The 270,842-nt window shown below is 41.5% G+C and overlaps 4 protein-coding genes, 1 long non-coding RNA gene, 1 other non-coding gene and 2 pseudogenes across 10 annotated transcripts; 5 read left to right on the top strand and 3 right to left on the bottom strand.

The window, feature by feature from the left end:
• LOC118662110 lies at positions 1-1,210 on the top strand. Its single transcript, XR_004969593.1, has 3 exons — positions 1-67; positions 394-487; positions 657-1,210. It is a non-coding gene; the product is annotated as an uncharacterized LOC118662110 (long non-coding RNA).
• Positions 1,211-4,535: 3,325 nt separating this feature from the next.
• LOC118661468 (T-cell surface glycoprotein CD1a-like) lies at positions 4,536-7,761 on the top strand. The gene is given in 5 exon segments (XM_036319569.1): positions 4,536-4,930; positions 5,240-5,500; positions 6,261-6,539; positions 7,058-7,336; positions 7,664-7,761. Coding segments are annotated over 5 exon segments (978 nt in total). The 5' UTR covers positions 4,536-4,869.
• Positions 7,762-9,942: 2,181 nt separating this feature from the next.
• FAM117B (family with sequence similarity 117 member B) lies at positions 9,943-92,646 on the bottom strand. 3 transcript variants are annotated; one of them, XM_036320691.1, is made up of 8 exons: positions 91,783-92,600; positions 65,612-65,763; positions 33,029-33,121; positions 32,012-32,125; positions 27,646-27,789; positions 25,442-25,667; positions 22,883-23,003; positions 9,943-12,542 (listed from the first exon to the last, which is right to left on the bottom strand). In XM_036320691.1, the coding sequence occupies exons 1-8, from the start codon at positions 92,561-92,563 to the stop codon at positions 12,230-12,232; spliced, it is 1,944 nt and encodes a 647-aa protein (XP_036176584.1). In that variant the 5' UTR covers positions 92,564-92,600; the 3' UTR covers positions 9,943-12,229. The 3 variants fall into 3 exon arrangements, with proteins under 3 accessions (XP_036176584.1, XP_036176585.1, XP_036176586.1); XM_036320692.1 differs by lacking the exon at positions 32,012-32,125 and having other exon boundaries at positions 91,783-92,639; XM_036320693.1 differs by lacking the exons at positions 32,012-32,125; positions 33,029-33,121 and having other exon boundaries at positions 91,783-92,646.
• LOC118662108 (T-cell surface glycoprotein CD1a-like) lies at positions 48,919-51,388 on the top strand. The gene is made up of 5 exons (XM_036320694.1): positions 48,919-48,979; positions 49,317-49,583; positions 50,173-50,451; positions 50,671-50,949; positions 51,267-51,388. The coding sequence occupies exons 1-5, from the start codon at positions 48,919-48,921 to the stop codon at positions 51,362-51,364; spliced, it is 984 nt and encodes a 327-aa protein (XP_036176587.1). The 3' UTR covers positions 51,365-51,388.
• Positions 92,647-139,363: 46,717 nt separating the features above from the next.
• LOC118662107 lies at positions 139,364-140,757 on the top strand (annotated as a pseudogene).
• A 5,279-nt stretch (positions 140,758-146,036) lies between these two features.
• BMPR2 (bone morphogenetic protein receptor type 2) lies at positions 146,037-270,639 on the bottom strand. 3 transcript variants are annotated; one of them, XM_036320688.1, is made up of 13 exons: positions 269,954-270,633; positions 203,027-203,197; positions 201,668-201,838; positions 186,469-186,579; positions 185,616-185,707; positions 182,934-183,164; positions 182,104-182,218; positions 180,506-180,666; positions 178,521-178,668; positions 171,073-171,209; positions 161,136-161,308; positions 154,715-155,994; positions 146,037-153,417 (listed from the first exon to the last, which is right to left on the bottom strand). In XM_036320688.1, the coding sequence occupies exons 1-13, from the start codon at positions 270,027-270,029 to the stop codon at positions 153,167-153,169; spliced, it is 3,117 nt and encodes a 1,038-aa protein (XP_036176581.1). In that variant the 5' UTR covers positions 270,030-270,633; the 3' UTR covers positions 146,037-153,166. The 3 variants fall into 3 exon arrangements, with proteins under 3 accessions (XP_036176581.1, XP_036176582.1, XP_036176583.1); XM_036320689.1 differs by lacking the exon at positions 269,954-270,633 and adding an exon at positions 212,280-212,316; XM_036320690.1 differs by lacking the exons at positions 161,136-161,308; positions 178,521-178,668 and having other exon boundaries at positions 269,954-270,639.
• LOC118662109 lies at positions 204,973-208,947 on the bottom strand (annotated as a pseudogene).
• LOC118662277 lies at positions 225,920-226,026 on the top strand. Its single transcript, XR_004969669.1, has one exon. It is a non-coding gene; the product is annotated as a U6 spliceosomal RNA (small nuclear RNA).
• Positions 270,640-270,842: the final 203 nt, after the last annotated feature.

The following is a 270,842-nucleotide window of genomic DNA, read 5'->3' as shown; positions in this document are numbered from 1 at the left end:
ACATCTGGCCTGTATTGCCGGGTGAGACATAGCAGCTTAGGAGGCCAGGACATCCTCCTCTACTTGGGTAAGAAAGCCTGGGGCCCACACTGGAATAGGAGTGGATAACGGTCTACGAGCAGAACAGTACAGCCCAGTAAAATTTGGGATTTATGGCGTCCAAACTCAAAAGAATGAAAATAGTTCAATATATAGCAGAATTGAAAATGAGAGACCTGCAGAAGTAGGAAGATGTTGAGGGTTAGATGAAAGATTCAACTCTAAAGAGGGAAGAGAGAGGAAACAAGAACAAAGACTGGTGAGGCAAACACTGTAATAAAAAAGACGGACCAGGGAAATGCAGTAAACAGAGGGTGGGTTTGAAGTGACACCTGTGTGCACCCAAACCCACAGATCATCATCAAGTCTCCGTGGGCTTGATCATCTTGGCAGTGATGGTGCCCCTGGTGCTTCTGACAGCTCTTGCATTTTGGCTTAGGAAGCGCTGGTGAGTTTTTTGTGCCCATGTTCTTTCCTGTTCTTTCATCCACTCCCTACTTGTCTTCCCACCTTTCTTCTCTCTCCTCTTAGTCCTTCTTTCCTCAGTCCCTTTCCTTCTACTCTTCAGTTCTCACCTCCACCTCATGCAGAATAACTTTCATCTCCGTTCTTATTAGGTCACACTGTGAGCCTCCTGCCATTCTTCTTCCTTTGGAATGAGATTACAGCAGCCCTGGGGTTCCAGACATATTTAAACGCAGCATGGCGATAATGTCCGCTCAGCTCTCCACGTACAACTTTGGTTGCTTACATGTTATTTGTGTGTTTAACAGTTAGTTATTAATATAAGCTAAAGGTAATTTTGCAGGACTTGCTTTCTGACCTGTTCAGAGATAAAAAGTCTAATTTTAATCTGGATAAAATGAGATCCTAGCAACCGCTACATATTGAAAAATTGATGAACCTCAGGCCCATTTCAGATGTCACCTCTTTCTGGGGGCCTTCCCTGATTCACAAGTGGAAGCAGCGTCTGAACTCCCACCACGCTTTTCAGTGGACTTTGCTGAATCTACTTCTCACTTTTTATCCGTTGTTGCAGTCATGTAGGCCCCTTTTCACCTTCTGATTCTTAAGCCTGAGAGCAAAGTCTATGTCTTTTTAAAATTCGTATCATTTACAAAGTGTATAACTGTATGTAATATGCTTTCAATAAAAGCCTGTGTTAAGTTTGCTTAGCATTTACCACTAAAATCAGGTACCTGAAGTTCTAGAGCAAGAAAGGAGAAAACAAGGAAGTAACAAGTGACAATCTAATCTAATAAAAGACAAACATGGTAATTAACCGTACCTCCGACATGCTTCCCATTGGCTAATCAGGGTGATATGCAAATTAACTGCCAACCAAGATGGCGGCTGCCAGCCAGGCAGCTGAAGCAAACAGGAGGCTTGCTTGCTCCAGTGATGGAGGAAGCCAAGGTTCCCCGCATGCCTTGCCGGACTCTGAGCTGCACTCTAAGAAACAATGTTGCAATTATAGAAGCTAAACAAACTCCAGATACCTGCTTTCAGCCATCAGAGCTAGAGCAAGCAGGACCGCAACAGTGTTGCAATTATACAAGCCAAACTAACTCAGATACCTGCTTTCAGCAGCCGAGGCCTCAAGCTGGAGCCGGCCTCAGAGCTAAAGCCGGCTCTCAGCTCCAGTGACAGACATAGAAGGTAAATAAATCCCAGAATAAAAAAAAAAAGAAAAAAAGGAGAGGTTGGGAACTTCAGTCACCCGCCAGCCTGAAAACGGCCCTCAGCCCCTCACCCAGACTGGCCAGACACCCCAGTGGGGACCCCCACCCTGAAGAGAGTGTGACCAGCTGCAAACAGCCATCAGCCCCCTCACCAAGGCTGGCCAGGCACTCAAGCGGGACCCCCCACCCTGATCCGGGACACCCTTCAGGGCAAACCAGCCAGACCACACCCGTGCACCAGGCCTCTATCCTATATAGTAAAAGGGTAATATGCAAACTGACCCTAACAGCAGAAAGACTGGGAATGACTGGTCACTATTACACACACTGACCACCAGGGGGCAGACACTCAATGCAGGAGCTGCCCTCTGGTGTTCAGGGAGCTCCCACATGGAGGAACTCTGCTCAGCCACAAGCCAGGCTGACAGCTGCCAGTACAGCGGTGGTAGTGGGAGCCTCTCCTGCCTCCTCAACAGCGCTAAGAATGTCCGACAGCAGTTTAGGCCTGCTCCCCGCTGGCAAGTGGACATCCCCTGAGGGCTGCTGGGCTGTCAGAGGGATGTCTGATTGCCATCTTAGGCCCAATCCCCTGGGGAGCAGGCCTAAGCCAGCAAGTGGTCATCCCCTGAGGAATCCCAGACTGCGAGAGGGCACTGGCCGGGCTGAGGAGGCCCCCGCCCCAAGTGCACAAATTTTTGTGCACCAGACCTCTAGTCTAATCTAATAAAAAACAAATAGGGTAATTAACCGTACCTCCAATATGCTTCCCATTGGCTAATCAGGGCGATATGCAAATTAACTGCCAACCAAGATGGCGGCCGGCAGCCAGGCAGCTGAAGCGAACATGAGGCTTGGTTGCCCTGGCGATGGAGGAAGCCAAGTTTCCCTGCCTGCTGCTGCTGGGCTTTGAGCTGCACTCTAAGCAACAATGTTGCAATTATAGAAGCTAAACAAACCCCAGATACCTGCTTTCAGCCAGCCGGGCCTCAGCGAGCAGGACCGCAACAGTGTTTCAATTATAGAAGTCAAACAAACCCAGATACCTGCATTCAGCAGCCGAGGCCTCAAGCTGGAGCCGGCCTCAGAGCTAAAGCCAGCTCTCAGCTCCAGTGACAGACATAGAAGGTAAGTAAATCCCAGAATAAAAATTTTAAAAAAATAAAAAAAGGAGAGGTTGGGAGCTTCAGTCACCCACCAGCCTGAAAACGGCCCTCAGCCCCTTACCCAGACTGGCCAGGAACCCCAGTGGGGACCCCCACCCTGAAGGGGGTGCAACCAGCTGCAAACAGCCATCAGCCCCTCATCCAGGCTGGCGAGGCACCCAAGCGGGACCCCCACCCTGATTTGGGACACCCTTCAGGACAAATCAGCCAGCCCCCCCACCCCCATGCACCAGGCCTCTATCCTATTTAGTAAAAGGGTAATATGCAAACTGACCCTAACAGCAGAAAGATTGGGAATGACTGGCCACTATCACACACACTGACCACCAGGGGGCAGACACTCAATGAAGGAGCTGCCCTCTGGTGGTCAGTGTGCTCTCACATGGAAGGAGCTCTGCTCAGCCACAAGCCAGGCTGATGGCTGCCAGTACAGCGGTGGTGGTGGGAGCCTCTCCTGCCTCCTCAACAGCGCTAAGAATGTCCGACTGCAGCTTAGGCCTGCTCCCCGCTGGCAAGTGGACATCCCCCAAGGGCTGCTGGGCTGTCAGAGGGATGTCTGATTGCCATCTTAGGCCCAATCCCCTGGGAAGCAGGCCTAAGCCAGCAAGTGGTCATCCCCTGAGGGGTCCCAGACTGCGAGAGGGCACAGGCCGCCCTGAGGGATTCCGCCCCCCCCCCCAAGTGCACAAATTTTTGTGCACCAGGCCTCTAGTATTATATATCCTGCTACTTAACACAAACGCATTTTTCTATCAATTTGTGAAAAAGAATATGCTATTTATAAGTAATTCAGGCTCGAGGTGTAAGAAAAGAAAATTTGAGGCAATATTCATAAAAGTACACAGGAAAATTCAGCACTTCCACTGACTGGTTCACTCCACTGGTCCAAGCATAAAGGAATGAATCTTAAGTTTAGAATAGTTCAGTAAATGCAGTAGTGGCGATTTTCCTGTTATTTCCTTTAAAAAAATAAAATCTTGACAACCCAGTCCAAATCTTGCACATACCCAAGGCTACAAATTCTGCCATTTTTTAATACCTCCTGTGGGTGTCGATGGCTCACCTCCCCCTCCCACATAAGCTGCATAGATCCCATGGAAGCAGCTGGGGGCCTACTGCTCACGATATCGTACGATGGGCTACTAGTATTATAATAAAACCCTGCACACCAAGGATTATAGTCTTTATTTTACATGTTTGCGTCTAAAGTAGAATAAAAGCTCCTTGCATTAAGTAATTGCCTGTAGACCACTAGATACTCACGAGTGTTACAAGGTGCTTGTATCCAGGCAGGTTCTGAGTGACTTTGGGGTAAGTATTCATTTGGGTATTTATCATTGAAAGTCAGAGGAGATTTTTCTTTATGTTTCCAGGTTCCTGTGGTCTCTGTGATTGCTACTGGTTCTTCCCTAAGGATAATGGAGTAGTAGTTTATACTGTTACACAGGCCAATAGGGAGATTCTGAAACTCAAAATGAAAAAAAACCAATGAGATGTCAGAGATATGAATGTGATGGGGCGATATGAATACACTCAGACAGAAGAGTGTATTTGAAGAAAATTTAAATTTGGCAAGAGGACAGAGTGACAGGGAAGAGCAGGGACAACAGAACATCAGGTGGGAATTGGAAAGCCTTTTGGTTTTATGCTTTCATTGTCTGAATGCGAAGAAAATGTCCCCAGAGGTAAACTTGACTTTTCAATGGCGCATAACACTTAGTCCAGAGAAGCTGAATTAGAGAAAGATGAACAGAATGAAGGCTGGTAGCAAGGGGAGAAGTTGAAAGTCAGAAGTGGAGGGGAAATGAGAGGCTGAATCAGTGCCTGGAGTTTAGGGAAGGAGCACTGTTTTTTTGTTTTTTTTCTTTTGGTGGTGGTTTGTTGGTAGAAGAAGGAAGTCAGAATTGATGTATTGTGGAGCAGTTCTATTTAAAACAGAAGATAAAGACAGACTTTCCTGAAAAGAAATAACATCAGTAAATGAAATGCTGTTTCTGCAAATTTCATTGCTAGCAGTTCTCCTCGCAGCTGGTGACAATGAAGATGGTAAGAACTCTGGCAACTGCCCTGTTGGGTGCAAAAGGGAGTGTGTGTGTTCCTGTGTGGTGTGGTGTCCCCAGAACATACCTGGAGAGGAGAATGTCAGCGTAGTTCTGAGTATCCCGTACTCTGGGACTGTGCCCTTCTGAAGGTTGTTTGTAAAGCCTGGGGCCCTGGGCAGCTGAATGTCTGCTGAGGTAGCCATGGCTTCCCTTATCTCCTGATTCTGAGTGTTTCCTTCCTGGCAAATTTCTTCATTCTCTCTCCTTCCCGATGCCTTTTCTTCTCCTCATTCTATCTGTTCTTTTGCCACAGCCTTCCAGGAGGAGATCTCCTTCAAAATGATCCACACCTCATCCTTCTACAACCATTCCTGGGTGAAAATTCAGAACTCTGCTTGGTTGGATGACTTGCAGACTCATGGCTGGGACACCAACTCTGGCAGAATTATTTTCCTGCGTCCTTGGTCCAAGGGCAACTTGAGCAAGGAAGAGATAAAAGAACTGGAAGAATTCTTCCATGGGTTACCCATGCCTCAAGAAATTCACAGACATGCCAGTCAATGGAAGTTTAAATGTAAGTTCAATTCCCAAAATGGGGAGGTGCAATGTGCTGCGTGAGGGGTGTGTGTGTCTCAATGAGTTCCTTATTCCAATTTTCCCGTACATTCAATCCCTTCAGCATTAAGTCTGTACATTTATTGTAACCTATTGCATTTCATTCACCCTATGTCAGTGGTTCTCAACCTTCTGGCCCTTTAAATACAGTTCATGTTGTGACCCAACCATAAAATTATTGTCGTTGCTACTTCATAACTGTAATGTTGCTACTGTTATGAATCGTAATGTAAATATCTGATATGCAGGATGGTCTTAGGTAACGCCTGTGAAAGGGTCGTTCGACCGTCAAAGGGGTCGTGACCCACAGGTTGAGAACCACGGCCCTAGGTTATTATAATCACAACTCTCACACTACGTGCTTCCTTATTCTTTTTTTTTTTTGAATTTTTTTTGTTTTTTTATTGCTTAAAGTATTACAAAGAGTATTACATATGTCTCCTTTCCCCCCCTTGACAATCCCCCAGCTTCCCCTACCCCCCAGTGTCTTATGCTCTCGCCATTTATGTCACCTTCTTTCAACAATTTGCTCACTTCAATTTCTAAAAAAAAGTCATTATTTCTTCCACTTTCAACTACCACCAATTACACTTTTTCTGAACTTTTGATCAAACCAGACTTTGTTCCATTATTTCAAAACCCCCAAACTACTTCTATTTCTTTTGCTTCCACTAATTTCATCTTTTTATTCCCTCTAATTTACAATCTCTCTTTCCTAGATCCCTTTGAGATTCAGATAACATTAGGATGTGAGCTGCACCCTGAGCGAGCCATAGTAGGCATCTATGGATTCGCTTATCAAGGATCAGATCTCCTGCAATTCCAGAACAATTCATGGCTGCCATCTCCAAAGGGTGGAACAAGAGCTCAGGATGTGAGCAGAGTATTCAATCAGTACCATGTCACCAAGAGAGAAGTATAGAGCATTCTAAGTGACACCTGCCCACGATTCCTCTTGAGTATTCTTGATGCAGGGAAGGCAGATCTCCAGAGACAAGGTTAGTCCCATATCCTTCCTCCAAGAATTTTCTAAAATTACACCTTCTCACCATCCCTTTAAATTGAGATAAGGAGTCAAAAGGGAGAAGGATAATGGGTGCATTCCCAGCATGTCATAGATGTGTCCGTCTAAACTGATGTGAAGATATGAACCTCCAAGTCTGTGTTAGAATCTTTATCTTAATACTAGAGGCCAGTGCACCAATTCGTGCACAGGTGAGGTCCTTTGGCCTGGCTGGCGATCGGGGTGATCAGGTGCGCCAGCCGGGAGGGACAGCGGGACATGGGCCGGCCAGGGAGGAACAGCAGGAGGGCTCCAGGTTGTGTCCAGCCCGTCTCACCCAGTCCTGATAGGCCGGACCCCAGCAGCAAGCTAACCTACCGGTTTAAGCATCTGCGCAGTGGTGGTCAGTGCACGTCATAGCGACTGGTGGAAGAATTGGACTGAAGGGTCTAATGAATGGTCGGACACCTAGATTACACTTTTATTATATAGGATCTTTCCTGTTCTCTGCAGTAAAACCAGAGGCCTGGCTGTCCACTGGCCCCAATCCTGGTCCTGACCATGAGATGCTGGTTTGTCATGCCTCTGGCTTCCACCCAAAGCCAATTTGGATAAAGTGGATACGAGATGAACAGGTATAACAGGGCACTCAACAAAGTGGTATCTTGCCCAATGCTGATGGGACATGGTACCTTCAGGTTTTCTTGGATGTGGAAGCCACTGAGACATCTGGCCTGTATTGCCGGGTGAAACATAGCAGCCTAGGAGGCCAGGACATCCTCCTCCACTTGGGTAAGAAAAACTGGGGTCATCACTGGGAAAGGGAATAGATGGTCCACAGCAGAGCAGGAGAGCCAAGTAAAAAAATTGGGATTTATGGACTCCAGACCCAAAAGAATGAAAATAATTAATTCAATAAAGAGAAGAATTGAAAATGAGAGACCTGCAGAAGTAGGAAGATGTTGAGGGTTAGATGAAAGATTCAACTCTGAAGAGGGAGGAGAGAGGAAACAAGAACAAAGATAGTGAGGCGAACACTGTAATAAAAAAGATAGACCAGGGATGCAGTAAACAGGGGGTGGATTTGAAATGACACCTTGTGTGCACCCAAACCCACAGAACATCATCATAACTCCGTGGGCTTGATCATCTTGGCAGTGATGGTGCCCCTGGTGCTTCTGACAGCTCTTGCATTTTGGCTTAGGAAGCGCTGGTGAGTTTTTTGTGCCCATGTTCTTTCCTGTTCTTTCATCCACTCCCTACTTGTCTTCCCACCTTTCTTCTCTCTCCTCTTAGTCCTTCTTTCCTCAGTCCCTTTCCTTCTACTCTTCAATTCTCAACTCCACCTCATGCAGAATAACTTTCATCTCTATTCTTATTAAGTCACACTGTAAGCCTCCTGCCAGTCTTCTTCCTTTGGAATGAGATCGAGCAGCCCTGGGATTTCAGACATATTTAAACGCAGCATGGCGATAATGTCCGCTCAGCTATCCATGTATCATCTTGGTTGTTTGTGTGTTGTTATTTGTGTGTTTAGTGATTAGTTTATTAATAATAAGATAAAGGTAATTTCGCAGAACTTGCTTTCTGACCTGGTTCAGAGATAAAAAGTCTTATTTTAACTCTGGATAAAATGAGATCCTAGCAACCGCTACATATTGAAAAACTGATGAATCTCAGGCCCATTCCAGATGTCACTTCTTTATGGAGCCCTTCCCTGATTCACAAGTGGAAGCAGCGTCTGAACTCCCACCACGCTTTTCAGTGGACTTTGCTGAATCTACTTCTCACTTTTTATCCGTTGTTGCAGTAATGTAGGCCTCTTTTCACCTTCTGATTTTTAAACTTGAGAGCAAAGTCTATGTCTTTTTAAAATTCGTATCATTTACAAAGTGTATAACTGTATGTAATATGCTTTCAATAAAAGCCTGTGTTAAGTTTGCTTAGCTTTTACCACTAAGATCAGGTACCTGAAGTTCTAGAGCAAGGAAGGAGAAAACAAGGAAGTAACAAGTGACCATATTATATATCCTGCTACTTAACACAAACACATTTTTCTCTCATTATGTGAAAAAGAATATACTATTTAAAGTTAATTCAGGCTCGAGGTGTATGAAAAGAAAATTTGAGGCAATATCCATAAAAGTACACAGGAAAAAACTCAATAAGGACAGACTTTATTTTAACATAAAAGTTCTATTTTCTTGTGAGGCAGCAATAAGTGTTCAGATACAGGGAATACATAAGTATATAGTAACTATTTATTACCATTGGAAATGCTGTTCTTTTAGGGAGAAATTTATTAGAAAAACAAAAATTTTAAAAATTGCATTTAAAAAAGATTTAAACAGCTTCAACAGAGATGAAAGATACAAACTTTAAAAAAACATAAATTATATTCCATAACAGGATTGCATATACAACATATATTGTTCAGGGCTGCTCTGCCTATCATGAATTTAAGGCAGAGTAAAACTTAAACCTTAAAGTGCGGAGTTAAGTTCTTAGTTTAATGCAAATTCAGCACTTCCACTGGTCCGGTTACCTCCACTGGTCAATGCATCAAGGAATGAATCTTAAGTTTAGAATAGTACAGCAAATTCAGTAGTGGCAATTTTCCTGTTATTTCCTTAACAAAAGAAAATCTTGAGAACTCAGTCCTAAACTTGGACATACCCCCAAGGCTACAAATTCTGACATTTTTTTAATACCTTCGAGTAAAAGCCAACCATTGAAAAGAAAAAGCCTGTTTTCTTGACACTTAATCACAGGTAGCAATAGCACCTTCTAAAAGGCGCATTTGGCTTGTCATAAGTGTAAGAAACATTTTAAACAACATGAAGAATCTAGAGCAAAAATAATTTTGGCATCCATGCTCACAATATTAACCAAAAAGGAAAAACAAATATTTTTTAAAACATAACTGCTCACACAAAAACACGACAAGCAACAGACTCAGTCATGATCAAAACCAGTAAATTTACATGTTTTTATCACAACAAATTCTTTAAGGGTAAAAAAAAATAACTTAAGACTGATAAAATAAATAACCACATAATAGCTCCTTTTGCCAAAATATACATGCCACCTATTTCTTTTACTACAATGGAAACACATTTATTTAAAATTATAAAAAAATTAAATTATATTCCCATTGAAGTTATTCTAATTTACTGACTTCCTGTACAGTTTTCTATAGAATAACAATTGTAGAATGTTATTTTAGAAAACAGTATTGAGACCCATTTAAAAAAAATCAACCCCTTGGAACTTAGGGTTAAATAAAGTGGAATGGACCTTAGTATTTTTTCAAGATTGCGATAAAACTCCTATGTATAAAATTAGCCCTTTGGCACTGGCAGTTAAAGTTGTTTGTACCTTGCACCTTTTTTTCTTCTTCTTCAAATCTCAGGCTCTATCTCTCCCAAATCCACGGGATATGCTTGGTTGCCATACAATTCATTTACCTACAAATTCACATTCTCCTTACAACCAGACATTACAAGTTCCATTTACAAGACTATGTAAATAATAAAGTTATCCCATTCCTATTTAAATTACTTTAGGTTAAGGATATATGAAACTCTACAGAAAAATGTGAATTAGACCAACATGCACAACAGAGTAAAAGGAAAAACTTTACAAAGTGGCATTCAAAATACCCTTGTAACTTGTAGGGACGGAGACACAAGAAAGTTAAGTGTGAGGCAAAGAAAAGAACACGGATTTAACAGAACTCAAGTCATCCAAAAATAGCTGTGTGCGTGATTTTTAACCTTGTCTTTAACTTCCTATTCCTGCCTTTTACACTAACTCACCTGACCTCAGTTTTACCTCTCCTGTACTGCTGACAGAGCAGTTCTCTGTGGGGAAATGGTCAAGTCAAAGGCAAAGAATCAAAGTTCTCATTAAACCAACCAGAACATTTAGATCCTATATAACTGACTTAGAAGCCACATGTACAAATTCCAAGTAAATTAATTTTGAACAAAAAAGGTACCAAAATTCATCAGTCTCACCAACTAACCTGACAGACTTATGTTTGAATTTATCTAACTTCCCTAAATACATCTCCATTTTAACTTTAACAGGGTATGCTTTTCATTACTTAGATATTTTAAAGTTGCATGAGTATAAGAAGTCCTTTCAGAAGATGTATTGCTACCACTAGGTTTTCCTTGATGGGATATGTCTGGATAAACTGACATAGCTAACCCTCTAAACTGTCTCCTTTTACAAGTATTTAAATTTTTCTCCCTTTAATATGTATAAGAACATTACATCATTGCATCATAAGGTAGTATATGAAGACCTCAGAAGGATGCTTGTTACCAACAGAGTTTGCTGGAACTCACTTTTTAAAAGAGCTGCTCCTTAATTTTACTACCACATTCCAGACATGGAATACTGCTGACACGTGACACTGGCAGTAACTGTACTAGGATGAGCCTAAATCCAAAAAGGATGGATTTTTCAAAGGTTCCTGTTGCTTATGCCCCAAAGCTCTCCTTTGCCTGTACTCCTCACTGTATGGAAGGTTGGACGGACAACTAGCAAAACCTGTAGGTACCATCTCAGTGCCAACTACATAAAGAAACTGTCAGTCGCAAGATTCTGTGACTACGGATTGCTATTCAATGGATTAGGCTCCTGGCAAACTACCAACCCGGACCAAGTCCACAAGACAACAACATCACAAAAGCAAAGAAGGAAATCCATGCACCATCATTTGGGGATCTCTGGGACTATGATACAGTGATGATGAAAGGTAGGATGATACCTGTGGTAAAAGGAGATCATGTGACAAATACTGTGCAGAAAACCAAAGGGGCTTATTACTCCTAGCTAGCAACCAACACTGGGCAGCTTCCTATTGGCTCACTGACTTTCAAACCAACTTCCAATGATGGGTGAGAACTTGTTAAGCACTCATCTCCAGACTACAATTTTTCTGAGCACATGGTGGAATGTACACAGGAGTAGTGAAGAGAACAGCAGTTTTACAAATATTTCACCCAAAGCACAAACTTCTGACATCAAAAAACATAAATCACATCATGTACTAATATTGCTTTTTATTTCTTTTTTTATATACTTGTTCAACGCATTTACTTATCAATTCTTGTTTGGGAGGAGAACACAGTCATGAGAATAAGATTGCTGGGAAAATGTCAACAATCCCTTTGGTCCCAAAGCTGAAAACAGCTGAGAAAAGCACACACTGAGAAAGGGAAACAAGAAACAGAGGCCACCAAAGACTCTTTTGAACATCCGTTTGCTATGTTTCAGAAAATGTCACATTGGTTTTATAAAATAGTCATTATCATATAAAAGATGGTTCTTGCAGCATCATTCACGTCTCCAGGAATCATTTGCAGGGGTCAGTGTTTTGTTGTGTTTGTGTTTCTAACGAAGTTTAATTTGAAAACAAAACAACAACAACAAAAAAGTGGTATCAGCCCACCAAAAGCAAAGAATGAGACCTTTCTGTTTCAACTGGCGCTTTAGGAGAAAGCAGGCTAAGCACTGAGGGCTGGCCTTCCAGCGAGCCGGCCACCAGAGGGTGTTCTTCCAGAAGCTGTGCTGGGAGTCACCCTGGAAGCCTGAGCACGGCACAGCCAACTGAGCGCAAGGTGCCATCACAGTCAGGAGATCTGAGGGAGCAGTGGCTACCAGCACTGGGACCTACCCTTCAGCCTCCTCAATCGGTTCGGGTGGTGTGAGTAGCGAGGCCGAGGGCAGGATTGTACTTGTTCCTCGGGAGACTCGGTCTTGCTCTGCAGACAGGGAGGCCATGGCGATGGGCTGCAGCAGAGTGGTCGTCATGCCAGTGGTGACTGTCAGGCTGTGGCCAGAGCCCTTGAGGGTCAGATCTGGCGTGGGAAGGAGTGGCTTGAGGATGCTGACGAGGCAGAAAGCAGAGCCGCTTTTAGGAATGAAATTCACCTTGTTTTTGTCAGGACAGTAAAAGGCTGGGATTTCATGAAGTTGTTTTGGCCTAGATATGGAACAGACAACCCAATGCATTTAAGTCACAGAACAGTGGAAATACATTCCTTTATTATTATTTTTTAAAAGCAGAGAACAGACTCATATAAGGAATACAAAATTCAAGCTACATCAAAAGCTTCAAATGCTATGGACCAAAGCGGGATTAGACACATGATTCAAAATCTGTATTTCAGAACGCCGGGAGGACACCATTCACCTTGCTGCTGTCAGTTCCCTGGCGAGCCCGTGCACCAGAAGCTTTCCCAGGCTGCCAAAAGGGTCCACAGCACAAAACAGGTAAAGAGCCCCCGCAAGAGAGTCTGAGAGATGTGATAAAACGGCTTGTAAAAGGCTTACAAGGCGCACAGGGAGTGACAACCAGTGCACAAAGGAGGAGGGAGAGTTTGGGGAGAAGCAGCCTTCCAAAGGAAGTCACACCTGAGCTGGGTGGTAAAGAATGAAGAAACAGGCCTTGGGAGTGGGTGCAAAAAGAAAGGAGTGTCAAGTGGACAATGCTTTGGGTGGCAGATTTTACCGATGAACAGTGAATACTACCCGTGAACAGCTCTGACAAATGTAATAATTTATGAATAAAGACATTACATGAGGGAGTGGGCTCATGAAGAGAGACCCTGCTCCAGCTGCCACCTCGCTGGTCCTCTCCTGGCCTAAGCCTCCCCCTGAGGGCTCTGGCAGCAGAGGCCTGGGGCAGCGGGCCTTGGTTCCAGCCACTGTGTGACTCACCCCTCTGAGCCTCAGTTGTCTCAGCTATGAGATGGGTTGAACACCCCCTACCTCCCAGCCTTGTCGTTGGGACTTAAGGAGATAAATCCCAGTGCCTGGCACACAGTAAGTGTTCAATAGATGGCAAGGCCCTCTCTCTGTGTGGGACCTATGGAGATACTAGCCCACGCCTCTCCTGGAAGGGTCTAGATCTGCACTGTCCACCAGAAAAGTCATGAACCCCATGTGGCTACTGAACACTGGAAATGTGGCCAGTCAGAATTGAGATGTGTCATCAGAGTGAAATATACAGCGGATTCTGGCAACCTGGTACCTAAAAGGAATGCAAAATATCTCATGATTAATGTTTTACATTGACTACATGTTGAAATGACATATGTCTGGTACATTGGGTTACATGAAACATATTATTAAATTTAAAAATTACATCATTTAAATTGTTTCTTGAATAAAATAGAAACTTAACTCATTGAGTACTTTTAGGCCCACAAATGTGTTTGGATATGCTGCTGTTAAGAGGACACACTCCTCTATTTTTACTATCTGAGAGTATGTTTCTCTTTTTTTTAATCCTCATTCGAGGATATTTTCCATTGATTTTTAGAGAGAGAGTGGAAGAGAGAGGGAAAGACAGGGAGGAATATCAACATGAGAGAAACACATCGACTGGCTGCCTCCTGCATGCATGAGCCCTGACCAGGGCCAGCGCAGGGGAGGAGCCTACAACCAAGGTATGTGCCCTTGACCGGAATCGAATCCAGGACCCTTCAGTCCACAGGCCAATGTTCTATCCACTGAACCAAACCGGAGAGGCTTAGTTTTCTTTATTAAATATATATTTTTTTACTTTAGAGAGGAAGGGAGAGGGAGAGACAGACAGAAACATCAATGATGAGAGAGAATCACTGATCAGCTGCCTCCTACATGCCCTCTACTGGGGATTGAGCCCGCAACCCAGGCATGTGCCCTGACAGGGATCATAGGTTGATGTTCAACCACTGAGCAACACCAGCTGGGCGAGTCCTAGGTTTTTAATTATTTAATTTGTTTGAAGCTATCTTCTTTTATTTTTTAAAATATATTTTACAGATTTTTTTACAGAGAGGAAAGGAGAGGTTTAGAGAATTAGAAACATCGATGAGAGAGAAACATCGATCAACTGCCTGCTGCACACCCCCTACTGGGGATGTGCCCGCAACCAAGGTACATGCCCTTGACTGGAATCGCACCTGGGACCTTTCAGTCCGCAGGCCGATGCTCTATCCACTTAGCCAAACCGGTTAAGGTAGAAGCTATCTTCTTTTAAAATTTAAATTTTATTCTTAAAAATTGCTTTTAGAGATGGGGTGGGTGAGAGAGAGAGAGAGAGAGGGAGAGAGGGAGAGAGAGGGGGAAGCAGTGAGGGAGGGAGAAGGAAGGAGAAAGAGAGAAAAAAACACAGATGTGAGAAAGAAACACTGATTAGTTGCCTTGCACCCTGATCAGGGACTGTACCTGCAACCTGTATGTGCCTTGACCAGAACTGAACCACCACGTTTTTGGTATATGGGACGATGCTCCAACCAACTGAGCCACACTGGCCAGGGCTGAGTTTATCCTCTTAAAAATGACCTAAGACAAGCACTGGCTGGTATGACTGAGTTGGCTGTAGTGTCATCCTGTGTACCAGAATGACACCGTTTCAATTACGGGACAGGGCACATACTGATTAAACCCCCAATCAGGAGTGTGTGAACTACCTGACTGATATATATATTTTTTTTTTTAAATATTTTTTATTGATTTCAGAGAAGAAGAGAGAGAAACATCAATGATGGGAGAGAACCATTGATAGGCTGCTTCCTGCACGCCTTACCCCACCCCACTCCCGGATCGAGCCCACAACCCAGGAATGTGCCCTTGACCAGAATCAAACCTGGAACCCTTCAGTCTGCAGGCTGATGCTCTATTAACTGAGCCAAATCTGCTAGGGCCTGACTGATATTTTTTAATGAGAGAATCTAAAAAGTTTAATTTCCTGTTGCTTTCATAAAAACACTTATGAAAATATTTACACAAAATAATATAAACAGTAACTTTGTCTAACTAGCACCCAGATCAAGAAAATAGGACATTAACAGTAAAAAGCACCAAAAAGCACCAACCCACCAAAAGGAATCATTCCTGACCTCTAACACTTAACTTCTAGAAGCATATTATCTAAGAATCACACTACCGACCCTTGGGAGTGTATGACTTATACTTTTGGTAATAGAAGGTGTAAGTATTCATATTTTACAAAACCTTTCTTCTCAACTCAAGAACCATAACTACCAAAAAAAAATCTCAGAAATAGTTTTAAAATTTTATTTTTCCTTAAAAAGTTATCATTTTTCCTTAAGAAGTTATCATTTTCAAAGATAGACCACATTTTAGGACACAGGCAAAGTCTCTTCAAATTCAAGAAGATAGAAATCATACCAAACATCTTATCAGATCACAATGGCATAAAATCAGAAATCAACTACAATAAAAACGATGAAAAATATAAAACACTTGCAGGCTAAATAGCATGCTATTAAACAAGGATTGGGTTACCAAAGAGATCAAAGAAGAAATAAAATGCATCCTGAAACAAATGACAATGAAAACATAACAATCCAAAATCTATGGGACACAGAGAAAGCAGTCCTGAGAGGGAAGTTTATAGCTCTACAGGCCTACCTCAAAAAAACAAGAAAAAATGGTAATAAATTACCTAACCTTGCAAGTTAAAGAGTTAGAAAGAGAGCAACAAGAAAACCCCAGAGGAACCAGAAGGAAGGAAATAATAAAGATCAGAGCAGAAATATATGACATAGAGACCAAAAATACAATACAAAAGATCAATGAAACCAAGAGCTGGTTCTTTGAAAGGATAAACAAGAATGATGAACGTCTAGCCAGGCTCACCAAGAAACAAAGAGAGAGGACCCAAATAAACAAAATCAGAAATGAGAGAGGTAAAGTAACAATCGATCCCAGAGACATACAAAGGATTGTAAAAAAATACTACAAACTACTCTTAGTCCAACAAACTGGACATCCTTGACGAAATGTACATATTCCTAGAAAAATACAACTTTCCAAAACTCAATCAGGAAGAATCAAAAAACCTGAATAGGCCGATAACTACTGATGAAATTGAAACAAAAATCAAAAAGCTTCCAGCAAACAAAAGCCCTGAACTGATGGCTTCACAGGGGCATTTTACCAAACATTCAAAGAAGAACTAAAAGCTATCCTCAAACTATTCCAAAAAACTCAAGAGGAAGGCACACTTCCAAGCTCTTTCTATGAAGCCAGCATTACCCTAATCCCAAAATCAGATGAAAACACTATAAAGAAAGAGAATTACAGGCCAATATTCCTGATGAACATACATGCTAAAATTAAAATCCTCAACAAAATTCTAGCAAACCGGATCCAGCATTACATCTGAAAGATCATACCATGACCAAGTGGGATTTATTCCAGAGATGCAAGACTGGTATAATATCTGCAAATCAATAAACATGAAACATAATATAAACAAATTGAGAGACAAAAATCACATCAATTGATGCAGAAAAGGCACCTGACCAAATCCAACACCCTTTTCTTTTTTTTTTTTCTTTTTTTTTTTTAATATATTTTATTGATTTTTTACAGAGAGGAAGGGAGAGAGATAGAGAGTTAGAAACATCGATGAGAAAGAAACATCGATCAGCCGCCTCCTGCACATCTCCTACTGGGGATGTGCCCGCAACCCAGATACATGCCCTTGACCGGAATCGAACCTGGGACCTTTCAGTCCGAAGGCCGACGCTCTATCCACTGAGCCAAACCGGCTTTGGCCCAACACCCTTTTCTGATAAAAACTCTCAGCCAAGTGGAAATAGAGAGATCATACCTCAACATAATAAAAGCCTTATATGACAAACCTACAGCCAACATCATACTCAATGGGCAAAAACTAAAACCATTTCCCCTAAGAACAGGAAAAAGACAGGGATGACCTCTTTCACCACTCCTGTTCGACACAGTACTGGAAGTGCTAGCCATAGTGATCAAACAAGAAAAAGAAATAAAAGGCATCCAAATTAGAAAAGAAGACATAAAACTGTAATTTGCAGATGGCATGATATTATACACTGAAAATCCTAAAGACTTCACCAAAAAGCTACTAGACTTAATAAATGAATTCGGCAATGTAGCAGGATACAAAATTAACACCCAAAAATCTATGGTTTTTTTTATACACCAACTAGAGGCCTGGTGCACAAAATTATGCACGGATGGGGTCCCTCAGCCCGGCCAGCGATTGGGGTTGATTGGGGCCATCTTGCCTAGTCCGGAGGGATGGACCGCGGGAGGTTGTCTGGCTGCAGGGAATTGGCTGTGCGAGCGTACTGACCACCCTGCCAGCCAGGGGAAGGGATCACGGGAGGTTGGCCGGCTGTGGGAGATTGGCTGTGGGAGTACACTGACCACCAGGGGCAGCTCCTGCAATGAGTGTCTGCCCCCTGGTGGTCAGTGTACATCATAGCTACTAGCCGGTCGATCGGTCACTTAGGCTTTTATATATATACTAGAGGCCTGGTGCACTCGGGGGGTTGGAAAGAAGAGGTTCCTCAACCCGGCCTGTGCCCTCTCACAGTCTGGGACCCCTCAGGGGATGACCACTTGCTAGCTTAGGCCTGCTCCCCAGGGGATTGGGCCTAAGATGGCAATCAGACATCCCTCTGGCAGCCCGGCAGCCCTCGGGGGATGTCCACTTGCCAGCAGGGAGCAGACCTAAGCTGCAGTCGGACATCCTTAGCGCTGTTGAGGAGGCAGGAGAGGCTCCCACCACCACCGCTGTACTGGCAGCTGTCAGCCTGGCTTGTGGCTGAGCAGAGCTCTCCCTGTGGGAGTGCACTGACCACCAGAGGGCAGCTCCTTCATTGAGCGTCTGCCCCCTGGTGGTCAGTGTGTGTCATAGTGGCCAGTCATTCCCAATCTTTCTGCTGTTAGGGTTAGTTTGCATATTACCCTTTTACTAAATAGGATAGAGGCCTGGTGCATGGGTGGGGGCCGGCTGGTTTGCCCTGAATGGTGTCCTGGATCAGGGTGGGGGTCCCGCTTGGGTGCCTGGCCAGGCTGGGTGAGGGGCTGATGGCTGTTTGCAGGCTGCCTGCACCCCCTTTAGGGCGGGTGTCCCCACTGGGGTGCTTGGCCAGCCTGGATGAGGGGCTGATGGCTGTTTTCAGGCTGCCCACACCCCCTTCAGGATGAGGGGTCCCCACTGGGGTGCCTGGCTAGCCTGGATGAGGGGCTGATGGCTGTTTTCAGGCTGCCCTCACCCCCTTCAGGGTGGGGGTCCCCACTGGGGTGCCTGGCCAGCCTGGTTGAGGGGCTGAGGGCTGTTTTCAGGCGGGCCAAGCCTGCAACTGAAGCTCCCAGTCTCTCCTTTTTTTCTTTTTTAATTCTGGGATTTATTTACCTTCTGTAATTGAAACTTTGTTGCAGCTCCAACAACTTTGTTGTTTTGAGGCCGGTTAGCTGAAAGCAGGTATCTGGGGTTTCTTTAGCTTCTAAAATTGCAACATTGTTGCTTAGACTGGAGCTCAGAGCCGGGCTGCGGCAGGCAGGGAACCTTGGCTTCCTCCATCACTGAAGCAAGCAAGCCTCCTGTTCACTTCAGCTGCCTGGCTGCCGACCGCCATCTTGGTTGGCAGTTAATTTGCATATCGCCCTGATTAGCCAATGGGAGGCGGTAGCGGAGGTATGGTTAATTACCATGTTTGTCTATTATTAGATAGAACTAGAGGCCTGGTGCACAGATTCGTGCACCGGTGGGGTCCCTCAGCCTGGCCTGTGGGGATCGGGCTAAACCTCTAAAATCCCCCAAGTAGTTCTGGATTGCCAGAGCGTGCAGGTCAGGCTGAGAGACCGCACGGGTGCACTATCAGGGCTGGGGAGGGACTGCAGGGAGGGCTCGAGGGTGTGTCTGGCCCATCTCGCCCAGTCCCGGTCAGCCAGACCCCTGCAGCAAGCCAACCTACTGGGTGGAGCGTCTGCCCCCTAGTGGTCAGTGCATGTCATAGCGACTGGTCGAACGAACGGTAGGACACTTAGCATATTAGGCTTTTATTATATAGGGTAGACTAGAGGCCCGGTGCATGAAATTCGTGCAAAGGGGTGGGTCCCCACAGCCCAGCCTGCACCCTCTACAATCCAGGACCCTTCGGGATTGGGCCTAAACCGGCAATCAGACATTCTTCTCACAACCGCTCACTTACCTGCCTGCCTGATTGCCCCTACTGCCCCCTCGCTGACCTGGTCGCCCCTAACTGCCTCTGCCTGCCGGTCTGATCACCTACAACTGCCCCCCACTCCCGGCTTAGTTGCTCTCACTGCCCCGCTGCTGGCATGATCGCCCCCAACTGTCCCCCCTTGCTGGCCTGGTCGCCCCCAACTGCCCCCCCCACCAACCTGGTTGCCCCATGCAGCCTGCTGTTCAGTCATTTGGTCGTCACTCACTGCACCCCTGCTGGCCTGGTCACCCCACGCAGCCTGCTGTACAGTCGTCCATCCGGTTGTTTCGGTCGTGACGGCCCCTGACTTTATATGTATGGATAAAGAACTCATAGGAAGAGAAACTAAAGAAACAATCCCATTTACCATTGCAACAAAAAATTAAGATACCTAGGAATAAATTTGACCAAGGAGGTAAAGGACCTGTAATCAGAAAATTACAGGATGCTGAAAAAAGAGATAGAGGAAGACATAAACAAATGGAAGAATATACCATGTTCATGGATTGGTAGAATCAACATCATTAAAATGTCCATACTACCCAAAGCAATCTACAGATTCAGTGCACTCCGCATTAAAATACCAACAGCATATTTCAAAGACCTAGAACAAACTCTCCAAAAATTCATTTAGAGTAAAAAAAGACCCCGAATAGCTGCAGCAACCCTGAGAAAGAAGAATAATGTTGGAGGGTTCACAATATCAGATATCAAGCTATATTACAAAGCCACTGTTCTCAAAACTGCCTGGTACTGGCACAAGAACAGACAAATAGACCAATGGAATAGAATAGAGAACCCAGAAATTGACCCAAAACATTATGCTCAATTAATATTTGACAAAGGAGGCAAGAGCATACAATGGAGTCAAGACAGTCTCTTCAATAAATGGTGTTGCAAAAATTGGATACATGCAAAAAAATGAAACTAGACCACCAACTTACACCATATATAAAAATAAACTCAAAATGGATAAACGACTTAAACGTAAGACAGGAAACCATAAGAAACTTAGAAGCCATAGGCAGCAAAATAGCAGGCATATGTCGTAAAAATATCTTTACTGATACAGCTCCTAAGGCAATGGAAACTAAAGAGAAAATAAACAAATGGGACTACTACATCAAAATAAAAAGCTTCTGCACAGCAAAAGAAACCATCAAGAAGCCCACTGCATGGGAGAACAGTATGGCGTTTCCTCAAAAAATTAAAAATGGAACATCCAGTTGACGCAGTAATCCCACTTCTAGGAATGTATCCCAAGAAAACAGAACACCAATCATTAAGGATATATGTACCCCTATGTTCATTTGGAAACAGCCTAAGTGCCCATAAGCAGATGAGTGGATTAAAAAACTGTGATACATCTACACAATGGAATACTACGCTACTGTAAAAAAGGAATTCTTACCATTTGCAACAGCATGGATGGAACTGGAGAGCATTATGCTAAGTGAAATAAGCCAGTCAGAGAAAGATAAATATCACATGATATCACTTATTTGTGGAATATAATGAACAACATAAACTGATGAACAAAAATAGATCCAGAGACAGAGAAGCATTGAATACAGTGTCCAACCTATGAGGGAAGGCGGGAGGTCCGTGTACGAGATCAACCAAAGGACTTGTATGCATGCATATCAGCATAACCAATGGACACAGAAGGGGAGGAGGTGTGGCCAGGGAGAGGTCAATGGGGGGGAAGGAGACTTATGCAATACTTTAAATACCCACTCTAACCTCTAGTTGAAGTCAGTTACTTCCCTTAAACTAAGAGTAAGACTTAGAAGAGTATTCTTTAAAGAATAATGAAATAAGCAAAACATTTTTAATTAGAGCCAATAATTGACCTTTGCTTTAATGCCAGTGAATCCAGTGCATTTGCTCTAATTTTGACATAGCTAGTGCAAAAAGAGACTAATTTTTAAACTCTGAGTTGTTTAATTTTATTTATTTTTTAAAGAAATATTTTTATTGATTTTTAGAGAGGGAGGGAGAGGGAGAGAAACTTCGATGTGAGAGTGTAACAACTGGCTGCCACCTGCAAACTTCCTACTGGAGAATGAGCCTACAAACCAGGCATGTGGCCTGACCAGTAAGCAATTTAATCTAATCAGCTGACCCAATCAACACAATCCAACTGGACTGAGTGAACAGCTTAATCCAATCAACTGGTCCAATCAACGTGTTCTGATCAATCCTCATTCTCTCAATTTTCTCAGACCTCTGGTTTCTCTCCTCATTCATTCAATTGTCTCCCATCTCTCATTTCTCTCCTCATTCTCTCATAAAGGAACAGAAGGATACCAGATTTCAAAATGATTCCAAGATGTTCATAATGGAGGAAAAAGATAAATTATGCGAATCGGACAAGGTTGGATATTATCCACATTGTATTTTAGGTTTCATAGTGAGAAAAAGCCAGAAAAGAGCCTCTTACACTAGCAACCATAGTGTGATTGGAAGGTAAATACTATCACCATATTCCCAAATAATGTTCATCATCTATTTGCTCATCGCATTTACACTTACAACCCTGCAGCCATCACTGATAAAGCAAAGAGCATTTCAGCTACTGAAAACCCAAGGCTGTAATACTTTCTGAGCAACTTTTGAGTCTAAAATTGGAATACTTGATGAGTACCAGTCAACAGAATAGGAGCATAGGTGATTACACACCAAAAGTACCAGACACTGTTGAAAATTTTACTTCTTACTATCTTCATCACAGTAACATGATTCGGCAAAGTAACAGAATCCTGTTTCCTATATTGGCAAACAAATATTTTTTAAAACTATTTAACAAAATGAAGAACAAGAGTAGATAAAAACCAAAGGGAATTCAATTCTTGAAAAAAGGAAACCACACTGGGTAAGATCTATGGTATATCTTGAATAAATATACTGCTAAATTCAAAGTGTGATGTTGACTGCATACAGGTTCAAAAATAACAGCCACAAATGATACAGTGGAAAGAAGTTAGAAAAGGTGAATAACAACTGGATATTAAACATTACTGTTAATTTTCTTTGATGTGATTAATGGTATTTTGGTTATGTAGGAGTAGTGTGGTTACTTTTAAGAAGCACATATTAAATTGTATTTAAGGTGTAAAGTAATGGTGCCTGCAAATTACTTTCAAGCAGTTCAGCAAAAACACTACCACAAACAAAGCAAATACAGCAACATTTTATTACAGAACATAGGGAGTGGTTATATGGGTGATCACTGTACTATTCTTCAATTTTCATAATAAAAATTCTCACAATAAAAGCTTGAATTTGGGGGGAGGAGTGTACTTACGAGCATTCCTCAAAGACTTTGACCCTTTCACAGCCCTCTGGAGGTTCCCTTTTGAACATATAACTGTTGTTGGGTTTTGGTGAAGTTGCATATTTGGGCAAAGGAGAGTTGTTCCCATTCTCTGCAATAAACAACATGCTGGATTACTAAGAAATGCTACTACATAAATGCTTAGTCATACTGTAATAAATTATTCTTGCCCCCCCCCCCCTTTCCCCACCATGAGCCACTTGAGGATAGAAACAGTGTTTTACTCATCAACACCAACCCAATATCTAATTCCTGGTAAAGAGAAGAGAATGTTCGTTAAATAAATGCATAAACAAATCAAAGATTTTTATGTCTTTTTCACTTATAATCACCACCTCCTAGGCCCGTCTCTGATTTATTTTTATTCCATACATAGCACACAGACTCCAATAGCACTACCATTCTTCCCAGTACAAGTAACTGTTTGCTTATCATGCTCTCCTACGCTACCCTTCAGAATTTCTCAGTTGATTTCTCGGCTCCTCCAGTTACCATCTCTGCCCCAGGAAGTCAGAGCCATCTGCACTGTACGCCAGACTTCCTTTTGCCTATGAACTTCTCCATGCATGTGTAAGAGATTTTCCTCTCTGCTTATTTCCCACAACTGCCTTCAAAGTCTGGCTCAAAGTTTTTAAAACCTTTTCAAATTAATTATATCAAAGGGAACACTTCTTACTTTGGTATTCCTGTTCAGTGCTGATGTCCTCGGTTTATATGTATTAACTTAAAATTTCTTGATACATTACGTAAGTGTTCTGAGTTTTCAGCTTGTGTTTGCTAAGCTACAAATTCCTTGCCAAGAGTAGCACAGTGGCTCTGTTTTCTTACAAAAGAAATTCAGAGCAGCTAGTCAGTCACTAATCTCCTAAAATCAAATGCAGCAGGACATAAAATTTATGACATGCTGTCAAAGGGCAGATTTTAATGGCCACGACTTTTTAAATGTTGGAGGGTACATTTGATTGAGCCTAAGTACCAAGAGTAAGCTAAATGGTTTGCATTCACTACCTCATTTAATCCTCACAATAAACATAAGAATTATTATGCAGATTCCTGACAAGAAACACATGGTCCAATCAAAGGGCGTAACTGAGTGGGTGTCAAGCTTGTGTGCACATTGGAATCACGGAGCATCTCCTAGTGCCTATTCCTACAACCCCCAGGGGCTGTGATTTAATTGGTCTGGGAGTTGGCCTGGAACAGTCGTACTTTATTTAACCTAGAAGCTGGCAGAAAAGGCTTCAAATAATAATATTTTACAATGGCCCATAGTTTGAAGTGACTTCTTCAGAAAACCTTAGGTTCTCTGCATGTCTCAATAACTTAAGTGTTTGGTAGTAACAGTCAGCTGTAACAATGAAACATTTTAGGATGTTCAACACACTGTATGAGGTCCTAAATAAATGACTACTGAACTGAGCTGTAGAATCCTATTAATAAAAGCTTAATATGCAAATTGTCCCCTCGGGCGATCGTTCAACCAGGAGACCGGGAGTTCGACTGCTCGCTATGACATGCACTGACCACCAGGGGGTGGCATGGAACATAGCGGGTGTCAGCGCTGCTGGCCCCAAAGGGCTCTGGCGAGAGTGGGACCATGGTGGGATGGTGGAGCAAGTGAGCGGGCAGGCGGCACCAGGCCAAGGCAGGTGCGAGTAGGGGTCCGATCACCCCACCCATCGCCCCACAGATGGCAACCAGCAGCAGCAGAGGGGGCCTGGCCCCAACCAATCACGCCGCAGATGGCAACTGGCAGCAGCACGGGGTGGTGGGGGAGGGGTATGGGGCTCCAGCACCAATTGATCACCCACAGGCGGGATGGTGGAGCAGATGAGGGGATGGTGTCAGGCCAAGGTGGATGCCAGGCGGCTGCGAGTTTGGGGGCGTGAGCTGGGGCCCTATCTCCGCAGGCCAAAATATTGCCCTGATACAGACTTATGAAAGGTCCTATTTGTTTTAAAAGGTAAGAATACTAGTAATTAATATTCAAATTGCTTAGGTCACCACGTTATTTTTCAAGTTGCATAAGTAGTTTAATACTGTAAGTAGCCCTCCAGGCTTCCCTTGAATAGTCATTTTGCATGATATTAATCAGCTCTATTCCTTCTAGAAATATCACAAGTATAGATCCTAAAAAACACTAACTTAAAGGTTTCACATTTAATTAAAAAGTAGAGGGTAGTAAAAACATTACTACTAAATGACAGAGAATAAAATGCTCTTCATGACCAATGTTCATCTCATTTATACCCAAAAGAATGTTTCTCACTAATAAGACACTTGTATTAATAAGCACAAAGAAGAAGAAAAAAGAATAAAAACCCATAAACTCACCCACCTTGACCATCACTGAACACACCACAATAAAACCTGTTTTGTACTCCAATTTTTTAAAATCTGTTTTGAAACACCTCAAACTAATTACCTTAGTGCAACTTTAAGTGTGTGCGTTCTGCTAGAAAATAGAATAAATGATAACACAGGTGGTATTCTCTTATCATCTGGTAACAAATTCCTCCTGTACTGTACCTTTATCTCTGGGATCAACGAGCAGGTCATCAGCTGAACAAGGGCTCTCTTCGCTGCCTTCATTGGAGATGGTGAGGAATGACGCGGGGGACACAGACTGGGAGCGGCTGCTGTTGTTGCTCCCCCTGTCTGCCCCACCAGGAGTCTGCGTGTCGATGCTGCGTGTGCTGCTACTTCTCTGTACAAGGGGAGGAGGTGCACGATGGCCATCTGGAATATCTTGTGGCTGTTATAAAAGTTTTAAAAATATGTGTATTTAATCACTGATTTTGAAACTCAGCCAGAAATGCGCCCAATATTGACCTTCCCCTGTGGTTCCAGAAGACTAAGTCAGAAATCCCCTACTTATGAGCCTAATGAGAAAGAAGCCTTTGTGTTGCTCCATTAGTGACATCCCTGCCTAATCTGACTCCCCGACTGGACACCGAGCAGCCTGGGCAGACTCTCTTTCCAGGAACTGGCACCTGACAGGTGGCCAATGCTTACTGAATGATAAATTAAAGTTACTTATCATGTGCTAAATAGTATTTAAAAATTTATGAAGAGGGGCCATGGTAAATGAGAATTCTATGTGTAACACTCAATTCCATTATTAGAAGAAAAGGTTATCCATTGTGGGAACTTCAGATACCTGATGTTAGGCCCTGTTACCTTCTCCCCCTGCCAACTCTCTGAGTTTTTTTCAAAGAAACTGCTACATGAGGAAAAAGTTCATCACAACAGTGCTAATTATAGAGGGGAATCAAGGGGAACAATTTAAAAAAGCTTGTGGGCTCACTTTTGAGGGAAACCAGGAACCTGTTTACCTGTGCCTCATTGACATTTATTACATGAGGGAAAGTTTCCCTATCATGCAGCATGGAGAAGAGGGTGTGAGGAGTTGTGTTTTCTCTAATCTAAATGAACCTTTAATCTTAAGCATCAATGAAATACTACTTAAAACTCTTCAATTCAGCCGAAACCGGTTTGGCTCAGTGGATAGAGCGTCGGCCTGCGGACTGAGAGGTCCCAGGTTCGATTCCGGTCAAGGGCATGTACCTGGGTTGCGGGCACATCCCCAGTAGGAGATGTGCAGGAGGCAGCTGATCGATGATTCTCTCTCATCGATGTTTCTAACTCTCTATCTCTCTCCCTTCCTCTCTGTAAAAAATCAATAAAATATATTTAAAAAAAAAAACAAAAAAAACTCTTCAATTCAATCACTGAAGAAAAAAGCTTAGTATACTCTGTGACATGGTTTTAAATACAAACAGGAAATTTTCTGTCTTACATATGAGTCATTCTTATGTGTATTAAAGTTAGTAGAAGAGTACACAGTCTTATGTGCATGATAGGTAAGAACTGCACTTCATGATGTTCTCATTAACCTTTGAAATAGTAAGTGACAAACAATAAACAGGTAGCCCTGGCCAGATGGCTTGGTTGGAGCATTGTAGTGCATCAAAAGTTTATGCATTGGATCGACTCCGGGTCAGGGCACGTACCTAGGTTGTGGGTTTGATCCCCAGTCCAAGTGCATATGGGAGGCAACTGATCAATATTTCTCTCTCTCTCAACCTTTCTCTCTCTCTCTCTCTCTCTCTCTCTCTCTCTCTCTCAACATACCCTAGAGTATTTAAAAAAAGAAGAAACAGCCGAAACCGGTTTGGCTCAGTGGATAGAGCATCGGCCTGCGGACTGAAAGGTCCCAGGTTCGATTCCGGTCAAGAGCGTGTACCTGGGTTGCGGGCACATCCCCAGTAGGGGATGTGCAGGAGGCAGCTGATCGAGGTTTCTCTCTCATCGATGTTTCTAACTCTCTATCTCTCTCCCTTCCTCTCTGTAAAAAAATCAATAAAATATATTTAAAAAATAAAAAAGAAACAGTTCACGCTTAGAATTTGATGTCATATCCCTCTCTCCCCAACAAATTAGTAGCCTAATCTTTTCTTAAATGGAGTTATAATAATTAGAATTATACCATCTGTCTGGTGCTTTTCAAATACAGATAAATAAAAAACAGCTTCTGTTCAAGGATCCAAATTTAAGTCATATCAGTTGCCTCTATGACATGCAAAGAAATGAAAACTTTCACTCACTTAGTTTTTCAAAAGATAAAAATTGTCATTTTCTCTCAATAAGAAGGAAGAAACCTAAGTAAATATGAAAAACAAAATCATAAATTTTTTAATAGGTAGAAGAGTTAATGAGTAAGGATTACTTACTATAAGTTGTTCTTCCTTTTCCCCTGTCTCTTTAATTATTATTTCAATCTCCTGATTCAATCCTTCCACACTGTTCCGGAACCGCGAGCCTGTTGATTTGGTGATGGGAACTGCTGGAATAAGAGTACTCTTTGGAACAGGAGCCTTGAGAAGAGGAAATAAAGCAGGGAGAAGAGAGATTTAACACTCATTTGAAACATACTTTTAGTTTACATGAGTAACTCTAAAATAAAATAAAAATATAGTCTATAGGCCTCGTAAAAAGTGTGAGTGACCAAATCTCCTTCTCAGTATACTGTACATTAACAATTTAAAGATAAAAACCCAGACAATCAAGATAGACTTTCAGAAGTATATGCACATCTATGAGGAACTATAAAGGGAAAACGGATAAAAGAATACTAAAAGAATTTCAATCTCAAATTATTGTATGATTGTAACAGAGTTCTAATTTCAGACATAACTTTAAAGTCCTCTAGTGACACAATTAACTGTATTTATAGCAAGACTGCGATGGGAATAAGGTCCCTGTAAAATTTACTTACTTATACTTCCATTGTAATGATTTTAATGTTTTTTTCAGGAATGAAAATGATATGATTTATTTTCTTTTTTTTTCCAAAGCCTATCTCTAACTTAAAAAAACATTTTTTTTCACTGACAGTTATTGCTTTTGAAAAGAAGTAACTGATAACATAATTATAGGATATTACTTGGTTTCTTTTTTTTTAAATATTTTATTGATTTTTTACAGAGAGGAAGGGAGAGGAATAGAGAGTTAGAAACATCGATAAGAGAGAATCACCAATCAGCTGCCTCCTGCACACTCCCCACTGGGGATGTACCCACAACCAAGGTACATGCCCTTGACCGGAATCGAACCTGGGACCCTTCAGTCCACAGGCTGACGCTCTATCCACTGAGCCAAAACGGTTAGGGCATTACTTGGTTTCTTGACAAAATACTCAAAATTAAATATGAGACAAGAATTGCAAAGGCCCTGACTGGATGGCTCAGCTGCTTGGAGCATTGTCCCATACACTGAAAAGGTTGTGGGTTCGATTCCCAGTCAGGGCACATATCTAGGTTGCGGGTTCAAAACCCAGTGGGGGAGAGTACAGGAGACAACCAATCAATGTTCCTCTCTCTCTAAAATCAATAAAAACATATCCTTGGGTGAGGATTAAAAAAAAAAAGAATTGCAAAAATATCCGCCAAAGTTCAATGCAACAGTGTGCCTGAGATCTCTTGTAAATTGTCCTGCTGCCTGGTAAAGAAATGTGATTAACCCACCATTCACTTGGAGGTTTCTTTGAAAAACTTGTCTTTCTGAGGAAGGTGGGTAAGCAAAAAGGTAACAGGGCCTTTGATCAATTATCACTAGTTTCATTCAATGGACAACCCTGTCCTCTGACAGAGAACTTAGTGTTAAACCTGTATTCCTCGTCTTTTATTCCTGCTCACCATTATAATTGATATTTTTAAAAATTAAGCATAACACATTAACAATCCTCGGAACAGGCAAGGAACTGGTGAGAAAGATCTAAGGGGCAGCTTCAATCTGGAGTGCCGAGGCAGCGCTTCTTCACTGCTCACTGCTGGGCCCCTCCGCCCCACTTTCCTCACATAATAGGGGAACTCAACCACCTCAGATTGTAACGTGTTATTTTTTTTTCATTTCCTCTATCTCTAACATCTTTCTATGCTTTTATGCTTTAAAATTATTATTTACCAAGTAACATTCATAGCTGAACGGTATTTTGTTGTATAAATAAATATATTAAGAATAAATGCTTTGCTATTGGACAAATAGTTTCCAATTTTTCGCTACTCAAAAAAAAAATGCCACTATGAACATCCTCTTAAATAAATATTGCATACAAATATAAATATTTCCTTAGGATAAATTCTTGGGCCGGAGGGACTACTGACTCAATGTACAGGAAAGATTTTCAGGACTTTGATTCATACTGCTAAATTAATCGGCAAAAACATTTTTAACTCCTCACAGTATCTGCACTTCGTGTTCACTGCAGCAATATTTCTGAGAGCCAAGATATGTTAACAACCTAAGTGTCCGCTAACAAATAAATGGATAAAAAACAGGGTTATACACACAAACAATGAAATATTATTCACCCATGAAAGAGGAAATCCTGCCAATTGCAACAACATGGATGAACCTAGAGGACATTAGGCTAAGTGAAATAAGTCGGAGAAAGACAAATACTGTGTGATGTTACTTATATGTGGAACCTTAAAACAAAACAAAACAAAAAAAACCACCTCATAGAAACAGGAGTAGATGGATGGTTGCCAGGAACAGATAGGTAGGAGAAATGGGTGAACATGGTCAAAGAATACAAACTTCTAGTTATAAGATGAATATGCTTTGGGGAACTAATGTATAGCATGGTGATGACAGTTAATAATGTATTGTATACTTGGAACTTGCTGAGACAGATCTTAAAAGTTCTCACCAGAAAAGAAATAAAAAGGTAACTATGTGAAATGATGGATGTCTTAACTAACCTTATTGTGGTAATATTTTTACAATATTATACATATATCAAGTCATCAAAATGAATAGCTTAAATGCACAATGTTAAATATCAATTATATCACTATAAAGCTGAGATGAGGGGAATGATACACTGAACTTCTTCAAAATTATTTGAAAATAATTTTTTCTCTGTGAAAGACCCTGTTAAGAGAATGAAAAACTAATTCAGACTGAGAGAAAATATTAATATTTGGAATTCACAAAGCCAACAAAGAGCTTGTATCCAAAATATATAACGATCTCTCAAATATATAATAAAACAAACAGCCCAATTTAAATATGGGCAAAAAACTTGAACATACATTCATTAAAGAGGATTTACATATAGCAAATAATCTTAGAAAAATGTGACAGTGCAAATTTATATCAAGTACAATACCACTACACATCTATTTGAATGGCTAAAATAAAAAATACAAGAGGCAGAGTAGGTGGAAGTTACACTCACCCTCCTCCCAGGTCCAAATTGGAATTACAACTAAATTACAAAACACTCCACCTGAATAGCCAACTGAAGACTAGCTGAATAGAAGTCTTATAACCAAGGATTTATAGAAGAAGCCACTTTGAGACTGGCAGGAAGGGCAGAGACATGAAAAGGGCTGGCCCCACATCCATGTACAGCAGGTGGGAATCTGCAGGGACATCTCAGCTGCAAAAGTTACCCCCTGAGGAGCAAGGGGTCTCAAGCAAACGCATGTGCATGCGGGTAGATGAGCCCATATAACATCTGGCTGTGAAAATTAATGGGGATTCTGTCTGCCAGGGAGAGACAGTACTCTGCTCAAAACCCAGGTGCCCTCTTAAAGGAACAGCACACAAAATCTCATTCGTGGCCACTTAGTCTGGGCTCCAGCAGAGAGAGGGAAGATCAGAGCAAACTGGAGATGTGGGAGGACAAACAGGGAGTGAGGCTCCAGGGAAAGAGCTGAAGGGACCGCTGCCAGGGCCTCTATGCCAAGTTCCTCTCAGACAACACTCACAGAAGACATCTTCCTGGGTCAAGCACTCCCCTCCATACTGCATCAGCCTGGATAAATGCACTAGCCCCACCCTCATGACTCCATCACCCTGCCCTGCCGAGCTGTTGGAAATTACAACCAAACTTTAAATTTATGAAATCAAATTTGACCCATGTACCAATATTTTAGGACAAAATTAGTTTGAAAAAATATATACCTCTACCTATACTTTCTCTTGAAAACAATCCGAATATACTTAACAATCATCAGAAGGTATCAACCTAGAAAAGGTGTTGACAAACTTTCTCTTGTTTCTCCTTGCCTAGGGACCCCATCCAATTTCAATTCAGTTAAAGAGAAATGTTCCCGGTGCGAGCCATCAAGAGTAGTTTATAGGATTCTATTAAGGAATCAGGGCAGCTAAACGTTTCCCCTGTAAATGACTTTATGAGACAGGTATCATTATCCTCAATCCTCAGATGAGGAAACCGAGACTTAGAGCAGGTTACCCGTCCAAGGTCTGATTCCACAGCCAGTGCGTATCTCTATTATTCTGCCTCCAACATACTAAATTGATAGATACAAAGTATGTTAAGTCAAAATATGAAAAATTAGCTATGTCTCTTAGAAGTCTTATCACAGATCACCAAAGGAAAATATCATTTTGTCAATTTAATATTCTGGTTTCTTTTTTTCAGTTTATTTTTATGAAGGTTATGATTCAGTATTAATCAGTTTCAAATGTGCTTTGGCTATTTTTTTCCCACAGTCACCTATAAAATAACAAATCACCTGCAAAATAAAAAATCTCGTCTGCATTTTGTGTTATCTGTGCTCCTACCTGACACTGGTTAATGGCTGAATGGTTGCCATGGAATGGTGATTGCCTTTCTTTATCTCGATGATGTCGACTGCTATGCTTACTTCTCTGCAATTGCTGGCGTAATTTTGCAATCTGCAAAGGGGAAAATACATGCATCAGAGTGTTTCCCATACTATATAAAACATCCTTGCTTAATAAGAACCAGAAAAATTCAGTCTTAATAAAAGTTTTGAATTTTTAAACTGTATCACAAAATCTTATTGTATCTACACATGCATATATAAAGAGATATTCCAAGTACTAAACAAGTGAAGTTTTCAGCATTTAGAATAAATTATATTACAACTTTCACAAAGAATTAAAAATTCATACTTATTCTCTCATTGCCCTCATAAGTCACATTTTATTTAGATTTCTTTATCAAACTTGTGACCTTCAACAGCTCCAAAAATTAAACTATTTGAACATCAATTCAAGCCACAAAATGCACTCACAGATATAATCTTTAAAAATACCAAATAAAATTTTAATCAATATCCCATGTTATTTCTGGGCTGAATTTTCCTGGTCTTTTTTTCTACATTATATGAAAAAAGAAAATGTTATAATTGTAGACAGAAAGTGGTAATCAGGTAATCATAGCACAGGGGCAAAATCAACTTAGTTATACTGGGTTACTAAATAGTAGAATCACTACCATAATATACAGAAATAATACATGTGAATTTGTTATGTCACTAAAATTTATACATCTGATATTTATATTATATTAACAGGTACAGACGCTCTTTTTTTAAAAAGGAAAAACACTATCAGATAAGTAATGTGTACATTTCTCCATTCAAATCTTTATTCAATTAACATAACTGTTTTTCTGTTGTTAATTCTCAAGTAAACAGAACTAAGATAAAAAACAAACACACAAACCCCACACACAATGGAAACTGACAAATCTCTGCTGCCCACAATTTCAAGGAACTAGCCCACGAAGGAATCAAGTTTCCACACCCACTTTCTTGGAATCATTTTCCTGACCTCCTTAAGTTGATCTGTACTGCCCCAGGATGCTGAACGCTTGTGAGACCCTTTCTTCTTTTCAAAATATTCTTCGGCCCATGCACTCTCTGTCTATAAAGAGAAAAAGGGGGAAGGAAAATTTTAATAAAGAATCATTTAACAATAATGTATACCACATTTGCCACAACATGGATGGACCTTCAGGGCATTATGCTAAATGAAAAAAGTGAGAGAGAGAAAGACAAATACTGTATGTGGATTCTAAAAAACAACATACAAAAGAGATCAGATTCGTAGTTATCAGAGCCAGGGAATAGGTTGGTAGGGGACTTGGATGAAGGTGCACAAAAGGTACAAACATACATTTATAAGAGAAATAAATACTAGAGATGTAATGTACAACATAAAGGTTATAATTCCCACAGCTGTATAGTATATTTGAAAGTTGATGTTTCTTTCTCTCCCTCTCCCTTCCTCTTGAATGTCAGAAAAAAAAATATTTAAAAAAAATCAATGAGGCCGAAACCGGTTTGGCTCAGTGGATAGAGCGTCGGCCTGCGGACTGAAGGGTCCCAGGTTCGATTCCGGTCGAGGGCATGTACCTGGGTTGCGGGCATATCCCCAGTGGGAGATGTGCAGGAGGCAGCTGATCGATGTTTCTCTCTCATCGATGTTTCTGACTCTCTATCTCTCTCCCTTCCTCTCTGTAAAAAATCAATAAAATATATTTAAAAAAAAAAAGGAAAAAAAAAATCAATGAGATAGAAGTTTTGAATACTATAACCAATATGACCCAATATATACTCATTGAACATTACACCTTACAAATTCTGAACATATGGTTTCTTTATCCCAGCATGCATGAAACATTTATCATCATAGACCATATGCTAGACCAGTGGCCGGCAAACTGTGGCTCAGCAAACCATGGCTCGCGAGCCACATGTGGCTCTTTGGCCCCTTGAGTGTAGCTCTTCCACAAAATACCGACTTCTGCACATGGGCCACGAAGTTTCATTCGCACTGTACGTGTGTGCCCGCACATGGTATTTTGTGGAAAAGCCACACTCAAGGGGTCAAAGAGCCGCATGTGGCTCGCGAGCTGTGGTTTGCCAACCACGGTGCTAGACCATAGAGATGTCTCAGTAAATAATCAGAGGATTCAAATCACTGAGTATATTCTCTGATCACAATGGAATTGAATTTGAACTCAGTAATAAGACATCAAGAAAATATCTGAAAAATAACACAATTCCAAAGAAAACGACTCATCAGTCAGATTCAAAAGAGATTAGAAAATATTTTGAACCTAATGATAATGAAAACGTAACATATTAAACTATGTGAGATACTTCAAAATGTACAAGAGAAACCTCAAAGTTCAAATGTTTACATCAAATAACAACAAGGAATGTTTAAAATCAGTAGTAATCTAAGCTTCCACCTTAAAAGGTAAGAACAAAGAGAGTGTATAAAAAAGTTACTATATGGTGACTATGTGGGTTTATCCCAGATAAGAAATATTTATTTTAAATTTAAAAATCTAGCATTATAATTCACCATGGTAACAGAATATAAGAGAATAACCATATTTATCTCTATAGGTAGAAATAAAACATTTGAAACATTCAGCACCTTTTTAAGGCAAAAAACTTCCAACAGACTAGGAATGAAAGGGCACCTTCTTAATTTCATAAAGAGAATTTAAAAACAACAGCTAACATCCTACTAAATGGTGACTGTTTTTGCGTTTCTTCTAAGGCTGGGAAGAAGGCAAGGATGTCTGTCTGTGCTCACCATTTGTATTAATCATTGTAGTGAATGTTCCAATCTTATTAAGAATTAATATGACAAAGTAAGAAATTAAAGTTATAAAGATTATAAAACAAGAAGATTGAAACAACAAAACAAACAAATAACAAGAAGCTTAACTCTCTTTATTTGTAGGGGACATGATAGTCTATATAACAGAGAAAATTTCTATATGCTCTTTTATCAGTTCAGAGCCTGCATAGTTAATTTGCAAAGTTTGCTGGAAAACCAAATCCTATCTAATAATAGACAAACATAGTAATTAACCGTAACTTCGCTACCCTTCCCATTGGCTAATCAGGGTGATATGCAAATTAACTGCCAACCAAGATGGCGGCCGGCAGCCAGGCAACTGAAGCGAACAGAAGGCTTGCTTGCTCCAGTGAAGGAGGAAGCCAAGGTTCCCCGCCTGCCGCTGCCGGCCTCTGAGCTGCAGTCTAAGAAACATTGTTGCAATTATAGAAGCTAAACAATCCCCAGAAACCTGCTTTCAGCCAGCTTCAGCCTCAGAGCTTAGAGCGGCAGTGATGGCAACAGTGTTTCAATTATAGAAGCCAAACAGACCCAGAACCTGCTTTCAGCAGCCAAGGTCTCAGAGCTAGAGCTGAGCCTCAGAGCTAAAGCCGGCTCTCAGTTCCAGTGACAGCCATAGAAGGTAAATAAATCCCAGAATAAAATAAAAAAAATGAAAACAGGAAAAAAAACAAACAGAAAAAAAGGAGAGGTTGGGAGCTTCAGTCACCCGCCAGCCTGAAAACGGCCCTCAGCCCCTCACCCAGACTGGCCAGGCACCCCAGTGGAGACCCCCACCCTGAAGGCGATGTGACCAGCTGCAAACAGCCATCATCCCCTCATCCAAGCTGGCCAGGCACCCCAGTGGGGACCACCACCCTGATCCGGGACACCCTTCACGGCAAACCAGCCGGCCCCCACCCGTGCACCAGGCCTCTATCCTATACAGTAAAAGGGTAATATGCCTCCCAGCACCGGTATCAGCGGAGCCACAAGGCCTCCCGAACCCGGGATTAGCGGAGCCGCAAGGACTCCTGGCACCGGGATCAGCGGAGCAGCGAGGCCTCCTGGTCCCTGGAGCAGCGTGACAGGGGGCAGCACCCAAACCCCCTGATCACCCTGAGGCTCTGTGTGTGACAGGGGGCGGGGCCACAACCTCACTATCCGCCCTGCTCTGTTCCTGACAGGGGAAGGCGCCCCAACCCCCTGATCGGCCCTGCTCTGTGCCTGATAGGGGGGAGCTCCCCAGCCCCCTGATAGGGCCTGCTCTATGTGCGACAGGGTGCAGCGCCCTAACCCCCCATGGGCCCTGCCCTGAGTGTGACGGGGGGAGTGCCCCAACCCCCTGATCGGCCCTGCTCTGTGGGTGACAGGGGGCGGCGCCCCAACTCCCCTATCGGCCCTACTCTGTGCGTGAGAGGGGGGAGCTCCTCAACCCCCTGATTGGCCCTGATCTGTGTGTGACAGGGTACGGAGCCCCAACCCCGATTGGCCCTGCTGTGTGTGTGACAGGGGGTGGTGCCGCAACCTCCCCATCGACCCTGCCTTGATTGTGACAGGGGGCGGTGCCCCAACCCCCCAATCGGCCCTACCCTGAGCGTGACTGGGGGTGGCATCACAACCTCCCAATCTCCCTGCTCTGTGCATGACAGGGGGCGGCGCCACAACTCCCCAATCGGCCCTGCTCTGATCCTGACCAGGGGCTGCACCTAGGGATTGGGCCTGCCCTCTGCCACCCGGGAGCAGGCCTAAGCCAGCAGGTCGTTATCTCCCGAGGAGTCCCAGACTGCGAGAGGGCACAGGCCAGGCTGAGGGACAGCTCCCCCAGCCAGTGCACAAATTTTTGTGCACCGGGCCTCTATTTAGCAATATAATAAACTAATCTAAGACAATGGACAATGAGCTAAACTATTTTTGCTTTATATAAACTTTAAACTAAATATGAATAGCAGCAAAACCAAAACAAAATAAAATACTTAATGGATACAATTGCATACAGTAATATTTTGATCTATACAAGTCAATCAGGGAAAATTGCATTTTTGTAGAAATAATGGCTACAAACGATAACTTTCAAAAGCAAACCCTTTACAGGTAAAATTCAACATTTGATTTCCAATTAGTTTTTACCATGTATAATTTTTTATGTGAAAAAGGATCTGAATATACTTTTAATAAAATAAGCAGAAAGTATGTAACTGTGGTTTTAGAATAATGAAATTAACTTGGTTACAGGAATTTACTTGGTGTAATCTCTTATACATACTTTAATTTGGAGATTAAAGGAGAGTAACTAACAAAAACTGGAGAAATTAAGACTTTCAGATTACAATGCAATAGAGAGATTTCATGTGAGGCTGACTTTAAGTATGGGGAAAGTGCCTGGGGTAAGTACACCAGGGTCAAGCTGCCCACATCAATATAGTTTACTTGCAAGGTACCATACTGAGTTTGCCTTATCTTCTCAGAGTGGTGGGTTAGGGTAACGGTCCCAACAGATGAACAGCTGTTACTGCAGGTGAACAGTGGCACATCAGACACTGGGTTTTTAATTCAGAATAGAGTGAAGGTGAGCAACATAGAATTTCACAGGAACTTCTTTTTAGACAGCATTAAATAGCTGAAACTTGATGCTTGTGAATGTCTGTATTTAAATAGTTTTCTGTATTTGAATAGGTGTCACTGTGTGTTAAACAGTTACTGAACACACTGGCAAATTGAAGATTTTCTATGAAAAAAAAAATAATTGATTTTGTGTACATATATTTTATGTGTTTACTCAGAAGATAAATTTAAAAAACCTGCTTGTGTCACCTCCTCTGTCCTGTCTCACATTTTCTCAGTCCACCACCCGCCCCCCTTAGTAATTACAAGGCAACGGAACTGAACTTAAGCTGCACTGCATGTGTTTCTCGTTGTTTTACTAAGGCTTTTACATGACGTGGTTGGGACACCTGTGAGAAGCTGATGATCATTTGTGGGTGCTCAAAACTGCAAATGTGGGAGAATTAACACCCCATGACACAATCCTTGACTTTGAGGGATATTATGCTCAGTGAAATTAGCCAGTCAGAGAAAGATAAATACCATATGATTTCACTTTTATATGGAATCTAAAAAAACAAAACAAACAAACAAAATTGAAACAACTGGTAGAGAACAGACTAATGGTTGCCTGAAGGGAGGGGATTGGAGGAGTGGGTGAGAAAAGTGAAGCGATTAAGAATTACAAATCAAATGAACTCTCCAAAAATTTATCTGGAATAAAAAAAGACCCCAATAGCTGCAGCAACCCTGAGAAAGAAGAACAAAGTAGAAGGGATCTCAATACCAGATATCAAGCTCTATTACAAAGCCACTGTTCTCAAAACTGCCTGGTACTGGCACAAGAACAGACAAATAGACCAATGCAATAGGATAGAGAACCCAGAAATCGACCCAAACCATTATGCTCAATTAATATTTGACAAAGGAGGCAAGTGCATACAATGGAGTCAAGACAGTCTCTTCAATAAATGGTGTTGGGAAAATTGCACAGATGCTTGCAAAAAAATGAAACTAGACCACCAACATACACCATACACAAAAATAAACTCAAAAAATGTATAAAGGACTTAAATGTAAGACAGAAAACCATAAAAATCTAGGAATCCACAGGCAGCAAAATCTCAGACATATGCCAAAGCAGTATCTTCACCAATAGAGCTCCTAGGACAGTGGTTCTCAAACTTCCTAATGCCAAGACCCTTTAATACAGTTCCTCATGTTGTGGTGACCCCTAATTTCATTGTTACAAATTGAACATAATTAAAGCATAGTGATTAATCACAAAAACAATATGTAATTACATATGTGTTTTCCAATGGTATTAGGCGACCCCTGTGAAAGGGCCGTTCAAGCCCCGAAGGGGTCATGACCCACAGGTTGAGAACCGCTGTCCTAGGGCAATGGAAACTAAAGAGAAAAAAAACAAATGGGATTACATCAAAATAAAAAGCTTCTGCACAGCAAAAGAAACCATCAAGAAGCCCACTACATGGGAGGACATATTTGCCAATGTTATCTCCGATAAGGGTTTAATCTCCAACATTTACAGGGAACTCATACAACTTAACAAAAGGAAGATAAACAATCCAATCAAAAAATGGGCAAAGGACCTAAATAGATACTTTTCGAAAGTGGACATACAGAAGGCCTAGAGACATATGAAAACATGCTCAAAGTCACTAATCATCTGAGAGATGCAAATCAAAACGACAATGAGGTACCATCTCACACCTGTCAGAATGGCTATCATCAACAAATCAACAAATGACAAGTGCTGGCGAGGATGCAGAGAAAAAGGAACCCTCATGCACTGCTGGTGGGAATGCAGATAGGTGCAGTCAATGTGGAGAACAGTATGGAGTTTCCTCATAAAACTAAAAATGGAACTCCCATTTAAGTGAAATATGTCAGAGAAACATAAATATCACATGATCTCACTTATTTGTGGAATATAATGAACAACATAAACTGATGAACAAAAACAGATCCAGAGACAGAGAAGCATCCAGCGGTTCTCAACCTGTGGGCTGTAAACAATGAAAATACATCCTGCATATCAGATATTTACATTACAATTCCTAACAGTAGCAAAATTAGTTATGAAGTAGGAACGAAAATAATTTTATGGTTGGGGGTCACCACAACATGAGGAACTGTATTAAAGGGTCACAGCATTAGGAAGGTTTAGAACCACTGGATTAGACCATCAAACCTCAGAGGGAAGGCAGGGGAGGGTCGGGGGAAGGGAGAGATCAACCAAAGGGCCTGTATGCATGCATATAAGCATAACCAATGGACACAGACACTAAGGGGGTGGGGACATGAGCAGTGAGGTGGGGGGGTGGACAATGGGGGGATAAGGACACATATGTAATACCTTAATCAATAAAGAAAAAATAAGTATTTTTTAAAAGGAACAATTAAAAAGAAAAAAGAATTACAAATCAGTCCTGGCCAGTTTGGCTCAGTGGAAAGAACGTCAGCCTGAGGACTGAGCAGTCCCTGGTTCGATTCCTGGTCAAGGGCACATGCCCAGGTTGTGGCCTAGATCCCCAGTAGGGGGCGTGCAGAAGGTACCCGATTCATGATTCTCTCTCATTATGGATGTTGCTATCTCTCTCTCCCTCTCCAAAATCAATAAATCTGTATTTTTTAAAAAAAAGAATTACAAATCAATAGTTACAAAATAATCACAAGGATGTAAAGTACAGTGTAGGGAATATAGCCAACAATATTGTAGTAACTATGTATGGTGCCAGGTGGGTACTGAAAATATTGGAGGGAACACTTTGTAAGGACATAATTGTCTCATCACTATGCTGTACACCTGAAACTAATACTAAATAATACTGAATGTAAGCTGTAATTGAAACGTAAAGTTAAAAAAAAGGAGGGAAAAGTAGAGTGGGAGAAAGAACGCATGGATGGGGAGAAAAGGCAGCCCAGTGAGACACACAGAATGCTAGAAGGAAAGGCGACAAGATTAGAAAACATTTACTTCTTTCAACCCAGTTATTTTACAGATAAGAAAACTGAGGCCAGAATGCTGATGTGTTTTTTCCAATTCACTGCATCCAGCAGGTGTCTCATCCAGGAATGTATCTTGGCTCTGAAGGGCAAGAAGCACTCACATCAGATACATAGAGATACTAGAGGCCAGAAAGAGGATAGAGAAGCTTGAAGCCAAGTGGGAGGGAAAAGAAGAAGGTCAGTAAAAGGCACATGACTGTAAGAGGCAGTGGATTTCTCTAGCAGGGAAGTTGAGGTCACTGCTGCTGGGGAGTGGGGGTTCAGATGAATGTGAGACTGTGTGAGAGTGGAGCTCCGGTCTGGGTTCTGAGGAGAGCTTTAGAGGACAGAGAAATCCCAGAGCTCTGATGGTGTTTGAGGAGCACCACGTAACAGCTGTTAGAAAGAGCATAAGCATGCCTGTAGTCTAAGCACCAGTGCAGTGGATCAAAAGGAGGGATCCCCAGGAAGCTCTGAAGACACAGGGGAAAATGATGGACTTCCCTAGGGTAGCTGGGTACCCTGCCTTGTTAAATTCTAATCAGGATATATCCCATTTATCTCAGTTCTCTCCTCTGGGGCTTTCTGTGTCCAGGGAGCACACAATTAATAGTGACCTGAATAGACAACTCCTTCTCTACCAATTCTTTTTTTCTTTTTCTTCTACTGGTTCTGGTTGCCTTTCTTCACCCCTGTTTTTATCTCTTAATTTGGCCTCTTTTAGTACTGATTGCACTTAATCTTTTCTCTTTTTCTAATATATTGTCATGGCTCTTATTATCAGACTAGAGGCCGGGTGCATGAATTTGTGCGGGGGGGTGGGGGGGGTCGTGGGAGGTTGGCCGGTGGCACCAAGGAGGGAGCCGGCCATTGGACCCCTGGGGAAGGGGGTGCATCGGCCACCACCCACCCCCAGTTCGCCATCTCAGCCTGGGGCCTGAAGGCCCCAGCACACTTGGGAGAAGAGGCGACAGTCGCTGGGTCAGGCACAGAAGGAACAGACACAGGATACCAACGCCGCCTCGCCACCGCACAGTTACCCGCCTCCCCCACTTCTCCTTCCCTCACTGCTGAGGCCCCCCAGGGAAGGGAGAGGATGGGAGTGAGACAAACCCTTGTGTTGAGGGCTGACTTTCAATAGATCACAGCGAGGGAGCTGCTCTGCTATGTACAAAACCCAAACCCAGAAGCAAGTCGTCTATGAATGGTTTAGCACCAGGGGCCAATGGGAGCTGGCCAGCCAGGGGGAGGGATCGCAAGCAGTTGGCCAGCTGAAGAAGGTTGGCTGTGGGAGCACACTGACCACCAGGGGGCAGCTTCTGTGTTGAGCGTCTGCCCCGGTGGTCAGTGTGTACCATAGCAACTGGTTGACTGGTCATTCTGGTCGTTTGGTCCTAACAGGCACTTAGGCTTTTATATATACTAGAGGCCCAGTGCACAAAATTCATTCACAGGTAGGCTTTCTAGGCCGGGCTGGTGATCAGGGCCTAGATTTTATAACTCTTGTGAAAAAGTTCTCTCTTGGTGTTTCAGGAATGGGGAAGGCACCTATCATGGAAATTTTCTTCCTTCTGTTAAGTGGATAGAGAAGGGTCACAGAGCTCTTCCTGCTCTTTTTGCTACTCAGGTGATTTTTAGTTCAAAATAATATGTCTCTGTGGAAGATCTTGGGGCAGCCAACTCTAAGCCGCAGTATTAATTTTAGCTGAGTTATTCTTACTAGCTTATATAGCATCTGGCATCTGGCATAAGTAAGCAAGCATCTGCATCCCTATTTCCTTGAAGATGCCTATTTGTCCCTATATTTTTATTTGATTGCCTTGACATTTTAGTTCTCCAATCGTTCAAGAAAATTTGTAATTTTGATTAACCAGCTTATTTTATAATTGTAAGTAAAGAATGAGTCTCTTTCCAGCTTTCTATGTTGTAATTATGAAAAGTTGTCTAAATGAAGCTATCCTATATAATAAAGAGCTAATATGCAAATGGTCATCATGCCCTTATGCCATAATGGCTCAGACACTCAACACTGGGGAGAGAGGAATGGGGACCAGCCAGGCACAAATGAGCTCGCAAGAGAGGAATGAGGACCAGCCAGGCTGCGACCAAGCAGAGGGACAAGCTGCCCACCCTGCAGTCCCAGGCGCCAGTGGCTGCGCCTGCGGCTTGGGAGAGGGACAAACCGCACGCCCCACAGTCCCGGGCATCAGCGGCTGGGGCTGCATCTGCGGCCTGGGAGAGGGATAAGCCACCCGCCCCACGGTCCCAGGCGCCAGCAGCTGCGTCTGCAGCCTCGGAGAGGGATAATTTGCATGCCCCATGGTCCCCGCGGTCCCAGGCGCCAGCAGCTGTGCCTGCGGCCCAGGAGAGGGACAAGCCACCCACCCCATGGTCCCAGGTGCTAGCGGCTGCGTCTGCATCTGCAGCCCAGGAGAGGGACAACCCGCCCACCCTGCAGTCCCAGGTGCCTGCAGCTGCGGTCCAGGTGAAGCTGCCTGCCCACAGTCCCCTGCGGCTGCAGCCAGCCTGGGCGAAGCCAGCTCAGATCCTAAGTGCCTGTGGCCGATTAGAGGGAGGGAAGTCCAGATCCCGGGTGCCTGCGACTGGCCGGAGGAGGGAATCCTGGGTCCCAGGTGCAGGGTGAGACAGAGGCAGTTAGGGGTGATCAGGCCAGTAGGGGAGCAGTTAGGGGTGATCAGGCAGACAGGCAGAGGTGGTTACGGGTGATCAGGCAAGCAGGCAGGCGAGCGGTTAGGAGCCAGCAGTCCCGGATTGCAAGAGGCAGTCGGACATCCCCCGAGGGGTCCCGGATTGGACAGGGTGCAGGCTGGGCTGAGGGACCCCCAACCCCCATACACGAATTTTGTGCACCAGGCCTCTAGTTTTAAAATGAAACCAGAGCAGCCATTCCAAAGGAACTACAATTCACATTTTACTCCTTAAAACTTTAGAATGCTTGAACTAGGCCAGATCTTTGGACTGGCCAAACCAGTATTGTCTTTCAAACAACTGTTTGCAAAGCTAACAAGAAAGCAGACATTTTGACCACAGGGACTAATTATTATAGACTCTGTCAATGTAAGAATGTCCAAACCTGTAGGGAATTTTTATAAAAGTATGAGTGAAACTGATGACATATATTAGGGAGCAAGATCTCAAATACTTCAAAGAATAACAGTTTTGCACCTTCTTTTAAGCATAAAAATTAAGAAGGAAACATAAGGAAGATTACATGGAGGTGGGAGGACTGGAATACAGGATAATTAACATGATCATATATGCTCTCTTGAGGCTAGTTACAGCTTATTTCGAAGGTGTATTAACCTAGATGTACAGAAACAATAGACAGGGCTTACTTAGGCAAAGATACACTTTTCACTAAAGAGATTATATGCCTGGAAAATGACTACCAACCAGGACTTGCTCAACTAAGAACTTATGATCAGATCAGCCTTTGAGGTTACTTTGCATAGAAGACCTTTTTTGTTGTCCAAAACTTTCTTTCTGAAGACAGAATTAGTAACCATCTATGTGTAGTGTAGGGGAAGAAGAAACTTTCCACTACCCTCCTAGGTTCTTTCCATGGGTCTAATAATTAAATTAACATGAGTCAGATTAACAAGAGAAAAATCATCAAATTTAGTAAACATGTACACATGGGTACCACACATACATGAAAGAGTCAGAGAACCCACATACATGAGAGACTCAAGGAAAGTTATGTCGATGTAAGAACATTCAAACCTGTAGAGAATTTTTATGAGTTTATTTAAGTCAAACTGATGACATTCTGGGAAGCAAACTCTCAAATGCTCCAGAGAATGACAGTTTTGGAGTTCTTTTTATCAATTTCAAATCAAGGAGGAAACTTACGGAAGATTACATGAAAGTGGGACAGGATATTAACAAAATTATGTGCTCTCTTGATGGTGGTTACCCCTTAGAGAGGGGTCTGGGAAAAATTACTTTTAACATTTCAATGATGCACATTGTTCTAGAATAGATGCACAAGAACAATGGACAGAGCTTGCTTAAAGTAAAGATAAACCTTTTATATAGACTAGGACAGTGGTCGGCAAACCGCGGCTCGTGAGCCACATGCGGCTCTTTGGCTCCTTGAGTGTGGCTCTTCCACAAAATACCACGTGTGGGGCGCACGTACAATGCAATTGAAACTTCGTGGCCCATGCGCAGAAGTTGGTTTTCGGCCTGGGAGAGTCTATTTTGAAGAAGTGGCGTTAGAAGAAGTGGGGGGTGGACATATAGAGAGGATGAACAAAAGGAGATAGACGAAACAAGTATACAAGACGAGTGTGGATGAGACAGTTGGAAGGGGTTGACCTCAGTGAACGTACTCAATCAGATTGAGGACTTTTTTTTGTTTTGTTTGTTTGTTTGTTTTTTTAATTGCTTAAAGTATTACAAAGAATATTACATATGTCTCCTTTTTTTCCCCCGCCCTTGACAATCCCCTGGCCTCCCCTACCCCCCAGTGTCTTATGTCCATTGGTTATGCTTATATGCATGCATACAAGTCCTTTGGTTGATCTCTTACCCACCCCCCTCCTGCCCTCCCACCCTCCCCGGCCTTCCTGCTGTAGTTTGACAGTCTGTTCGAGGCAGCTCTGCCTCTGTATCTATTTTTGTTCATAGGTTTATAATGGTCTTTATTATCCACTAATGAGTGAGATCATGTGGTATTTTTCCTTCATTGACTGGCTTATTTCACTTAGCATAATGCTCTCCAGTTCCATCCATGCTGTTGCAAATGGTAAGAGTTCCTTCTTTTTTACAGCAGCATAGTATTCCATCGTGTAGATGTACCACAGTTTTCTAATCCATTCAAGATTGAGGACGTTTTTAGCAAAGGCCAGTTTAGGACTACCCTAATTAAGTTAATAACAATGTACCTACCTATATAGTTTAAGTTTAAAAAATTTGGCTCTCAAAAGAATTTTCAATTGTTGTACTGTTGATATTTGGCTCTGTTGACTAATGAGTTTGCCGACCACTGGACTAGGAGCATGACTACCCACTATGGCCTGCCTAGTTAAAAATTTATGACCAGGTCACCCTGTGAGCTTACTATCTGTCACTGAACTTGTCAGATTCATTACACAGCCCTTTTGTTGTTCACAGTTAAAGTGAGGTATATAAGGCAATTCTGAGGTAAAGATAAGGTAAGGTAGCTTGGGGCTTCAAAAGGTCATCCTATATAATAAAAGTGTAGTATGCAAATTGTCGCCCCGACCAGGAGTTCAACCAGGGGGCAGGGCCAGCCAGGGGAAAGGAGGGAGTACCTGGCCAGCAGCCAGCAGCCGCTAGGGACCCTACCAGTGCACAAATTTCATGCACTGGGCCTCTAGTTGCAGGCTAATAAGAGATTTTCAGTAATTAATAGTTTGTCCTGCCATGTATACTGGTTTTTAAAAAAAAAGTTATTTCTGGTGATAGTTTATTATGGGTAAGACCTCTAATTTAAATTTTTAAAGAGAGAGAAGTTTCTTATAAGCCTGCAGGATCTTAATTGCCTTCAGCTCAAAATAATTTAAATGCTAAAGTGGTACATTTTGGGGAGATGTGTTCTGAACCCCTAAAATAGCTAAAGAGTAATTTAGCTAATCAGCCTGTTAGCACCAATAGAAACACCTTTTTTGTATTCATGAAATTATCCCATTCTTTTCTCATAAAATTCCCTTGCTCTCACCCTATAATCAGGACATTATGTTGGTTTCTGCTTGAAGCTGTGCTTCCCCCAATTGTAATTCTTTGATCCCAAATAAACCCTTATTGCCTCTCATTTTGTTTTTTAAGTTGTAGATTAAGATAATCTTAAGTTTTTCCAAAATATTTTGTTTCTTAAATTAGCCTCAGATAATTTGTTTATTTGTACAAAAATAAATACTATCTAATAAAGAGGGAATATGCTAATGGACCCTCATGCCGTCACAAAGACGGCAGTGCCCACAGCCAATAAGGGAATATGCTATTTGACTGCCTCGCCCTCAAAGATGGTGGTGCCCACAGCCAATAAGGAGGGAATATACTAATTGGCTGCCCCGCCCTCAAAGATGGCAGCACCCTCAGCCACAAGATGGCGGTGCCCAGTCCCCTCAGCCCCACTGGGGTGGCAGGTGCGCAGCAAGGCCAGACCTACCTAGGGCCAGGCCCACTCCGCGCACCTGCCTCCAGAGTCCCCCAGTCCCCTCAGCCCCCCAGCCACCCAGGGCCGGCCCGAGGAGCAGGCAATCCAGCTGCCCACGGCTACCCGAGGCTCAGGTAACCAGGGCAGGCCGAGGCTTGTCCTGCCGGCAGTGGCAGCAGCAGAGGTGTAATGGGGCATCGCCTTCTCCTGATTGCTGGGTAACCTCCCACCCCTGAGGGCTCCCAGACTGTGAGAGGGGGCAGGTTGGGCTGAGGGACCAACCCCTCCAGTGCATGAATTTTCATGCACCAGGCCTCTAGTCTATAATAAAAGTGTAATACACTAATCAGACCAGACAGCTGAACAACCTTCCAGATGTCATTCGGGAAGTCCTTCCAAACTAAGCCATGGGGGCAGAGGTGGTTAGGGGCAATCAGGCAGGCAGGCAGAAGGGTTAGGGGCGATCAGGCAGGCAGGCAGGTGAGCAGTTAGGAGCCAACGGCTCCAGATTACGAGAGGAATGTCCTACTGCCAATGGGATCAGGCCTAAACCGGCAACCAGACATCCCCCAAGGGGTCTCAGGTTGCGAGAGAGTGCAGGCTGGGCTGAGGGACCCTACCTCCCTGCCCCTGTGCATGAATTTTGTGCACCAGGCCTCTAGTAACAAAATAATAGCCAAAACACATTTATCTAGAAGTTACAAAGAAAAACAAAATTTTAGAGCCTTTTAACCATTATAAACAGCATCAGAGAGGAGGGTCAGCATGCCCAACAATGAATAGTTTATGTATGATAAGACAATCATGGAATATCCAAGTATGGCCAATAAGAATGATATCTTGGACAAATAACTCCAGACTATTCTATTAATTTCATTTCCCATAAATTATCACTGTTTGTTTTTTGTAAAATATGCTTTTATTGATTTCAGAGAGGAAGGGAGGGGGAGAGGGGGATAGTAACATCAATGATGAGAATCATCGACCAGCTGCCTCCTGCACGCCCACCACTGGGGATTAAGCTTGCAACCGGGCATGTGCCCCTGACCAGAATCACAACCTTGACCCTTCAATTCGCAGGCCAACTCTATCCGCTGAGCCAAACCAGCTAGGGCTTATTACTGGTTTTTAAAGGTGTTACTAATAGGGGAGATTTACAGCATAACCCTCTGTGTAAACATAATGCTTATTAGCATATATTTTAATTCAAAATAAAACTTTATAAAATTCTCACTTCATCAAGTAGAAATACAAGTAATGATTTCTGATGTCTTAAAAAATTATTAAAAATCTGCATAATTAAAAAAAATTGGATGCCTGAACCAAATTATTTAATCATCCAAAATTATTCATTGAGCACCTTGCCAGGAGGACTTCTGTTAGCGTTGGGGATCCTGTACAGCAGAGGTAGATAGATCTAACACCCTGAGCAAACCACTGAAGTCAAGATTCTAAGTGAGCAACATCAGTTAAGGATTGCCACTTTACAAAATATTGTTTTGAGAAGGCTTGTTTTTGTCTAGAGTCTCTAGACTCTCTACATTACAATAAAATCCAGCACGCCAAGATTTATAATTCTTGGTTCATGTGCTTTCTTCTTAAGTAGAATAAAAGCTCCTTGAATAAAGTGATTGCCTTGTAGACCACTATATACTCATGAGTGTTGCAAGGTGCTTGTATCCAGGCAGGTGCTAAGTGACTTTTGGGTAAACATTCATTTGGGTATATATCAATGCAAGTCAGAGGAGATGTTTCTTTATGTTTCCAGGTTCCTGTGGTCTCTGTGATGGCTACTGGTTCTTCCCTAAGGATAATGGAGTAGTAGTTTATACTGTTATACAGGGCAATCAGGAGATTCTGAAAATCAAATAAAGCCACCAATGAGATGTCAGATATGAATGAGGTGGGGTGTGGCTTAGATAGAAGAAGAGATTATTCAGGGAATATTTAAATTTGGCAAGAAAAGGACAGAGTGACAGAAAAGAGCAGGGACATAAGAACATCAGGTAGGGATAGGAAAGCCAATTAGTTTCATCCTTTTATTGTATGGATGAAAATAAAATGTCCCCAGAGGTAAATTGACTTTCCAATGACACATAAGACTTATTTATTCTACAGAGGCTGAATTAGAGAAAGAGGAAAAGAATAAATGATGATAATGAGGGGAGGTGCTGAAAGCCAAAGAAGAGAGTCAGAACTGAAGGGGAAATGAGAAGCTGAATTGGTGTCTGGGGTTTAGGGAAGAAGCACTGTATTTTTGTGTATGTGGGGTTTTTTTTGTTGTTTTTTGGTGGTATATTGGTAGATGAAGGAAGTCAGAATAGAGGTACTGTGGGGTAGGTTTATTTAAAACACAAATTGAAGACAAACATCTGTAACTGAAATGCTGTTTCTGCAGATTACATTGCTAGCAGTTCTCCTCGCAGCTGGTGACAATGAAGATGGTAAGAATTCTAGCAACTGCCCAGTTCAAGGTTGGAGGGGAGGGGAACGTGGTGTGTGTGTGTGTGTGTGTGTGTGTGTGTGTGTGTGTGTGTGTTTATGCGCGTGCACTGTCCTCACGGCATACCTGGAGAGTGAGAATGTCAGCACAGTTCCATTCTAAATATACCATACTCTAGGACCCTGTGCTCTTCTGAAGGTTGTATGTAAAGCATGGGGCCTTGGGCAGGTGAATGTTTGCTGAGGTAACAATGGCTTCCCTTATCCAGATTCTGAGTTTTCCCTTTCTGACACCTTTCTTCATTTTTTCTCCACATTCTGTCTGTTCTTTTGACACAGCCTTCCAGGAGCGGATCTCCCTCCACATGATCCATATCTCATCCTTCTACAATCATTCCTGGACACAAAATTGGGGCTCTGGTTGGTTGGGTGAGTTGCAGATTCTTGGCTGGAACAGTTACTCTGGCAGTTTTATTTTCCTGCGGCCTTGGTCCAAGGGTAACTTAAGCAACAAGGAAATAAGAGAAATGGAAAAGTTCTTCCGAAGGTTACACATTGAATTGCCGCGTTTAATTCGCAAACATGCCAGTGAATGGAAGTTTGAGTGTAAGTTCAATTCCCAAAATGGGGAGGTGCAATGTGGGTGGGATGTGCGTGTCTCAGTGAGTTTCCTATTCCGATTTTTTCCTGCATTCAATTACTTCAGCAGTCTCTGTCTGTACATTCATCGTAACCTACGGTATTACATTCACCCTACATCAGCGGTCACCAACCTTTCGGACCTCACAGACCACCAGTGGTCCATGGACCATCAGTTGGCGACCGATGCTCCAAAAGTTTCCCTAAACCAGCGGTTGCCAACCTTTTGGACCTCACGGACCACCAGTGGTCCACAGACCACTGCCCTAGATATAATCATAACTCTCTCACACCAAAGCCTTCTTTATTCTCTTACTCTCATCATTTATGTCACCTTTTTTCAATTTGCTCCCTGCCATTTCCAAAAAATATGTCGTTCTTTCTTTTTCCCACCTTCAACTACAACCAATTATGCTTTTTCTGAACTTATGATCAAACTAAACTTTGTTCCATTACCTCTAATACCCCAAAATTCTCTCTTCTACTTCCTTTTTTCGATTCCACTAATTTCATCTTTACTCCCTCTTTCCTCTAATTTACAACCCTTCTTTCCTAGATCCCTTTGAGGTACAGATAACAGGAGGCTGTGAGCTGCACCCTGGGGAAGGCAAGGTAGTCTTCCTGCAATTTGCATTTCAAGGATCAGAGCTCCTGAACTTCCAGAACAATGCATGGCTGCCATCTTCAAAGGGTGACAATATATCTCAGGAGGTGTGCAGACTATTCAATCAGCGCCATGTCGCCAACATAATAACACAGAGGCTGCTCTGGGACACCTGCCCACGTTTCCTTTTGGGCCTCTTTGATGCAGGGAAGGCAGATCTCCAGAGAAAAGGTCCGTCTCACATCCTTCCTCCAAGCATTTTCTATTCTAAAATTTACCTTCCTACCTCCCCTTTACAGTGAGGAGGTTCATATCTTCACATAAGTTTACACAGACACATCTATCAATTCCCAGCATGTGACAGATGTGTCCGTCTAAATTGATGTGAAGATATGAACCTCCAAGTCTGTGTTAGTGTCCTTATCTGAGTATCTCTCCTGTTCTCTGCAGTAAAACCTGAGGCCTGGCTGTCCACTGGCCCCAATCCTGGCCCTGGCCGTCAGATGCTGGTTTGCCATGTCTCTGGCTTCCATCCAAAGCCAATTTGGGTAAAGTGGATGCGAGGTGAACAAGTACAACAGGGCACTCAACAAAGTGATATCTTGCCCAATGCTGATGGGACATGGTACCTTCAGGTTTTCTTGGAGGTGGAAGCCACTGAGACATCTGGCCTGTATTGCCGGGTGCGACATAGCAGCCTAGGAGGCCAGGACATCCTCCTCTACTTGGGTAAGAAAGACTGGGGCCCACACTGGAATAGGAGTGGATAACGTTCTACAAGCAGAGAAGTAGAGCCAAATAAAATTTGGGATTTATGGCCTCCAAACCCAAAAGAATAAAAATAATAAATAGAAGAGTTAAAAATGAGAGACCTGCAGATATAGGAACATGTTGATGTGAAAGATTCATTTCTGAAGAGGGATGAGAGAAGAAAGAGGAAAAAAGGAGATTAATGAGAACATTCCAAAGAAAAAAGGCAGACCAGGGAAATGCAGTAAATAGGGGGTGGGTTTGAAATGACACCTTGTGTGCACCCAAACCCACAGATCATCATCATAACTCCATGGGCTTGATCATCTTGGCAGTGATGGTGCCCCTGGTGCTTCTGACAGCTCTTGCATTTTGGCTTAGGAAGCGCTGGTGAGTTTTTTGTGCCCATCTTTCCTGTTCTTTCATCCTCTCCCTACTTGTCTTCCTCCCTCTTTGCCTCCCTCTCCTCACCACTTGTCTCTTCTTAGCTCTTCTTTCCCCGGTCCCCTTCCTTTTACTCTTCAATTCTCACCTCCACCTCATGCAGAGTAACTTTCATCTCTGTTCTTATTAGGTCACACTGTGAACTTCCTCCCACTCTTCTTCCTTTGGAATGAGATTCCAGCAGCCCAAGGACTCAGGACATATTTGAATGCACATGGTGATAATATGCTTTCAACTCTCCTGGTACAGCTGTTATTGTTTATTTATGTTTGTTTAATGACCTATTATTAATATAAGCTAAAGGTAATTTTGCAGGACTTGCTTTCTGACCTGGTTCAGAGATAAAAAGTCTTATTTTAACTCTGGATAAAATGAGATCCTAGCAACCGCTACATATTGAAAAATTAATGAATCTCAGGCCCATTTCAGATGTCACTTCTTTATGGGGGCCTTCCCTGATTCACAAGTGGAAGCAGTGTCTGAACTCCCACCACGCTTTTCAGTGTACTTTGTTGAATCTACTTCTCACTTTTTATCCTTTGTTGCAGTTTATGTAGGCCCCCTTTCCCCTTCAGATTTTTAAGCTTCTTAAGAACAAAGTCTATGTCTTTTTTAAAGTCTGTATCATTTACAAGGTGTATTAACTAAATGTGGTATGTTCTCAATAAAAGTCTGTGTTAAATTTACGCCAAATATATAGTCTTTTCTTATTCTTTATCTTCCTGACATGTTTGTTATAATTGAGACATTTTATGCTCTTTTTGTTTAGTCTTCACCCATTACTAATTCCTTAGTAACTTACTTCTCTGAGTTCTGAGGAGAAACACAATTTTGCCTCTGACCATTCTTTTTTTATTTTTTTGTTAATCCCCACGGGAGGATATTTTTTCCATTGATTTTTAGAGAGAAAGGAGGGTAGAGACAGAGAGAGAAACATTGATGTGAGAGGCACATCGATTGGTTATCTACTGCATGCGCCCCAACCTGGGCTGGGGTTTGAGCCTGCAACTGAGGTGCATGCCCTTGACCAAAATCAAACCTGAAACCCTTCAGTTCACGGGCTGATACTCCAGCCACTAAGCTAAACGGGCTAGGGCACCTCTGACCATTCTTAAAATGTAACTGTAGAGAGCTACTGGTGTGAAAATTTTGCTCCAAGTATTTTAAATAAAAAGAGGAAGGAAGGATATAGTCCTTGCTATTTAGTGTGGTTCAGGGACAAACAGCAGAGTTATCACCTTGGAATTTGTTAGAAACCTATATTCTTGGACCTCACACCTCAGACTTACTGAATCATAACTGCATTTTAGCAAAATCAAAAGGGATTCATAGGTACATTAAAATTTGAAAAGCACTGATATTGGTGTAGTCTGAGAGGTAGCAGTATAAGTGTGTCACAGAAGCAAAAAGAAAATGGTCAAGAAAAGAAAACAGTGTGTTGACAGGACTGAAGTAAGACCAAAGCAAGGAGAGTACATACAGTACATTCTTGCTATTTATGGTGGTTGTGTTAAGGACACTGAGATCACAGAGTTAATGAATGCTGAGCCACTGCTCCTAGGGAAATACCCGAGGAACAATGATGTGAGGGTAACATTTGTTATAGGGTTATACTCCTGTAAATTTCTGGTTAAAACATTTTGATCAACTAAATATACACACAGCTCTGTTTTATATGTGTTTCTGTTTAAAGACACCTTTTTTACTATAGATATGATTTCAAATAATTTATTTATTGCATGTAGTATTTTTTAATGTTTTTATTGATTTGAGAGAGAGGAAGGGAGAGGAAGAGAGAGGAAGAGAGAGAAAGAAACATCAATGTGAGAGAGAAACAGCAATCTGCCACCTCCTGCAAACACCCCAACTGGGGATCGAGCCCACAAGGAATAGAACTGTGACCTTCTGGTGCCTGGCATGGCGCTCAATCCACTGAACCACAGTGTGAGGGTTGCATTTTTTAAATAATAGAATACCAGCCAAGTGTGTTTCACCTTTTCCTAACCCTGGGCAACGTAATTGTAAGTGTTTTTTACTTTTAGTCATACAGCTGGGCTATTATATTTTAAAAAAACAAAAAGTCATTTTACTATGAATTCACAAATCCAGTTCCTTCTGCATCTATTCCATAGCTTAATCATAGCATTATAAATGTTACTTCAGCACGTTGTGAGCAGCTCCACATACAGATCAGCAAGTTCCTTAGCTTTTTTCCAGGCCTACTGACTGTACTGTAGATTTATTAACACTGATCTCATGGCCCACAACACTGTAACTCATGCTGGAACAAAGCATATCTACCTATACATTTCCTCTGTAAGACATATTACAGTCTATTTGTGCTTAGGAATACTAGAAAGCTCATCTGCACTGTTTCAGGGATATTTTAAACATCTAAATTACCAACACAAAGGGAAAAAAATGTGGAAAATGTGGCACGAAATAGACCATGAAAGGGACACCTGTTTATAGTGTGAGAACTAAAATAAGAAGGCAGAGTGTCACTTTGTTCAACTTCAGCACAAATTGCAGTTTAAGTTGATATATCCATGACTAGACTTCAATTACTTCATTACTTAATTCCAAAAATAATTCTTAAGCACTTTCTATGCAGCAGGGACATATTGAGTATAAAGTAGTGGGGGAGAGTAAGATCATCACTGCCTTCTGAGCTTGAAAATTTTGTCTTCCCAATTTGATTCCACAAGTTTACCCTTTTCATTGTTAGATTTTAGTTTCTTAGTACAGCAACTTATTGGATTAAACTAGGGAAAAGGGACTGAGTTCTAGTTTGTTTAGAGAGCTGAGATAGGGGGGACTGGCAAAGAGAACATCCTTATGAACCTAGTGCACCTGCACATGTCAAAATTTTTGCAAAATAAAGTTGAGATGGGAGAGTTGAGAGGAAAAGGTCAAAATAATGGGACAAGGGATAGTAAACAGTGGAACCGTTGCACTCCTCCTAACTGAATTAGGCTGGTTGGTTGCTTCTCTTGGTGCCAATCTACCTTGTCACCATGCAGAGCAGCCATGTGGTTTTTGGTTGGTTGATTCCACTCTCATCTGTACTTTGAACCTGATCAGCCTAAGGCAAATATGAGAAAGCATCCCTGACAATGTAATAGGCTAACGGATGGACTGGTAACCTATAATTTAAGCCAAATCATCATATAGACCTCACTTATCCTAGAGCTCAGAGTGATGGTTCAGGGCAAGGTATCTGCTCTAAGGTGATACAGTTCATATGAAGTCTGATTCTTAAGTTTGATGGTAAGGAAAAGAGATGCCCTTTCTTGTCCTGGATGTTATGGTGTGAGGTATAAAGCTTGAAACAATTGAAGCTAGCCCAGCCTGTGTGGCTCTGTGGTTGAGCATCGACCTAGGAACCAGGAGGTCAAGGTTTGATTCCCAGTCAGGACACATGCCTGGGTTATGGGCTCAATCCCCAGTAGGGGGCATGCAGGAGGCAGCTGATCAGTGATGCTCTCTTATCATTAATGTTTGATTAATGCTCTCTCCCTTCCTCTCTGAAATCAATAAAAATATACTTTAAAAAAAGAAACAATTAAAGCTATTTTTTCAATACCAGAGAAGCAAGCTGTGGATAAAATTATATATGCAAGAAGGCAGAGAAATTTGAAATTTATTAAGAGGGTAGATCTTAAGTATTCTCCACACTAAAAAAGAATAAAGCAGTAACTATGTGAGTTAATGGACATGTTAACTTGTCATGATCATTTCACAACATACACATAAACATAACTCAAAACACTGAGTTGTAGACTTGAAATATATAAAACTGTTATTTGTTACCCTGGCTGGTTGTCAGTGGTTAGAGCATTGGCCAGCAGACCAAAGGATTGATGGTTCAATTCCCAGTCAAGGGCATGTACCTCGGTTGCAAGCTCGACCTCTGGTTTGGTCAGGGCCCGTGCAGGAGGCAACCAATAGAAGTCAGTCTCTCACATTGATGTTTCTCTCTCTCTCCTCCCCACTCTCTCCCTTCCACAAATGGCTGCATCATAACATTTATAAATATTTATGTTTTTGCCTTATAATTATTTAATTGAATTCTTTATTATTTTGATTGTTTCTGATGATATTTTTAACAATCCTTTTCTTATTCACTCATGAAAGGAAGTTTAACAGATCAAGACCACAGTAAACTGCAAGTTTAGGAAATTTCTCATTTCTAGAAAAGAAGATTAAAAGAAAACTTGTGACATTTTTTAGTATGCACAATTTCAATAAAGAACAATGGGAGGGAAATTCCTTCTTATAACAGACCTGGCCACACCTACACACAAACTATGTTTCATCACAGGCAGGAGTAAGGGATTCAGAGAAATTTTAGCAAGATTAAAGGAAAAATTAATCCATATCATGTGTCATAAAAATTAGTATTAGTCACTCTCACTATTGAAGTTCATTTTCTGTGTAACTTTAATTTGGGGTTAGAAACATTTATTGGTGAAGGTAAAAATCGGTGTGGTCTATAAATTTCCGAAATGATTTATTTATGCTTAAATTCAATTTTTTGTGGTGATCTGTACATTCAGTACCTCAATATCTAAAGGGGGATGCAGAACCGGAACCAAGATGGCGGCATAGGTTAACGCCGGAGATCGCTGCCTCAAACAACCACTTCAGAGATATAACTAAAGGACAGAACGGACATCACCCAGAACCACGGGAAGGCTGGCTGAGTGGAAATTCTACAACTAGGAGGAAAGAGAATATCATACCCAGACTCAGAGGAGGCGCAGTGCTGAAGTGAAATACTCAGGTGCGGAGTGCGCGCGGAGCGGGCTGGCGGCGGAGGGCTCGGTTGTTGTTTTCAATCGGGAGGGAGTTTCAGACTCTGAGCTCCAGATCCGGGCGAGTCTCTGGGGACCGAGACTCAAACGGGAGAAACGGGACTGTCTGGCTTCGGTCGGAACTCGAAGGCAGCTTTCTCTCCGAGGTTTGCAGCCATTGCTGGGGCTCTGAGAGGCAGAGCCCCTGGGGAAGGAACTGAGAGTCGCCATAACTGCTTGTTCCGCCTGCCCTGTAGATCCCCGGGGACCCGCCCCGCCCAAGCCCTGCACAGAACCATTTGCCGGATAGCCTCAGGCAAACGCTAGATTAGCACCGCCCTAGAGATCCAGCACAGAAGCCCTCCCACTACAGACACAGCCGACTCTCATAGCCAGTTAGCCTGGAGGTCAAATCACCCCGGTATTGCCGACATCAATCAAGGCTTAAAGGCAACAAGACTGCGGACAAAGACCACTAGGGGGTGCACCAAGAAAGCATAAAAAATGCGGAGACAAAGAAACAGGACAAAACTGTCAATGGAGGATATTGAGTTCAGAACCACACTTTTAAGGTCTCTTAAGAACTGTCTAGAAGCTGCCGATAAACTTAGTAAGGCCCTCGAAAAGACTGGTGAGACCGCCGATAAATGTAGTGAGATCCTCAAGAAATCTAATGAGACCCTCGATGTTGTGATAAAGAACCAACTAGAAATTAAGCATACACTGACTGAAATAAAGAATATTATACAGACACCCAACAGCAGACTAGAGGAGCGCAAGAATCAAGTCAAAGATTCAAAATGCGAAGAAGCAAAAAACACCCAACTGGAAAAGCAAAATGAAAAAAGAATCCGAAAATATGAAGATAGTGTAAGGAGCCTCTGGGACAGCTTCAAGCGCACCAACATCAGAATTATAGGGGTGCCAGAGGATGAGAGAGAGCAAGATATTGAAAACCTATTTAAAGAAATAATGGCAGAAAACTTCCCCCACCTGGTGAAAGAAATAGACCTACAGGTCCAGGAAGCGCAGAGAACCCCAAACAAAAGGAATCCAAAGAGGACCACACCAAGACACATCATAATTAAAATGCCAAGAGCAAAAGACAAAGAGAGAATCTTAAAAGCAGCAAAAGAAAGAAACCCAGTTACCTACAAGGGAATACCCATACGACTGTCAGCTGATTTCTCAACAGAAACTTTGCAGGCCAGAAGGGAATGGCAAGAAATATTCAAAGTGATGAATACCAAGAACCTACAACCAAGATTACTTTATCCAGCAAAGCTATCATTCAGAACGGAAGGTCAGATAAAGAGCTTCACAGATAAGGAAAAGCTAAAGGAGTTCATCACCACCAAACCAGTATTATATGAAATGCTGAAAGGTATACTTTAAGAAGAGGAAGAAGAAAAAAAAAAGGTAAAGATACAAATTATGAACAACAAATATGCATCTATCAACAAGTGAATCTAAGAATCAAGTGAATAAATAATCTGGTGATCATAATAGAATCAGGGACATAGAAAGGGAATGGACTGACTATTCTTGGGGGGGAAAGGGGTGTGGGAGATGCGGGAAGAGACTGGACAAAAATCGTGCACCTATGGAAGAGGATAGTGGGTGGGGAGTGAGGGCGGAGGGTGGGGCGGGAGCTGGGAGGAGGGGAGTTATGGGGGGAAAAAAAAGAGGAACAAATGTAATAATCTGAACAATAAAGATTTAATTAAAAAAAAAAAATAAAGGGGGATGCAGACATGGACTATGACCAAAGTACACATCTGCATTCAGACATTACTGCTTTTTGCTTTTGTTATATTTTAAATAAACTGAGATTTTAAAACAATGGTCACTAAAGATTAATTTTTGCAATCTTACTTCCATGCATTTTTTTACATAGGTGAACACAAATTCCTTTTTTCTGGTTCAAAAGGAATTCTAAAAGTGACACATATAGGGAGGAGATTTTATAGCTTTAAAAGCATTTATTTGTAAATAAGACAGACTAAAAACATATGAACTAAGACTTTAATTGAGGAAGCTAAAAAAATAAAATATTAAAAAAATGAGAAGATAGAAAATTAATTTTAAAGCACTAAAAGTTAAAATAAAAAGCAAAACAAAAAGTTGATAAAGGTGGGTCAAGATAGTGAAGTAGCTGTACTCACCTCCTCCCATAACCACTCAAAGTTACAACTACATTTATAGAACCATCATTGAGTACTGCCTGAAGTTTAGTTGAACAGAAGTCCTATAACTAAAAATATACAGAAGAAACCAAGTCAAGACTAGTAAGAGAGGTAAAGACAAAGAATGGGCTGGTCTCACCTACATGAAGCAGTTAAAAATCAGGATAGCCCTAGCTGGTTTGGCTCAGTGGATAAAGCGTCGGCCTGCAGACTGAAGGGTCTTGGGTTCGACTCCGGTCAAGGGCACATATGCTGGGGTTGCGGGCTCGATCCCTAGTGTGGGGCATGCAGGAGGCAGCCAATCAATGATTCTCTCTAATCATTGATGTTTTTCTCTTTCTCCCTCTCCATTCCTCTCTGAAATCAATAAAAATTAAAAAATCAGACAGGTTATCCTGGGGGCAGAGGTTCCCCCTTAAGGAGTGAGGGCTCCCAACCCCCCATCAGTCCTCCAGCCCATGGGTTTTAGTGCCAGGAAGAGAAGTTCCCATAAGTTCTGGCTGTGAAAATCAGCAGAGATTGTGGCTACGATGGAGGGCTTCTGGAGTCCCAGGCATTCCTCTTAAAGGGCCTGCACAAACTTATTTGCTGACAGGCTCACTCATTTTGAGCTCCAGTGCTAAGTTGGCAGCTCAAAAGGCACCAGGGATACACAAGAAGGTACTAAATTGTCTGTCTTTACATCAAGGGCTAGAGGTGCAGCTTTCTCTTAGAAGTGCTACAGAGGCCATTATTCCTTTGCTAAGTTCTCCCCCTACAGGTGCAGGCAGGCACTACAGCTGAGTATTCATCACCCTGGCTAACACCATCGACCCTGACCTGGTGATTCCATGAAACCCTGACCCACCCAACTTGCGGGTCCAAGCAAGCCTCTTCCAGTGGTTTTCCATACAAATAGCCTGTCTTGGCTCATACAGCAGACTTTCCTAAAATCACTTAAAGGCTCACAAACCCTAAACATATGGAATTTGGCCTCAATGTGCCCTGTATCGTTTGATAAGTGGCCTCAGGCTAGACACTTGTGGCAGCCAGACTTGGTTCAAAACTTGGCCTCTCTCAGGCACCACCAAATCCAGCACAAGGGGCAACCATCGGCAGGTCACTTTATAGCTCAGAGCAGGAGCCCCCAAGCAGGGCACAGGCAGTGGCTGACCTTGGCCTGCACCTTCCAAGAGGCCTGAGAACCAACATACCCAGTGCCCAACTTCAGACTCCACCAGAGCACCACTTCCACAAACAGCACACTCAAAAGGCAGACTGGGCAGGCACCAGAACCCCACTAAAGCGAATCCTGCTCCATAGGATTAGCCTCTGCACAGTATCTCCTCCACAATAGTCACAACCAGTCCTCAAACCAATCAGTCTGAGGGTCAATTCCCTCCCATTGACATGCCAACAGCAATCAAGGCTCAACTACACTGGAGGGCACATAGGACCCACATGAGGAACACACCTTGAGTGCCTGACTCAGGTAAACAGAAAGCATGTGCCAGCCACTGAGCCACACAGGACACTTGCTACATAAAAACACTCTTACCAAAACAGAGAGGCAGCCAAAATGCGGAGACAAAAAACCATGTCCCAAATGAAAGAACAGAACTCCAAAAAAAAGAATTAAACAAATTAGAGACAAGCAATGTATCTGATGCGGAGGTCAAAACTCTGGTAATAAGAATGCTCAGCCCTAGCCGTTTTGGCTCAGTGGATAAAGCGTTGGCCTGTGGATTGAAGGGTCCTGGGTTCGATTCCGGTCAAGGGCATGTACCTGGGTTGCAGGCACATCCCCAGTAGGTGTGCAGGAGGCAGCTGATCGATGTTTCTAACTCTCTATTCCTCTCTGTAAAAAATCAATAAAATATATTTTTTTAAGAAAAGAATGCTCAATGATCTCAGTGAGAACTTCAACAAAAAGATAGGAAACAGAAACTCCTTTCCCCCAGGAGCATGGGGTCTTAACCCACAGAAGGATCCCCAACACAAAGCAACAGTGATGGAAAGAGGAACCTGCATACATGAGCATCTGCTGGTGAAAACCAGTGGGGGTTCAGTCTGCCTGGGAGATAAGTGAGTCTGCTAAAGACATAGACATCTCCCCAGGTAAGAGCACTCCTGTTGTTATAGCACCAGCCTGGGAATACACTGCCTGGTCCCCAGCTGCTGACGAGACCACTCTGCTGTGCTGGGCCCCCTTTTTCTGAGGAGGCTCTTGACGGAGACTTAGACAGTGACTAGACTGTGTGCCTTTGGAAAGGGGGCCAATCTCCCCCACCTTGAGCACAGCCTGTGCCTCCCAACCCCACCTGTTGAATTACTTGGCCGGCCTTGTCCTGCTGAGTTCAGCTGTGCAGGGGGGATCAGAGTGTTGTGCAGAGCTGGCACTTTCATAGCGTGCCTCCTGGAGAAGCTTTTTAAAAATTACTTATTTATTTTTTTACGTAATCCCCACTCCAGGATATGCTTACTGATTTTAGAGGGAGATCAGGGGAGAAAGAAAAAAAGAGAGACATCAACTGATTGTCTCCTATCGCACCATGACCAAGGATTGAACCCACAACCTTCCAGTATACAAGACAACGCTCCAACAAACTAAGCCACTAGGCCAGGGCTCCCAGGGAAGCTTTTGTTTAAGAATTAGAAGGTTGGGTGCTGGTCTGTGTAGCTATATCAACAGGAAGCCCCACTTATCTTCTCTGCAAACTCACCACACCCTCCCCAGGAAGGGGAAGAAGTGCCTGCCCCCCTACTACAGGCTTGCAGGCACCACCCCCCAATGGGAGTCTGTTTGGATCTGCCCTTCCAAGTCCCAGACACCCAACCTAGCTGAGCTCAGTTCTGCAAGGGGAAGGGAGAGCTGCTCAGAGCTGGGATATTAGAGTGTGAGTCCCTCAGAGGCTACTGTCTGCGACCAGGAAAAAGTGCTTAGCCCACTCCTGCGAGCTGGGCCAGCATCAATCCCAACAGGAGACTCTTGATCTGTCCTCCTGAGTCCACTGGCTCTGCCCAGGAGAGCTGACTCATGCAGAGAGGATGGCTGGCTGCACCCAACTTAAACCTGCGGCATGCCCCTTCTGGGTGAACCAGAGTTGGAGACTCTGGCAGAGACTGAGTGTTTTGGCTCTGGAGTAGGGACCACTTTTCCTCTCATTGAGTGCCTGACCACATGACCTCTAAGAGGGGACTCACTAGCTCCATCCTCCCAACCCTGGTTACCCACCCCTACCAAGCTTGCAACTTGTGGAAGGGGCTGTGGGTTGCAGCCAGCCTGGGCACACTCTCCAATCATTCTTCAGAAGACTCTGGAGGAAGATTAAGCAACCCCAGGGAGAGGTGGAGTAGCTGACAAGGAGAGGTGGACCTCAGAGAACCTGTCCTCTTACATGCCCCCAGCTCGAAGTTGAAGGAAACTGACCCTTATACACAGACTAGAGGCCCAGTGCATGAAATTTGTGCACGGGTAGAGTCCCTAAGCCTGGCCAGCAATCAGGGCTGATTGGGGCCTTCCGGCTGCTGGCCAGGGCCTCCTTTTCCCAGCTGCTGGCCAGGGCCTTCCTTTATTCTGTGCCACGCCTAGTAGTCAGCACATGTCATAGCAAGCGACTGGTCTCCCGGTTGAACTCCTGTGGGGACAATTTGCATATTAGGCTTTTATATATATACTAGAGGCCCAGTGCACAAAAATTTGTGCACCCGGGGGAGGGGGCGTCCCTCAGCCGGCCTGTGCCCTCTCACAGTCTGGGACCCTTCGGGAGATAACAACCTGCAGGCTTAGGCCTGCTCCCGGGTGGCAGAGGGCAGGCCCAATCCCTAGGTGCAGCCCCTGGTCAGGATCAGAGCAGGGCCGATTGGGGAGTTGGGGCGCCGCCCCCTGTCATGCACAGAGAAGGGCGGATCAGGAGGTTGCGATGCCACCCTCAGTCACGCTCAGGGTAGGGCTGATTGGGGGGTTGGGGCACCGCCCCCTGTCACACTCAAGGCAGGGTCGATGGGAGGTTGCGGTGCCACCCCGTCACGCACAGAGCAGGGCCAATCAGGGGGTTGGGGAGCTCCCCACTGTCACGCACAGAGCAGGGCCCATCAGGGGGTTGGGGAGCTCCCCCTGTCACACACAGAGCAGGGCTGATCAGAGGGTTGAGGAGCTCCCCCCTGTCACTCACAGAGTAGGGCCAATAGGGGAGTTGGGGGCACCGCCCCCTGTCACACACAGAGCAGGGCGGATCAGGGGGTTGGGGCGCCACCCTCTTTCACCCACAGACCAGGGCCAATCAGGGCTTTGGGGCGCCGCCACTGTCACACTCAGAGCAGGGCGGATGGGGAGGTTATGGCTCTACCCCATCACACACAGAGCAGGGCCCGTGGGGGGGTCTACCCCATCACACACAGAGCAGGGCCCGTGGGGGGGGGGGTGTTGGGGCGCCGCACCCTGTCACACACAGAGCCGCAGGGCGATCAGGGGGTTGGGGAGCTCCCCCCTATCAGGCACAGAGCAGGGCTGATCAGGAGGTTGGGGCGCCTTCCCCCGTCACGAACAGAGCAGGGCGGATAGGGAGGTTGTGGCCCCGCCCCCTGTCACACACAGAGCCGCAGGGCGATCAGGGGGTTTGGGCGCTGCCCCGTCACGCTGATCCCGGTGCCGGGAGGCCTCGCGGCTCCGCTGATCCCAGGGCTGGGAGGCATATTACCCTTTTACTATATAGGATAGAGGCCTGGTGCATGGGTGGGGGCCAGCTGGTTTGCCCTGAAGGGTGTCCTGGATCAGGGTGGGGGTCCCCACTGGGGTGCCTGGCCAGCCTGGATGAGGGGATGATGGCTGTTTGCAGCTGGTCACATCCCCTTCAGGGTGGGGGTCCCCACTGGGGTGCCTGGCCAATCTGGGTGAGGGGCTGAGGGCTGTTTTCAGGCTGTCAGGTGACTGAAGCTCCCAACTGCTTTTTTTCTTTTTTTTTATTCTGGGCCAGCTTTAGCTCTGGCTCCAGCTCTGAGGCCTCTGCTGCTGAAAGCAGGTATCTGGTTTGTTTGGGTTCTATAATCAAAACACTGTATCAACTCCAGCTCTGAGATCCCGGCTGGCTGAAAGCAGGTTTCTGGGGTTTTGTTTAGCTCCTATATTTGTAACAATGTTTCAAACTGCAAGCTCAGAGGCCAGCAAGGCAGGCGGGGAACATTGGAGTCCTCTGTCACTGAAGCAAGCAAGCCTCATGTTAGCTTCAAGCTGCCTGGCTGCCGGCAGCCATCTTGGCTGGCAGTTAATTTGCATATCGCCCTGATTAGCCAATGGGAAGGGTAGCAGACGTACGGCTAATTACCATGTTTCTCTTTTATTAGATAGGATATAAATTGGCTTCTCCCACACACACTCAGGCCAAGGAGATGCAGCCACAAAGGTGTAAAACATAGTAGCTCCAGACAGGTAGCCCAACGTTGGTTAAGCATAACATCTGACATGAACCCCACCCAAGTGGGCTCAGAACCAACACAACCAGTGATGGACTTCAGACCATACCAGAGCTCAACCCAATTAGCCAAACAATTGGCACACCCAAAAGGGAATTCTGGTAGGCACTAGGCCCTGCTGGAAACAACTTCACCTTAGGGGACAGCCCCTGCACAGCACCTCACACAGTGATTGAGGTTTATCCTTATGGTCAGCCAGCCTGAAGGGTTAAGTCCACCCACAAAAGGCTAAACAGCATTGAAAACTAAACTACAACAGAAGGGTGCACATAACACACAAGAAATATCCCTGGAGCACGGAGCTCAGTGCTCTGGAAGGTTTTGCCACTGAGCCCAACACCTTCATCATAAAGCCACCATAACAAGTTTGGGAATTGTACCAGATCTACCTAATACACAGAGACAAAATGGGGAAATAAATAAATATGCCCCAAGTTAAAGAGTAAGAAAAATACCCAAGAATTAAATTAAATGAAGCAATCAAAATACCAGAAGCAGAATTTAAGACAATGGTTTTAAAGATGCTCTCTAGACCTTAGGGGAAGAATGGATATCTCAGTGAGACCTTAAACAAAGAGATATAAACATCAAAAAAGGACATAAAAAACCACATAAAAGAACAACTCAGAAATGAAGAATAAGTAATACAATTCAGTCAAACCTCAGTTCTCAAACATCTCCCATGTAGAACAATTCCATTCTCGACCAAGTTGTTCACGGCAAAAACATCTTGATTGTGAAACAAAACTTCAGTTTTCAACCTGACAGCCCATGCATGCATGACAAAAGGTTTCTCTCAGGCAACAAAGGAGAGGTTGAGACGGCCCCGTGAGGTCAAGACGCCCCGGTGAGGCTGAGATGACCCCGGTGACGTTGAAACAGCCCTGGTGAGGCCGAAACAGCCCCGGTGAGGTTGAAACGGCCCCGGTGAGGTAGGGATAGCCCCGGTGAGGTAGGGATGGCCCCAGTGAGGTCGGGACGGCCCCGGTGAGGTCAAGACGGCCTGGTGAGGACGAAACGGCCCCGGTGAGGTTGGGACAGCTCCAGTGAGGTTGGGACAGATAATGGGGACCAGTATAGACTGGTGAACAGGGGGAGATGCAGAGACAGAGCAGCATTGAACAGACTGTCAAACTACAGTAGGAAGCCTGGGGAGGGTTTGGGAGGGGTGGTTAAGAGATCAACCGAAGGACTTACATGCATGCATATAAGAATAACCAATGGACACAAGACACTAGGGGGTAGGGGCCGGGGGAATGTCAAGGGGGGGAAAAAAGGAGACATATGTAATACTCTTTGTAATACTTCAAGAAATTTAAAAAAAAAAAAAAAAAAGGAGAGAATGCTTTTAAAACATAAAAAAGCCATCGAGAGTGCTAATGTTACAAAGGGTGTGAAAGTGCTCACAAAACAACCACCATAGGCAATTGAAAAGGTAGAAAAACTTTTGTTAATAAACAAAAAGCAGTTAGCCAGTGATAATATTTCAGAGGTAGTAATATATGAAAAATTCCGTTTAAGACCAGTAGGGGGAAATCTTTAAAATGTACATTCTCAAGCCTCAATCAAAATCTGCTACAGAATATCTGGAGATCAGGCCTGGGAATCTGCTCTTTTGATAAGCTTCAGATTATTCTAAGATACACGGATGTTTTAAGAACTTGATCACAGACCAGAACAAATAATTATGAGAAACAAAAATAAAAATTATGAGAAACAGTCTCAGAATAAAACACTTCAGGATAAGACCTGTAATACACCTACCTGTGTAGCTTTGTCCTTCATGCAAGGAGCAGTTTGACCATGATTATCACGAGGCCAGTGCCCTGCAAGGTATGGAGCAGCAAGTGTATCCAGAGAGGAAGTGCGGCGAATAATAGTAGAGGGGCTTGAGGAAGGAGGTCGTGTTTTGTCACCTAAATTTAAGGCAAATATATTTATTTTAAAAATAGATGAAAGAAGAAAAAAAGTAGAACCCAAGTTTTAAAACAGGAGTTTTCCAACTAAAAATAAAATATACATGACAATAAGAAATTATAAACTACTAGAGGCCTGGTGCATGAAATTCGTGCACAGGTAGTGTCACCAGGCCTGGCCAGAGATCAGGGCCGGCCGGGGCCTCCCTTCCCCAGCTGCTGACTGGGGCCTTCCTTCGCTCCACGCCACCTCCTGGAGGTCAGCACACGTCATAGCAAGCCATCAGTCTCCCATCAAACTCCCATGGGGACAATTTACATATTAGCTTTTTATATATAGATTTACTCACACAACATTGGATGAATATCCAGGGAATTATACTAAGTGAAAACAGTCAATCTCAAATACATGATTTCATTTATTTAACATTTTTGAAATGACAACATTTTAGAAATGATGAAAGATTAATGGTTGCCAGGGGTTAGAGATAAGGGAGGAAAAATAAAAGTACTGGGAGAGAAGCAGGGACCCTTGTGATAAGGAAGTATTCAATATCTTAACTGAAGTGGCAAATATAGAAACGTACAAACAAGAGTAAAAGTATAGAATTACACACACACACACACACACACACACACACACAAGAATAAAAGTAAAATTGAATACATCTGAATAAACCAGTGAATTGCACAATGTCAATATTCTGGATATAAAGTTGTAGAGTAATAGTTCTATAAAATGTCATTGGGGGAACCCAGGCAAAGTGTACAAAAGATCTCTTTGTTTTATTTCTTACAACTGCAATTATCCCTACAAACACACACACACACACAGAAAAGACAAATGTATGTCTATCAATTTTAAAAGTGTTCATCTAGGTTTTAAAATTAAATTGGTATGATATGTAAAATACTCATTCATCATTATACCATATATACTCAAAAGGATATAAGACAGTTAAGATAAAGTTAAAATTACATTTTAACCTACTTCTACAAAAACCATTATCTTAGTGAGATTTTGTTACAATAAGTACACTGCAAGAAATCATATTAACCAGGCTACAGGAGTTCTAATTAAAGCCACATATGCAAAAATTTTTGCATTTCAAGATACAGATAGCTATATACTTAGATGTAAATCAAAAGTAAAATCCTAGAGGTAACAGGAAGTTAGAGGTGATGCAGAAGAAACACCCTCATATCTCCTTTTTTTTCTGATGTGGGTTAGGAGTAGGCTTAGCTAATTTATGCTGTAAATTAAAGAAAATTAAGAAGCTTAAATATATTAAACATAAATATATGCATTCATAAAATTATACTACTACTAGTGGCCCAGTGCACGGATTTGTGCACACTGAAAGAAAATTAATTAGAAGAAATTTTTTAATATCACTGTTCACCTTTTCTCTATAATAGAAGTGTCAACCAAATGCATGACTGACAATGACAGATCGAAACACACCCATGCAACTGGCACCAGCAAAAGCTTTATATGTATCGTGCATGTGCAAGTCAACTCAGCCTTTTATCTATGTACTAGGGGCCCAGTGCACGAATTCATGCACCATGCAAGGAACTGTGGGCCGCGAAGCTGTGGTGGGCACAGGGGTGGGTCTCGGCCCATCCTCCATGCCCCTGCCTGGCCCCTCCTGCCATGGCCCCCAGTCCGCTGTCTGACCGCAGCCCTGCTCCCGTTGCCACCTCTAGCCCTGCTTTCACCCACTGACAGCATGCAGCAATTGGCGCTGACGCCAGCAGCGGGTGCAAAAGGGGCCGGTGCTGTCAGCGGGTATGAGTGGCAGCTGCTGCCCTGATCGCCACTCAGGAGCAGGGGAAGGTGGAAAAGCCCCCAGGGGCGATCGGGGCTGCCAGCTGCTGCTCACACCAAAGGAGCAAAGAATTTTCAGGAACCACCAGAGGCTCACCCTGATGACAGCAACCGGCGCCCTGCCGTGGTCTAGCACCCCTGCTCACCTGCTCCACCATCCTGCTGCAGCCGATGCCCGCCATGTTCCATGCTCTGCCGCCTGCTGCTGACGCCCACCACGTTCCACGCACGCCCCTGGTGGTCAGCGCACGTCACAGCGACTGGTTGTTCAGTTGTTCCGCCATTCGGTCTATTTGCATATTAGGGATTTATATATCTACTAGAGGCCCAGTGCACAAAAATTTGTGCACTTGGGGGGTCCCTCAGCCCAGCCTGCCCCCATTTTCAGTCCAGGACCCCTTGGGGGATGTCCACCTGTGGATCAGGCCTAAGCTTGCAGTCAGACATCCTTCTGGCAGCCAGGGAGCCCTCGGTGGATGTCCGACTAAAGACTTAGGCCCCCAAGGGATCGGGCCTAAACTGTTAGTTGGACATTCTTAGTGCTGCCACAGAGTTGGGAGAGGCTCCTTCCACCACCTCTACACTGGCCAGCCATGAGCCAGCTTCTGGCTGAGTGGTACTCCCCATATGGAAGTGCACTGACCAGCAGGGGTCAGCTCCTGCATTGAGTGTCTGCCCCCTGGTGGCCAGTGTGCATCATAGCAACCAGCCATGTTGCCATTCAGTCAATTTGCATATTAGCCTTTTATTATTATTATTATATAGGATGTCCCTATATCCCCTCTTTTGCCCCCTCTACCCAGCTCTTGCCCCCCACTTATTTCTGGCCATCACCATACCGTTGTCTGTGTCCATGGGTTGTGCATATATTTTCTTTGGCTAATCCCTTCTTTATTTTCAGATAAGTGCTTATAACTGCACTATTATATATTTTCTATTATATCATTTAGAATTAAGATATCTTTTAATTGAAGCCTTGTAAATTTTAGCACAATAAATTACGCTAGGAGCAATTAGGCGATTTTTCATGTAATGCAGATACATTTCAATTAATATTTTATTAATTTTTAATTTTTTAATATTTTAATTTGAAATAATCTCATACATGTAAAAAGACCTATAAAATACTACAGCATATTATATGTACCCTTCACCCAATTTCTTAGCTGTTAATAATTTAAACATAACCATTATACAACTAACAAAATTTAGAATATATTTTTCTTATAATTTCTTTAATGTTACTTAGTCCATTTACTTTGTTTTTGTTAATCTTCACCCAAGGATATTTTTCCATTGAATTTTAGAGAGAGTGAAGGGAAAGGGAGAGACACATTGATTGGTTGCCTCCTGCACATGCTTTGATAGGGACTGGGGATCAAGCCAGCAACAGGGGTACATGCCCTTGACTGGAATCGAACCTGGGACGATTCAGCCCTTCAGTCCATGGGCTAATGCTCTATCCACTGAGCAAAACAGGCTGCAGCTTAATTCATTTACTTTTAATCTATATGTGTCTTTATATTTAAAGTGGGTTTTGTTTTTGATTCACCCACATAATCTGTCTTTTAACTGGTGCATTTATGCCACTGACTTTCAGAGTGCTTACTGATAGATTACTGCCATATCTCTTCTGGGGCATCTGGGGCCAGCCAGCGGCTAGGGATTGGATCAGTCACGGGGGCAGAGAGGCGGCTTCTGGGGCTTCCAGGGCCGGCCAGTGTCCCAAGACCGGATCCAGTCACGGGCAGCAGGCAGGCGGCTTCTGAGGCTGCACACGAGGGCTGGCCTGCAGCCCGGGACCAGATCCGGTCACGGGTGGCAGGCAGGTGGCTTCTGGGGGTGCAGACGGGGCTGGCCTGTGGCCCGGGACCGGATCTGGTCACAGACGGCAGGCAGGCGGCTTCTGGGGTCGCACACAGGGGCCTGGATGGCAGCTCGCGCTGGCAGCTCATGCTGTCCCGCCCTGCCTGCAGTATGCAAATTGGCCGCCATCTTTGTTGGCAGTTAATTTGCATATCGTGCTGATTAGCCAATGGGAGGCATACCAAAGGTAGTCAATTACCATGTTTGTCTGTTATTAGATAGGACTAGAGACCCAGTGCACAAAAATCTGTGCATTCAGGGGGATCCCTCAGCCCAGCCTGTGCCCTCTTGCAATCTAGGAACCTTCAGGGGATGACCACTTGCTAGCTTAGGCCCACTCCCTGGGGGACTGGCCTAAGCAGGCAGTCAGACATCCCTCTGACAGCCCGGGAGCCCTCTGGGGATGTCCACTTGCCAGTGGGGAGCAGGTCTAAGCTGCAGTCGGACATCCTTAGCACTGCTGAGGAGGCGGGAGAGGCTCCCACCACCACCGCTGTACTGGCAGCCATGAGCCTGGCTTATGGCTGAGCAGAGCTCCCTCTGTGGGAGCGCACTGACCACCAGGGGGAAGCTCCTGCATTGAGCGTCTTCCCCACTGGTGGTCAGTGTGTGTCATAGTGGCCAGTCATTCCCAGTCGTTCTGCTGTTAGGGTCAATTTGCATATTACCCTTTTATTATATAGGAGTGCCTGGCCAGCCTGGGTGAGAGGCTGAAGGCTGTTTGGAGGCTGGCCACAGCACCTTCAGGGTAAAGGTTCCCTCAGGAGTGCCTGGCCAGCCTGGGTGAGGGGCTGATGGCTGTTTGCAGGCTAGCCACAGCCCCTTCAGTGTGGGGGTCCCCACTGGGGTACCTGGCCAGCCTGGATGAGTGGCTGATTGCCGGGAGCCGGTCCGTCCTTGCTGTTTCAAGGGACCTGGCATATATGGCATACTGTTCTTAATATGTTTGCTCACCTTCTTGGCACTATGTGTTTTAACCAAGGTCTCCTCTCTGAGAAAGGTTATTTCCCCAGGTAGGGATTTTCCCCTGAAGTTAGGGAGGGAATAAAACCCCTCAACTAAGTGCCAGGCGGGTAATTAATCACTTTAACTATGAACAATCATGCTTAAGCTACATAATCTTTACTCCCTGGAATGGAGATAAGAAACGCCCTAACCATTGTAATAGAGATTGATAGGATTGAATCAACTGGTATAAATACAGATGTAACAAGACAGCAAGACACAGAACTTACACAGAATTTAGAAGACAGAACCTACAGACAGAAGAACTTCGCTGGAGAGAACATGGCAAAAGATCCTGGACTGAACCTGACTACAGAAATTGGCAAGAGAACCTGACTAGAACCTGGTGACTGAACCTGGCTGGATAACCTGGACAGAACCTAGCTGGAGAACCTAGCGAGGGAACATGGCTACAGAACCTGGCTGGAGAACCTGGAGAACCTAGCAAGAGAATATGGATACAGAACCTGGCTGGAGATCCAAACCAGAACTTCGCTGGAGATCCAGACCAGAACTTGGCTGGAGATCCTGGCTAGAGATCCTGGATAGGCTGCTGATCAACTGAACACTGTCTCCGTGTCCTTCCTTCTTCGCCGACTCGGACTACGCCTTTGGGAACCCCGGACCTGCTGGGGCTGGACCCCGGCAGCTGATGGCTGTTTGCAGGCTGGCCACAGCCCCTTCAGGATGGGGGGGTCCTGCTGGGGTGCCTGGCCAGTCTGGGTGAAGGGCTGAGGGCCGTTTGCAGGCTGGCTAAGCCCCCCAGCAGGGACCCTCACCCCATGAGGGTGTGGCCAGCCTGAGTGAGGGGCTGATGGCTGTTTGCAGGCTGGCCACAACCCCCAGCCACCCAAGCTCCCAGTGGAGGCTGGCTGGAAGCAGGTATCTGGAATTTGTCTTCTATAATTGAAACTTTGTTGCCATGAGCAGAGGCCACAGCCGGCTCAGGGCAGGCGGGAAGCTTGGCTTCCTCCATCGCCCGGGCAACCAAGCCTCCTACTTGCTCCAGCTCCCTGGCTGCGGGGCGCCATCTTGGTTGGGTTAATTTGCATATAGTCGCCCTGACTGGCTGGTGGGCATGGCTTGGTGCATAGCGGAGGTACAGTCAATTAGCATCTTTGTCTTTTATTAGTGTAGATACTAATAAAAGGGTAATATGCAAATTGGTCAGGACACCCTCACAGTAACAACCGAACAACAGGCTGCATGGGGTGACCAGGCTGGGAGGGGGATTAGTGAGGGATGACCAAACAACTGATCAGCAGGTTGCATGGGGCGACCAGGCCAGTGGGGGGGACATGAGGGGTGACTAGGCCAGCAGGGGGGCCATTGGGGTGACCAGGTCAGCAGGGGGGGCAGTTGGGGGCAACCAGACTGGCAGGAGGGGGGCAGTGAGGGGCAACTAGGCCAGCAGGGGGGCAGTTGGGGGCAATTAAGCTGGCCAGGGGGGCAGTGAGTTGTGACTAGGCCAGTGGGGAAGGCAGTTGGGGGTGCTACGCCACCGGGGTGCAGTTAGGGGTGACCTGTGGCAGAAAGGGGGAGTTGGGAGCCACCAGGCTGGGAGGGGGGCAGTAAGGAGTGACTAGGCCGGCGGGGGGGCGAAGTTAGGAGTGACCAGGCCTGCACGCAGAGACAGTGAGGGGTGACCAGGCCAGCAGGGAGTTAGTGAGGGACGACCAAACAACTGAACAGCAGGCTGCATGGGGCAACCAGGCCGGCGGGGGAGCCATGAGTGGTGACCAGGCCAGCAGGGGGGGCAGTTGGGGGCAACCAGGCCAGCAGAGGGGAGCAGTTGGGGGTAACCAGGCCAGCAGGGAAGCCAGTAAGAGGTGACCAGGCCATCAGGAGGAGCAGTTAGGGGTGACCAGGCCGGCAGGGGGTGCAGTTGGGGGCAATTAGGCTGGCAAGGGGGGCAGTGAGGGGCAACTAGGCCGGCAAGGGGGGGCGCAGTTGGGGATGACCAGGCCAGCAGCAGACGTCAGTAGGGGGCAACCAGGTCAGCAAGAGGGGCAGTTAAGGGCGATCAGGCCAGCACACAGAGGCAATGAGGGGTGATCAGGCCGGCAGGGGGGGCAGTTAGAGGTGACCAGTCCAGCAGGCAGGTTAGTGATTAGGAGCCAGTGGTCCAGGATTGTGAGAGGGATGTCCGACTGCCGGTTTAGGACCAATCCCCAGGATCGTGGCTAAACCATCAGTCGGACATCCCCAAAGGGGTCCTGGATTGGAGAGAGTGCAGGCTGGGCTGAGGGGACCCCTCACCCCAGTGCACAAATTTCACACACCGGGCCTCTAGTCCTATATAATAAAAGAGAAACATGTAAATTGACTGTCCCTCTGCTACACTCACCAGCCAATCAGGAGTGAGTATGCAAATTAACCTGGAAAAGATGGCGGGGTTTTTGCATACACAGGTGTCAAGTGCACTGGAAGGCAACGGCAGCCGTGGGCTCCCGGGACCTTTGCTGGCCGCTGCAAGTGAGGCTGGCCGCGCCAAGCCATGCCCGCGGGTTCCCGGGACCTTCGCCGGCCCCGGGAGGCGAGGCCAGCCGCACCCGCAGGCTCCCGAGACCTTTGGCGGTGGAGAGCAGCAGGTTTGGAGGACTTGGCAGAGCAGGAGGCCGCTGGACATAGAGCAGAGCGAGAGGGCGGCTTGGAGGGCATGGCTCCCTCTGTCACCCCAGCTTCCTCATCACAGCTGTGGAAACCTGACTGCAGGGAGGAGGAAGTCCCACCCCCACAGAATCAGCCAGAATCAGCTGTTGGTCAGACAGCTCTCAGTGCCCTGACAGCCAGGACTCTCATTCACCTGGATCTCAGACTGTGACAGTAGAGAGGTGGGACTATGTCTAAAGAACTGTTGATACAACATAGCTCTGCAGGTGAAAGATGCTGGCGTTATCGACAGAAAATATCTGAAGAGCAACGTGCGTCTGATCTTGAAAGAAGGCGGCGCCTGCAACAGAATGCAGCACCTTCTCAGCAAAAATGTAGTACATGAGGATGCAATTCTCGAACATAGTTGTGGTGGAATGACTGTTTGATGTGAATTTTGCCTATCACTAAATTTCTCTGATGAAAGACCATCCGATGGGAAATTTACTAGATGTTGTAGCAAAGGGAAAGTCTGTCCAAATGATATACATATTCCAGATTACCTGACATATTTAAAAAGATTAATGACAAAGATTCTGACAGTAAAAATTTCATGGAAAATATTTGTTCCATAAATAGTTCTTTTGTTTTGCTTCCATGGGTGCAAATATTAAATCGCCATCAGGATATGGGCCATACTGTTTTAGAATACATGGACAAGTTTATCACTGTACTGGAAACATATCCTTTGGATGGTGTTTCTCGGAAGTTTGCTCAACTCTGTATTTTGGACACAGTCAAAACTACAAGTAAAAGATTAGCAATGCCAAAAAGCCAGGGCTGCTCAGAAAGACTCATGATCAACATCAACAACCTGATGCATGAAATAAATGAATTAACAAAATCGTACAAGATGCTACATGAGGTAGAAAAGGAAGCCCAATCTGAAGGAGCAGCAAAAGGTACTGCTCCCACAGAAGTAACAACGGCAATTAAATACAATCGTAACAGTGACCCAGGTAGATATAATTCTCCCTGTGTAACCAAGGTTGCTGTCATATTCAGAAACGAAGATGGAGAACCTCCTTTTGAAAGGGACTTGCTCATTCATTGTAAACCAGATCCCAATAATCCAAATGCCACTAAAATGAAACAAATCAATATCCTATTTCCTACATTAGATGCAATGACATATTCTATTCTTTTTCCACATGGTGAAAAAGGCTGGGGAACAGATATTGCATTAAGACTCAGAGACAACAGTGTAATCGACAATAATACTAGACAAAATGTAAGGACACGAGTCACACAAATGCAGTATTATAGATTTCATCTCTCTGTGCGGGACACGTTCAATCCTATTTTAAATGCAGGAAAATTAACTCAACAGTTTATCATGGATTCGTATTCAAAAATGGAGGCCAATCGGATAAATGTCATCAAAGCTAACCAATCTATGTTGAGAGTTGAAAAATATAGTTGTTCGATGGATTATCTCAAATCTAGATGTGAAAATGACTATGTGCCGATTGGTAAAATAATAATACTTCCATCATCTTCTGAGGGTAGTCCCAGAAATATGCAGCAGTGATATCAGGATGCTATGGCAATTGTAACAAGGTATGGCAAGCCCGATTTATTCATAACCGTGACGTGCAACCCCAAATGGGCAGATATTGCAAACAATCTGCAACGCTGGCAAAAAGTTGAAAACAGACCTGATTTGGTAGCCAGAGTTTTTAATATTATGCTGAATGCTCTTTTAAATGATATCTGTAAATTCCATTTATTTGGCAAAGTAATAGCTAAAATTCATGACATTGAATTTCAGAAACACAGACTACTTTACGCTCACATATTATTGATATTAGGTAGTAAGTCCAAATTACGTTCCTCTAATTAATTCCCTTTCAATGTGCATGAATTTCATGCACTGGGCCACAAGTATATATAAAAAAGGCTAATATGCTAAGTGTCCCACTGTCCGACCAGTCGCTATGACACGCACTGACCACCAGGGGGCAGATGCTCAATGCAGAAGCTGCCATGATGTTCACTTGCCATTTACAAATGGTAACGCAGACTTGGCACTGGCAAAGCAACACTCAGCTTCCCCCAAGTGGGACACAGGCCCCACCACTACCCCAGAGCAACAGCCCACCAAATCACAGCCAACGCTGCCAAAACCCCATGGCGCAAAATGTGGCCCACAGCCCAGCTCAGCCCATCCTGGGTGCCAGGTAATGAAGTCATGTGGCCTGGCTTCCTCTCCCTAGCAACAGGCCATCTAGAATAAAAGGGTAATATGCTAATTAGGCCAGACGTCCTTCTGAATGTCATTCCGGATGTCCTTCATGATGAAGCAGGAGCTGGAGGGAAGCCAGCCCGGGGCCTGGGTGCCAGAGGGAAGCTGGTGCCAGCAGCCAGGGGAAGGAAGGCCTACTCTTACCCAAATTTTCATGCATCGGGCCTCTAGTCTATATATATAAAAGGCTAGTATGCTAAGTGTCCGTCCAGGTAGTTGTCAGCAACACAGCAGTAAATATCAACTCGAAGCAGATTATTATTGTAGATCACACAGGGAGAACAAAGGGTAAAATATTTAACTGCAGCAGTATTTGACTATATTCTGCACAGTGAGAAAACCCAAAATCATTTTTGAGGTCCACCATTTCTTCTTTTCAGTTGGGTCAAGTTTCTAAACTTTCTAAATCTCCGTTTTCCGGCTAATGAAAAGAAAACAGGATCCCACCAAGTCTCCTATCTACCTACTCCAGGACTTCTGTGAGGACCAAATGAGATGAGGCACGGGAAAATGCTTCACAGACATTTGGTTAAACTGTGAAATGTTGCACCTGGCTATAAAGCAAGTGTTGTTCCTGGGCTGAAGAAACTGCAAGGAGGCTAGCTGTCACTAGAGAGAGGAAGCCAAGAGTTGCTTTGTGACATCATTACCCATCGCCCACTGCAACCGTTTCCAGGCTGGGCTGGGCTGTGGGCGGCATTTTGCACCATGGGTGTCTCGGCAGCATTGGATGCAATTTGGTGGGCTATCGCTCCAGGGTGGTGGCGGGTTCTGTAACCCACTTGGGAGAAGCCAAGTGTTGTTTTGTTGGCACCACGTCCGTGCTGCTGTTTCTTTGTAAATGGCCAGTGTGCATCATAACAGCTCCTGTGTTGAGCGTCTGCCCCCTGGTGGTCAGTTCACATCATAGCAACCAGTTGAACAGTTGGAGGGACACTTAGCATATTAGCCATACACACACACACACATACACACACATACACACACACACACACATATACATCATTCTAGTTCTATATAATACCTAGTACTTCTCAAAGCCATTTATGGAAACACCTTAACACACCTCTTTTTTTTTTTTTAATATATTTTATTGATTTTTTTACAGAGAGGGAGAGGGATAGAGAGTTAGAAACATCGATGGGAGAGAAACATCGATCAGCTGCCTCCCGCACACCCCCCACTGGGGATGTGCCCGCAACCAAGGTGCATGCCCTTGACCGGAATCGAACCTTAGACCCCCTCAGTCCGCAGGCCGACACTCTATCCACAGAGCCAAACCAGTCAGGGCAACACACCTCTCTTTTACCTGTATTACATTATGTCTTAATAAGGGTCTTGCACGGTTACAAGTATAAAAGTTCTGTTGCTGGTTATGTGATCCAAATAACAAAATATTAAATTCCACTAACATAATAGTTACAGCAGCTGTGTTGTTGATAATCATTAAGGCTGCTTTACAGATACGCCTTAGTCACTTAATTAGCTTTCAAAATGGCACAATTCTTTCACTAAAACAATTGTTGCAAACGCTAACCATCTCTGATACAGTCTTCCCTTTTATAGTAAACAGAAAAGAAATGCAGTACATATCTGTAAGTTCAAGAAAACATATGTGCCCATATTATTAACTGTGACAAGTGAAAAGCAATAAATACACACACATTCACCATTTTTCCTCTAAAATAAATCTCTATTGAGACAGTCACAACAAGATTGTTCTTAGCTAGGGATAAAAAAGGCACACTCTTGTAAACTGGTAAATATTCATTAAAATAAAATTGCTAAAAGGTTGTTTGGCACTTTTCTTCCCTAACTATGATCTTGTCAGTCACCCACCAGTACAACTAATCAAACAGACCTTACTAAAGGTTCTGATTCAATTTTTAAGATTTTTAATGATCTAAGGCAGCAATTTTCAACTTTTTTCATCTCATGGCACACATAAACTAATTACTAAAATTCTGCAGCACACCAAAGAATATTTTTTTTGCTGACCTGACAAAAGCAAAATTATATAGGTAATTACATACTATAAATAATAACAGTAATTACCTTTTTCACTCCACAGTGATTTTTCAAAAAAATCAAGTCCCTTTCTTGTATATAAGGATTTCAGGTACCACCCATTAAACAATCAGATGCAACCTTATTTTGTGAGACTAGTGGCCTGGTGCATGAAATTCGTGCATCGGTGGGGCCCCCTCAGCCCGGCCTGCACCCTCTCCAATCTGGGATCCCTCAGGGGATGTCCAACTGCCCCCACAGGGATCGAGCCTAAACTGGCAATCAGACATCTTTCTCACAATCGGGGACTGCTGGCTCCTAACTGCTCACCTGCCTGCCTGCCTGATTGCCCCTAACCATTCTGCCTGCAGGCCTGATAGCCCCGAACTGCCCCCCCCTTCCGGCCTGATCACCCCCAACCGCTCCCCCACCATCCTGCTACCCAATTGTCCCCCCCTGCTGGCCTGTTGGCCCCCAACTGGAACCCCCTGCCAGTTTTTTCAGCCCCAACTGGCCCCCCATGCCAGCCTGATCACCCCCAACTTCCACCCTGTTTCGGCCTGCTCGCCCCCAACTGCCCGCCCCCGCGGGTCTGATCGCCCCAACTGGCCCTGCCTGCCAGCCTGCTTGCCCCCAAATGCTCACTCTGCCAGCCTGCTCGCCCCCAACTGCACCCCCACCAGCCTGATCACTCCCAGATGCCTCCCCCAGCGGGCCTGATTGCCCCCAACTGTCCCCCCTTGCCGGCCTGCTCACTGCCCCCCCTGCCGTCCTGCTCATCTCCAACTGCCCCCCCTGCTAGCCTGATCAGCCCCAACTGCCCTCCCCTCCTGGCTTGATCGCCCCTAACCACCTCTGCCTCAGCCCTGCCACCATGACTTTGTCCGGAAGGTCTCTGGTCTAATTAGCATATTACCCTTTTATTAGTATAGATGTGACCAATAAAATGCAACTCTATTATATGACCTATATATTAATGGTTTAAGACAGGGCATTCATATATGACAGCCACTGTTGTGTTGGCTGTTTTAATTTTTTAATTTGACAATCTAAGGGAAAAGAGATCAGTGTGCCTGATTAAATAGTCAGGTACTGCATGTCTTAAAATTCAACATGGTGCTGACCAACATGGCACAGCAGATGAGCATCGATCTATGAACCAGGAAGTCAAAGTTTGATCAGGCACATGCATGGGGTACGGACTCAACCACCAGTGGAGGGCTTGCAGGAGGCAGCCAATCAATGATTCTCTCTCATCACTGATTCTCTCTCCCTCTCCCTTCCTCTCTGAAATCAATTTTAAAATATATTAAAAATATATAAAATTTTTTAAAAAATAAAAATTCAGCACGGCACACCACTTAAAAATTACCTTTCAACTAGGCCTCCTACGACTATTAGATTTTCTATAATGAAATGGAGATTTACAAAAGGTATACATGGTCACACGTAATCCCGTCCTATAAACCCATTCATTTAAACATTTACTAAGGGTCTAACATTTTACTGGGCCCTAAAAATAAAAAAGTAAAAAACCTAAGTTTAAGTCTGCTCTAAAGAGCACAGTCTACAACTAGCTTGTCATTATTCCATTTCAATTCAGGTTCCCAAAATTGATAGGATTTGGTGCCTAATTATGAGGGAGTTAAAAGGGGGAAATGGAACTTCAAGAATTAAAGATAACTCAAAGATTCCCAGACTACATGAACGGAAGTTGTATTTATAAGGAAGCCCAGAGGAAGAGACTCTCTGACAGCTGACAAGACCCTTTATCATCTGGCCTCTCCAGCCTCCACTTTCTTGGCTGTACTACCTCAATCCCTACCATGCTGATCAACTTTCAGTTCCCAACATGTGCCATGCTCTTGCATGCCTCCAGGCCTCCAGGCCTTTGTCTCTATTAGATTACCTTCACATCCCTTCCTTGGTTTGGCTAATGCCTGTTTAGGAAACACATCAACTTCTAGGTCAAAAGCCCTCTTATTTGCTGCCATCACTGAAATGGTCTCTTGACAGTTCTAGTGCTCCACGAGATAGTGAGATAGATATTGAGAGCAGATGTTTTACTTTTCCTCAATCCAACAACTAAGACAGCATTTAACAGAGACAGAGAAGAAAATGACTTCTACTGTTACTATATATACCTCTCAAACAAGGGCAGGTGCATGCATTAAATTCAGATACTATTCTGTTATTCCAAAGTAAATCAACAAATATTGCATGGTATCACTTATACATGGAATAAGAAGGAAAAAAAAGTCAAACTCATAGTAACATAGAGAAGAAAAAGAGGTTGCCAGAAGGGTGTGAAAGGGGGTGAGGTGATAGGGAGAGGTTGATGAAAGAGTACAAACTTTCAGCTATAAGTACGTAAGGTCTGAGATCTTATGTATAATACTAGTGGCCCAGTGCATGAAATTCATGCACAGGGAGGGGGGGGGATGCTCCCTCAGCCCAGCCTGTACCCTCTCCAATCAGGGACCCCTTGGGGGATGTCCAACTGCCGGTTTAGGCCTGATCCCTAAATTGGCAGTCAAACATCCCTTTCTTAATCTGGGACCACCGGCTCCTAATCGCTCACCTCCCTGCCTGTCTGATCGCCTCTAACTGCCTCTGCCTGCCTGCCTTGATTGCCCCTAACCCCTATACCTACCTGCCTGATCACCCCTAACCTCTATGCCTGCCTGCCTGATCACCCCTAACTGCCTCTGCCTGCCTGCCTGATCACCCCTAACTTCTCTCCCCTGCTGGCCTGATCGCCCCTAAATGCCTCTGCCTGCCTGATCACCCCTAACTGCCTCTGCCTGCCTGATTGCCCCTAACTGCACTCCCCTGCCAGCCTGATCTCGCCCCCAAGTGCTCTCCCCTGCAGGCCTTATCACCTTAACTGCTTCTGCTCAGCCCCCACCACCATGGCTTTGTCCGGAAGGAAGTCGGACATCCGGAAATGGCCGGTCGACTGGTCTAATTAGTATATTACCCTTTTATTAGTATAGATAGATTATATAGGATAGGATTGCTTAAATGGGGGGGGGGGGGACTTTTCAGCAAGAGGAGATGCTCTTGGCAGACAAAAACACATAATCCCTATATCTGGACTGATAGACAGCCATATGCACTGTACTGCCAAACTGGTCATTAAAAAATTGAACTGCTTTCTTACACCTTACACCAAACAGCTGTTGCCCTTAAAACCTCTCCTCAGCCCCAACATTAGGTTCTGCCTTTGCAGTTCACCCAGATTATGTTCTGACTGGTCAGTTTCTATGCCAGTCAGCGCCAAAAGCTCCGCCTCCTAGGCAGCCATTGGCTCCTCGCAGTTCTCCCAGATTTGGTTCTGACTGGTCGGTTTCTATGCCAGTCAGCGTCTCTGGGCTTATCTCTGGACCTGATCAGAGAGGCGGGGCTGATCAGCAGCCGCTCCAAGCTGCTTGGCTGCAGGCTGCTGGCAAGAGGGCTGAACTGCTGACCTCTCAGAGAGAGAGATGCTCGGCTGCTGGCGAAGCCTGGGGTGGCTGCTGCCTGGGGCCTCTCTCTGTCTCCAAGAGGTGAGCAGTTCAGCCTGCTCGCCAGTCCCCGCCCACCTGAGCCTGCTGTGTATGCAGCCTTGCATTCAGTCATCCCTTTGGTCGTTTTGGATGTTATGGAGCCTCATTCTTTATATATATAGATGGTGACTATAGTTGACAACACTGTTGTATAATTGAAATGTGCTAAGAGAACTTAAATGTTCTCACAAAAGAAGAAGGAAGATGCATAGCAAAAGGAGGAGGAGGAGGAGAAAAATATGTGAGGTGACGAATAAACTAGATGGGAGGAATCCTTTTACAATGGATATCAAATCACAATGTACACTTTAAATGTCTGGCAACTTTATTTGTTAATTATACCTCAATAAAAAAAAAAAAGAAAATCAAATCTTTACAGAAGTTAACTACAATAGGGTGTGGCAATAAAAGTTTCAGTCATAGGAATTTGGAACTCCCAAACCACCTGTACTAGTTCAACTGGTTCCTGTGTTGCTTCAATGACAGTAGAGCATCCCAAACCATGGCCCTAGGTATTACATTATAAAGGTTCTAAAACCTGATCAGCTACTGACTTAAAGGCTGTGGTTCCTGTTATCCACAAAATCATTTAACAAGAAGAAGGGATATACTAGACATAATTATTTGTTCAAAAAGGGGGGAAACCCTAGCAAGTGTGGCTCAGTGGTTGAACCATGAACCAGGAGATCATGGTTTGATTCCTAGTCAGGACACATGCCCAGGTTGTGGGCTCAATCCCATGTGGGGCATGCTGGAGGCAGCCGATCAAAGATTCTCTCTCATCATTGATATTTCTTCTCTCTCTCTCCCTCTCTCTTCCTCTCTTTATAAAGAGAAAAAAATCAGTAAAAACATATTTTTTAAAAATAGAAAAAATATCCACAGGTGAGGATTAACAACAACAAAAATACAGTACAAGTCTAAGATGCTGCAAATATTAAGTTCTGATACCCTACTTTCTCCTGATTATTAGTCTAGAGACCTCCATCTCTTGTTGCTCTTGCTGCTTCCTCCACCCCAACAACCAACCAAATTCATATACAACATAATGCATCCAAAGTAAGGGAGAAATTAGCAAAAACACAACTTACGTATCAGCCACACTACAAAAATAACTTTTACACATACTGTACTAAAGCCATTTTTTCTAATGATGAGTTTTCAGATTTTCTTTTGGTGCTTCTAGTCACTTTTTTTGTTTTAGAGTACAGCAAAATCACAGTGGGTAGAGATGAGGCTTTTAAGGTCTGTACTAGAGTCTGGTAACCTGCATTTTTACCAAGGACCCTAAGTAATTCTGATAAAGATGAACTAGACCACACTCTGAGAAACAGTTCTGGATGTTCACAGGCAATATTCTCTCCAACATGAAATTTCATACAACCATGAAAACTAAGCCTACATTGGCAATTTATGTTATATCCACTAAAACTAGAAGCAAACTAACATGATACACAATAGCCAACTTTTATGATGAGGTACAGTACTATTTTAAATTTTTCTCTCATGTAATCCTTACCACCAGGTGGAAATGATATCCATCATTACCTTTTTCATACAGATGAGAAAGATAAGGGTCAGAAAGTTATTCACTTTCCAATATCACATGGTTTCTAGGTGGCAAAACACAGGTATTAAACCCAGACTGTCTACCAAAAGCCTATGCTCCCAACCTCCATGTTATGCTACCTCTCCATTTATAATATATATTAGAGGCCCAGTGCACGAAATTCGTGCACAAGGGGGGGGGGGGGTGTCCCTCAGCCCAGCCTGCACCCTATCCAATCTAGGACCCCTCGAGGGATGTCCGACTGCCCGGTGGGATCGGGCCTAAACAGGCAGTCAGACATCTCTTTCACAATCCAGGACTGCTGGCTCCCAACCACTCACCTGCCTCCTTGCCTGCTTACCCCTAACTGCTTCTGCCTGACAGTCTAATCACCCCCTAACCACTTCCCTGCCAGCCTGATCGACGCCTAACTGCTCCCCTGCCAGCCCGATTGCCCCTATCTGCCCTCCCCTCCCGGCCTGGTCACCTCTAACTGCCCTCCCCTGCCGGCCTGGTCGCCCCAACTGCCCTGCCTTGCCAATCTGGTTGCCCCCAACTGCCCTCCCATGCAGGCCTGGTTGCCCCCAACTGCCCTCCCCTGCAGGCCTGGTCACCCCAACTCTCCTCCCCTGCCAGCCATCTTGTGTCCACGTGGGGACAGCCATCTTTGACCACATGGGGTGGCCATCTTGTGTGGAGTGATGGTCAATTTGCATATTACTATTTTATTAGATAGGACTAGGGACCCGGTGCACAAAAATTTGTGCACTCGGGGGGAAAGAGGGGTCCCTCAGCCGGCCTGTGCCCTCTCGCAGTCTGGGACCCCTCGGGAAATAACGCCCTGCTGGCTTAGGCCTGCTCCCGGGTGGCAGAGGACAGGCCCAATCCCTAGGTGCAGCCCCTGGTCGGGCTCAGAGCAGGGCCGATTGGGGAGTTGGGGCGCCGCCCCCTGTCATGCACAGAGCAGGGTGGATTGGGAGGTTGTGATGCCATCCTCAGTCACGCTCAGGGTAGGGCCGATTGGGGGGTTGGGGCACCGCCCCCTGTCACACTCAAGGCAGGGTCAATGGGGAGGTTGCGGCGCCACCCCGTCACACACAGAGCAGGGCCAATCCAGGGGTTGAGGCGCTGCCCTCTGTCATGCACAGAGCAGGGCCCATCAGGAGGGTTGGGGCTCTGTACCCTGTCACGCACAGAGCAGGGCCAATCAGGGGGTTGGGGCGCTGCCCCCTGTCACGCACAGAACAGGGCCCATCAGGGGAGTTGGGGCTCCATACCCTGTCACGCACAGAGCAGGGCCCATCAGGGGGTTGGGGAGCTCCCCCCTGTCACGTACAGAGCAGGGCCAATCAGAGGGTTGAGGAGCTCCCCCGTCACTCACAGAGTAGGGCCGATAGGGGAGTTGGCGCACTGCCCCCTGTCACACTCAGGGCAGGGCAGATCAGGGGGTTGGGGCACCACCCTCTATCACCCACAGAGCAGGGCCGATCAGGGGGTTGGGGCGCCGCCACTGTCACACTCAGGGCAGGGCCAATGGGGAGGTTATGGCTCTACCCTGTCACACACAGAGCAGGGTCCGTGGGGGGGGGGGGGGGGGGGTTGGGGCACCGCCCAATATCACCCACAGAGCAGGGCCGATCAGGGGGTTGGGGGCCACCACTCTCACACTCAGGGCAGGGCCGATGGGGAGATTATGGCTCTACCCTGTCACACACAGAGCAGGGCCCGTGGGGGGGGTGGGGGGGTTGGGGTGCCGCACCCTGTCACACACAGAGCCGCAGGGCAATCAGGGGGTTGGGGAGCTCCCCCTGTATCAGGCACAGAGCAGGGCTGATCAGGAGGCTGGGGTGCCTTCCCCTGTCACGAACAGAGCAGGGCGGATAGGGAGGTTGTGACCCCGCCCCCTATTACACACAGAGCCGCAGGGCAATCAGGGGGTTTGGGCGCTGCCCCCGTCACACTGATCCTGGTGCTGGGAGGCCTCTTGGCTCCGCTGATCCCGGGGCTGGGAGGCATATTACCCTTTTACTATATAGGATAGAGGCCTGCCTGGTGCACGGGTGTGTGCTGGCTGGTTTGCCCTGAAGGGTGTCCTGGATCAGGGTGGGGGTCCCCACTAGGGTGCCTGGCCAATCTGGGTGAGGGGCTGAGGGCTGAAGCTCCCAACTGCTCCTTTTTTTCTTTTTTTTTTATTCTGGGCCAGCTTTAGCTCTGGCTCCAGCTCTGAGGCCTCTGCTGCTGAAAGCAGGTATCTGGTTTGTTTGGGTTCTATAATCGAAACAATGTATAACTCCAGCTCTGAGATCCCGGTTCACTGAAAGCAGGTTTCTGGGGTTTTGTTTAGCTTCTATATTTGTTACAATGTTTCAAACTGCAGGCTCAGAGGTCGGCAAGGCAGGCGGGGAACGTTGGTTTCCTGGGTCACTGAAGCAAGCAAGCCTCATGTTAGTTTCAAGCTGCCTTGCTGCCGGCCGCCATCTTGGCTGGCAGTTAATTTGCATATCACCCTGATTAGCCAATGGGAAGGGTAGCGGTCATACGCTAATTACCATGTTTCTCTTTTATTAGATAGGATATTTGACATTTTATTAAGACAAAATGAGGTAAAAAGAGGGAAGGCACAAAAACAAACCTCACCTTCTTCATTATTTTATCTACAGTTAACACTGTTGCCAACTCACCTTTCTCTAAGCCTTTCTCAGTTCCTAATGACAAACCACATTGCCATAGACACAGCAGGCACTGAAGGTGGGAACACAGATTGGTGCAGCCATTATGGAAGACACTGAGGAGGTTCATCAAAAAATTAAAAATGGGCCCTGGCCAGTGGTGGGTCAGTGGTAGGAGTGTCATCAAAAGGTCCTGGATTTGATTCCCATTTAGGACACATGCCTAGGTTATGGGTTTGATCTCTGGGCCTTGTTGAGGCTCATGCAGGAGGCAACCAATCAATGTCTCTGTCTCTGTCTCTGTCTCTCTCTGTCTCTCTCTCTCTCTTCCCCCAACCCCCTAAAAATCAGTAAAAATCCTCGGGTGAGGATTTTAAGAAAATATTAAAAAAAGAAATTTCCTTATGACCCAGTGAGTAAACTTTTGTGAATATATCCAAAGGAATCTGAAACACTAATTTGAAATAATATATGCACCCCTGTGTTCATTGCAGCATTATTTACAACTAGAGGCCTGATGCATGAAATTTGTGCAAGGGGCTCAGCTCTCGCAGCCGGGCAACTTGCCTCAGTCCTCACAGCTGCAGCGGCTTGCCTCGCCCCTCGCAGCCCCGGCTTCATCCAGAAGGACATCAGCAAGGTAGTTCGGCTGTCCAGTCTAATTAGCACATTACGCTTTTATTATTATAGACTAGAGGTCCAGTGCACAAAATTCATGCATGGGGGGTGGGGGTCCCCTCAGTCCAGCCTGCACCCTCTCCAATCCAGAACTCCCCAGAGGATATCCAACTGCCGGTTTAGGCCTGATCCCTGGGGTCAGCAGTCGGAAATCCCTCTCCCAACCTAGGACCGCTGGCTCCTAACTGCTCACCTGCCTGCCTACCTGATTGCCCCTATTTGTCCCCCCTGCCAGCATGATCACCCCTAACCGCCTCTGCCTGCCAGCCTGGTCACCTGTAACTGGCCCCATCCCCTGTTGGCCTGGTCGCCCCTGACTGCCAACCACGCCAGCCTGGTCGCCCCCAACTGTCCCCCCCGCTGGCCTGGTCACCCCCAACTTCCACCCGTCAACCTGGTTGCCCCCAAATGTCCCCCTGCCGGCCTGGTCACCCCCAACTACCCCCCTTGCTGGCCTGGTCGCCCCCAACTGTGCCCCCTGCAGGCCTGGTCACCCCACGCAGCCTGCTGTTCAGTCATTTGGTTGTCCCTCACTAACCCCCCTGCCGTCCTGATCGCCCCACGCAGGCTGTTTGTTTGTTGTTGTTTGGTAGTCCCTCACTAACCCCCTGCCTGCCTGGTCGCCCCATGCAGCCTGCTGTTTGGTTGTCCATCCAGATGTTTCAGTCATGAGGGCCCCTGGCTTTTTATATATTAGTATAGTCAAGCTATGGAAGCAACTCAAGTGCCCATCCAGAAATGAATGGATAAAAAGGCTGCGGTACATTTACACAATGGAATACCAATCGGGCTTTAAAAAAGAATGAAGTCTTACATTTTGTGACAGCATGATGGACCTAGAGAGTACTATGCTAAGTGAAATAACTCAGAAAGAGAAATACTATATGATTTCACTTATATGTGAAATCTAATTAACAAAATAAACAAACAAAATAGAAACAGACTCATAGATGCAGAGAACAGAATGACAGTTATTAGAGGGGAGAGGGGTTGGAGAGCTGGGTGAAAAAGTAGAAATTGGTAGTTACAGTACAGTCGCAGAGATGTAGATTACAGCATAAGGAATGTAGTCAGTAATATCAATGATAACTGTATGGGGCCAGGTGGGTACTTGAAGCAGTGGTACATGATTTTCAAACCACTTTGCTGTACATCTGAAACAAATACAGAATAATATGGGATGCAATTGAAAAAAAAATAATTATCTGTCAGAAATGGGTGCTTGGATTACCTTATTGCAGCGATTTTCAACACTTTTCATCTCATGGCACATAAACTAATTACTAAAATTCTGTGGCACACCAAAAAAATATATTTTATGCTGATCTGACAAAAAAATAAGTATAATTTTGATTCATTCACACCAGATGGCTATTGTTGTGTTGGCTATTGTCATTTTTTTAATTTCACAATCTAAGGGAAAAGAGTTCAGGGCCCGTGACTAGTCAGGTATTGCATGTTTTAAAAATTCTTGCAGCACACTGGTTGAAAATCACTGCCAAATAGTAGTCAAGAAAAGGGGAGTTCTCAACTCCCATCTGACCCTGTGATCCCACTTCTAGGAATATATCCCAAGAAACCAGAAACACCAATCGGAAAGGATATGTGCACCCATATGTTCATAGCAGCACAATTCACCATAGCTAAGATCTGGAAACAGCCTAAGTGCCCATCAGTAGATGAATGGATTAGAAACTGTGGTACATCTACACGATGGAATACTATGCTGCTCTAAAAAGGAAGGAACTCTTACCATTTGCAAGGTCATGGATGGAACTGGAGAGCATTATGCTAAGCGAAATAAGCCAGTCAATGAAGGAAAAATACCACATGATCTCACTCATTCATGGATAATAGAGACCATTATAAACTTTTGAACAATAATAGATACAGAGGCAGAGCTGCCTCAAACAGATTGTCAAACTGCAGCGGGAAGGCCGGGGAGGGTTGGGGGGCAGGAGGTAGGGGGGTAAAAGATCAACTAAAGGACTTGTATGCATGCATATAAGCATAACCAGTGGACATAAGACACTGGGGGATAGGGGAGGCTAGGGGACTGTCTAGGGCGGGGGGATAAAATGGACACATATGTAATACCCTTTGAAATACTTTAAGCAATAAATTTTTTAAAAAAAAGGGGGGGGGGAGTTCTCAAAGAGCCAATGATTAGCTATAAACATGGAGGAATAAGGAAACTGTATAGGAATCCAACCCTCTAAGGATCCTGAGACCTTCAACTCAGGGACTTTTAGATGCTGGATCCCTAATAAAGGTTATGGCATCCAGAGACACCCAGAAAGTGGTAGCCTGATCTACATGGACCCCAGAATTTGAGTCAGATGAGGTTTACAAAACTATATAAGGTGGACACTTCCGCTCTACCAGTAAAGATTTCTAAATTTCACTGAGGCTGTAAACTGACCTCTAATCTAAAAGACTCTTCCTTAGGCCCTGGCTTTTTAGCTCAGTTAGAGATCAAACCATCATCCCAAAAAGCTAAGGTTGGGGGTTCAATCTCTAGTCAGGGCACATACATGAAACAACCAAGGAATGCATAAATAAGTAGAATAACAAAGCAATGTTTCTCTCTCTCTCTCTCTGTCTCTGTCTCTCTGTCTCCCTTCCTCTCTCTAAAATCAATCAATAAGTAAAATAGCCCTACCCGTTTGGCTCAGTGGATAGAGCGTCAGCCTTCAGACTGAGGGTCCCAGGTTCGATTCCGGTCAAGGACACATGCTCGATCCCCAGTAGGGGTCAAGCAGGAGGGAGTCAATCAGTGATTCTCTCTCATCATTTTTTAAAATATATTTTTATTGATTTCAGAGAGGAAAGGAGAGGGGGGAGAGAGATAGAAACATCAATGATGAGAGAGAATCATTGATTGGCTGCCTCCTGCACGCCCCCTACTAGGGATGAGCCCACAACCCAGGCATGTGCCCTTGACCAGATGAGCCCACAACCCAGGCATGTGCCCAGAACTGGGACCCTTCAATCCGCAGGCCAGCGCTCTATCCACTGAGACAAACTAGCTAGGGTCTCTCTCATCATTGATGTTTCTATCTCTCCCTCTCCCTCCTGAAATCAATAAAAATAAATAAATAAATACTCTTTCTTTTTCTCTCTTTCCAGTTTTAGTCTGAGAAAAAAAGCAAAATGCAAATGGTCTAGTTTGTGCTATGAAGACTTGAAATCTGAAAATTGTTTGTTCTACTCTGCATGGAAGTTCACTAGCATGAAACAAGAATACAATCCTGGAAAGGAAGCTATCAGACATTCACTTCAGCATAACTTAGTAACAGATGGTATCCCTTTTCAGTTGAGAGTGCTGCATTAGAGGAAAAAGTTTTTTTACTTTTGGGGTGTGGGTGGGTAATGAGAAGGTTAACTTAACAGCATGAATACTCTAAGGAGTAACAGATCTGAGGGAAGGGAGCTATGGGAAGCATGAAGAATGGGCATGTCAGGAGCCTGAGATCCCTGGAAATCCAACAACTCCATTCTAGAGATCAGAAGGAAAGAGCACCTTTCTCCACACACTGCCAATACCTAATTTTACCCTCTCTCCCTAGACTGCCGCTCTGCTTCAAGGGTCAAACCGTTAAGAGGGTAGCCAGAGTGCATTCTCAGAATGCAGCCACCACCTCCTACCAACCTACCTCCACCTCTATGCCCACTTAAGTAGCTCTCCTTCCCTTCTTCCTGCCACGCACTATGCCAACTCCAGAGGGCTAAAAGTAAACTGAAGCAATTATGGTCACCAGGTCTCTCCAAGAGTTACAGTACTTTAAAAACTAAGCACATTGCCCTAACCCAGGGGTGGGCAAACTTTTTGACTCGAGGGCCACAATGGATTCTTAAACTGGACCGGAGGGCTGGAACAAAAGCATGGATGGAGTGTTTGTGTGAACTAATATAAATTCAAAGTAAACATCATTACATAAAAGGGTACAGTCTTTTTTTTTTTTTTTTTTTTAGTTTTACTCATTTCAAACGGGCCGGATCCAGCGCGGGCCGTAGTTTGCCCACGGCTGCCCTAACCGGTTTGGCTCAGTGGATAGAGCGTTAGCCTGCAGACTCAAGGGTCCCAGGTTCGATTCCAGTCAAGAGCATGTACCTTGGTTGCGGGCACATCCCCAGTAGGGAGTGTCCAGGAGGCAGCTGATCGATGTTTCTCTCTCATCAATGTTTCTAACTCTCTATCCCTCTCCCTTCCTCTCTGTAAAAAATCAATAAAATATATTTTTTTTAAAAAATTAAGCACATGCAACTTTGCTGTGCTATATATTTCCCAGGTTCTATCTTATACATCATAAAGCTGCCTCCTTGATATAAGGTAAAAGATAGGATTGAAGTATATCGCAGCAGAGTTCAAATATCAACTCTAATAGTTGTTACTTAAGCTCTCTAAAACCTACTGAGAAAATTAAAATGAGAACTTGTAGGTAAATCACCCACCATTATAGCAGAAGCTCAGTAAAGTGTAGCTATTATTAGAAGAAGGGGATGTTATAGTACTTTTAACAATCAGTTTTTAAAAAGTACTTTGCATTTTCAAAATATTTAAATCAGTACTCTTGCTCTAATTAGAAAACACTATTGATCATTTTTCAGGGCAATTCTCTCCAAAAAATCTGATAAAATCAATAGGAAAGATTCACCCTACTCCCTGCATTTCTGAATGAACCTTTGAAATCACTTCATCTGTTTTATTTGGTTAGGAAGTACTGTACAAAGTTTCCTGAAAATCCCAGCCATTATGCCTGAAAGATTTTGACAGAAATTCCCCCAGAAAAAAGGAAAAACAAAGGTCTATGTTGACAGTATTAACATGCAAGCTAAAAACCACCCATATCTTTCTTCACTAGGTCCTAACAGGAAGGCAATCAGATAATAAATTTTACCTCTGTTTCCCCAATCCGAATGTCTCTATTGAGTTTCTCTTTATGAATGACTCCATGAGAACCCAACAACTCCGTTCAGGACTTTTCCAGGGACCTTACTCAGGTGTAGAGAAAAACAACCAATTTTAGGTCCGGAAAATGATCACAGAAAAAAATCGGATTTTCTTTTCTTTTTTTTTTTTTTGTTTAGAAAAACAAAGGAATGGTTTTACATCCTAAGCACAGAATCAGTCGGTATCCGAGAAAGACACGCAGACCCTGGGACAAAGCCCATAACCTTCCAGAGCAGCGGTTCTCAACCTGTGGGTCGCGACCCCTTTGGCGGTCGAACGACCCTATCACCGGGGTCGCCTAAGACCATCCTGCATATCAGATATTTACATGACGATTCATAACAGTAGCAACATGACAGTTATGAAGTAGCAACGAAAATAATTTTATGGTTGGGTCACAACATGAGGAACTGTATTTAAAGGGCCAGAAGGTTGAGAACCACTGTTCCAGAGGAACCTGCTTCCTTCCCTGCGCTCCGCGCCAGCCCCTTCCCGAGGCTCCGGACACGCTCACACTCTCCCGGCCTCAGACTCTGCGGGGACCCGCAGCTGCCACGCTGAGGTTTTCAGTCCCGCAAATCTGGGGCTGTGTGGGGAGAGAAATACTCAGCAGCCGCGTGCCACCTTCACATGAACCATGTCACTCGGACGAGGGGACAGCCCGCTCCCCGCCCCACCGCCAGCGGAGGGTGGGCAGGTCCGCAGGAAGCGGCCGGCGGCCAGAGGCCCCGGTTTACCGTCCACACACATCAGAACAAGCACAGGTGAGCGGCGGCCCCGCCGCGGGCGCGGACAAGCGCGGACTGGCTGAGGCGAGGGATGAATGAGGCGGGCGGGGACCTGCGGGGGGGAGGGGGCTGGCGTGGAGATGGGGGGGCCGCCGCGGGGCAGGCGGGTCCGCCCCACTCGGGCCCCGCCCCCTGCCGCCCCGGCCCCGCCGCAGCGCCGCAGTCCCCGCGCGGTAGCGACGCGCGCCCCGGCCCCTGCCCCGCGCCGCCCGGCCCCCAGCACGTACCTGCTTTGCAGACCGGGGCGCTGGGGCTCCGCCTCTCCGGGGAGCAGCGGCTCTGCTCCGGGGACCGCCTCCGGTGGCGGACGCGGGCCGGGGGTGGGGCCGCGCTCACCTCGCCCGTCCACAGGTGGGTGGGCGACGAGCACGGCGACGAGACGGTGCCCAGCAGCGGCGGCGGGGGCGGCGGCCGCGGGGGGCTCCCGCGGGCTCCGGGCGCGGCGCCGCGCGTGGGGCTGGTGCCTCGCGTGGAGGTGGCCGACGCGCCCGTCTGCGTGGCCACGGTGGGGCTGGTGCGCGCGGCCGCACTCCCGCCGCCGCGCGTGGGGCTGGTGCTGCGCGAGGCCGTGCGCAGGCCCCCGCCGCCCGAGGGGCCTGAGGCGCCGCCACAGCCGCCGCCGTTGTTGTTGCCGCCGCCGCCGCCGCTGCTCCGCGTGGGGCTGCCATGTTGCTGCTGCTGCTGCTTCAGCTGGAACGGAACCGTCGCCCTCATGGGCTGCAGACGGCTCCCGGCTCCCCCGGTCGTGGCGACCGCACCGCTCCCGAGGGCGCCGGCCGGCGTGGGGGACCCATTGCGCCTCATCCGCTGGGACATGGTCCACCCTCCCCGGTGACTGGGCGAGACGGGGGCGGGGGCCGTTGCTGGGTTGAAGAGGAAAAGGTTCTCGAGGCCGAAGAGAAGGCCCCCGCGACGGGGTGACGAAGCCGGAATCCGGGGTGCGGGGGGCGCCCGGGCCGCGGCCGGCAGCGAGGAGGTGGTGCAGCCGCCGCCGCCGCTTCTCCTCATCAACAATAGTGTCTCCGCCGCTGCCCCCGCCCCCCGCGCACGCCCATTGGTGCGGCGTCAGCCGCGCTCGAGCCGCTCCGCCGCGCCCATTGGCTGCCGGCAGCTCGGGCCCTGGCCCCCGGGGCCTAACAGAGCCTGGCTTTGCGCGGAGACCGTCCGCTCTTTAACGAGAGCAGCCCGCCCCCGGGATGGGGTGCGGGGGGAGCGGGGAGCCGGCCGTGTGTATGTGTAGCGCGTGCGCGCGCGCCAGTGTGTGTACACGTGAGTGCGCGTGCGCGCGCCTGGCCCCGCGCGCCTCCGGTCCACGCAGGGCAGCCCCGGGCGCTCGGGCTGGAACGTTGCCAACGAGAATGTCCCGAGCCGGAGCCGTCCCCGGGGATGTCCCGAGTCTGTCCTCACCCGTCTCCTCTTCCCTCCGTGTGCCCCGACCGAGGCCGGGTCCCTGGCCTTTTCTCTGGATCTTTTTGTTCTGTCCTAAAGCCATCAACGTTTGGGCAGGGCTCGCAGGAGGAGAGATTGCGTTCATCTGAATGGCATGTTGCACCTCGTGTCCCTTTTAATTCATCTTTACAAAGAGCCAAGTCCCAGGAGGCCAGGCCTGCTGGTCAGCGTGCACTTGGAGGTTGTATCCACGAGGTCCGGTTGTCCAACGCTGTTACCACCGCCCCTGCACCTCGAGTCACCGGAGATTTTTTTTCATCCGCTGCTGCCCAGTCCCCGGGTTCCTGGGGAAGATGTCCGCTACCCTGCAAGTTTGTGAAGGGCCTCGGTTTACCAAGGGCCTCGTTTGATCTTCACGGTCATTATTTGAGGCAGAACTGGGCTGGCCATCCACGTTGTCTTCTGGTGCAGGAAACAGGTCTCTGTGTGCCGGGCAAGCACTCGGGAAGACAGGCAGCAACGTCAGTGCTAACATAACCTTAGGGGCTCCTCGTGAAGACCAAAAAAAAATTAAAAAAATAAAAAATGGTGGAATCTTACCGCACAGACTCACCTCTCGGGCTATAAATTGCTTCCCCTTTGCGAGTTTATTAAATGTCCATTCTAGACAGATTTCATCTTGTAAAAATGTGGGAGTGGAAGGTGCGGGATGATTTGCTCTGGACCCGAAATTCCACTGGGTCCCTGTGCGTTGCGGTGGGAAGCCTGTGAGGACCTAAAGACTCAGATCCCAGACCCACCACCGCCTCCGTGACCTTTCGCAGGTCCCTGGCCAGTTAGTTCCCTTACCTGTAAAACGCAGCTCCACAACGCCTCCTCTTCCATCCGATGGTTGTGATTATCAGCCACGGGGTAAACGAGCATGTGGTTTGTAGAAGGCACTCGCGGTTCCAGGGTCTCCAAGTGATTCAGGGGCCCACGTCTCTCCCTTTTCCCTATTCCTCCTCTCCCCCAACGCAGAGAGGCTCCAAGTCCCAGAAAATACCTGGTTGGCTGATGATAGACCTGACATCACTACCATTCCCACAACCTGGAGTGAAAACAAAAATAGCTTCTCACTAGACAGGACATACAGGAACCTGCCTGCAAGATCCATGCAGAGCGATAAGGCTAGTCTTAACACAGGAGAGAAGATAAGCCTTTAAATAAGGATTTCATGTCCTGTACCAAGTAGGAGCTCTATATATTTACTGAATTAAACTGCAAGAGGTCAGCAGCCCTAGTGTCTTAGGCTTCCTGATCAATCACTTTTTTTAAATTACATCTTTATGGTTGAAAGTATTACAGCCTGCTGGCAGGGCTCAGTGGTTGAGTGTTGCACTATGAACCGGGAGGTCATGGTTCGATTACCTGTCAGGGCACATGCCTGGGTTGTGGGCTTCATCCCCACTGTGGGGCGTGCAGGAGGCAGCCAATCAGTGATTCTCTCTTATCATTGATGTTTCTATCTCTCCCTTCGTCTGACATCAATAAAAATATATGTACTTTAAAAGTATTACATATGTCCCCTTTTTTCCTCCATTGACACCTTCTACCCTGCCCCTTTCCCCATAACTTTTGATGTTACCAAACTAGAGACCTATTTGTTGAAAGCAAGAGACTTTTAGCTTTTCTGAGCTAAAGTACTAACGTCAGCACAGAAGTTTGTTAGATCAAAGAGTTAAAATGGCCCTAACTGGTTTGGCTCAGTGGATAGAGTGTCGGCCTGCGGACTGAAGGGTCCCAGGTTCGATTCCGGTCAAGGGCATGTACCTTGGTTGCAGACACATCCCCAGTAGGAAGTGTGCAGAAGGCAGCTGATCGATCTTTCTAACTCTCTATCCCTCTCCCTTCCTCTCTGTAAAAAATCAATAAAATATTTTTTTTAAAAAGTTAAAATGTCCTTGGCTCAATCATGAGTTCACCTTTTGCTTCTAGTCATGTTTCCTGTGGAAACCAAAAACTGTATAGCTCCAGAAAATGCTCTTTTTCATCTTGACAGTCTCGGGCTTACCTAAGTGAGGGCATGTCAGCTGAAGCAGATGTTAGCCATTTCAGTCCCCTTTGTACTAAAGGATATTTGTGATGACTTGCAAGTAAAACTTGGAAGATATGAAATCATTCAAGAATGAAAAAAAAAAAAACACTCAGATACTTTAGAACTTTTTGTCTGAGTTTAAGATTTAATGGCAATGCATAAAAGCATCATGTACTTGACTTCATTATCTGTCACTGAAGATTCAAAACAATGCATCAACGTGATGTATTGGTCTTCAGTTTGATAGTATAGCTATGAAGAGTGTCCTTGTATTTCAAGGATCAACAAAATAAATGTCTCCCTCTGGCTTAAACCTTTAACCCTGTTCTTAGAATATCATTCAGATTTTCCATTTGCTCTCCAAGGTTGAAAAATGAGTATATGAAGCTGAGGAAGCAACATGTTGGAATTGGTTTATCTATATTTAAACTCCAGAAGACAAAATTAATAGGCTCATTTGCTTCTGTGCTTTTTTAACTCTTTAAAATGATCTTCTTATGGTAAAGGAAGGTGGATTTTAAGAAAAACTTTGTAGGTTTTTTTTTCTTCCCATGGTTTTAGTAGAATTAGCCATATTCTTTTATAAATCTCTAAATTAATGTCATTGAATGGAACACTCTACAGCCACTAAAATGATAATTATGAAGTCTTAAGTTCCTTTCATTTTAAAATAGAAAAAATGAAAATTATGCATTCAGCTGCATATATACAAAAATTCATTGTAGCTGCAATAATACAAAAATGTTCATGCATTATAAACAAACTAGAGGCCCATTGCACGAAGATTTGCGCAATAGGCCTTCCTTCCCCTGGCTGCTGGCACCAGTTTTCCTCCAGCACCCGGGACCCAGGCCTTTGGTCCAGCCTCAGCGGAGAAGCCAAGCCTCTTCAGTCTTCAGTCGTCTTCAGTCTTCCCTCGGGCCAGAGCCTTCAGTCTTCACTCTGTGCCTGCGTATGCAAATTAACCCACCATCTTTGTTGGGTTAATCTGCATACTCATCCTAATTGGCTGGTGGGTGTAGCGGAGTGATGACCAGTTTACATATGTCTCTTTTATTAGTGTATATATTGGAGGATAAAATACTGATATGAAAATAAAACAGTCATTTTTAATGTGGGATTTGGGGCGGTGTTTCCCCCCCCCCCCAAGAAATATTGATATATGATTTCCTAATAAAAGGGCCGAATTATCAGAACTTAAATTGCAAAGTGATATCCTCTACTTAAAATCTGCTGCTTCACTGAGACTTTGGTCTCGACTAGTTCAGCAAGGCCTTCTATAGCACTACCCACTCCTGTGTTACTCTTACCTCTCTGACTATGCCTTGATCACTTTCACTGGCTCCTTCTCAACCTGACCCTTATATGGTGAGAGTGCCTCAGGACTCCATCCCAAGTCTTCCCTCCACTCATTCCCTAACCAGAGAGCTTCATTTGTACATAAAATTTTACTGACCATCACATTGCCATCTACTCAACTGGCTGCTTGACATCTCTCCTTGTATTTCTCACAGATGCCTCAAACATTGTCCACACCTGAATTTGTCATCGTCCCACCATTCACCCAGCAACAACTGAGGCTCTTCCAGTGTTCTATTATCTCAGTATATGGATCCACTATCTACTCAGTGATCTAAATTAAAACCCTGTAGTCATCTTGGCTCTCTGGCTCCCTTGTGGCAGGTTCATTTATCTTAACTACTCCAGCTTTGCCGGGAGCCGGTCCATGCTTGCTGTTTCAAGGGACCTGGCATATATGGCATACTGTTCTTAATATGTTTGCTCACCTTCTTGTCACTATGTGTTTTAACCAAGGTCTCTGAGAAAGGTTGTTTCCCCAGGTAGGGATTTTCCCCTGAAGTTAGGGAGGGAATAAAACCTCTTAACTAGTGCCAGGTGGGTAATTAATCACTTTAACTACGAACAATCATGCTTAAGCTACATAATCTTTACCCCCTGGAATGGAGATAAGAAACGCCCTAACCTTTGTAATAGAGATTGGTAGGATTGAATCAACTGGTATAAATACAGATGTAGTAAGACAGCAAGAGACAGAACTTAGAATACGGAACCAGGAGAGACGGAACCTAGGCACAGAACCTACACAGAACTAGAGACAGAAGAACTTCGCTGGAGAGAACATGGCAAAAGATCCTGGACTGAACCTGACTACAGAAATGGGCAAGAGAACCTGACTAGAACCTGGTGACTGAACCTGGCTGGAGAACCTAGCAAGAGAACATGGACACAGAACCTGGCAGGAGATCCTAAGCAGAACTTCGCTGGAGATCCAGACCAGAACTTGGCTGGAGATCCTGGCTAGAGATCCTGGCTAGGCTGCTGATCAACTGAACGCTGTCTCCGTGTCATTCCTTCTTCGCCGACTCCGTCCACACCTTTGGGGACCCCTGGACCCACTGGGGCTGGACCCCGGCATATGGCGCCCGAACAGGGACCCCTAGGTAAGCCCCACTCTCAGGACGGATAGGACTCCACCGTAGGAAGAGGGTGGATAGTCTTTGCCCCACAATCGGGACGGATCGGACTCCACCATAGGAAGAAGGTGGATAGTCTTCGCCGACTCCGTCCACACCTTTGGGAACCCCTGGAACAGGATTCCCATAGGTAAGCCCCCACCCCATTGAGAACCCCCACATTCGGGACGGATAGGACTCCACCAGGGTGCTACAGACCCCCCTATAAAGAATAAGTAGGGTAAGAAGGTGGATAGTACAGAACTTAGATTGAGAAGATGTGCCATACTGAGTCCAAAGAAAGAAGACTCTGTATTGATTCTTAGATTGAGAAGATGTGCCATACTGAGTCCAAAGAAAGAAGACTCTGTATTGATCTTTAGATTAAGAAGATGTGCCATACTGAGTCTAAAGAAAAAAGACTCTGTATTGATCTTTTAACACATATGCTTGCTAGCAGAGGAATTAAGGTTACTCCCAGTCAGACAGAACGTTTTATACAAGAAGTATGTCCATGCTTTTCTGAGGAAGGAAAGGTAAATGTAAAGGCATGGGAGAAGGTAGGCCCAAGGAGCCTTATCCTTAACCCCACTGCAGCCTTTCCACCCCGGGAAAGTGCAGGATTGGCAAGCTCTCCCTGGGGTGATAGATCAGGACTCAGGTAATAGCAGAAAGTGCCAATCCTACTCTTAAAATGGATACAAGAGAGCATTTGGGGTTTTTCTTTTTAATGCCTGCTTTTAAAAAATAAAAAAGGGAGAATTTACCAGGAGCCGGTCCATCCTTGCTGTTTCAAGGGACCTGGCATATATGGCATATTGTTCTTAATATGTTTGCTCACCTTCTTGGCACTATGTGTTTTAACCAAGGTCTCCTCTCTGAGAAAGGTTGTTTCCCCAGGTAGGGATTTTCCCCTGAAGTTAGGGAGGGAATAAAACCTCTTAACTAAGTGCCAGGCGGGTAATTAATCACTTTTAACTATGAACAATCGTGCTTAAGCTACATAATCTTTACTCCCTGGAATGAAGATAAGAAACGCCCTAACCTTTGTAATAGAGATTGATAGGGTTGAATCAACTGGTATAAATACAGATGCAACAAGACAGCAAGACACAGAACTTAGAAGACAGAACTTAGAACACAGAACTTAGAATACAGAACCAGAAGAAGACAGAACCAGGAGGCACAGAACCTACACAGAACTAGAGACAGAAGAACTTCGCTGGAGAGAACATGGCAAAAGATCCTGGACTGAACCTGACTACAGAAATGGGCAAGAGAACCTGACTAGAACCTGGTGACTGAACCTGGCTGGAGAACCTAGCAAGAGAACATGGACACAGAACCTGGCTGGAGATCTGAAGCAGAACTTCGCTGGAGATCCAGACCAGAACTTGGCTGGAGATCCTGGCTAGAGATCCTGGCTAGGCTGCTGATCAACTGAACGCTGTCTCCGTGTCCTTCCTTCTTCGCCGACTCCGTCCACACCTTTGGGGACCCCTGGACCCGCTGGGGTTGGACCCCGGCATCTGGCGCCCGAACAGGGACCCCTAGGTAAGCGCCCCGCACTCGGGGTGGATAGGACTCCACCGTAGGAAGAGGGTGGATAGTCTTCGCCGACTCCGTCCACACCTTTGGGAACCCCTGGAACAGGATTCCCCTAGGTAAGCCCTGCCCATTGAGAACCCCACACTCGGGACGGATAGGACTCCACCAGGGTACTGCAGACCCCCCTATAGAGGATAAGTAGGGTAAGAAGGTGGATAGTACAGAACTTAGATTGAGAAGATGTGCCATACTGAGTGCAAAGAAAGAAGACTCTGTATTGATCTTTAGATTAAGAAGATGTGCCATACTGAGTCTAAAGAAATAAGACTCTGTATTGATCTTTTAACACATATGCTTGCTAGCAGAGGAATTAAGGTTACTCCCAGTCAGACAGAATGTTTTATATAAGAAGTATGTCCATGCTTTTCTGAGGAAGGAAAGGTAAATGTAAAGGCATGGGAGGAGGTAGGCCCAAGGAGCCTTATCCTTAACCCCACTGCAGCCTTTCCACCCCGGGAAAGTGCAGGATTGGCAAGCTCTCCCTGGGGTGATAGATCAGGACTCAAGTAATAGCGGAAAGTGCCAATCCTACTCTTAAAATGGATACAAGAGAGCATTTCAGGTTTTTCTTTTTAATGCCTGCTTTTAAAAAATAAAAAAGGGGGAATTTGCCGGGAGCCGGTCCATGCTTGCTGTTTCAAGGGACCTGGCATATATGGCATACTGTTCTTAATATGTTTGCTCACCTTCTTGTCACTATGTGTTTTAACCAAGGTCTCTCTGAGAAAGGTTGTTTCCCCAGGTAGGGATTTTCCCCTGAAGTTAGGGAGGGAATAAAACCTCTTAACTAGTGCCAGGTGGGTAATTAATCACTTTAACTATGAACAATCATGCTTAAGCTACATAATCTTTACTCCCCTGGAATGAAGATAAGAAACGCCCTAACCTTTGTAATAGAGATTGATAGGATTGAATCAACTGGTATAAATACAGATGTAGTAAGACAGAACTTAGAACACAGAACTTAGAATACAGAACCAGGAGAGAAGGAACCTAGGCACAGAACCTACACAGAACTAGAGACAGAAGAACTTCGCTGGAGAGAACATGGCAAAAGATCCTGGACTGAACCTGACTACAGAAATGGGCAAGAGAACCTGACTAGAACCTGGTGACTGAACCTGGCTGGAGAACCTAGCAAGAGAACATGGACACAGAACCTGGCTGGAGATCTGAAGCAGAACTTCGCTGGAGATCCAGACCAGAACTTGGCTGGAGATCCTGGCTAGAGATCCTGGCTAGGCTGCTGATCAACTGAACGCTGTCTCCGTGTCCTTCCTTCTTCGCCGACTCCGTCCACACCTTTGGGGACCCCTGGACCCGCTGGGGTTGGACCCCGGCACAGCTTCTAAATCTCTTGTGAATCTACCACTATCCTCCAAACTCACCATCTCTTCTAGCCATGCTTCTCATCTTCTCTGACCTGTGCTCTTTCTTATACTTACCTAGCCAGTCTCCCTAGATCATTTATGCCCCAGTTTACTTCTCCAAGCACCCAACTTTCCCAAGTTCCCCATTTCTCACCTGCAATCCAGTCCCCATACATCTATAGTGGTCTTTTAAAAACACAAACTTTGTCCCAGCCTGGTGGCTCAGTTGGTTGGAGCACTGTCCCATACTTAGGTTGTGGGTTCTGTCCCCAGTCAGGCATGTATGGGAGGCAACCCATTGCTCTCTCTCTCCCCACCCCATCTCTAAGATAAATAAAAATACTCTCCAGTGAGGATTAAACACACACACACACACACACACACACACACACACACACACACACAAACTTAATCATCTCACTCTACAGCCTGGAGCTTTCCATTCCTCTTAGGAAGATGCGCCCAATCCTGAGGTTTACCACATAATCCATAGGCCCACCTGTTCCCCTCTGAGCTCCAGCCATGCTGGTCTCCTGTGATTTCCCCCAAATACTCCATACTCCCATCCAGAGGCCTTCACATTTATTTCCTCTGCCGCCAACAGTCCTCATTCTCATCACTTGGCCAACTCTTGATCAAAGTTTTTAGACCAGGGGGGCCTCTTAAACTAGCTTTCTCACATTTACAACATTTACCATGCTTCCCTATTGTAGTTATTATAACACAATGATCTGTTCAGTATCTATTTTTCTTTTTAATGTTAAGCTCTTGGCTGCCTTCTATACACAGAGCACTGTGAGAGACATTGGCTCTACAGCAATGAACAACCCACACGCTCCTTGTCCTCTTGAACATACATCTGCGGGAAACAATGAACAAAACAGGCATGGATGCACACACACACATTACCACACACCTGAGTAAATTACCAATTGCAAAGTCCTGTAAAGGAAGCCATAGAGTGCCAAGAAGGAGAACAATGGAGATATAGCTAAGCTAGGTGGGAAGGACTTTCTGAAAAGGTGACATTTAAGATGAGACCTGAAATATAAAAAGGTGCTATTCATGGGAAGAGCATTCCAAACAGGAAATAGTTGTATAGAGACTGAGAAAGGAAAATGCTCTGTGTGTTTAAGGAACCCAGATAAGACCAGGGTCAACAAAGGGGAGAGTAGTTCAGAGATAAGACTGAAGAGGCTAGATGATATAGAGACTTTTAGGCCCTGGTAAGGGATTCAAATTTTATTTATTTATAAATGCAATGGTGATCTTGAATAAAGCTGAGTCCACTCATTGCCTGTATCAGCATAGCATCTCATTCAAAAGAAACAACAGATAACAAAACTAAAAATGAAAAGCAATCCAATATTTACTGAAGTCTATGAAAGGTACAAAGGGAAATTTCTGGGCCTGAGTCTCAGTAAACATGATTTTAAAAATCTTGATCCATCTAAGTTCTACTCAGCACAGCAACAGTCTCCAATCTCTCTTCTCTCTAAATATTACAAACACCCTCCCCCACCCCACCCCACCCCCCCCAAAAAAACAAAAAAACTAGTGAGACCTGGACCTGGATCTTCTTTGGCCTCATTCTCTCACCTTCAAAAGTCCATTCTTGCTCTATCCTTTCTGACCTCACCATTTCTGCATCTCTACTCCAGAACCCAGAGTAGGATCTTCCCAGAAAGGTGTAGGAATGAAAGAATACTTACATTTTCTGGTTTTTAAATTTGTTTTGTTTGTGTTTGTTATCACTACTGTTTGATGTTGCTTTCACACTGGGAATCCACTCTGGCCACTGTGCAGAGAATGGCTTATAGTGGAGCAAGAAGCAGCAAGGCAAATAATGTGGCACCTATTGCAAAGAAGTTCGAGCAAGGGGTGTTGCAGAGAGGAAAACAGTGGATGGATTAAAAATCTACCTTCCAGGTAGAACTAATTTGTCTTGCAGGTGATAGGGTGAGGGAGACGAGCTGTCAGGAGTGTCCCCAGGTCTCTGGCTTGAACACCTTGGTGGGTGGTGGCCTGTTTATGGAGATAGAAAGAGAGGAGAGAGGGACGGTCTTTGAATCAAAATCAGTCTAGGTTTGGATGTATTATGTTTGAGTCTATTATGAATTATTTAAAAGGAGACATTGAAAAGGCAGCTGTACATATAAGACAAGTTCTGAGAGGTCAGTCCGGGAGGTGTAAATTTTGGATTTGGGGCAGATAGATGTTATTTGTGGCTGTGTGAGCAAATGAGATCACCTAAGGACTTACGGCTACTTCTCGGTCTTAGCACAGTGCCAGGTACACTCTAAGTGCTCAAAAACATTATAATTTAAGCTCCTGTCTGTCTGTCTTGTTCTCCCTTGTGTCCTCATGCCTAGGACAGGGTCTGGCATATGGTAGGTACTCAATAATTTCTTGTGAATGGAATGAATGGTTTAGCAACTGTACCATTCACAGCAGCAAAACAGTGATTTCAATCCCATGTCCCTCAGAAACCAAAGTCCATTTGCTTTCACCATAGGATGGTGCTCTCTCTAGTTCAGCAGATAGTCTCAAAGGCTAGGTGGGAAAAGCAAGTTCATGGTATTTCGTTATATAAAAGAGGAAACTAAAGACGTTTCATGGCTTGCCTAAAACTACAGCCTACGTCTTTTAATTTATATTCCAGCATTCCTTCACCAGAGTAGGACTGACTTTCAACAGACCAGCAGCTGCTGGAGATATGTTGTACCTGCCAGTTAGCATAAGCTGTGAAGAGAGAGAAAAAACACACCTAAAAACATAGGTTCGGAAGTGGTATTACAACTTAAAGCAATCTTCTGCTATTCTGCCATGCAAACTTTTCCATCCAAATTCAGGTGAAATATCATATGGCCTTTTCCACTTGCCAAAGCAAGATATTGGCTCCCTCCTCCCTTTGTTCACTGATGTTGTGCTGTCAGAGATATGGTTCCCATTATACCAGCAGTTTTGTATCCTTTCAGAAAATCTTCCTGTATTAAAAGATATGTTAATGAACAAAGGCATGGTACACAACGGTGCTTTGCTCCTCCTTTAAGGGTTACAGTTATATACATGCTTGTATGTGCATGCATAGAATATTTCTGGAAATTCTCCCAAGAAACTGGCCTCTGAAAAGAGGAACTGGGAGGGGCGGGGAGAGAAAGATATGGTGGGAAGGACTTTAGATCCTTTCTTTATGCATACCCTTTTTACTATTTTTGAGGTTTTCGATGCATGTTCACATATTAGCTTTCTTTAATGTTTTTTCACATATTAGTTTTAGGAAAAAAAATTGAATGTAAAAACTTAATCTCAGAAAACCGGTTTATTTTAGTGAACCTTAAGTTTGAAATTGGGATTTATTAATGATCATCACAGTCTCATATAAGCATCAGTACCCAAAATATTTCTGGATTTTGTTTAGGTTAAATAATATTGAGAAAATCCTTGTCCACAAAAATATGTAATTGCAAATGGTAGCAGTGTTCTTTTAATTGATCTTCAACCAGGCAGATTCAAAAAGTGGAAACAGGAATCATGGAAAATGTTTGTCGGAAATAAGTAATAAAGTGGGAAACATTGAGATTTGGAGGACACAGAATGGCAGAATATTGATAATTGTTGAAGTTGAGTGATAAGTACAGACTTGTTCATTATTCTAGGGGTTACTTTTTGTCTGTTTCAAAGTGCCTATAATAAAATGTTTTAAAAATTGATTCACAAAAAATAGCCAACAACTTCACCCATGCCTTATTATAAAAGCCAGAAAAACACCAAGAACTTATAAAGCTCTGAATTTAAGAATCTGAAAAACCTTATCTACCCAACCTGACATGTTATATATTTATTTGTTATTGCACATAAGACTATATATGTATCAAGCAGATGAACTTTGCTCTATATTTCATTGTGCTCAGCATATACGGGCTGTGGTTGCATAGTCACCTGTAGATTTTTCTATAAGCAGAAATATGCAGGCTGATTTTTTTAAAAGACCAATGTAAAGCTGCAACCTTTCTAAGTAATGACAGGTTTACAATAAATTTAAATGTAGCTCAGCGATGACAGGAAAAATTTAACACTAACAGCTACACACACAAAAAATAGTTTACCTGATGGTGGACATTAGCCAGTGGTGGTCCCAAAAAACCACTTGTAGTATTATATTAAATTAATTGATTTTATTACAGGTGTTTCAATATTTAAAATATATTCGAGCCAAAACCGGTTTGGCTCAATGGATAGAGCGTCGGCCTGCGGACTGAAAGGTCCCAGGTTCGATTCCGGTTAAGGGCATGTACCTGGGTTGCGGGCACATCCCCAGTAGGAGATGTGCAGGAGGCAGCTGATCGATGTTTCTCTCATATCGATGTTTCTAACTCTCTATCTCTCTCCCTTCCTCTCTGTAAAAAATCAATAAAATATATTTAAAATATATATATATATTCGAAAATGAAATTCAAATCATTTATTCCACCCCTAAAACACAGGGCAGTTTAAAACCATTCCACTAGACTGTGATAAAATTGAAAGCAGGAAATATATTTTACTCACCTCTATCTCTCCACTACGAAACACAATAGTTTGATGAATGAATATTATTAACTGCAAGTACAGAAAAATTGATTTCTAAGCCCCAAAGTAATGTTATTAAAAATTCATATGTTGATTTTTCTGAGTACACAAATTCCATTCTCATTATAAACAACTGAATAGAAAAAAAAATTTACTTAGAAAATAAAATTCACAGTTCCCCAATCTTTCATTTTTCTATGTATAAAGTAACCTACATTCATGAGAATTTTTTTCTTTAAAAAACAGGATCACATACAAGTTTTAAAGCCCATCTTTTTCCTTTAAATACTGTATATATCTAGGTCATCTTTCACTCAGTATGTATCTAGATTCTCTCATATATATAGTATTCCATCATTTGGCAGGCGAGTCCAGTGCTGCTTAACGATGGAGATGTGTTCTGAAAAATGCACCAGTTGGCAATTTCACTGCTGTGCAAACATTGCAGATTGCATGAACACAAACCTAGATGGTGTAGCCCACTGCACACCTGGGCTACATGGAATAGCCTATTGCTCCGAGGCTACAAACCTGTACAGCATGTGACTGCACAAAACAACACAAGATTAAATCAAGCGCAAAAGAAAGTGATGCAATCAAGAAACACATAAACATGAAATGCATGAGGCTGCTGCCGGTGTAATTATGGCACTGTTTTACAGCAAACATTTTTTTTCATAAGTAGAAACAGTACACTCTAAGTAAAAATAATGCCCTAGCTGGTTTGGCTCAGTGGATAGAGTGTTGGCCTGCAAACTGAAAGGTCCTGGGTTCAATTCCGGTCAAGGGTACAGGCCTGGGTTGCCGGCTTGATCCCCCATAGAGGGCATGCAGGAGGCAGCCAATCAATGATTCTCTCTCATCATTGATGTTTCTCTCTCTCTCCCTCTCCCTTCCTCTCTGAAATCAATAACAATATATCAAAAAATAAAGATAAAAAGTGTAGTATAATAAATACAAAAACCAGTCCCCATTTATTATCATTAATCAATAATACATTGCATGTGCTATAAAGGCATAACTCTGAGATATTGTGGGTTCCATTCCAAACCACCACAATAAAGCAAATATTGCAATAAAAGGGGGTATGCCTATACTTTTATAGGACTGGCAGCACAGTAGGTTTGTTTACACCAGCATTACCACAAACACAAGAGCAATCCTTGGCGCTACAGCCTTGCAATGGCTATGATGCCACTAGGCCAGTGGTCGGCAAACTGCGGCCCCGTGAGTGCGGCTTTTCCACAAAATACCACGTGCGGGTGCGCACGTACAGTGTGATTGAAACTTCGTGGCCACACTCAAAGGGCCAAAGAGCCGCATGTGGCTCTCGAGCTGCAGTTTGCCGACCACTGCACTAGGCAATAGGAATTTTTCAGCTTCCATTGTCTTTCAGCTTCCATTGTTGACTGAAATGTTGCCATGCAGCTCATGGCTGTACCATAACTTAATCAATCTCCTACTGATGGACATTTAGGTTAATTTTATCTTTTTGATATAACATACAATAGTCTAATGATACCTTTGCATTTACATTTTGCATTCTTTTGAGAGCATTTAAAATTTAATGTTGCATAAAAGCAATGTGTCTGCACAGAATAGGAAACCAAACAGCTTTAGAAGGCTGATTTGTCATTGCCCCTCCCAAGCCCTCCAAAGGATTAAGTCTCTTTGAAAATGATTAGTGGTTTGTTTTTTCCTTAAAAAAAAAAAAAAAAGAAATCTTAATGGAGCCTTCCTTTCTCCCGTTCTGTTTAAACTAGGTATGTTCCAGGACTTCTGTGTAGCTGCCAACCTGGAATTTCCCTTCACTCCTTGGGTGTGTGTACATTATGTCCCTTCTACCCAAGGTCTTCCGTTTTGTTTATTTCCTGTGTATGGCTTTTTTTTTTTTTTTTTGTAATAGCTTCCTAATGGTGTACAGAAGGTAAATTTTTTTTTAAGACATTGCAAGTTTGCAAATGTCTTTATCTCATCCTTAGATGGCTTGGGAAAATGTCTCCTTAGGCAGTTGAAGACATTATTTCACTGTCACATAGCATTCATTGTTGCTGTTGAGCAATCCAATGCCATTGCGCTTCCTCATCCTTTATGTATGATGTGGTTTTTCCTTAGAATCTTCTCTGTGTTAATGGTGTTCTGAAAACTCACTATGCTGGGGTTTTATTAAATATCCGAGGATGGACACCAGCTGTTTTTCAGATGGGAAAATGTTATTGTATTAGTCTTCAATCATTTTATTTCCCTTCACATACTAGCCCTTCCCTTCCTGAATGACCTCTTTGGAATATATATATATCATCAGCTGGTTTCTGGTTAGGTTTGGCCAATGGGAGATCAAAATGCAGGAAGAGAGAGAAGTCAGAATCTTTCTTTCCTGAGGCAGAGCTGAATCTCCTGCAGTATCTCTCAGGCAGTAGCTATATCTCCCACTGGGAGGCCCTTTCTCCTGGACTCCAGTTCTCACTGGGCTGCATTTACACGACCTCCTCCAACCTTGCCCCTTCAGCCCTTGGAGTGGAATAGCTTCTCACTGTTGCTATCTGGACACTGTACCACCCTTATGTGTTCCTGTAATCCTTCCTGCTCACACTTCTATAAGAGTCACTTTGTAAAAATCTCTTTATCTGAACCATGTGGGGTGAATTGTGTTTGTTTTAGGGATTCTGAATGATACAGATAGTCTCCTTCCTCTCTCTCTCTCTCTCTCCCTCCCTCCCTCCCTCCCTCCCTCTCTCTCCATTTTCCAAGAAATATTGAGTTTCCTGAACTAGCCTTCTAACTTTTTCTTCTATTTCCCATTTCTATGTCATCTCTTCCATGTATCTCCTGGGGAATTTCTTTGTCTTCACCTTCTAACTCCTCTATGAATTTCTTATTTCAGCAATCATGTTTTTCATTTCCAAGAGCTCCTTTATCCTGTCATTATTATAGCGTTCCATTGTTTCATGGATATAATTTGTCTTCCTGTATTGTCTCTGTTTTCCCAAAATTCTTTTGTTTTGGTGTCTGCCTTTCATGATGGAGACATTTGTCAAATGTCAAATGACTTTCACATAATAGCTAATTGTTAACTCTGTGTACTCAAATGGCTTGTCCCTTGGTGGGCTTTACTTTGGGGTGAACAAGCAGGAATCCGCATGCTTCATTATAGGGTCCCAAATGTCATTTCTCTTGTGATGTTAAATTTTTCCAGAAGAGAACACACCAATCTCTTGTCTGGTATTTTTGGAGCCAAGTGCAGGAATTACAGCTTCAAATTTAGAACAGACTTTCATTTAATGGGAATATTTTTTTTCTGGAAGAAATTCCTTGAAGTAAAATTGTGGGATCCAAGAGTATGCATTTTAAAATTTGATAGATTCCAATGCAATTTGGAAGCATCCAAAGAAAAAAGTTTAATGTGGTTTAAAAAAAAAAAAAAAAACAAGCAAACACATTTTATACGCTGTAAATGTCAGCAGAACTTAATAAAGTATTTTCCTTAATGTTTCAAGAAGTAAAATAGACTGAAATGAATTCTTCTTTTCCATGGTTTTACTTACCTTCAGAATCAGTGCCAACATAGCCTATTTGAAAATTTCCCATCTTTCTAGAAGACAAAATTAGATTCCCCCCAAAGCCATTTGATTGGTATTTCAATAGAGGCAAAAATTGAAATCTATAAAGAGGCACTTGATCTTTTATCATTAGGACCTAAGGGAGTAGCAACTAAAATAGTTGCTTAACCAGATGATCTTTGGTAACTGATATTTGAGTTTATGACAACGGTTTGTGGGAGATTTATCTCAGGATGGTGATTGCTCTGTAGGTTATGAGAATAATTAGGGCAAGAAACTATTTAACCACACTCCAGAGAGAGGCAGTCCACAGAACATGAGGATATTATTTCTAGGGTACCTAAATTATATCCAGGTCATAACTGACCTGTAGGAACTAGCTCCATGCTAATCAAAGTAAGTTTTTCTTTTTTAAAAAAATTGCTGATTATCTTACCCCATAAGGTTGCTCCATATTTTGTCCTAGGTTCCTCACTACATAGCAGACAGTGAAAACTCTTTATAAACTCTACTCCAGGGAATCTAAGTCTCATCCAGAAATAGACATTTCCCTTCCAAAATGATTGTAAGGAAGTCTTTAAGTTTTCTGTCTCTATGGTAACAGCTTGATGGAGAGAGTTAATGACTGGGACGTGAAATACGCCTTGCCCTTTCAAATTCTGTAACAACCACTCAGCGTGCACTCACAGACACCAATTGTTGCTATGGAATAGCAATCACTTTACCATTGCTGAATTGGAGCTTGGATTTCATAACAGAGGGAAACAGAAGAGGGAAAAAAAACACATCCAATCTACATTGTACCTAATCATTCCTTCTTACTTATTCTTTTACTCTGTAGATATAGTTGAATTTTGCTTAAAGAAATGCAGTTAAATTCTGTATATTTGCAAATGTACAGGCCAAGCACTGGGTTCATAGACCACAAAATTTGTGCATCCACTATGTACCACATGCGAGTCCTATGCATATACTCACCATTGTCAATAAATACAGGGGTAGTCAAAAGGAGGTTTACAGCTGGCATCTCAGTGGTTAGAGCAGTGGTTCTCAACCTTGGCTGCACATTAGAATCACCTGGGAATCTTTTTAAAATCCTTATTTCTAGGCCTCATCCTCCGGAAATTCTGTTTCTTTGTTATGGGGTGGGGCCACAACATTAGTAACAAAGAAACAGAATTTCTGGAGGATGAGGCCCAGGAATCAGGATTTTAAAAGATTCCCAGGTGATTCTAATGTGCAGCTAAGGTTGAGAACCACTGGGTTAGAGCATTGGCCTGCATACCTAAGGCTCTCAGGTTCAATTCCTGGTCAAGGGCATACACCTGGGTTACAGGTTAGGTCCCCCGCCCCCAGTTGATAATCGATATATCTCTCTCACATCAATGTTTCTGTCTTTCTCTCTCTCCTCCTCCCTCCTTCCCTGCGTATGAGTACGCAGTTTCTTCTTGTATTATTATTTATTATTGTATTATTAATTATTATTATTAACCTACTTTTGCCCACCCTGTATTTGTGAGTAAATGATTTTAAGAGCACTTATATTACCAATGATTTCTGGTATCTTTTCTCAATATCACTTAACTATGCCATAATGCAGAGTGAATTCAAAGGGCAAAGTACCAAGACACTACTTCCTGTTACACACAATGCGAAGTGGTTTAGTCCCCCAACTATGTGTCTCCAGTGAGCTGGGAGAATTAACTGAGCCATGATACCCTGTGAGATGACTTAGGCAGCTAACAGGTGAAGAAACTTAACCACTTGTCTCTCCCATGTATTTGAGAGCATAGGCCTGCCCAGACTTGGTATCCAGAAAACTAAGACTCCTTGTTTGACTCAGCTCCTAAGTACTCATTACACACTGGAGCACAAAGACCTCTTCTTAGAGATCTCTCTGGGGAGCAAAGGACTTCGGAGGACTAGCAATTTGACCTATGAAGGATGACAATCGCCTATTATTTTATTCTTTTGTGATGTTTTTTAAAGCAATGTCCTTTTTAAAATCTTCTCTCCTAACTGCATTTTAAGTATATGAAGTTCTGAGAGAGTTGCAGCATAGATTACTTCTCAATATGTGCATAGCCTATTAATAGTAGGGATGAAAAAGCAGAAACCAAAAGGGAAGTTAAATTCATGCTCAATATATGTTAATAAAAGAGCGATTCCACTCCTCCCTCCACACTAACCAAAGCCTTAGCTTCCCTCTCTTCCCTCCACTTCTGGCACGATTTATCTTCAGTCCTCTGCAAGACTAGCATTTTCAGTTAGTTCTTCAACTAGGAACTTCCCTTCCTGTGATTCTACTGAACCAAAAGCTTCTGTAACCCAAGAGCAAGGGAGTTGTTGGTGGTAAATAACCTTAAACTAAATGTCCCCTTGTTCTTATTCTGGCAGATTATAAGACAGGATGATAATGACAATCTTATTGACAGTTAACATTTACTGAATACTCGCTATATGTGTGGCACTGGGCCAAGTACTACACACTCTAACAGATTTACACTCTACAACAACTCTATCCATGAGTACTATTATCCCCATTTTTATAGGTAAAGAAAAAGAGGGATAGAATTTTAAGTAGATCGTCCAGGAGTCACTGCCACAGGTAGGATGAAACTGCAGGGAGTCTGAATCTAAAGGTCATACATACTCCCAACCACTGCACTAGAGCAATTTCCACCCACCCCCCCCTTTTTTTTTTTTTTTTTAATTTTTATTGCTTAAAGTATTACAAAGGGTATTACATATGTGTCCATTTTATCCCCCCGCCCTAGACAGTCCCCTAGCCTCCCCTATCCCCCAATGTCTTATGTCCACTGGTTATGCTTATATGCATGCATACAAGTCCTTTAGTTGATCTCTTACCCCCCTACCTCCTGCCCCGCAACCCTCCCCGGCCTTCCTGCTGCAGTTTGACAATCTGTTTGAGGCAGCTCTGCCTCTGTATCTATTATTGTTCAAAAGTTTATAATGGTCTCTATTATCCATGAATGAGTGAGATCATGTGGTATTTTTCCTTCATTGACTGGCTTATTTCACTTAGCATAATGCTCTCCAGTTCCATCCATGACGTTGCAAATGGTAAGAGTTCCTTCCTTTTTAGAGCAGCATAGTATTCCATCGTGTAGATGTACCACAGTTTTCTAATCCATTCATCTACTGATGGGCACTTAGGCTGATTCCAGATCTTAGCTATGGTGAATTGTGCTGCTATGAACATAGGGGTGCATATATCCTTTCTGATTGGTGTTTCTGGTTTCTTGGGATATATTCCTAGAAGTGGGATCACAGGGTCAAATGGGAGTTCCATTTTCAGTTTTTTAAGGAAACTCCATACTGTCTTCCATAGTGGCTGCACCAGTCTGCATTCCCACCAGCAGTGCACAAGTGTTCCTTTTTCTCCACATCCTCTCCAGCACTTGTTGTTTGTTGATTTGTTGATGATAGCCAGTCTGACAGGTGTGAGATGGTACCTCATTGTTGTTTTGATTTGCATCTCTCGGATGATTAGTGACTTTGAGCATGTTTTCATATGTCTCTTGGCTTTCTGAATGTCCTCTTTTGAAAGGTGTCTATTTAGGTCCTTTGCCCATTTGTTGATTGGATTGTTTATCTTCCTTTTGTTAAGTTGTATGAGTTCCCTATAAATTTTGGAGATTAGGCCCTTATCAGATATGACATTGGCAAATATGTTTTCCCACACAGTGGGTTTTCTCGTTGTTTTGTTGATGGTTTCTTTTGCTGTGCAGAAGCTTTTTATTTTGATGTAGTCCCATTTGTTCATTTTCTCTTTCGTTTCAAGTGCCCTAGGAGCTGTATCAGTGAAGAAATTGCTTCGGCATATGTCTGAGATTTTGTTGCCTTTGGATTCTTCTAGAATTTTTATGGTTTCCTGTCGTACATTTAAGTCCTTTATCCATTTTGAGTTTATTTTTGTGTATGGTGTAAGTTGGTGGTCTAGTTTCATTTTCTTGCATATATCTGTCCAATTTTCCCAGCACCATTTATTGAAGAGACTATCTTGGCTCCATTGTATGTTCTTGCCTCCTTTGTCAAATATTAATTGAGCATATTGGTTCGGGCCGATTTCTGGGCTCTCTATTCTATTCCATTGATCTATATGCCTATTCTTGTGCCAGTACCAGGCAGTTTTGAGAACAGTGGCTTTGTAATACATCTTGATATCTGGTATTGAGATCCCACCTACTTTGGTCTTTTTCAGGATTGCTGCAGCTATTCGGGGTCTTTTTTTATTCCAGATGAATTTTTGGAGAGTTCGTTCTAGATCTCTGAAGTATGCCATTGGTATTTTAATGGGAAGTGCATTGAATTTATAGATTGCTTTGGGTAGTATGGACATTTTAATGATGTTGATTCTACCAATCCATGAACACGGTATGTTCTTCCATCTGTTTATGTCTTCCTCTATATCATTTTTCAACGTCCTGTAGTTTTCTGAGTAGAGGTCTTTTACCTCTTTAGTTAAGTTTATTCCTAGGTAGCTTAATTTTTTTGGTGAGATGGTAAACGGGATTGTTTTTATAATCTCTCTTTCTGAAAGTTCACTATTGGTGTATAGAAATGCCTCGGATTTCTTGGGGTTAATTTTGTATCCTGCTACATTGCCAAATTCATGTATTAAGTCCAGTAGCTTTTTGATGGAGTCTCTAGGGTTTTGTATGTATAATATCATGTCGTCTGCAAATAAGGACAGTTTTACTTCCTCTTTTCCAATTTGGATGCCTTTTATTTCTTCTTCTTGCCGAATTGCAATGGCTAACACTTCCAGTACTATGTTGAACAGGAGTGGTGAGAGGGGGCATCCCTGTCTTGTTCCTGTTCTTAGGGGAAATGGTGTTAGTTTTTGTCCATTGAGTATGATGTTGGCTGTGGGCCTGTCATATATGGCTTTTATTATGTTGAGGTATGATCCTTCTACTCCCACCTTGCTGAGAGCTTTTATCAAAAATGGGTGTTGAATTTTGTCAAATGCTTTTTCTGCATCAATTGATATGACCATGTGGTTTTTTTCTTTCAATTTGTTTATGTGATGTATCACGTTTATTGATTTGCGGATATTGTACCATCCTTGCATCCCTGGGATAAATCCTACTTGGTCATGGTGTATGATCTTTCTGATGTACTGCTGGATCCGATTTGCTAAGATTTTGTTGAGGATTTTGGCATCTATGTTCATGAGGGATATTGGCCTGTAATTCTCTTTCATTGTGTTGTCTTTACCTGGTTTTGGTATTAGGGTGATGCTGGCTTCATAGAATGAGCTTGGAAGTGTTCCTTCCTCTTGAATTTTTTGTAGTAGTCTGAGGAGGATAGGTTTCAGTTCTTCCTTGAATGTTTGGTAAAACTCCCCTGTGAAGCCGTCTGGTCCTGGGCTTTTGTTTGCTGGAAGCTTTTTGATGACTGCTTCAATTTCTTCCATAGTTATTGGCCTGTTGAGATTTTTAGATTCTTCCTGATTGAGTTTTGGAATGTTGTATTTTTCTAGGAATTTGTCCATTTCCTCCAGGTTGTCTAGTTTGTTGGCGTAGAGCTGTCCATAGTATTTTTTAACAATCATTTGTATTTCTGTGGGGTCTGTTGTTATTTCGCCTCTATCGTTTCTGATTTTGTTTATTTGGGTCCTCTCTCTTTGCTTCTTGGTGAGTCTGGCTAGAGGTTTGTCAATCTTGTTTATCCTTTCAAAGAACCAGCTCTTGGTTTCATTGATTTTCTGTATTGTTTTTTTGGTCTCTATGTCATTTATTTCTGCTCTAATCTTTATTATCTCCTTCCTTCTGCTCACTCTGGGGTTTTCTTGTTGCTCTCTTTCTAATTCTTTGAGTTGTAGAGTTAGATGATTTACTACCATTTTTTCTTGTTTTTTGAGATAGGCCTGTAGAGCTATAAACTTCCCTCTCAGGACTGCTTTCATTGTGTCCCATAGGTTTTGGATTGTTGTGTTTTCATTGTCATTAGTTTCCAGGATGTTTCGAATTTCTTCTTTGATTTCATTGGTAACCCAATCAATATTTAATAGCATGCTATTCAGCTTCCAGGTGTTTGAGTATTTTGGGTTGTTTTTATTGTAGTTTATTTCTAATATTATGCCATCGTGGTCTGCGAAGACGCTTTTTATGATTTCAATCTTCTTGAATTTGGGGATACTTTGCTTGTGACCCAATATATGGTCTATTTTTGAATATGTCCTATGAGCATTTGAGTAGAATGTATATTCCCTGGCTTTCGGGTGAAGTGTTCTGAAGATGTCTATTAAGTCCATCTGATCTAGTGAGTCATTTAGGATTGCTGTATCTTTGCTGATTATTTGTCTAGAAGACTTATCCAGTGCTGTCAGTGGTGTATTAAAGTCCCCTACAATGATTGTATTGTTGTCGATCTCTCCTTTGATATCCTCCAGGAGTTTTTTATGAATTTGGGTGCTCCTGCATTGGGTGCATATATGTTTACCAGGGTTATATCTTCTTGTTGTATTGATCCCTTTAGTATTATGAAGTGGCCTTCCTTATCTCTTGTTATGGCCTTCACTTTGAGGTCTATTTTGTCCGATATAAGTATTGCTACCCCAGCTTTCTTTTCCTTTCCATTTGCCTGAAAGATATTTTTCCATCCTTTCACTTTCAGTCTGTGTGAGTCCCTTCTAATGAGGTGGGTTTCTTGTAGACAGCAGATGTATGGGTCATGTTTTTTTATCCATTCAGCCACTCGATGTCTTTTGTTTGGAGCATTTAGTCCGTTTACGTTTAAAGTTATTATTGAAAGGTACTTGTTTGTAGGCATTTCTGTTTTTGTGTGGCTGTTTTCTTTCTGAGCTTTTTATTTCTTATTTTTATACCAGTCCCTTTAGCATTCCTTGCATTGCTGGCTTGGTGGTGATAAACTCCCTTAGCCTTTTTTTGTCTGTGAAGCTTCTTATTTCCCCTTCAAGTTTGAATGATAGCCTTGCTGGATAGAGTATTCTTGGATTCAGTCCTTTGCTTTGCATCACTTTGTAAATTTCCGTCCATTCTTTTCTGGCCTGATGTGTTTCTGTTGAGAAATCATTTGACAATCTAATGGGAGATCCCTTGTATGTAACTTTCCGTCTCTCTCTTGCAGCCTGTAAGATTCTCTCTTTGTCCTGAACATTTGCCATGGTAATTATGATGTGTCTTGGTGTGGGTCTTTTTGGGTTCACCTTGTTTGGGACTCTCTGGGCTTGTGTGACTTTTTTCTTCCCCACCTCAGGGAAGTTTTCTGATATTATTTCTTCTAATAGGTTTTCTAATCCTTGTTCATCCTTCTGTTGTTCTGGTACCCCTATTATTCGTATGTTGTTTCGTTTCATGTTGTCCCAAAGCTCCCTTAGGCTCTCCTCCTGTCTTTTCATTTTTTTCTCCAATTGCAGTACGTTTTGGGTGTGTTTTGCTTCCTTGTCTTCTAAATCACTAATTCGGTCCTCCGCTTCTCCTAGTCTACTGTTGATACTTTCAATGGAGTTTTTCATTGCAGCTATATCACTCTTCATTTCTTCTTGGGTCTTACTTAAGTTGTTGATTTTTTCATCTGTTTCTTCTAGCTTCTTGGAGAGGTTGTCGATTTTTTCCTCCATCCGGTTTATGCACTCTAGGACCCTTATTCTGAATTCTTTTTCTGTCATGTTGCATGCCTCTGTATTACTTAGCTGCTTTTCTGGAGAGTCCTCCTTCTCTTTCCTTTGGGGGTTTCTTTGTCTACCCATGTTTGATCTCGCTGACATATCTAGACGTTGAGTCGTTCAGTGGCTGCTCCCTTGGTGGCAGTGACTCCTTGGTCTGTGGTTGCTCTTCGGGCGGTTGCGGTAGCAGCTGCTCTTCAGTTGGCAGCAGCTCCTCTGGTGGGTGCTGTTCACAGCTGTGGTGGCTCTTCTGGCTGGTGGGGCAAGGTTTCACGTACAGCTGCTGTTCCTCAGCAGAGGGTGTGGTGCTCAGGAGGTTGCTTTTGCTTGGATCTGCTGCGTTGATTTAAAGGCACAAAATACAACACAACAAGGCACCACGTACCAGGCACTATACACAAATATATTCACGATATGAATAACCCCAAATAAAGGTGACCACCTGAATTAAGAGAATTAGGGGATAAGGAAGAAGGAAGAGAAAAAGAGAAAAGAGAAAAAAGAAAAGAAAATTAGGGACCAAAAAAAGGAGTGCAAAAATGAAATTGGGAAAAAGGAGGGGGGGAAATAAAAGCGAGAAAAGAAAAGAAAAGAGCGAAAAGAGAGAATGAAGTGGAAGAGGGGAAGAGACTTTTTTATATGAGGAGAATACTCCTATAGAACAGCCATTAATCCCAACAAATTCCAGCAACAGCTCCCTGGAGATGAATGCAAACTAGAAACAACCAATAATATAACGATGAAAATAGAATGGAGAACACTAATCCCAAAATAAAATAAAGAGAAAATAAAATGGCACTTTAAAAAAAAAATGGTAAAATGGTAGCAGTAATAATACTGGTTAAAAATAAGAAGGTAGTAATTAAAAGGGTAAAATCAGGTGATGGAAAAAAGAAGAAAAAAAAAGAAAAAAAAGAAGAAGAAAAGAAAAAAAAAAGAGAAAAAAAAATTGGTTTCTTAGTTAAAAGGTGAAAAAAGAAAAAAAATATATTGCAGTAGTGAAGGTTCTTCGGTTCTTCTATTCTTCAGTGTGACTCGCCTTAGACCTGCCAGGTATTCAGGAGAGTGTTGAGTTTCCCTGCGATACACTGTTCCTCTGTGTTGTAAACCACAGTCCTTATTTTAAAGCAAGCCGCATTTGTTTCCCAGACTGCCTTATTTTGTGTTTAGCAAAGAGTCAGTTTGTGGGACAGCCTCTGGGTGGCAGTGTTCTGGGGTTGGCCTCTGAGGCTATAGGGCCTCTCTGTCCAGTGGAAGTTCACTGCCCAGAGCTGGCTGCGTAAGAGTTATCAGTGCTGTGTTGTTGCTGGGATTGAAAATCCCTCTATAGGCCAGACCCTGTTAACTCCCAGGGACTGATCAGGTTATTTTAATCCTTGATCTCCTACAGGGTGGAATCTGGGTGTGGCTGTGTTCCTTGCCTGGGGGTTGGGGGAGGAGTCTCACTCTCCGGAAAGAATGGCTGCCTCAGCCCTGGGCTCGGGGGGTGTCTCAGCACTCAGTTCGCTGCCACCTCTTCCTGTCCCCCTTCTCTCCTCAGTCTCTCCCCAGATTCCACTCCTCCGCACACTATCCCTCTCTTCAGCACAGGTGAGTGTCTGTATCCAAAATGTCCCATGAACAGGATTCAGTGAAAACAAACAAACAAACGCCGGCCGGACAACAAACGCTTCCCCGGAAACGGGGAAGGCTTGGTTTCTGTAAGCTTCTTCTCTTACCGGGACTGCATGGTCTGGTCAGCTCTTCAGGCTGCCCCCTTTAGGCTCAGTCCTCTGTGATCACAGACCCAGCTCTCAATTCCCCCGGCGGCGCCAGGAATCCCGCAGTTCTCCTTTCCCCCGTTAGGGGCTCTGCCTGTCCCAAGGGACGCAGCTGTCTGCCACTCGGTCTCCCTCCGACTCTCCGGGCTCAGAGGTGTGGCAAACTTTCCTGCCCAAATCCCTGGTTTTTTTACCTTTCCAGGGGAGTTCTGCTCTTCCCGGCTGCAAACCGTCTCGCCAGCTGAGGAATTTCGCCAATTCGGGGTGGATGTTACTAGTTTCAGCTGCTCACTCCATTTGCTCAGGGACACGACCTGGGACGCGTCTGTCTATACCGCCGCCATCTTCCCCCCCCCCCCCCTTTTTTTTAAAATTATTTCAGAAACACAGTCTAGCATAGCAGTAGAGTGGCTTTGGAGCCAGAGTACCTGGATTCAAATTCCAGTTTCACACTTACAGTTGCACGATCTGGAGCAAGTTATTTACTTTCATCTCAGACAGTTCTGTTGAGGCTTAAACACGTTAATTCACGGGACAAGCTCTTAGCCCTGTGACCCGCACACGGAAGGCACTTGGTGAATGTTGGCTATTGTTACTGTCCAAGCTTTGACCAAGTCCTGCTAATTGGTTCCGTCTCATCCCTGCAATTCATCTTCACTTCATTTTCACAGCTGCAGCTTTAGATGAGCCCTGCCACTAGCTTTTCCATACTAGTTTACATACAGCAGAAAGAGTAATCATCCTCAGACAATTTCGTATGTCATTTCCACGCTCAAGAACCTCCAGTGGCTCCCTATTGCAAATTTTATCAGATCCAAATTTCTCAACTTGGCCTCCAGGTATGTCTCTACAAATCCCCTTGTTTAGCTTCCTCGTTCAGTCTCTACTCAAGCCCTTTTCACATAGCTTGCCATATGTTTTCTTAGTTTGCATCTTTTGTGTTCTCTGGACTATGATTCAGTGGGTCTTTATCATGTAAACCCTTTGTAAAATGGCCCTGGTTCTCTAGGTAACAATGTTAATCTATTCAATTAAATATACAGGGATTATCCGTCTAAAAAGGCACTCTGATTAACTCCACCCAAGCTTGATCATGCCAGTGCACTCCTAAACATGTCTGGAAATACTCTGCAACATGTTGATTCATACTGGTTGGTGTGGTAGTGTTTTTATGCATTCTTGTCTTCTCTCATGGTTTTCCTTCCTTTTCAACCTTTCCTTCCTGCTTATTAGTAAGGCAAGTGCTTCATAGATGCTGTTGAGTGATTGATGGCGTGAAACAGTGGATGCGAAAGAGAAAGGTCTGTTAGAGGCAAACAAAGTAACGCGACACTGGGGCTTGTGTTCCTTTAAGTGCAGGTAACAAAACGCTGTGCGCTCTGCAGCTTTGCACATCAAGGTAATTTTCAGAATAAGGCAAGCCATTTGCCTCTGACAATTACGGCATCCTTTTAACAGCAGCCAGAAAGCTGATCTCTTGATTCTCCATTCCTGGGCGTGTAGGCATGCAGGCAGAAGAAGGCAAGGAACAGGCTGCCATGACTTGTCTAAAGGACTTTGCTGTGATAACAGAGGGGAGAGGAGTCAGGTTGCAACTAACTCCTTACCTACTACAGCACAGTTAGCAACCTGGCAGCTTTTTCTTCCCTACTTAGAGAAAACGTTCCCCCTTCCAGGCACCTGCCCGGATCCTCGATCCTGAGAGACCTGACGTCCTCTCTCCCAGTGCTGCAAGAAACAAAAGAAGACAGGATCCATGGACACCATCTAACTCCAGCTGAGGGACAGACCCAGAGGAGGAGCTCTGGAGGTTTTCAGAGGAGCACTTGAAACGAGACCCAAAGGAACTGAGTCATAGATCACCTTTAACCATGGTGGCAAATACTTCTTTGGTAGAATGACAAGAGGAAGATAATGACTGAAATGAAAATGAAATTGTTCCAGTTACACCAAACACGGCACAGAAGGCCTGTCAACCCTCACAAAAATATAAGGCTGAGCAAATTCCATGAGGGTTAGGTGTGGCTATTACTTTAAAATAGAAAATAGTTCTTCATAGTTCAGAAGTAGAAACATGTAGAATCATAGGATATTAGAGCTCATGGAATCCACGTTCCATGGTTTATAAAGAGGAACCGAGACCCAGAGAGGAAAATTAATTTTCCCAAGGCCACAGGAGTGGTGACACAGCCAAGGTGAGAGCCCAGGTCTCCTCATGCTCTAGTGCAAGGTACATTCACTGAGCAGTAAAGATGCCTGCGCTTGGCATCCCACATTCAACGAAAGCCAAGAGAACATGCATAAATACAATATCTTTCCAGAAAGATAAAGTTCTACCTCCACCAGGCTGGGCCACAACACAACACGGTTTTGCTAAAAATTTCCAAGTTCTCTGATTTGCATGTTGAGCTCATGTTCAAGTATGTGGGGGTGGGATGGAGGGGAGCACATGCGAAAAGAAAGAGGAAGAAAAAGAAAAAATAACAACAGTATAATCTAAAGCAGAGGCCGTCTTCTTAGTGGCTTCGGGGTGTTTAGATGCAAACTAGGAGCCAGGAAGACCTGCTTCTATCTCTTGACAAGTCATTTAATCTCTCTGGGCCTCAGTTTCCCATCTGCAAAAAGAAGGCATTCTACTGTAAATTATTTTTAAGGTCTCTTTCACCTCAAATATTAGAATAGTATTCAAGAATAATTACACTAATAGATTTTTATCACATCCAAGATTAGTAACAGAAAAAATATATAAAATGATAGTGGTTCACAAGTAGGTGGCTGATTGTGCATTCAACTAAACAGATATTTATTTTGTGCCCCTGCCTAGGACTCTCAAGACAAAGAAGATATGGCCCTTGCTCTTGAGAAGCTAGCTGTCAGCCCAGAGGAAAGACCTATAAGACTCGCTCTTCACAGACTGTCTCTTAACTAAGTACTAGACCGTCTGACCAAAGATCAGACAAGAAGGGTTTTTGCCAGAGGCACCTTGGGAGGCAACTTCCTGGTTAGTTTTTCCTTCTTACATCTCCACCAACTCCCAAGTATTACAAGTAATAAGGGCTAACTGGTCGCTGCAAGAACCCACTGAACAGCATCCCTAACTCATGTTTTCTGGCCAAAGCATGGTAGGTCAGACACTATCATATCAAAGCTGTTCACTGAGAGTACTGTAAATCAGAGTTATAAATAGTCATTAACTCAAATTTTATCCTGCATGAAAGCAAAATGCTAAGGATCTAGAATGGATGTCCATTACCCTGCTCTGAAAATGGACAAATCAGTATAAGCATCTCATTTGAGAAATTGAGGACAGGAAGTGTCCTGTAGAATATGTGAAATATGTGGCTGCAGAGGAGTCTCAGTTCTAGAGGTGCTCTCAAAACTTGTCAGAGTGTAAGCAAGGTGCTTCATACAAGGTACCCACTCTATTATGAGACTAAATTTACAAGTTCTGCTATTGTTGTCTACTACCTACCTATACAGGGATCTGTAAAATGTGCATTATACATGAATCTATCATGACTCCAAGTAACTAGTAGGGGAGTAGCTACATTTCAGTTTACCAAACAACAATTATTGACTGGCTTATTTCACTTAGCATAATGCTCTCCAGTTCCATCCATGACGTTGCAAATGGTAGGAGTTCCTTCTTTTTTACAGCAGCATAGTATTCCATCGTGTAGATGTACCACAGTTTTCTAATCCATTCATCTACTGATGCGCACTTAGGCTGTTTCCAGATCTTAGCTATGGTGAATTGTGCTGCTATGAACATAGGGGTGCATATAGCCTTTCTGATTGGTGTTTCTGGTTTCCTGGGATATATTCCTAGAAGTGGGATCACAGGGTCAAATGGTAGTTCCATTTGTAGTTTTTTGAGGAAACTCCATACTGTCTTCCATAGTGGCTGCACCAGTCTGCATTCCCACCAGCAGTGCACAAGTGTTCCTTTTTCTCCACATCCTCTCCAGCACTTGTCGTTTGTTGATTTGTTGATGATAGCCAGTCTGACAGGTGTGAGATGGTACCTCATTGTTGCCAAACAACAATTTTAATGGCCATATAGGTATATTGCACAAAGTGTACAGAGATCACCTCAAATTACTTTATTATGTCTTAACTTAGGGATTGTCCTTTTATTCAAACAGTGCATAGTTTGTGCATAAATTACCCAAGCTACAGAAGTGAGGGGAGGGGAAGACGGGCAGGTCTAGAAGAAAATAACTGGAGTGGTAGGTGCAGCCTCTGAGGAAATAACAAACTTGAGAAGAAAAACCCTTACCATCAAGTCTCCCATGAATGAGAGGGTGCCATAAAGAGGCTAGAAACCACGAAGATCAGGACTCTAAACATATTCACCCTCCTCTCTTTTTGGGAACCCACCCCACTAAAACGTTTTTTCTCTACAAATTTGAAAATAGAGTTCAGAGCTTGGCTGATCATAAGCCCTAAACCAATATGAGTCATTCAGTCATAAAGCCACTGGCTTTAGCAATGCCTTCTGATTGAGCAAAAACATCTCCCAACAGCCTCAAAAAAAGAATAAAAGCACACGGCGCACTTCATTGCACATTAAACGAGCAGGCCATTACCAACAGGACAGAACATTGAGTAAGCTTTCATATCCCACTGAAACTCACCTTAGTGGCAAGAAAGCAGAAATGGCTACAGGAAAACTATATCACTAGAGAACTGTTCTCTAAAACATGCTTTAGGCATTGGGTAGATTTCCCCTCTTCTTTCTTTTTTTGGGGTGTTTGTATCATCCTAGAGGGTTCTTTTTAAATATTGCACAAACTTATTGTGCAAAAAATAAAAATGTACAATTGTGCAATCAATGAATATGTAAATCAAAGGAAAATCACCCATAGCATACCCAAAATCTAATTGCCATTAACTTTTCTAGCCATTTTTTCTGTGCATTTGTTTCACACATAGAAAAAACAAGAATCATACTACACATATAATTTTGTATCCTGTTCAACACAGATCATGAAATTCTTTCATACATATATATTTCTAGGGCTATTTTTTGAAAATATGTTTTGTTTAGTTTAATATATTTTATTGATTTAAGAGAGGAAGGGAGAGGGAGAGAGAGATAGAAACACCAATGATGAGAGAGAATCATTGATTGGCTGCCTCATGCACGCCCCCTACTAGGGATGGAGCCTGCAACCCAGGCATGTGCCCTTGGCCGGAATCGAACCCGGGACCCCTCAGTCCACAGGCCGATGCTGTATCTATTGAGCCAAACCTGCTAGGGCTAAAAATATGTTTTTATTGATTTTTTTCTAGAGGAAGGGAGAGGGAGAGAGAAAGAGAGAGAGAGAAACGTGAGAGAGAATCATCCATCGTTTGCCTTGCTTGCCTTCCATACACACCCCAACAGGGTATCAAACCTGACTGGGACTCAAACAAGCATGGGACTACGCTCAACCAACTGAGCCACACCAGCCAGGGCTCTAGGGCTATTCTAATAGCAATATTGGAAATTTGTACATGAACTAAAAAAGCATGGATGTACCATTGTGTGAATACATCATAAGTTATTTAATTAATTCCAAATTCTTGGATGAGGTTGTGTTATGGGCTGAATCATATCCCCCTAAAATTTATATGTTGAAGTCCTAACCCCCTGGATATCAGAGTGTGACTGCATTTAGAGCTTGAGTTAAAAAGATAATTAAGTTAAAAAGTAGGTCATTTGGGTGAGCCCTAATGCACTCTGACTAGTGTTCTGATGAGAAGAGGGCATTTGGACACAGACATACACTGAGGGAATATAGTCTTCCCTATATGAAAATACAGGGAAAAGATGGCCATCTACAGCCAAGGAGAGAAGCCTCAGAAGAAACCAACCCTACAGATGCTTTCATGTTGTATTTCTGGACTACAGAATTGTGAGAAAGAAATTTCTGTTGTGTAAGCCACCCAGTCTGTGGTGCTTTGTTATGGCCACCCTGGGAGCCCTTTCTCCAACCTCATCTCCTTCCATCCTTTCTTTCACTTTATGGTTGGAACACATCATAATTCCCCAACCTGTACACTATTTCAAGCCTCTGGGTTCTTATTTGGACTGCTCTGGAAGAACTGCAATAATAAATTAGAGATTAGGATGAGATAATAAGTAGTCAATATACCCATAGCTCTCCCAATAGTGTCCCTCGATGTTCTCACCATCTTTTAATCTAGATAAACATGTACACATGGCTCTGCTGGGTGAGGTGAGAGTAGGATACAGGTGTGACAACACATCCGAGAGGTTTTTGAGCCCGAGTCTGAGATACAACTGTTCAATTGGCTTTGCGGAGAGGAAATCTAAGAGGATGAGGTCAGAGGAATGAGATGGAAAATATGCACACGGTGCAACTTCTTCACTAAGTTAGGCAACCCGCTCTCTGGAAAAGGACTATTAAGCCAAGACATTCTTCAAAGACCGAGGCTGACCAGAGATGACTTCTAGTCCACAGGGAGTTATCCTGTTATTCTTTCAGAGTTTGAGAAGGCTTATCAGGAGCTAGGCACACATAACCTTATTCCCTGTCTCTTCTCCCCAATTTTTTAGGGGGAATATTTCTGAATATTAGAGACATGGCACAAAATGACATATTCTCCTTTTCTCTCTCCTCATGTAGGGATTTCACAATTGAACTACAAGGGCCCGGGAGAATTCTTTCTTTCTCAGTGCTCAACAAGAGGCAAATGTGAGTGCTTCAGCTCTCTCACCTCAACAAGTGGTCTTAGTCGACTCTCCCAGAAAAAAGAAGTTGATTGAAACCCTCTACTTTAGGCCCTAATAAAAAAGAGAAGAGAAGAGTGCAGATTGGTTTGGCTCAGTGGATAGAGCTTTGGCCTGGGGATAGAAGGGCCTAAGGTTCCAATACGAGAGAGAGAGAGAGAGAGAGAGAGAGAGAGAGAGAGAGAGAGAGAGAGAGAGAGAGAGAGCGGGAGGAGCGCCTGCTGGGGAGAAGGGAGGAAAGGAGGCGCCGCCTCTTTCCTTCCCTCCCTCTATCCCCAGTAGGCGAGGGAGCGGGAGGAGCGCCTCCTCGCGGAGAGGGGGCTTTTTGCACGGGAGGGCGGAAAAACATACGTTAAAATAGGGTTGAGACTTAGCTTTAAAACTTCGCTGAAGTCTAATCTAGAAAAAAGGCTTTGAAATAATAAACCTCGCTCCAAATTAGGAACGCCTGCACATGTAGTAATTTCCACCTAAGAGGCTTTGTGTCCAAACATGCCATTTGTGACCCCAGCAGACAAAGGAGAAGGCCCTTGGAAACACGGCTGCCTTCAGCCCAGGGCCCAGGGCACTGGATTTCCTCGCTCGGCTCAATAATATTTTCACCACCTTGGGCACCAGCTTCAAACCTGGTGGGAAGCAAACGTAAGTGTCTCTTTTAGGAGAAAACAATGAGAATGCTGTATTTCACAAAAGAAAGGAATCCTGTCACTCCTGGGCTGGCAGACCGGAGTCTTAATTATTACATTTGACAGTAGCTTGTACTCCTAGATGTTGAATTTAATAGACCCTCTCTGGGCTGGCAAAACTTATCCCAAAAGGGGAAACGCCTTAAGCTCTTGAATAGCATAGGAGGAAATGTTTATTCTATTTGTATTTATCTTTGTATTCCCAGGGATAAGACAATGAATGAATGATCCTGTAAACAGAAAAGCAGCCTCATGTTACTGATGCTAAAGAATAATACAGCCCTAGCCAGTTTGGCTCAGTGGATAGAGCATTGGCCTGCAGACTGAAGGGTCCTGGGTTTGATACCAGCCAAAGGCATGTACCTTGGTTGCAGGCTCCTCCCTGGCCCAGGCCCTGATCAGGGCACATGCAGGAGGCAACCAATTTATTCTCTTCTCTCTGTCTTTCCTTCTCTCTTAAAGAAACGAAAAGAAAAATACATCGCCTGGCTCGTGTTGCTCAGTGGTTGAGTGTTGACCTATGAACCAGGAGGTCATGGTCCAATTCCCGGTCAGGACACATGCCTGGGTTTCGGGTTCAATCCCCAGTAGGGGGCATGCAGGAGCTCATCATTGATGATTCTTTCTCTTCTTCTTCCTTCCTCTCTGAAATCAATAATATATAATGTATATATGTGTATATATATATATTTTTTAAATAATACATTTTAGAAAAACATCAATGACTCAAATTCAACAATTCATTTATGCATTCACCAACAAATTTATACTAATTGCCACCATGTGCCAAGTACCTGAGATACAGTGTTGAAGAGACCTGTAGTGAAAAATAGAAATCATGGCATTTGGGGTGGGGAGTGGGAGATTCTCAGGAGCTATAGAAGAGAGGAGAAGGGATGGAGTCCTGGCACAGATAGAGGACACAACAATGGATAAAAGGATATCAGATCAGGTAACAGGGAAGAACTCTTGTAAAAAAAAAAAAATGACTAAGAAACTAAGGGTTGAGAAATGAATGGAAGAAGCTTTACTGTCAAGCAAGGATCCCAATCCTAGTGCAGGTCTAGGGTCTAGGGCAGTGGTCAGCAAACTCATTAGTCAACAGAGCCAAATATCAAGAGTACAACGACTGAAATTTCTCTTGAGAGCCAAATTTTTTAAACTTAAACTATATAGGTAGGTACATTGTTATTAACTTAATTAGGGTACTCCTAAGCTGGCCTTTGCTAAAAACGTCCTCCATCTGATTGAGGTACGTTCGCTGAGGTTGACCCCTTCCAAATCTCCCATCCACACTCATCTTGTATACTAGTTTCAGATAGACGAGTGTGGATGGGAGAGTTGGAAGGGGTCGACCTCAGTGAACGTACCTCAAAACAATGTACCTCCCCCGTGCTGCATATCCCGGGGCCCGCCTGCGCCACGTCTCCTGTTGCCCGACCAACCCACACCCCCCACTTCTTCTAACGCCACTTCTTCAAAATAGACTCGCCCAGGCTGAAAAAACGACTTCTGCGCATGGGCCACGAAGTTTCAATCGCACTGTCCGTGCGCGCCCGCACGTGGTATTTTGTAGAAGAGCCACACTCAAGGGGCCAAAGAGCCGCATGTGGCTCGAGAGCCGCGGTTTGCTGACCACTGGCCTAGACCATAATCACAAAGCAACAATTTTAAAAGGACCCATAAATTCTGTGAACTAAGCCACCCATTTTGGAAATGGAGACTCCTGAGTTTACCAGACAAAAGTACAGAATTGGGGAGTAGAGAGAGAAGCACTGAATCTCCTGCAGTTAGTTCCCTGGGAAAAGATGGGGAGAAAATGATTTTGGTTGTGTTTGTTTGTTTGTTTGTTTGTTTGTTTTCAGCAAAAAAGTAGGGGGTTTCAGCAGCCTACTCAAACCACCACTTCCTTTACCCTTGTGGCTGTAACCTGCTATGTTTCTAGGACAGTAAATTCCCTATGTTTTGTCACTTCTAACTTTTGGATAACCATGTAAGTGAGATGGATTTTCCACTGCTCTAGGGCTCAAAGGGGTTCTGGGCTTTGAGCTTTATGAATTCCACACACTGTTTCTGTTTTCTCAGTTTCAATGTCTGTCTCTCTGTCTCTCTCAGTTTTTATGTCTCTCTCTCTCTCTCTCTCTCTCTCTCTCTCTCTCTCATACACACACACACACACACACACACACACACACGGTAAGGAAATATTTTTCTCCCATTGCAGCTACAAAGGTGTTGCCTCACACCTTTGAGATGCCAGTGCTGCCAAGGGTGGGGCTTATCTGAAAAATTCAAGGAACTGTTTGAATTATAAGGGAAGTTCTTGCTTTGTCTGTTTTAGTTAAAATGTAATCTTAAAAAGTAAAGTCAGAGTCCAAATCAACTTAATTATCTTGAAACCTAAAAAGGAAGAGAGATTAATAAGTACTGTGTTTACTTTTTCCTTTTTTTAAATTAAGCAGTTCATTTCCTTTCTATTTACCTACTCTCTGTTTAGGGAGGAATTTATTTACTTAAGTAGAGGATAGCAGAAATGAAACCCTTTAAATTTTTCTTTTGGGTGGAGATGAAGATGCAGGAAGGAGAAGTGTAGAGTAACATAATGTAGAGTAACATGACACAGAAACATAGCATAACTTTCTATAAAATTACCAGCTTTGATATCCCTTCAATTTTCACATAGTTTTCTTTTCACTCTCTCAATTTATAGAAGTACGTGTTAATTTGAGTGATAAATGTGTAACTAAAAAGACTAGAATCAATTTTTTTAAGTACAGTGGGGCCTTGACTTATGAGTGTCCCGACTAACGAGTTTTTCAAGATACGAGCCGTCTCTCAGCTGATTTTTTGCTTGGAGTTGCGAGCTAAAATTCAGGTTACGAGCCAGCTTCAGATACCCCACCGCTAGTTGGTGCAGCAAACGTCACAGTGAACGCCACAACATCAGCCCAGCATCACGTGTCTCACTCGTTCACTGTTGATTTGACATACGAGTAATTTGAGTTACGAGCTCTGTCACGGAACGAATTAAACTCGTAAGTCAAGGCCCCACTGTATTGGTGAATCCTTTTCATTGAAGAATCACTGTCTATTTTATAAAGCAGGTTTCCAGGTAGATTTGATTAAACAAAGGCATAGCTGCATGTTGTATACTAAAACATACATATTTTGAATTCTAGACTGAATTTCACTCAAGTTTTGGTCTAAAAAAGCCAGTTTAGCAGGATTAGTAGCATCAATAACCTTTCCCCCAAAATGAAACTTTAAGTTATTTATTGTATATTAAAGTTGAAGATACTAAAGGTCTGATTTGGGCTCCCATAATTTAAGTGGAAACATATCAGAGTAGGATAGCAATAAATAAGGAGAGCATTTCAAAATGAACAGCTGTGGCTCAGTGGCTGAGTGCAGACCTATGAACCAGAAGGTGACAGTTCGATTCCCAGTCAGGGCACATGCACCACACTCAATCCCCAGTGTGGGACGTGCAGGAGGCAGCCAATCAATGATTCTCTCTCATCATTGATGTTTCTATCTCTCGCTCCTTCTCCCTTCCTCTTTGAAATCAATTTAAAAAATAATTTTTAAAGAGGCTAACAGGAAGGTAGATGGGGATATTACAGTTTGGAGAAAAACTATAGGGGAGATTTTTACCTTAGTTTTGAAATATATCTATTTAAAAGAATATCACCAACTATTTTCTTTTACATGAGCAACTAAAAGAATAAATATCCCAGGATAAATATAACCAGAAAAAGTTTAGGTGAGAAAGAGTAAAAAGAAGTCTTGACTGTGAAAGTGGACACATAGGTAAGTTCTGAGAAGGTCAGTATAGCACTCAGCTCCACACTTCTCTGACTGCCGTGAAGCAAGAGACTTAGAGCAAATGATTTTTGAATCCCTATTTTCTCAGTTCCTACCATTCTAAAAGGCTGGATTGAAACTCCTTCTGTCTACTTTCCTTTATTGAGTGGCCTTCTTTTTCTACTTTCCCTAACCATCTCTCTTACCAAGTTAAAGAAGAAAAAGAAAAACAACAACAGTAAGAGAGAGAAGTCTTTATAAAACGACCAAGCAGGGTTCAAGTATGGGATGATTTTGCTTGGTGGTGCAGTTTGTTTTGACTTCAAGAAAGACATGTTGGGACAGGATAACATAACTTTAAAAAAAAATCCTCATGTGAGTACATGCTTAGGAAGAGGAAGGAAGACAGAGAGAGGAGGGTGGGGGGGAGAGGGAGAGAGGGAGAGAGGGACAGAGGGACAGAGGGAGGGAGGGAGGGAGAGAGAGAGAGACAGAGAGAGAGAGACAGAGAGAGAGAGACAGAGAGACAGAGAGGTTACCCTCCTCACATGCCCAACCAGGGATTGAACCCCCAACCCAGGTAAGTGCCCTGACTGGGAATCCAACTGGTAACATTTCAATGTACAGGACAACATTCAACCAACTGAGTCACTCTAGCGGGGCAGGATAGCATGGCTTTAAAATTTTTTTTAAGTCGTCATTTATCCCATGAATGAATATTGGACCTTACCCATGAGCAGGCTTCAATGGGAGATAGGGAAGAAATGGAGAAATAAGACAGCAGTGGACTTTTCTATGGAGGAAAAGAAGTGCTCACACAAGGAGGGAGCAAACAAACTGCCTTACTCCGCAGTTTTAGCCAAGGCTGCCTCTCCGCTCAAGTTTATTCCCATAGGCCAAGCATTTCCTCTAAGTCCTAGATCCGTGTTATGGCTGAGATGGAATTTCCTGGGACAGGGGGCACAACCCAGAAGCTGACCTATTAGGAAGGTAATAGAAATGGGTAAAGCTTATTGGGTAGAAGACGGGAATTACTGGCTTTGGAGAGATTGCAAGTCCCACCTAAAAGACGTTCAAATAACAGCAAATCTTAAATATTTGCAGGCCAAACAAAACCCTGCTGGCTGGCTACATTGAGCTCTAGGCTCATCACGGTTTTTATTCCTTTCCTAGAGAATAGGGATTAAAGTATTCTCCTTTTGTATGTAGAAAATAAAAAGTAATTAAGAGGAAGATCTAGATAGAGCATGATTTACTGAGATTCTACATACCTTGGGAGAGGCTATTTCCAGAATTTTAGTCAAACTGTGAATTAAAGCAATCCTGGTTCTGATTTCTTATTTTAATCCTTCAAATGAGTTTTGAGCTGGGGAAAAGAAAATAATTTTGAGTAAATCTCTTTGAAAGGATGGCACTTCTCACCCCACCCTCCATAGGTCAAATGTAAATTACCACCCTTTTTGGTGTTTGCCTACACAGTACATGGGAGGATATCATTCTTGATGCTGCTAGAAGAGGTCCTGTTTTAAATCACATGGCAGTTCTGAATTTGTTTGTTATGGTAGAAATAGCCTTCAAATCCATTGCTTTTGGAAGATGGGGAAAATAATTTCTCTTTTAAGAACAGAAGAAGGGGAGAACCAAGATGGCGGCATAGGTTAATGCCGGAGTTTGCTGCCTTGAACAACTACTTCAAAAGTGAAACTAAAAAACGGAACGGACATCACCCAGAACCACAGGAACGCTGGCTGAGTGGAAGTCCTACAACTAGGAGGAAAGAGAAACGCATACGGACACTCAGAGGAGGCGCAGTGCTGAAGTCAAATTCTGAGGTGCGGAGTGCGCGAAGCGGGCTGGCGGCGGAGGGCGCGGTTGTTGTTTTCAATCGGGAGGGAGTCGCAGACTCTGAGCTCCAGATACAGGCGAGTCTTTAGGGACCCAGACTCAAACGGGAGAAGCGGGACTGTCTGGCTTCGGTCAGAGCAAGTGCAGCTTTCTCTCTGAGGTTTGCAGCAGTCGCTGGGACTCAGAGAGGCAGAGCCCCTGGGGACAGGACTGAGAGCCGCCATAACTGCTCTCTCCGGCCCACCCTGTTGATCCTGTGCGATCCGCCCCGCCCAAGCCCTCCACAGAGGCATTTGCCGGATAGCCTCAGGCAAAGGCTAGATTAGCACCTCCCTAGAGGACAGAAGTTCTCTCACTGCAGACACAGCTGATTCTCATAGCCACTTGGCCTGGAGGTCAAACCCTCCCTGGTATTAGCTACAACAATCAAGGTTTAACTATAAGACTGCGCACAAAGACCACTAGGGGGTGCACCAAGGAAGCATAACAAAATGCGGAGACAAAGAAACAGGACAAAATTGTCAATGGAAGATATAGAGTTCAGAACCACACTTTTAAGGTCTCTCAAGAACTGTTTAGAAGCCGCCGATAAACTTAATGAGCTCTACAAGAAAACTAATGAGACCCTCAATCTTATATTGGGGAACCAACTAGAAATTAAGCATACACGGACTGAAATAACGAATATTATACTGACTCCCGACAGCAGACCAGAGGAGCGCAAGAATCAAGTCAATGATTTGAAATGCGAGGAAGCAAAAAACACCCAACTGGAAAAGCAAAATGAAAAAAGAATCCAAAAATGCGAGGATAGTGTAAGGAGCCTCTGGGACAGCTTCAAGCGTACCAACATCAGAATTATAGGGGTGCCAGAAGATGAGAGAGAGCAAGATATTGAAAACCTATTTGAAGAAATAATGACAGAAAACTTCCCCCACCTGGTGAAAGAAATGGACTTACAGGTCCAGGAAGCGCGGAGAACCCCAAACAAAAGGAATCCAAAGAGGACCACACCAAGACACATCATAATTAAAATGCCAAGAGCAAAAGACAAAGAGAGAATCTTAAAAACAGCAAGAGAAAGAAACTCAGTTACCTACAAGGGAATACCCATACGACTGTCAGCTGATTTCTCAACAGAAACTTTGCAGGCCAGAAGGGAGTGGCAAGAAATATTCAAAGTGATGAATACCAAGAACCTACAACCAAGATTACTTTATCCAGCAAAGCTATCATTCAGAATTGAAGGTCAGATAAAGAGCTTCACAGATAAGGAAAAGCTAAAGGAGTTCATCACCACCAAACCAGGATTATATGAAATGCTGAAAGGTATCCTTTAAGAAGAGGAAGAGAGCCGAAACTGGTTTGGCTCAGTGGATAGAGTGTCGGCCTGCGGACTGAAAGGTCCCAGGTTCAATTCCGGTCAAGGGCATGTACCTGGGTTGCGGGCATATCCCCAGTGGGAGATGTGCAGGAGGCGGCTGATCGATGTTTCTCTCTCATCGATGTTTCTAACTCTCTATCTCTCTCCCTTCCTCTCTGTAAAAAATCAATAAAACATATTTAAAAAAAAAAAAAAAAAAAGAAGAGGAAGAGGAAGAAAAAGGTAAAGATACAAATTAAGAACAACAAATATGCATCTATCAACAAGTGAATCTAAGAATCTAGTGAATAAATAATCTGATGAACAGAATGAACTGGTGATTATAATAGAATCAGGGACATAGAAAGGGAATGGACTGACTATTCCTGGGGGGGAAAGGGGTGTGGGAGATGCGGGAAGAGACTGGACAAAAATCGTGCACCTATGGATGAGGACAGTGGGTGGGGAGTGAGGGCGGAGGGTGGGGCGAGAACTGGGAGGAGGGGAGTTATGGGGGGGGGGAAAGAGGAACAAATGTAATAATCTGAACAATAAAGATTTAATTAAAAAAAAAAAGAACAGAAGAAAATAGTGGCTCAGATTTACATAAAAAAACAAAACAAAATAATATTGAAAATTATTCAACATTTGCCAGGTTGGCGTGGCTCAGTGGTTGAGCGCGACCCATGAACCAGGAGGTCACGTTTCGATTCCTGGTCAGGGCACATGCCCGGTTGCAGGCTCAATCCCTAATAGGGGGCATGCAGGAGTCAGCCGATCAATGATTCTCTCTCATCATTGATGGTTCTATCTCTGTCTCCCTCTTCATTCCTCTCTGAATAAATAAAAATATATTTTTTTAAATAGAAAAGAAAATTATTCAACACTTCTAAAATAGGTAACCTGAAGTCATATTTGAGTCAGATATGATTTATGATAGTTCAAAACTCCCCTGATCATTTTGGAGGTATTGTGGCTTATCAAAATGTCTCATTCTTCCCTCACTATTTTATTTTCATCTTTCATAAAAGAAATATCAGTAGATGCATTTACCACCTAAAATTTGCAAATAAGTTCTGATAATTGGAGAACTGTCAGCATTTGAAGGCATCTTAATGGAAACTTAAAGAACACAAAAGCTTTATAGTAATAGAAAAGCGGTTCCTTTTCCCCCTTCTTATTATATACAGAGTAATACTGAAGGCTGTTAAACAATTCTGAATATTGATAAGAACGCAATTTTTTAAAATATATATTTTATTGATTTTTTACAGAGAGGAAGGGAGAGAGAGAGAGAGCCAGAAACATCGATGAGAGAGAAACATTGATCAGCCGCCTCCTGCACACCTCCTACTGGGGATGTGCCCACAACCAAGGTACATGCCCTTGACCAGAATCAAACCTGGGACCCTTGAGTCCGCAGGCCGACGCTCTATCCACTGAGCCAAACTGGTTAGAGCAAGAACGCAATTTTTAAGATAGAAAATAATCAGAGAAGAGAAAATAAGGAGACAAAATCAGAAATAGTTTTCTCAAAAATTAAATATCAAGAAAGCCAAAATCAATGATTTAAAAAATCTAAAACCTAAGTTTGCTTATGAAATTCCTTCATAGAATTCTGCTAAACTTTGATAGAATCCTGGCAAATGCTAGTATGAAAATATTCTAACAACTCTGGATTAGACACCTCTTTCAATGTCTTAGGAACTGTAAATTACGTTTCATTGCAAGACTAAAGTGAAGTCATAAGAAAATCATATTTGGTTTTTTTTTGTTTTTTTTTTAATTAAATATTTATTGTTCAGATTATTACATTTGTTCCTCTTTTTTTTCCCCCCATAACTCCCCTCCTCCCAGTTCCCGCCCCACCCTCCGCCCTCACTCCCCACCCACTGTCCTCATCCATAGGTGCACGATTTTTGTCCAGTCTCTTCCCGCATCTCCCACACCCCTTTCCCCCCCAGGAATAGTCAGTCCATTCCCTTTCTATGTCCCTGATTCTATTATAATCAACAGTTCATTCTGTTCATCAGATTATTTATTCACTTGATTCTTAGATTCACTTGTTGATAGATGCATATTTGTTGTTCATAATTTGTATCTTTACCTTTTTCTTCCTCTTCCTCTTCTTAAAGGATACCTTTCAGCATTTCATATAATCCTGGTTTGGTGGTGATGAACTCCTTTAGCTTTTCCTTATCTGTGAAGCTCTTTATCTGACCTTCAATTCTGAATGATAGCTTTGCTGGATAAAGTAATCTTGGTTGTAGGTTCTTGGTATTCATCACTTTGAATATTTCTTGCCACTCCCTTCTGGCCTGCAAAGTTTCTGTTGAGAAATCAGCTGACAGTCGTATGGGTATTCCCTTGTAGGTAACTGAGTTTCTTTCTCTTGCTGTTTTTAAGATTCTCTCTTTGTCTTTTGCTCTTGGCATTTTAATTATGATGTGTCTTGGTGTGGTCCTCTTTGGATTCCTTTTGTTTGGGGTTCTCCGCGCTTCCTGGACCTGTAAGTCCATTTCTTTCACCAGGTGGGGGAAGTTTTCTGTCATTATTTCTTCAAATAGGTTTTCAATATCTTGCTCTCTCTCATCTTCTGGCACCCCTATAATTCTGATGTTGGTACGCTTGAAGCTGTCCCAGAGGCTCCTTACACTATCCTCGCATTTTTGGATTCTTTTTTCAATTTGCTTTTCCGGTTGGGTGTTTTTTGCTTCCTCGCATTTTAAATCATTGACTTGATTCTTGCGCTCCTCTGGTCTGCTGTCGGGAGTCTGTATAATATTCGTTATTTCAGTCCGTGTATGCTTAATTTCTAGTTGGTTCCCCAATATAAGATCGAGGGTCTCATTAGTTTTCTTGTAGAGCTCATTAAGTTTATCGGCGGCTTCTAAACAGTTCTTGAGAGACCTTAAAAGTGTGGTTCTGAACTCTGTATCTTCCATTGACAATTTTGTCCTGTTTCTTTGTCTCCGCATTTTGTTATGCTTCCTTGGTGCACCGCCTAGTGGTCTTTGTTCGCAGTCTTATAGTTAAATCTTGATTGTTGTAGCTAATTCCAGGGAGGGTTTGACCTCCAGGCCAAGTGGCTATGAGAATCAGCTGTGTCTGCAGTGAGAGAACTTCTGTCCTCTAGGGAGGTGCTTATCTAGCCTTTGCCTGAGGCTATCCGGCAAATGCCTGTGTGCAGGGCTTGGGCGGGGCGGGTCGAACAGGATCAACAGGGTGGGCCGGAGAGAGCAGTTATGGCGGCTCTCAGTCCCGTCCCCAGGGGCTCTGCCTCTCCGAGTCCCAGCACCCGCTGCAAAGCTCAGAGAGAAAGCTACACTCGCTCTGACCGAAGCCAGACAGTCCCGCCTCTCCCGCCTGAGTCTGGGATCTGGAGCTCAGAGTCTGCGACTCCCTCCCGATTGAAAACGCCAACCGCGCCCTCCGCCGCCAGCCCGCTCCACGCACTCCGCACCTCAGAATTTGACTTCAGCACTGCGCCTCCTCTGAGTGTCCGTATGCGTTTCTCTTTCCTCCTAGTTGTAGGACTTCCACTCAGCCAGCGTTCCTGTGGTTCTGGGTGATGTCCCTTCCGTTTTTTGGTTTCACTTTTTAAGTAGTTGTTCAAAGCAGCAAACTCCGGCGTTAACCTATGCCGCCATCTTGGTTCTCAGAAAATCATATTTGTTAGGTCCCGGCTATGGTATTTGTCCTGTTCTGGCAAGAAGGGGTAACCTGTAGACATTCTGTCTCCTAGCCAAATCTTCTCAGCCAATAAAAAGCACTGGACTCTTCTAATGTAAAGAGTGTTCACGGAGGAGAAACCAAGATGGTGGCATAGGTAAACAACAGAAATTGCTGCCTCCCACAACAACTTCAAAAATACAACTAAAAGACAAAACGGACATCATCCAGAACTACAGGAAGGCTGGCTCAGTGGAAATTCTACAACTAGAAGGAAAGAGAAAAGCACACTGAGACTCAGAGGAGGTGCAGAAGTAAAGTGCAGAGGTACAGAGGCACACATGGCAAGGGCTGGCAACTGAGGATGCGGCTGTCTTTTTGAATCGGGAGGGAGTCACAAGCCCCCGACTGCTCTGAACTCCAGTTCCGGGAAGTCTCTGGGACCTAGGACTCATACAGGGAGAAACTAGACTGTCTGGCAGCGGGCAGAACTCAGAACTCGAGGGCAGCTTTCTCTCAGAGGTGCTTGCAGCGATTACCGGGACACTGAGACAATAACCCGGATACTGAGACCTGAGACGCGGGGCCCCTTAGGGTAGGACTGAGGATCAGCCATAGCTGTTTGCTACGCCCTGTTGATCCCCTGAGACCCCGCCCCACCCAGGCTGCGGCAGAGGCTTTTGCATATGAATGCCCTGGCCCTTTGCAATCTGAAAAGTACCTAACAAACTGCAGCTGGGCCAGACAGACCCAGAACTTCCAAGAGAAGGCCCAAGGCCCCACAGCAGCTTGCATTGCTTCACAGCTGGGCCTCATCTGGGCACCTCCAAACCCCAAACAAGGAAGGGGAATCTGCAGACCTCTTCATGGCTCCTGCTGGGTAGCCTCAGGCAGAGGCTAAATTAGCACCTCCTTAGATCCAAGAACCAGTGTCCCCAGTGGTCAGAGTGGGACCATCAGATTACAACTCCTCAGATCCATAAGGGACACACTCAGGGGGCAGACTCAGTGAGCACCAAAGCCCCACTGAAGCAAGTCTTGCCCCAGAAGGGTGTCTTCAGCACAGAAGCTCTCCCACTGTAGACACAGCTGATTCTCAAGGCCACTTGGCCTGGAGGTCAATTCCTCCCAGTGATACCTACAACAATCAAGGCTTAACTACAACAAGACTGTGCACAAAGCCCACAAAGGGGTGCACCAAGAGTGTCCCACTTCAGGTAATTGGGGAGGCTGAGCCACTGGGCCCAATAGGACACCTAGCACACAAAGCCACTCTACCAACACAGGGAAGCATAAAAAATGTGGAGACAAAGAAACAGGTCACAAATGACAGAAATGGAGGAAAGCAAACGACTGGATATAGAGTTCAAAACCACGGTTATAAGGTTTTTCAAGAATTTTCTGGAAACCACCGATAAATTTAGTGAGACCCTGGAGGATATGAAAAAAGACCAACTAGAAATTAAGCATACACTGACTGAAATAAAGAATAATATACAGAGATCCAACAGCAGACAAGAGGATCCCAAGAATCAAGTCAAAGATTTTAATACGAAGAAGCAAAAAATACCCAACCAGAAAAGAAAAAAGAATCCAAAAATATGAAGATAGTGTAAGGAACCTCTGGAACAACTTTAAGCATACCAACATCCAAATTATAGGGGTGCCAGAAGAAGAGAGAGGGCAAGATATTGAAAACCTATCTGAAGAAATAATGACAGAAAACTTCCCCTACCTGGTGAAAGAAATAGACTTACAAGTCCAGGATGCACAGAGAACCCCAAACAAAAGGAATCCAAAGAGGACCACACCAAGACACATCATAATTAAAATGCAAGGGCAAAAGACAAAGAGAGAATCTTAAAAGCAGCAAGAGAAAAAGAGTCAGTTACCTACAAGTGAGTACCCATAGGACTGTCAGCTGATTTCTCAACAGGAACCATGCAGGCCAGAAGGGAGTGGCAGGAAATATTCAAAGTGATGAATAGTAAGAACCTACAACCAAGTTTACTTTATCCATCAAAGCTACCATTCAGAATTGAAGGTCAGATAAAGAGCTTCACAGATAAGAAAAAGCTAAAGGAGTTCATCACCACCAAACCAAGATTATATGAAATGCTGAAAGGTATTCTTTAAGAAGAGGAAGAAGAAAAAGGTAAAGATAAAAATTATGAACAGCAAATACATATCTATCAACAAGTGAATCTAAAAATCAAGTGAATAAAAGATCTGATGAACAGAGTAAACTGGTGAATATAATAGAACCAGGGGCATAGAAAAGGAGTGGACTGACAATTCTTGGGGGGAAAGGGGTGTGGGGGTGCATGAAGAGACTGGACAAAAATCGTACACCTATGGATGAGGACAGTGGGAGGGGTAAGGGCAGAGGGTGGGGTGGGAGCTGGGTGGAGGGGAGCTATGGGGGGGAAAAAGAGGAACAAATGTAATAATCTGAACAATAAAGATTTAATTTAAAAAAAAGAGTGTTCACAGAGCCTTCCTGCTGATTACTCATAATCAATAAGGAAACATTACGAATTGACAAGAGACATCTAGACATTGGGAAGAATGGAGGCCTCCAGTTCTTAGCACAGGAAAGGAGAGCCGCCTGGTGGTCAAAGTGGTGCACAGACCTGCCGCTGGGTCCCGAGGAAGAGCGCGTTTACTGTGTGGTTAACAGGGCAGAGAAGGTAAGGAGTACAAACACTACAGCAAAAAACCAAAAGGTAAAAGCATTTCAGTGAAGGACCTACTTCCTAAACCCACTTACTTTATTATTAAAACCATACCTGCTGGATGTATTTTATGGTAATACTAGTGGTACTCATTTACTTAAAATTTCTGTCTGTCTAGGGGTGCGCTGGGCTCTGCGAGCGGGACGCGGCGCGGGCCTGCCGGGCGCGGGCATGTTCGGGCTCCTGGGCGCCAGCCTGGGCCGAGCCCTCCGGCGGAGCGACTCGGGCGGCGGGGCCCGCGCTGCTGGGCGCACCTGCCCCGGGGCCGGCAGGAGACCGGGCGCCAGCGGTGGGGGTGCCGCCGCCCCGAGTCGTTCCGCAGGGCGGGGCCGGGTCTGCTGCCGCTGCTGGCAGGTGAGGGTCGCGGGCCTGGGCGCGTGGGCGGCGCTGACGAGGAGTCCCTCTCCGCAGCGCTTGCGTGGTTCTCGAGGCCCGTGACGGCGGAGGAGCCGGGGAGGAGGCCGAGGCCGAGCTCATCCGGCTGCTGAAGCGAGCCAAGTTGAGCATCATGGAGATGAGCCAGGAAAGGCTGAGCTAATTTTGCACGAGGCACTTCGTCTTGTCATTCAGAGTGATAACAAGAAGGCCATCATTTACACTTATGATTTGATGGCCAACTTAGCATTTATATGGGGTCAGCTTGAAAATGCAGAAAAGCCCTAGCCGGTTTGGCTCACTGGATAGAGCGTCGGCCTGGGGACTGAAGGGTCCCAGGTTCCATTCTGGGTCGAGGGCATGTACCTTGGTTGGGGGCACATCCCCAGTGGGGGGTGTGCAGGAGGCAGCTGATCGATGTTTCTAACTCTCTATCCCTCTCCCTTCCTCTCTGTAAAAAAATCAGTAAAATATATTTTTTTTAAAAATGCAGAAAAACTTTTTAAAGCAACAATGAGTTACCTGCTTGGAGGGGGCATGCAACAGGAAGACAATGCAATAATTGAAATCTCTCTAAAGTTGGCCAGTATCTATGCTGCTCAGAATCGACAGGAATTTGCTCTTGCTGGCTATGAATTCTGCATCTCAACTCTAGAGGAAAAAATTGAAAGAGAAAAGGAATTAGCGGAAGACATTTTGTCAGTGGAAGAGAAAGCCAACACCCACCTCCTCCTCGGCATGATGCTTATGCTCGCTACCTTCTGTTCTCCAAGCATCATCGCAGGCACAAAGGATGTATGAAAAAGCTTTTCATATTTCTGGAGAAATACTAAGAGAAAGACACCCACAGACCATTGTGCTAATGAGTGACCTGGCTACCACCCTGGATGCACAAGGCCACTTTGATGAGGCCTGTGCGTACATGCAGAGGGCGTCAGATCTGTCAAGACAAGTAGGACATCCTGAGCTGCACATGGTGCTGAGTAACCTGGCTGCAGGCCTGACGCACAGAGAATGATATGCACAAGCAGACGAGATCTACCAGGAAGCACTGAAGCAAGCAGAGCTCAAAAGAGATGAGGTTTCAATACAGCACATCAGGAAAGAATTTGCCGAGTTGTCCAGAAAAAGTAGACCTTTGACTTAATCAAGCTCTGAATCCCTTTTTGTTGTAGGAAATTTCCCAGTATCAGTGGCACCCAAATCAATGGCTTAAATGAGCGATTTTCAACCTGTTGGTTGCAAAAATTTTTAAAACATGCAGTACCCGACTAGTCAGGGGCACTGACCTCTTTTCCTTTAGGTTGTTAAATAAAAAAAATTACAACAGCCAACACACACACACAAAATATATCTCTCTCTCTCTCTCTCTCTCTCTCTCTCTCTCTCTCTCTCTCTGCTATCATTGGTCAATTTTAACCTTAAAAATGTGCCAAAAATCTCACAGAATAACTTATTGAATGACCTGTAGTTAAGTTACTTTCAAACACATAGAGAACTCAGAGGGACTAAGATGCCTGGTTAATAGAAATTAAAAGATAATCTACTTTTTAAAAGAATTATAAGAGCCTTAGCTGGTTTGGCTCAGTGGATAGAGTATCAGCCTGCAGACTGAAGGGTTCTGGGTTCGATTCTGGTCAAGGGCACATGCTTGGGTTGCAGGCTTGGTCCCCAGTGTGAGGCATGCAGGAGATAGCCGATCAGTGATTCTCTCTCATCATTGATGTTTCTGTTTCTCGCTCTCTCGCCCTTCCCCTCTGAAATCAATAAAAACATATTTTAAAAAATAATAAAAAAAAACTATAAGAACTATTTTGATATCAGCATATCAATCAATTAAAATTTTTACTTCAGAAAAAATAACTGGTAAGACTCCTTCCCTGATGCGAAAGGCTGACAACCTAGTAAGGAAATGAAGTAAACAGCAGCTGTACACTCTAGAGTGGAGTGGCAAAAGGTTGGAGGAGTAAGTGGTTGCTGCATGGTAGACATTTTGGCATTTCAGCTTGAGGAGCTTGAATCATTCATGGGTAACCTGACAAGAGTTGTGACAAGATGAGTGGCAGCAGAGTATAAGTTGGCTTGGATTAGGGAGAAATGAAAACAGGAGGACTGAAAGCCAATGGTAACAGCTCATTGGCATGTAATAAGTGGGATTTTGGTGCCATGGAGTTAAGAGGAGATAGATGTAAGAGTTTCTACTTTCAAATTTTATTGAAAATTTTTTTTCTTTTCTAAATGTAAGAAGATGTGACTCCTAGAAGGCATCACCAATGTTATGAAAGGTAGTTTAATAAATTTATTTATTTACTTTAAAAACAAAATAAAATTTTTATTTTAAAAACCCAAGTAGTTCTGATGTTCTTAGAGAATAATTTGTTTCTTTAAATATATTTCCCTTAGTAATTTATTTCCCATGGCCTCTTACATAAATTATTGATTGCTTCGATCTAGGGAAAGGTTGCTAAGCAAAGGAAATTTTCCCTTTGTAAAAATTAATAAACAAAATCATTTAAAGTGAAGCAGGGAGGCCAGAAGGGGGAGCTCTCACACCCTAGGTCATGAAAAGCCCAACGGGAGAATCTCTGTATGTAACTGCCATCTCAGTTTCTTTTTTCTGTCCATAAAAAAGCTTCCTCTCCCTTGCTTCCCCAGACTTGCATGCTCCCCCCTCCCCGTCCTCTGCCCCATCACTGTGTGTTGCAGATTGCAATACTCTGTTGTTCCTGAATAAAAGCTGGCTTTTTGTTTACAGTCAACACTTTTTATCTGTTCCATTCATCACAATTACCAAGAAAACAAACACACATGTGGGATGTTTGTTTCCTTGAATAGGAAATAGTTTCTGGACTTTTCTACCTCCCTTCTAATTAAGTAGAGAGGGAAGGAAGAACTCTAGGGTTGAGAAGTTAAGCTGGTTGAGAACTTGATGGGAGAGGTAAGCACTGGGCAAGAGAAGGGTAGCTCTTCTTGGAAGATCACATGTCTACATTCAACACAACCTTCTCATTATCTTCCCACCACCCACCATTTTAGGATACCTTTTTGTTTCTGTTGTTCCTTGTAAGGCAGTTTCTGATACTCATTTTTATAGGGCAGGGACAGGGCCAGCCTCAAAATGTCCTAGTAAAATTCTGTAACAAATTGGTCTAATAAGGCACTAACTCAACAAGAACAAATTGAACTACGGATAATAGGTAAAAGCTGTCTGCATATAGTTTTGGAACCCATGTATTTGAACACATGATGTCAAAACTGTTCTGTTTTTAAAACCTATAAAGGCAGTTTCCTCTGTTAAATGCACACTCCTTGGATTTTTAATTTCTCTGAGGGATGATCAGTGTTTTGCCAAATTAGACCTTGAAGTTAAGGTATTTCCCTCTCCAGTGTTCATTCATCTTAGTGGCCCCACTGATTCTCTTTAACCCTAACCCAATCTATGTCCTTATCTCTACCACCACTGACTCAACCTTGGTTTGGGCTCTCATTATCTTTTGTCGATGCTATACAACTCCTTCTCTATATTTAACTCCGTCTTGCCCATTCTTTTTTTTTTTTTTCTTAAGACATTTTTATTGATTTCAGAGAGGAAGGGAGAGAGAGATAGAAACATCAATGATGAGAGAATCATCGATTGGCTGCCTCCTGCACACCCCACACTGTGCCCTGACTGGGAATCAAACCATCACCTCCTGGTTCATAGGTTGACTCTCAACCACAGAACCATGCTAGCTGGGCTCAACCCATTCTTTGTAGACTGCCTGCTGAGTTACCTAATTTGAAACCCCCTGTTTAATTCTTCCATTGACTTCAGGATAAATCCAAACTCTTAGCATAGCATGCAAGTCCTTCTGTGATATAGTCCCACCGGAGTCATCTTGGCTCCTCTAGGTCTTCTTCTCATATTTTCATTTAGCCTCCCAACCCCTACTCTTATCTAACATCCTCCCATCCCCTTAAAGAAGCTCCACCCTCTCAGGCCTCTAGGGCTTTGTGATGTTGCAACTTCTGTTTAGAGAGGCACTGCTCATCTCTTAACTAATTCCTTTCATATTTTAAAATAGGAATTAGGTTAGGAACCTTAACTCAGAAAGGAGAAATTGCCTCTGACTCATAAGATTGGACTAGGTTTCTTTTTTTATTCTTTTCTTTTTGTTTTGTGTTTTCTTTCTTTTTTCTTTTTCTTTTTCTTTTTTTTTCATTTCTTTTTTTGGACTAAGTTTCTTGTCATGCACTTCCATACTACCCTGGGCTTCCACTCTGTCATAATACTTATAATCTGTACTATCATTTTCTCCAAATCTACTGAGAGCAATTTGAAGGAGACACTGTGTCTTTTATCTCCTACTACAGTGCTTGCTACACATTAGGTGTTCAAAAAAGGTTTTTGATGCCCCTCTGAAAAAGGAACTTATTGGTCATAATGGAAATTGCATTTTATTTGCAATTTTTCTTGTGACCCCATCCAATCACTCTCCTTTCTAATCTATCATGCACACTGGTTAGGCTAAACTTTTTCAAATTGCCTCTATCAAAGTCTTCCTTCCTAAGAAACCTTTGGCTCCCTATTGTCTATGACAGCAAATCCAGACACCTGGGTCTAGCTTTAAAAAGTTTTATCTGCAAAAGTTAGCTTTCCCCTCATTCTAGGTCCTTCTCTTTATTCTGCCCCCCGTTTGAGACTTCAAACTGCACAACACTGTTCAAAGCTGTAGACTATTAGGTGTCATTGTCTTTATTCTGCTCACTGACACTGCAGAGAAGTTATTCTCCATCACTGCTCAGCAAAATCACATATGCTCACTGCTTAATCATCACTTGTACCTTTTCATTTCATTTTTCCAGCTTCCTTGCATCATTATAGTGTCACTGGATTTTAAGAGCTTGTTTATAACTAAAGATGTTAACCATTTCTCATGCATTGCAAATGATATACCATGTTTTTTGTTACTATTTTACTCTGGTGTTTTACTTTTTGGTTGTATCAAATATAAGGTTGTGCGTTAAATATAATCATATTCTGTTTTTAAAAAATAGTTTTATCTGTTTGGATCTACTTGTTCTACTTTATTTCCAGTCCCTATTCTCCCTTATCTCTGGTCACTTCAAATATCCTGCCTTCACTTTTCCAATTGAAATCCCACCTGTCCTTTTAAGACCCTGCTCAGTAATCATTTTCTCACTGAAGTCTTCCCTGGCTCTTCAAACACATATTGAACATATAGCTTACCACTTATTTGAGCACATGCATATCATCTTGCTGGGATGTAACCATTTCCTGGATAGGCCTTCTCCCTTCCACAAGATGATTTAAGTTCTTGGGGGGGGGAATCATATCATACTTTTTGGTATCGAAACAGCAGTGAAGATTCAATTTCAAGAAAGTGAATAATTATACCAACAAAACGAAAGTTGTCCACTTATAGAACTTGGCCTTTAATTTGAAAAACACTAGCAAGTAAAGAAGAAGGTTAATCGCTAGCTTAAGTTAGTCCTTTTGCCGGGAAGGATGTAAACTTGGAAGATGGGTCAGACAGGCGTAGGTGCCAGCCAGAGTAAGGTCCCTTGTGGTCAGTCATTGTTTCATTATTGAAACAACCAGCAGGTCACTGTTATGCGTATCTCCCAGGTTATCTATTTTCTCTGAGGACATTTAGTTACCATCTGGAATGTTACGTAGTGGGTTCTGTAGAGAATTGCAATGACACCCTGTAACATGATCTTACATTGTAAGATTTGGCATGTGAATCAAAACCAAAAAGGTACTCCAGATCTATTATCTCTAAAATACGAGATTATTTCAGGTGACAACAGAGTCTATGGGAGTAGGCCATGCTTTTCCTCAAACAAAAATTCCCTTGGCATCTAGGTAAGAGTGGTCCAGAACTCTTTTAAATCATGGTTGTCCTGTGAATTGATATAGGATTCTACTCCAGGACACTTAGTTAATATACTGAATTAATCTAGAGTCAGAAACAATGTGTTGCCTTCACAAACTCATATTCCGTTTTAATAAGGCCCCCTAAAGGTACAAAAATCTAAAAGGATTATTTAATGGTGTGAAGCACAAACAGAATGTTGGACCAATAGAGACAGTTGTTTTTGTACCTGGTCGCATTTCAGTAACCTCAAACTGCTTCATGTTCTTGGATACTACCACTGAGCCATTTTCATTTTTGAGTTTCTTGTGCCATAACCAGAGCTTGAAAACTGTAGTTCAAAGCAAAATGGAAAATACATTAGAATCTCATCTTTACCAGTTCTGTGGCTTAAGGTAATGTATTTAACTTCTCTGAGCCTCAGTTTTTTAATTTATAAAATGGGGACAGTAATATGTATTTTGTAGGATTACTGTGAGAATTAACAACATATATAAAATAACTAACAGTGTCTGGCATATAGTAGGTATACAACTATTACTGTAATGTTAGGTGATTTTTTATGTATCATACTGAATGAAAAGTCATATTAGAACACTTAATATTAGTTGTAAAATACCTAAAATATCACACTAACAATCATAACTTCCGGTGACATGATAAAAGCAAAAGATACAATTACTGCCCTGGCTGGTGTGGCTCAGTTGTTTGGAGTGTCCTCCCATGCACGGAAAGGTTGTTGGTTCAATCCCTGGTGGGGGTGAGTACGGTGGGGGGCACTGGTTGATGTTTCTCTTATGCATGGATCTCTCTCTTTCCCTCCCTCCCTCCTTCCTTCCCTCTCCTTTCACCTCTCTCTAAAATCAGTAAAACATATCCTCAGGTGAGGATTTAAAAAAAAAAGATACGATTACTGTTGTCATTAATATGATCTTTAATAAATGGAATAATGCACCATTTACAGCAAGCCTTTTTTAAACCTAAAGAACTGTCTTAAAATCTCCTTCTCCAATGTGTCTGTATCAATACAACCTTTTTATTTAGGTTTATATATAGCAAAGCATTTACTTACAATTATTCATAGAAAACTCTTTAGTGGCTTAATGTCAGCTTTCATAGTGGCATCCATAGGTAATACAAAAGAAAAGTGATTTGCTTTATTTCATACACTGATCCATCAAACACAACTTATACAGCATAGCAAGGTCTCAGACAGCTTATACAAAAGCAAAATAACTGAACTGATTCACAAATTCATATATGATGTTCTATCTGTAATGTAAGAGCAAAACACACCAACAAAAGATACCCGTTAACAAGAAAGATGGTTCTGAGGAATTGACAATATTTTTCAGCCTTTCTTATTCCAGAAAAGCATCCTAAGAAATGAATACTCTGTAGCTTGTTTCTCCTGTCTACTCAGAAAAAAGCATAGTAGCTACACATCTCCATGTTTCAGCTACAACACCCTACATTAGTGTATTATACAATTATCCCCTTATCTTCATCTGAAAAATTACCAACAGAAAATTAAGGATGATTCCAGCTTATACAAACACTTATACAATATAATCTCCATGACAACAAGGCATACAAAACTGTTTAAATAAATAAATGTGACCAGAAAAAGAAAAGCCACAGAAGCCAAGCAATTCAATGTTAAACCAGAACTTATCTTTGAATTGCATCTTTTAGTAATTTAGTTTTCTTATTAAGTTTCTTTAAAAATGCTTTCCTACCATACTTATAAGAATTGGTAATAAGGTGGAGAGCCTGAGACAAGAGACTGGTTACAAATAACTTCACTGCTAGGATTTTAAGTGTACATCATACCAATTTGCAGCTTGAACTTAACTGATTTAAAGAAAAATTCCATTTGGACCTAACAATAGGTTACCATAGGTTACCTTCTCAAAATCACCCAAGCTATTACTGAAGCTATAAAGTCTTTAGTTCACTTTTAGAACACACTTTTATACTGTTTACCTCCTGAAAAAATGTTTTATCTCAGAGGAACTATGTTACTAAGTTCTCCCATTAAAAAATAATATAAAATAAAATAATTTGTCACATCATGATAACCATTTGACCAAAGGACATAAGTAGTTTGAAGACAATGCTTCAACTCTAGACATAAATATGCTGCAGTATGTAGTCAACTAGTTGGACTGTTTCCATTTCTCTTCAGTAATTATAGAATTGGGCACATTTTATGATTAATGAAATCTGATATTGTGTATATGTAAATTAAGTCAAATCATAAGATGAAACATTAAATGAATTGTGTGTACAACAAACATTTTAAATATTCAACTGGATCTAATTGCTTGTTTACTACCAATTGAAGTTTTGCAATGTGCAGAGGGATGAAAGGGCCCTGAGTTTTTAAGTAATATTATGTCTATAGAGTGAGTCTAAACATGAAGATGTTTCTGAAATCTAAACCCACATTATCTTTTAAAACAAAACAAAAAACAACCTCAAGTTGTAGTTTAAAAGTTATTTGCTTTAAAATTCAATCATAAACTGGATACCCTAATGACATGATTTATTTCTAAAGATTCCTCCTCTCTTACCCAGATTTTAAAATCTGGGTTTCAAGTTAAGTTTAGAAAATGACTGTCACATGCTTCATAGTAATACTACGAACCTCACAGTAATAACGGAATTGGAATTTTCAAGACATGATAGATTTATTTGGGGCATAATTTTAATACACAGCATACATTCTTAAGTATTTATTTTCAAATGTATCAGCCATGAGATAAAATCCTAAATTTTACATGCACACACACTCAATTTAACCAGTCACTTAAAAGTTAAATGAAAGTTATTGTCTAGTCTATGTTGCAAAACAATGGTAAATATTTCAAAAATGGTCTGCAAAAATGTTCATAGATAATACCTGATATTGTAGGGTTTGCTTTTGAAACTTAAGGTTGCACTTTGTGTCTTAATATTTGATACAAAGAAATAAGTAAAACATACGTTTTGTGTGGCTCAATCATAAGGCTAAGCTTGCTGTAATAGAGGTTAGAATTTTTTAATGGAAAATTATATACAATTCTGTATGCATTAGTTGTAACTAATTAGAATATAAAATCATAAAACTCAGCAACTGAGAAAATGTTAGATACAAAACTTGAACTCAGTGATTTTCTGACAATCTGATGGTTGGATCCATTGTCAAATGGTAACATCTTAATTCTCAATTCTATCCTATTGAACTATTAACTAGAGTAATGAACTTGAATATAACAAAATATAATTTTAGGTGTTCTTAAATATAAATAGTTATTGAAATAGGACTGAGGATAAAATGCTAAAGAAACTAAAGCAATTTTGTCTGAAAAACTGAGACTTGGGTGTTAAATGAGATGCCTGAAGCATATTGAAGAATAACAATGTTGAAGAAGATAACCAACATTTTTTTTTTTTAACTACTGGATAAGAAAAATGGATAAAAAATAAAAACAGGAGATAAGCAGAATATATATATATTTTTAAAAACCCTTTCCTGACACAGATCACAAGTCAGATAACCAAGGGATAGAGTCAGTCAGATACAAACTAAGGTGACTGATGGAAAGCAATGTGTTGGCACACCAGAGGGCCCTGGGCCTTCCTTCCTCGATGTAAGTTTAATCTGGGAACCTACAGAAAAACCTTCTTTTGATAGTAACATTTGCGTAACTAGCTCAAACTGTGATTTGCCAGATTTACTAAAGTATATGTAGGAGCGGGTCACGCAAGGTACTTTTGGCCGAAGTTTGCATAGTTCAGAATCTAAAAGTTAAAATGCAATTTTACCTGCTGAAGAGCAAATTGACAGTAAAAGGTATGAATATTTAGAAACATCCTAGTCTGAAAAAGACTCCTGGGGCGTACGTAGGACTGTTATGTAATTTCTAGAGTCACTAATCTAGACAATCAACTAATGTTGATTGTAACTTTAAGGAGTCAGCTTGGAAGAGAAAGTATTATATAAAGCAATCTGTGAATAGTTATGTAATAACCTGCATTTAATTGGTAATAAGTTCAACATAAATTTATAAAATGTATAGAAATGTAAGTAATCTCAAGTTCTAAAATCTAACTACCGCCAATGAAATATTTATCTCCATAAATATGAGAAAACACCAAAAAGTTTATTGAAATATTTTTCCATTTTAAGTGACTTTGAAAAGAGGTTTACAGGGAATGGAAAGTTCAGTAAAGAGCTGAAGCCTACCAGGTATTTCATTTGGCTATAGAATCTAAATTTTAAAATCTTTTAAAGAAAATACTTCCCAAATTTTGTGATAATGCCCACTGAAACACGTACTTTACGTGTTCCTTTTTTAAATTGTTTTCACATTCAGAACCAACATACATTTTCTGGAACATGTGGATACATATAAGAAAACTATACAAATTGCTTTATTAGGACATTATCCTTGTAACCTTCCTACATCCCCCTTAACTCGTTTTCTGGATTAGTAACATTTTCCAAAGTCACTAAAAGCAGAAATTTTCAAGGTGGAGACAAAGGGTTGATAAGATTAAAAGTCTATGTTAAATCAACTTCTCCAAATCAAGTATGGAATCCATACTATGAAATCTATGAAAAAGTGTCTGTTCCCATAAGCCATCTTCACTTTTCCCTTAAATTTTACTTTACCTTAGTTCTTCAATATAAAGATGTTAGGAGTGAAGTGATTTGAAGATTCATGATGGCAGAGGCGGGATGAATTTTGTCTTGAATTAGTAATTACTTCTCAAGCACAATCAACATAGATATGTCCACACGTCGTCTTATGGTTGCCTGACTTTTAAAGTCATTAAGGTATCTGGGTTTGGCTTATATATAAGCCATAGTGACTAATTTCTTACAAAATGTCAGGACATTATACATCCTGTCATAGTGTGTAGGCAATACGGTATAGAGAGATGTGGAGACAGGCAAACCTAAGTTAAAATCCATCTTTGCCTATTACTAGGTGTGGACCTTGGGCAAATTACTTAGTTTCTCCTAGCTTCAGTTTACTCATCTGTAAAGGGGATATATTAACTGTAATTCTTATATAGTTGCTATGAAGACTAAAAGAGATGGTGTATGTATATCCCAACATTCAGTCTACAACAAATGGTCAATTAGTATTATTTCACTCCTGCACCTTCCCAAAACTTTTTACACTGATATCAGGGTTTCCCCCCAATTATACATTTTTAAAGGGGGACCACTTTTAAGAATTATAATTAAGTCATTTTTGACTAAACACAATTCAAATCAGGTTCTTTCAATGGCTTAGTTCTGACATATAATAACAATAGTTAAGGGAATTAATATTATTCTTTAATTACCTATTATAATGTTTTTAAGATTGTAATACTATCCTGCAAATGAATTTAATATTTTTTCATTAACAGCCTTTTATTCAAAAGGAATCAAATGTTTTTACACATGCAAAATGTGTGATAGCAGTTAAATATTAGCTTTAAGACACCTTTAATATTAGATGAAAAAAAATTGGCAAACAAGCATTTTAAGTAATTTTGTTTGCTTGTATATTATAAATAGATCCTAAAAGTAAATGAGTCTGATCTACAATTTAATTTAAAATTTATTAAAATGACCTACACTTTCTACTTTTTCAGGAGTCTATTAAACAAATTGGGGAAAGGAAATTATTTGTTTTAAACATCATGGAAAATGGGAAACTATAGGAGTTTTTTAAAATGGTATGTTAACTTTTAAAAGTATTTTATTACTAAGTATCAAAAAATGCTGAAAAACAATCGACTTGCTTGAGCTCAAAGTAAGTATAATGTAGGGTAACTCTTCTTCTGTCAGGAAAAAATCAGTCAGACTTCACATGGTCACTTACCCTCCAACTGAAGAAGGACTATCGTTTATTTTTATTCAAAGATGTCCTACAAATGTTTGAAAATAATGCCCTGAAACACAATTGACAGACATTTAAAGGCAAGGGAACGAAGTAAAATTTCCTGGGAAAGATATAAATAATTTGTTACATTATAAAAGACTAACCGGATGAAAAATATTTTATGCCGTAGACTGAAAAATATGTTAAGGGTCTGAATCAAGATAAGGGCCATTAAAACACAAAAGCTGGAAATCCTGGGCACTAGTAAAAGAATCTTCATTCTAAGAATTCAAAACTGTGCTCAGCCATCTAGCTGAATAAATGGTAAGTGCTGTAACACCCAACTCAAGACCATCGCAGATGGCAAACAAGAAAAGGCTTATATACAAGTCAAGTGTTTTGGAAATCTGATATAAGTCAAACTGGGAAATTTAGGTTGTTTTTAGCTAAATGATGAAGACAGAGGAATCTGAATGAGAAAATATTGTTCAGAATTTTTGTTTGTCTCTTAGCTTTTTATCTCCCAGAGAAATCACAGAACTTAATTAGATAATAAGTACTAAGTACTCTGAGAATCTGTAAAAAATAAGTGAGATCATCGCTGTTTGCAAATTGATAGAAAATAATTTGTGCTTATAAAAAACAGTCCCTTATTTGACATAAAGTGCTTTATTTTTAAAAATGCGGAGGTTGTTGTTTTAGAAATGATTATGAGTAATGAAGAGGCAAAAGAAGCTTTAAAAACAATATGACTTGGATACATAACATGTTATCACTAAAAGGTATTAATGTAAATAACAAATGCTGTTCACATATCAAAAATCATGTGAAAAATTGGCAAAAGGAGAATTTATGAAAATAGGATTAGTGAAAAAAACACACACCCAGTTTTGAAAAGAGAGAGGGAAGTCTAAGTCTGCTCAGAGATGACAGGTTTGGCAGCAACCCTTCCTTCCACCGGAATTTGGCATGCCAGTCAAACAATTTTTTCCACACAGTGTGACAGGTCACAGGGAGAGGAGAGGAATCTTTTTCAGACAGTCATCGGGCTTTGCTTGTGAAGAGGATAAAAAGACACTGTAGGTTCAAAACTAGGAATTACTTTTGAAGTTATTTTAATCAGGAAATGTAATTTTATTTGAGTCAAAGGTGGCCTACTTAGAGAATAAAGGATATAACACTATATTGTCTTAACCATCTACCTACTTAAAAATTCCATATAAGTATAGCTCTATAAGTTTTCTGATAAAAATGTGCTTCTTAAATAAATGAAAATGGAACATACCATACATATAAAAATAAAATAAAATGGAAAAAGGTTAATATTAGGACTTCTTCTACTTTGTTCTATGCTCTCTTATGAACTTCTAAAACCAGAACCAAATACATTTGTTAAAATGCCTGGAAGGAAACATTTAGGATTTGGAAGGTTAAAAGAAATAGCATTTCAAATTAGGTTTTGGTTGTTCCTTCTTTAGAGCCCTTTGAGACAATGTTTCTGCATTTTCCACAAGGAGAGAGAAAGCAAAAAATCAGGTAGTTGCTTTCTCTTCTGCAAAATTCACTGTCATAAAACAAACCTGACAAAAGTTGGGGGGAGAAAAATGTTCATATAATGGAAGAATGTGTGCTCTGTTAGGAAGAGAGCTTACAAGAAAGCTTATTTGTGGCTACAGACTATTGCACATTCAAACAAAACACAAGAGAAAAGAATGTCCAACAGATAATATGTTAGGAACGGATCAACATATAAAATAAACTAGCTTGTGCCCAGAAATAAAACATGGATACCGGACACCACTGAAGTCAAATCTGTCTTAATTTGCTTCTGTTTTAATGACCTTAGAAACTGTTTCAAACTGATTATCAGCAATACATTGTTTTTGCTTTTTTTTCTTAAAAAAATATTTTAAGACCACTTTTGATACACACACATATAATTCTGTGGTCATAACAGACAAATATAACTTTAGTGAGACTAAACAAAAGTGCAAAACTTAAAAAAACAAAATTAAAAAATGTGGAAGCATAAGCTAAACTTTCTGCATAGCTGAAATCTATTTAAAGCAAGTCCTGTTGCAGGGTGGGGTACTGACAGGAGGATAAAGCAGGTTTAAAACGTCTTCTGCAGGTTTAAACGATGCGAAAAATAATTTCACTCCATAGGCTTGGAAACATTTCACAGACAGTTCACTCCTACATCTTTAGACACCATGGTGGTGGCAGTGCCTCCGTCTGCAAGGTAAACGGTGGTGCTAGATTTGGAATGGGCTGCCCTGTCACTGCCATTGTTGTTGACCTCACAGTCCAGCTGTTCGGTGGAGATAACCCAGGTGGAGGGGCGCCACCGCTTAAGAGAATACGGAGTTTTCACACGTTTCTTGATCTTTTCACCAGATCCTGATTTGCCATCTTGTGTTGACTCACCTACTAAAAATGAAAGTACAGAAAAATGAACTATATATATATAAAGAAAGTACTAAAAAAGTAAAAACGTAGAGTTGCAATTCAAGAAGAGATCAAACTAATGTCTACAGGAGGTCCTAATAGACATTTCTTAAAGTTGATGACTCCAGGCAGTATTTTTTGAGGCGAACCTTAAATTACTTCTGAGGCTCTTTAAGCCTAATGTTTTTATAATTGAATTATTCTATAGGACAAGGAAGAAAATATTTAAAAGCCACTAAAAGCAAAAAGAGGAGAAAATGCAAAGTTCTTAGCTGCATTCTCAAATCCTTTGGTTACTGGTATCAATCCTAACTTAGCAAAATGCATTTAATCATTCTATTTAATGTTCAAAGTCATCAAATGACAAAGGCACTGGCACATGACAGTTTACAGAAGAATGACAGAAGTCCTAGAATACAAATTTTCTAGTAATTCCCCATACACAGCAAAACATTTTACTGACGTGGAGCCCTGCCATAGGTCAAGTGGTCTACAATAGAAACCACTCAAGCACTGGCTAGATTCTACTGATTGATTTTTGAGAGCTAAATCCCTTTCAGCCCATTTTGTAGTCTTTGACAACATAAAACATGACTTTGTTTTTCTTCATAAGTGCTGTCTAAAAGAGAAATTATTTTGTAAATGATGACTGTTAAAGATTTTGGTGAGCTCTCTTGTTTTGTGTTATAATCCTTTTAGGGCCAGAAACTAAGTATCAAGTTGTTTAAGTTATTTGTTTAAATTGTTAGGGGGCCCATAGCACAATGCTGTAGGCATGTGGGAGACTCAATACATAACTCTTGAAAAAAATGACACTAAAAAATCAAGAGCAACTTTATAGTGACTTTTCTGAATTCTCTCTGGACTTTTAAGATTTTTTAAGTCTGATAAAATCTAAATGTGTATATAATAGATATTAATATGCTCAACAAACTTTCAAAAGTTGTACTGGCATCATTTTACTTGGAGGTTTTAAAATGATATTTATTTAATCTTAATCATTCACAGCAAATATGAGTTGCATTATAAACTAGTAGCTACTTAAGACACATATTGAATTGGTAATTATTCTATTGTGACACTGATTTTTTAATTATCAATAACAAAAAATTTTTTTTTACAATAGTCTAATTACTTTTTAGGTCCAGCCAAATGGCTTATTTTATTTCTGAAAGTATAAAACTAGATAATTGTTAGTTGAAACACAATCTGATTCTAAGTAGTTACTTAAATGGTCCCAAAAGACAAGCAGGAGAGATTACACAACCCCCTCACTTACATTGCAAACCGCTGCCATCAAGGATATTTGTGGCTGAAAGATCTAAAGAATTAGGTCTCTGTGCTCTTCTGGGTTTTGATGGTCCAGGATCTACTACTGTGCTTGGAACACCCTGTGTAAGAACATCTTGCTCTAAACATGGATTACTGTTGTTGTTATTGGAATTAGTTCGGCCACCTTCCAGCGGCCGTTCCCTCCTGTCCACAAGACGATCCAGAACACCTTCATCATGGCCAGCCTGTTGCTCTCGCCTCAATAAAGGTTCATGCTCATCAGGACTGGAATTAATATTCAGCCTGGTGTCCTCACCAATGAACTGATTCTGCAGCATTTCTTGGGCCCTGTGTGCCACTGTGTTGGCTGTCTGGCCAGATGGTATTGCCCCATTCGCATACTGAGCAGCGGCAGCATGGGAGTTAACGCTGTGATTTCTACCTGCCACGCCATTCATGGTAACCGTAACCACGTGAGGTTCTACAGCATTGATGGTGTTCATCTTGGCAACTCCAGTTTCTACTTGTTTCAAGTTTGATTTGTGCTTGCTGCCAAATTTCAGCCGGGGCTCCTTTGTTGAATTTTTGGTGTTTAAAGGCAAACTAGTAGGTCTCTTGGGAAGGTTCTGTTGCTTGGGGAGAGGATAGAGCTGAGCAGGTGGGACATCAGGAATTAAACATGCTTGGCCATTGGCAGCCTGTGTGAAGTCCTGCTGCCCAGTGACTTCTACTGCAAGCTTTATTAGTGGGTAAAGCAGGCTAGAGCTGGTACTGCTCAGGGGGTCTGGCCCACTGAACTGCTTAAGAGAATGCTCCATGAGATTCTCATCAGAACTTTCTTTGAGGTTCTTATCAACTTCTTTAGGGTCTAGCTTGTTGGTCTCCAAGTCCTCTTCTGTCAGCTGTAAGCAGACAGGGGTTGGCCCAATTGGCTGTGAAACATTGGTGGCATGAAGATTTGTTTCATCTGGGTATGGCATCTCCGATATAGTGGTCATGCCAGTGCTTGGAGTGAGGCCAGTGGTGTTGGTGGTGGTTGTGTTGGTGGACAGGCTGGTGACACTTGTTTCAGGGCTGGGAATTCGAGCTTGTGCTTGCTGTCGTTCGTAGTTAATTGAGTTTCGGTTCTTTTCCCCTGTGGTCAAAGGTGTGCTAGACATCGAATGCTCAGAGGAAATATTCTTCACAATGCTGTCAGTGTGATGGATAGAGTCTTCAATGTATGAGGAAGAAGAATAATCTGGATAAGGGCCAATCTTTGGCACACGCCTACTGTGTGACAGATTGCTTAAACAAAGAAAAAAGTGCGACATTGAGAATGTACATTTATGACAAACTGGTTCTCCTCATCTAACATCTCTGTTTTTAAAGTATAAACTGCTTTTTATTTTATTTCTAACCCACATCATCCTCAAAGTTATTTAAAAATTCTAATCAAATAATCAATTGTCAATAACTTACTAAATGCTTTATATTATTTGAGCCTACTGAAAAACCTATATGGATCTAGATATGATTTTTATGGGTGTTCATTACTTTGGCTTATAAAATCTCTCCTAGCCCTAGCTGGTTTGGCTCAGTGGATAGAGCGTCAACTTGCGGATTGAAGGGTCCTGGGTTCAATTCCAGTCAAGGGCACATGCCTGAGTTGTGGGCTCTGTCCCCAGTTGGGGGCGTGCAGGAGGCAGCCTATCAATGATTCTCTCTCATCATTGATGTTTCTCTCTCTCTCTATCCCTCTCCCTTTCTCTCTGAAATCAATAAAAATATTTTTTTAAAAAAATCTCTCCTATAGTTTTAGAACATTACCAAATTATCTTTATGAATTGTATATGTGCACAACAAAGTTTCATGAAAGAAGGAACCATGGCATATGTTCCCTTTGTGCTATCACAATTCTATATAGATAGTGGCTACTCTACGAATAGGTTACCAGTTAAGTTCCAATGACCAAACAGCAACAACTAATAGGTTGTTCCAAAATGCTTCTATGAGGAGGCTTAGCCTAGCAATAGAATGTATTCTCTTGGGGTAGACTGAGCCATATCAATGAAAGCCCTAGATCCTAGAGCAGTGATGGCAAACCTTTTGAGCTCGGCGTGTCAGCATTTTGAAAAACCCTAACTTAACTCTGGTGCCGTGTCACATATAGAATTTTTTCTTTTATATTTGCAACCATAGTAAAGCAAAGATTTATATTTTTGATATTTATTTTATATATTTAAATTCCATTTAACAAAGAAAAATCAACCAAAAAAAATGAGTTCGCATGTCACCTCTGACACGCGTGTCATAGGTTCACCATCACTGTCCTAGAGTATTAATGTGACACTCAGATAAATGATCAAAGATTCAGAAATGTTCTCCAGTTATCAAGGGTTCTTCAGTCATCATCACACCTTGAAAGTGATGGTTCTTGAGCATCACTGTAATATGTGTATGTTATTTAAAATAAAAAACCAGGGGTAGCTTTAACAATAAAAGTATAAACATTGGGAACATTGATACAAGTGTTGTAGGAGAAAAGCAACAGCTAAAGGAGGAAGTACTACAAAGAAAGACTGATGAGGTTGTGAGGGGAGTGACAGGAAGGGGAGAAGTAAAAAGGTGCTGTACTGAACAAGAAAAGGAAGTCTAGGAGGTATGGAAGGTAAGAGTCAATACAATGAAACCTAGAGTGGAATATGATGGCATGAACTACAATTTAGGGGAAACTACTTAGAAGGGACAGGACATGAGAGAACGCATGTAAGGAGTAGAACTAAATGACACAGACGGCAAAAAAAAAATGGCAAAGCAAAGGGGAGCATCAAGGGTTTCTTACAATTCAAGAAAAGTTCAAAAACACTTAAAAGTAGCTGACTCTTGAGAGAGAGACAAATAGCATACTAGAGCACACAGATAAGACAAAGGTAAGGTGAGAAGCAAGCAGATTATCTACCTTTAGGTATGTATAAAGTGAGAAAATGTATACTTAGAATTGCTAGTCTCGACCTTCCTTGACTGGCTGATATATAAAGCATAAGGGTTTATATGCTGAAGTTAATTTACCTAATTATAAGTAGTGTAAACCCAATTTGAGGTCTATTCAAATTGGTCTTAAAATTGTAATAGAAAAGAGCACGGGGAGAACCAAGATGGCGGCATAGGTTAACGCCGGAGTTTGCTGCTTTGAACAACTACTTCAAAAGTGAAACTAAAAGACGGAAGGGACATCACCCAGAACCACAGGAACGCTGGCTGAGTGCAAGTCCTACAACTAGGAGGAAAGAGAAACGCATACGGACACTCAGAGGCGGCGCAGTGCTGAAGTCAAATTCTGAGGTGCGGAGTGCGCGGAGCGGGCTGGCGGCGGAGGGCGAGGTTGGCGTTTTCAATCGGGAGGGAGTCGCAGACTCTGAGCTTCAGATACGGGCGAGTCTTTAGGGACCCAGACTCAAACGGGAGAAACGGGACTGTCTGGCTTCGGTCAGAGGGAGTGCAGCTTTCTCTCCGAGCTTTGCAGCGGGTGCTGGGACTCAGAGAGGCAGAGCCCCAGGGGACAGGACTGAGAGCCGCCATAACTGCTCTCTCCAGCCCACCCTGTTGATCCTGTGCGACCCGCCCTGCCCAAGCCCTGCACAGAGGCATTTGCCTCAGGCAAAGGCTAGATTAGCACCTCCCTAGAGGACAGAAGTTCTCTCACTGCTGACACAGCTGATTCTCATAGCCACTCGGCCTGGAGGTCAAACCCTCCCTGGTATTAGCTACAACAATCAAGGTTTAACTATAAGCTGCGCACAAAGACCACTAGGGGGTGCACCAAGGAAGCATAACAAAATGCGGAGACAAAGAAACAGGACAAAATTGTCAAAGGAAGATATAGAGTTCAGAACCACACTTTTAATGTCTCTCAAGAACTGTTTAGAAGCCGCCGATAAACTTAATGAGATCTATAAGAAAACTAATGAGACCCTCGATGTTATATTGGGGAACCAACTAGAAATTAAGCATACATGGACTGAAATAACGAATATTATACAGACTCCTGACAGCAGACCAGAGGAGCGCAAGAATCAAGTCAATGATTTGAAATGCGAGGAAGCAAAAAACACCCAACTGGAAAAGCAAAATGAAAAAAGAATCCAAAAATGCGAGGATAGTGTAAGGAGCCTCTGGGACAGCTTCAAGTGTACCAACATCAGAATTATAGGGGTGCCAGAAGATGAGAGAGAGCAAGATATTGAAAACCTATTTGAAGAAATAATGACAGAAAACTTCCCCCACCTGGTGAAAGAAATGGACTTACAGGTCCAAGAAGCGTGGAGAACCCCAAACAAAAGGAATCCAAAGAGGACCACACCAAGACACATCATAATTAAAATGCCAAGAGCAAAAGATAAAGAGAGAATCTTAAAAACAGCAAGAGAAAGAAACTCAGTTACCTACAAGGGAATACCCATACGACTGTCAGCTGATTTCTCAACAGAAACTTTGCAGGCCAGAAGGGAGTGGCAAGAAATATTCAAAGTGATGAATACCAAGAACCTACAACCAAGATTACTTTACCCAGCAAAGCTATCATTCAGAATTGAAGGTCAGATAAAGAGCTTCACAGATAAGGAAAAGCTAAAGGAGTTCATCACCACCAAACCAGGATTATATGAAATGCTGAAAGGTATCCTTTAAGAAGAGGAAGAGGAAGAAAAAGGTAAAGATACAAATTATGAACAACAAATATGCATCTATCAACAAGTGAATCTAAGAATCAAGTGAATAAATAATCTGATGAACAGAATGAACTGGTGATTATAATAGAATCAGGGACATAGAAAGGGAATGGACTGACTATTCTTGGGGGGGAAAGGGGTGTGGGAGATGCGGGAAGAGACTGGACAAAAATCGTGCACCTATGGATGAGGACAGTGGGTGGGGAGTGAGGGCGGAGGGTGGGGCGGGAACTGGGAGGAGGGGAGTTTTGGGGGGGAAAAAAGAGGAACAAATGTAATAATCTGAACAATAAAGATTTAATTAAAAAAAAAAGAAAAGAAAAGAGCACAGAAAATTATTCAGGAATCAGGTGTATTTTTTTATTTATTGATTGCTTTTTTAGAAAGAAGGGGAAGGGGGAGGGAGAGAAGGGAGGAGGGTGAGAGGGAGGGGAGAGAGGGAGAGAGAGAGATTGATTTGTTGTTCCACCCATTTATGAATTCATTGGTTCCTTGTTTTGTTTGGGCCTTGACCAGGAGATCAAACCTGCAACCCTGGCTTATCAGGACGACGCTCTAACCAACTGAACTACCCAGCCAGGGCCTCAAGTATACTTTTAGCTCAATTTTCTCTGGTAACTTTTTCCTTGATGCCTCTCTAAACATTTTTAACATATATTAGATAAAATGACAAATTTGTGAGAACACTTTTCCCCAAACATGAAACAAAGAAACACAGGTGATATAGTCTGAAAGTTCCAAGTTTTAGGAATCTTTTAATAAGCGCTTTTAGGGGACTCTCCCCCTCCCCACGTGCGAGTCTCTGCTGTGAGAGTCTTTCCTCTTCCCCACGAGGGAGTCTGTACCTGTTCTTCAATAAATTTCCACCTTTGCTAAAATAAATAAATAAATAAATAAATGGCCCTTTTATTTAGAACCAAACACCATAGCTCTAACAAAAACACAAGTATAAAATAATGTTCATGATGGGATAGAAAGACCTTATGAACTGCTCTCCTATAAAAGTAGTAGTATATTCTATAAGAAAGAACATTGGGCCGAAACCGGTTTGGCCCAGTGGATAGAGCGTCGGCCTGCGGACTGAAAGGTCCCAGGTTCGATTCCGGTCAAGGGCATGTACCTGGGTTGCGGGCACATCCCCCAGTGGGAAATGTGCAGGAGGCAGCTGATCGATGTTCCTCTCTCATCGATGTTTCTAACTCTCTATCTCTCTCTCTTCCTCTCTGTGAAAAATCAATAAAATATATTAAAAAAAAAAAAAAGAACATTGGATAAGAAGTCTGGAAATAATCGTCTCCAATGAAACAGGTTCAATACATAGGCAAGATCATATTCCATTTTCATTAAACAAACAAACAAACAGCAGGGACAGGAGGATTAATAACAAAGAATAAATATAATATCTGAGGAAGTGCTTATAAACTTTTGGAACTACGAAAACGTTTTACCTTTATTATTGTAGGGAAGTTGGTGCATTAATAGAGGAAAAACTAACCTCTTTCACTGTATCTTTAAGATACTAAAAACCCCACAGATTCCATCTTGCATTTATATCAAAAATATTCAGTAAAATAGCAAGAATATTGAAAGAAAAATTTTGACTTTAGAATGGATTAGTTAATCACTGCACTATTATACTGATAAAAATGTTTATTTCCTATTCTGTTTGGTCTCAGTTTTCAATACTGACTGATGGGTGCCAATCCCTGTGGGTCTTACCGCTCGTTCTGCATTGCAGTAGACATCGGATTGACTGTTGGGCTCACGGATTTGTTTCTTTCCCATATCATCATAAGTTCAGCCATCCTCTCCTCAGCACACTGTGCAGTAAGCCGAGCCTCTGCATCCTGGTCCCAACAGTCTTCGATTGTCTCCTTGAGTGACCTCACTGCCTGTAAAAAAGCACATGTCAAACAGTGTATCTTTAACGAAAAAAGTATTGAGTTTTTAATGATATGAAGTAGGATAAAAATATTTTTATTTAACAAATATTTTACATAACTATAATAAAACTTTTTAGACTTCAGAGATTTATAAAGGGTCACATTTCTCAAATGGTGAGTAGCAAGTAAGCATGGAAGCTTTAACGTAACTCCTTGAAGAAATATACATAAGATAATACATATACAATAATATGTATTGTACAAACAATATATAATACATATACAATATATGTATAATACATATACAAACATATATAATACATATACAATAATACATATATAATACATATATATACATAATAATACATATATACATATACATAATAATAAACATTATATATATACATAATACATATATATACATATTATATATAAACAATATGTAATACATATACAAACATATATAATACATATACAATAATACATAAGCAAGCTCTATGCATTACAAGGCTACATGTTTTTTAATATTTTTTTTCTAACATTCAAATGAGAATTACTATACTCACTTAGCCATACTACTTTTATTTAGCAATCAGGAACATATACATATTCCTAATTCTTTTAATGCTGCATAGCATCCATTATATCATAAGTTTTTAGCCTGATCCTTATAAGAGGATAGTTTCCAGTTTTTGCTGGTATAAATGACACTACATTGAATATCTTACACATGCATTTTTCTACATGTGTGTAAGTGCAGTTGAGGAACAAATTCCTGGAGATATTATTGCTGGATCAAAGGGTAAAATACATTTAAAATTTGTTATTGCCAGATTACCCTCCAAATTGATGGCACTCCCAACAACAAAAAAAGTATCTGCTTTCCCATCACCAACACTTTGTTAATGTGATAAGTAAAAACAGATCTTCTTTTAATTTATCACTAGCAAGTAGAGCCAATATTTGAAACCAGGCCTTTAACTGAGCTGGTACTCTTACTATAAAACTGAAACTAATATTCTTTTCTTAAATAAATATTTTTATTGTTTTACATATGAAAGAAAAAGTTATTTAAAAAACTAGGACCTATAATTTTTTGTTTTCCTAATTTAAAATATTTTAATATAAAAAGCAGCCTTAAACTATTTGTGTGATTGTTACAATAGTTCATTTTTACTATAAATTCTAAAAGTATAGGGGGAAAAGTTATTCATAAATCTAATATTCAGTGGTAACTATAGCTAACATTTTCATATAGTTTTCTCAGAAAGTATTTTCTATACTTTCATTTTAATCAGAAAATTATTCTTCCCCCAATTACTGACTGAACTATGCTTGGGTCTCTGGTAGTTTTTAAAACTAGTTTTTACATTCATTAATATTTGAAAGAGTCTGAGTTGTTTTGTTTTTTTAAAATATATTTTATTGATTTTTTACAGAGAGGAAGGGAGAGGGATAGAGAGTTAAAAACATCGATGAGAGAGAAACACCGATCAGCCGCCTCCTGCACGCCCCCCACTGGGGATGTGCCCGCAACCAAGGTACATGCCCTTGACTGGAATCGAACCTGGGACCCTTGAGTCCGCAGGCCGACGCTCTATCCACTGAGCCAAATCGGTTCTGGCAAGAGTCTTGAGTTTTGTTACTATAAAAATGTGTGTGTTTTTATTTCAATGCAACTATGAAGCAAAGGTGTTTTCTTTTCCACACAGGGGAATTCCTCTCTATTTTTATAAACCATGCACTTGCTATATAACTCTAGTACTGGATTGTCACTGCAGACAGGCAGGTCTACAGACTGTAACACATTAAATGGATTCATTGGAACTGAACCAAGAATTACTTCATCCCTTACTTAGAAACCTAGTCTAAATTTGGAGTAAAAAGTTTTCAAGTAAATATGCATATGATAAATATCCCATAATGGTAGGGTTGCCAAGAAATACTTCAAAATCAGAGTCCAATTTCTCTGGTGAAATAAACAAGTTAAAGAAGATGAAGTATTTGATGAGGTAAAATTTCACGAGATTTTTTTCTTTGAGGGGTGCTCTATTGTGAGGCTGTAAAGGATTCAGCCTCTCACCTGCTGCCAGGGACCTCTTTAAGTTCTGTCCCACTTCCCATAGCAGGACTCCAGTTTGGAGGCAATCTTGGGCATACGTGATTGGCAATAGGTCTTTAATTCCCTCATACTTAAAGAAAATTGCAATCTCATTTGAAGCAGAAGCCTTCCTTGAAGGTAATCTACTGACAAAGATGACCAATGGAGAAAATACTTAATCTAAATCTGTATGGAAACATATAACATCTTCCTAGCCTCTCTCTGATGTGCCAACACCCCATATAAGTCATGATCCAGAATGAAAATATTCTTTTAAAAATATTTTTTAATTGATTTCAGAGAGGCAGGAAGAGGGGGAGAGAGACAGAAACACCAATGATAAGAGAGAATCATGTTCGGTTGCCTCCTGCACACCCCCCACTGGGGACCAAGCCCACAACCAGAGCATGTGCCCTTTACCGGAATCGAACCCAGGACCCTTCAGACTGCAGGCCAAAGCTCTAGCCACTGAGCCAAACCAGACAGGGCCAGAATGAAAATATTCTAATCCTACCAAGACAACCTAAAATTAAAATGTGAAAATACATAGTAAAAAGATTTAAATTACATAATTAAAATGTTTTCATTTTTGTTCTTTAATTATACATCAAGAAAACTGCATAAAGTGTCAAAAATTCAAATGTACACCCTCAGAAATAATAAAATTCCTATTATATTCTTAAAACAAGAACAGATTGCTCTGGAAAAAGCAAACAATAAAAATATCTAGAAATTGTACGTATGACTGTGGAAAGTAAAATTTTAATGAACAGATAACAAGTAGAATGGAAAAGGTGAAAACAAATAAGTGATTTCAAAGGTAAAGCTGAGTAAATTTAAATAATTTACAACAACAAAAAATTGAAAAATGCAAGGAGAAGAACTGAGACCTAAATGGCAGGTGGTCCAATATTTGTCTAATGAGAATTCCATAAGGCAGAAATAAAGAGGAAATAATTTTTTTAATCATGTAAAAAAATTCCTCTGAATTGAAGGAACTTCCGAATTTTCAAGCTGAAAACCTGTCCAGTGTAAAGCGAAAGGTGTGAAAAGATCCATGCCTACATAATTCCAATGATGAAGTAAAAGGCTTAAAAGCTTATAGAGAAAAGAAAATAAGAGAAGGAAACAAAAAGCAATTGAATTATACTAGTTGGTGCTGGAATTCTCATTAACACATCTGGATGCTAGAGGACAAGTGAGTAGTGGTTTCAAAGTTGTGAGGAAATGATTTTGATCTTGAAATTATTACCTAGCCAAATTATTACTCAAATGTGAGGACAAGATAGAAACACTTTTTAATGTGCAAGGATTCATAATGTTTACTACCCATGTGCATAACTAACACATATTATTTTAAAAGGAACTTCAAAAAATTCATGAATGTGAGAAACCAAGATAGCGGCATAGGTAAACACCTGAAATTGCTGCCTCGCACAGCCACTTCAAAAATACAACTAAAAGACAAAACAGACATCATCCAGAACCACAGGAAGACTGGCTGAGTGGAAATTCTACAGCTAGAAGGAAAAAGAAAAGCAAACTGAGACTCAGAGGAGGTGCGGAAATAAAGTGCAGAAGTAGGGAGGCACGCAGAAAGAGCTGGCAACCGAGGTCTTCTTCAGTCCAGAGGGAGTCTCTGGGGACCCAGGCTCATATGGGGAGAAACTGGACTGTCTGGCATTGACCGGACCACGAGGGCAGCTTTCTCTGAGGTGCTCACAGCGTTCATTGTTCCTGCAATGGGGCCACAGGACACAGAGACCCAGGGACCTATCCGGGGCAGGGTCTATGGCAGTCGTGGGCAAACTACGGCCCGTTTGAAATGAATAAAACTATTGAAATAAAAGACCGTACCCTTTTATGTAATGATGTTTACTTTGAATTTATATTAGTTCACACAAACACTCCATCCATGCTTTTGTTCCGGCCCTCTCGTCCAGTTTAAGAACCCATTGTGGCCCTCGAGTCAAAAAGTTTGCCCACCCCTGGTCTATGGGCAACCATTGCGGTTTGCACTACCCAGTGATTCCCTGAAACCCCGCCCCACCCAATTTACAACCCCACCCAAGCTGTGTACAGAGGCTTTTGCATACAAATGGCCTAGCCTTTCTCCGCCTAAAAACCTGTCAAACTATAGCTGTGTCAGAGAATCCCAGAGCTTCCAAAAGAAGGACTAAGGCTCGTCAGCAGCCTGCATTGCTTCACAGCTGTGCCTTACCTGGGCACCTCCAAACCCCAAACAAAGAGGAGGAATCAGCAGATATCTCTGTAGCTCCTGCTGGGTGGCCTCAGGAAGAGGCTGACTTTGCACCTCCTTGGAAATCCAAGAGCCAGTGTACCCAGTGGTCAGAGTGGAGGCCACACCAGCTTACAACTCTTCAGATCCATAAGAGACACACTCGGGGACAGACTCAGTGAGCACCAAAGCCCCACTGAAGCAAGTCCTGCTCCATAAGGGTGTCTCCAGCACAGCAGTTCTTCCACTATAGACACAGCAGGTCCTTGCAATCAATTGGCCTGGAGGTCATTTCCTCCCAGGGATACCAACAGCAATAAAGGCTTAACTACAACAAGACTGTGCACAAAGACCACAAAGGGGTGCACCAAGAGTTTCCACCTCAGGTGATTGGGGAGGCTGAGCTACTGGGCCCAATAGGACACCTACCACACAAAGCCACTGTATCAACACAAGGAAGCATAAAAAATGCAGAGACAAAGAAACATGTCACAGATGAAAGAAATGGAGGAAAGCAAATTACTGGATTTAGAGTTCAAAAACACAGTTATAAGGTTACTCAAGAATCTTCTACAAACCTCCGAGAAACTTAGTGAGACCTTCAAGGATCTTAATGAGAATGCAAAAAAAATGGAAAAGGACCAGTCAGAAATTAAGCATACACTGACTGAAATAAAGAATAATATACAGAGATCCAACAGAAGACTAGAGGATTCCAAGAATCAAGTCAAAGATTTGAAATATGAAGAAGCAAAAAACACCCAACCGGAAAAGCAGAAAGAAAAAAGAATCCAAAAATATGAAGATAGTGTAAGGAGCCTCTGGGACAACTTCAAACGTATCAACATCCGAATTATAGGGGTGCCAGAAGAAGAGAGAGAGCAAGATATTGAAAGCCTATTAGAAGAAATAATGACAGAAAACTTCCCCTGGTGAAAGAAATAGACTTACAAGTTCAGGAAGCAAAGAGAACCCCAAATTAGAGGAATCCAAAGATGACCACACCAAGACACATCATAATTAAAATGCCAAGGGCAAAAGACAAAGAGAGAATCTTAAAAGCAGCAAGAGAAAAACAGTTACCTGCCGGGGTCCAACCCCAGCAGGTCCAGGGGTCCCCAAAGGTGTAGACGGAGTCGGCGAAGAAGGAAGGACACGGAGACAGCGTTCAGTTGATCAGCAGCCTAGCCAGGATCTCTAGCCAGGATCTCCAGCCAAGTTCTGGTCTGGATCTCCAGAGAAGTTCTGCTGTTTATTGTTTTGTTACATCCGTATTTATACCAGTTGATTTTAATCCTGTCAATTTCTATTACAAAGGTTAGGGCGTTTCTTATCTCCATTCCAGGGAGTAAAGATTATGTAGCTTAAGCATGATTGTTTGTAGTGATTAACTACCCGCCTGGCACTTAGTTAAGGAGTTTCATCCCCTCCCTGACTTCAGGGAAAAATTCCTACCTGGGGAAACAACCTTTCTAGGAGAGGCATCCCCTCCCTGACTTCAGGGAAAAATTCCTACCTGGGGAAACAACCTTTCTCAGAGACCTTGGTTAAAACACATAGTGCCAAGAAGGTAAGCAAACATATTAAGAACCGTATGCCATATGGCAGGTCCCTTGAAACAGCAAGCATGGACCGGCTCCCGGCAAATTCCCCCTTTTTTATTTTTTAAAAGCGGGCATTAAAAAGAAAAACCCCAAATGCTCTCTTATATCCATTTTAAGAGTAGGATTGGCGCTTTCTGCTATTACCTGAGTCCTGATCTATCACCCCAGGGAGAGCTTGCCAATCCTGCACTTTCCCTGGGTGGAAAGGCTGTAGTGGGGTTAAGGATAAGGCTCCTTGGGCCTACCTTCTCCCATGCCTCTACATTTACCTTTCGGGCACCTTTCCTTCCTCAGAAAAGCATGGACGTATTTCTTGTATAAAATGTTCCATCTAACTGGGAGTAACCTTAATTCCTCTGCTAGCAAGCATATGTGTTAAAAGATCAATACAGAGTCTTATTTCTTTAGACTCAGTATGGCACATCTTCTTAATCTAAAGATCAATACAGAGTCTTCTTTCTTTGGACTCAGTATGGCACATCTTCTCAATCTAAGAATCAATACAGAGTCTTCTTTCTTTGTACTCAGTATGGCACATCTTCTCAATCTAAGTTCTGTACTATCCACCTTCTTACCCTACTTATCCTCTATAGGGGGGTCTGTAGCACCCTGGTGGAGTCCTATCCGTCCCGAGTGTGGGGGTTCTCAATGGGGGGGGGGCTTACCTAGGGGAATCCTTTTCCAGGGGTTCCCAAAGGTGTGGACGCAGTCGGCGAAGACTATCCACCCTCTTCCTATGGTGGAGTCCTATCCGTCCCGAGTGCGGGGCGCTTACCTAGGGGTCCCTGTTCGGGCGCCAGATGCCGGGGTCCAACCCCAGCAGGTCCAGGGGTCCCCAAAGGTGTAGACGGAGTCGGCGAAGAAGGAAGGACACGGAGACAGCGTTCAGTTGATCAGCAGCCTAGCCAGGATCTCTAGCCAGGATCTCCAGCCAAGTTCTGGTCTGGATCTCCAGAGAAGTTCTGCTGTTTATTGTTTTGTTACATCCGTATTTATACCAGTTGATTTTAATCCTGTCAATTTCTATTACAAAGGTTAGGGCGTTTCTTATCTCCATTCCAGGGAGTAAAGATTATGTAGCTTAAGCATGATTGTTTGTAGTGATTAACTACCCGCCTGGCACTTAGTTAAGGAGTTTCATCCCCTCCCTGACTTCAGGGAAAAATTCCTACCTGGGGAAACAACCTTTCTCAGAGACCTTGGTTAAAACACATAGTGCCAAGAAGGTAAGCAAACATATTAAGAACCGTATGCCATATGGCAGGTCCCTTGAAACAGCAAGCATGGACCGGCTCCCGGCAGTTACCTACAAGGGAGTACCCATACGACGGTCAGCCGATTTCTCAACAGAAACCATGCAGTCCAGAAGAGAGTGGCAAGAAATATTCAAAGTGATGAATAGTAAGAACCTACAACCAAGGTTACTCTACCCAGCAAAGATATCATTTAGAATTGAAGGTCAGATAAAGAGCTTCACAGATAAGAAAAAACTAAAGGAGTTCATCACCACCAAACCAGGATTATATGAAATGCTGAAGGTTATTCTTTAAGAAGAGGAAGAAGAAAAAGGTAAAGATAAAAATTAGGAACAACAAAACAACAAAGGGACAACAAATACATATCTATCATCAAGTGAATCTAAAAATTAAGTCAATAAAAAAAATCTGATGAACAGAATAAACTGGTGAATATAATAGAAGTGGGGGCATAGAAAGGGAGTGGACTGACAATTCTCAGGGGGAAGGGGGTACGAAGGGTGCAGGAAGAGTTTGGACAAAAATCTTACACCTATGGATGAGGACAGTGGCGGGGGGTAAGGGCATGGGTTGGGGTGGGAACCAGGTGGAGGGGAGCTATGGGGAGAAAAAAGAGGAACATCTGTAATAATATGAACAATAAAGATTTATTAAAAAAAAAAAAAGAACAAGCTAAAGGAGTTCATCACCACCAAACCGGTATTACATGAAATGCTAAAGGGTATTCTTTAAGAAGAGGAGAAAGAAGGAAAAGGTAAAAGATAAAAATTATGAACAACAAAGTAACAACAAATACATATCTATCAACAGGTTAATCTAAAAATCAAGAGAATAAAAAATATAATGAACAGAATAAACTGGTGAATATAATAGAAGTGGGGGCATAGAAAGGGAGTGGACTGACAATTCTCAGGGGGAAGGGGGTACGAAGGGTGCAGGAAGAGTTTGGACAAAAATCTTACACCTATGGATGAGGACAGTGGCGGGGGGTAAGGGCATGGGTTGGGGTGGGAACCAGGTGGAGGGGAGCTATGGGGAGAAAAAAGAGGAACATCTGTAATAATATGAACAATAAAGATTTATTAAAAAAAAAAAAAAAAAGAACAAGCTAAAGGAGTTCATCACCACCAAACCGGTATTATATGAAATGCTGAAGGTTATTCTTTAAGAAGAGGAAGAAGAAAAAGGTAAAGATAAAAATTAGGAACAACAAAACAACAAAGGGACAACAAATACATATCTATCATCAAGTGAATCTAAAAATTAAGTCAATAAAAAAAATCTGATGAACAGAATAAACTGGTGAATATAATAGAAGTGGGGGCATAGAAAGGGAGTGGACTGACAATTCTCGGGGGAAGGGGGTGTGGGAGGTGCGGGAAGGGACTGGACAAAAATCTAACACCTATGGACGAGGACAATGGGGGGGGGTAAGGGCATGGGGTTGGGTGGGAACTGGGTGGAGGGGAGATATGGGGAGAAAAAAGAGGAACAACTGTAATAATCTGAATAAAGACTTATTTTTAAAAAAGAAATAAGAATAAATATAGTAGCATTATAATGGTAACTTCTAGAAGAGAAAATTAAAAACAAAAAATAAATAAATAAATAAATAAATAAATAAATAAATACATCAATAAATAAAACAAAAACAAAAATTGCAGAACAATGTTAATGAGAGTTATTTTTGAAGAATGGTGGTGGGGACGGGTAGTCTTTTCCATTTTCTTTTTTATACCCTTCTATTTAATTGGGTTTTGTTTACTATGCATAAGCATAACTTTAATTCTTTCAAAAAAAACTGTTTAAAATATGAAATCCAGGGTACTGTCATCAATAAGGGGTAATTATGATATAGCACACAATGGCATACTGTCAAATGGGGATAAAGAGAAACATCTATATGTACTGACATGAAAACTGTCCATATTAAAAGAATAAAGCTTCAGAAATGATAGTAAATAATGAGATACTCCCACTTATGTAAAAAACTTATATGAGACAGAGAGTGCGTGTGTGTGTATGTAAATGTTTGTAAGATGTTTTTAGTATCATGGCAATAATTTACTGAAATGATAGGAGCCTCTGAAGATATTTCAATGTTTTGAGCTGCATTTAATATGCAGTATTTATAGGCTGTACCTTGCTTTCTTTTTGGTGCAGCTTAAATTTCCCTTAGCCACTGAATTGGTAAGTCTGCACTAATTAACACTTTTAGTACCATTCTCAAGAGAGTAAGATGGAATTTCAATAACGTTTCAAATATTAACTTGTTAATTATTCCAGTTGTTACCCATTCTGACAAACAACACATAATAGACTCTTTAAATACTATTTTATACTTGGAAAAAACTGAAACTGAACCAAAAAGGGGGACTTTTTATACTGAAAAATTTTAAAACACCTAACAACAAAAATCAAGTAAGTTGATTTAACAATAAAATCAAGTAGGTTGGATTTTTGGCATTAGACAAGTCTAAAAAACTATTAACATTATTAACAGTCCTTTTTTGCTTCAAACAACATTAAAACATAGTCGTTAAGTCATGTTTTTAATAATTAGTTTTTCTTACCAGGCTATTTTCTTTCCAAGCTTCTGGGAACTTAGGTCTCTGTTTTTCCCTAGACACCAGAACCTGCATATCTTCAAAAGTGGGATGGTTTCCAACTTCTGTCTGAAAAGCCATCTGGTATTCTGGTACAGATTCACCTGTGAATTTTTTTAAAAGGACAGAGTAAAATGTCCAATTATCATAAAATGATATAATTACAGGAGTATTAGATACTAAGCAAGCAAAGAAACTCACAATCTTTTTTTTCTTAATCCTTTCCCATATTTGGAAATTCTGAAGAAACCCCTTTGTGGGTTTAATGCATTATTAATAAATGTTTCACTTAGAATAGTCTCTGATAAATTAAATGTTTTTTAATAAGTTAAACAAAAAACAAAAAAAAGAAATTCCAAGTTCAATACCTAAAGAACCTGGCTATTACTATGTGAGGGAAACAGACAAGTATGTAACTGTAGCTAAGTAAATTTTTGCTACTACCTAAAAAAAAAAAAAATAATAAGTTAAACAGTACTTTCAATGTTGAAAAGGTATTTTTAAATGGTTCTAGCATTACAAAATTTGGAGGGAAGAGATTTTTTCATATATACATATTAATATGCTTGAATTCTTATTGCATATAGGGATCAAGGATACTGAATATGAGGAAATGCCCCGGATCTAGCACAACAAACACGAACATAACTGGGAGGGTTGTACAGTCATCATATCTAATTATATCATTTGCTCTATTATAATACAGCTAGATTGATAAAATCTGTTTCAAATGTCACAAAAACTTGTATGATAATGACCATTTGACAGGAAAATCAATATACTGGTCTTTAAAAGCATTTAAACAGTTTCTTATCAAACAGTTTCTAGATCAAGGATTTTTCTTTCCTTTTTAGAGCAAGGATTTTTAAGTATCATTAAGTATTCTACCACTGCCCAAGAAGCACAATCCGGGGCTTGTAATGAGAGGCTTATAATTTTTACAAAATGTGATCAAAGTAAACTTCATAAACATATTGAGCTACACAGAAGACCTCTGGGACCAACATTCAGAAAACAAATCATCTAGTAAAAATCTTGGCAAATAACTCTGGGGAAATAGAGACCTTTCTGTCTCCTCGCCACTGCCACCCGCCTCCCCACCCCCCACCCCAATTAAAATGACAGGATAATTTAGAAGGAAGACACCATGATAAGGCACTTAGTTCCTAATCTTGGCTTCCTTTCTACCTTGCAAAAGTCATTTTTAACTGTTCTGTGTTTCCGTTTTCTCCTTAGCAAAATGGCAATATTCACCTTCCTTATTTCACTCACTTAGAAATAATACAAAAGTTATAATGACTGAGATAGAAAAAACATGTAATTTAAGTTTTATGTTTCAATTTGAATACTAAAAAGAACTTATAAACACTATCCTCCACCAATATTAAGAAACTAGAGGTGTGGTCCTACGGCCTGGCCTGCAGGGATTGGGCCGAAACCAGCAGTCCAACATGCCCCGAGTGCGAGAGGGCACTCTACAAAGTTGCTGTTGCTCGGCAGCTCCTGCGTTGAGTGTCTGCCCCCTGATGGTCAGTGCATGTCACAGCTACCAGCTGGTCACTTAGGCTTATATATATATATACACTAGAGGCCCAGTGCAGGAAATTCATGTACCGGTAGGGTCCCTAGAGGCTGCCGGCTGGGGCCTCCCTCCCTTCCCCCAGTCACCTGCCACCACCACCACAGCCGCAGGCCAGGGCTTCCCTCCCTTCCCCTGGCCGGCCCCGCCCCCTGGTCAAACTCCTGAATGAACTCCAGGTCGAGGGGGCAATTCGCATACTATGCTTTTATTATATAGGATATTTACAAAGAATAATTCTATAATCTATGAAGCATAGCCCAAAATTTTTTGGAATATTGCACTATCTATAAATACAAGTGATATTTTCACATACTCTAAACATTTCAGCTGATACTTATTTTTTTATCAATAACCATCAACAATGAACTTGAAAGACAAAACTAAAGGACTTAACATTGCCAGTTAGTATAAAACTTCCATGAATCCTCATATGATAAAACCTCAATCCATACCACCTTTGAACTGTAAGATATTTACTAGTATATCTTATCTCTTTGACATATATACACAACCCACATAATACCCTCCCAGTGTTATTTATTAGCTATTTTTTTCTTCAAATGTTGATTTAGTAGAACAAGTAAAAATACACAATTTTACTTATTTTTTTTAATCAGGTCTAAATAACAATGAGAAAACTTGCTAAATGAATCTGAGGCACAATTCTGTCTTGTGATTTGAATAACATTAAGAATTACTAAATTTCTACTAAATTTTCATGGTTCTAAATCTAATTGTTTCATAGATAGTTGTGTAGAGCTAACTTTGTATTAGGGATTGGAATGACTGCCTTAAACTTTATAATCACTGAATTGCTTAAGGGAAGTTTTATAATCCTATTTTCTCTCAAACTGTCCAAAATAGATAAATATCTAAGACTATCAGATGCCATTCCTTGCTTCTCACAACACTTGCTACTTGTTAATTATGCCTCTAAGCAGTTAGGAATTTTAGTCCCTAACTTAAATTACACTTTTCTCTTTCTTTTTTATTTCTCTTGCCTTCCTTTTTTCTCCTTTCTCCCTCCTGAGTATAAACTTGGCAGCATTTCATTCTTCCTTTGTAATAGAAATACCTTATTCATTTGTTTTGCTAATATTTTTTCCCTTTTATTGAATTTACTGGAGTGACACTGGTTAACAAAATTATACAGGTTTCAGGTGCACAATTCTACAACACATCATCTGTATACTATATTGCATATTCACCCCTCCAAGTCCATCCTTCACCATTTATCCCCCCCTACCCTCCTCCACCTGTATTTTGCAATCAGCTTCCATAGTGTGTCCATCCTATCTAATAATAGACAAACATGCTAATTAACCATACCTCCGACATGCTTCCCATTGGCTAATCAGGGCGATATGCAAATTAACTGCCAACCAAGATGGCGGCCGGCAGCCAGGCAGCTGAAGCGAACAGGAGGCTTGCTTGCTCCAGAGATGGAGGAAGCCAAGGTTCCCCACCTGCCGCTGCCAGCCTCTGAGCTGCACTCTAAGAAACAATGTTGCAATTATAGAAGCTAAACAAACTCCAGAAACCTGCTTTCAGCCAGCTGGGCCTTAGAGCTGTAGCTGCAACAGTGTTTCAATTATAGAAGCCAAACAACCTGCTTTCAGCAGCCGAGGTCTCAGAGCTGGAGCCGAGCCTCAGAGCTAAAGCGGGCTCTCAGTTCCAGTGACAGCCATAGAAGGTAAATAAATCCCAGAGAAAAAAAGGAGAGGTTAGGAGCTTCAATCACCCGCCAGCCTGAAAACGGCCCTCAGCCCCTCACCCAGACTGGCCAGGCACCCCAATGGGAACCCCCACCCTGAAGGGGGTGTGACCAGCTGCAAACAGCCATCAGCCCCTCATCCAGACTGGCCAGGCACCCAAGCAGGACCCCCACCCTGATCCAGGACACCCTTCAGGGCAAACCAGCCGGTCCCCACCTGTGCACCAGGCCTCTATCCTATATAGTAAAAGGCTAATATGCAAACTGACCCTAACAGCAGAAGAACTGGGAATGACTGGTCACTATGACACACACTGACCACCAGGGGGCAGATGCTCAATGCAGGAGCTGCCCTCTGGTGGTCAGTGCACTCTCACATGGGAGGAGCTCTACTCAGCCACAAGCCAGGCTTATGGCTGGCAGTACAGCGGTGGTAGTGGGAGCCTCTCCTGCCGCCTCAGCAGTGCTAAGGATGTCCAACTGTAGGTTAGGCCTGCTCCCTGCTGGCAAGTGGACATCCCCCGAGGGCTGCCGGGTGCACGGGTGGGGGCCGGCTGTTTTGCCCTGAAGGGTGTCCTGGATCAGGGTGGGGGTCCCCACTGGGGTGCCTGGCCAGCCTTGGTGAGGGGCTGATGGCTGTTTGCAGGCTGGCCAAGCCCCCCAGCAGGGACCCTCACCCCATGGGGGTGTGGCCAGCCTGGGTGAGATGCTGAGGGCTGTTTTCAGGCTGGCCACAGCCCCTTCAGGGTGGGGGGCCCTACTGGGGTCCCTGGCCAGCCTGAGTGAGGGGCTTATGGCCGTTTTCAGGCTGGCCATGGCCGCGGGCTAGAAGCAGGTATCTGGGATTTATTTATCTTCTATAATTGAAACTTTGTAGCCTTGAGCAGAGCTCAGGGCCCGCAGGGCAGGCGGGAAGCTTGGCTTTTTCCATCGCCTGGGGCAATCCAAGCCTCCTGCTCTCTCCAGCTCCATGGCCGCTGCCATCTTAGTCGAGTTAATTTGAATATTTGCTCCTGACTGGCTGGTGGATGTGGCTTGGTTTAGGGTATTCTTTCTTTTTTTTATATATATTTTATTGATTTTTTACAGAGAGGAAGGGAGAGGGATAGAGAGTCAGAAACATCGATCAGCCGCCTCCTGCACATCCCCCACTGGGGATGTGCCCGCAACCCAGGTACATGCCCCTGACCGGAATCGAACCTGGGACCCTTCAGTCCGCAGGCCGACGCTCTATTCACTGAGCCAAACCAGTTTCGGCTTCTTTCTTTTTTTAACTTCCACCCCATTTCACTGTTAAAATTTAAGTGCCCTGTATCCTCTATCTGTGCTTTATTACTATGTTCCCCTCCTATACTCTGTAATATTTCTCTTCTCTATTTCACAGAAACTCCTCTGAGAATACCAGTGACCTCCTATTATTCAAATTCAAAGATTATTTGTCAGTTCTATTTCCTTTTGACCTTTCAATTACATTTATTGCTATCAATCTTGGTTCTTAACACTTTCTAACACTGACTTTTCAGATACTATAATTTCTCAGTTTTCTCACTTTTTCTGACCATATGTCTTCATAACTAACCTATTTGGGGAGGGCCTAATATTCAGTCTTTTCAAAAATATATATATTTTTGTTTCAGAGAGGAAGGAAGAGAGAGAGAGAGAGAGAGAGACATCAATGATAAGAGAGAATCACTGGCCTCTTGCACGCCCCACACTGGGGAATCAAGCCCACAACCCAGGTATATGCCCTGAATGGGTTCATATGTCCACGCTCAACTACTGAGCTATGCCAGCCAGGCAATATTCAGTCTTTATTCAACAATTTTTCCTCTCTTCATATGTTCTCTTAAAGGAGTACATCCACTCTTAAGTTCCCAATGACCAGGTCTGGGTAGACCAGCGGTTCTCAACCTGTGGGTCGCGACCCCTTTGGCGGTCGAACGACCCTTTCACAGGGGTCGCCTAAGACCATCCTGCATATCAGATATTTACATTATGATTTATAACAGTAGCAACATTACAGTTATGAAGTAGCAATGAAAATAATTTTATGGTTGGGTTACAACATGAGGAACTGTATTTAAAGGGCCAGAAGGTTAAGAACCACTGGTGTAGACAATTCCTAAATAATCATTTTAACCTTAGTTCTATCAATAGCCTCTTCTTTTAAATGCTTTTAAAATTTTTAAGTTGTCTTCAATACTTTATCCAAAAGCCTCCATAATTTACTCATCTTTCCAGTGTAAGCCAGGATTTTTCCTAAGTTCCTGACTGCCATCCTCACTATTTCTCATATCTCTGAATATTTCTCAATTCCTTAAACTTTCTTCTGTTAATTAAAATCACAGATTCCTCTTCTACCTTTTCTCTCACATGTGCATCTTCTTCCTCATTTGTATATTCAAGATTATAAGGTATCTTAATGCAACTCTCTTTTTTTTCCTTTATTTTTTTTATTGTGGTTAAATATATATAACATAAAATTGACCATTTAAACCATTTTCAAGTGTACAGTTCTATGGCACTAAGAATATTCATGATGTTGTGCAACCATCACTACCATCAATCTCCAGAATTTTTTTTATCTTTCCAAATTGAAACTCTGTATTACTAAACAGTAATACCCTATCTCTTTTTTCTTTTAAAAACTCCTTCTAGTTCTATTATAATTCTTCCAAAATTTTGCCTTTCCCCTTTATAAACATCTAATATTGTTCTTTATTATTTACCAGATGAAAAGCAATAGTTATTCTTTGAATGCAGTAGTTGCTTAAAAATGTTGCGATGGCAGTGTCATTTAGTCAGACATACTTCTATAAAACAATAATTCTGGGTTAGGATATTTTTAAAAATCTGTGGCCTAAGTTTCAATACTAGAAATAAAAAGTTCCAAAGTTCCAATAATACTATGATTCTACTACAGTTCCTACAATTTGCAGAAAAACACTTCAACTGAGTACACTGTACTTCCAATTAACTAAAAAATATACTTCCAAATAAGAAATGACAGACCCTGGTTAATCTAAATAATTAATTTCATCATATTTTAAGAACAGCCGTGGGCAAACTACAGCCCGCGGGCCGGATCCGACCCGTTTGAAATGAATAAAACTAAAAAAAAAAAAAAAGACCGTACCCTTTTATGTAATGATGTTTACTTTGAATTTATATTAGTTCACACAAACACTCCATCCATGCTTTTGTTCCAGCCCTCGGTCCAGTTTAAGAACCCATTGTGGCCCTCGAGTCAAAAAGTTTGCCCACCCCTCTTTTAGAATTATAAACTACTGTTAAATGCTTACTGTTTTTAAAGCAAAAAATTTCAACTCTACTATTAATCTCTGTTTTTATGAAATAGTTCCATTTCATAAATTTGTCCAATGGTGATTCAATTGTCTGTTTTTCCTTTTTCTATATTTTTAATAGTGTTATTCTTATAAAATAGAGACCATTTATATCAAATCATTCTGTACCCCATGCAGTTACAATTCTACATGACAGTGATGTAAAAAATACTAACAAAAGGAAAAAACAAAAATTCATCTGGTTAATTCAAGTAAGCCTCAAATAAAGCAGAGCATTCACATTAGATGAATGTTCTTTCACTGAAAGGATGAAGGAATGTAGGAAGGCATGAAGAGAGAATAAAGAAACAGACAGAAAGAAATTAGAATTAGAATTGGAATTAGAAGGAATTAGAATAAGAAGGAATTAGAATTGCTTCTAATTCCTTATTGAGTCAATTTAGGACAGAATGTAAGTGTAGCTTATCAAATGCTCTGAGGGTGCATAAGGAAAATTATGACTGCTAAAGCAATCAGAGACCAAACTAAATATGGTTAGATAAGCTATTGTGAGCAATTAATTAAATTGCACTCAATACAAACATGGAGTCCTTTTAGTAAGTTTTTCCTTCTGGCTAATAATGTTTCTGAACACTAGATGGCACTAAACTAAAGGTTTAAATGCAAATAAAAATCTGTAATACCATCAACAACAAAAAAACATTAAAAAAGAGAGAGTAAAAACACAAAGTTGACTTTTTTTAATATAGGTAGAAAAAGCAGATATAACTGCTTTGCATAAAATTCATATATAAATTTTTGATAGATCTCTTACCTGGGAAGAGGTCTGTACATCTCATAAATATCTCCCAATAGATTAGTCCAAGAGCATACATGTCTACTTGTTTCAAAGCAGATTCACAGTCCCTCAGGTTCACAGCTCCTTCTAGAACTTCTGGTGCCATATATCTGATTGTACCAACCTGAAAAATTAGAGCAACAATTTTCGGAATGAGAATGAAGGACATACATTAGAGTCCCAGGGGTGGGCAAACTTTTTGACTCGAGGGCCACAATGGGTTCTTAAACTGGACCAGAGGGCCGGAACAAAAGCATGGATGGAGTGTTTGTGTGAACTAATATAAATTCAAAGTAAACATCATTACATAAAAGGGTATGGTCTTTTTTTTTTTTTAGTTTTATTCATTTCAAACGGGCCGGATCTGGCCCGCGGGCCGTAGTTTGCCCACGGCTGCATTAGACAGAAATTATACATCCATTTCATATCAACAAGATGTTAGTAAGTTATTGTACCCTAACTATGTTACTGAAACTGTTCATACCTGATTTTTTTAATCTATAAAATGCCCTTGAATAATTACACTGTGGTCAATACATCCTATTGCACAGAATCAATAAAAAATAATGAGCTAGATCTTCCATTGCATATCAACATAAAAAACAACACCTTTAAGACACAGTGAGAAAAATGAAAAACAATATGTATACCACTTAATATTTTTTAAAAGTCACAAAAAATATAAATGTATGTATAGACTTATATATGTAAATGCAGAGAAAAAGGCCACAGAAGGATATGCTCCACATTGTAATAGTGATTTATCAGAAGGTGACTAGGTCCTGTCTCACCTTGATAATTTTACTCCTACTTCAAAAATCAGTTCCTATAAATTTCTTCCTAATGCTTATAAAAAATGAACTTGAATGGCAGTGACTTCCATAATAAACTGATGAACTCTATGCAGTGTCTTTGGTATTTCTTAATTTTGTAATTCCTAAAATGCTATAATTGGTGGAATCCTTATATAATAAAAGGCTAATATGCAAAAAGAACGAACGGCGGAACAACTGAACAACCAGTAGCTATGACGTGCACTGACCACCAGAGGATGTGCGCGGAACATGGCGGGCGTTGGTCATGGCAGGATGGTGGAGCGTGTGAGCAGGGGCGCCAGACCAAGGCGGGGCATTGGTCACTGCCATCAGGGCGAGCCTCTGGTTGTTACTAAAAATTCTTTGCTCCTGTGCACCGTGATCCGGCCCGGCACTTGCACCTACTGCTGGTACCAGCCCCACTCGGTGCCAATCACTGGGTGCCGTCAATGGGTGAGAGCAGCGTCTCCCGGCCGAGATCACCCCTCAGGGCTTCTCTACCTCCCCCTGTTCCTGAGGGGAGATCAGGGCCGGCAGCCACCTCTCCTGCCTGCTGCCAGCAACGGCCCCACTCACACAGTGCCGGAGCCGCCACTCACACCCACTGCCAGTGTCAGCCCCGCTTGCACCCGCTGCCGGTGCCCAATGCTGGTCCCAATCGCTCGGCGCCATCAGTGGGTGTAAGTGGCGGCTGATGGCCCTGACCACCCCTGAGAGCTTCTCCACCTCCCCTGTTCCTGAGGGGCGATCGAGGCAGCAGCTGCCGCTCGCACCTGCTGACAGCACCGGCCCTGCTCTCACTGCTGCTGGCGCTGGCCCCAATCGCTCCGTGCCTTCAGGGTACAAGCAGGGCCAATGCCGTCAGCAAATGGGTGCGGCGGCGGTGGGAGTGGGGCTGCCAGCAAAAAGGGGACCAGGGGCCACAGCAGGAGGGGCCAGGCAGGGGTGTGGAGGATGGGCCGAGACCCGCCCCTGTGCCTCCCACAGCCTCACTGCCCACAGTTCCTTTCAAGGTGCATGAATTCGTGCACTGGGCCCCTAGTATAAGGATAATTATCATGAGTAGTTATCAAGGTAGTGGATTCTTAAATGCAATTCATAATGTTTTCAAAGTATGTCTGTATGATTCTTCTTGTATACACGCACCTCACTTATGGCTGCATTATCTTCTTCTCCTGGGCGTACCAGTCTATTTCCAGTCAGCCTCATGGACAATCCAAAGTCACTAATAACACAAGTTCCATCATTTTTCACCAGGACATTTCTGCTGTTTAAATCTCGATGGGAAATTGCAGGTTTATAATGATCTGTTTGGATAATTTCAAATATTCATTAATGCTTAAATAGCACTACTGGACATGAAATGAGTATGCAAGTAACAGGGACTACAACATAACTATAAAAGGTAGTGGTGTTTTTTTTTCTACCTATTTATTTCCTAATAACAAAAAAGAACATAAGAAATCAAAATTTTAACTCAATACCTCATAAATGTTTTGAAATAGTATAGTATAGTTGGACTATTTTTAAAATAATAGGTAAAATCTTAAGTTCACACAGCTACCATACTTTCTTGCAATAACATATACATATATATTCATTTTTTTAAAAAGGTAAACTCGTGAAAATATTAAGTAATGTTTAAGACTAAGATATGCACTTAAATAAAACTCTTACTTGATGGCAATCCTTCTTTTCAGCCAATGTTTGACTTGAAAGCCTTGACAAGAGGGATTAGGAAGATATTTTTAAGTTCTGTGCTAAATCAGCTTATTAAAGGAGCTATAACAATATTTAAGAGTAAGAATAAGGAAACACAGTCCAAATGGTTAATGTGCTAAAGCACTAAAGTGAGTGAGTGCATCAAGTTGCTACACAGGTAATAACATTGGTCAATTCTGTATTCAGGAAAAGCAAGATGTCAAGATAAATGAATTGCTAAATTATTCAGGAGAAATTATTTATATATGAAGCAGCAGCTAGAAAAGACGACCCATGCTATTATACATTGGAAAAAGATCTAAGAAATTGATACATTAAGAATTCTCTTCACTACAGAGGTCAGAGACACTGAAAAAACAATGTTCTGGGCTGTATTATGACAGGAAAATGCTGTAAGGGATGAAAGCTTGAGAAAGCACAAAGACAGTTTCACAGCAAAGCTAATTTAGAGCTGCCTATGATATGAGGTGTATTTTGTAACAAAGTCAGAAAAAAAATGTATTTTTTTATTTTAAAATATTTTTTTATTGATTTCAGAGAGGAAGGGAGAAGGAAAGACAGACAGAAACATCAGTGATGAGAGAGAATTATTAATCAGCTGCCTCCTACGTGCTCCACACTGGGGATTGAGCCTACAACCTGGGCATGTGCCCTGACCAGGAATCAAACTATGACCTCCTGGTTCATAGGTCTATGGTCAACCACTGAGCCATGCCAGCCAGGGAGCAATTGTATAAAAAGAACATTTTTTAAAGTATACCTATACGGGTATCTTTGCAGGGACAGTGTTCAGAGCTTTAATCAAATTCTTAATGGTATCCATGACCCCTCTAGAGTCCTGAAATTATTTTTCTCATTCTTTCTATTAGATTTAAAATATAGTTCTCATGTCAGATCTTTCAAATGGCTGGCTAATAAATCTGCTATATATAAAATATACTTTTACTTTGAAGATATGAATAAAATTTCCCTTTAATTTGGACTCCACATGAGTATCATTCCTCTTCTATTCACTGTCTTACCTCCTCGTGGTAATTCTGTATGAAGATAAGCCAGTCCTCTAGTCACAGAATGAGCCAGACGGCAAGAGCTTACCCAATCACTTGTATGGAGACTAAGATACTTGCATAGAGATCCCTATTTAGAAGACAAAATAAAATAAAAAAAGAGAAAAAAACTGCAATTAATTTACTTGATTAGAAGATAAGTTATAAGTCTTATAAAGGACTTGCATAGGTTAGGATTCCATGGATATCTAATAAATTATGGCATTTCAGGATCTCGAAGGAGTAAGACATTTCCTTGGGTAGAGAGAAAGAAAAAAAAGAATTTAAACATGATCAATATTGATTTTTCCAATATTTAAAATTATGAAGTTATTTCATTTTAAATACCTTTAATTTCAAATTAAGATAGAAAATGAGTCTTTTAGACTCTTTCTTTACACTATATCTCTTATCAGTACAAATACAAATTATATTGTTATGTTTTATAAATAGGGAATAGGAAATTTTTGTAAATATGTATGTGCCAGTGCTACTCAAAGTGCTCGTCCACAAGGTATTAATTATCAACCAGCCTGGGATATGGAGCTTGCACCAGAATGAATGTCAATCAAAGCACTGCTTCCTTCATCAAGAAAGTCTTGTGGAAGGGTGAGAGGGTTGGGGGAGGGAAGGGATGGAGAGATAAGGGGGTACTGAAGAGTTAACTAGTGACAGTTAATTCACATTCTGTGTGAGATCCCTTTCTCATTGCAGACCCTTAAACTAGTTTGCAAACCAGCGATGTTCTACTGAATATCTGATTAACTACTTGTATAAATCTCAGTTTATTTGAATGAAGAACTTACATTGGGATAGTATTCCATCACAAGCAAATACTCCATGCGTCCATCAGCAGTGACTCTTTCATCTCCAACTATAAAGCGAGCAATGTTGTCATGTTCCATCAAAGGCACTCTGTAAATGTTCTTTTCATTGATAAAATTTTGACGGTTTGCGAAGGAAAACATTTTTACAGCAACTGGACGCTCATCTAAGGAACCTTTATATACTGCTCCATATCGACCCCGGCCAATCAGCTGCAAATTTGTTTTTGAAGCAAGCAAGGTATTAATTCAAATCACAATGGAAAAATCAAATTTACTAAATAAAGTGTACATCCATAAGTGTGCCACAGTTCTCTATTGCTTAAAGGTTAAATTATGCCACTGACAAGGAACTAATCAAGTCCACATTTTAAATGGCTCAGGAAGCAACTACTAGACCCAGCCTTCCCAAAGACAGCAACAATAAACTCTGAAAAAAAATGTAAAAAGAAACTAAAAGTGCTGGAGAATGAAGAAAAGGAGTTAGATAGGTGAGGGGCGTCAACACTTAGAAGAAAGGAATGGCACGAGTTACCTCCTTTTATAGCTTTTAGCCTGAGGGCAGGCTGCAGTCAGCTCTGTGCATTGGAGCTAAAAACAGAATAGAAAATCTATAATCTTTCTGGCCCCAGGAACCAGAGGACAGAATTTGGGGTAATCACAGCTGCTGGAAAGTGAAGGGAAATTTTCAGAAAGGAGAATCAGAGAAAGGGAAATGGAGTGAATGCATGGGACAAATTCCTGCTAGAGACAAAGTAACTGAACTGAGATTTGAGCTTCAGTCTAAGAGTTTGCAGTGTGTCCAACCAAGATAACTGCCTATTAAAACAAACATTGAAAGTAAACACACTTCAGAAGAATCTAAAGAACATAGGGTCTGCAGCATATTCATATTCACAATACCCATGATATAAAATTAAAAGTTACTTAATGCACAACAAACCAGCAAAATGCAACCTGTCCTCTTCATTTTTTGGCTTCTGGGGATTTCTCTCACTTTTTTTTTTTTTTTTTGGACCTCACAGCCGCCCCCAGGCTGCGCCCAGGCGGGGGCCGGGCAGATGTCCACACGCGCCTCACTTTTTTATTGAAATAGGTTAGGGATTTACTATCATCAATTTAAGGATATTTGTTATATTTCACTCACTGTTTCTAAGTTAAAATTTAACAAACAGATTGTTCTTTAGAAAGGTTTATCAATACCTGGTTAAATCAGCAATGTTTGGGAGTGTCTTTTTGCTCAATCCAGGATAAAATCCTATGGTTTTTAATAAGTTGTTTTTTTTTTCAATGTAGTAAATTGTACATTTAATTATAATACATTTACTAGCCACATTTATTTTGTGAATTGACAGTTCATTTCTTTGTCCATTTTTTTAATGAATTATTTCTTCATATGACTTATACTAGCTCTGTAGTAATTCTTTGTTTCTGTGTTGAAATACTTTTTTTGTACCTGGCTTTTAACTTTGTTTTTATATTTTTCTCCCAAATGTAAGGTTCTTAAAAAGTTTTACATTATCAAATCTACCATGTCTACTATTTAACAGTCTCTGTAGTTTGAGGATCAGATTTATATATCTATTATATTACAGTCTCTGGTTTGGGGATCATAGTTTATTTATTTATCCTAATAAAGAATAAAACATTCATAATGATAAAACTTTTAACATAGTCCTCGCCGAAACCGGTTTGGCTCAATGGATAGAGCGTTGGCCTGCGGACTGAAAGGTCCCAGGTTCGATTCCGGTCAGGGGCATGTACCTTGGTTGCGGGCATATGCCCAGTGGGAAGTGTGCAGGAGGCGGCTGGTTGATGTTTCTCTCTCATCGATGTTTCTAACTCTCTATCTCTCTCCTTTCCTCTCTGTAAAAACTCAATAAAATATATTTTAAAAAAAACAAAAAAACTTTTAACATAGTCCAGCCAGCATGGCTCAGTGGTTGAGCACCGACCTATGAACCAGGTCACAGTTCAATTCTTGGTCAAGGCATATGCCCGGGTTTCAGGTTTGATCCCCAGTGTGGGGTAGTGCAGGAGGCAGCCGATCAATGATTCTCTTTCATCATTAATGTTTCTATCTCTCTATCCCTCTCCCTTCCTCTATGAAATTAAAAGAAAAAAAATTAACTTTTAACATAACTTCTGAGAAATTGCCAAATAAAAATTAAGTTCTATGGATTATATAATAGTCCCATGAACCTATACAAATATATAATATATTCACAGACAAGAATACTTGAATCTAATATGGATTCCTTGCCTGGCACATACTTCTCAGAATTTCACATCCTTATTCCCAAACTCTGTTGAAGTCTGTACTCAAAGGTCAATTCCTTTCTAAATATACTTTCTTTAATAACCCCTTTTCCATAACTTTCTAACCTTCTTGTCCATTTTATTTTTCTCCATAGCACTTACTATTACTTGAAATAATATACATTGGTTTACCTGTTTATAGACTCTCTCCCACTACAATGTAAGTCTCAAGAGGGTTATCTATATTGTTCAGCTACATTCTCAGTGCCTAGAATAGTCTTGGCACTAAACTGATATTCAATAAATGCTTATTGAATAAATAAACAAATGATTCAGTGAGTGAATAAAGTCACTGTTTCAGATATGGGAGCAAAAGAATGGTCCATAATCTAAGAGCAATCTTACCTCCAACAGTTTCAGATTATCTAGGTCAAGAGAAGGCTCTGATGCTGCTGCCTCCATCATGTTCATACTGTGCAGACCTTGTTTACGGTCTCCTATAGGAATAGGCAGAAGTAGTTACTGAGGGCTTCTCTTAAAGTGAAGATTTTACTATACTTTTTACTATATTACCATTAAAAAGAAGAGCTACAGTAGCGTAGGCAGCAAGGCTTATACCTAATGTCAATGGGTGTAAAACTATTTAGTAAACTAAGAATTATCTATAAATTAAGATAAGTGATGAATAACATGAAATCTGAATTCTGGAAGATGATTCCAGTAACAGACCTAGTTTAAAACCTTCAAAAATACTGCCAAGACATTAAAGGTAGTTTTATTACTTATTCAAATAAATGAATGAGTGCTGATTTCCTAAAAGTTCATAGAACCTAAAGTTTATTAGAAACAACTGAACATTTGATGATACTGAGAAATTACTGTTACTTTTTAAATTTTGGAAACGGTATTGTGGTTATATATATTTTAAGTCCTTCTATTTCAGCAATAATACTAAAGTATTTATACATAGATGGCATGTGATTTTTTAAAAATAATCCAGTGGCATAGAAAGGTGTAGTGAGTGGGGCTATAGATGGATGATGTATAGATGTGATAATTGTTGAAATTGGGTGATAAGTATTTTGTATATGTTTGAAACTTTTCATAAACACTAAAGGAAAAAGGATTGTTAAGAGAGAAAAATGGGAGCTACTGTACCACAGAATGTTTTTTAGTATAAAGATTTTAAAAAGGAGAAAATAAGTATCAACTAAATGGCATGTTTAATAAACAACAGAATAAGAAGTTATATTTTTACCTGTCAGCATCCTGTATCCGAAGCATAAGGCAACTATCAAAACAGCTAATACAGAGACTGATGCTAAAGCAATGATTATTGTTTCATCTCGGTTAAATGAATGAGGTGGACCTAAAAGAAAAAAAATTTTTAAATATAGTTATCATTAAAGAAGATGTACATATTTACAATAGAATATTCGTTGGTCATTAAAAAAAAAGAATGAAATCTTGCCATTTGTGATAGGTGGGTGGACCTAGAGGGTATTACGCTAAGGGAAATAAGTCAGACAAAGACAAATACCATGTTATTTCATTTATAAGTGGAATCTAAAAAACGAAATAAACAAAACAGAAATAAACTCAAATACTGAGAAAAAAATGATGGTTGCCAGATGGAAGAGGGGTTTGAGAGGGATGATTAAAATAGTGATGGAGCCCTAGCCAATTTGGCTCAGTGGAGAGAGCATTGGGCCCATGGACTGAAGGGACCCGGGTTTGATTCCAGTCAAGGGCATGTACCTTGGTTGCAGGCTGGATCCCGGGCCTTTGTCAAGGCATGCGGAAAGCAACCAATCGATATGTCTCACATCAATGTTTCTCTCTCTCTGTCTCTCCCCATCCCTTCCACTCTCTCTAAAAATCATTGGGAGCCAAAACCGGTTTGGCTCAGTGAATAGAGCGTCGGTCTGTGGACTGAGAGGTCCCAGGTTCGATTCCGGTCAAGGGCATGTACCTTGGTTGTGGGCACATCCCCAGTGGGAGGTGTGCAGGAGGCAGCTGATCGGTGTTTCTCTCTCATCGATGTTTCTAACTCTCTATCTCTCTTCCTCTCTGTAAAAAATTAATAAAGTATATTTAAAAAAAAAAATCATTGGGAAAACATCCTCAGGTGAGGATTAACAAAACAAAACAAAAATATGGTAAAGGAAATAAGTAAAAATTGGCAGTTACAAAATAGTCACAATGATTTAAAATATAGCATAAGAAATATAGTTAATAATATTATAATAGCTAAGTATGGTGTCATGTAGGTAGTTGACTTATTGGGGGATCACTTCATAAGTTATATAAATGTCTAACTACTATGCTGTACACCTAAAACTAATATAATAGTGAATGTCAAATGTAATTTAAAAATTTTTAATGTAAAAATATAGTTATGTTTTTTTTAGTATTTTGTTAAATAGTGACAGAAAGACTGTATCACTATATAGTTGAATCTGCAATGTTTTTGCATCAAAGGAAATAAAAAATTAATAAATTTTAATAACTGAAAAGTATATATTTCATCAGATTATTTTATAAGAATATATATATTTAGGACACTGAAATACCTGTTAGTTACATTCCTAAATACTAGAGGCCCAATGCACGAAATTCATGCAAGAGTAGGCCTTCCTTCCCCCGGCTGCCAGCACCAGCCTCCCTCTGGCACCCAGGACCCGGGCTTCCCTCGCAGCCCCGACTTTGTCCAAAAGGTCTTCTAGAAGGACGTCTGGTCTAATTAGCATATTATGCTTTTATTACTATGGATTAACTACATCATGGAACAGCACAGACAGAAGAGTATATTTAACAGAATAGTCTTGGAATCACATTTGGTGTCTTTTTCTAATAAGATTTTAGAGAGAGGAAGGGAGAGGTACAGAGAGACAGAAACATCAACGTGAGAGAGAAACATTTATTGGTTGCCTCCTGAGCACCCCCTACTGGGGACTGAACCCACAACCTGGGCATAGGTCCTGTTCAGGAATCAAACCAGTGACCTTCGGCTCATGGGGAGATGCTCAACCAACTGAGCCACTCCGGCTGGACTCACATTTGGGTTTAAATCTTGACTCTACACCACTCTCTCAGTGGCCTTTAGCAAGTTATTTGACTTTTCTGATATTCAATTCTCACATTTGTAAAAATAATAATCTCTACCTCACAAATCTTCTATGTGGCTTAGATGGAAATCTGAGTACTCAGTATAGTGTTGAGAATGTATTATCTATGCAATAATAGTAGTTATGTTTACTAATATTAATATTATGATTAAGAGAGTGTGGCTTTGCTGGTAGTTAAACCTGAACTGGACTTAAAACTCAGTTCTTCGCCCTCACCGGTTTGGCTTAGTGGATAGTGCTGGCCTGCGGACTGAGGGGTCCTGGGTTCAATTCTGATCAAGGGCATATGCCCAGGTTGCAGGCTCAATCCCCAGTGGGAGGTTGGGGGGTGTGCAGGAGGCAGCTTATCAATGATTCTCTCTCATCATTGATGTTTCTATCTTTCTCTCCCTTACCCTCCCTCTCTGAAATCAATTATCTTAAACACAAACAAAGAAAACTCAGTTCTTCCACTTATTGTATGACCTTCAGAAAATTTCTTCACCTGTCTGAGCCTAAGTTTATTCACTTGCAGAAAGGGAACATACATATCTAAATCACAGGGCTATTATGAGCAGGTACACCATTTTATGTGTTAGTTCCTTCCATGAATCAGATCATGCCCAGAGAAACACCCTTTAGGATGGAAGTCCACAAACTGGAGTATTTCCAGAAGACATGAAGGTATGAGAACACTGAAATGTGATGGGTAGAGAAAAATGGAAGTGTCTGGTATACAAAAAGAGAAAATTTAAGAGTATACGATAGCCGCCTTCATGTGGAAAAATACATTTGTAGCTAGAAAGAATAACATGATCCAATTAGTGAGTGTTCCAAGAACAGCAGACAGAAAATACTGTTTTTGATCGATGGTTGGTTGAATCTGCAGATGTAAAATCTAGGAATATGGAAGGTCAACTGTGTAACCACAGACCTATCTCAAAGTGGACCTATCCTGTTTCTAACAAGATACTGAGTTGCTTTGCCCAGACAGCAGACCAAAACCACAAAGCATACAGCGGAAGCATAGGAGAAAATTTTGACCTCCAGCTGCACTTGGAACCCACCCTCCACCCCCATCCTTCCCCCCACTCCCATAAATGTTTCTAGAGAATGACAACAACTGGATTTTTAAAAACAATTAAATTTCTTAATGACAGCAACTAAGTAGCATTTTTATCATAACATCGATTCTGTCCATTCACTATACTTTTCCTGAGTTTTCCTACATGCAACTAGATGTCTTTAATGTTTTTCTTCTATGCTGTTCCTATAACTTCACTATTAAAACATATTAAACTACTTTTTTTTTTCTTCCCCACCACTGCCTGCCCCCCTATTAAACTATTTTTTTAAAGTTGGTTATGCTAGGTGACTTTAAGGTCCTTCTAATCCCAAAATTCTGTATAACTCTTTTAATGTTTCTTGAACCTCAGTATTCTCTTTACTTTTATTCCCAAATTTACAAAGAAAATGCAACATAACTTTTACATAAAATATTCATTAACCCAAAATCTGAAGTAGGAAATATTAATTCATATACAGGGAGGATGAAAAAGTGTTAAGTAGATCTTTAAACATATTTTTTAAAAAAAAACACACATGCTAGTGGTTAAATATTTCAAATGGAAAACTTTCCAGGATATGTCACATGGTCTAAAAATATGAGACCCCTGAAAAACTGCCAGAAAAAAATATTTCAATGTATATTCATATATGTGTGCAATAAAAGAGGCCTTTAACCAGAAAACTCTTTATTTTTTGTTCCTTTTTAAAATTCTTTCTTTTTTTGCATATATGCTATATATATGCTATGTCTGAAATTGTTTTGTTCCCCTAGCTCTAATAAACCCTCTCCTTCCTCCCTATTAGCTCTCTCAGTTAAATACTCAGCCAAATGTAAACACTGCTATGTATGCCTGCGTGCAATGGCTCCGATTATACAAGCAAGCGCTTCCTGAACGCAGAACAGACAGGGAACTGCTGTCTGCCTCATTGGAGCCTAGGATGTTTCTGTTTACAAACCCTGGAGCCAGCCAGGGGCCACTACTGGAGGCAGTGCTGTTTGCTTCCTTGCTACACTCAGCCTTTGTCTGGGTCTGTGTCAAAGAAAGAACAACATCGTTGCATGTGCAGCAAGCAACAAAAGAATTCTTAAATAACTGATGGTTATTTGGCTCCTAAATCTTTTACAACTCTGCATGAAAAAGCAAATTAGGAATTTGTTCTTGTTTTTAATTTTTTAAGCAATGTACTTTTCATAAAAGCAGAGGGAAAACATTAAAATCAAAACAATTAATGTGATTACAATTAAATGAATTCCTTAGCAAAATAATTTAGATTGCCAAATATTGTTTCTGTGATAATGATATATTATACAGTTCAATGTTTTGAACAAATATTTCTATAAAAAATAAACAATTTTATTTTAATTATTATGTTTAGAATGGCAAATATACAGCAATCATGATCACAGTAATGTTTATGTTTAATGTCCTAAAAACAAATTAATAGGAGCATATTTCTTTTTTTTCAAGTTGGTATTTAATACTACTTAAGACTTAAAGTTAACTTGCCTCAATCATTATGAATAGACTTTGTTTGTAAGAAACAAATAACAACAATAAACAAAAACAGTCCATAATCTGCTAAGTCCAGACATTTTATGGCTGAATTATAAAATGTAAAACTAAGGGAGAGAGAAACAGTTGAATTAAACAACAACAAAAAGTTTAAAAAGACAACAGGAAAGACATTCAATGCCTAGCTTTCTTATTAACTTCTAGCTTAGTAAGGTTTATAATTTTAATTTCTTTAAAATAGGTGTTTTGTGATTAAAAGAGATTGAATTTCAGCATTGTATTTCTTTTATTCAAGAACAGATTAAAACTAACAAAGTTAATTATATTTCATCAGAATAAAGTCATTAAGTAAGTGTAAAAAGAGCATTTAAGCAAATAGATTAAGAATTTTTATAAAGCCCTAACCAGTTTGGCTCAGTAGATAGAGCGTCGGCCTGCAGACTCAAGGGTCCCAGGTTTGATTCCGGTCAAGGGCATGTACCTCGGTTGCAGGCACATACCCAGTGGGGAGTGTGCAGGAGGCAGCTGATCAATGTTTCTCTCTCATCGATGTTTTTGACTCTCTCTATCCCTCTCCCTTCCTCTCTGTAAAAAAAATCAATAATATATATATATAAAAGAATTTTTAGTAAAAACAAAAAATAGAAGATAAAGATTAATCTGCAGCCTATGCTACATTTTTAAAAAATCCATTATAATTAGGAAAAATAGAAATCTAATCACTGCGCTATTTGTTATTAAAATCAAATAAAAATCCTCAGAATACAAAATCAAACCAAAGAATTTAATCATTCAGAGATCCCTAGTCAAATTTCCTAACTGGTCTATATAAAAATGATACTTAAAAAGTATCATACAAAAAGCCATTATTCTCAGAAAATGATCATGAAATAATTTGACTATAAAAAATGGAAATTACATTTTCTAGTTATTTGCTGACTAGACCAAAAAATATGTTTGGCACTGTACAGATAACCCCCTCCCCCATTTGATGTTCTTTAAATTATGATAACAACTTGTACTCACTTTGATAAGGAAAGCATGACTACATGTAGAAAAAAATTAGTTTTCTAGTTTTTCCCATATTGTTCCTTCTTTCAAAGCATTTTTAAATTATAAAACATAAGCTATACACATAAAAGTGTTTATAATACAAATGTACAGTTTAATAAATTATTATGAAGTAAATAAACACTCACATAGCTACCAGCTGGGCCAAGAAATAGAACATCCATAATCTCCAAAACCACCTTCCCACCTACCTGCTCCTTCTTGGTCATAACAGCTTTCCTCCTCCCCAGAGATAGCCACTATCCGGACTTGTGCTAATCATTTTTTCTCACTTTTCTTAATAATATTACATTCTCTGTGTGCTTAAGTTTGCCTATTTCTGAATTCTATGTAAATGGAATTTCTGTGCCTTGCTTTTTGTTTAATAATGCTTTGAAGAGTTAATCATGCTGCTGTGTGCATATAAAATTCAATCAGGGTTTCTTTTCTATGTAACAAATGCAGTTATTTTTCCTTGTAATGAATCTGGAATTTATAATGCTAATTAAATAATCACTACAGCTAATCCCTATTAAGCATCATAGAAACATTCCATAAATGAATATATTTAGTTTGTTCTATTCAGTACTTTTAAAGTATCCAATTTTGTTGGCAAGAGAAAAATATTAAACAAAGCAGACAAATGAAAAGACTGCACATCCTCTTGCTGTTTCTAATTTTGGGGCAACAGAGGCAGTAGCTAGGAGCCAAGAAAGCCAGAGTTAATAAAAGATGCACTCTTGGATAGGGACTGAGCAGAAATAAAAGCTTTTTTAAAGCTTGCTTTATGCCACTCTACCTTTACAAAATGTTTACATTAATACCTGTTTTCATTAGCCAAAAGAAATCTGAAGAGGATTTTCACTCTTATGAAAAAGGCAGTAAGTGAACATAGAGCCCCGCGTTTGCTGTGCAGTGAGCCGTTACAGAGGCAGCGCAGGCCTGAGCGGGGAGTGGCGCTCCAACCTGCTTCCTCGGGAGCTACACTCAGCAGCTCAGCATCAACTGCCCTAGCTCTGAACCATGTCTGTGAACATCTGTGCTTTACCTTGATTTATTTTGTGCATCTGTTAGCAACAAGATGTGTCCTAAGGTAATTGCTTCTTTGCTTTACACCAGTTGGGCCTACAAAATATTTCATAGGAACACTATACTTTCAGATAGCAGAGGAAATCTTTATCTGAAACCATTGGAATCCTTGAAATTCATCTCTTCCATAGTTCCCAGGTTGTTCTGTTATCCCCTGCCCTCATCTGACAATTCTTTAAAAGGGACCTTCTAAACATACACATCTGGTGTTCCATGAAAGGACAGTAAAAGGGATAGTGTTTTCATCAGATCACCATTGATGATTCTAACCCAGGCTGTCCATAAATAAATCCTCAGTTCCTACAAATCCCACTCCGTATGTAGCAAGAGTAGAGAGTTAAAGTGAGAGAAAATCTAGGGCAGTGGTGAGACAAACGGAGTTTAGAATTATTGTTGCTGGGACTGTATCATTCTCCAACATAGGCACTGCTTTTTCCCATCCCATTAGCTCTTCTTTAACCTAAGCTCTCTCTTTTTAACTTAACTATTTTATGTTCCCTTCTTTGTCCCTGTATATATTCCTGTCTGAAAACCTGTCCTAAAGGCACCCACGTGTCCTGCTTAAAAGCAATGAAGCAATTCCAGGAAGTTTTATTTTCAGTCCAACTTTTTCATGGTTTTCAAACAAAAAACCTCAGTTACAATCTTTGTGAGGTAAAGGTGAGATAAAAGCAATTCAAGTTAAAAAAATATTTTACATCAAATTGCAACACAAACCACATTAATCTTTTTAAATGAGTGATTGTTCAATAGCTCCAATACTTTGATAGATCCAACACTTTCAAAAATCATCAACTAAAAACACTGACCTAACAAAAAAGAAAAATTACTGCCCTAATCGATGTGACTCAGTGGATAGAGTGTCAGCCCATACACCGATGGGTCGAGGGTTCGATTCCCAGTCAAGGACACGTACCTAGGTTGCAGGTTCTATCCCCGGCAAGTCTGGGAAGCAACCAATGTCTCTCTCTCACACTGATGTTTTTTTCTCTCTCTCACTCTTCCTTTCTCCTTTCCACTCTCTTTTTTGAGAAAATAGGAGCAAAGCAGGTAGGTATGGGGCGGAATTGATATTCAATAGCGCAGAGCTAACAAAACTTCAGAATGAAAGCTGTCTGACCAACACTACATAACACGTGTAAATAGAATCTTGCTACTACTGCATTAAAGAATATCTTCAAAGGATACATACTCTTCTTTATTTCTCTTGTACATTCTCCTCTAATATTTTTAACAAGTATAAAAAGAAACATTTCATTTTGCCTCTTGCTAAAATGCTTCATAAAGTACTAAGCAAAGTCTTTTTTTAGCTATACTTAGCCATTTCCTATCTATTCAATCAGTTTAAAGCAATCACAGAAGCAGTAAAAACTGAACAATTATTCTATATTCACAATAGCTACAAGCCTATCTGAGGCTCTGCCAACATCAGCTTCTCGTAGGCTTTCTTTCCAGCTCGGCGTGAGATGAAGACATCTGCTGCCAGACACTGGGATTGGAATTTCTAATCTTAACGGCACAGCGTAAATGAGAATGTGATTTCTTAAACCCAGTTCTAGATGCAATTCAATCTTTCCTCATCAACTTAATGAATAATTTTCTTTTAAAATACAAGTATATTCTTATACTACGGTCATCCAAAAACCTTTAACACTAAATGCAATGAACTGGGTTTATTTAGTTTGTCTTTTATAAAAGACAAATTTTCTGCCAGCTTTTCTAACTTGGTTATTTTGTTTACTTTATAGTTAGGGAGGTTAATTATACCAACTCCAGAAATCTTATCAAGAATTGTTACAAAGTAAGTGTCCAAATCTTGCAATATTATACACTTCTTTCTACTCTGGAAAGTTACAAACACATTAGGATGAGTTAAGCAAGTAAAAGAATACTGTAGATATAAATTCATTTATTTAAACTAAAGGCTGACTTTCTTTTTAAACAGAGTAGGTACTGCAAAGTCTCTCGTGGTTGGAAGAGACTTTGAATAATATAGCTCACTTTCCTTTTTTATTTATTTTTTTATTTTTTATTTTTAAAAAAATACATTTTATTGATTTTTCACAGAGAGGAAGGGAGAGGGATAGAAACATCGATGAGAGAGAAACATCGATCAACTGCCTCCTGCACACCCCCCACTGGGGATGTGCCCGCAACCAAGTACATGTCCCTGACTGGAATCGAACCTGGGACCCTTCAGTCCGCAGGCCGACGCTCCATCCACTGAGCCAAGCCAGCCAGGGCCCACTTTCCTTTTTAAAAAAAAAAAAAAAGTTTTTATTGATTTCAGAGAAAGGAAGGAAGAGGAAAAGAGAGATAGAAACATCAATAATGAGAGAGAATCATCAATGGGCTGCCTCTTACACACCCCTTATTTGGGATCAAGCCTGCAACCCAGACATGTGCCCTGACTGGGAATTGAACCGTGACCTCCTGGTTCACAGGTCCACACTCTACCACTGATCCACACTGGCAGGGAACAGTTCACTTTCCTAAAGTGTCAGATTTCTGGTTTTAGGTAGTATGTGGACATGTATCAGTAAAAGTTTTCTCTCTTTTGTCCACTTACTGAGGTAGAAAATCTCAACCTGGTAACAGTGGATCTCTATAACTTTCAAACATTTGCTATTCTCCCTTTTAACAGAGAAAGGGAGCTTTAAGTATCATACAATTTGGCAAGCAACAATATCTGGCTAGTTAATACGAGGGTTTTGTTTTCATCTTACTAATTTTTAAATAAATACTTTATAAAGTTACCCTCTATTTATGATATTGGCTTTACATTACAGTATGATGATGTTTCCCTTTAAAATATATACTTTTTAATGAGATGATCAAACAAAAATATTAAATAATGTGTAATGTAAATATAGAAAACCTTTGTAATGTGAAAAAATCATAAAGTGGTCCTTGAATTTTAGGAAATGTAATCAAGTATTTTCAAAATATCCTTTTTCTCCCCCTCCCAAATGAATTAACAAACAAATATAAACAGGTCCCCTGTTTAAGTGGTTATATAACAGCTGCGTATACAGAGTAATGGCTAAACAAATAGAAAGTAATGGCTAATAACATACTCTGGAAGCAAAACATCTAGATTTTAATTTTGGCTCTACCACTTACTAGCTGTATGACTTGGTAAATTATGTATTTGTGCCTTAGTGTTCTCAACATAAAGTAAGCACATAAGAGTAACCATCTCATATGCTTCTGTAAGGGTTAAGTAGAAAGGTTTAAGGCATATAGAAGAAGACTATAAGCACACACTGAGTGCTCAAAATGTTACTTAGTATTGATTTCACTATATATTAAATGCCTGAATTCCCTTTATGTTCACTTTAAAAAGCCTGCTCATTCTGTCTAATAATTATAATCCTGATAAAGTGAGTTACAATTTCACTACTAGATTTATCCCATCTGGAATAATATTTCCTAAGAATCTTACATTTACTTGTATTTTATGAAGCAAGACCCATTAAATAAATATCTAACACCAGTATCTTAAGGCCAAGGGGAAAGAGAACTAAGAACAGCATTTGTTGATGGGGAAAGGAAGAACAGTGCCTGAAAAGGTTACCAAGTCATACTGGATACAAAGAGGAATGGTTTTCTAAGAAAAAATAAAGGCCTCAGAAAATAAGATCTCAAAAGAAGAAAAGTACCTAATCTCCTTTAATTCCAAAATTATATGTAGATTCAGGTCTACTTCTAACTATATTCTAAATAGGCACAGAACTACTAGCAAGTATTTTTTAAAGTTGCTGGTATAAGAGGAAATCTTTGAAAAAATAATAATGGAGGTATTAAGACCTAGAATATGAGTTATCAATCCATAAATCTCCTCACTTATAGTCAGTTTTGTCTTGGGAGAATTATCTGATAATGTGGTTTCTGGCTGAACACATGCTATAAGGACTCTGATGGAAACCTCAGACCTGAACCTCAGATTGGCAAAACAACTGGCATCTATTTCTAAATATCAGAAGTTCTTTTTCCATTATTTCCCTTTTTATTTTAAAGGGTAATAATTCTTCTAAATGGAGGAAAACAACATGTATAGTCTACTTCAGATGCTGAGATTGGAGGAAAAAGCTTTTTTTGAGAACAGAGAGCTAGTTGCCAGAAGTCATTGGTGATTTATGGCTCAAATAGAACCTTAATTTTTATGGTACATAACAATGCTCACATACCTTTTTCCAACTTTAATAATTAATTATTTAATTATGTTTAAACAGACATTTCATTCATGTCTCAACAAAAAGCATCAGACTTCCCATTTTGTTAAATTTTTTAGGAAACAACAGCCAGAATAAATAGTCTAAGGAGATTTCATTTATTTGTGCCCTAATTACCTCCAAAAAAACTATGTAAGGTAGTTCTTAAGACTACACAAAATCTGTAATTAAAAAAAAAATTTAGAACTGGACAGAAGTGGAGTAATCTTGCTTCAATCCCCTAATTCTACATCAAAGTAATCCTTGAATGATTTTAATGTGAAATTCTGTGGCTCAACAAAATACATTCACTTATGGTCATGTGGTTAGTCTGTCAGGTTTTCCCTGACAATTCCTCCTCATATTCTTAAAGATCCACTGCTAAAAAAGAAAAGAAGATCCACTGCTACCATATGCTTTGGTTTATATTACTTACGTATCTCATGATCTTCACCTGCAACTGTGTGTGGGAAAGAAACACACAAAACAACATTTTTCTGAGGGCCATCCCTCAGCCATCCATACATTCCTCCATTGCTACTGGGTCTGACCCTACTGGATGTGCAAGTTCTAGCGGTGAGAAGGCAAGTAAATGTGATGGTGGATATTGTGTAAATGTATACTTAATGAGAAAAATATAATTCCACTAATGCAATGAATGGCGTGAAGTCAGCAAGTAAACTGTTCATCTGAAAACAATGTAGAGACATAAGAAGATTAACAGAGAACATTAGGTATCCTCTGTTGTTCCCTAGAGCAGTAGTTTTCAGCCTTTTCCATCTCATGGCACACATAAACTAATAACTAAAATTCCGCAGCTCCCCAGAAAAGACATATTTTTGCCAACTTGGCAAAAAACATAGGTATAATTTTGATTCATTCACACTGGACAGCTATTGTTGTGTTGGCTATTGTCATTTTTTTTATTTGACCATCAAGGGAAAAGAGATCAGTGTCCCTGAATAAACAGTTAGGTGTTGCATGTTTTAAAAATTATTGTGCACAAGGGTTCCCTTTTCTCTATATCCTAACCAACACTTGTTTGTTAATTTACTGATGATAGCCATTCTGATAGGTGTGAGGTGGTATCTCATTGTGGTTTTAATTTGCATTTCTCTGATGATTAGTAACGTGAGCATCTTTTCTTATGTCTATTGGCCATCTGTATATCCTCTTTGGAGAAGTGTGTATTCGGGTCTTTTGTCCATTTTTAAAATTGGATTGTTTGGTTTTGGTGTTGAGTTTTGTAAGTACTTTATAAATTTTGGATACTAACCCCTTATCAGATGTATCACTGGTGAATATGTTCTCTAAAGAGTTTTTGCACAACGAAGGAAATTATCAACAAAATGAAAGACAACCCACTGAATGGGAGAACATATTAAATTATTATTTAAAATGTAGCTCCTGTTATCCCTATCAACAGAAACTATCAGTATCAACAGAAACAGGCAAGGAAGGGATGAAATGACTAGATTTCAGACTATTTTAAATCATTTATTTCAAAGCTAGTTAGCTTCATTCTTGAAAAATAACAGTACAAATGGGCAATAAATATAAGCAAACTTAAAATAGAAAACAAAAAATATATGAACCTCACTAATAAAAACAAAGCAAATCATTTTTCAAAATGATCACAGCAAAGTTTTATTTTCATAATACTAGTGCTGATAAAAATAAATGAAATATGCACTCTTGTATACCACTGATGGAAATGTGAACTGTTTTTACCAAAAGCTATTTGATAATGTATGAGGAACTTTATTATTTTTGTTAGATACAGAAATTACAATTCTGGAAATTGTAATTTAATTTTATATATACAAATATATGTCTAATATTCCCTCATGATTAGATTCAGGGTATGTATTCTTGGCTAAAAAACAGTACTATATGAGCGACACTGTGGCTTGCTCTGGATATCACGGATGTTCATCTGCCCTGTATTAATTGTGTTAATCTTAACTACCTCATCATGCTGTTGTCCAATTTCCTCACTTTATAATTACTAAATTTTTTCTGTTAATATGTGGGAAATACTTTAGAACAATGCAAATATCCTCCTGCCCATAAATTTGGATCTTTTGATGATTCCTGCCTAATCCAGTCCTTACAATGATATTTGCAGAATAATAATTTTCCAACTGCTGCCCTCCTCCATCTATCCATTGGCACTTAGCATTCTACTATAAGCAAGTGCTCTCTCTTTTCCCTTCTCTACTACCAGCATAGACTCATTAATTTGTTTTCCTTCCAATAGCTTACAATTTATTACTGTACTGTTTTAGCACTCAAATTATCTCTAATTTGGCCAGTGGGAGTTCCTTCAAGCTGGCTCCTGTGTCCTTGTGACAAGTCTCCATCCTATTTGGGGGCATTTCTTTCCTTACTTTCTAATGTTAGAAGCTGTTTCAGACTGATCTAGCATCTATCCTACTCTTGTCCTAAAATAAGCCACTTTTCCAAGAAGTCCAAGTTTCTTTGAGTGGAGAGTTAGTTGTATTAGAAACTAAATTAGGGTTTCATGTATGTTCATTGCTACTAGGGTGCTTTTGCTTTTTGTCCTTTTCAACAAATTGAACTAAGAAATATATGTGAATATATATATGCATATATTACATACACACGTATTTAAATATATACACAAATATATATGTACACATATACATATATACATGACCACATATACATGCATATAATAGATACATATACATATTTTTAAAAGTCATAAATCCATACTGACACCTTGAATTAAAATCTATTCTCATAATATTCTCGTCTTCCCCATATATAACTGTGTTCCTCTTCTTCAGTAAGAACACTGGCTCCAAGAACATCAACACATATAGTCATTTTATATATATTTTTTTTATTGATTTCAGAGAGGAAGGGAGGGAGGGGGAGAGAGGGAGAGAGAGAGAGAGAGAGAGAGAGAGAAACATCACTGACGAGAGAGAATCATTGATTGGCTGTCTCCTGCACGCCCCCCTACTGGGGATGGAGCCCACAACCTGCGCATGTGCCCTTGACTGGAATCGAACCCAGGACCCTTCAGTCCCCAGGCTGACACTACCCACTGAGCCAAATCAGCTAGGGCTAGTCATTTTCTTAATCCTATAATATAATACATCCACAATTGTTTTAGAATTGCTTTGTCCACATTACTGAAAACAAACCTAAAAAGAGTTCAGTATTTGTTTGCAGTTCTTCCGCCATCTCTTATATCCCATCTCACCCAAAAGAATATATATAGCCAAAATTATCTTTGCAAAAATCCGTATATTAGTTCTTTCCTTTTTCCTTAAGTGTGATTATGATACAATTGGGCTCATTTGTTTCAGTTTTATTTTAGTTTGGGGGTTCCCCCCTTCCCTTCCTTATTGATTTAATTTAATTTTTTGCATATATATATATATATGTATTAGTAACATGATTCCAAAAGTCAAAACTACATATAAAAGGCTATACTCAGAGAACTTCACTACTTCCTGTATCCTTTCCACTCCACCCCCTCTATCCCTTGTAAGTAATAAACTTCATTATTTTCTGGCTTATCCTTTCTTTGCTTCTTTTTGTAAAGATAAGCTTTCTGACCTTCATGAAAGACAGCATACTGTATATGCTTTTTATTCATCTAACATTATCTCTAGAAATCACTCCATATCAGTTCATAAAGATCTTACTAATTTTTTTTCTTACAGCTGCATAGTTAGTACTCCATTACAGGTATGTACCGTAATGTATTTCAAGTAATCTGCTATTCTTAGACATTTGGAAAATTTCCATTATGCAGTTACAAATAATACTGCAATGGATGACACTATGCATATATATTTTCATACTATTGGAGGTGTCTCTTCAAATTCTTAACAAATGGGGGTACTGGATGAAAGAGTAAGCACACATGCAGTTTTCTTAATATTGCCAAACTCTCCTCCTCAGGGGCTGGAATGTACTATATGTTGACTCACTTGGTAATATACCAAAACCTTGGAAATCCTGGTGCACTGCTTTTGGATTTCAGGTGTACCTAAATATAGTCTCATGATGCTGGAACTCTCCCTCTCACTCCTGCCAAACCTGAATGATATATATATATCCTCACCTAAGGATATTTTCCCATTGATTTTTAGAGAGAGTGGAAAAGAGAGGGAAAGATAGAGAAAAACACAATGTGAGAGAAACACATAGACTGGTTGTCTCCTACACATGCCCTGACCAGGGCCCCGGGCCAGGGAGGAGCCTGCAACTGAGGTTTGTGCCCTTGACTGGAATCGAACCTGGGATTCAGTCCACAGGCCAATTGCTCAATCCACTGAACCAAACCAGCCATGGCTGTTTGTATATATTTTTTAATTTTGCAAATTTCTAGAGAAAGGAATTACAAGGAAAAATAAGTTACTTTAGTTACTTACTTAGTGGTGTTGTATCTGGAGGTGGAAAATTCTCGGTAAAGTTGACATTACACAAGTCTGTGCTACAGCAGCAGAAACGATATGTTCCATTCTGAATTGAGGGAGGGGTGGTAGTTACAATGCATTCCTCATGGTGACACTCTTCAGGATCTCCAAGGTGAGACCAACATCCTACAAATTAATATAAATGTAAACATTGACCCTTATAATGTTAAGGGTCAATACGATAAACAAAATTAAATGAAAACAACAAACTAAGAAATAACTGAAATAATTGCAATCAATGTTAGAGTGAGTACTCATCAGTTATAAAATACTTTTGCAAATCAATAGGAGACAATTTTTTTAAATAACAGGAAAATGGCAAAGTTTAAATAGGCATTTCATGGGGCGGGGGAGCCAACAACAAAATGTTTAACTGCATCATTAATATAAGAATTATTAAAGCAACAGTAGATTTCATTTTTGTCTACATTAAATTGATCTAAGTTTAAAAAGTAATAATATACTACTGTAACAAGGAATCAATAACACTCTCACACACTATTGGAGGGAATGTAAATGTATATAGCATTTCTGGAAAACCAGATGGCAATTTTTCTAAACAGCCTTTAAAATATTCATGTTTTAAAATCTAATAATTCTACTTTGAGGTATCTATTCCAAAGAAATAATTAGATAAGATCAAAGATTTATGTTCAAAGATGTTCACTGAAGTAGTATGTATTATAGTGAAAACCAGAAAACAACATAATGATCAACAGAGTAATGTGTAAGTAAACTGCCATATGTGTATACAATGAAATATTGTGCAGAGGTTAAAAATGCTTTATATATACACATACACACACACACACACACACACACACACACACACACACACTCACGGTCTTGGGGAAACATTCATGATATAACTCTCCCAAATCAATCAATAAAAATTTTTTAAAAAATATAAATAATTGGTGTGAAATTATTTATAGTTTATCCTAACTTTGGGTAACAAAAAGTACACACACATATAAACATAGAGGGACACAGAAAACACACCTAATAGAATAAATTAGTAGAATTTAAAAAATTCTTAGGAGTATGAAATTGTACGTGTTTGTTTTTCTTAGTTTTCTGTATTTTCTAAATTTCATAAAATAAGGCTATTATAATAAGAAAGATATTATTTAAATCACCTAAAAATCAATTCCATTTATAAATTTGGGCTTTGTGAGTGAATATATATACATGGATATATACTTCTAAATTACTGTTTTCCAGGAGAGGGTTTTAACCTACCTCCATGCTTTTCAGATAAACTTCAATTTTATGAAACACAAAGTTATTTCAGGTAAGAAAAGTAGAACTTGCCTTGTTTTACGAGATTGATGTCCCCTTTTGACTTCTCCCAGAGTCCATAGCAGGTGCTACCTTTTGAGCATAATATGGTTCCATTTTCATGAGAGATTCGACTCTCGCCTATCCCAAGGTCTTGTTGATATGGATCTTTAAATGCACATAGACGTTCTTGATTCTGAGAAGCTAAATTAAAAAAAATAAAAGAATGACATTAATTTTATGGTAAAATTTGCAAAACATTATTATGTAAAATCTTAAGTCTTTTTAAAAGGCATTGTAAAGTTTCCTACTAAATTCCTAACAAGGGTCGAATAAATTTGTAGTTTCATATTTATTCAATTACTTCTCTCTTTCCATTAATTAATTTGTAACCTCCAAACAAGAAGCAAACTTGAAAATTCATTTCCCAAAAGCAACTCCACTCTTACACAAATTATTACCACTTTCTCCTATTAAATAATTTTGGTATCTGAATAAATAAATATCCAAAAATGTCCATGGCCCTAGCTGGTTTGGCTCAGTGGATAGAGCATCGGCCTGCGGACTGAGGTGTCCCGGGTTCGATTCCAGTCAAGGGCACATGCCTGGGTTGCAGGTTCGATCCCCAGTAGGGGGTGTGCAGTAGTAGGTGGCCAATCAATGATTCTCTCTCATCATTGATGTTTCTCTCTCTCTCTCTCCCACTCTTCCTTCCTCTCTGAAATCAATAAAAATATTTTTTTAAAAAATGTCCATGCTCGCCGAAACCGGTTTGGCTCAGTGGATAGAGCGTCGGCCTGCAGACTAAAAGGTCCTAAGTTCGATTCCGGTCAAGGGCATGTACCTGGGTTGCGGGCACATCCCCAGTAGGAGATGTGCAGGAGGCAGCTGATCGATGTTTCTCTCTCATCGATGTTTCTAACTCTCTATCTCTCTCCCTTCCTCTCTGTAAAAAAATCAATAAAATATATTTTTTAAAAAATGTCCATGCTCTAGCACTGGCTAGTGTGGCTCTGTGTGGACTGTGCATCAGAGGATCTCGGGTTCGATTCCTGGTCAAAGGCACATCCCACCCTGGTCGGGGTACATGCTGCAGGCAACCAATAGAGGTATCTCAAATCGATGTTCCCCTCCCGTTTCTCCTCTCTATCTCTCTCTCCTTTCTTCCCCACCCCGCCTTATACTCTCTTAAAAAAAAAAAAAATCAATGGAAAAATTATTCTCCAGTGAGAATTAACAGCAACAAAAAATGTCCATGCTCTGAATTATCAAACCTCTAAAACAAACAAATGAACCAGCCAAGAAGGCTAAATAATTTTGGGAAATTCTATAGTATTCACTTTTCTCATATTTTACAGTCAGCTACGGGAAGCTAAATATGCATCATTAGCCATGGAAAACTAAGGATGAGAAGAGTGACTACAAATGGATATATGATTTCCTTTGGGGGAGATGAAAATGTTCTAAAATTAGACTGTAGTAATGGTTGCACAACTCTATAAATTTACAAAAAGTGCCTGGCTGGCATGGCTCAGTGGTTGAGCATTGACCTATGAACCAAGAGGTCAGTTTGATTCCCAGTCAGAGCACATGCCCTGTTGCAGACTCAATCCCCAGGTTTCTATCTATCTCTTCCTCTCCCTTCCTCCCCCAAAATCAACAAAAAAACGTATTTAAAAATAACTAAAGAAATAAATTTATAAAAAGTCATTGTTCACCTAAAATGAGTGAATTTCATGTTATATAAATTATATCTTAATATATTTGTTTTTAAAAACTATGGCTACTGCCCAAGCCGGTTTGGCTCAGTAGATACCAGTATAGTGTTGGCCTGTGGACTGGAAGGGTCCCGGGTTCGATTCTGGTCAAGGGCACATGCCCGGATTGCAGCCTAGATCCCCAGTAGGGGGCATGCAGGAGGCAGCCCATCAATGATTCTCTCATCATTGATGTTTCCATCTCTCTCTCTCCTCTCTCTCTCTCTCTCTCTCTCTCCCTTCCTCTCTGAAATCAATAAATATATATATATTTTTAAAAAGCTATGGCTACTAGTGATCAAAAGAAAATGACTTTGTTATTAAAAATAGCAGTATGATAGCCAGAAGAAGAAATGCTCAATAATCCCTTATTCTGAAGCGACAACCCAATTTAGTTTTAATACCAATCAATCTTTTTCCATAAACATAATCTAATTTAACTAATTTCAAGAGAACATTTGCCACATAATTCATCAGCTAACAAATATTTACCAACATTACTGAGAATACCAAAGAAGTAAAAGGTTTTCAAAAGCAACAGCTGATCTTTATTTGGTTTCTTAAAGTAGACTTTCCTAATGTGTTTAACTAGCCAGAACTATTACACTTGGCCAATATATTCCTCATGGGCTTCTGATTTATTTCTTAATTTTGGGTGTATCTTATTTAGTGTGGCTTAATTCACTAGCACCTTAGCACTGGAGATGATTCATTAAAATGTTTCTGAACCCACAAAACCAAGGACCAAACTCTGGAGAAGGAATGAAAGAGCCAACAACTGTGTGCCCAAGCCAATTTAGACTCCTAGCCCTGTCATATCACAACAGAAAGCACCTTCAAAGTGCTGAGCTACACCACTAGGGTATTCACAAGTAGGTAATACAGAGTTCTCAAGTACTTATAATGGTCTTTTTGGACACAGACAATAATTATTAAATTTAGTAATCAGATGATAATTACTGAAAAATAAATGTGACTTGATTTCAACAATTTAAAACCACTTCAGGCAATCTTCTAGAAGATATTTATTAATATCAACTAAATGTCCAGAAAATATAGTAAAAAATAACTCTAAGGTATTAACCTAATTATGATTCTACCATATTTTTAACCAAATGTACTCACATATTCAAATTCCTTTAATGACAATCTTAATTATATTTTAGATTATCTTATACATTAAATACCAGTATTTCCTTAGATTATCCCCTAATTTGTAAACTTTACCAAATTATAAAAATTAAAAATATTTCTACATACGAAGTACATATAACACAAATTCATACTTAAAAGATTCAAACTACAAACATAAACTCTGTAATGTGAAAAAACATGCCTATGAGGCATAACTTCTTTTCCCTGTCCTACTCCATTTCTTTTCTTTTTTGACAGACAGATCCTGCCTCAGGTTTATTGGTACAAATAGCACAGGAGGACACCAGCTCCATGCAGTCAGCAGCCCAGGGGTCCCACCAGTCCTTCTGTCCTCACACTGGCAGTCAGAGGCTTCTACTGTGCAGCCTTCGTGGGGGCCTGGGAGCCTTTGGGAGCCTGAGCTGCAGCTGCACCCACAGCCTGAGGCTTGGTTTCGGCCTTGGCCTTTGGCCGGCAGAGCCTGAGCCCCATGGCAATGCGGGCACAAGCACGTTTCCCAAGTTTGGGGTGAGCGATGTAGGCAAGTCAACTGAGCTCGCAGCTGCTCCCCTTTGGGATATTGGGCCTGACCTCCTTGGGCTTGACCAGGCCTGATGGCCTCAGCGCATGCGCTCATGGCCTTGTTGGCTTGCATCTTCTTCAGGCCCTTCTTATTGTGCTTCTTGGCAAAGCGCCATGTTCCTTAGGAACTTGGGGTCTACTCCCTTAAGAGATTCGTATCTTTTTTTTTTCTTTCTTTTTTTTTATTGCTTAAAGTATTACAAAAAGTATTACATATGTCTCCTTTTTCTTCCCCCCGCCCTTGACAATCCTCTGGCCTCCCCTACCCCCGTGTCTTATGTCCATTGGTTATGCTTATATGCATGCATAGAAGTTCTTTGGTTGATCTCTCACCCACCCCCCTCCTGCCCTCCCACCCTCCCCGAGATTCATATCTTTGTGGTGGGGTTTCTTGATGCCGTTTCTGTGCCATTTTCAGGATTGCTTGTGTGTGGTGTGGTTCTTGGACTTGGCCATCTCTGCACCGTAGCCCGCAGACCCCCAGTGACCGGACGCCCAGGGACAGGAAGAGAAAGTGGAGGCCGTGGTGCAGCACGGGAAATACGGTCATCCAGGTGGGAAGGTACTACTCCCCACTCCATTTCTTAAGTTAAATGCTTCTTACCTAATACCAGATAGTGAAGCTATAAACCCACTCGTTTTCCCTTTTTGTCTTGATTGTTAGAAAGGACAGAATAAATTTCTGAACTCAATATCTCTTGTTTTCCACAACCAAAATATCCTTTTTTCCCTTCTCTTTTTCTGCTATCCATTTTGACTAGAACTTTGCGTTGACTACTGAGTTAATGAATCTAACTGTACTTGGAAGTATAAAGATCATACATAAATAAGTGCCTCATTTAATTTAAAAAGAAAAAGAAAATGTATATCCTTGTGAAAGAATAGATACAAAAATGAAAATTTTTGCTTTTCCTGGATCTCCTTTACAACTGAAAAGTAGCTAAAGGCCTGAATACATCAAAACTTTTTAGTGACATCTATAATAATAAAAGCATAATATACTAATTAGACCAGACGTTCTTTCGGACATCCTTCCAGACAACCTTCCGGACAAAGCCTGGCTGCGAGGGCCGAGGCAGCCGCTGCGGTGGGCAGGGACCAAGGTAGAGGACTGGCTGCCGTGGCAGCAGTCAAGGCCGAGCCCTTGCACGAATTTTGTGCATCGGACCTCTACTTATTAAATAATTTGATGATCGAAACCTAAAATTCCTCCTTATAAAAAAATTCAAAAATAAGCAAATCCAATCTCCCCTGTGTTTCCCTCTCCCCTGCTCCGCCCCCAACTAAGCTGAATTGATTATCAAAGCAATAGAGATACAATTGGAAGGGACTAAATTATATCTTTAATATCCCTCAGTTTTCACTAAATAATTTTTTTTCTTAAAATAACATGAGCCTACTTTTCAGGAATTATTTTATGATAGTGACATTAGTACAGGTCAATTATAATGTGATATTTTAAGAGTAACTTTCCAAATTATGATTCAGCAAATTCTTATACAATATAAAGGTATTCTAGCAAGAATTCTAACTAAACTGCCCTGGTCAAAACAAAGAAAGATTATTTTGTAAAACAGTGTTGTTTGTAGCTTTTTAAATGCTCTTTGTGGAATGAGTCTTAGCAATATCTCTGTACAAAGTTTTGAATTCTTCATAAATAATGTAGGAAAAGTAGGGATGAAATAAAGAGTACAAGAAACAGTATAGCCTAGCATTATATTGTCACAGATCACATACAGAGACCTAATCATTTACAAGTCAGTGTTCTAAATTTGTTAACAGCTAGACAAACTTTATTCAGTCAAGTATGGTCGATTAGCTCTTTTAAGGGACATCCTTAACCAGGTATACGGATTAGAGATGGATTTATTTTTTAATTATTCTCATTTTAAACAGGTGGTATTTGGTTATAATAAGCACTAAAACAATTTTGATTAACATAACTACATTAAACTAAAAAGAATCTCATCCAAACTGCTGATAGAGGCATCATCATAAAAGACAGAGCTGATCTGATCATGCTAAAAATCTCTTAGCTCCCTGATGCTCCTAGAATAAAATCCAAACACTATGTGTGCACATAAGGTCCTTTATGATATACTAGAGGCCCAATGCATGAAATTCATGAAAGGGGCTCAGCCCTCACAACCCCGGCTGCCTCGCAGCCCCAGTGTCGTCTGGACAGTCGTCTGCTGTTCAGTCTAATTACATATTAGCTCTTTATTATATAGGAGGATATCCAACAGAGCTACTTGATCACTTTAGAGGCCTGGGAATTTCTGTTTCCATAAGTCCCTTTCTCCATAAAAACTATTGAAAATTATATTTTTTAAAAATTATATTTTATAAAAAAAAATTATATTTTATAAATGCATTGGTATAAAGAGAATGTATTAGAAGAGAAACCAAGATGGTGGCATAGGTAAACACCGGAAATTGCTGCCTCCCACAACAACTTAAAAAATACAACTAAAAGACAAAACGGACATAATCCAGAACTACAGGAAGGCTGGCTGAGTGGAAATTCTACAACTAGAAGGAAAGAGAAAGGCACACTGAGACTCAGAGGAGGTGCGGAAGTAAAGTGCAGAGGTACGGAGGCTCAAGAGAGCGTGCGGAAAGGGGCTGGCACCTGAGGACGCCGCTGTCTGTTTGAATCGGGAGGGAGTCACAAGCTCCTGACTGCTCTGAACTCCAGTTCCCGGAAGTCTCTGGGGACCCAGGACTCATACAGGGAGAAACTAAACTGTCTGGCAGTGGGCAGAACTCGAAACTTGAGGGCGGCTTTCCCTCAGAGGTGCTTGCAGCAATTACCGGGACACTGAAACGCAGGGCCCCTTAGGGCAGGGCTGAGGATCGGCCATAGCTGCTTGCTCCGCCCTGTTGATTCCCTGAGACCCCGCCCCACCCAGGCTGTGGCAGAGGCTTTTGCATATGAATGCCCTGGCCCTTTGCAATCTGAAAATTACCTAACAAACTGCAGCTGGGCCAGAAAGACCCAGAGCTTCCAAGAGAAGGCCCAAGGCCCCACAGCGGCTTTCACTGCTTCACAGCTGGGCCTCATCTGGGCACCTCCAAACCCCCAAAAAGGAAGGGGAATCTGCAGATCTCTTCGTAGTTCCTGCTGAGTAGCTTCAGGCAGAGGCTAAATTAGCACCTCCTTAAATCCAAGAGCCAGTGTACCCAGTGGTCAGAGTGGGACCATCCAGATTACAACTCCTCAGATCCATAAGGGACACTCTCAGGGGGCAGACTCAGTGAGCACCAAAGCCCCACTGAAGCAAGTCTTGCCCCAGAAGGGTGTCTTCAGCACAGAAGTTCTCCCACTGCAGACACAGCTGATTCTCAAGGACAACTGGCCTGTAGGTCAATTCTCCCAGTGATACCTACAACAATCAAGGCTTAACTACAACAAGACTGTGCACATAGCCCACAAAGGGGTGCACCAAGAGTGTCCACCTCAGGTAATTGGGGAGGCTGAGCCACTGGGCCCTATAGGACACCTAGCACACAAAGCCACTCTACCAACACAGGGAAGCATAAAAAATGTGGAGACAAAGAAACAGGTCACAAATGACAGAAATGGAGGAAAGCAAACGACTGGATATAGAGTTCAAAACCATGGTTATAAGGTTTTTCAAGAATTTTCTGGAAACCACCGATAAATTTAGTGAGACCCTGGAGGATATGAAAAAAGACCAACTAGAAATTAAGCATACACTGACTGAAATAAAGAATAATATACAGCGATCCAACAGCAGACAAGAGGATCCCAAGAATCAAGTCAAAGATTTGAAATACGAAGAAACAAAAAATACCCAACCAGAAAAGAAAAAAGAAATAAGAATCCAAAAATATGAAGATAGTGTAAGGAGCCTCTGGGACAACTTCAAGCGTACCAATATCCGAATTATAGGGGTGCCAGAAGAAGAGAGAGGGCAAGATATTGAAAACCTATCTGAAGAAATAATGACAGAAAACTTCCCCTACCTGGTGAAAGAAATAGACTTACAAGTCCAGGAAGCGCAGAGAACCCCAAACAAAAGGAATCCAAAGAGGACCACACCAAAATACATCATAATTAAAATGCCAAGAGCAAAAGACAAAGAGAGAATCTTAAAAGCAGCAAGAGGAAAAAAGTCAGTTACCTACAAGGGAGTACCCATACGACTGTCAGCTGATTTCTCAACAGAAACTATGCAGGCCAGAAGGGAGTGGCAAGAAATATTCAAAGTGATGAATAGCAAGAACCTACAACCAAGATTACTTTATCCAGCAAAGCTATCATTCAGAATTGAAGGTCAGATAAAGAGCTTCACAGATAAGAAAAAGCTAAAGGAGTTCATCACCACCAAACCAGCATTATATGAAACGCTGAAAGGTATTCTTTAAGAAGAGGAAGAAGAAAAACGTAAAGATAAAAATTATGAACAGCAAATACATACCTATCAACAAGTGAATCAAAAATCAAGTGAATAAAGGGTCTGATGAACAGAGTAAACTGGTGAATATAATAGAACCAGGGGCATGAAAAGGGAGTGGACTGACAATTCTTGGGGGGAAAGGGGTGTGGGGGTGCAGGAAGAGACTGGACAAAAATGACAAAAATCGTACACCTATGGATGAGGACAGTGGGAGGGGTAAGGGCAGAGGGTGGGGTGGGAACTGGGTGGAGGAGAGCCGGGGGGTGGGGGGAAGAGAAACAATTGTAATAATCTGAACAATAAAGATTTAATTAAAAAAATAAATAAATAAAGAGAATGTAGTAGTATTATATACTAAAACATTTTCTTTAACCTAGAAGTCCATTTTTCCTTCTGATTTTAAAAGAAATTAAAATATTTTCATGGCCCGCCACAAATACTGTGGGTCTTTGTCCCTGTGCCTACAGTCTTAATGGGTATCCTACCTTTTGCCATTCATCTCACTTCTTTATGCTCAGTTCCCACCACATAATATGCCAAGGCCTTTCCTGACCTACTATAATGTTCCCACTATCCAAATGCCATTTTCCCTGCTCTTCAGTGAAGTCTATAGACTATTAAATGATGTGCTGCATTCCCAAAACTTAACTCATATATGTTTCAGCATTATATTTTATCTGTTAACCTGTATGCCTCCCCAACCAAGCCAGAGGCTGACTTCATTTGTTCCAAGAGCAAGATAGGTTTATTTAACTCATTTTGTATAGTACTAATCTCCAACAGTGTTACGAGCAGACAGTTTTCATATCTACATATATTGTACTCAATAGCACATTCCCATTCAAATGTTACCAAAATCTAAGCAATAATCATCTCATCCTTCTACCATACCACAATAAATGAAACAGTAAATGTAGTATGAATGTAGAGGCAATATTATTTTCCCTCTCATATCTAGCCAAATTACTGAGAATAAAGTAATCATTTTTTGTTTACATATGCTTACTGAATCAGTATTTGCTAATCATATGCAGCATTTAATTCCCATGAACAGATGCAACATAATCTAGAATACTCAGCTATCTTGAATTTCCCACTGCATGCTACAACACTACCAAGAAAGTAGTGTGTAAAGGTATAGCATAATTTGATCATGTCTGTATCCGTTAACTGTCAGTACAGACATAAATCTGTAATACATATTATGCAAATAATGAAAAATACTTATTTCCTTTTATGAGAGAAGAAAAAAATGCTTATTCTGAAAATGTTAACTATTTGCTCTTTCCCCTTTTTACCAAGTAAGCTTACATTACTTGAATTTTCATGAAAATATAGTCATGTATTTTATATATATATCAAAATCAAAGGTGTCCTTGAATTACTTACTTTCACATCCAATTTTTTTCATTTTGAAATATCTACAAATTCATAGGTAGTTTAAATGAAATAGATACTGACAAAAGTCCAATGCATCTCTCCTCAGTGTGAACATCTGACACAGTAACTGTACAGTATCAAAATCATGAAAATGACATTAGCACAATCCATTGAGCTTATCCAGATTTCACATTATACAAGCACTCATCTGTATATGTGAATATCTGTAAATATATGCAATTCTGTCACACATTATTACAATCAAAATACTTAACTGTATTATCACGACTCCCTTATGTTAAAACTTTATAGTCACCATCTCTTCATCCCATTCCTAACCAAGAGCAACCACCAATTTGTTCTCCAACTGGATAATTACGTTATTGCATGATTGTTACAAAAATGAAATCATTCAATACATATCTATTTGAGATTGGCTTTTTTCACCAAGAAAAATTTCCTGGAGGTTCATCCAAGTTGTTGCATGTATGAATAGTTCATTAATTTTCATGGAGTAATATTCATGGTTTGGTTGTACCACAATCTGTTTAACTTTTCACCCTTTGAAGGTCATTTGGGTAGTTTCCAGTTTGGGGCTATTAGAAATAAAACTGCTATAAACATTTGTGTATATTTCTATTTTAACAGAAATTTTGTTTATTTAAAATAATAATAATTTCCTTGAAAAATAAAGTATGACGTCTGCAAAAAGCAATTAAGACCATGTGCTCTACAAACAAAATACATTGTGTCCCATCATATACATTTGTCCATTTACAAAACATACAAACTCCTTAACTTCCTCAGATCAAGTACTTCTAGTACTGGGAGAAACTGGCTTTGCTATGGAATCTTGGGTTAAAGAATTATTCATGTAATATTCCTTATATTTAAGCAAAGTAAAATGTGGCAAAATAAATACCATCTAAATATGTCATTAAATATCTGAGATGAGATCCATCCATGTTGTCGCAAATGGGAGTATTTCATCTTTTTTATGGGTTAGTATTCCATTGTGTATATATACCACTTCTTTATCCAATCATCATCAGTTGAAGGACACTTAGGGTATTTCTATGTCTTGACTATTTTGAATAAAAGTGCAATGAACAAAAGGGCATAAATATCTTTACAAATAAGTGTTTTCAAATTTTGGGGGTAAATACCCAGAAAAGAAATCACTAGATCATATGGTAACTCTATATTTAATTTTTTGAGGAACCTCCATACTGTTTTCTATAGAGGCTGCACCAATTTATATTCCCGCCAGCAATGTACAAGGGGGTTCCCCTTTCTCCCTCCACATTCTCTCCAACACTTATTATTTCTTGTCTTACTGATAATAGCCATTTTAACAGATGTGAGATGGTAGATCATTATGGTTTTGATGTGCATTTCCCTTATAACTAGTGAAATTGAGCATCCTTTCTGTTGTAATAATCAGTGATAGATAAGAGACCAAAATATCCAACCATACACTTTATCCTTCTCACACTCCATTCATCTCTCTTTATCTCTTCCTCACATCAACCTCTTTATTATTATTATTTTTTTAATCCTCACCCGGGGATATTTTTTCCATTGATTTTTAGGGAGAGTGGAAGAGAGAGGGAAAAACAGAGAGAAATATCGATGTGAGAGAAACACATCGATTGGTTGCCTTCTGCATGAGCCCTAACCAGGGCCCAGGCCAGGGAGAAGCCTGCAACCAAGGTATATGTGCCCCTGACCAGAATCGAACCCAGGACCCTTCAGTCTGCAGGCTGATGCTCTATCCACTGAGCCAAACCAACTAGGGCAACTTCTTTCTTATTACCACATATGTTCAGCATGCCAATTTCCTCAGAGATACAGTCATACAAACATTTAATTCTACTATACAAGTCCTAAATATCACAAAAGTAAAGCCTGAAGCTGTATGGAAAAATTCCCCATAAAACATTCTTCTTAATATAAACTAGGCTTACTCTTTGAAAGTCACATCCACAAAGTAAATCTAATGGACGGAATAACTCACTCCTCTTAGGAGCCTTCGTGCACTCTCTTCCCCTTACCTAGAATGCTTATGTACTTAACTCCTATTTATATTAATATTTCTTCTTCAAAGACTCTTTTCCTAATCAACCCAGACCAGGGAGTGTACAACATCTATCATATGTTCCATAGCGTTCTATACTTCAGACAATTTCCACACTTTTTAGTACTTATAATGTGCCTGGCTTATTCAACAAATTATGAGCTCTATGAGAAAAAAGCTTGAGTTCTTGTGCACCACTGTATCTTCAGCACACTGCATTATACCTGGCATTTAATATATGTTTATTGAATAAGTGAATGATTGATGTGTTATCTTCCCCTTGTTTTGCCAGGGACAAAAAGGATTACTGGCATTAATTTTTTAAATAAAAAAGGGTAGGGCACACCAACAAAATGAAACTCTATGTCCATGCAAAAACGAACACAATAGATTTATTTACAACAGTCACAAAATGGAAATACCAGTAATTCAAGTACCCATAAATTGGTGACAGGTTCAACAAAATCTACACTAATAAAAGAGAAACATGGTAATTGGCGTATGACCGCTACCCTTCCCATTGGCTAATCAGGGCAATATGCAAATTAACTGTCAGCCAAGATGGCGGCCGGCAGCCAGGCAGCTTTAAACTAACATGAGGCTTGCTTGCTTCAGTGACGGAGGACTCCAACGTTCCCCGCCGGCCGCTGCAGGCCTCTGAGCCTGACGTTTCAAACATTGTAACAAAAATAGACGCTAAACAAAACCCCAGAAACCATCTTTCAGCCGGCTGGGATCTCAGAGCTGGAGTTGATACAGAGTTTCGAGAACCGAAACAAACCAGATACCTGCTTTCAGGAGCGGAGGCCTAAGAGCTGGAGCCTCAGAGCTAAAGCTGGCCCAGAATAAAAAAAAAAAAAAAAAAGAAAGAAAGAAAGGAGCAGTTGGGAGCTTCAGTCCCAGCCTGAAAACAGCCCTCAGCCTCTCACCCAGACTGGCCAGGCACCCCAGTGGGGACCCCCACCCTGAAGGGTGTGTGACCAGCTGCAAACAGCCATCATCCCCTCATCCAGGCTGGCCAGGCACCCCAGTGGGGACCCCCACCCTGATCCAGGACACCCTTCAGGGCAAACCAGCCGGCCCCCACCCGTGCACCAGGCCTCTATTCTATATAGTAAAAGGGTAATATGCCTCCCAGCACTGGGATCAGCGGAGCTGAGAGGCCTCCCGGCACCGGGATCAGTGTGACAGGGGGCAGCGCCCAAACACCCTGATTGCCCTGCGGCTCTGTGTGTGACAGGGGGCAGGGCCCCAACCCCCCAATCGGCCCTACCCTGAGCGTGACTGAGGGTGGCATCGCAACCTCCCAATCCGCCCTGCTCTGTGCATGACAGGGGGCGGCGCCCCAACTCCCCAATCGGCCCTGCTCTGAGCCCGACCAGGGGCTGCACCTAGGGATTGGGCCTGCCCTCTGCCACCCGGGAGCAGGCCTAAGCCAGCAGGTCGTTATCTCCCAAGGGGTCCCAGACTGTGAGAGGGCACAGGCCGGGCTGAGGGACCCCCCCCCCCAGTGCACAAATTTTTGTGCACCGGGCCTCTAGTATATCTATAAAATACTATTGGGCAGTAAAAGGAATCAACTACTGATACATGTAACAAGATGGATAAATCTCAATATCACTGTGCTGAATGCAAGACACTACACGGAAGTCTCTATCATATGATACAATTTATAGAAAATACAAAGTAATCTAAAGCACATCAGTGGTTGCCTGGTGCTAGGGCGGGGGGGAAACAGACTACAAAGTGCAATCTTTGGGGGAAGATAAAAATATCTTGCTTGAAAAAGTGACACTACAATTGTACTAGTATTTATCTCTAATGGGCCTCTGGCTGGACTCTGGATTTGCTTGGGTTCAAGGCCAGGTTGTTCATAAGTGGAATTCATTCTGATGTTTGAGCCCTGTCTGTCCAATGGAGCCCTAGAGGTCAGTATGCTGTCTATTTGGCATCCCAACTAACAATTAAGAGTAGGCTACAGGGGAGACTGTCAATATTTTGTGTGGCAAGAAAAGCCACAGTCGTTTTGTCTTTGTACTTTGGATGCTGAAATCTTCCTGTGTAACATAGCCACATCTAGATAAATATGAATGTTTTCTTTTTAAAAAATTATTTTCAATGTCTATAAAAATACTTTTTTCTATAGTACATTTATGACCCATATTGACTCTTGTCTGTAAAACACATATTTAGAATAATACTTGAAAAAAAGTAAAATAGTGTTTTTTTAATTAAAAAAAAGAAAAGAAAGAAAATGTTTTGTATGCTGGCTGTGGTGGGGGTTTTCACAAGCATTACAAACTATAAAAATTTATCAAATTGTACAGCTTAAACATATGCAATTTATACCTTAACTAAGTCCATGTTTAAAAAGGCAGAAACATAATATAAAGCTGAACAAGAACAGGACAACATCTTTCAGGTGAATTTTTCATGCATGTTGTAAACAAATTATATAGAGAAATGTTTTACTGGGTTACAGAATCTCGTGCCTAACCTATACTCCTCTTAAAAGCAGGTTTTATGGATGAATATAAATTTTCCTTAAGTTTTGTTGGCAGGAATTTTTTAAGACCTTCACTGTCTATCTAAACAACCAAAGAATCACATAACACTCATTTTTCAGTAGCAATAATGTATTTATCCGCACTGGAGAAGTCTAAATGCCTTATCTTTACCCTGGAACAAAGTTCAGGGACTAATTCTGGATATGCATGTGTTTGGCTTCTGTTTATCTAAGTGTCAAAATAAACTATCTAAAATACACAACACAGGAACTCTGCAGTAATGGAACGCATAACTGAATAACTGAAGCAATAGTATCCCTTTCCTAGAACACAAATTTCTCAGGACAAACACAATTGAGATTTCAAAGTATCACTACAATTCTATTACGAAAATTACGAAGTGTCTTAACCTAATAAAAATGTCCATATACAATATGGTGTAAACTCAAATTTCTAAATTCAATTATAATAAATCAAATAAGGAAGTTCCTTATTTTCCAATCTTTCAAATATGAAATAATTGTCCCTTAATGTATATATTTCTACATCCAGATTACAACAGGTTAAACCATCATTCTGCTGAGTATTCTGATAATATCAAGGAGAGAGTACAGTGAGAAGATTACAGTCTTCAGAAGACGCTTCTTTGGGATGTTTCTAAATTTTATGCTATGTCAGGAGTCCCTGAAACCAGCCCAGAGTTGGTGATTCACTGGGAAGACCCACAGGACTCAGCACATCACTGTGCTCAGGCTATGATTTATTACAGCAAAATAGTAACAAACTAAAATCAGCAAAGGGAAAAGCCATATGAGGTTATGTCCAGAGGAAACCAAGTACAAGCTTCCAAGAGTCATTTCTTGATGGAGCCCTACAGAATGCACTTAATTCATCCAGCACTAAATTGTGACAACACATGTAAAATGTTGTCTAACTAAGAAAGTTCATTAGAGACTCAGTATCCCAAGTTTTTATTGGGAGACTGGTTATATAGGCATTTCTCTGCCTAGCACATACAAAAGTTCCAGACTTTCGGAAGAAAAGGAGGTGCTCAAAATAAATCATATTGTTTGTACAAACAGTTCAGGCATAGTAAACAACCCTTATCGGTTATGAAATGGTGGGAATGATCCCAAAATCCAATTTCTCAGATGCCAGTCAAGGGCCAATCTTGTAAGCAGATCTTTCTAAGGATAGCAAGTCTGCTATGTTAACTCCATCATGCATACATACCTAAAGAGAAAGGCAACCAAAAGCTGATTAAAACAAACAAAAACCCACATACTCAACGACAACTCTGAGCTGATAACATGTCAGGTAATCCAAGCTCTCCCAAACAGTGATGAGACGGATTGCTCTCCCCTAATTCAGAGCAACAGCAAACTGTAGATAAATTAGGCCCAAGCCGAGAGACTTATATATCCTGGGGCCTGATTCTTTAGTGGCAATCAGTTACTAAAGAGTCAGTCCAATATTTATTAAGTTACTAGAGGCCTGGGGGGGGGGGGGGCTGTCCCTCAGCCCAGCCTGCACCCTCTCGCAATCCAAGACCCCTCAGGGGATGTCCGATTGCCGGTTTAGGTCCGATCCTGCCTGTGGTTGGACATCTCTCTTGCAATCCAGGATAGCTCGCTCCTAACCGCTCACCTGCCTGCCTGCCTGCCTGCCTGCCTGATTGCCCCTAACCACTCTGCCTGTCTGCCTGGTCACCCCTAACCATTCGCCTGCCTGCCTGCCTGATCACCCCTAACTGCTCGCCTGCCTGCCTGATTGCCCCTAATTACTCTGCCTGCCTGCCTGCCTGCCTGATCACCCCTAACCACCTCTACTTCGGCCCCCGCTGCAGCGGCTTCGTCTGGAAGGAAGTCCGGAAGGTCGTTCAGCTACCTAGTCTAATTAGCACATTACGCTTTTATTATTATAGCTATGCCAGGGACTATCCTAAACCTGGAGATATGATGGTAATAAGATGCAGTTTATATACGTAACAAAACAGACAGTGCCCCCACTCTCAAAGTTCTTAAGTCCTAGTAATAGAGACAAGTTATAACACTGTGTGGGAATCGGGAGTGAGTCTCCCACAGTACCACCCTGGCAGACAGATTATTCTGGCTGAAAACAATTAAAGTCCAACAAACTCAGGAAGAGTTTTTTACCTCTCTATTTCCTTCTTAAAGAGAGTTAGATTGAAAAATCTGCTTCAAGAAAGGAACCTTAGCATAATCACCACAGCATATTCACTTTAGCACATATGAATTAATATGACAGGCTAGAAAGTTCTATGCAAATATCTGTTCCCTGGATTCCCCTCTATCCCACTGTTTCTGAGTTGGCTACCTGTGAATTGTCTACTGCCCCTTTCAAATCTGGAACCTCTTCCCTACTTTTCTCCTTTGTCCAAAGTGACACATATACCTCTTTTTGCTTCACTGTCTTTGGAATTTAATACTTACATGAATGCCCCATGCACATGTATTAAAATTTTATTTTCTCCTATTAATTTGCTATATGTCATTTAAATTATTTGACTTGCCAGAGGAACTAAAGGATAAAGGGTAAGTTTCCTGGCCCTGAAAATTATAAACAAATAAATATATAAGAATTTCATGGGAAGGCTTTGGATGACTCAGTTTTTCTCTCATGTTACAATCAGTGGTCATTCTCAGTAGCTACTCTTACAAGAAAAGTAAATTATAGAATATCTTTAAAATATTCTTTATCTACATAATTAGCCACAGCTTTCCTAGAGAGCAACTTGGTGTTTTATATAAAAAAAAATTAAATATGGATGCTCTTAAGCCCCCAAATTGCCTTTCAAATTTTTTTTTAATTCCTCACCCAAGGATATTATTTTTTATTGATTCTTAGAGAAAGAGGAGGGGGGAGGGAGAAGGAGAGAGAGGGGGGGAGAGAGGAAGAGAGAGAGAGAGAGAGAGAGAGAGAGAGAGAGAGAGAGAGAGAATGTTTGATGAGTTGCTCCCTCTATGCACTTGGACCGAAAATCAAACCCACAACCTGAGTATGCGCCTTAACGGGGAATCAAACCATGTGACTTCCTAGTTCATAGGTCAACTCTCAACCACTGAGCCACACCAGCAGGGCATGCCTTTAAGACATCTGGCATCATACATTCCTTCTTGGCTTTTAACCTTAATTTTTAATCTTGATTTTCTTATCTCTCTGGCCACTTCTTAACCTATTTTTCAAGCTCCTCCACCAACTCTATGAACTTGCTAAATGTTGATAATCTCCAGGGTTCTACTCTGAATTGTTTTTTATTTACTCTACATTTCATCCCCTGAACAACTCCCTAACTGTTCACTAATGACTTACAAATCTCAAACTTAAACCTTTTTCCTGAACTCCAGATTAGTATATTAAATAACTGTTCAGATGTTTTGTTTTGGTTTGTTTGTTTTAATATTTTTATTGATTTCAGAGAGGAAGGAAGAGGGAGAAAGAGAAACATCAATGATGAGAGAGAATCACTCACTGATCAGCTGCCTCCTGCACAACCCCTAGTGGGGATTGAGCCTGCAACCCAAGCATGTGTCCTTGACCAGAATCAAACCTGGAACCCTTCAGTCCACAGGCTAATGCTCTATCCACGGAGCCAAACCGGCTTGGGTTGTTCAGATGTTTTAACTTAGTAATTCATAAACCACCTTACACCCAGAATTTTCCACAATGAATTCATCATTTTCCCTCTCTCTCCGTTTTCAAATGGAGATGGGGGGGCAGGGAGGTGTGAAAAGGTCATAGGGAGGATGATAACTGCCAGGGAGTACAGTGTTGTGTTAAGGTTAAGAGCATAGACTTTAGAGCTAGATTGCATGGATTTAAATCTCAGCTCCTCAGTTACTAGTTGTGTGACATTATAGTTTTAGCAGTATATCTTTCTCAAAGCAAAAATTAAGCCAAATATTATACTAGAGGCCCATGAAATGAATTCGTGCGCCAGTGGGATACCTTGGCCTGGCCTACAGGATCAGGTCAAAACCAGCTCCGACTTTCCAAGGGGTCCTGGATTGCGAGAGGGCACAGACCAGGCCGAGGGACCCCACAGGAGAGACACAGGAGATTGGCCAGCTGGGGAGGGACCGCAGGAGGACTCCAGGGCATGTCTGGCCCATCGGGCATGTCTGGCCCATCTCACTCAGTCCTGATCGATCGGCCAGACCCCAGCAGCAAGCTAACCTACCAGTTAGAGTGTCTGCCCCTGGTGGTCAGTGCACATTATAGCATGTGGTTGAGCAGCCTTAGCATATTATGCTTTGATTGGTTGAATGGCCAACAGGTTGACTGGACATTTAGCATATTAGGCTTTTATTATATAGGATGACATCATTAGTCTCTGCCTCTATCTATTCCCTCATTTTCCCCCTGAAATTCTCATTTTCTTGAAAATCAACCTAGAGATGTTCCTGTCACCTAGTCCTCATGATTTCATTTCCACCAGGAACCACCTTCACCAAAATGACAACATCCAATGAAAAAATTACACTTCATAGCCCTAAAGAACCTGGAGGTCCAATAAAGATAACATTTACACATAAACCTTGCTTGCTTCCAATCCAGTAAAGCAACACTCTTAAACATCCTAGACAGCTGCTACCTTACCTAGCTGGCAGATGGTTATATAATTTCAACCTCACTGGGCTATCGAATATGGTCAGGTCAAACTTCAAAGTAGCAAAGTACAATGAACAGTTAAGAATCACTTTATCGTTTTAATTTAAGAAAAACAGATCTGCTGCTGCCTTTAGTATGTTTTTTTAATTAAAGTGAAAACTTGCAAAGCAAATGCCAACACTATCTGATAAAATTATTTTAAATTAAAATCTGAGAAACATGTACATATCTGTTACACATTAAATATTATCTAATTTGGTATCACATTAGATTTAAAATTATAAAATTACAAAATGAATAGTCAACACAGACAATTACAGAAAGAATAAGAGAGGCCACGACTTATAGTCAATTAATGCTAATGCAGGGTTTTTCTATCTCAGCATTTCCGGTATTTTGGGCCAGATAATTCTTTGCTGTGGCGGTTTGTCCTGCATCTTGTAAAATGTTTGGCAGCATCTGTGACTTCTATCCAATAAATAAATGTCAACAGCATCCCCTAGTTGTTACAACAGAAAAATGTCTCCAAATACTGCCAAATGTCCTAGGACAGTGGTTCTCAACCTTCCTAATGCCGCAACCCTTTAATACAGTTCCTCATGTTGTGGTGACCCCAACCATAAAATTATTTTCGTTGCTACTTCATAACTGTAATTTTGCTATTGTTATAAATCGTAATGTAAATATCTGATATGCAGGATGTATTTTCATTGTTACAAATTGAATATAATTAAAGCATAGTGATTAATCACAAAAACAATATGTAATAATATATATGTTTTCTGATGGTCTTAGGCGACCTCTGTGAAAGGGTCGTTCGACCCCCAAAGGGGTCGCAACCCACAGGTTGAGAACCGCTGTCCTAGGAACAAAAATCACCCCTGGTTTAGTACCAAGCACTGTGCTAATAAAATGAAACATCATGATACAGAATAACTTCAAATAACTGGTAAGAAGTAAGTCATTACCTTATATTAGGTGTTACTTTCTACTTATATGTGAATATGGAGAACCTTTGTAGACTGAAAAATAAGAATATTTTAAACTATAAAATGAAAATAAATCCTAAAGGAATTTTCTCAAGAAGCCACTTCTTCCTGGAAGGAAATGGAAGAAAACTAACATTTTTTATATAAAATCTACTATACTATTCTACATCATGCTAATTATTTTCTATAACTTATTATCTTTAATGATTAAAAACCCTACAGCAGTAGTTCTCAACCTGTGGGTCGCGACCCCTTTGGGGATCAAACGACCCTTTCACAGGGGTCGCCTAAGACCATGGGAAAACACATGTATAATTAGATATTGGGTTTTTTTTGTGTGTTTTTTTAATGTATTTTATTGATTTTTTACAGAGAGGAAGGGAGAGGGATATTCAGAAACATCGATCAGCTGCTTCCTGCACACCTCCAACTGGGGATGTGCCCGCAACCAAGGTACATGCCCTTGACCGGAATTGAACCTGGGACCTTTCAGTCTGCAGGCCGACGCTCTATCCACTGAGCCAAACCGGCTAGGGCTAGATATTGTTTTTGTGATTAATCACTATGCTTTAATTATGTTCAATTTGTAACAATGAAAATATGTCCTGCATATCAGATATTTACATGACGATTCATAACAGTAGCAAAATTACAGTTATGAAGTAGCAACGAAAATAATTTTATGGTTGGGGGTCACCACAACATGAGGAACTGTATTAAAGGGTCAAGGCATTAGGAAGGTTGAGAACCACTGCCCTACAGTGATAAATATGTATAATACTTATATATAAATAGGATACTTCTGAAAGGATGTAAGAAAGTGGTACCAATAATTACCTTGAAATATGAAGACAAAGAATAAGAGATTTGGAGTAGAAAAAAAAGTCACTGAAAATTAGTAACCCAGAAGCCCTTGTTAGGCACCTGACTTAAATAACACAATATCAATCTCATTCTATAATGCAATTAACTTAGCTCATTCAACAACTCTTGAAAATCTATATATTCAAAGTCCAAAATATACAAAAAGTGGAAACAGTACCTCCCTCCTCTTAAGAAATGTATAGCCGAAACCGGTTTGGCTCAGTGGATAGAGCGTCAGCCTGTGGACTGAAGGGTCCCAGGTTCGATTCCGGTCAAGGGCATGTACCTTCGTTGCGGGCACATCCCCAGTAGGAGATGTGCAGGAGGCAGCTGATCAATGTTTCTCTCTCATCCATGTTTCTAACTCTCTCTCTCCCTTCCTCTCTGTAAAAAATCAATAAAATATATTTTTAAAAAAAGAAAATGTATAATCTAATGGCAAAGACAATCGTGTAAACAGTGAATCACAAAATAAAAAGAATTTAACAATTATTTTAACAAATATTGAATACTAACTGTGGTGAAACCCCCCAAAATTCAGTAAAACCCCCACTGTGACTGTATTTGGAGATAGGGCTTTTAGGATAAAGTTACATGAGATCATAAAGGTAGGGTCCTAATCCAATAGCATTGTTGGTCTTATAAGAAAAGAACAATTCCTCTCTCTACACACACATACCAAGGAAAGGCCACGGCGGCACACAGTGAACACAGAGCCCTCACCAGAACCTGACCATGCTGGCACCTGGTCTCAGACTTCAATCCTCCAGAACTGTAGAAAAATAAGTTTCTGTTGTTTAAGCCACCCAGTCTATGGTACTTTGTTATGTAATTTTGTATTAAGCAGATCAATACAAATACATGTCAGAAACAACATTAGGGACTAGAGCTAAAAGATACTTATCCTGAGCTCAAGAAAAAAATTCTGCTTTTAAGGATTCCACTCTCTAATAGGTAAGAGTACAATGTGATAAATGCTCTCCTAGAAGCAAAAAAATAAAAATAAAAAATAGAGGACTTAGACAAGCCTAATACTGCCTCATCCTTCTAAAGAATATCAAGGAATATTTTTAAATGTCCACATCACAGAAATACTGTTTAAAATGAATTGTAGTCGCTAAGGAAGGATTCCCAAAGGCAGAGCAGGAGAGAAGGAAATTTCAAGCAAGAGCAAAAGCTTGGAGAGAACTCGTTAAGTTCCAATAACCATAAATAGTTCAATATTGCCATAATGGGAAAGTAGTAGGAAATGATGCTGAAAATGTAAGCAGGAACCAGATGATGGATGTGCCATGATAGGGAGTCTGATCTTCATTTTGTGGGCCACAGGGAACCACTGAGGAATTTTAAGCAGGGGAATAAAATGAACAGCTTTGTATTTGGCAGAGTATGAAAAAAAGATTGGGGGAGGGAAAGAAGAGAGGCATTGTACCAGTTAGAAAGCTATTGCTGGAATAATCCAGACAGAAAAATGATAAAGGGAGGAACAGAGAGAAAAAAGGAGAAGAGAAGGTTTAGAGAAATATTTATGGGGGGTTAAATGAATTTTGCACAGGCCTTGAAGTCACACAAAAAAATTAACATTTAATCTTACTTACTCTCTTTGAATTTTAGTTTCCTTATCTGTATAATGGGAATTTTAAAAATTCCTAAGGGTTATTGTAAGAAAATAACTTCTGTATGCCACATATACTATTGAGTTTAATAATGATAGAATTACCTTGGTTTCTAGTTGGACATTCTGCTGAAAACAGGAATGAAAATTAAGAGAATAATCAAGACCCCAATATCAGCCCTGTGTTTGTGGCCTAGGCTATAGGGTAAGTAGTCATGTTAATAATTTAGCCAGGAAATGAAAGAATAGTTTTGGAAGGAAAAGTACCATGACAGAAGTAAATAAAATAATACAGGCACAAACAAAAACTTATAGCTAAGGCATGAGGAAAGATGGAGGATTTGTGATGAACCCAAAAAAATAGCCAAGAGGTAAAAAGGCACCCTGGCCAGTTAGTTCAATTGGTTAGACCAGTGGTCGGCAAACTGCGGCTCGCGAGTCACATGCAGCTCTTTCCCCCCTTGAGTGTGGCTCTTCCACAAAATACCAACTTCTGCGCATGGGACACGAAGTTTCAATCGTACTGTACATGCACGCCCACACGTGGTATTTTGTGGAAGAGCCACACTCAAGGGGCCAAAGAGCCGCATGTGGCTCGCGAGCCGCAGTTTGCCGACCACTGGGTTAGACCATTGTCTGGATACGCCAAGGTTGCAGGTTTGATCCCTGGTCAGGGCACATATAAGAATCAACCAATAAATGCATAATTACATGGAACAACAAATCAATGTTTCTTCTCTCTCTCTCTCTCTCTCTCTCTCTCTCTCTCTCTCTCTCTCTCTCTCTCTCCCCCCCCCCTTCCTTTCTCTCTATCAATCAATAATAAAATATTTTAACAGAGATGGATAGAAACATAGGCATAAAGAATAAAAGTGGCAATAAATAAGTACCTATCACTAAAAAGAGGTACAAAGGCATTCAAGGACATTATGAAAAGAAAACCACCAGAATAAGAACAATAAATCATGCTCGCTTCGGCAGCACATATACTAAAATTGGAACGATACAGAGAAGATTAGCAAGGCCACTGTGCAAGGATGACACGCAAATTTGTGAAGCATTCCATATTTTTAGACAGAGAAACACTGATCAGATGCTCAGAGGGAAGGTAAGGGAGGGTGGGGTAAGGGGGAGAGATCAACCAAAGGACTTGTATGCACGCATATAAGCATAAGCGATGGACGCAGACAACAGGGGGTGAGGGTGAGGGCAGGACTGGGGAATGGGGGACAATGAGGAGATAAGGACACATTTGTAATACCTTAATCAATAAAGAGAAAAAGAACAATAAATCATTAAATTCTGATGAACTACAGAGAGTGTGAGGGGTGTGTATGTGTTAAGGGAAGGAGTAACAGGAAAAGGTAAGGTTAGTAAGGTAGAATGTTATACTCTATCCTAAACTTTGGACTTTAGATAGGAGGCTGCTATAGTTCTTGGAGCATGTAAAAACTGATACTGCAATTACACCTACGGAACATTAGACTGCTCAAAATATGGAAGAACTATAGTGGGAATAAATAGATGCTGGGTGAAGCAATAATAAAAGGTATGTCGTATAATGATGCAGTGGAGCCATAATAAAATTCTTAACTGGAGAGGTGCTATGAGAATGGAAATAAAGTTACAAGTGAAGTGAAGAAATGAAAACTATCCCAGAGAAATGATAATATAGAAATGAAAAAGTTTCAAGCCTCAGGAGATAATGAAACCTTGTTATAGGCCTCTAGCTAGAAGTTCTTTCCTTTTTACTTAACTTCATTTTGGGCATACAAAAGGATTACATGCTCACTATAAAACTTCCATTGCAGAAATACATAACATCCAATTAATCACCAAGTGCAATGAATTTTACCTCCAAAATATCTCTAGATTCCATGTATATATATCAATCTCTATCCAATGCGCCATTCTAGTTTTGGCTATCCTCATCTTTTGCCTGAACAACTTTGATAGTCTATTTACTAATTTTTCCACATCCTCTCATAAACAAGTCTCTATATGGCAACCATAGTAATTGTACTTTTTTAAAAAAATATATTTTGATTGATCTCAGAGAGAAAGGGAGAGGGAGAGAGAAAAAGAAACATCAATGATGAGAGAGAATCATTGATTGGCTGCCTCCTGCACGCCCCCTGCTGGGGATCAAGCCCACAACCCAGGCATGTGCCCTTGACTGTAATTGAACCTGGGATCTTTCAGTCCGCAAGCTGATGCTCTAGCCACTGAGGCAAACCAGCTAGGGCTAATTGTACTTTTTTAAATAGGTAATACAAGTACATAATAATTTAAAGGTATACTAGGGCATATACTTAAGCCTATCCTCACTGCAGTCTCAAAGTCATTTATTTCCTTTGCATGAGTCAAAATAAACTAGGTTATGTGCATTAACAATACAAAAATGAAAAAATACATGTAAGAACATTTTGGGGGTTTTTTGTGTGTGTGTGTTTTTTAAATATATTTTATTGATTTTTTTACAGAGAAGAAGAGAGAGGGATAGAGAGCCAGAAACATCGATGAGAGAGATCGATCAGCTGCCTCCCGCACGCCCCCCAGTGGGGATGTGCCCGCAACCAAGGTACATGCCCTTGACCAGAATCGAACCCGGGACCCCTGAGTCCGCAGGCCGATGCTCCATCCACCGAGCCAAACCGGTTCGGCTGTAAGAACATTTTGAATACTATAAAATGCTACTAAAATTCAAAGTGATAATCTTTAATCTTAGCAAAGTTCCCTAGAATAGATATTTTATATAACTTCAAATATAAAAAGACAAACATTCTAAGCTAAAAGTAAGAAAACTCACCCTATGTACATAAAGCCAATAGGAAGGTAGCACTGTTACAAATTAGCCATTTCAAAATTAAGTTAGTAGATAATGAAGAAGCCTGAACTATGCTGGAGTCCATTTCCACAGACATTTAAGTAACACTGTAACAAGTAGAAGATGTTGGCTCACTATTGAGACTATTCAGAAAACTACATTTGCATACCCAGGCAGGCTCCAACAAAATTCTACTCTAAAGCTGGAGCTAATAGTGTTAAACAGAAACATGCCAACATAGAGCAATTTTAGTGCATATAACATTAAATCATCCGGTTTGTATGGAACCACAAAAGACCCCAAAGCCAAAGCAATCCTCAGAAAAAAGAACAAAGCTGGAAGTATCATACTACCTGACTTCAAATTATACTGCAGAGCTCTAACAATTAAAACAGCATGGTACTGATAAAAGAAAAAAAGCAATACATACACAGGCCAATGGAACAAAATTGAGAACCCAGAAATAAAACTGCATGTATATGGGCAAATAAATTTTTTATTTAATTATTTTTTTAAATCTCACCCGAGGATATTTTTCCATTGATTTTTACAAAGTGGAAGAGAGAGAGAAATATTGATGTGAGAGAAACACATTGATTGGATGCCTCCTACACGTGCCCTGACCAGGGCTGGGGCCAGGGAGGAGCCTGCAACCAAGGTATATGCCCTTGACCAGAATCGAACCCTGGACCCTTTGGTCCACAGGCTGACGCTCTATTCACTGAGCCAAATAATTTTAGTCCAAGAAGCCAAAAACACACAATGGAGAAAAGAAAACTCTTCAATAAATCGTGCTGGGAAAATTGGAAAACCACATGCAAAAAAATGAAATTAGATTACAGTTTGTCCACATGTACAAAAATTAATTCAAAATAGATCAAAGACATAAATATAAGATCTAAAACAATAAATAACATAGAAGAAAACACAGGTACTAAACTTATGGACCTTGGCTTTGGGAACATTTTATGAATCTGACCCCAAAGGCAAGAGAAGTAAAGGCAAAAATAAATGAATGGGACTATATCAAACTAAAAAGTTTCTGTCCAACAAAAGAAACTGACAACAAAACAAAAAGGCAAGCAACCAAATGGGAGATATTTGCAAACAGTTCCAACAAGGGATTAATATCCAAAATATATAAACAACTCATAACTCAACACCAAACAATCTAATTAAAAAATGGGCAGAGGACCTGAACAGAAACCTCTTCCAAGTAGACAGACAAATGGCCAACAGATATATGAAAAGATGTTCAATTTTACCAGCTATTAGGGAAATGGCAAATAAAAACAACAATGAGATACTATGTCACACCTGTTAGAATGACTATTATCAACAAGACAGGTAAGAACAAGTATTGGAGAAGTTGTGGAGAAAAAGGAACCCTCATTCACTGCTGGTGGGAATGTAAACTGGTACAGCCACTATGGAAACCAGTATGGAGGTTCCTCAAAAATTTAAGAATATGAGTTACCACATGACCCAGCAATTCCTCTTCTAGGTATGTACCCGAGAAACTCAAAAACATTTATTCTCAAAGATATATGCACCCCTATATTCATTGCAGCATTATTCATGGTGGCCAAGACATGGAGACAACAAAAGTGTCCTTCAATAAAGGATCAGATAAAGATGTGGTACATATACACTATGGAATACTACTCAGCCATAACAAAAGATGAAATATTGCCATTTGTAACAATATGGATAGACCTTGAGAATATTATGCTAGGCAAAATAAGTCAGTCGGAAAAAGCTCACTCATCTATATATATAAAAGCCTAATATGCAAACAGACCAAACGACAGAACAACCAAACAACCGGCTGGTATGACATGTGCTGACCACCAGGGGTTGCATGCGGAACATGCCGGGCGTCGGCTGCAGCAGGATGGTGGAGCAGGTGAGCGGGGGCACCAGACCAAATCGGAGCGCTGGTTGCTGTCATCGGGGCGAGCCTCTAGTGGTTACTGAAAATTCTTTGGCCCACATGCCGCAGTCCCACCTGGCACTTGCACCTGCTGCCAGCACTGGCCCTGCTTGCACCTGCTGCCAGCATCAGAGCCGCCGCTCACACCCACTGCAAGTGCCCGGCACCAGTCCCGATCACTTGGCGCCATCAGCAGGTGGGAGTGGCGGCTGCTGGCCCTAATTGCCCCTGCGGGCTTCTCTACCTCCCCCTGCTCCTGAGGGGTGATCAGGGTAGCAGCTGCTGCTCGTACCCACTGATGGCGCCAATCCCGCTTGCACCCACTGCTGGCACTGGCCCCAATTGCTCCGTGCTGTCAGCAGTGTGGGCCAGCACTGTCAGCGCGTGGGAGCGGCGGCGGTGGCGGGAGTGGAGCTGCTGGCAAACAGGGGACCGGGGGCCACGGAGGGAGGGGCCGGGTGGGTGCACGGAGGATGGCCAAGACCTGCCCCTGTGCCCACCACAGCCTCGCAGCCCACAGTTCCTTTCAAGGTGCATGAATTCATGCACTGGGCCCCTAGTATAAGGCTATAAACTTAAACTCATAGACACAGAAAACAGTATGGTGGTTACCAGAGTAAAGGGGTTTGGGGGGAGAAAAGGGAAAATGGGGACAAATATATGGTGGTGGAAGATGATTTGACTGGGTGCTGGGCACACAATGCAATAAGCAAATCACATATCACAGAAATGTACACTTGAAATCTTATGATCTTATTAACTAATGTCACCCCAATGAATTTAATAAAAATAAATCTACACTAATAAAAGACAAACACACAAATTGACTGTACCTTTGCTATGCCTTAAGCCACGCCCACCAACCAATCAGAGCAGCTATATGCAAATTAACCCAACCAAGATGGCGGCCAGCAGCCACAGAGCTGGAGCAAGCAGGAGGCTTGGTTGCCCCAGTGATGTAGGAAGCCAAGCTTCCTGCCTGCTGCGGCCAGCTCTGAGCTCCACTCAAGGCAACGAAGTTTCAATTAAGAAGATAAATAAACCCCAGAAACCTGCTTTCAGCCAGCCGTGGCCATGAAACTGGAGCAAGCAGGAGGCTTGGGTTGCCCTTGGCGATGGAGGATGCCAAGCTTCCCACCTGTCCTGGCCGCTCTGAGCTTCACTCAAGGCTACAAAGTTTCGATTATAGAAGGTAAATAAATCCCAGAAAGAAAAAAAAGAAAAAACGAGGCTGGGAGCTTCCGCCACCGGGGGGCTTGGCCAGCCTGAAAACAGCCCTCAGCCCCTCACCCAGACTGGCCAGGCACCCCAGTGAGGACCCCCACCGTGAAGGGGATGTGACCAGCCTGCAAACAGCCATCAGCCCCTCACCCAGGCTGGCCAAGCACCCCAGTGAGGACCCCCACTGTGAAGGGGGTGTGACCAGCCTGCAAACACCCATCAGCCTCTCACCCAGGCTGGCCAGGCACCCCAGCGGGACCCCCACCCTGATCCGGGACACCCTTCAGGGCAAACCAGCTGGCCCCCACCCATGCACCAGGCCTCTATCCTATATAATAAAAGGATAATATGCAAATTGCCCTAACAGCAGAACCACTGGGAATGACTGGTCACTATGACACACACTGACCACCAGGGGGCAGATGCTCAATGCAGGAGCTGCCCCCTGGTTGTCAGTGCGCTCCCACAGTAGGAGCTCTGCTCAGCCACAAGCCAGGCTGATGGCTGCCAGCACAGCGGTGGTGGTGGGAGCCTCTCCCACCTCCTCAGCAGCGCTAAGGCACAAAATACAACACAACAAGGCACAACGTACCAGGCACTGAACACAAATGTATTCACAATATTAATAACCCCAAATAAAGGTGACCACCCGAATTAAGAGAATTAGGGGATAAAGAAGAAAGAAGAGAAAAAGATAGAAGAGGAAAAAGAAACGAAAAGAAAAAGGAGTGCAAAAATAAAATTGGGAAAAAGGAGGGGGGGGAAAAAAGAAAAAAAAATGAGCGAAAAGAGAGAATGAAGTAGAAGAGGGGAAGAGACTATTTATATGAGGAGAAGACTCCGATAGAACCACCACTAATCCCAACAAATTCCAGCAACAGATCCCTGGAGATGAATGCTAACTACAAACAACCAATAATATCAAGTGAGGCAAGGGAAAACAGAAGCACAAAAATAACCGGGAGGGGGGGACCAGCAGAAAAAAAGAAAAAGAAAAAGAAAAACAACCTCACAACCAATCCTAAAAAAAAAATATATATATATATATATATATATATATATATACACACACACACACACTCAATAATCAAGCAAACAGCAACAAAACAATAGAAAGATAAAAGAAGAAAAAAAAAATTTGGATAGTGAAGAAAGATAAGGGAGAGGTGTATAAGGATTTAGAGCAGTGGATTGGAAATAGGATATATAAGTAGGGTGAAATTTTGACAGGGGGTAAAAAGAAGGAATAGGGAAAATCTAAAGCAGGAATAGGGTAAGAGAAACAGGACAACAAAAGGGGAAAAGTGAGGGAGAGGGTTTTAGCATAAAGGTAAAATTGAGGTAGATAAAAATGATGCTAAAGGAACGATGAAAATAGAATATAGAACACTAATCCCAAAATAAAATAAAGAGAAAATAAAATGACACTTTAAAAAAGTGGTAAAATGGTAGCAGTAATAATACTGGTTAAAAATAAAAATGTAGTAATTAAAAGGGTAAAATCAGGTGATGGAAAAAGAAAAAAAAATTGGTTTCTTAGTTAAAAGGTGAAAAAAGAATAAAATAAATAAATAAAAATTTGCAGTAGTGAAGGTTCTTCGCTTCTTCTACTCTTCAGTCTGGCTCGCCTTAGTCCTGCCAGGTATTCAGGAGAATGTTGAATTTCCCTGCGATACACTGTTCCTCCGTGTTGTAAACCACAGTCCTGATTTTAAAGCAGGCCGTATTTGTGTCACAGACTGCCTTAATTTGTATTTACCTAAGAGTCAGTTTGTGGCTCAGCCTCTGGGTGGCAGTGTTTCTGGATTGGCCTCCGAGGCTATACGGCCTCTCTATCCAGTAGCTTGGGTTTATCTTCTCTATTGCACTTAAAACTGGTTTGGGGAAGTCCACTGCCCAGAGCTGGTACCCTGCTCTGTGTTGTTGCTGGGACTGAAAGTCCCTCTATAGGCCAGACCCTGTTAACTCCCAGGGACTAATCATATTAGTTTAATCCTTCATCTCATTTAGGGCGGAATCTAGGTGTGGCTGTGCTCCTTGCCTGGGGGCTGGGGGGAGGAATTCTAACCTCCAGAGAGAATGGCTGCCCTAGTCCTGGGCTCAGGGGTGACTCAGCACTCAATTCACTGCCACCTTTCCTGGCCCCCTTCTCTCCTCAGCCTCTCCCCAGATTCCACTCGTCTGCACCTTCTCCCTCTCTTCAGCACAGGTGAGTGTCTGTATCCAAAATGTCCTATGAACAGGGGTCAGTGAAAACAAACAAACAAACACCAGCGGCAGAAACGGGGAAGGCCGAGTCTCTATAAGCTCCTCTCTTACCGGCACTGCATGGTCTGGTCAGCTCTTCAGGCTGCCCCTTTTAGGCTCAGTCCTCCGTAATTACAGAACCCAGATCTCAAATCCCCCGGCGCCAACAGTCCCTCGGATCTCCTTTCCCCAGGCAGGGGCTGTGCCTGTCCCAGGAGACGCGGCTGTCTGCCACGCGGTCTCCCTGTGCCCCTCTGGGTTCAAAGATCTGGCAAACTTTCCTGCCCAGATCCCTGGTTTTTTACCTTTCCAGGGGAGCTCTGCCCTTCCCAGCTGCAAACTGTCTCACCAGCTGTGTAATTTCGCCAATTCGGGGTGGGTGTTATTAGTTTCAGTTGCTTGCTCCATTTGCTCCAGGACAAGACCTGGGACGAGTCTGCCTATACTGCCGCCATCTTGAATCTTCTCCCCCTCAGCAGCGCTAAGGATGTCCAACTGCAGCTTAGGTCTGCTCCCTGCTGGTAAGTAGACATCCCCCGAGGGCTGCCAGGCTGCCAGAGGGATGTCTGACTGCCAGCTTGGGCCTGATCCCCCAGGGAGCGGGCCTAGACCAGCAGGTGGACATCCTCCAAGGGGTCCCAGACTGCAAGAGGACATAGGCCAGGCTGAGGGACCCCCCCCCCGAGTGCACAAATTTTTGTGCACCAGGCCTCTAGTAAGTAAATAAAGCTAGAGCCAAAGGTATTAGACAGAAAGGTGCCAACATAGAGGAATTTTAGTATATATAACACTAAATTAGTAATACATAACTTATGGAATAATAGTTATACTCCAATGACCTGTCTTTGGGCCAATAGTCTAATGTGAAGAGTTCTAAGTTGCTGACCATAAACAGTATTTGTCATCTGTGATATTGATGGGGTTGGGACATGCTACTCCAAAATATGGTACCTTGGCATACTGAACATTTTAAGCTGAAGAAATTTTAGAAGTGGCAGGTGTAGAAAGGACTCTCTGACTTGCCCTGTATCCCCTGAAGCAGATCATAAGACCCTCATGTGAGAGGTACCCTCCCTTTAGTAAAGAAGCATCCTTATCTCTACAGACAGAGGGACACCAAGAGGAATCCAAACAGATAGGCCTTTGCTACGTTTCCCTCAAGTTATTACATTTAGCTCTTTCCTTTTGTCCTATCACATTTTTTCAACTTTCTACTCTTCTATCAAACCTTCTTTGGGCTTTCATTTCCTTACAAAGGCTCAAGTTTCATGTTAAGTTTGTATGCTTTTCTAATTTATCTGTTTTTTTGTTACAAAGTGTGAGCAGAGAACCTAGAAAAATAGAAGGAAAACATTTTTCTTTCCCTACAATATCATTCTATGCTTGCAACATGTGACAGATCCTCAATCTAAAATTTCAAGTTAAACTGAAAAAAAGCCTATGTAAACAAAGACAACAGAAAAGGAAGTATAGATTTCAATATCTTATAATGATTCTTGCATCAAACAGAAACTGGTAAATCAGTGACAGTTGGAAACACCAAGATTTGTGAGATTTAGCACAAAAAAAGGCATCTTTTCTTTCCATCACCATTTATCCCCTCTATGCCCTCTTCCACCTCCACCACCGCCCATCCCTGCAATCACCATACTAGTGACAATGTCTGTGAGTTCTCTTTTTTTTTCCTTTTAAAATCTTAACTATAATGGGAAGATGACTCATGTTGTGCACGGATGCCATACCAAAGCACAAAGTTTTTCAAAGGCTTTTATTTTAGCCATCCTAAAATGACAAAGACGTAGCACAAAAGCACCTATACATGTGTACAAGAGAAGCCATCTATAATGTTTGACATGCCAGGTAGAGTCTTATAATGTCTGATTTACTGATTTAATTCTTTTTTTGTTTTCAGGTTAAACTTGCATTTCAAAAATTTCTAACACAGACAATTCTCTTAGAAATTTCTTGACTGGCCTTTATTATACTCAGAAATGCATATTCAGACTCGGCTGGTATGGCTCAGTGGCTGAACATTGACTATGAACCAGGAGGTTGTGGTTCGATTCCCGGTTAGGTCACATGCCCATGTTGCAGGCTCAATCTCCTGTGGGGGGCAGGCAGGAGGCAGCTGATCAATGATTTTCTCATCACTGATGTTTCTATCTCTCCCTTCCTCTTTGAAATCAATAAAAAAAAAATACATATATTTTAAAAAGAAACGTACATTTAGCTTCTCTAAGCGAAACCTTTCTTTGATCAACATATCCCACAGAAGTTCCCTCCAGCTTGCTCTCTCCTCTGTCTTATTTTAAAACTTTCCTTACAACTTGAGTCTCCATCTTATCCTGCAGTCTCTACACCAGCAAGTTAAATATTCCCAATTTTCCCCCACAACCTCAAACCATTCCACCTAGAGGTCCTAATTACTAATCTCATCTCTCTCATTTACATGGCTCAAACATCTAGATGTTCTTTCTTCTCAACCATTTGCTTTCCGTACTCTAATACAGCACCTCTCCTCTCTAGGCTGAAAATACTCTCTATTCACAACGATGACATTTTTATTTCCATCATTCATTCTCCACTTATTGACTGGAATTCTATTTAAAAAGAGCTGTCCCTCAATGTTGCTATGAACCTAAAACTGCTCTAAAATGTGAATTTCATTATTTTTTTAAATAAAAAGAGCTGTTCCTCCATTGTATTCTTATGATAGTGTGGACTCATAGTTTATTATATGGATTTTGATCCAAAGCTATCATTACATATTTCATCCCAGCTCTGAACAGTGCAAGTGCTTTCAATCTGGCTATATCTTTCTAACATACCCTCATCATTACATTCTGGTTCCATTAAATATTCCCGGTTCTTCTTTATTCCCCTCACCCAGACCTGGGACCAGTCATTTCTCCAGGATTCCTTTTATTGGAGAATGTTATTTAGAAACCAAGATCTGGGCAGCAGTGTGTTCACTGTTTCTGTAGTACTGTTACCTCTCAGTGGGGAGATTTAAAAACCTAGATCTTATTATCCACAATATTTTTATTTATTTGTTCAATAAAAGTATATATTAAAGTAAAATTGCTAATAACAATTCAGAAATGCTGCCGAAACCGGTTTGGCTTGGTGGATAGAGCGTCGGACTGAGGACTGAGGGGTCCCAGGTTCGATTCCGGTCAAGGGCATGTACCTGGGTTGCGGGCACATCCCCAGTGGGAGATGAGCAGGAGGCAGCTGATCGATGTTTCTCTTTCATCAATGTTTCTAGCTCTCTATCTCTCTCCCTTCCTCTCTGTAGAAAATCAATAAAATATATTTAAAAAAAAAAAAAAAAAAAAACAGAAATGCTAACCCATGCCTCTTTCAGAAAGAAACTTAGGCTAGTTCTTTACTTCTTAACCCTCTTCGGTGTTATTATATTATTCATTTACAGGACAATTAGGTTCCTTTGTTATTATTTACATATTTTTTTCGTTCTCTTCATATCCTGTTTGATCTGAATGACTTATTTATTTTTTGAATCACACATCTGTTTTAATGAACATTGAAGAAGAGTACTTTGGGAGAGCATTATGCTAAGTGAAATAAGCCAGTCAGTGAAAGAAAAATACCACATGATCTCACTCATTTATGAATAATAAAGAACATTATAAACTGATGAACAAAAATAGATACAGAGGCAGAGAAGCATCAAACAAACTGTCAAACGACAGCAGGAAGGCTGGGGAGGGTTGGGGGGTGGGGGGAGGTAACAGATGGACCAAAGGACTTGTACTATATGCACATAAGCATAACCAATGGACGCAAGACACGGGGAGGGGGGTGAGGGCATGTGCCAGGGGGTAGGGGAGGCTGGGGGAAGGTCAATTGGGAAAAAAAAAGAGATATATGTACTACTATTTGTAATACTTTAAACAATAAAAAAATAAAAGAAATTAAAAAAGAAGAGTACTTTGTTTCTTTGACTAATGAATGGGAATAGGAAGAAAACTCATCTCCTTGACAAAGAAACACTCATACTGTTCCTGATATTAATGAATCAATTCAAGACATTCCAGACATGTCTAGACATAGGATATTCCATCCCCAGTATCCTAAAATAAAAATATAATACAAAGTAGATAAAGAGATAGATAAAAAGAAACAAACAAAAAACTTATAAAACCATTGTTTGATGTCTTACCCTGTGTTTCCAAGATAGTTGAAGTGGAATGTGAAATAAAAACATTGGTAGACTTCCTATTTCCTTGTAGGTCCTACGCCCTATTTCCTGCTTCTTTCAAATCTCAAAGATAGAACACTGATTAGTGCCTGAAAATCCTAATATAATTAATACTAATGTCTAAAAGAATCTAAATGTTTATTTTAAAAAACTTGCTGCATGCATCTGCTGTCCCAGGCAGTGATAAATATTTTACATACATTTATCTAATTAAATGAGAGCATTTGGGAAGACCCATTAATTCTGTTATGGTTCAAATTGATTTGTTTTCTCCCTAGATTTTATATACTATTATGCCAGTACAATCAACATCTAGTGATAATGAAAAGCTAACAGCAAAGATTTGTCAAAACCCATATTTTATGAGAAGCAACTGAACCTACTGGTGCAGACGGGTGAATATTGGATAGTTAGAGCTAAGAAGAAACCATAATACTGGTTTCTGTGAGGAAATGAGCATATGAAATTATTTTGCCACCTAAAACTGCAAAGCTTTTATTTTTTTTTTTAATATATTTTATTGATTTTTTACAGAGAGGAAGGGAGAGGGATAGAGAGTTAGAAACATCGATGAGAGAGAAACATCGATCAGCTGCCTCCTGCACATCTCCTACTGGGGATGTGCCCGCAACCCAGGTACATGCCCTTGACCGGAATCGAACCTGGGACCTTTCAGTCTGCAGGCCGACGCTCTATCCACTGAGCCAAACCGGTTTCGGCTGCAAAGCTTTTAAAAAGTACTTCACAGAAGGTATTTTATAACCCACAAACTTTTGGACATCAAGACCCAGCCATTAAATCTTTCAGCATTTTACTCATCATCCCAAATACTATTATAGTCAAGAGTTATGCTTTATTTTTATACAATAGACTAATTTTTTCTCAATCAATCCTCTGTGTTTTCCTTATGAAATTCTGAGTTAAAAGAATCCACTAGTTGCCCTAGCTGGTTTGGCTTAGTGGATAGAGTGTTGGCCCACGGATTGAAGGGTCCCGGATCTGATTCCTTATCAAGAGCAGGATCCCCAGAGCACATGTGGAAGGCAACCAATCAATGTGTCTCTCTCACATGGATGTTTCTCTCTCCCTGTCTCTGCCTCTCCCTTCTACTCTCTCTAAAATTAAATGGAAATATATCAGGTGAGGATTAACAACAACAAAAAAACACTAGTTGTACAACTCCAGTGTATAATATATAAGCAGAATACAATGTAAAAACAGTATTAATAAGTACCTGAACTGGGGGCATGGGTGGGCAGAAGAGGGTTAATGGGGGAAAACAGGGACATCTATAATACTTTCAATAATAACGAATTTTTTTTTAAGTGCCTGAACTAGCCCAGTGGGCATGGTTAAGTGGTTGAGCATTGACCTATGAACCAGGAGGTCACGGTTCGATTCCTAGTCAGGGCATATGCCTGGGATGCGGGCTTGATCCCCAGTGTGGGGCATGCAGGAGACAGCCAATCAATTATTTTCTCTCATCATTGATGTTTCTATCTCTTTCCCTCTCCCTTCCTCTCTAAAATCAATAAAAATATATTGGGGGGGGGGGGGGGGTAGGGGCGGGGATGAAGTACCTGAACTAGTTTGATCATACCAGTATATTTACAATAACCAACAACTTGTCTCAAATGGACAAATATAAGCATGGAAAACGATGACTGAACAGGACTGCTCAGGTATACTAACCCACACCCCAGCTACTACTAATACCAATTACAGCATCACCACATCTCTAAGTTTATTAGACCATTCTTGCCATCCTTGCATAGCAGCCAGGGCACAATAGTAATAAAGTGAAACACTTGAATTACCAAGTCATAGCCCCTAACATGTACTAAACTCTAAGTTGGAATGACACCACAATCCAAAAAGTCTGCCAACCTCTGGCACAGAGGTTTATTTATTCATTGATGCTTTATATGATCTCCCCTTAAAACGAGGGTCAAACCATAATGGATTAGTTAGCTGTAGCTAGAGTGCAATTTTAACTTGCTAAAAATATTCCACACTCATGAAATTATGTTCATGTCCCAGAAAACAGCACAGTAAGTCTCCTGTTCTGGACTGGTTTTATATTCCTATTAATCAATTTTATTCTGTGCAAATGGTTAATAGCACATAATCAATTTCCTTAACTCATTGGTTATAACATGGGGTCCTTATGATGATGATCTACAAAAAAAGACGAGCAAGGATCCTTAGAAAAACAAATCTCTTCCCCAGCCACAAATATAAAGAAAATTATATTAATTCCCATCCTGGGAGGAGGGTGCTCACAACCTCAAGAGGCTACAGAAGGCAATGTGTTCTAAGAAACATGAACAACCAAGGAACCCTATCATATCCTTTGTTACTTCTGTAATTGCAGGCCTCTTTGGGTTTATCTAGTTTGGGACTTTCTGTACTTCCCAGACTTGTATATCTATTTCCTTTCCAAGATTAGGGAAGTTTTCAGTAGTTATTTCTTCAACTAGGTTTTCAATCCTTGTGCTCTCTCTTCTCCTTCTGGTACCCTGGTGATGTGAATGTTGATAAACTTGATGTTGTCCCAGAGGCCCTTTAAAATCTCATTTTCTAAAAATTATATTTTCTTTCTGCTGTTCAGATTGGGTGTTTTCTGTTACCTTGTCTTCCAGATAGCTGATTTGATCTGTTGCTTCATCTAATCAACTACTGACTCCCTCCTTCTTCATTTCTAACTGGTTCTTTTTTATGTGTTCTCTTTGTTGAACTTTTCACTGAGTTCATCTATTCTTCCTCTAAGTTCATTAAAACCCTTTTAACCAGTGTTTTTTTGTTTTGTTCTGTTTTGTTTATAATTTTTATTTCTTAAAGTATTACAAAGAGTATTACATATGTCTCCTTCCCCACCCCCCCTCCCCTGACATTCCCCCGGCCCCTACCCCCCCCCCCCCCGGTGTCTTGTGTCCATTGGTTAATCTTATATGCTTGCATATAAGTCCTTCGGTTGATCTCTTAATCCCACCCCTCCCAAACCCTCCCCAGGCTTCCCACTGCAGTTTGACAGTCTGTTCAATGTTGCTCTGCCTCTGCATCTACCTCTGTTCATCAGTCTATACTGGTCCCCATTATCTGTCCCAACCTCACAGGAGCAGTCCCAACCTCACTGGGGCCGTCTCAGCCTCACCGGGGCCGTTTCAACCTCACCGGGGCCATGCCGACCTCACCGGGGCCGTTTCAACCTCACCGGGGCCGTCCCGACCTCACCGGGGCTGTTTCAACCTCACCGGGGGCGTCCCGACCTCACCGGAGCCGTCCTGACCTCATCAGGGCCGTTTCAACCTCACCAGGGCCGTCCCGACCTCACCGTAACCAGTGTTTTGAACTCTGTATCTGGTAGATTGCTTGTCTCCATTTCATTTAGTTCTTTTTCTGGATTTCTGTCTTATTCTTTTTTTTATATTATTATTTATTTTTAGAGCGAGAGGAAGAGAGAGAAAGATAGAAATATCAATGATGAGAATCATTGATCGGCTGCCTTCCGCATGCCCCCTACTGGGGATCAAGCCTGCAACCCAAGCATGTGCCCTTGACCAGAATCGAACCCAGGACCTTTCAGCCTGCAGGCCAACACTCTCTCCACTGAGCCAAACAAGCTAGGGCTTGTCTTGTTCTTTCATTTGGGGCATGTCCTTTGTCTCCTGATTATGGTCCACTCCCTGTGTTTATTTCTCCTGGTCTTGACAGAATGGCCTTATGGAGAAGTCTCCTGTGGAGCCCAAAGGCACAGTCTCCCTGGTCACCTGAGATGGATCCTCCAGGGGTGTCCCTTGTGTGGGTTCTGTGACTTTCTGTTATAATTGGGCCTCCATTTCTGTTTGCATGTCAATGGGTGAGGTTGACCCTCTAGGTGGCTGCTATGAGGGCTGGCCAATACAATGGATAAGCTGTTTTATGGGGAGTAACCCCACAAAGAAGGAGTCGCTTAGTGGGGCTCTGGTGACAGCCAAGTCCACTTTTGGGTGTGTTACTTGGTTGGGTGGTGCTCTGGTATGGTCTGAAGCAGGCCCTGGGTATATTGGGCCTGTAGCCCCTGGGAGGGGCTCTGATGAAAGCCAAAAATCAGCAGCCACTTGTGTGGGGCTTGGGATCACTTGGTAAGAGCTACAAAGTAATATATGATTGCTTGCCACCTGTGCTGGACTCGGAGATACTGTGAACTGAAGCCAGCTTCCACTTATGTTGGGCTTGGGACCTTTTGGAGAACACCATGATGTGAGATGAGGCCAGTGGCCACTTGTGCTGGGTTTGTGGCCACCTAGTTAAAACCACGTTCCAGGCTAAGACTGACTGCACTTAACGCCAGGCTTGGGGCCGCCTAATGGGAGTTACAATGCAAGTTGAGACCAGTCACTGTTTGTGCTGGGCTTGGGGCCACTTAGCAAGATCAACAAGGCACACTGAGGCAGGCTGCCACTTGTTTGGTGTTTGTGGACCTTTGAGAGACTTAGGGAAAGTCCAAACAGTGAGCCAAGGCATGCCTGCTTGTGTAGAGGAACCCCTGAGAGCTCTAGTTAGAGTTGAGAGAGTCGGGGCCGCAGGGAATCACCAGGACAGGGTAAAGAGTATTAATCAGGTTAATGGAGAAGCAAAGATTTGGTGTCCACCTGCACCTGGCAAGCTGGTTGCGGGGAGGGCTCAACAAAGGAACAATGGCCCCTCTAGCCCTCACCCTGAACCTGGTCAACTTAATTCCTCCCCTATATCACTTTAGTATGTCCCTGACACTTTTTGAGCTGCTGCCCCTGCACTGGAGCTTAAAGCAAGTGAATTTGTGAGCAAGTGAGTCTGTGCAAGATCCCTTTAAGACCAACACCTTGGTTTCCCACAGCCCTTTGTCTTTCTCACATGCAATACTGGCTGATTTGCACAGCCAGATGTCATGGGGACTCCTTTTCATGGCACTGATGGCCCGATTTGGGGAACCTAGTGTGGGGCTGGAGCCCCTCACTCCTCAGGGGAAATCGTCACAGTTGAGATATCCCTCCTAATGCTTAATCACCACAGGAGTAAAACCATTCTACCAGTCTCAACGTGGCTTCTTGTTTATATCCTTCACTAGAGGCCCAGTGCACGAAATTTGAGCACTGGTAGGGTCCCTAGCGGCTGCCGGCTGAGTACTCCCTCCCTTCCCCCCAGCAGCCACCATCAGCCAGGGCCTCCCTCCCTTCTCCTGGCCACCTGCCACCGCTGCCACTGACCAGGGCCTCCTTCCCTTCCCCCAGCCGGCCCCGCCCCCTGGTTGAACTCCCAGACAACCTCCAGGTCGAGAGGATAATTTGCATACTACGATTTTATTATATAGGATTATAAGAATTCTGTTCAGCTAGTCTTCAGATGGTTCTAAATCAGTGGTTCTCAACTTTCTGGCCCTTTAAATACAGTTCCTCATGTTATGACCCAACCATAAAATTATTTTCGTTGCTACTTCATAACTGTAGTGTTGCTACTGTTATGAATCGTAATGTAAATATCTGATATGCAGGATGGTCTTGGGCGACCCCTGTGAAAGGGTCATTTGACCACCAAAGGGGTCGCGACCCACAGGTTGAGAACCGCTGTTTTAAATGATGGTTGTTTTAAAATTCAGTTGTAATTTTCATGAAGTCATGGGAGGAGATGAGCACAGAGTTTACCTACTCTGTTGTCTTGACTGGAAGTCTCTAAAAAAGTCTTTAACTACTTATCAACATCTTGATGAGAGATACAAGTTTTTCAAAACTCTACTAGTATTTTTTTACTTTGAAAGCTCAAATTTTATTACTGGTAATAAATTCTTTCAGCTGATTCCCTAGAAATCACAATATCACTTCATTCAAATTCAAGAAAACAGCCCTGGCTGATATGGCTCAGTTGAGCGTCACCCCATGCACTAAGAGGCCACTGGTTCAATTCTGGTCAAGGCACATGCCAGGGTTTTGAGCTTCATACCCGATGGGGGCCGTCCAGGGGTGAAGCTGATCAATGTTTCTCTCTCTCTCTCTCTCTCTCTCTCTCTCTCTCTCTCTCTCTCTCCTTCTCTCACTCTTTCCCTCTCCCTCTCCCTCTCCCTTCCTATCCCTCTCTCTAAAAGTCAATTTCAAAAATTCTTTAAGACTGTGTGTGTGTGTGTGTGTGTGTGTGTGTATAAAATCCCAGGAATCTGAATAAGATTTCCTTGTTATACTCTTACTTTCTTAAAATGAATTAAAAATTAACTTTCTACAGTATCAATCTAATCAGAATTCCAATTTAAAGTAAAAAATAAATATTAGTTTGTTCAAAACCACATAAGAAAAAATGCAAATCTTTCCATCAATATTGTTTCTCATTAACTGAAGAAACGGAAAGGCCAATCATAAAAATGCTAATGTAGAAAAGTTTAGAGGGCTTTAAAGATTTAAATTAATTTCTAAAAGTCTACAAACCCCACTTGACATAATAAATACACAAGTTACTACCTCCCACTCCTACCTCACTCCTTTTCCCACCTGCTCCTCTTGGATCTCAGAGGAGGCTGGCTGGGGTCTTGACTAACTGAATGTTTGACTGTAAATCCAACATTAGCTTAATGAAGTCCTGGCAAATTTGAGGCATTACAGCCTTCTCCTAAAAGAGAAGAACCACAGGCAAAATTGTGCTAACAACAGAACTCTTTACAAAAAGCACCCTTAAATCCTTTTTGCTGCACGTTCATTTTAAACAACCACTGTGATTTCCAACATTTTACTGCATCATAATGACAGAACAATCCTAAAAGGAAAATGTAGATAGTCTTAAAATCATTCAATGATAAAAATTAAATTATATTTATTTTTTAAGAAGCTGGTTTAGCCCTGACTAGTTTGGCTCAGTGAATAGAGCGTCGGCCTGCGGACTGAAAGGTCCCAGGTTCGATTCTGGTCAAGGGCATGTGCCTTGGTTGCGGGCACATCCCCAGTGGGGGGTGTGCAGGAGGCAGCTGATCGATGTCAATGTTTCTAACTCTCTATCCCTCTCCCTTCCTCTCTGTAAAGAATAAAATATATTTTAAAAAAAAAAAAGCTGGTTTAATTAACATGTTGAGACTCCTTGGTTACTGACACATAATCTGTTAGTTCAATAAATTTTTGTAAACTATATGTATTATTGTTAAAGATTAACATTTTGGCTCACTTTCTTGCTTTACAAGTAAAACTGAAAATACTGTTGATTTATATCAACTTAAAATGTTAGCTAATTAAGATTTATCACCTTACTGACTTATACCAAAGAAAACATTGACTAAATATGCATAATATATTAAAAATTAGCAACCTATATAGATGAAGCCATTTTAATTAGTATGCAAAACTTGGAAGTAAATGTGGCCTTACTGAAAGATAGCTCCAAAATTCATTAACAAAATAAAGTCATACGTTATCTATTCTCTTTTGCAATACCTCTGCTTTGAAATGCTTCAGCAATGTTCTTAGTATACAGTAAAAAAATTAAAAAATCAACAACTGATTAAAAAAAAACACTTTAATTCATTTAACTCACTTTTAGAACATGTTCCTTATTGCTACCACGTGCCATCCAACTTTATGATTACACACAAACGAGAGATGAAGATGTGAGGCACTGTTGGCAATCTTCACCATTTCCCCCTCACTCTATAGTTGACGTAGATCAGGGGTGGGCAACCTTTTTGTGAGTGCGTGCCAAAACCAGCAAAATCTCTGACTCAAAGTTCTTCTGCGTGCCAACCCTAATTTTTTGAGAACATGTTACGCCAACTTGATATCTCTTAAGGTGTACGTATGTGAAGAACCTTGAAGAAATAAAAAAATTCATTCGAGCGACAAAAACACAGTGTACGATGATGAAAAATACATTTATTTTTTAATGTATACATGTACACTGATAGTCCGACAGAAAACTTTATGACTCCGTTTGATATTATCAGTGGGACTTTTGCTGCTGCACCACTGATGACAGAGATTTTACAGCAGGTTTATATTTCGTGACCTTCAGAGATATGCACGAGCTACTACTTTCATCCGTCAGGCTACTCCTATTACGAGACTTAACAAAATTCATCACTGAGAACAAAGATTCACAAGCGTATGTGGATGAAAACATGGAGAGTAACGCTGCTGCAAAGTTTTTTAAACAGAAAAAATTTTCTGGAATGGCATTCCAAGTCCTCAATAGTTCGTTTTCGACACTTCTCTCTGGTACTCCTGTCTCTAATCGTTTTCAATGTTTTCCAAGTCAACTCTAAGGTCAATAAATTTCTGCTTCCAAATTGAGCTGCTCTGAAATTCAATCAACTGCATTTCAAAGTCAGCTATGTCTATGCATGAAAACATTTGTAAGTTTAGTTCCTCTAGTTTCATGCTGTCTGGAAACCTCATGAATTTTGCTGTCTCTTCCAGTTCTCTGAATTTCGCAAATCTTGAGAAGAACTGCTCAATAGTTGACTCGATGATGTTTAAAAACAGCTTTTGAAGGCTTTGACAGTCTGTTCTGTCATCTTTGGGGAGGTCTTAGATGTGCCTCTTGAGGTTTTGGAAATATCTAAATCTCTCACCATCCACATCCCTCTTAAAGACTTCCAGTTTCTTTTCAAAAGCCTTTATGTAACCAAACATAACATCAAGTGTCTTGCCAGTTCCTTGTAATTTAACATTTAAGTCATTCAAATGTTCACAAAAATTGTAAATGGAAGATTATAAGAGAGGGTTTCGTGTGCCAGCAAAAGTTACTGGCGTGCCATGTTTGGCACTCGTGCCAGGGGTTGCCCACCCCTGACCTAGATTGTAAGCAAACAAAAGACATTTGCATACCTGATAGGTTGAGTGACACCTAATTAAAAGAAAGATGCCAACTTTTGCCTGGCTTAGATAATAAGAATGTTATAAAATGTTCCTATCATTGTATGCCCTTTCATACAATTTGAATTCATTTGTTTATGTATGTGTATTATTTTGAAATAGTTGTATTTTTTTAAGTTACTAGTTCAAAACTATTTTATCTAAATCAAGCCTATCTGAGGAGTTCAAAATTTGGTATTAGAATTATAGATTATAGAAGTAGAATTAATTTAAATAAAAAGTTTGAACTGCTTTACCTCAATAAAAGGACACAAAAATTAATCAAAAATAACTTTCACAGTAGTAAATTAAACATTAAGAGAATTTTTAGTGGTAAAGTTAAAGATTTTAAAACTATATACTACTGCCCTAGCCGGTTTGGCTCAGTGGATAGAGCATCAGCCTGCAGACCAAAGAGTCCGGGGTTCGATTCCCATCAAGGGCTGCAGGAGGCTACCAATCGATGTATTTCTCTCACATCGATTATTTCTCTCTGTCTTTCCCTCTCCCTTCCACTCTCTGAAAATCAATTTTTAAAAAAATATTTTTAAAAAGAAGATAAAAATTAATGGAAAAATATCCTCGGGTAAGGATTAAAAAATAAATAATAATTTTTTTTTAATTTAAAACTATACACACTACTTTGTTAATTTATTTTGAGACTTGGGCATAGTATCATTTGTTAGGAAAGTCACCATGTAAGAATAAAAACACAAATTTAAAATTTCTTCTTAGATTTAATATAACCATTAAATAAATGAATAAAATAATTGAGGAGGAAGGATGGTTTTTCCTTATGGTAGCATGACAATTAATAAATGTAGCCGAAACCGGTTTGGCTCAGTGGATAGAGCGTCGGCCTGCGGACTGAAGGGTCCCGGGTTCGGTTCCGGTCAGGGGCATGTGCCTGGGTTGCGGGCACATCCCCAGTGGGAGATGTGCAGGAGGCAACTGATCGATGTTTCTCTCTCATCGATGTTTCTAATTCTCTATCTCTCTCCCTTCTTCTGTGTAAAAAAAATCAATAAAATATATTTTAAAAAATAAAAAATAAAAATAAATAAATAAATAAATGTAGAAGCAATATTAGGTTTAGACAAGAATCACCAATGAATGCTGAAACTAGTCTGATAAGAAACAAGTCACATAGTCTTAAATATCTCTTTACAAGTTGCTTTTTAATTACAAAGAAAAAAATTGTAATTTAATCTGGCAGATATCACCTTAACCAAGCAATAAAAGTTAACACCAAGAGCCGAAGCCGGTTTGGCTCAGTGGATAGAGCGTTGGCCTGCGGACTGAAGGGTCCCAGGTTCGATTCCGGTCAAGGGCATGTACCTGGGTTGCGGGCACATCCCCAGTGGGAGATGTGCAGGAGGCAGCTGATCGATGTTTCTAACTCTATCTCTCTCCCTTCCTCTCTGTAAAAAAATCAGTGAAATATATTTTAAAAAAAAAAAGTTAACACCAAGAGTAATAAAGCAAATTAACATCATGTGCCCCTGATATGACGCACTGAGCAGATCCCAAAATTACTTTTCTGTGATATTTCTGCCAAAATGCATTACCTGACTCTAAGCATGGGGAAACATCACACAAATTCAAATTGAGGAACATTCAACAAAATAATTGATCTGTACTCTTCAAGTACATCAAGGTCATAAAAGACAGATTGAGTAACTATAAATAAGACATAACTAAATGTAATGCATGATCCTGTTTCCTGGACCAAAAAAATTTTTCCTTTGGCTATAAGAACAATAAATGATATTGGAAGGTATGTAGATTAGAAAATGGTATTGTATCTATGTTAATTTCCTGATTTTGATCACTGCATGTGGTTATATAAGAAAATGTCTTCAGCTCTGGCCTATATGGCTCAACTGGTTGGGAACATCGTCCTGTGCACCAAAAGGTCTTCGGTTTGATTCCCAGTCAGGGCACATACCTAGGATACGGGTTCGATCCCCAGTGGGGGCACATACAGGAGGCAACTGACCGATGTTTCTCTCATACACCAATGTTTCTCTCTCTGTGTCCCTCTCCCCTCCCTCTCTCTCCCCACCTCGACCCTAGTCCCTTCTCTCTAAAAATCAGTAAAATATATCCTTGGGTGAGATTGGGGAAAGAAAAAAAAAAAAAAGAAAAAGAAAATGTCTTCATTTCTTACAAAATACACTGACGAATTATTTAGGGGTAAGTGGGTGTCATTTCTGCAATTTGCTCTCAAATGTTTCAGAAAAAGACAATATGACTGACTGGTCTGGCTCAGTTGGCTGAGCATTATCATCCCATGCACGGAGAGGTTGCTGGTTCAATTCCCAGTCAGGGCACATGTCTGGGTTGGTAGCTCGATCCCCAAGACGGGGTACAGGAGGCAGCTGATCAGTGGCTGTTTTTATCTCTCCCTCTCCCTTCCTGTCTCTGAAAGCAAATATATAGGGGCAAGTACTTTAAAGGGAAAAAAAGGCAATATGAACATATAAAGAAAATGATAAGACAAAGGTAGTAAAATATTAACATCTGGGAAGCTAGGAATTCTTCCCCATTTATGCAGAAATTCTATTATTGCTACAACTTATTATAAGTTAAAATAATGACAAAATAAAAGTATTTTTAGTGTTGTTCCCGACAATAACACTTAATAGCTAGCTAGACCTAGAGGTACAGTCCCCTACACCAGTGCAGTGAGGCTCAGTACAGAAAGGCTCCACATCAGCAGAATAGCCAAGGAATTATTTCATGGGAGGATAAAGTAGAATAAGAGCATATCGGGGAGTATGACTGTTGAGGGTTCAGGATGTTAAATAAATACTTTCACTCAACATTTCAAACTCTGCAGTAGTTATGGATTATGGAAACTATAAACAAAATATAAAGGACTGGCTTGGTGGTAAATGGAAGTGCAATAGCTTTCACTGAACATAGAAGTTTAGCTGGACAAATAGCAAGTTGCAAAAGAGAGCCAAATAGCAGAAATATAACAAATGATCATAGCTGAAAACCTTTTTGTTTAGAATTTGGAAAGAGTATGCATTTTGTATTGGATTCTGCAGCTCTCTCCATCGAGGTACTGGTCATATAGTAAAGCATGATGAAATGTCATTTTGAGACTGGAAAGAACTACTGCACCTTGGATCCTGGTCTTTTTTAAAACTAAGAATTAGGGAAAAGTTGTCTGACTAAAGTAAAAACAGAAAATATAAGCAGAGAAAAATATAAGTTTCATTTACTGGTAAAATTGACAGATTTTACACCTGTCATAAAATGTGAAAATGTTGCCACTGTTAAAATAACAACTGCCTATGAAGGTGTTTTCTTCACTCTTACTCTTTCATGTATCTCTTAAGTTTCCCAAGGATGGATTTCTAGGAATATTGAAGGTATTAGAACTTGGTTATATCTGATATTACCTACTAATCTTCAGTTTTTACTTCATACCCTCGAAGACATCAAAAAGCTGATCGACTCTGCCCATTTAGTTTTTTCAGTAAAACTTCAGCACAATCACAAATCATAGTCCTCATCCCCAGGAGGAGGGCTAAGTGATACGTTCATCATGCTATCTATATATTTAGGATTTATGCACTTGCCATATACTTTAAAAAGTCAAATATGGATAGAGTTTGGCTCTTAAAAGCTAGTCTTCAATTTGTTTGGACTTAACTGTTTTTCTTTATGAGACTTTCATATATAAAATAACCTTTATCTTTCTAAATTAAAGGTCTGGAAGCCCGACCTGTGTGGGTCAGTGGTTGAGCACTGGCCTACGAACCAAGAGGTCACAGTTCAATTCCCAGTCAGGATTCATGCCCAGGTTGCAGGCTAATCAATGATTCTTTCTCATCATTGATGTTTCTGCCGCTCTATCCCTCTCCCTTCCTCTCTGAAATCAATAAAAAAAAATTTTTTTAAATTAAAGGTCTGGGAAATAAACAATAATGCTGCCCCCACAGAGGTATTAATTGTAAACAACTAACAAAAAGAAAATAAACAATTCTCTTAATTCAAGATAGTTTTTAAAAGGATACGAAAATTTCCTTTAGAGAAAACAATTAAAAACCTTAATATACTGGGATATTATAGGCTAGAAAAGCTTCTTCTGAGACGCTAAAAAGGAAAACTGATGGAAAACCTTTCTTTAAATTTATACTCTCTGTACATCACCTTGCTTTTAAATAATAGAAGAAAACTATATTCTCTTGTGAGTATTTAGAAATCTACAATTAAAATGGTAAACTTGCGGAAACCGGTTTGGCTCAGTGGATAGAGCATCGGCCTGCGGACTCAAAGGTCCCAGGTTCAATTCCGGTCAAGGGCATGTACCTGGGTTGCGGGCACATCCCCAGTAGGAGATGTGCAGGAGGCAGCTGATCGATGTTTCTCTCTCATCCATGTTTCTAACTCTCTATCTCTCTCCCTTCCTCTCTGTAAAAAATCAATAAAAATATATTAAAAAATAAAATAAAATAAAATAAAATGGTAAACTTTTGCTGCTGAGGCACCAGAAAACTGTAATACAAATGATCTGCCAGGTATCTGAGATCTTTAGGCAGTTTACCATAAAACCTTCATTTCCTTTAAATTTCATCCTAATTCTTGCTCCCATTATTCTGTTGCCTTACAAAGGCTTTCATTTACTATAAAAGGCCTTTACTAGTAGTTAAACTGTTACTGCCCATAATTTAAAGTCTAGTAAGAAGAATTTTTATAATTAAAGACTGCAGTTATGTCAACTTTATTCTAGAGTCCAAGTATGAAAACCAGCAGTTTCCAATATTATTTGAAAGTAACTAAGGATGAGAAAAAGTTGCACTGATAAAACACTACTAGGGATATATGAATGAACACTTCCTTATGAAATGAGGGGGAAAGAAGATTACCAACAAAAAAACAACAAAAATCTCAAAATGATACAATGCTTACATGCCTACATGGGGGGAGGGGGGGAGATTACATGTGCTTTAAATGAGAATACAAATGAGACATGACCCAAGTCTTCAAACATTGCAATAATAAGCCTATTGAAAACAGGACAAACAGGAAAGCCCTCATTTACAAAGGACAGTGTGACTAGAAATTATTTTTTTAATATATTTTATTGATTTTTTACAGAGAGGAAGGGAGAGAGATAGTTAGAAACATCGATGAGAGAGAAACATCGATCAGCTGCCTCCTGCACATCTCCCACTGGGGATGTGCCCGCAACCCAGGTACATGCCCTTGACCGGAATCGAACCCGGGACCTTTCAGTCCACAGGCCGATGCTCTATCCACTGAGCCAAACCGGTTTCGGCTAGAAATTATTTTTGTAGTCTCTATTTTCTGCATCATAAAGGGAGTCCAGGGAGACGGACTCTAACCCCATACTTTGAATTATTCCTTGAGGCAAAATATTTTCCATGTTTACACTTTTCTAAATAAATAAGAAAGTACAGATAAAACTAATACATATTTATAGTGTTTACTGAAAACGTGAAATAACACAAGCATTGAGGGAAATAGGTTTTCAAAACTAATTCATAGATATATGTATACATATGTGTATATATGTATGTATGTGTGTGTGTGTGTGTGTGTGTGTGTGTGTGTGTATCCTAAATCTAGAAACAGTCCTTCCTATTTAAAAACAGTGTATCACAGCCCTGGCCGGTTTTGCTCAGTGGTTAGAGCATCGGCCTGTGGACTGAAGGGTCCCAGGTTCGATTCTGGCCAAGGGCACATGCCCAGGTTGTGGGCTCAATCCCCAGTGTGGGGTATGCAGGAGGCAGCCAATCGATGATTCTCTCTCATCATTGATGTTTCTATCTCTCTCTCCCTCTCCCTTCCTCTCTGAAATCAATAAAAATATATTTTTAAAAAAAACAACACAAAAAACAGTGTATCACAGAAGTAGGAGAGTAACAATACCAAAATGTTACTTGACAGTACCAGGGGGAAAACTCCAACCTGCTACCTCCCTTGTCCATCTTGACTATTAAACTGCCTACCAGTCTTCCTGTTTCTCCTATACTAGTAGCTCCTCTCCAATCCTTTTCCCACTACAAGCCAAATCTATCTTTGAAAAATGAAAATTAGACATGAAGTTACCCTGCTTAAAATCTTTCAACATCATTTCCCATTTCCTGCGAATGAAGTTCAAACTCTTCATCTTCCAGCCATGGCCTAAGACCCACAGGATTTGGGTCCTGTTTGCCTAACCCCCTTGCCACGCCCCTCTCTACACTCAACACTACTCGTAGCCATACCAGTCACTTTTCTTATCCCATAAAACACCAAGCTCTTTCCTACCTCCCAGCCTTTGTACTTTTTGTTCCTCTACCTGAAATGCTCTTCCTGTAATTATTCACATCTCTGGCTCATTTTAATTCTTTAGATATCACCTCATCAGGAAGGCTCACTGACACCTTAACTAAAGTGGCCTTCCCCAAGTACCGTCTAACACAGCCTTGTGGCATTTATCATAATCTCTATTACCTGGTACATTTATGTATTTACTAGTTATTTATGCTCTGTCTTCTCAACAAGTAAGGAAGTGCTTTTGGAGGCAGGGATCCAAATACTTTGTTAATAGCTACAAGATACTATGATAATCTCTTAACCTAACACTAATCTTCATAAACACAACATGTAAAAGCTACATACATTACAGAATGTAAGGTTTCCTACCTGTTTTTGCTCAATCTCCTTACAAAACTACTAAACAAGTGTTCATACTCCTTAAGAAATAAGAAAACCACAAGAATATTCAAAAATCAGCAGGTATTTTATCTTTAGTTCATTTCAGGAGTATTACAAACTTGCCTTCTTCTCCTTAAATTTATGAAGTCTCCAAACTTATTTTCACTGTTTCGCGATATAAAAGCACTAGGCTGAGTTGCCTCCCTGGATGGCTAAGTAGCCTCCCCGCCTCCTTCATTAAGTGTAGTTGGCAATATTAGGTGCATCACAGCATATAATTTGCTTCACATACAGCCCTTTTTTATATAGTCAGGTTTTTTTCACATGTAATTTTAAAAGAGCTGAGTGAGAAATTTCCTCAAAAACACTGCAAAAGAAAATTCTCATGACAATATGAAAAAGCATTTTTAATTTAAATTATCTACATTTTTCTCTGTAGAAAGGTAGTCATAAGACACTGAAACCAAAGAATCGTTTTCTCTTATTATTTTGATCTGCTTACCTGAGATTATAGATCAAAAGTTTTCAAGTTTACCCCTGGCCGGTGTGGCTCAGTTGGTTGGGTGTTGCCCCACACACCAAAAGTTGCCAATCTGATTCCTGGTCAGGGCGCATGCCTGGATTTCAGCTGGATTCCTGGTAGGGGGATATGCAGGAGACAGCTGATCTATGTTTCGCTTTCACATTAATGTTCCTCTCTCTTCCTCTCCCTTCCTCTCTGTCTAAAAATGAATTTAAAAATATTTTTAAAAACATTTTCAAGTTTAGTGAAACATGGTACTTTTTAGGGGGAAAGTTACTCACTCTGTTCTCAACCTTAGTATACTAAAGATTTAAGATATCAAAAGTTTTGTGCTCAAGAAAACTGTAAGGCACTCACCTCAAGGAAATATATTGTTGCTGTATCTGTAAAATCCCAAAAATTCAAGCATACAATATCTCTGATGAACCATTTAATATATATCATAAAACACATTACCTAATAATTAAAATGGAACTTCTTTTCCTACATCTCTTTATGATATCCTGTGTCTATTATTATTTGTTTTTCATTTCAAGTGTTTCCTCTTTCTTATCTGATTTAAATTCTGAGGTCAAACAAGTAGATGTAGCAAGATATCCCCAAAACTCCAACTATCAAGAATAAAAGCAGTGAGAGAAACACAGCTGGTAATTACAACTCTAAACAGTATCAGCAAGCTCTTACATGCATACCTCTGTTCGGGACCACTACTTTTATTGTTACCTCCATAACCATCTATACTCCCCTCACAAGCCTTACCACACAAACGATGATACACATTAGGCAGATCTCAAGTCTTCAGAGCTGAGCAGAACTGAGCCAATCTTAAATAAGGCACAATATATACACACCAAATAACCTCATCCTTAACCACCACCCTCAGCTCATCCAGGGCTCAGTAGAATGACAGAGGATTTACCCAGGTTGCTGAATTTCCCCTCCTCATTTTTTATACAGTCAGGCCCAATTGACTAGGCCTCTCAGTCTCTGTCCCTGCTCACACCTATATTTACCACACATTAGGTCACCATGCCCTGGCCACCTGGCTGCTTTTCTAAAAAGTATCTCCATAATCAGGCTAGTTCCCTTAGCCCACCCTCAAGAGAACTGTGAGCTCTACAGCCACAATGACTTACCATTGCTCCAATTATTCCTTTTTTTTTATTACTGCCTATATGCATTCTGTATATCTTATTTCAAATTTGCATTTTTGATCCTGTCAGCAATTGAGCATACACCATTGTATTTATGGTGTTGTTCTATAACAGGGTAAGTTTGTCAGATACTAGCACCATGATTCATACTTCTTCATACCCTAACACAGTTGAGGTATTCATATTCAATGTATATCACAGGAAAACAGAAGTGATCAAGTCTCTCTTAATGAATCAAATATTTTTATTACACTTATTTACACAACTGATGTAAAGTTATTAATTTATCCTAACCTTATTACTTTACAGAGAACAATTCACAGAATTTCAAATTTGAAAGGCATCTCAATGTGACTGATCCTCTCTGATGACACAAAACAATCTTGAGAGAAAATATGGTTAAGAGTAGAGACTCTCAGAAATTAAGAAGAACTTGGCTTGAATTCTAGTCCTGCCACTTTCTAAGTATATGGCTTTGGGTGATTTATTTAACCTCTGTGCACCTCAGTTTCCTCATCAAAGAAAAAATAATAATATCTATTTCAGCAAAGCTGATGTAAGGATCACATGAAATAAAGTTAAAAAACTTAGCATAATGCCTGTCACAAGGAGGTATTCAATAAATAATTCAGTAAGTAATTAGTGATTACTAGAAGTATATATTACTAGACGAAGTATTTAGTCCAGCCGTGGGCAAACTACGGCCCACGGGCTGGATCCGGCCCGTTTGAAATGAATAAAACTAAAAAAAAAAAGACCGTACCCTTTTATGTAATGATGTTTACTTTGAATTTATATTAGTTCACACAAACACTCCATCCATGCTTTTGTTCCGGCCCTCCAGTCCAGTTTAAGAACCCGTTGTGGCCGAAACCGGTTTGGCTCAGTGGATAGAGCATCGGCCTGCGGACTGAAAGGTCCCAGGTTCGATTCCGGTCAAGGGCATGTACCTGGGTTGCGGGCACATCCCCAGTGGGGGATGTGCAGGAGGCGGCTGGTCGATGTTTCTCTCTCATCAATGTTTCTGACTATCTCTCTCCCTTCCTCTCTGTAAAAAATCAATAAAATATATTAAAAAAACAAACAAACAAAAAATGACTGATTTAAAAAAAAAAAAAAAAAAAGAACCCATTGTGGCCCTCGAGTCAAAAAGTTTGCCCACCCCGATTTAGTCTGTTTTCCTAATTCTAAAATAGAAAAAATTCCTACCTTTCAACTACTCTGATTAGAAAAGAATATATGTAAAAATACTCTGTTATGATTGATATACAGTAGGCATTCATAAAGAGGGATGTTACTGTTATTAAACAGCTATTTCATTTTGTTACTTGCAATAGCATTTAATATAATCCTCTGTATTTAAGTATTATTTTATTAATGTCACATATTTTTCATAAATTTTTTATACAATAGGTTTCTTTAAGCAGTAATGAAATATTCATTAGCTACCGAAATTTAATGCTTCTCCAACATAATTCTCAAGATAATTATTGAGGACATGACTCGAGTCTCACAGGAATCTTTCCAAACACCTTAATTAGATGCCACCTTCTAGACAACAAATTCTCTAATTAGTGACCTAAATAAGTAAAATGAGCTGAAAAGATTTCAAGAATCAGCTCACCCAAGTAACAGGATGAAAAATGCAACCCACAGTAATTGTAGTACTGCTGACTGTATAAACTTCCCTCTGATACTGCCATTTACTTAACTGTTCAGAGTTCTCTTTTCAATATACTAGGTGTACCAGTTAATGCGGATTTTTTCAATAGATGGAATTACACATATGTTGATATATATGCGATCTGATATGTATGTTGCCGGGGTCCAGCCCCAGCAGGTCCAGGGGTTCCCCAAAGGCGTAGACGGAGTCGGCAAAGAAGGAATGACATGGAGGCAGCGTTCAGTTGATCAGCAGCCTAGCCAGGATCTCCAGCCAGGATCTCCAGCCAAGTTCTGGTCTGGATCTCCAGCAAAGTTCTGCTTAGGATCTCCAGCCAGGTTCTGTGTCCATGTTCTCTTGCTAGGTTCTCCAGCCAGGTTCTGTAGCCATGTTCCCTCGCTAGGTTCTCCAGCCAGGTTCTGTCCAGGCTCTCCAGCCAGGTTCAGTTACCAGGTTCTAGTCAGGTTCTCTTGCCAATTTCTGTAGTCAGGTTCAGTCCAGGATCTTTTGCCATGCTCTCTCCAGCGAAGTTCTTCTGTCTGTAGGTTCTGTGTAGGTTCCTCTTCTTAGTTCTGTGTTCTAAGCTCTGTATTCTAAGTTCTGTCTCTTGCTGTCTTGTTACATCTGTATTTATACCAGTTGATTCAATCCTATCAATCTCTATTACAAAGGTTAGGGCGTTTCTTATCTCCATTCCAGGGAGTAAAGATTATGTAGCTTAAGCATGATTGTTTGTAGTGATTAACTACCCGCCTGGCACTTAGTTAAGGAAAAATTCCTACCTGGGGAAACAACCTTTCTAGGAGAGGCATCCCCTCCCTGACTTCAGGGAAAAATTCCTACCTGGGGAAACAACCTTTCTCCGAGAGGTGACCTTGGTTAAAACACACAGCGCTAAGGGGAGCAAACATATTAAGAAGAGTATGCTATATACGCCAGGTCCCTTGAAACAGCAAGGATGGACCGGCTCCCGGCAAATTCCCCCTTTTTTATTTTTTAAAAGCGGGCATTAAAAAGAAAACCCCGAAATGCTCTCTTGTATCCATTTTAAGAGTAGGATTGGCGCTTTCCGCTATTACCTGAGTCCTGATCTATCACCCCAGGGAGAGCTTGCCAATCCTGCACTTTCCCAGGGTGGAAAGGCTGCAGTGGGGTTAAGGATAAGGCTCCTTGGGCCTACCTCCTCCCATGCCTTTACATTTACCTTTCCTTCCTCAGAAAAGCATGGACATACTTCTTGTATAAAACGTTCTGTCTGACTGGGAGTAACCTTAATTCCTCTGCTAGCAAGCATATGTGTTAAAAGACCAATACAGAGTCTTATTTCTTTAGACTCAGTATGGCACATCTTCTTAATCTAAAGATCAATACAGAGTCTTCTTTCTTTGGACTCAGTATGGCACATCTTCTCAATCTAAGAATCAATACTGAGTCTTCTTTCTTTGGACTCAGTATGGCACATCTTCTCAATCTAAGTTCTGTACTCTCCACCTTCTTACCCTACTTATCCTCTATAGGGGGGTCTGCAGTACCCTGGTGGAGTCCTATCCGTCCCGAGTGTGGGGTTCTCAATGTGGGGGGTTGGGGGCCTTACCTAGGGGAATCCTGTTCCAGGGGTCCCCAAAGGTGTGGATGGAGTCGGTGAAGACTATCCACCCTCTAGAAGTGACCTTGGTTAAAACACACAGCGCTAAGGGGAGCAAACATATTAAGAACAGTATGCTATATACGCCAGGTCCCTTGAAACAGCAAGGATGGACCGGCTCCCGGCAGTATGTTATTTTGTTGTATTGACAACAAGCTTCAAAACTTCATGTCAAATTTGCTGAAGGTGTTAACATCATAGATATTTTTACACTTAAAAATGTCGAATTTTGTGCCCCAAAAAAGAGCATGTGCACGAAGTTTTAATTCATTACTTTATTTTGAAGAAAAAGTTATCGTGTACTTCGGGAAGCTTGTGGTGAACATGCTCCATCTCAAGATACTTGTGAACACTGGTTTAAATGCTTTAAAGGTGATGATTTCGATGTGAAAGACAAAGAACATCCAGGCCAACCAAAAAAGTTTGAAGACCAACAATTAAAAGCATTGTTGGATGAAAATGCGAGTCAAACTCAAAAACAATTTGCAGAAAGAGTACACGTTGCTCAGCAAACAATTTCCGATCATTTACAAGCAATGGGAAAGATTTTAAAGGAAGGAAAATGAGTGCCATATCAACTGAACGAAAGACAAATGGAAACCCAAAAAGTTATCAGTAAAATGTTGCTTCAACGGCACAAAAGAAAGTCTTTTTTGCATCGAATTATGACTGGCGATGAAAAGGGTAAGGGGGCCAAATATACGGTGATGGAGGATGATTTGACTCTGGGTGTTGAGCACTCAATGCATATCAGGTATCATAGAAATCTACACTTGAAACCTATATAATCTTATTAACCAATGTTAGCCCAATAACTTTAATTTTAAAAATAAAATAAAAAACAACCTCTAATTATACAAAAATGTTTATTTATAGTGCATACCAAAAAAGTATGAGAGATTATACACCAAACTGTTAACAGTGGCTACATCAGAATGGGATTAGAGAAAAAGTAAAGAAGGAATGGGTCTTTTTATTTTCATTATCATTACAAAGATTTTGTATTACAACTTCAGGATTGTAAAAAAAAAAAATTAAAGAAATAAAGTCAAAGTCCCAAAAGCAAAAAACAAATCTTAAAAAACAAAGCGAATACAAATTTATCTTATTATTTCCTACAGTCACCATTAGTTCTATGTCCCAAACTCCTTTTACAAATAGAAAGATCACATTTGCTAGAGGTTGGGGGAGACCATGAGGCTGAATAGTGAGTTGTAAATAGAAGCGATATGAATTTTTTTCTGGGCAGAGCACATAATTGTCATGCAAGATTTTCTTATACATTGTTTTTTACCTGTGGCACAGCAACAAGCAACTTTCAAGATGGTGACACTCTATCATCCCAGATTCCTGAATGATGAACAGAGTACCCTACCAGTCTCAATGGGTGAGCAAGAAATAACCACTGCACCCTAGCTGGTTTGGCTCAGTGGATAGAGCATCAGCCTGAGGACTGAAGGGTCCCAGGTTCGATTCTGATCAAGGGCACATACCCGGGTTGCGGGACGATCCCCAGTGGGGGACGTGTAGGAGGCAGCCGATCAATGATTCTATTCTCTCTCATCATTGATGTTTCTAGCTCTCTCTCCCTCTCCCTTCCTCTCTGTAAAAAATCAATAAAATATATTTAAAAAATATATTTTTGTTGATTTCAGAGAGAAAGGGAGTGGGAGAGAGAGATAGAAACATCAATGAGAGAGAAACACTGATCAGCTGCCTCCTGCACACCTCCCACTGGGGATGTGCCCACAACCAAGGCACATGCCCTTTACCAGAATCGAACCTGGGACCTTTCAGTCCGCAAGCCAATGCTCTATCCACTGAGCCAAACCGGCCAGGGCAACAAAAATATTTTTTAAAAAAAGAATAAGAAAAAGAAATAACCGCTGCTATCTTAGAATAACCTAGCCAATGCAATTATTAAACTTCCATAAACCATGCCTTAACACACTGGCTTTTACTTGCAAATAACTAGAATTTAATCTATTTTCAGTTAATGAATTTAATTAATTTTCATTAACAGGGTGATGTGAAATATAAAGCCTATTAGCTATTTAGTGTAAAATCTAAACTGACTTAGTACAAATCTAAGACTACTATTTTGCTCTTAGCAGCAAGGATCAGTAAAACTGAATATCTGATAAACCTAAATAAATGGATAAAACAATGATTACTAGAGAAGAGCTGGATAAATGGAAAAAGTTGATGCTAAAGGCTAAATAAATTTATAGATCAACATTTTTCATGACATTTCATCTAGCTAACACATTGGAAAAGGGGGGAAAATAATTAAATATCCCAGAAAAATTATCTCCCACAAAAAACGTTGTTTCAGTAAGTAACATGAATAATTTCATCTCTTGATATCATTTGGCTGTTTTTCATCTTGCCTTTCTTGTCACCACAATATGGCCCTTTGTGTAGTAACTAAATATAAAAATTTACTCTTCACACTAAAAAGGCCCCTAGGGATTCTAATCACTAACAACAGATGGAAACATTAAACACTTATCCTCAACTAAATATGTCATCATCACTCTTCTCATCTAACTGATGCTTCTTCCCAAAACTGAAGCTTTGAATCTTCAGTGAAATTTTTATTATCCATCAACATTTGAACAGTGCACACAAAACCTAAAACATCTGTTGTCATTTACAGCCAAATAAGAAACCATAACTGAGGCAGAGTTCAGTCTGGGCAAGCAATGCTGAATGATTAAAATGTCAATAAGATTTTCAGATGCCTAAAATATTCCGAGTATTTTATACCTTCGGGCTAACACTGTATATATTATATTAATGCTCTGCTTTTGAGTTATAGAGGCCTGAGCCTGAATTCCAAGTCTCCCTTTTATTCAGTTTACTCCTCTCTAAAATAAGGGAAAATAATAGTTCTAATCAGGCTGTTTAGAGAAGCGGTTCTCAACCTGTGGGTCGTGACCCCTTTGGGGGTCAAACGACCCTTTCACAGGGGTCGCCTAAGACCATCGGAAAACACATATATAATTACATATTGTTTTGTGATTAATCACTATGCTTTAATTATGTTCAATTTGTAACAATGAAATTGGGGGTCACCACAACATGAGGAACTGTATTAAAGGGTCGTGGCATTAGGAAGGTTGAGAACCACTGGTTTAGAGGTTAATGAGATAACAGAGTAAATACTTATGGATATACAGGGTGGGGCAAAAGTGGGTTTACATATGGAATATACAATAATTAATAAATAATACAAGAATAAACTACCCCATACTCACAACTGTAAACCTACTTTTGCTCCCCCCTATATCAAAGGCTCAAATTATATAAAGTGTCTTAAATCTAACCTATTCAAGTACATTTAATTTTCTGAATTTGTAATTCTTGTAAAGTTAAAAGCACAATAAAAGTTTAGCAAGAAGAGAAATCAGCAGATGCGGTCAAAAGTAGTAGGAGCCACTGCCAAGATGCCACAGGACATTCATTCTCTGTGTCCTAGAGAAGAACCTGGACCCAGACAGCTCCATGTCCCAATAGGACTGCCCAGGACATGACAAACCGAAAAGGCAAGGCTGTCCTAAGAGGTTTCAAATTCATTTACAAATGTTATATATGAAAATTGTACCCACAAAAACTGGGTGGAAACTGAGGCGTGAAGAATAACAGATTCTATAAACTCAGAAAACTCTCCATTTATATACTGTTACTACTTTTTCATAGTTACATTTTTTTAAATATATTAATTTCCCCTCCTTAGGAAAAAAAAGTAGTAGGGGCCTGCTTGTGTAGAATATTTTTAATGATTATGACTTTTATTCTGAGTGAGATGGGGAGACACTGGAGAGTTTTAAGCAGAGAAATGTCATGATCTGTTATGGTTGAAAAGGATGACCCAGAATACATATTGAAAAGTAACTGTAGCCTTGGTCAGGTGGCTCGTAGGTTGAAGCCTCTTCTGGTGCAACAAAAGGTTGTGGGTTCAATTCAGGTCAGGACACATACCTAGATTTCGAGTTCAACCTCAAGTCACGGTGTGTACGGGAGACAACCAATCAAAGTTTCTCTTTTACATCGATGTTTCCCTATTTCTTTCTCCCTCTTCATCCTTCTCTAAGAATCAATGAGAGCATATCCTCCAGTGAGGATTAAAAATATAAAAAGAAAAAAGAAAGCAACTGTAATAAAGCAAAGATTTTAGAGAAAACAGACTACTGAAAAAAGTAACAAGTGACAGGAAGATGATGGATTTTAGATTATGTGGAAGCAATGAAGGTGGTAAAAAGGAGGTAGACTCTAAATATATTTTAAAGGTGGAGCCAAAAGTTTTTGCTATCTGACTACTGGTGAATGTGAAAAGAGGAGAAGAGAGGAGAGGAGGTGGAAGGGGAGGGGAGAGAAGGATGAGGATTTAAATATAGATATGTTCTGAAACATTAGTTTTAATACATGAAAAAAGTTCATTAAAAGATTTCCTGCAAGAACCCCAGCCCGTGTGGCTCAGTTGGTTGGGTGTTGACCAGTGCACTGAAATGAAAGGTTGCTGGTTGGATTCCCAGTCAGGGCACATGCCCGGGTTCACCCTTGATCCCCCTGGGGAACATAGAGGAGGCAGTCAATGGATGGTTTGCTCTCACACATTGATGTTTCTCTCTCCCTCTCCCTTCCTCTCTCTAAAAATCAATAAAAATTTTATTAAAAAAAACAAAAACACTGAATTACATGCTAGTTGCCTAAAGCATAAAATAAGAAATATTTGATACAAATGTTGACTGCATAAAAGATCCAGAATAGGTTATAATTAGCACAAAAAGTAAAAAATAAAATAAAGTAAAACCTGATAGTTAAAAGGAATCTTAGATATAATAGTTCTCAAACTTTAGAGTACATAAAATTTACTTGGGAAATGTTTGTTTTAAGATGTAGATTCTAAAACTCACTGTCCATATATTCAGATTAAGTGGGTCTTGGGTGGTGCAAGAATCTGCATTTCAAACAATCTAGTTCAACCCCATAATATTACAATTGAGAAAACTATATTAAGTAATCTATTTGCGTAGAGTCACATAGAATCCAGGTCTCATTAACTCAAGACAATGGTCTTCCTACTACTCCACTTAAAACTACCTTACAGTTGAAGGAACAAAGAATTACTAAACCATTATTTGAGTAAATGGGCAATCTTAGATTACTTCCTGGCTCCAATTCCTTTTTTATTATTTATTCAGTTAGTAATTTTAAAGACATTTTTATTGATTTCAGAGAGGACAAGGAGAGAGAGAAATATCAATGATGAGAGAGAATCACTGATCGGCTCCCTCCCGCATGTCCCACACTGGGGACCAAGGCTGCAACCCAGGCATATGTCCGGACCAGGAATCAAACCTTGATCTCCTGGTTGATAGGCTGACACTCAACCACTGAGCCACTCCAGCCGAGCTTCATTTAGTATTTTTTAAACATCTATGTGCATAACAAGATGGTAGATTACAAAACAATCCTATATAATAAAAGCCTAATATGCAAATTGTCCCCTCAGGCGGTCATTCATTCAGAAGTTCGACCAGGAGGAGTTCAACTGCTCACTATGATGTGCACTGACCACCAGAGAGAGGCGTGGAACATGGCAGACGTCGGTGGTGCACCGCTGACAGCGGGTGGCAGTGGCAGCACTGCCAGCCCTGATGGGCCCCAACAAGAGAGGGACCGAGGGAGGATGATGGAGCAGGTGAGCGAGCAGTGCCAGGCCAAGGTGGGTGCAAGCTGGGGCCTGATCGCCCCGCCAATCGCCCCACAGATGGCGACCAGCAGCGGCAGCAGGGGGCAGGGCCGCCACCCAGCTCCCAGGTGCTGAGGGAGCCAGGCAGGAGGCTCCGACCCCAACTGATCGCCCCCGCAGGTGGGATGATGGGGCAAGTGAGGGGGCAGCGCCAGGCCACAGCAGGGTGCCAGGCAGGGCTGCAGAGCTGCAAGGCTGGGGGCACAAGGTGCGGCTGCGAGCCTGGGGGTGCAAGCTAGGGCCCTATCCCTGCAGGCTACCCCAAGGGACCCCACTCATGCACAAATTCGTGCACTGGGCCTCTAGTCTAAGATATGAACCCTGTCCTCTAGAAGCAATTATCAGTTAGGAGGACAAGGAAAATACATAAAACTGATATTCAACAGCAAGGCAATATATGAGTGCCAAAATAAGTGTTTTGGCCAATTATAAAATTAACCAATTTACACTGACTTCACTCTGTATCTTTTATTTGTAGCTAGAATTTATTCACTAGAGAAAAATACAAATTCTCCCCTTTCACTGATAAGAAGGTTCACCTTTAGTAAAGGTTGGAATAAGTATCTCTCTCCCCATGTTTCATACAACCAACAATTATAACACTACCAGCACAACATCCCACAAGCATGTATAGCTTTGTAGAGACCCAAGCTGATATAATTTTTATGCAAAGGCCTAATTAAGAGTTTGACTGTTCAAATGGTAAAGAGAAGCTCCCCTTCTGGACCATAGTCCTGATCATATGTGGTAGATCAAAGGTCCCATTTCCTCATTCCCCCACAATAGTATCATACATCCATATAATACCACGGCCTCCTTATAGGCAAAGTGTACTTTGCTACCCCTTGTCTTTGGGCTTTGCCAATGAGAGGTTATAGGACCAGAGTCTGGAAATGGCTGGTGGGACTGGGCTTATCCTCTTGTACTATCATTGCCATGAGACAGGTTTCCCCAGAGAGATGTTACCCTTCCCTCCAGCCTGGGCCCCAGAATGAGACAAGCGAAGCAGAACAAATGCTTATTGTTGTATATACCACTATGATTTTGTGGTTTCCAATTATTATCCAGCAAAAGCTGATAAAATATCACAATATTTCAAAGTCCAAATAAGATTAATTAATTATATACAGCAGTGGTCCTCAAACTTGCCTGAGTGAGAATCTTTAGGGGTTTAAGTTTTAAAAATATATATAGGCCCCAGAGAGATCCATGCAGTACATCTACTGTGGGGCCAGGAATACACATTTTATTAAGAAGCAAAGGTGGCCCTAACCAGTTTTGCTCAATGGATAGTGTCGTCCTGCAGACTCGGGGGTCCTGGGTTCGATTCCGGTCAGGGGCATGTGCCTTGGTTGCGGGCATGTGCTCAGTGGGGAGTGTGCAGGAGGCAGCTGATTGATGTTTCTCTCTCATCGATGTTTCTGGCTCTCTATCCCTCTCCCTTCCTCTCTGTAAAAAATCAATAAAATGTATTTAAAAAAAGAAGTAAAGGTGCCTAGCTGGCATGGCTCAGTGGTTGAGAGTCAACCTATTAACCAGGAGGTTATGGTTCAATTCCTGGTCAGCATACATGTCCAGGTTGTTGGTTTGATTCCCAGTGTGGGGAGTGCAGAGGCAGCAGATCAATGATTCTCTCTCAGCACTGATGTTTCAATCTCTCTCCCCCTCTCCCTTTCTCTCTAAAATCAATAAACATATATTTTTTTAAAAAAGCAAAGGTGATCCTGTTGTAGTGCCCACATCTTGAAAAACACTAAAATAAAAAATACTAAATTTCCAGTTCCTCAACAATATTCATTAACTGCTCAAGAGCACTAACTAAATAAGTTAATCTTTTTTGAGAATGTATGTGTTCATTAAAAAAAGTATCTAAAACTGAAACCTGTCAAGTGAATTCTTTCAAATGCAGGAAGAATCAGCTGACATTAATGCCAATTCAGCCATGGACACATCTGAGCCAGTCAAGAAGGAAGAGAATTATGATGTGATGTAGGACCCTGAGTTCCTTAAGAGTGTCTTGGAGACCCTTCCACGTATGGATCCCAACAATGAGGCCACTCAAAATGCCATGGGGGAAAAGAATGCCATGGGCTTCCTAGCCTCCTAGATGACCAAGGATGGTGTAGGAGTCAGGAGTGAGTCTCCCCAAAATGAGCCACCTTAGCATACTGATTATTTCGATACGATAATTAAAGCCCAACAAACTCAAAAAGAGTTTACCACCCCTTTACCTGCCTAAAAAGATTCAGATAGAAAAACCTGCTTCAGGAAGGGAACCTTAGCATTTATGAATTGTCTACTTCCCCCCTCCTTAGTTCAGAATGACATATAGCCCTAGCCGGTTTGGCTCAGTGGATAGAGTGTCGGCCTGCGGACTGAAAGGTCCCAGGTTCAATTCTGGTCAAGGGCACATGCCCAGGTTGCAGGCTCAGTCCCCAGTAGGGGGACGTTCAGGAGGCAGCCAATCAGTAATTCTCTCTCATCACTGATGTTTGTATCTCTCTCTCCCTCTCCCTTCCGCTCTAAAATCAATTTTAAAAAAAGAATGACATATATACCTCATTTGCCTGTCTTCAGAATTTTCATGCTTATGTGAATTTACCATGCACATGTACTAAAATATTACTTTCTCGTAAATCATTTTAATTATTCAACAACCCAACTAAAGGGATAAAAAGAAAGTTTCCTAAGCCCTGAGAATGTCAAGAATAAGAAGGACAGGAACTAAGGCTGGAAGTAAAGGGTAATTAAACCTGCACAAGGGATTGCATCGGGTGGGGTGGGATATAGAGTTAGATATGTTATCTGTAACTATTACCACCTAAATAAAGCGTGACAACTTTTTTTTCTCAAAGAAAGAAAATTTTTTTCTTACAGAAGCTGACCCTTAAGTATGGTATTGTACTGTATCTTTTTCTTTTTTAAAATATATTTTATTGATTTTTTTACAGAGAGGAAGAGAGAGGGATAGAGAGTTAGAAACATCGATCAGCTGCCTCTTGCACACCTCCCACCAGGGATGTGCCCGCAACCAAGGTACATGCCCTTGGCCGGAACCGAACCCGGGACCCCTCAGTCCACAGGCCGACCCTCTATCCACTGAGCCAAACCGGTTAGGGCAAGTACTGTATCTTTTTATTAAAATAAAGAATTCATTTATAAACCAAGAAAGCACATCATATTTTTATAAATTCTAATGTTTTGAATACACATTGTTTAGAATTAAGGAAGCCAAGAACTAGATAGAGTTAAGTGGGAAAGAGGGATTCAAATTAAATAAAGGATTGCCCTGGCTGGTTTGGCTCAGTGGACAGAGCATCAGCCTACAGACTGAAGGGTCTCAGGTTCGATTCCAGTCAAGGGCACATATGCCTGGGTTGTGGGTTCAATCCCCAGTGGGGGGCATACAGGAGGCAGCGGACCAATGATTCCCTCTCATCACTAATATTTCTAACTCTCTCTCCCTCTTCCTTCCTCTCTGAAATAAATAAAAATATATTTTAAATAAATAAATCCTTTATAATAAAAGCCTAATATGCAAATCGGCTGAACAGCGGAAAGACTGGCGGAACAACCAGTCACTATGATGCACACTGACCACCAGGGAGCAGACGCTTAACGCAGGAACTTCCCCCATCCCACAGGCCCCAGGCCAGCCAAGGCAGGTGCAAGCAGGGGCCCCCCCGGATAACCCTGCCAGTTGCCCCACAGAAGGAGGCGAAAGGCAGCTGAGGCCAGGGGCAGTACCGGCGAGCAGGCAGTGCCAGACCAGCCAAGGCGGGTGCCAGCAGTGGTCCCCAATCACCCCACTGGTCACCCCACAGATCGGCCCTGATCACCAGCCAGGCCTAGGGACCCTACCCGTGCACGAATTTCATGCACCAGGCCTCTAGTAAATAAATAAAAGATTTAACCATGACTCCCAAAGATGAATGTGGTATCAGTGTGCCTTCCAGTATTTTTTCCTTTCAGCTGCACTATTTATACCTGTTTGGTTACATCACTGCATCTATGTATCCCCAAATCTACACAGCCCCTCTTTAGTTACCTGCATTTTATGAAACTGCACTAGCCACTCCAATATTAAGCAAAGCAAACTTTTACACATTTAGAACCATGACATTTGCATGCATAATCACTGCAGTACAAAGACCATGTCAAGTGTCTCTACTTCTTTGCAAAGGCTGATCTGGTGAAGGCACTACTCTATCTCATGTTCCCAATTAGAGTGAGAAGTTGTTGTTATCATTAATGTTGTAAGTAAGAGTCCAGGCTATAATCCTGACTCCACAATTTACTGACTGTGTGGAGAGTTATTTAAATTCTCTGTTCTTCACTCACCCTCTCTGTAAAAAGAGCATAATTAAGCCTGCAGTATAGAATTGAGGATGAAATGAGAAAATACCTGTCAAGCTATTAGAATAGTTGCTGGCACACAGCAAGCACTTAATAAATACTAGCTGCTTTATTATTATTATTATTATTATTATTATTCTGAAATCCAGCTTCACAAATGTGGGCATCTGCTGCTATGTAATACTAAAGAAAAAAGAAGTCTAAACCACTTTTTAAACAGTGATTCTTTTAATCCATCCCTTTTAAGGGACATTATTCTAATGTTTTATTTACCAAATAGACATTAAGTTTATTTTTAAATCAATGTTCTTTCTCTTATTTTATCAGTTCTGATCACAAAATAATAAGCCTGTCAACCATAAATGAGAATCTAGATGCTAAAAAGGTAAAAAATAACAAAGAACACTTAAAAGTCTGTGCTGTGAGATTTCTGCTCTTAGAATGACTGCTTAAGCTTAAGGCCTTTTACTCACTACATATTTTAGAGCAACCACGTGACCTATGCCTAGAGAATTTAAATAGCTAACACAATATAAAGAAATCTAATAAAAAATCATTTTTTTAATCCCAAAAGAACTTGTAGTGGCTAATAATATTAAAATATAAGTTCCCAAATATATTCAATTCAGAAATTCCAATTATTTTAACACAACTATATAGATGTGTCATAAACATAATAGACATTAATAAAAAAATATCAACAGCACAAAAGGAAACTTCAAATTTTCTTTTAGTATTTTCTCAATGCAGATTTTTTTAAATGGAAATAAGCAAGCAATCCCTGTCTAACATGGCGATGAGAAATTTATTGAATTTGAAAAGTACACTTATAAAAATAAGAAAGTAATTGAAAACTGTCATGTTGTCCTTGACTCATTTTTAAAGGCATAATCCATTTGGCCACCCTAAACCAAATTGAAGGATTATATGTACAATTCACTCCTGAAATTTTCTAAAAAAACCTATCACCAAAAGACTGCTTGAAAAAGGAACATGAGGCTTTCTTTAAGGTGTCTTAGGACTAAAAGCAAACTATCCTAAGGGAAGGATGGCTACCATTTCTCTTTACAATTCGGTAAAATGACAAAGAACTTTCAGACTCCAATTTCCTAAGAAGTCTGATGCGAGGTCAAAGTTGTCCCAATGACAAGACGGCCAATAAATGCCAGACAACTAAATGTAAAGAGATCGAAAACCCTTTTAAACCCAACAGCAATTCCCAAAGCATAGAAAACACCAGGGTCCGGACCGAAAGACGGACATACTATGACTCAAATGCTCTGGAGTAAAGTAACGCTAATGATACTACACTTCACAGTATTATCCGACCTATTAGGAACCTCGCAGTCATGGCTTCCTCAACGCTGTACTCAACCCATTCAGTAACATGTTTGAATAATGAAAGGAACATGGATTCCCCAAGGGTGATCTAAATAAACCTAAAACTAAGGTTCCAGTGTGTGCTCCATAGCCGATGTCCTTTTTCCTGTAAGCCAAATCCGCTTCTTTATATTAAATTTTAAAAAAACAACAACCACAGCGAACTACAGCTCTGTTCCCAAAGACCTCATCATAGACACCATCCACTGGTGATTAAAATATTATTTTTAATCCTTGCATTACCTCACGGCTAAAAATGTCAAGAAACCACACCCAACATGTCTTTTCCCCGCCGCCGGAGGTGGGAGGGGGTGGGAAATGGGGGGAGTGGAGACTCGAAACGACAGGACCCCCGACAAGGTGACCCCCCGGAGGGATGGGCGAGGAGCGCAGGGAGCACGGTGCCCGCGGCTCCCTCCCCACCGGCCCGGGGCGCCGCGAAGGGCGAGCGCAGGCCGCGGCCTCTGCGGGCGCCCCCCCTTTTCCCCCGCACCCGCCCCCCAACCCCGGGACGAGTGGCCCCGACGCGCCCGCCGGGCTACTCACCGGCCGCAGCGCTGACCAGCAGGACGGCCCCCAGCAGCCAGGGCACCCGCCGGGGCCGCAGCCGCGAGGCCGTCATCCCCGGGCGCTGAGCCCCGAAGCGGGAGCGCGGAGCGAGGAAACACGGGAAGGAGGAGAGGCGGGCGCAGGCGCGGGCCGCCCGGGAGGCTCGCCTTCCCCGCCGGACTGGCCGGCCGGGTCACAGCGCCGTCTGGAAGGACGCTCGGCAGGCGGGAGGGCCGGGCCGCAGAGCGCTCATGCCGCCGCGGGGATCCCCGTTTCAGTCCTTGCCCTCGCGGCCGGGGGCGTTCCTTCGCCGGGGACGGGGTGCCTCGGCCCCCCGAGCGGAAGGCATGTCCGTGGGGGGAGACGCCGGGGGACGAGAAGCGAGCCGCCGCGATTATTTCCCTCGGAGTTTCACGATGTCGAAGAAGCAGCCGGGTCGGGGAGAAGACATAGCCGGGGCGCCGCGGGGTGGGGGGCCGAGGGACGCGACTAGTTCGTTCCCGGCGGCGAAGACGAAGGCGAAGGCGAAGCCCGGCGGGTGAAGGCGGCGGCCCCCGGCGGCCCGAGGCGCATCGCCCGCGGCTCCGGGAGCGCAGGATTCCTGGCCGAGTTTCGCTCCGGCGCTGCCTTCACTCCGGCTTCAACGACAACAAACCCTCCTTCTCAAACGGGCGGCAACGGGGGTCTGGCTCCATGGACGAGTCCGCAGCCTCCGCGGAAGAATCCCGTGAGGGTCTGGCCGGAGGGCGGCGGGGAGTGGGGGCAGGGGGGCCCGCAGACTGGGCCCGGCGCCCCCCGAGAGAGCGGGCGGAGGCGAGGAGCCGGCGGCTGCCCTTCCCAGCCCGCCCGGTGCGCGGCTCGCTCGCTCTTTTCCTACTGCGGCCGC

Source organism: Myotis myotis, unplaced genomic scaffold, assembly GCF_014108235.1.
Source record: "Myotis myotis isolate mMyoMyo1 unplaced genomic scaffold, mMyoMyo1.p scaffold_m19_p_8, whole genome shotgun sequence".
NCBI lineage: Eukaryota > Metazoa > Chordata > Mammalia > Chiroptera > Vespertilionidae > Myotis > Myotis myotis.
The sequence above is the reverse complement of the archived record's forward strand: the minus strand, read 5'-3'. Positions and strand labels throughout refer to the sequence as shown.

Excerpts from the sequence above, each read along its gene's own strand:
- BMPR2 (XM_036320688.1), bottom strand. The coding sequence starts at position 270,029 with ATGACGGCCTCGCGGCTGCGGCCCCGGCGGGTGCCCTGGCTGCTGGGG. Across the intron at positions 201,839-203,026 it reads CATCAATCTCGTAAAACAAG|GATGTTGGTCTCACCTTGGA; the intron begins GCAAGTTCTACT and ends ATTAATTTGTAG. Across the intron at positions 180,667-182,103 it reads TACAGAATTACCACGAGGAG|ATCATTATAAACCTGCAATT; the intron begins GTAAGACAGTGA and ends TTATCCAAACAG.
- FAM117B (XM_036320691.1), bottom strand. The coding sequence starts at position 92,563 with ATGAGGAGAAGCGGCGGCGGCGGCTGCACCACCTCCTCGCTGCCGGCC. Across the intron at positions 27,790-32,011 it reads CAGCCATTAACCAGTGTCAG|GCTCCTGTTCCAAAGAGTAC; the intron begins GTAGGAGCACAG and ends CCTCTTCTCAAG. Across the intron at positions 25,668-27,645 it reads AAAAGGAAGAACAACTTATA|CCACAAGATATTCCAGATGG; the intron begins GTAAGTAATCCT and ends CTTTTATAACAG.
- LOC118662108 (XM_036320694.1), top strand. The coding sequence starts at position 48,919 with ATGCTGTTTCTGCAGATTACATTGCTAGCAGTTCTCCTCGCAGCTGGT. Across the intron at positions 48,980-49,316 it reads AGCTGGTGACAATGAAGATG|CCTTCCAGGAGCGGATCTCC; the intron begins GTAAGAATTCTA and ends CTTTTGACACAG. Across the intron at positions 49,584-50,172 it reads CAGTGAATGGAAGTTTGAGT|ATCCCTTTGAGGTACAGATA; the intron begins GTAAGTTCAATT and ends CTTCTTTCCTAG.